The 225497-nt window shown below is 41.7% G+C and overlaps 1 protein-coding gene across 3 annotated transcripts; it reads left to right on the forward strand.

Moving 5' to 3' along the window:
* Positions 1-48724: 48724 nt before the first annotated feature.
* On the forward strand, positions 48725-224879 carry CHST8 (carbohydrate sulfotransferase 8). Of its 3 annotated transcripts, none has more exons than XM_088062294.1 (4): positions 48725-48837; positions 90052-90276; positions 221505-221542; positions 223567-224879. In XM_088062294.1, exons 2-4 carry the CDS (start codon positions 90168-90170, stop codon positions 224713-224715), a joined length of 1296 nt encoding a protein of 431 aa, XP_087918420.1. In that variant the 5' UTR covers positions 48725-48837; positions 90052-90167; the 3' UTR covers positions 224716-224879. The 3 variants fall into 3 exon arrangements, with proteins under 3 accessions (XP_087918420.1, XP_087918421.1, XP_087918422.1); XM_088062295.1 differs by lacking the exon at positions 48725-48837 and adding an exon at positions 53407-53520; XM_088062296.1 differs by lacking the exon at positions 48725-48837 and adding an exon at positions 132908-133037 and having other exon boundaries at positions 90140-90276.
* The last annotated feature ends 618 nt before the right edge of the window (positions 224880-225497 follow it).

Here is a 225497-nt window from a genome sequence, read left to right on the forward strand (position 1 = left end):
AGCTCTGGGTGGGCAGGTAACCCTCTCTCCCTGCAAAGGAAGGGTGAGTCCTTGTTCTAGGGCTGCTCAGTAATGCCACTGCTCTGTTGGTCAGGCACTGATCCCAAAAGAAAGTACTGTAATACCTGAAATATTTGGCTGCTGCACACGGAGGGTCTGCTTCCACCACAAACACTCGGGAAAGAGAGGAATGCAGGGCAGTGCAAAGGCAGGGTATGATCATGAAATACCTGGAGCTTAAAGTTATATGTGTTATGAAAAATCAGCATGCATAATGGAGCCCCTTTTTCTCATTTGGTCATGTTGTCCTCTAGAAGTTGTGAGAAAACTGCAGCTACTCATGCACGGCTGGCTCTGGAGTGTGAGAGCTGCAGGGCAGTCACAGGCAAAGACTGATTTCAGGAAGTCTGGATAGGTGCATGTACATTGATAAAACTAGAAAAGTCAAGCAGTCATTCTCTACCTCTTTATGTTTTTAAGCCCAAGAGTCAGTACCTTTAGTACAAAATGTATAATGAAAAGTTTCATGAAGTGCACATTTGACAAGTTACAATACTTATTTTGGGGTCCAGATTCATGGATAAAGCCCCATTATATTGAATTTCAAGAATTTCAAGAAACTTCCCTCAAGTTTTTGCAGACTGAAAAAAAAAAAAAAAGTGAACTGTAGTGAAATATTTTACTGCTTACAGTCCCCTAGAGGGGTTTTCTTCTGCTTAGGTTCCAGCAGAACCACTGGGAGGAGGCTGGGAAGCTCACTTTGCTTTTCCTTCTCCTCTCAGGACTAGAGAGAAAAGACTAAAGCCTCAAGGCACTCTCCAAAATACTGTCATTAGTGGCTTTGAGCATTCATCCTTCCCTGCTCCCCTTTGCCTACCCCTACACTTGCCCTATGTAAAGATCTCCTGCATTGTAGTATCTGCTCTCTAAAATAGGTTTTCTGGGTATCTGCTCTCTAAAATGGGTTTTCTTGGTCTCTGTCCCATTTAATTTCCTTCTTGGTCATTTTACCTGCCTTCCAAAAACAATCACCACATTTAGAAGTTACCTGCAGTGTATTAAATCTCAGCAGGAAATAAGACTACATTCATTGGAGGGAAAAAAATATCCTGTTCTTCTGTCTCAGGAATTGAGAGAATGAAACTCCTACACTGTGCACAACTTAAACTCATTTGCAAGGTGGCTCTGCTTGAAATGCCAGCCACAGGAATGACACTGGCTGCCAGACTGGGAGCAAGCCCAGCTTTTTTGTACCTATAGACAATTCTGGTTCTCTCCATGCTGCAATTGACTCTGCAACTGAGAGGAGTAAACAAAAAAAAACAAAACTAAAATAGAAACAAAACAAAGCAAAACAAAAACAGAAATAATGGGAAATGCTGATTTATCAGCACAGGAATTGTTCTAAGTTCAGCTTGATCTGTTTTTCTGCTGATTATTCCTCCAAAATTTTGGAAGGTAGAAGACTGCTGTCTGAAATACTCTGTGACACTCTTCACTTGGGTGGGGGATCACTGGCTAGGCAAATAACAACAGATGGGTATACATTGTAGGATCAGCTGTTAGTCTCAACTAATTACACAGACTGCTATATTAAAATGTGTTAATACTGTGGGGTTTTTTAATAGAATCATTCTACAGAGACCCCTACTGCCTTTGTTTGATATAATGGCCATAAGTCTTTAATGTGGAATTAAGATTACAAGGTTACTTCAAAGCAACAGATTGAACAAAAGCATCTGCCTTTGGCATTTTCATCATGAAACGATTTTTAGTAAATTTTCCCTCAAGCACTAAATGTATACTGCTGTATTGATCTTTTGGATCTTGAAATAAAAGTGTGATTTTCCCAAAGCTTGCTTGAACTAAATTATTATAAAAGACAAGAAAGGTAAAGCATTACATTACCTCATTACTCTCACCATTGACTTTCAGCTGAGAGTAAGAAAATCTAGTATATTCAAAAAGTACCCATCAAGGATCACATAGCCAAAGGTAGCTTCTCCAACTATTGTTTGATCTTCACAAAAATGTATAATTTCTTTTTTTTTCAGGTTCATTAGTATAGACTGTAATTGTTTCATTTATATAAGTTGCTGCCTCAGAAACTCCTATCTCATCAAGATGTATTAAAACAGCACTATCAAAACTGCTTCAAAGGCTTCTTTTTTTAGATGTTTGGGTTGTCAGGTTTTCTTAAGAATTAGTGGCCAGTGTGATGTTCTCTGTAATGTTTCTCTAGTATCTCTGGCAGCTTGAAAGAATCAATTTTTGTATATTGCAACATATTGCTTTGCTTCAATGAAAGGAGACTTCTCAATGATTTTTCAGTCTGTTTGCTCATATATTATATTTTTTGCTAACCCACAGGCCAGGAAGGCAGGAAGGCCAGGAAGTTTATGTCTGTCTGTATGTCCTTTGCCTAGTGCCCAGCACCATGGCTCCTTTCAGGTTTTCAAAGAGTTGGGTGTACCTGTACTTCATTAAAAATGTGACATGAGTGCAGTTCAGTCATGGCTAATTGCCAGGTATAAGAGATAAGCCACTATCCTGTATCTCCTTTTTTATAACTGATAGTAGTTAGCATGACAGATTAGCATTTCTGTTTATTCTAAGTAAGTTTTAATGAACATTCAGTAGTGAAATTTTGCAACAGTGGGTTTGGGACATGAATGTGGTCAGTATCACTGAAGCCATTACCCCACCAGCATCACCAAAATTTACAGCAGACACCACATCTGAGAACAAAATTCTTTCACATTACTCATGGTCTATTTCTTCAGCATTTCTCACTTTCAGAAGTACAGCCTCTTTCTACAATGAGGAGTGGCTCCCTGGCTGTATTTTGAAGAGCACAACCAAAGGAGCTTTGCACCACCTTCTACAGTAGAAGAGTCTGATGGGATTTCTGCATGGGAAGAGGCAGATGAAGCTTCTGAACTGTGTTACAGAGAATCTGTCCAGCCTGCACGTATGGACATGCACCATTTGTACAATGGGAAAGCACCACTAATCTTGCAAGTTCCCTGTGGTACCTTGAACTTACCTGAACCCTTCCAATATATTGCACAGTTTTAATACAGAACATGTTTACAAAGCTTATTTTTTCTTTCACTAGTGTCTGCATAATACAGTCTCCACCCAGTGCACAACAAATCCCCAAACAAGCTTATAATATGCATATGTAAATATTTTCTCAAAAGATTAATGCCTTCAGGTTTTTGCAGATTAAGATCCATATCTTCACACCAATTTAAAGTCAGATTTCTCACTTTTTTTGGTAGGAAAATCCTCTTTAATTACGGTTTATCTGGAATGTACTTTCCACTCTGAAATCTTACAATAAAATTGTAAGCCACTGGTTTATCAAGATCTGTATTTTGTTGATGATGAAGAAATTGCTTTCTCTTACACAGACATATTAGAATTGTCTGAAATGAGTTCTTTCAGGCTTTGCATGGGCAACGTTTCTTTTTCTGCTTGAAACAGTCCTACCCTCCTCGCTAGGAAAGAAAGTCATGCTTATGATGCTGCCCTCTAATTCCAGGAACCACTGCTCCTGTAGCTTTTCCTTTCTTATGCTGCTGGGCTGAGTGGCAACAGTCAGTCTAGGAATGACAGCAAGGTTGCCATGGAGCCACGTCTGCCAACGCATGAACTCAGCCCTTCCTGGCCAAAAGTCATCGGTGCTGCTGCCCCAAAGTGTCTCCCAGCGCTGGTCCTCAGAGCCAACTGCAGATGATGAGATAAATTACTTCCTTTTCCTGCAAACCACTCATCTAATCTCCTCTGCATCTGACTGGAAATTTAACCCAGCTGGCTCCTGCCTTCAATTTAAACCTAAAGAACCCCAAGTGATAAGAAACTGGCCATCAGATGATCTAATCACAGTCTGTGTCCGGGGACTTCAGCACTTTTTCAGTTTGCTCAGGCCACTTACACCACCCAGTGTCCAAAGCCCCTCTCATGAGCCAGCTTTAACCTGGGAGCTTAGGAAGGACCAGGGGGACTGTGCAATAACATACCAGAGGACAGAGAGGATAAAAAACCTAGAGCTTGTGAATCAGAGAGTTCAATTATCTTTTGAGTTGTAAAAAATGGCTGTTTTACACAGCCACGCTCTCCCCTAAAGACATTACACAGCCTCTCTCCAGGCGGTGGAAACTGTGCCAAAAGCACAAAGTTCACTAAGGATGTTATCCACCTCTTTGCCTTTTAATGAACCAACATTTATTTTAAAAACGGGTCATATTTCCAGGCATTTTTCAAAGACTGCCAGTTTGAGGAGAGTGTGACTCAGTTTATGGCAGAGACAGCCCTTATTTGCAGTGTTTCTCCAGGGGTACAAGCTGGCACCTCCCTTCATGAGTCATACTGGGCACAGGTATCTACAAGGTGACTTTGATGCATGTATGAAAATTGGCTCAATGAGAGTCAACTTGGGCAACAAAAATAATGTCTACAGTCACCATCTTCTGCTGCCTAGCCTCTAAATTCAAATCTCATTGTCTGTTTTATTTTTGTAGTCATGAATATAGAGGTGATTTCTAAGAAATTATTATTTGCCATCTCAAAAAACCTTTTTTGCTAAGCTACCTTTTGGTTCTGTACAAGTTTAAGCTTTTGTGAGGACAGCTTCTCTTAGTTCCCATCAGCACTAGCAGTGTTAATGCCATTTGTGCAAAGGAGATTTGGAAGCTCAAAGAATGTGTGTGTGTGTGGTATTTCCAAGCACCCTTTGTTTCAGGTGGCATCTGTCTGCATCCTTGAGAATAAAAAGGCTCATACAATTTCACTGATGTGGTGCTACAGCAGTGCCATTTTTTCTGCCTCAAGCCCTGACAGGAGGCTTTGTCTGTATGCAAGGGCCCTGTTTGAACTGCTGCCTGGTGGCCTTGCTTTGTAGGCTGGCAGGAGAGGTGGTGGGGTTTTTTTGGTTTGGTTTTGTTTCCATTTTCAGAAAAAGTTTGGACTCTTTTGCGTCTGTTACTGTTGAGAGCAATAACTTCTCTAGTCCAGGCTGACATTATGTGATGGCCAGAGACAAAGGATTCAGCTTGAGAAAATTGTGTGGGTTCTCACTGAATCCCAGAACTGGGGAGATGCCAAGAAGCAATAAAGTGCAGGCTTCACCCTGGGATGCTCTTGTGGCAGGCAGCCTGCTCCCCTCCAGCCCCAGCTTCTTCTCAGTGATAACTGATAGGGCTTTATGCTGAGTATCAGGAGGTCTAAAGCAGCTATAAATCAGAACAGTTCCAATATTAAACGTGACCTAACAGTGCTCATTTAGGACATGGCTTTGTGTGTTTGCTTCCTGCTGACTGCACGTTTAACTGCAGCACCCCTTTGGTGATACTACCCTAACTCTTGTATGAGTAAGGGCAGAAAAGGAATAACGTTGCTTTCCCAAGACTGTAAAAAGCTAATTTTCACTTGTTTCCAAAGATATAAAAACAGAGAAGGAAAAAACTCTTAATGCTCAGGCATCTTTCTGAAATCACACCTTGGGGCATTTGGGTACCACCCACCAGCTCATCGGCTGCTGCGGGCTGTGCCCATCTCCCTTGCTGTGTGAAGTCTTCCCAGTTTCACTTTTCTGCAGTGAAAATGGGAAAACAAATCACTGAGCCACACAGCAAAGTAAGCCAAATGACATGCTGACTAATGGTGCTTTGACATCATTCAATAGATTTTATAGACATTAAGGTCCCATCAGAAATTTGTCAGCAGTAGGTTAGGAAATACTGAAGATTTGCAGAGTTAACAGCTTTGTGGGTGTTTGCTGTTTGGCTGTGTACCTAAACAAACAGCTGGTGCAGCTGGAATCAAGTCAGCAAAGTTGTTATTATTTTAGATTCTTCAGGCATGTCTCTGCTCCAGGCACAGAAATGACTGCTGGAGCATACTGGTACCCCAGCTATTTTTAAAGCACCTAGCTTGGTACTGGAGGAAATCAGTTACAGTAGCACAGAGCTCATCATAGTTTCATTTACCCAGCTTTTTTGGCTCAAATATTAGTGCCAGCAGGATTAACTAAACCCTTTTAAAATGAGGGAAAGGAGATAAAAGAACTTGATTCAGCAACAGTCTGATTAAAAGAGAAAACTCACAGTTGCTCCCACTAGGAGCTATAACAGGCTACTTTGATGAAGACAAAAAGACAAAAAACTTGAATTTCCCATAGTGGACAACAAGGTGAGGGATGGGGGAGCAGGGAGCCAGGAAATACAGTGCCTGCTGTGGAGAAGGGTCTGGCCTTCACTGGGAATCCTCTATGTCACTGCAAATGGAAAATGCCACATGGAAATGAAGGAGACTTCTATTAATAAAGAGTCATTGGGGTAATGTGCACTCGAAGAGGAGAGATTGTGTCTAGACTTATCTGCAAGGAGCTTTATTAGCTGCAAGAGCTCTGACTTACTGCTTCTGGAAGACTTTTCTAACTCCAGTGTCAAAGTTCAGGGACCTTTCCTACATTCCCAGTGCTAGCTGGCAGAACCACTCCTTTGTAATGATTTCTTTTTAGCAGTGACTTGTTTTATGCATGTGACTCTTGCCTGTTAGGAGCTGGTCAGGCAGGCAGGAAATAGCCCAAGGCAGTCAAATGCTCACTGTGTGGTAACTTCTGGCCAAGAGGGAGGAGACAGCCCCAGTTCCCCAATAACCTATTGACCTACACCTAATCTGAGATTTATACCCCTTGCCAGCTCGAGCGACAGTGAGAATAAAAAGCGCACTAAACAAAAACGTAAAATATCAAATGGAAATATCCAGTAAACTTCAGACTCCAGAAGGAGCCACACTATTTGCTGGGATTGCAATCTGTCAGAACAGGACTTTCTGGAAAAGCAGTTTCTTGTAAAAAACTGCCTTCTTGTTCAGAACATCAAGGGCTCTGGCTAAGGCACAGACTGGGGCTAGGTCCTCACAAAACTAAAAGTGAGACTAAGGAGCTGTACATTAAGGAGCCTCCTAAAGCTATGCCAGCCAAGTCCAAAGGGGATGGCAGTAGGAGATGTATCCAGCTATTAAATGGGGAGAAGCACAGCCCCTACAGTGCACCAAAGCAAGAGAGAGCAATGGCATTGCTGCAGCACAGCACAAGCCTCGCAGGCTCTAATGAGACAGGCTGACTAACGGGGAAAGGATACGGGAGATGTTCAGCAGGAGCAGGCCTCAACCTTGGAACTGAGCCCAAATTCTGTAGCAGAGAGTAATAATGAGAAAGGCAAGATCAAAGGAGACAGCTCTAACAAAGGGGCAAAAGAGATGGGTAAAGACACGCGAGCACTTACCGAGCACTTGGCTCCTCAATCCTTTGCTTCCCGCTTGACCTCCTGTTCTCCCAACTCTCTGCCATGCCTTTGTACACCTGAGCCTGGTGAGCAGGGACAGCTGGAGCTGAGCTATGTGGATATACACAGCATGCCTGCTTGATACATCCACAGCCATTATGCACGGGTAATTTTTATTACCCAGGGGCATTTCTCTTTTACATATCCCCAGCTCAAATTTTACTGAAATCATTTTCTTTTTTATTGGCCTCTTACATTGTTAGAATGCCCATGATTTCCCCAAGGTTAGATGATGAATGACAACACATCATACAAAGACAAAATACAGGCATTTGCCAACTATAAAACGGATTTTTTTTATTTGATATGTTTCCTTTTCTTGTGCAACAATGATAAGCAATCTCGATGGGATGAACAGTACAAATAGAAGTTTAACAAGCTCTCTTCGGAATCCAGGATCACACAAAATATAGATTTAATAAAAATACTAGATTTCTACCAACATGATGGAGCTTCAGTGGAGTAACCATTATAAAGACAATTTCAAATATAATCAGCTGGGTTCAATCCTGCAATTAGTTGTGCCTGGGCAGCCAGCTGAGTCCCTGAGAGGTTCCAGTGACCTCAGTAAAATCAGTGGGAATGTAGAGACATAACCTTTAATCTCTATACTATCAAATGCAGGCTGAACTCCTCATCAGTTGAAGGATCTCCTTTTCCCCATGGCTCAGCACAGACACCAAACAGGCTGCAGTGCCCCTTTCCCTCCCACCCTCCCATCTCCTCGTGAGCATTTGATAGCAGCAATAGCTCCCAGCCAACCCTGTGCTGGAGGCAGCTTTTGTACAGACAGTATTTTCTGTTCAAACAGGCATTTCCAGCTGCTCCTAGGGAACAGAACATGACTATCATTGCTTTTCTGGCTGAAGCTGTGTGATCTAAGCCAAACCAACCTGACCAATAGGTCTTTCCTTAAAAAGGCAGGCCAGAAGTAGCAAGCAATGTGTGGGTGCCCACAGGCAGGTATCTGGGGTGACAGTGCTGCCTCACCTGAGGGTGGAAGAGGTTCAGGGACATTATTAATCCAAACATAAGAACAGATGTTTCCTCTCAAACATATGCAGATTACATGGGCAGCAGCAATTTGACCCAAAAAAAACCACACACACACGCACAAAAAACCAAACCAAAAAAGAGAAACTTAAATTCAGATTAGAAAAAATAAATAAATTTAAATAAATAAATAAATGAGGGATGATTTGAACTATTTTATTATGGCAAATACTTCCAGAGGATCCAGTTATCAAAATCTCCAAGTGAACACTGTTACACTTACTGTTCTGAAGGTGAATATATTGGTGGTAGAATGGTAAGATATGCAAATATCAAGTGCTCCCCACACTCCAGAAGTACTTGTAATCAAATCCTATTCACCCACTTACCCATACCTGTCCATGCCACACTGAAGGGAGAGCAGGTAGCCAATTTTTTTCAGCCTTCTTCAGCCCTGTCTGCCGAGGGTAATGAGCTGCCACCTCAATTTTATCCCCCATTTTGAAGAACAGATCTCAAACTCAGTGAAGTTCACTGAAAGACTTCAGCTGATCCAGGGCTTTTGTTGACCCTTCTACCCTAATTTCTTCTATTACTAGGATGGGAAAAAAAATTATTTTCTTTTGTTAAAAAAAAATAAGAACTGAAAATCCAGCAGAATAGAATTCCAAGGTATCAAACATAACTAATAGGGCTCTAAGGAGAAGTGCTAAGCTTAAAGCATAAATAACATGTAACCCAGAAGGACCTTAGAAACAAGTTACACACCTGAACTTTTGAACTCAATCTTCCCACTGTACTATCATGTATAAAAATGGTATGATTGATGGGCTTGAAATTCACATTTCAAATTTTGCAGATGAGATTAAATTAGAGAAAACATCCAAACCATTTCTAATACCATGGAGGCTTTAGATTGATTATACTCCTGGATTAATAGATGGTAATTGTAGATACACAAAGACTTTTAAGTCTTCAAGCAAAGGATTTGCAGAAGAAATAACTATTATTTGGAAAGGCACTGGAGCAATCTACATCATAAAAGAGATAAAACTTACAGTGCAATATTGTTAAGGTTTTCAGACAATGTACATATGAAATGAAAAAAAATAGAGAATCAGATTGCGAAAGGAATAATGGAGAGATAAAAGAAGCGACAGTTTTATTTTGTGAGGCACTGGTTAGATGTCACAGAGACTTCAATCACTGAAATGAAAATATATTTTCACTATACCAGTAGCAAGCAGAGAAAGAATAATATAATTAAGGGTGTGCTCAGACACACAGTGTAAAACCTCTGTTATCACTTAGAAGAGTAAACAGTAAAATCCATTCCACACAGGCAGTCAAGGCTGAGCTACACAACACTCCAGGTACTGCCAGTTCAACACAACCAAAGCAGCACAGCACACCAGCTGAGGAGAGGTAACTCAGGTGTTTGCCCTGTCCTGAAAATATTCATGGACTCATTCTTTCAGGGATTCATGTAGGCCTCGAGCTCCTCATGATGGCTGTGTGTACCAGGTTATCACAAAATGTACAGCAGACAATATAAATCTGTGTTGAGTCTTCTGCTACATTTTTTAGACAAGCTGAAAATGGGAATCCCCAGCGTTTCAGCATTAGGTGGCAAGTGAAAAGGATACAAATGCAATAGCTCTAAAATCTCATGATTGATCTAATGTTTCTGTGCTTAAAGTAGGCTTTTATATCCAAAGTTCTGCCAATCATATAGAAATTACTGACAAAACAATGAAAATCAAAACTAAGGGTTTAGAAATGCAGTTCTTCTTAAGCAATCATAATATTGATAAACAGACAGGCTGAGTGCTACGAATGCACAAGCCTGCCCATAGCAGCTGCAAGATTTCTGCTCTAACACGTACATAACCAAGGCTGACTCTCACCTGTGCTCCTTTGATTAGAACTATTTCTTTGGGATTTTTTAAAGTCTTCATGAAAATAGCATATGTTCAATGGAGAAGTGAAATGATCAAAGGATTTGCAGCAGCTACTACCTTTTATAGTCCTGGAACAATCAATATTGGTCATAGTATTATCCAGCATTACTGCAACAGAGCTGTGCTGTGGAAGCTTAAGGAAAAGCAGTGTTGGATCAGCCCTGAGGGCCAACGAGAAACAGATGCCACTCACCAGAATTTGTTTAATCTACAAAATAAAGTCCTTTTGTTCACATGCAGCAATGGTTAAGAAGTATTAAATCTTGATCTATTTGTCACAAAAATGCTGTGTGATTTCCAATCCTCCCATTACCCTTGGCATTTGCAAAAAAAAAAAGCTTCCTGCTATTCATAGCATATATATATAATCATATATCCTGACAAACTGGTGGCACAGAAGTGCAGTAGCCAAGGGTTTGTGTAGCAGTAGGAGCAGCTTCTTTCACACATACAAGCTTTGGGGCTTTGGATTGAAGCACAACATTTATTTGTTCACTTGTGGACTAACATGGAACTACTGAGAGAAAGCTAACTGGAGAATAGCGGCTTAAACTATGATCCTAATCTTACAGGCCTCAGCTGAACCTCTTGAATGTGGGAAATGTGAGTTCAAATCCTTTTTGGGGTGACGAAGTCCCTTGCCTTCTAACCATCACCAGTTGATAAAAAGAAAATTTGAATGGATCTATTGTGGGACAACTCGTGGCAGCAGGGAGACCTGTGCAAGCCCAGCCTGCTGCTCTCTGCCTTGCCTATCTCTGTTGTAAGAAACCAGGGCCCATGTTGAGACAACCTGCCTGAAAATCCTGCCTGAATGCCCATCTCTCCTGAAATCAGTCCATTCTGCTAAAAAACATCTTAGCAGCACCTCAATTGGAAGTGAATTCTTATGTAGTTTTCTAAGTGCCAAGGCACACCTGTGCAAGGGCTCTGGCCACAGATGTTCATCAGGAAACCTCTCCCAAGTCAGCGTGTTGGGACTGCCAGATCACAGCCTGGCACCTGGAGCTCTGCCCAGCAGCCTGCCTGGCACCAGGGTGGGAAGGCTGGGGCTCTGTGGGGCTCTGGCCAGAAGGGATCTGCATCATCCCTGCCAGGGACAGGGAATTGTCAGCCACACGTGGCCAGGGCGGCAGCAAGCTCCCGGGACGCACTGCCCAGTGCCAAGCACACTTGTGATAATTCCCATGACAGACTGCTCAGAACTATGGAAAGAGCAATCAGAAGACCTCCTGCTTCAAATGAACCATCTTAATTCACTCCAGGACCTGAAAATACTTTTGAAATGGAGTTCAAAGAAATACAGCTTGTTTTTACAAAACCTGGAATTTTTCAGTCCTAGCAGATCTGCCACCGAGTCTCATAATAAAACAAACCCCCCAAAAACCCCCAAGCAAACTAAAATCTTAGATGATTGAAACTAATACTTGCTTTCCTGCTGAGTTTATGTTTAAATTCAGACTTAATAGAATTTACTCCCATAAAACAAACTCAATCTGGAAAACAGGGAGCCTCCTCATCCTGCGTTATTGTTTAAACTAGACCTTTTGGAGACAGCTCTTCCTTTGCAAGAAAAACCTTGTTAGAGGTGACAAATAAGACTGAGATCAATGTTTTATTAAGGACAGACTTGTGCTACAACCTACACAGATTATTTTAAATCATGTCATTGTGTCTAAATTATAATTTTCATTTGAATAAGATTTTTTAATAGAGAAAGGATTTATTCTCTCAGTCTGGAATTCCCATTGGAATACCAAAAATACAGTAGGTGCTATCAAAAAAAATATTAATTCTTAGATTAAAGCTATTATTCTTCCCAGAGTTCACATGTGCAGCACAGTTCATATACTTGTAGCTATCTTTATTTCCATTCAGATATGTTCCACAGCAAAATCAGATTTGTGATTCTAGCTGTTGCAGTAGCACTGAAGAACTTTTAAAACAGGAGCAGATAGAAAAGATTTAATTAATCTTATCTCGGCACATTCACACATTTCTCTCTTGAGAAAACCAAAGTTCTGCACATACAGTTGTTTGCAAGCTAATGCTTTAGATATATTTCTGAGTAGGAGTTAAATTGCTTGCACATTTACAGTAAATTGATAGCTAAACCTAGGCTGGGCTGTCCCTGAACAAAGCAGCTTCTTTGAGAAACGATAGCAGGTATTGGTTCTGGGCACTTCATGTCAGAGGGCCAGTGGCCATGGGAGTCTGCTCTGAAGGAAGCCACTTCAGCTGGCATTGTACTGAAAAGGTGCATGGATTTCAGAGTGCAAAAGCAGGAGATATTTACACTCTTACTTAATTATAAAATGCACCTAGATCACAAGCAAAATATTAAGTGTAGCTCACTGCTGGTGCCATTGCCAGTGTCCAGCGTGTGTCTGACCTGCCTGGCTGAAGGAGATGTGCACCCAGAGCAGCTCACCCTCGAGTCTGGGAGATGGACAGAAAACTGCAAAAACCTCATCCTGCTTGGGGACAGAACACTTCTTGCTGTGCTGTGCTGCTGTGTAGGCACCAAACAAGGGAAAGGCACAGACTGGGGAGACACAAGGACCTGTAGGATTTGGGGGTGACTGCTTTGAAGTGAGACAGTGGTGGTTGCATGGGGGTATGAAGCCATGAATGCTCCCTCAGCTGCAGCAGATGGAGCTGATGACCAACATGGAACATCTCCTGGGCTGAGCTCCTCCTTCCACCAGTTACACAAGAAGATTTCTGCTGGCAACAGACACAAAATGGAGGGGGCCAAGCTGTAGGAAGCTCTTTGTTCTGTGTGTGGATGCTAGAGCCACACCATCCTGCTAAACAGCCTAGGGCGTGCACATGACTTCATTTGAACCTGGAAGAGACTAAACATCACTGCAAATTTTAGGACTATAATTTTAAAAGCCTGGTTGAGAATTCAATCAGAATATGGAAATTACTTGCATAAACTTAGTTTCTCTGCAAATGTTGACACATGCTCCAAACCCCTCCTATTGACAACTTTTCTGTACTGAATTCTCTCTTGAACTTAAAAAAAAAATCAGAGCTCCCAACTGCAAGTTTCTGCTCTATGTGCTATATTTGTTAAAATTATCATAAAAGAAAATTGACGTTTTCATAAACTATAAGGATTGTATTAAGGTCATGCAATGAGTATTTATAGTCTTGTTACTCTTTAGTCCCTGGTAGCTACTACCAAAAATAATCATGTAATGTGATATTATCACACTCCTACTAGTTACAGTGTGAAAGTGAATTAAAACATGGTTAAAATTTTCTCAGTGGAAGCTCTGAAGAGAGGCCAGAAGGACAAAGGAGGACACTGAGACACAGATCTGAAAGCACAGCACATCCTGCTGTCGCTCAGTGTGAAGATTGTGGCCCCCCATGCCCCTGCAGAATTGCTTCACCATTTTCTGCTGCACCAGCAGGGAGAGAGCAAAGAAAATTAGCAAAGAAAGTGTCATTTGGATTTGTACAGTAACATACCTCCAAAAGTTCATCAATTCAGGCTATAATTCCACCTTAGATTATGAGCACGTTAATAAACAGTTCCTTCTGGTCTCGTGGATCTAAGACACCTCCAGGCAGAGGAATGAGATGAGTGGCACTCACTGTGGGCAGTGAGGGGGTGTTTCCAGCTCTGTTAGTCTTGTTCTTCATGAGCTGCTTCTCCTTCCTTCCACAGCACACCCCCATTTATTCCCTTTGCACATGCAAGAGCAGATATTCTTCCTCCTCCCTCCACGATACTGCATCATTTTGGTCTTATGTGGAAAGATGGAGCCAAGAGGCCAAAAGTTTAGCTTCATTCCACAGCACAGCAGAAAATGGTAAATTTATGGCAAATCACAAAGTGTTATCCTGCTAACTGAAGAAGGTGCAAAGCAGAGCCATCTGGCAGTCTCTCCTCCCTCCCTCTGAATCGCTGTCACATTTCAAAATCAGCCTGTGTTTTCCATCAAAATTGGGAACCCATGGGCCACAGGCTGGGAAATATCTCTAGAGTAGGTGGAACAGGGGGCAGAAAGCTCGAATCCTTACTTGATACTGCATTTTGTAGTGATTTACTTCCAATCTGCTGCTTCCCCTGCTCCTAGAAGAGGGAGAGATGGCAGCTGGTGGTAGGACTCAGTCTGTCCTTTGGCTACAACCATAAATGTTGGAGTAGGCGATAAGCAGGACCCAACCCCAGAATTTTCTTAGGGTCCTTCATTACTCCAAGGTCATGAGTCCAAAACAGTCATTCTACCCCTCCTCTGGGAAAATAAAAACATTCTTTCCCTCAGCCTCACTCCAAAGCCACAGCTATGCTGATGTTTTTGTAAATGTTTTATATTTTGCTGCTTTTGAGTAAACAAGCTTCTGTGGAGAGACAGAGAGAAGTGTGAGCTCAAATTCAGCTCTTTTGATGAACAGAGAATTTTTCTCTGTGTAGGTTTAGGTGTGTTTTTTAGTTGATGTGACTGTTTAGGCTCCATCTGAACAGAGTTCATGGATACACATAGGTACCCATGACAACCCAGCACACAGAGGCCTGGATATTCTGCATGGGGATGGATGGGTTAGAACATGCACAATGACGAGGATCTTCCAAATGAGGGATGACAGCAAATCACTTCCATCTGTGATGTAAAAGAAAACCTTGGCATTTCAGTCTACATACTTGATCTTCTCTAAGTACCTTCCCATATTTTCTATAAATAAATAATAGTTTTGCTTTGAGTGTGCTGTTCTCCCAGGTAAGTGGAAAAGACTTGTTCCCTTATCAAAGAGAGAAAATGTGCTATTGGCTATAGGAATGTCAACAAGGCAACATTTGTACTGCCCAGCAAACCCCAGGAAAGAAAATAGAAAAATAGAGTGGCTCCAAGTTTAATTTGTTTTCTGTTCTCATTCTGCCTGTTCATTTGTGTTACCAATCCAAAATTCTTAAATCTTTTAGATAACATACTAGTTTAACTAGCAAAACAGAACTACGCTGTAATCACAGTTCTGACCCAATTATTTCATTCTGCTTGGTGATCATTCCCTTCCATGGCTGAAAACTGCAGTGTAGAGCCATAGTCTGGAGTGAAAGAACTGCCCCAGAGCAGGATTATGCCACTTTTTTATCCCCTCTACTATTGTGAGGCGTCCTTTGAACAGTTCCTTGTGAGGGTACAGTACACTACTTCCATGCATTTGCTTATGAGTCATGGAGAGCTCCATGTATCTCTTCCACAGCAGAACTACTTTTTAAAATGTTTTTGAACACAAGCCATAAATTCTTGATCCAAGTACTCAGCTTAATCAGGACTTGCTCTCATGTCAGACTGCATCCCTGTTTAAAAAGACAGAATGTGTTCTTTAAATACTATGGAAATATTACCTCTGACAAAGATGCACAAAATGCCACAGAATGCAGAGTGCACTTACATCTCTTTTACTTATGCTGAGATATTGGAATAGTTCTACTGTTACCATTTATTTGATTGGGGAAGTTTTTACATATTCATGCTAATTCTCAAGCAAGTGCCTCAGTCTGATTTATGATGTAAGTTCTTTTCATTTTTTAAGCCATTCGTGCAGGCTTTTCATTAAAGTAGAAGAGAATCTATAATGGATTCAATATGTAATGCGAAGATCAGCTTTGAAAATAGACCTATTTCTGCCTAAGTCATCAAATATTACATGTACATGAGTCTAAGTTCTGAGAAAGCCAACTGAAATGAGAAGCTGCTTCTGAAGATGATACTGTGGGTGCTGGGAATTAGAGAGATTTTCATTTGTTCAAAGTCTCCTTTCTACTTCTGTACTCAGATCTTCCTTCCCAGGTCTGTATATCCTCCCTTCCCATATCCTGCAGCTTCTTTGCCACCTCTGCTCGTGGAACTCCCTGGTATCTTGTACTTTTGGCAGACTTTTGTCCCCCGTCATTCTTGTCTAAAGCATCAGGCATACAGTACGAGGCCTTCCAGGATTTCTGTAGCACTGAAACTGGTAACTGGTCCAAACCTTTCATCTTCTTTTGGCAAAGCTTCTATTGAAGCCATTGGTTAAACAGTCAATGAATGATTTTTCCTGATTTGGCCTTAAATGCTGTGTATATTAAAATGGAAAGAAAAGCAAAGAGATGCTGCCAGTTAGCATCCCAGTATTGAGTACAAAATTAAGAATCAAAGTCTTTTCTCAAATTACAGCAGACATGGATTCTTAAGAATAGAGGAGAACCTACCAGCAAAACATACAAATGAGTTCTCAAAAGGTATTTCTATTAATAATGTGTCACCCACCCATCAAGGCAAGATTTCTGAGCTCCCAGGGACATTTACAGGCTAATAATTGAATCAAATAGGGTAACAAGGAGACAGAGGAACAGAAATCTTCAAGGCATCAGCTGCAGCAAATGGAAGAAAATGAGAAGATATTCACAGCAGTTTGCTGTGAAGGATCTGCCCAGGGCAGGAGGTAAAATGGAGCTCTCCAGTCCCAACCCCACAGTGACATACATCCAGTTGGACATGGAGCAACACACAGCCAAACTGAACACACAAATCCAGGAACAATCTGAGCAGCTTCATAACGTGGCCTACAGAACTTCAAGGCCAAGTCAACATCACTGGTGAGCCAAGCTAGTGCTAATTAGGTGGTTCTTTGACACTCTACTAGAGGAGACCAAAAATTGCTCGATTCATGTTTGACAAATAATTGACCTGACAACTTATTTGATTTATTTGGAACAAGGTATATAAGGATTGACCTTCGTCTTTCCCATATTTATTTTCAGCTCATAGAGCTGCATAGATTACTTGTGAATATATTCATTGAGCATTTTATTGGATCGATTTTTCAAAGATGCTTATAGACAACCAATGTTTTTTCCTTTTCATTTTCTTGCTCGTGTCATGCAGCTACACCGAGAGTTATGGATGGCCAGGAGCACAGGAATCAGAGCCTCGGGGAGCCCTCATCCTTCTTGGTTACAACAACAACAGCAAGCACCTCTTCATTAGCAGCTACGAGAGGACTTACAGCACACCAGTGGCAACCCTGTCTCCATCCATCAGCACCATTCCCCTTTTACCCTAGGAATACCCAAAACAGTGCAACAGTTTTGCAAACATGAGAAAATGTATATTTTTGTCTATTGCCAGAGCCTGAAGCAGTCCAGAAAAAGAGGTTTTACAATGCTTAAAATTTTGTGTTTATTTTTAATGTCACTCTGCATAAAATCAGAACCATTCCAATTCTTTCTGTAAAGATATTTCAGTAAAAGCTTTGCTGGTAACATGAGAAGATGCCTGTTGTTTAATCCCCCACATCTTTGCTGTATTTCTCCTGCTGTTCTTGTTGTGCTTAGTTCCTTTGCTACTGGCTCAGTAAAAAAGCAGAGCATAGTGCTACTACTTGTTTAAATACATTTTTTGGGGGGAAAAAGGCAAGCCCTGTACAAAACCCTAACTAACAAGATTACTGTAAGCCCTGAGGAGCTGCAGCATTGCCTCTGTGTGTAGGTGGCCTGAGCAAATGGCAGACACAGCAGAGCACCAGGAATCTAAACACTACTGCAGAGCTGGGGATCGAGCTCAGTTCAAGTGTAAACAAGTGTAACTCCATCCAAATCAGTAGCTGTGCCTGCTTTTCCCACTAGGGTTTTCTGCCAAGTGTGTATTCCAGAGGCATGGCCCTGCAGCCAAGGCTGGCCAACCTTCCAGAAGCTACTGCTGCCAGCAAGGAGGGACAGCACTGGGAAGCTTGGTTAGCCAAAACCTGCTGTTTTACAAACATTATTGTTTAGCACTGCTGTTATTGTTTAGCACTGCTGTTATTGTTTCTCACTGTAGGCTAGGAGGTCTGTACTGCATGGGAAAGGCTCAAAATGGTGAATTCCTATGCAAGTGACATGTTTACGTGGCTTGCTTGCACATCATCTTGGTTTTGCTGGGAGCAAGGCAAGGACCAGAGCAGAAGCTGGAGTTTCAGTGGTCAGCAGGGTCCCCAGGACTCCCCTCTGAAGCCATAACACAGTAGGTACAGGTCATGTGGAAACTTGCAGAATGTGGAAAAGCAAACAGCAATACAAACCCAGCACAAAATCGGTGAAGATTGTGCCATGCTCTGTTTTAGAGCGTTCTGTTCTGTGTGGTAGAGATTACAGTGATGTTAGGGCAAGCCCTGGAGCAGATCAAAGCTCAGAGGGACTGTTCTCACACACAGACCCAACTTCAAATAGAGAAATCAGAGAAGGGGAACAGGTGATAAAACATACTTCAGATGCCAAAATTCATCCCCCAGCTACTGCTGAACCAGATTAACTTGCCATGGCACGCAGGGAGCAACAGCATCACCAGAACAAGCAATCCAACTTCAGTGTCTGATGCCACTTAATCACAGTGAAAGATGTTTGGCCTGTCTACCATGTGTACCCCAATCAGACATTCCTCACACTTTTACAGCAAGCCTACTCATCTTTCTTCCTAAAACAAATAATCTCTCAGGCTCATTGCAACCCACCAGTGACACTTAGTATTCCGATCACTCCGTGCAGGTCCACCTGGTATATTGTGTTTTAAATCCAAGTGCTGTTATGGCTATGCATTTTCACTAGCTCCATGGTAGAACACAATAGCTCTGTTCAGTAAGAAGTAAATCTAAATTTCAATCCTTGACTGATGAGGGTTATATAACAATGGTTTTTTACACTTTTATGCATCTTGAAACCAAATCTGTCAAAACAAGTTAACTAAACAATGGGATACTTAAACACTCACTGCAATATCAAGAAGCTTTTTCTTCCTCCCATTTCACTGGTTACAAACCTTTTTGATCTTAAACGGTGACAAAGGATCATTGAAAAAGTCCCCACTGTCTGGTAATGTCTGGAAAACACTATTTATCCTAGACAGTTTATCAATGTGTCATTTAGCTCAAGGAGATTACAAAAAGGGATGAAGCACATCAGCTCCAGAGGGACTTGCAGAAATGTGACAACAGCCCCACTTGGCTCATGGCTCACCTGCCCCCACAGCCCTGCAAAGCATCCTACTCCCATTTCCCCTCTGCTGCCATATGGATGGAGCTGTGCAGCACATCCTTTGGCTTGGCACTGGATGGAATCCCTGACCCTGCTTCCTGACAGTGTGAGGTGTGATCCCAAGAGGGACCAAGAGCCACATGGGACTTCAACAGCAAAGGGAAGCGCAATACTGGATCTGCTCCCAGGACTTCTGACATCCCTTGTAGCTTCTGCAGAGACCTCAAGGCCTTTGTGAACATTTTTGCTGTTCTTTTAGCTAAAGTCATTGGTAAAAGTAGGATAGATGTGAGTTCAAATCTACATAAGCTTCCAGATATAACTAGTGTAATGCTAGAAAGATAATTTCCTGTAATCCTGCCAATATCTCTCATTTACCAGAGTCCAGCTCTCCTGTCTGTAGATCCTGCTCATACTTCCCCGTTAGCCTCTCTAGCAAAGATCAAACTCGTGTGTCTCCTAACTCCTTGATGTGATTTATAAAGCTATCTAACTTGTTTTCTTCCTAGCTTATCTCATGTAACCTATTTGTCTTTTTATTACAGCATCTTATCTGCCCCTTATTTGTTGTAGCTATTTATCAAAGACTTACAGTAATACCTATTCCTCCAACATTATTGATGTGGATGCCTGCACAGCCAAACCCCAGGCTGGCTGTGGGGATGGCAAAGCTCAGGCTGGGGAGCAGCAGCACCACTGACCAGGGGTCCTGCAGGGAGACTGCACAGCCCTGCACCTCAGCTGTGCTTGTAGGGGCCTTCACACCCCTCACCTGGGCTTGTAGATACCCTCACACCCCTCAGCTGTGTTTGTAGGTACCCTCACACCCCTCAGCTGTGCTTGTAGATACCCTCACACCCCTCAGCTGTGCTTGTAGGTACCCTCACACCCCTCAGCTGTGCTTGTAGGTACCCTCACACCCCTCAGCTGTGCTTGTAGGTACCCTCACACCCCTCAGCTGTGCTTGTAGGTACCCTCACACCCCTCAGCTGTGTTTGTAGGTACCCTCACACCCCTCAGCTGTGTTTGTAGGTACCCTCACACCCCTCAGCTGTGTTTGTAGGTACCCTCACACCCCTCAGCTGTGTTTGTAGGTACCCTCACACCCCTCAGCTGGGCTTGTAGGTACCCTCACTGCCTCGGGGGCAGGGGGATGTCCCCCCTGCTCTGCACAGGAGTGAGGGGCACATCCCAGTGTGGTCCCCAAACAGTGGCAAGGCCACAGATCACAGCCAGCAGCAGCTGTTTGCTGTGGCTGATGAGAGCAGTGCATTTCAACTTTTGGGGACTGACTCACAGTCTCTACCCTGGATTGTCCATTGTAGGTGAGTTACACTGGCATTTTGCTGCATGACAAAAGATATACAAGCCTTAGATCACTCAGTATATAGAGCCCTCTGGAGATGTGCTTGAGTTTATAACTCTATTGCCAATACCAATACTGTTGCTGCCATAGCTGTGGTTATTTGCAATCAAATACCTCAGCCAGTGACAGCTCTTTGTGGTTGGTTTTGAGTCTAATTTGTTACTTAACATCAGCCTTAAAGAGGTAATGAAAATCAAAATAATGACAAAAATATTGATCTTTAATATTCAAAGAAGGCAGTAGGAAATATCTTGTTAGGGTGCAGGTATATTCATACACATGTGTTTATATCTCGGGGAGAGAGATGTTTTAAGGTGTGTGGTCAGTAAAGATCTGCCAGGTATGACCTCTCCCATGCAGAAGGGCTCTGTGGTGTGCCCTGGGAATGCAAAGAGCACAGACTCCCTCAGAGCCATATTCTGTGCCTCTATATTTGTATTTGAAAGCCGTAAAAAACTAAAGTCCATCTAACTGTGTGTTCTCATGAAGAGATCCCATCAACCTTTCCTGAAACAGAGATGCCACTTTACCCATCCTGTAAAAAAACAGATTGTCTAAAATGCCCTGTGCTTTCCTGAGCCAGGAAACTCAGCTGGGTGCCAGGGGAGCTGCTGCAGGCAGGGCAGGGTCCCCAGGGCAGGGTCCCCAGGGTCCCCAGGGCAGGACAGGGTGCTCAGGGTCCCCAGGGCAGGGTCCCCAGGGCAGGACAGGGTGCTCAGGGTCCCCAGGGCAGGGCAGGGTGCTCAGGGTCCCCAGGGCAGGACAGGGTCCCCAGGGCAGGGCAGGGTGCTCAGGGTCCCCAGGGTCCCCAGGGCAGGACAGGGTGCTCAGGGTCCCCAGGGCAGGCCCTGCTGCAGCGCTGCCTGCTGTGAATTTTTAACAGAACTCTCTCTGATTAGTGGCTGCTTTCTGCTCTGAAGCCAGGGGGTTTATTTCAATGGACACACACCCCTCTCAGTATACTCTAAGAATATGTCTTACAGATTTTTCCGATTAATTAAATCTTCTCTAATTGTATGAATTCTTATTAGCCACATAAATAAATGCCTTTTCCCATGAACATTACTATATATTGATAGACAAAAAGTAGCAAGTTCCAGGCACTCAGGACATATGTTTCAAAACATACTGGTTTTTGAATTGTTGTCTTTCTCTTGTCAATTTAATATTTCCATGCCCTTTAATTTTTTAAGCAGCAAACAGGAAGAAATTTGACTTGAAATTCTGATTTATGCATCAACTCTGACTAGTTTCCTTCAAAACTAGCTAATCTTGACCTTCTAACCCTGTCTTCATACTGAAATTTATCTAATCATTAACAATCCAGTTCTCATTTGCCAGATCTACCAGGTGCCAAAAAATCTTAAATGGACAAGTGACAAGCATGAGAAGAATGATGAGAAAGAAAATGAGGTGTCAGGTTTATAAGTAAGGGAAGATACAAAAGAGGTACAGAAGAAAAGCAGGTGAGAGGAGCAGTGCTTTATTAGCTGTAAAAGTTTTATTAGATTTTTCCAGCTCAGGCATTGAGTAGCAGCCAGGGGAGCACATCAGCTGGCCAGGAAAGCTAGCATTAGTCCTCTGGGAAATGCAAGTTACCCAGCCAGAGGGTTAGGAGCCTCCCATGGCAAATTTCCTGGAAGGAAGATGAATCAGACTGAGCTGGGACACTGGAGGAGGGATCCTGCTGGAGTTGGGAGAGGCCAGGGACTGAAGCTGGAAGGGGGAATGTCAGGACCTACAAGATGGTTCCCTTTAAATCCTCCACAAAGGCTTCCTCATGCACCAGTTAAGCCCAGAAAAATAGAGACATCAGAGAGATGTGGATGGCAGGGCAAGAGGAGAGGTCAAGCCTGAACAAGGGGAAACAAAAGGCACCATTTTATCTGCAGGAGAAAAGCAGTAGGATGCTTCAGGTACTGAGTGACCTGAACAAAGAATACAATAAGCATTACAAAGTCTGCATTAAGGAGGGAGAATAATTCCCTTCTTTTCAAAATCAAATTCAAGTAGAAGCAGCCTTAGCAAAAGCCACTTTATATAAATTAGCACAATTCTTTCATATATCACAATGAGTGGCTGAGCCAGAAGAGGTTCTCTGTCTGCAGTTTCCTCCCAGCTGTGGTGCGCGCCACAGAACCGCGACAGAGCGGCTCAGCAGGAGGACAAGGGCTGCCTGTGATATTCACCAGTTGCCTTCTGCCTCCCAAAAGGAAAATGAAGGCCAGGTCATCTGAGTCTGGCTCATTTGGTCAGAGCAGAGCAGCACCAGAGTTGTGGGTTTGATTCTCATGGGAGCCATTTGGAGTGGGACTCCATGATCCCTGTGGGTCTCTTCTGTGGACCTGATTTTCTCTGAGGGAATTGCAGCCTGTCAGTGGCTGATCTGTTCCCAAGGGAAAGTTTCTTGGGGGATCTCTCACTCAAGGACAATATTTATAAACCATCTTGCTTTCTCAAAACAGTTCTGTATAACTGTAGATAGTGTGTTTTTCTCTTGTCCCACCAGTGGGACAAGAGGTGATGTTCCCTTACCCAACCATGTTAATCCTGTAGTGTAAAACCCTATAAAAGCTGAAAAGTTCAAGGAATAAAGGCCCCTTTTCCTAGCAACTCATGGTTTGTGCTGTGAATCCACACTGATACATGGTGTCCAACAGTGACACTGTTCCAGCTCAGAATGCTCTGTGATTCTGTGGTTGGTCTGTTTGCACTGACTCAGTATAGATTGAGAGCAAGGATGGAGGTGACTTCAGGCATGGTTATTTCTGTGTGATCACCGAGCAGGAGGGCAGCAAAGGTTTCCCTTTTAGCAGCAGCAGAGCCCTGCTGTGCCCACCCCAGGCTCCAGTGCTGTGCTCCCAGCTGGGCTGTGTCACCAGCCCTGCCAGGACAGGCAGCCTCACACTGCAAGGTGGGCTGGAAGGTCAGTGAAACCACAGAACCTGCTACAACTAATCACCCAAGAACCCTAAAAACTGAGGAAACTGGAGGAAAACCAGGAGTGTCACACCTCTGTACACCAGAGGTGGATGCTGATAATTTTGAGTCTTTCTGTGAGCAATAATCTCCATCAACAGGTCCACAGTAGGTGGACAGCAATGAAGAGCTGTGATGAAAGTAACTATCACCATCTGCATGAAGGGAAGGAAAACACACAGCAACTGAGTTTCAAGGGTTCTTGAGTAAATCTGGTCTCTGATTGTGTCAGCTCCTGAGGTAAACAGCCCATAGCTCATTACACAGAACTAGGCAGGGACATCACCAGGAATTCACCTTGGAGAAGTCATGGAGAGGCACAAAACAATAGGAAAGTGACAGTGCCCGTGCTGAACAAGGGGTAGGATGGCAGAGTGAGGAATGAAAGGGCAGCTGAGAATGCTGGAACAAATAAACAAGTGATTTGTAAGGCCAGGGAGGACACGAAGGAGATGAACAGCCCCACACATGAATCTGTCATGTAGAAATAACGTCAAAACAATATCATTTAATTCTGCAACAAGGTAACAGACCTTGTGGTGAAGGGAGAAGGGTGAACATCATACTTAACCCACTGAGTCTCTGACACCATTTCTCATATTTTTATATAAGCTATGCATATACAATGTAGATTAAACTTCTGTAGGCGGATGCAAGAAAGACAGGGTGACTTCAACCAGGGAGGAGTTATTGATTGTTTACTGTTCAAAATGAAAGGATGCACAGAACAAAGGTATTGCCTGGGGATTTGTCCTGAGCCAGCTCTGTTCAATGCCACATCTCTGTGACCTGCAAGGTGGGATATGGAGTATTGTCAGTACATTTGCAAATGACCCCCAACCAGGAGGGACTGCTGATGTGTGGGAGGACGGCATCAGAATTGCAAATGGTCCCAACAAGCAGGGGAACCAGCACAAACGAGGGAGCATTTCAATAAGAGCCTGCAAAAATACTCCACTGCAGAAATACAAGATGGAGGAGAATTGGTTAGTTGGAAGTTCTTCAGGAAAGGATCTAAGAATTACAGTAAATTATATTGAGTGGCAATCAAGAATGCCACGATTTTGAAAGAGACAGGGGTGTATAAATAAAGGGACAGTCTGCAAGTTGTGCAGTTTGTTGGGGAGGCTGAGCAGTGTGGGGCACTGTCCTTCAGGAGAGACCTGGGCCACTCGGTGAGGGTCTGAAGGAGAACAGTGGGAAAGGTCAAAGCCTAGAAAACAGGCCTACATGGAACTGTGAATGAGTATTTTTATTTAGCCTAATGCTAAATAAAAGCCAGCTAGCTAGCTCTGGTGAAAAGGCACAAGGAATCAAATGCTTGCTTTGTCCACAGCTGACAGAGTAGGAAGCAGTGTGGTGCCCAGCATCCCCAGCCCTGCACAAAAAGAGGCATCAGAGCCAGTTTCTACTGCAGATGAGGGGTTTTATTAGAGGAAAAACAATTCCAACCCACTGGAATAATCCAAAACCAGGTTAGCATTGGCTCGCACAACTACTTCAATAATCAATCCTATGATGAGAAAGGCATAGTCAAGATCAACATACAATGATCAAGGAGTGTTACCCACTGAATGCTTGAGTTCAAGGTATGCCAGTCAATCAGGGTGAAAAAGAAATATTGTCACACAAATCCTACTTCAAGGAAAAAAAACCTCCATGATTTGTATTTCCAGGTATTGCAGGATTATAAGAGGTCATCACATTGAATATTCATAGACTGCCTTAGGCAATGCCTTAAAGTGATCAGAAAAATCTCTCACTGCCCAGCAGTATAATTTTATTTGCTCTTAATTAAAATTTAGGATCAAACAAGCTTGTGTAATTGTCCTTTAAAATGCTCCTTTCCTGGACATTTATCCTGTCCAATCTCACCTCTGACTGTCTAGCTGTGTTTATTGGGCACTGCTTTTGTGTTAGCTGCACAGAGACCACTCCAAAACCTCCAGGAGGGATCTCCTCAAAGCACAGGCCAGGAGCCTTTCAGTGCCATCCCAAAGCTTCCAGCTGCTGTAAACCCCTCTGAGAGCAAAGATTCTCCAGCTGCAGCCTCCAGGACCCCTCTGGACACAAGTGCAAGGCCCATGGCACAGCACAGGCAGAGAAGGACACCAGGACACACCCGTGCCACTGCTCATTGCCAGGGACCCAGCCCCACTGCCTGCCTCTCAACCACCCTGCTTTTCATGGCTTACAGCTGTAATGACAATATCCACCCTGACAAACTCACACATCTCCTTCTGACAGTAGCCACAGCGCTGTAAAATTAATGAATTAGCAGGAGGAGAAAACTACTAATTTGGAAGAAGACTTCTGGAGCAATATAAAGCTGCAGGAAACCTGCCTGATTTGTCTTTTGGCAAGTTCTGCTACTAGTTTTAAATTAACACCACAAGTATTCTCAACTGATTCTCTACAGGAACTAGTCAAGATGAACCTGAGCACACCTGTAATTACACATTGAAGTTATTCAGACCCCAGTTTTCTGTCTTGAAACAAATTAGGTTTATTTTTAGGTTTTTGTCTTCACCTGAATCCAAAGCTACAGCTTTGTATTGTTAAATTCACAAAGGTCAAAATCAGAAGCAAATTATTGCAGCAGCTGTTTTGAAGTGAAACATGCATTTTACAGAGATCTGCTGGTAATGTTTTGTTCTCCTTCTCTGTTCTTGCACAATTTTCTGTGCAAAGACTCTTTTGACATTGACATTGTATTCTGCAAGTGCTGGTTAGGAACAACTTCTCCAGCTTACACAAGGTTTTTAAAACTAACTTTTTTTTTAGTATTATCTTCATCCCTCCCATGTCAACTTAGCAGTAATTGAGAAAGGCTAATTGGGGTTTTTGGGTTTGCCTTACATCTTGAGTGTAATAATGTGGATCTATTTGTTTTGTCAGATTAGGATGCTGGAAGAGCTAAGGAAATTTTTATCTTATTACAGCTTCTGTATTCAAGTTAAGATATGATGAAGAGGAGGAAACTTAAAAATACAGGAAAAAATTGTGTAAATCTGATAACTTTCAAAAGCATATATAAACTATGTAAACTTTGAGAACTATATAAGGCATTCCATATCCTTGCTCCTCTTGCTGAGAGTAATCTGGAACTCAAAGTCAACAAAAGCTCTCACCCCAAGTTATCCATTCTCAGTCACTATCAAAGCCTCTAAAATATGTTGGATTTTACAGTCAGCTCTAATTAAGGGTATTTTGGTGACAGGATTTAACTCCTCCTAATCTTGGTAGAATAGCACCCACATTTTCTCTCAGCTTTTCTTCACATGCCAAACTTTGTAGTTTCCCCCAGCAGGTCCATGGTGCCCATTCCCAGGTCTTGCTGTCCTTTGTGGCACTTTTCTGGGGCTGCCATTCACCAGAGACACTCAGAGCAGCCTTCAGATGTTTTTAATCCCCCTGAAAGACCCAGTGCTAGGGCAGCACAAGGTCCTGCAGGTGGTTTCAGCAGCTCAGCTGGAGTGGGATCAGGAGACCAAAGCAGCAGGTGCCAAGACCTTGCATATCTCCAGCATGTGGGGATCATGGGTTTAATTTGGATTAGATTGTTCTTGATCTTTTATCAGGGAATCAAAACTTCTCGGAAGAGAAAAAGCATTTGATGCATTCTAAAATAATCTTCTGGTCCATGTGTCCTGTTAAATACCATCAGATGGTCAACATCAAACCAAGCCACTGCCCCACCTAAACCACGGTGTCAAAAACCTTCCTCCCTCCTCTGCCCCAAATCCTTGGAAAGTTTCTTTAGGGAACTGGGGAGGGATGCTGCAGATGCCTTGAAAGTCAAGATATGCAAATCTATCAATCTCAGTTATGAAGTGTCTTAATTATTCCCCACTATCTTCATTACATAGGTCTAACTCCCATCTGAAATGCATTCAGCTCCCAGCACAACCATTACATTTGATTACCACAGGATTTTTAGGAAAGGGCAGCATTGCTGACTCACAGAATTCTTCCTGAGCTATTTCAGGCCTGTTTGATTTAAGGAGCAGTACAAATGTCTCTTCTCTGTGCATTACAAACTTCATCTACTTCCACTTAGTTACAAAGTTGAGATCTAAAAAGGCAAAGTCCTACAAAGGCTGACACAAAGAAACACCCTGATTTATAATCTCGAGGTATGAAGGAGTAAATTTCCAGCATAGTGAGCTACCCACCTAGCTGCAGTTATTACATGTTAAAATTCCCTGTACACCACACAGAAAATTTGCCCCTAAGCATTTTTTAAAATTTTTTTCCCCATCTTACAAACTGCCAGAACACTGGAGTGATTTTTAGGAAATTGCTCTCACTGGTAAAAATTCACTATCTGCTATCCAAACATAAGCCTGAAACACAGAGGCCAGACCCAGCCCTCTAATTTGGAGTAGGTAGGGACAAAACATGTTCTGTCATAAAATGCCACTTAATCAACTTTCCCCCAAAAAGGAGACTTTATCTATTTCATTAAAATGTTCCCTGAAAAGTGTCTGGCTGCCAGCATGGACAAAGCAGGCTCCTTTCCTGCCTAACTCCAGCAGAAATCGGACCAGGAGATGTGGAGCACCTGGCTGGGATTCTTCTTTCCAGGAACTCCCATTTTCCATTTTTCTCCCAGCCTCCCATTTTCCCATGTGTGCTGTTTGTGGAATAATTAACCATTCAGTGGCCCCAAGAGCCCTCAGTGGTTCTGCCACCCTTGGAAGAGCAGGAAATTGGAAGGATAACTTCTCTCCAGCCCTAGGTACAAACCATCAGGACTGGATGTTTAATTCTGGTGTCCTGGCACCAGGATCCATCCTAAGGTTCTCAGTTAACCCCCTGAAATGACTCCAACCCTCTGTGAGCTTTGGCTGGGTACAGAGGGAGGTTTGGACTGTGGCAAGTTATTTAAGGATAGTAGATAATAGGGATTTGTCATTTCCTCTGCAGGATGGGAGAAAGGCTATCAGCCAATCTGCCCCTCTGACAGAGCTATCAGCACCCGCTCCCTCCACAGGCTTTGGCCGATACATCCCAGCCTGGTGAAATTCATTAGAACAGATATGTCTGCCTTACTGCAGGAATGAGATTTTCTTCTGGAAACTGTGAGCTGATAAAAATTCCCTTTGTAAATATCAAGGTTGCTTGAAATTTTTTCCTTCTAATTTTCTTTTATGAATGCATTGGGGGATTTTTGTGAAGGATGTTCAAGGAACAGACCACAGAAAACAGGGAATGGCAGAAATGTGGGGGCTTTGCCTCCTGAAGCAGTCAGCTTTTTATGGAAATGCTGAAAACATTTTAATTTTCTCCAGTTCTGAACTAAAAATATTTATTTTTGCATCTTCTAAGGCTTCTACAAGAAATCAGAAATTTTCTTCCAAAGAAATCATCATTTTACCAAAGCAGGCCAGTGTTTCCCAAAGGAATGAATAGCAGCTGCGCCTTTCAGCCCTGCTCAACATATTCTGCACATCAAAAAGAGAGAAAGATGTGTAAAACTATTGATCACTTCTGCTTGAATGCACTGAAATTCTGAATTTAACAAAAGTACAAGCCCAACACTGGAAATTTCTGTATGTTCTCAAGACAAGCACACTATGAGATGGATAGTGGGCATTGCTCACGGTGCCCCAAGTTTAGTTATTTTCCCCTGAAACAAAACCTGCCTTGGTCCTGTTGCAGGTTATAATCAGGCATCCAAAACAGGCTGTCAATTAATGTTCAGCTTGGGAGATTTTTATTATGTCCATAAAGAATTACACTATGGCCATTGCACTCACACACTGAATCAAAGGGGAATGATATACAGTCAGAGCAAGCCTGAAATTATGCCTTGCTAGTAATCTAGCCACATTATTTTAATTCTCTCTAATTCTCTGTGCTTGTGGAAATCCCACAAGAGAAAAATCTAAATAAATGAATTATAATTATAAATGTTGTTTATGTAATTGGTAAATGGTGCAGAGATAAGTGAGCACTGTTTATTCCTACACAAATACAAATTAAATCTGGACACTGCACCAAAGATGTGCCCTATAATACTCCAAATTTAACAAGACTCAAAGATAAAGAGCTCAGCCCACTGCTGTGATTTGTCTCTGTCTTGCCACACCTTCACATCTAAGCACGCCCATACACGGTTCCCAAACTGGAATTATGGATATTTTTAAGAAAACATAAGCACGTTTTTCATATCCCAAGTGCAAAAGGAAAGGGCAAGATAATCCTTCAGCAAACTAACCCCTTATCAGGATCACAGGCAGTCCCATTACTGCTGTGACAGCTAGCTCAGCTGCCAGCCAAACGCCTGCAAAAGGCCAGCCAAAAATCCATCAGTGAAGGCTCATTTTTCACTGCTAAAGGAAAAATCAGCGCTGCCATGAGGGGCTGGCACTGCTGGCCCCTCTCTGCCAGGCTCCCATCCCAAAGCAGAGCTGGGAAAGCAGGAATAGCACACAGGGCACGGTGATGTGCACAGCTCAGGGGGAGTCTGTGTGTCCTGAGGCACTTGGAGCCTCCTCCAGCCAGGAGCCACAACGCCTTCATTTCAATATTTTACCAAATGAACTTTAGAAGGTCAGAAGATGGATTTTTTTAGTAAATGGACTACAGACAGGCTTTTAAGCACACCCTAGCTTTTTATTTTTCTTTTTTTCCAACTGTGCATTCCAAGGAAGCACAGTGCATCTGTACCTTTCTCTAAAAACATCTTTTTTAGGCACTCCGGTGCCCGTGGAGGCGCGGGATTGACAGCTCCGGAGATTGATTCTGCTGTTTACCCACTGAACAGGCACAGCACAGGCAGCACAAACTTCGCTGAGCCTGCCTGAGCAGCGTGCCTTTGGCACCTGTTAAAAAATGGAACACCTCCAGGAGATGGGCACTGCAGAGGGATGCAGGCTGAGGCTCAGCTGCTCCTCACGCCCCAGCACCGCTGCCCTCCTCCCTCGCCACGCTGACCACTGCAGCCCAGGGCTGAGCACACAACAGCCATGCAAACTCAGCTTTCTTCACTTCCAGCAGGAACCCACATGGAGCCTCTGAAAGCTGCTGCCTGAGGGATGTCAGAGCCAGCAGATGCTCAGAGGTGCTGCTCCCTGCTCCAGCAGCAGCCTGGCAGGGGCTGCAGAGCAGGGAATGGAAGTCTGATGTTTAAATATCTTCTCTACACTGTGTAAGCAGATCCAAGCTCATCTCCCTCAAATTGCTGTACTAACCACATTAACCTCTGGGACTCCCCTTTGTTTCCTGGGGGATGAGTAATAGCTCAGGGATACAGCAGGAATGGCTGAGCTCACTTTCCAGTGAGTACATGGGAAGCTGTGGTTTCCAGGAATGATATATTATTAGTGCTGCATCTGAAATAACCCAGTAATTGCTTAATGCTTTATATTTACATAGGCTGTACATTATGTTTGCTCTGAGAGAGGGAAGGAAAACTAAGCAGGAAAGGAGTTTGCAATAAACCTACAGTAAGCAATAAAAAGCTATAAATGGTAATCTGTCATTAGCATCAGCTTCATGAAGGGCTTGGTTTAGGAAAAGAGGAGCATCCTTAGCTCCCAACAGACCTAAACCAGCCCAAACTGATGTAGTGCCAAGCAGGATTGAGTCCTGCCTGAAGGATGAGCTATTAAATGCAAACGTACATAAAATCTTATTTGAAAGATCATATTCACTATTAACAAGGAGAAAGATGATTTTCCACATAAGGCACTGGTGTGCTGGGACTCTGCAGTGAGCTCCAGCTCTGCCACAGATTCCTTGCTTCTTCCTGACTTCCTCAATGCCCCTGTTCCTCTCATCTCTATCCTCACAATGGGGATAATTCCTCTCCTTCCCTCCCTGTCCTGGGCTGTGCTATCTTTCTGTGAGCATGGAAAGTTCCATTGTGAAAGGAGATTCCCCAGTCCTTCTTTCCTTTTCCTTTTCCTTTTCCTTTTCCTTTTCCTTTTCCTTTTCCTTTTCCTTTTCCTTTTCCTTTTCCTTTTCCTTTTCCTTTCCATTCCATTCCAATTTTGCTGGCTGCATTTAAACTTCCATCCCTGGGAGATGGAGAACAATCATGCACACCAACTTGTGGGTGCTTTTCAAAAACAAAAACTTCTGCAGATTTTGATAGCAAAATTGCCTGGCCTGAGAAATAAACAGCCAGACCCTTGTAAGTAAGCAAGAACGTGGATGTGTGTGCAGCACGACGTGAATACAAACCCAAAGGGGCAGTGGGTAACCAAAGTTTGCAATCTACTGGTTTTCCACTTCTTCAGTCTTCAATTTATGTTACACTGAATGCAAAATGAAACAGCTCTTATGTGTATAGGCTGAAGAACCCCTCTGAAATCAGCTTGAATGGCTAAAAACCATTAGGGCAGGAATTTTAAAAGCATGTGCAATGTGGAAAAAACCTACAGAGAGAGGCAGGAGCTGTGGCAGAGTGTGGGGATGGAGGTGAGACCAGCAGCAGTGGCCAGCCTCCCAGCAGCTACACACTGCTCCGTGCTGTAGGGAGCAGAAAGTGGCAGGTGTGAGGCTACAGGAGAACTGGGAGCTATAGAACTCTGAGGATGTTATGGAGGGATTACCATGTTATACATATTGCGGTCTAACGTGGGCAAAAAGGATGAAAAATAAGAAAGAAAGGGAAAAAAAGGAAGAAAGAAAAACCCCAGCCAGAGCTAATTCACTCAATTTACATACAGTTGTGCCTTGCAAGTAAAATACAAGATTCAGCTATTCCCAGCTCCTTGCTGTACCAAGGGAAAAGCTGTTTGATTGGCACAGGAGTGAGCAGCAACCAGAGCAGAAGGAGAAGCTGTGATAGAGTCAGGGGTAGGAGGGATTGAAGGGCATGGATCCAGGCTGTAACACCCAGACAGGTCTCTCATTAACAGGACAATTGCTTCTCCAGGGTCTGCTGCCTCTCCAACTGCACAGGCCAGCATGGAAACATCCAAAATACACAAACATGAGCACAGCCAAGCACTGCCTCACCTGCTCAAGGTGCAAACATCCACACAAAAAGTTATAAAATAAAATAATTTCATTCCTGGTCTTTGCAGGGAAACTCTCACTGACATGTTCTCCCTGCCCCTCTGCACCCTCATCCAGAGGAGTGGGCTACTGGGACTGGGAGTGGGCTGGAGGGACTGGGAGTGGTAAAAGGTAAGAAATCCTGTAGGAGGTGCCACCTTACCTGACTACTGTGAGAGCTTTGTGAAAATTGTGGGAAGAAAGAAAATGATCAGTGAGTGGTAGGAGCAGATGAACTTTTTAAAAAGGAAGATCTCCATTTTATACCAATGGCACCTCAGTAACAAGCAGAAGGAAGAAGAAATGTAGAAAGTATATGAGAGTGATGAGGAGTTATTTGAAAATTCATATAGCAGGACTGGGCATTTAGTTACAATGACTGAACAAGAAATGTGTTACTGCTCCCTCCAAGGAGTTACTGCAAGGAGAGAAGCCTCTTCATCTCCAGGGCCTTTGCTGGGAAGGGATTCCTGCAAGTTTGCAGACAGGAGAAGGAACATTTCAAGGTGTAGCAGCACCTCAGAGAAGGGGCCTGCATCTCTTGAGGGAGGAGCTGTGAATGCCACCCAGTGTTCAGGGAGTGACAGAGAGATCACACTCACCAATTAACCAAAATCAGTCTGGGCCAAATATGATATATCCTGTTATGGACTAACCCAAGCCACACAGAGCAAAGACCTCACAGACATCAGGGGAAACAGCAGAGTCCCAGGTGACACCTGCCAGAGACAAATGAAAGAATGTTTGCACAAAACAACCTTCAGAGGGACACTCAGCAGAAGTCCCAGGAGAGACAGAATTGGAAATACTGAAAAGCTGCATTCACATTTGAATCTCAAGATTCCTGGCAGCAGTCTGGCCATGGACAGCACTGCAAAGGCTGAAGAATCTGACCAGCAATTTCTATTTTTCTGACAAAAGCCTCAAGCCCGCCCCACACACGAAAGCTGTGCACCAAGATATTATTACAGTAGATTGCAGGGAAAATCTTCCAGTTGGTCAGAGCTGAGTAGCTTGGGAAGTCTGAATACATTTAACTTACTATTTTCACCATGGAAATGCTCAACAAAACTGACCTTTTCAATTTCAATAAAACTGGATTTTCCCGTAGGTCCCCTGTCAGCCACTGCAATAATAAGTGGGAGTGCTAAAGCCCAGAATTATTAAAAACTGAAAAAGAATAAAATGGTGTCCCAGCCCCACTGCTGCTGAGCTGGATCTGACTGCATCCACTCTGCTGGCAGAGCTGTACTGTCCTTCAAACATTTCAGAAAATACAGTTCCATCTGTGATTTTGCTGATGCCAGTCTGGAGGATGCACTCATTTCTTGCTAGGTCCCACCCAGAGCAGGATACAGCGATTCCATCTCTGCTGACACGCTGCAGCTGCTTCCACCTGGGGCAGGCCATTTCTGGGGATTCCTGGCTGCTGCTGACTACCCTGGGGTGTTTATCCTTCCTCATCAAGCTCTTCATTTACCTGTTCCTAAGCAGAGCACTAAGATTCAGTCTTCTAGCACCAAGGAAAGTGCTTCTTTCTTTGCCAGCCAAGATGCTGCTCCCCTCTGGCTGGCTAGGCCATGGATGGACAAGGGTACAGGTGGAGAAATGGACAGGGGAATGGGCAGACACTCATAGAATTATTTCAAACTGCCAAGTTTCTTCTGTTTTTTACCCAGGAGTTCTGATATACCTGTCCTTCAGACTATGATCAGTCTCCAGAATAATAGCCACAAAACATGGCTAGAAAAATACTGATGTCTGTTTAGACACATGCATTGTTAAATATCCATCATTTGGCAGAAGGTGAAGTAAAAAATTATTTCTTCTTTGTGTTTAACTTTCTCCAGTGTCTGTGCTCAGGAAGGTGTCCTAAGAGTGATGAAATTCAGGCATTCACATCTCAGTCAATGCTTTTGGGACTAGGCAGTTTTGAAATATCCAAATCCACATTTCACATGTCACTTTTTAAAACAAAATATAGATATGGGTAGACAAAATGTGAAACAGAGCAGCTTCTAATAAACCCCTGAGGTTCCAGCAAAGCACATTGTTACCAGCCACAGCAGTTCCAGCGTGTCCCTGTCCCCCTGCTGCTGCAGGCTGTGCTAGCTCCACAGCTGTACCTTCCCCTGAGATTCACCATGGGCTGGTAACATGCCACTTCTTCACACTGCACTCAATTCAGATATTTCACAGACAGACAACATCTGCCTACAGCCAGGCCCGTGGTCGGGGTGGAGCTGCTGTGCCCCAGGGAGCCCCAGGGCCCAGCCCTGCCCTGCCAGCTCAGAGCACCCTGCTCTCCCATCCCTCACACACAGGGCTGCACAAAATCAGGGCTTGCCATCCTGGCAGGAGGCTCTGCCTGGCTCTGCCTGCAGTGCATTGCAGGGACAAGATCAGCACTGCCAAGTAGCAGTGATGCCATTTCCATCTGAAGTGTGCTTCCACGCACGCTGCCTCCTTGCCTAAAAGAAAGATGCAAAACCGAGTTTAACCCTTTTCCTTGGCAGGTTTACAGATCCTTTGCATTTTCCAAAATACCAGATCATGCAAGTTTCTGTGCTCACATCACCTTCTTTCCTTTTGCTAATATGGCAGAAGTTTTGGGTCTCTGTTCCCACAGTGGAATTAATCCCTGGAGGCCCAGCCTCAGCTGCACTTTATTCAGTATTTGTTGGCTGCTGCAGAAGTGCAGAACACACTGCTCAGCAGTGAGTTCACAGCTTTTGGTGCCTCCCTGCTGCTCCTTGAACAGAGGCATGAGAGGAGAAACACTCATGTTCTGCTCCCAGGTACCTGGTGATGGAGCTTTGGTTTTAGAGGAACCCAGGTTCCTCTTCCAAGATCTCTTCCCAACAGCTCCTGATGTGCCTGTCCCAGCCCTCTTCTGGCTAACCTAACCTAACCCTAACCCTAACCCTGGACAAAACCTGGCTGGAACAGAGGGCAGGCAGAACCAAGAGCCCCAGGAGCTGTTTGCACGTGGGGAACTGCTGAAAGCTCCTGCTCCACCTGAGTTGCCTTAAACTCAATCTCTGCTTCAACACAATATTTTTTTTTCCTTGACAGCTTGAGAAAAATAACTTCTGTTATTCTGAAGGCTATCAAAAGTAAAAGCCAACAAAAATAAAATCTCTCTTCCTATTTCCTACTTTCCTGTAACTTATTGCAGTTCCACAGTGCATGTTCTGCACAGCTCCTCCAGCTGCCTGTGGGGTCAGAGCCTTTGGGGAAGGCACACACCAAATCCTGGGATTAAATAATCCGTGCCTCTTACAGCCCCATGGGGTAATGGAATCCTTGGGACTACTGGGTCCTTCAGAGAGGTCCAGGTTCAGAGAAGTCTAAAGAGCAAATTCAACTTTCAGAAGAGTTAATCCAAAGTTTTGAGTTCACTGCATTAGCAGCTTTAGGTTGCCACCCAGGAGTCCTGTCCCTGCCAGCTGCATCTGCACTGGAGAGCCAGCAGTGCCTTCAGTGGGGAGGCTGTCAGGCTGGCAATACAAGGCAAATTACAGAACTAAGGATTTTAATTACTTATTTCATACCTCCTAAACAGAAATAATGTTCCTGAATACCCATAGCAAAGCCAGCTGAAAAACAAAGGAATAAAGGGAGCAGGAGAAAACCTAATCCTGAAGTAAGGATGAGGATGGGCCCATCCACAAACTCCAAGTTAGAGCATTTTATTTAAGGCCGTTTATCTTTGCTGTGTCCTGTTTACCAGAGATTTAGACCTCTGATCCTACCACTGCATTTGCCAAAGGCTGTACAGATGATTGCACCTGACACATTACCTCTACCAGTGACATTCAGATGCCTTTCAGCCGTATGACCAACACAGCTGCAGAGCAGGATGCTGATGGAAAGTGGATTAGGAGATTGCTCATCCTCTCACAAAGTCACCTGGGACAGCTGTGTGCTGCTAAGCCCTGCATCAGATGGAGAGAAAAGGGGTATTTTGCACAAATCAGGAATTTGGTTTAATTGTCACAGTTCACAGCTTCAGCAGGAACCCAAGGCATGAGGCTGGTGCTTCACACTCCAAGAAGAAACATAAGAAAACAGATTCAAAAACCCAGTGGTTTTTAAAGTAGGCATGGCACACCAGGCAAAGTCTGTGGCACAGAAAGGGAAGATCCCAGAGCATCAGCACCAGGCTCTGTGCACCCACAGAAAAGCTTTGAGCAGCTCTGGCCTCCCTCCCTGGCAGAGACATCAGCTCTGTACTTCCTACCAGCCACCTGGCTAGTGAGTCAGAGCACATTTTAAGCCAAATGCTTGTGAGATGGGGGTGGAGGGGAGGGGAAACCTCTTTATTCTGCAAAAAATTACAGGACTGACATGGTTCTTCATTTTATCTCTGCCCAGTACCCACAGCATCTCCAGGAATGTTCCTTCACAAGCAGGGCCAAATGCAGTGCTGGTGCCACCCCTGTCCCTGTGGTTGGCAGATGGGGACTTGTCCCTCTCCTCCTGGGAACTGTGATTCCTTTTACCTTCCCAAGACAATTTCATATGAAAGTGGACTCAAAGGAACCATGTAAAATCAAAGACTACCTGAAGGAAATTGAGCAAGCCTCTTTCTGCATGCCATTAAACCCCAAATTCTAAGGAAATAACCTTGTGTGCTTCAGACAGTTTGTTTCACTCTGCTAGTTTTTCAAATGATTTTAGATTACACATGCTCAAATGGAAAAGGATGGCAGTAAATAGGAAGCTGTAACTAAACATTGCTCCTTAACAGGTAGCAGATGAGATGCCAGCCATACCAAACAATGGCATCAAATATATACAGATTTTCCTAATATTTCTCTATCACTTGGATTTAAGAAAAAGATGGATCCTATTTGCAGCTGTCATGGAGTGCTCTGAACACTGCTGTAGCCTTCCTTTGGGTTCCTTATAATTTATCTAATTTCCTAAGCACATTTCTTGAGAATCATTCAGGGATATTGCCAAGTTTTTATCTTTTTGCTGAGTTTTCCTCACTCCAAGTATCCCCACAGGAATTAAAGCTCCTGCAGGACTCTGTGTCTCGGTGCCAGCCTTTGCCAGGCAGCCCCTGCTCTGCAGACTTGTGCCTTGGAGCAGACATTTCAGGAGTGCCCAAAATAAACACTAATAGCTGCTGGGTCAGACTGTTTGCTGGCTCAGTGGGCACATGGGGCTTCCTCTCTGCTTCCGTGTGACTCCTTTGTTAAAAATGCCAAGAAAATGATACTTTCTTTTATAAATTAGACTATTATCTCGGCCTCACCTCTTCCCTTAATGAAAAGCAAGTTTCTACAGCATGTCAAATAAATATCCCTTAAGTACAATACTGTCAAGTTCTTCTAATGTGTGTCTTGGCACACGAGGAGCTCTCATGGTAGGTCCAGCTGTGCATTTGTACCCCTCACAACGCCCAGCAGGACAATCAGCATCTCTGCACCCCAGGAGAAAGCAGCAACACCTCCCTTCTTGTTACCAATGGCACCCACTTTCAAAAGCACTCTCTCTTTCTTCTCCTCAGTTTCCTTTCAGGCTTTTCTTCTCACTCCTGCCATTGCTCAGCCTGTGAGGGAATGCTCTAACATCAAGCTCTGGTTCCCAGAGTCTCATTTTTTGAAAGGATGAGATTTCCCAGCATCCTCAAGCCACTTCACATTTCCCTGTCCTTTTTCTAACATATGCCCTATCTCTTCGTTTCTGTTTACCACCCTTATCCCCCTTTACTATTTTCCCCCATTTATTTTATTGATCCACTTTTCTTTTTACCCTCTTCCCTTCAACTCTTTGCTTCTCTTTTTTCCTCCCTGCCCCATTCTGGTGATTTCTGGCTAGATGTATTACCCACTGTGCTGAGGGGAAGCAGTGCCTCTGAATTCACTGTACAACAAGAGCAATACTATATATACTTATATATATACTTACAGAAGCAGCAAATCAAACTCCTGAGTGTTCTCGTCTCCCCGTGCTAAATTCCCAGAGCCAAATGCTTCCTATTATCAAAACAATGTTAAATAAAGCTAAGGGGAGGTTTAAATGAGAAATAAATTGGGCATTTAAAGCCTGGTTTGCAGCACTCAGTGCTCTCACTTCAATAGCTGCACTGCACACCTTCCATCCCCCTGCCCTGCAGAGCAGCCTGTGCTCACCAGCGTGTTCCCCACTCTGCCAGGGGTGATATGGACACCCTGCACTGCCAGATAAGCAATATATGTCACTCTGCCTTGCCTAAGATTAAAATGAGTACATTCATTTATTTTCTATTACAGGCTCCAGCACAAATCACAGAGGGAGAGGGAGAGGAGCACGTTCTGTGCTCAGAGCTGTGCATCACCCCACGGACATGGGGCCTCCCTGCACACACCTGGCCAACAGTTCTGTGGAAAACCCTCTGCCACTTCTGCATAAAATGGGTGTCAGGAAATAACTGCTGCTCTGGGATGGTAGGATTTTGTTTACTTTTTACACTTATAGCAAGTGAATCCCAAACTAACTTCTGAGCACATCCTTTTCAGACAGGCCCTCCCCAGCTGGATGGGCACAGAGCACATCTGGGTGATGTGTTCCCTTCATGGCCAATGCAATATCACCTGAGAAATAAAAATGTTTTAATTGAAAGCAATCAAAAATCAGAGTGATGCCAAGAAATCCTTTTTTTTAAGGCCCTAAACAAAATTAAAATCAAAACTGAGAAATTAGTTGTTCAGAGGTCAGGAGAGAACTAGCTAGAAGGAGATAATGCTATAACATTTATACACTCTATGTATTTTCTTTCCTTTTTAAAGAGAGTCATCTCTAAACTGGCTGACACTCACGAGTGAATAATGACTTCTGGCTCTAGAGGTTATAGATACAGGCAGAGACTGAACACACAAGTACTGCACCTGTCCTGCTGGCACAGGGCTCCTTCTTGCACTGCTAAAGGGATGCAGAGGAAGTAACAAAGAAATGCTCATGTTTGAATTGAGATTCAGAAAAGGTGAGTCTTCTTGTCAATGAAAAAACAACAGAATATTTACACAGAGGCACATGGAGACACCTGCACACACTGTGGGGGGAAGGAGGGAATGAGACATGGGAAAACCATAAAGATCTTTCTGTTCTCACCAAAACACATTAGTCCTGTTAACAGCAAGAGATCCTTGTATACAAGCAAATTTCCCAGGTTGTGGTCTAATATGTATCTTTAGCTTTTTATTTAGCTATACTCTTGAACTACTGAGTTACAGATTTAAAATACACAGAATCAGTGTAGGAAACTGTAGGGAAAAACAGAAATAGGCTCCTCCTGAAGACTCAATTGAGTTATTTTGAAAAGATTAATTAAAATTGAATTCTCCTTTGACACAAAATCTCCTGTTTGGTAGTTCTTGGTATGTCTATTACCTAGTTTCCATTAGGAGTTCTTATAGCCTGTAATGAAATAAACTTCAAGGACTCTGTGGGATTAAACAAAAGTTTACTGTATTCTGAGAGCTGCAGGAGCAGCGAGGTTCCAGGGGAAACTGGCTTGCTTAATGAGAAAAGGTTCCCATGTCATCACTGAATTCACGTCAGGGATCTCCATCAATTCTTTTTAAGGTACAGAAGGGAAAATAACCAAGTGTAGATTGGAAAACAGCTTGATTTGCAAAGCGACAGCCAAAAGTCAGGTCTTCAGTCGATCTCTCCAAAAACCTAGGGAGAGGGGAGGGGAAGGAGGATATCTCCTTCAATCCTGAGAACAGCTTTGTAACTAAAATAAGAATTATTTAAAAGGAAAGGCCATTGGCACCTCCAGCATATGGCTGTGGTTTTGCTGCCAGTATTTGGGGAAGCCATCCAGGGAATCACCTACATAAGGGATCAGAAACAAGAGTGAGAGCATTTACATTGCAACTGCTGCTTCAGGTCTGACACGCTATAAAATATTGCTTTGTGCTTCACCATATCACACTTGGAGCCTAACAAGACACTTGACATACAAAGAAACCCCTCAGAATGGGCCTGGGGGCAGAGCCTGGCCCTAGATGACACAAGAGAGGATTTCACTGTAGTGTGGAATTAACATAGCACACTGACCACTTTAACTGTACAAGGAAAATCAGTTTGAGACAGAACAAACATTATTTGTGTCCTTTTTTCCCTGCATATTCTCATTTTATAGCACTTGCAGGGTCACTATGAAATCCCCATTGTCATAAGTCTTGGCCTCAGAAGCTGGCACTGATATCAAAAGGATAATATTTGTGTGATGGCTGTTTGGAGCACTGTAACAGAGCCCACCAAACAGGTACCCACCGCATCCCAAATCTGTGCTTCCAGCTACTCAGCCTCGTAATGGAAAGTTAAAATGTAAACACAAGCTGCTATTTTAGTGCAATCACACAAATGTAACAGCTTATGTTCTCTTTTCCTTTATTTCCAGAATGGACAGGGTGCTTGAATCAAGCTACAGCTAATCCTTTTTCTTTTTGCTCCTTTTTTCTTCACCCTAAGTGCCCAGTCAATTAAATCTTGCTTACATAAGGAATTCTTACTTGCCTTATTCCTACAATGACAGTTGACAATGTTCAGACTAAAGGATGCCAAAATCTGGTTTTCCCTTGATAGTAAAAGTACAAACAGAAATGAAAACCAAGCAGACTAATAAAGGATTACAAGAGCTGATAGTGCTTTGTGAATTTGAAAGGTTACATTGCTTAGTTCAAAATAAACCTGAAATCCTGAGTCTGCCCTGAGATTTTTTCCTCCCCTGTTCACAGCATTCTTCCCTTTGCCATATAGATAGCTGTTCACAAAGAGTTCACTGACATCACTTTGCTCATCTAGTCCAGATGGCCCAAAGTGATGCAAATCCAAAGGTATTCCAGGAAGTGACCTTGGAGATGCTCTGTGACTCAAAATTCTGGGAAGACTGAAAGCCTGACTCTGGAAGCATCACAGCTCTAGCTCTAAGGAAAACCAGTTCACCTAGGCAGCAGCTGCCTGTTAAAGGACAACAGCAGATTCCCCAGTTGCCAAGACATCTGCTACAGTTTCCCACAGCTCCCGATTTACAAAGGAAATAAGAGCTGGCTTGCATCACATATGTCAATAGCTGGGATTTTTCCCTTCTTACCCTTCAGCTTGTGTTACCTCTAATGAGACAAGATGACAATGCCTGCTCAGAAATGAAAACAAAAGGGGCAAATCTACAGGACAAAGGTAGTTTACTTTTTTTTTCTTCTGAACTGATCTGATAGCTTTCCTCTGAGAAGCTGGCCAAACTGAAAATCACAGATCTGTGCTGCTCTCACCCTCAGGGAGATAGATAGATAGATAGATAGATAGATAGATAGATAGATAGATAGATAGATAGATAGATAGATAGATAGATAGATATAGATAAATAAACAGATAAATAGATAAATAGATAAACAGATAAATAGATAGGTGATAGATAATAGATAGATAGATAGATAGATGATAGATAATAGATAGATAATAGATAATAGAGATAAATAGATAAAAAGATAAATAAATAAATAAATAGATAAATAGGTGATAGATAATAGATAATAGAGATAAATAGATAAATAGATAGGTGATAGATAATAGATAGATAGATAGATAGATAGATAGATAGATAGATAGATAGATAGATAGATAGATAGATAGACAGATAAAGATACAAAGTACCTCTTTCCAAACCACACCAGGCTTGGCAAAATAAAAATGAAACCAAAGTGGTTTTGCAACACAACAGCCACCCTCTCACTTTTGCTGAGGACTATTTGAAATAAAGATGGATCATAGTGTGAGTCATTTATCTCTCCTCTGTGATGCATTCACACACGCCTACCACTGCAGGGGGATTCAGAGGAATGACCTGAATCTCAAGCACCTGTGGGTTTGCAAACAAAACCCAGCTCATGAGGTCATGCAAAGCCAGGCCTAAATCTATGGCTTCCCCTTTGCCCCTGGTTTCCTCCTCTCAGCATTTCAAACAGTGAAAGTGCAGGAGATACAAGGAGTGGTGGCACATATTGAAACCATGGATCACAGAGCAGCTCCAGTTTGGCATTCCCATTTCACAGGGGAGGTATTCAAGCCAGCAGACTAGGTGACATCCCAGCTGACCACAATACTTATTTTAATTGTTTATTGAAACCAGCACCACAGATGCAAAACTGAGGGAGAATGAAGAAAAAGAAACACTGGCTTCTTTCACAGGCTCAGCTCCCTCTGCACCAACCACACATAAAATCAATTCTTCACACTGTATGTTAAAAAAGAGTTGAACTGTTAATAGTAATGTGAGAGGAAAAGACAGAGGCAGCAAAGGGAAAGAGAGGTGGAGGAAGCTGGTCAAAGACAGGTTTGTTTTGGCAGCAGGTGGGTGGGACGGATGATGCACAGGGGCACTCCAGGGATAAAGAAGCAGAAGGCAAGAGATGGTGAAGAGAGAGAAGATCTATGATCAGGGGTCAGGAGCCAGGCCTAACATGAGGCTGGGAAGAGCCTCACTTTGTAGCTATTTTTCTTTGCTTGGTGCTCAGAACTGTGGCTCAGGAGCAGGCTTACATGCCTGCACAGTGCTCCCTCTCTGCTGACTCATACCACCAACTTACAACACATCAAACTGAGAAGAGTCAGGAGATCTGCCCCTGCTCCCAGCAGCCTAAAAAGGAACATGTTTATGCCACCTATGAAAGAGCTGTAACACATTCTTTCAGTGATGGAATGATCCCACTAGGATCACTTCTGCTGGCCAACATTGAGCATATTTTTCTCCAATTCATCTTTCCAGTGTGATTTATTCCACACATCCACTTGGAAAAAGATGCTCAGCACCATCACAACAGCTGCACAGCAAAGTCCATCACTATATTGATAGATCATGGCTTTGCTTCTTGCCCAAACACAGACAAGGAGCTGCAGACGAGGTGCACACAAATTCTGTCATGAGCTTTACTGTCTCAGGAAATGACAAAGCAAATCCATCCAGGACAATGAAGCCAAAAGAGCCCCAAACCCCAAATGCCAGCATGGATAAGATTTGAATACACCTCCTGAAGACCCAAACTTAGAACAGCACAACTGCAACAAGTTAGTCCTTAGAGAACTGTATTACCTTCAGGTTTGGTTTGGAAGAGCCATCATTACTCATCTTAACTACCATTTTTCCATGATGGACAAAAAACAGGAGCAGTAAAATACTCCAAACCCCTGCACCCTTGTATGTTGTTCTGGGGAGTATTTCAACACACAGCTTTGTATGTCCTGAGGAGATAATCCCTTCCTGCACCGACCCAGCGTAAGGAGCACAGCAGCTCCAGCTCCCAGTTACTCTAAGTTATTGATGGAGTTTCCAAAGAGTAGTTTTGAGAGCCGTTTTTGGATTCTGTGTCTGCCAGGTCTGGTTGTTCTCACTTTAGACTAAATCAAATGCTTCTCAGGCTTTCCTGTCTAAACCATATTGTTCCTTCTGGGCCCTTTGGCTATATTTTATGAAATAACTGATGTTCTCTATCTCCAGGGGGCAATTTATTACTGCTTCTACCAACAAGGAACCATATGATCTAATACTTCTCTTCCAGTTCTGTCTTCTGAGGTTTCTATAATTTTTCCACAGATTTTTATTTTGTTCCCAAAGAATGGTTTGTGTACCCTACAATTTGTCCCACAGATATTTCTTGGTCTGAAAAAGACAGTGCCTCTCCAAAGAAACCTTCCAGACACTACCTATGCAGAAGCATTGTTCCAGGGGCAGAGTGCATGGAATTATTTAATATTTTCTTTATTTTGGTTAACTCCCAGATGCACTATTATTCCACTTTCTCCTATCCTAGCACTGTGCTTTCCCCTCTCTGGCACTGCCCAGCCTGCCCAGCCCACCCTGACTGGCTCATTGTGTGTAAGCAATTTGAAGAAAATGGTCTTCAGAGAAAAGCTCTGCTCCCCCACCCAGGTCTGGTAATTCTAAAGCAGCATCAGTAACATAATCAGATCCTGGAACTGGCCATAGAGGAAATTTGACTCTAGCCCAAGAGTCTGCATGGTTTGAAGCAGGGTTTTACCAAGCACCTCGTAAACCCTTATTTCAGCTGGGCACCAAAATGAGTGGAGCTTGCAGATGAGCTTGCTCCCCATGTAGTTTATATATGGGGCTCAATTCCAGCTGCATTAGCACCCTGTTATGAGCTGCTTTTTCAGGGAAGGATCCAAAACTAATGAAGGATTAGAGGTCTGGGTGATAACATGGCCCAGATCTGCTTTAGACATTCCAATGAAGCTCTAAATTTGTTGCTTTGTTGCACTCACACACACACACATATATAATATGCATATATACTTTTTTTTCCCCATAAACCCCAGCTGCTTTTGCTGCTTCTCGAGAAGGGTGGTCTGGAAATATCCCTTCCAAAGTTGGGGTTTATTAAGTTCCTGTGGCAGCTATTTCCAAGGCTGCTTTGTCACACATTTCTTTGCAGGAGACCAAGAGTGGCAGAGGGCCTTTGCAGATATGCATTCCAATTGCAACCTTTATACTAAAGTATAACTTTATACTATATATAGTATAAAGTATAACTTTATACTAAAGTATACTAAAGTATGCTTCATACTGGGAATTAAATAAAATTATATTTTTCCTAGATGTCTGCTTAAAAAGGAAATTCAAGATTTTATGGATGCCCCAGAGACAAACTATTACATTACATTCCTCGCTGTTCTTATTTGAGTTCTGTCTGTTTGAGCACCTCAAACAGCACAGAATCATTCATAAAGAATGGGCAAGAGAGACTGTGTCCCATCAATATTTCAAGCTTGGTTATCAAATCAAGAGAAATTCATGAGATCTGCTTCAGCTCAACATTTTCAGGTTTGCTACTATTGTTTGACAGTTTAGAGGGTTTTCCCTCTGCATTCTCATTGTCATTAATATTTTATATAATGTTCCAGTGGATGCTATTGTAATATTTTTTTTCCTACTTGGCTGTACTAACCAGTTTTTTCTTTTCTCTTTCAGCAGGGAGAAATTCACACTCATTTGCTATTTGTGGGGTGATGACATAGTGTGAAGAAGCAGTAATGATGACTGACTGATAGAAGACACCATATGTTCTCTTCATTTTTCTCTGTGCTATTTTCCAAGAGATTAATAAAGACTCAGTATAAGATAAGCTTTCCTATATATAGTATAAAAAAAAAAGGGCTTTTTTTTTCCCCCCAATAATTGGCAGAATGGGAGAAATGATCCTTTTTCCTAAAACATTTAAACAGTATTGCTATAAATATCTGGCTCCAAATCATCAAGACAAATAATTTCCACCAGAAACATTTTACATGTATCCAGGCACCAGTAACAATTTTACAATTAATTCCACTCACCCCCAAAATGTTCTCCATTTTTCCGTAGCAAATATTTTGAAAATATAAGTTGCATTTGCTGATGACTAAGGAAAGGTAAACAATTCCTTCCAGTCTTAAAAGAAACTAGATTTTATGGAGGATTCTAAGTGACTGTGTGCAATGCATGATAATCAGAAATCCTGATTATAAGCACAGTACTAGCATCACTAGATCACAATACTAGATTATATGCTTGGGTGTTTCTTTGCACCCTGAGTGTCTGAGTCCGTGCAACTAATGAAACAGATTTCCTTCAATAAGTATTGCCTTTGCTTTAACATGTTTTAATATCCAAATAATTGGAAATCTCATTTCCTAGAAATATCAGAATAAAAATCTTTTCTTGTTCTAGCATACACATTTACCAAGTATATCCTTTTCCTAAATAAATATTTTCTTTTTTTGTTATCCCTGTCCTTTTTGTTCATTCTACCCTCTCAAAACCAAGGCTTTGTGACTGCTGGTCTTCCTCCTAACTTTGTAATAACCACTAACCAGCCCCAGACTACAGCAGAGCCACACACATATCTGCTAATAAGCAGTCAGGAGCAGGAACAAAGAAGTAAACAAAAGGGATTCACATTGCCTTCTGTTCCATTGGAGACAGAAAAGGAAAAAAAATAAAAATCAATCCTCCCAACACAAAAATAACCCCCAGAAATTGTTGGTTTAAGATACCGTATTTTTCAGATTCACAGGATTTTTTTGTAAGTAATGGAGCCAAAATCAGAGAAAAACATAATTGTGAGTCCTGCAGGCAGCAGGGCAGAGAACTCACTGTCAATGGACCCAGTGCCAGGGCTCTTGTTTGGGCTTTGCTTTCAAGGTCATCCATTTAAAGCATTTTTCATGACACAACCTGAATAAAGAGTCCAGAGCCCCATTCTGCTCACCAAGGCACCCACCAGAGCTGTAGCAGGAAGGGTTCCTGATGCCAGGAGATGGCCCTTGGAGGACACTTTCTCCCAGGTCACCTGCCTTAGCAACAGACATCGAGCAGTGTTTTCCATTTATAGTATGCAACTCACTTTACCCAGTTATAGACTTAATTTTTTTGCTGTGACAGCTTATGCACCCTGCACCTCAGAGAGCAGGACAGAAGGTGCTCAGGTAAAGCAGTGACTGCAGTTTTCACTTGTTATCCTTCCTTTGAGCTCCAAGTGGCATGAATGTGTCTTCCCCTGGAAAGATGTCACATGCACCTTCTTTTCCTATGACAATAGAATTACATGAAGTCTGATCTCAAAACTTTCATTTAAATATTCCATCCTATCAGCAATGAGCTGGCCTGCTTAAGGATTTACAGACTTGGGTCCCCAATCAGTGCTTTAATAAATAACACCTACTTAGAACAATTGATTTCTAGGGAGCAGACTAAGTATAATGTATTCCTGCTAATCTAGTCACAGGATAAATGTCATAGTTTATTTATAAGACACACCTGAAATTATTCTAAGGTCTGTAGACAGGATCCATCCTGACACACATTTCACAGTGTCAGGTTAAGGTGGGTGGGGGCCACTCCAGCAGCATTGTCCCACTGTCCCCGGGCTGCCAAAGCTCAGCTCCGTGGCTCCCTGGCAGCACGGGCAGCTCCTGGGATGCACACCCCGAATTGGGGTGTGGAGCACAGCACATCCCTCGCTGCCAGCCTCTGGGGGCACCACTCCATCTAGGAATGAATCGGCCACCTCATGACCCTGGCAATAGCCGGGCACGCCAGCGAGCCCATTCTTGGGGATTACAGCCGTACCCCTTACGAGACTGTTTTGCTGTGCTGTTATGTGGGAAAAGCCTCTCTGTATTTTAGGGTGGGCAACAGCCAGCAGAGAGTGCAAGAGGCTCCTTCTGTGCTGTTATTCCACAGTCCATATCCAGGCTCAAGATAAGGCACCTTGGTGCCCACCGTGCCCTGGCTACAGCGTGTCTGCTCCAATTTATTGCTCGAGGACACCGTCACTTCAATTCTCTTCCAATTACTTTTGTGTCTGCCCTTGAGGTGTGTGTTCACAACCTTCTTTTGGGAGCAGGTGCGGGCCACAGATCTTCCCAACCAATCTCAAAACACATGTATATCCTCCAAATTGCAGGCCGGAGGAGACGCCCGGCAGGATGCTCGTATCCACATGGAGGATACGGAGGAGCCTCCCTTCTCCGCTGCTCCCAGACAACACCCGGCAGCAGAGGCTCCCCCACACGCTGTCCGGGACCTTTCCTCCGTGCCCGCATCGCGCCCCTCGGGGACGCGATATCCTCCGGGAGCCCGGGGGCCGCGGCTCGGGATGCGGGATGCGGGGTGCGGGGTGCGGGATGCGGGGTGCGGGAGCGCGCAGGGCGGTCACAGGCCGGGCCCGCAGCGCCCCGCTCCGCTCGGACCTGCCCTGCAGACAATGCGCGATCCGGCGGCGGAGAGCGCCCGGCGCCGCCGGAACGTGTCAAACTTGCGAGGCGAGAGCACCCCTGGAAAGGCGGCGGCCCCGGCCGGCCCCGCCCGCGCCGCGGCGAGGAAGATGCGCCGGGGGCGCGGCAGGAGCGGGAGCGCTCCCCGCCGGAGGCCGCACCTGCTCCCGGAGGTGCGCGCCGGGCGGCGGCCGCCAGCGGGGCCGGGGCCGGTGGGGCGGGAGGCGGGGAGGGGGGCGGCGGCCTCCCGTCTCCGGGCGGGCTGTCCCGCTTTACTCTCTCCTCCCCGGCGAGGAGCGCGGAGCCGCGGCTGCGGCGCGCAGGGCGGCGGCGGGAGCGGCGCGGAGGATGCGCTGGGCGAGCGCGGGAGGCGGCGCGGCCGCGGCTCAGGTCAGTGCCGAGACCCCCCCGTCCCCGGGCTCGGGACGCGCTTCCCCGCCCGGATCCCCGCATCCCCCGGCCGCTCCCCAACTTTTCCCCGCACCACTTCGGGAAAGTGACCGAACTTGCGGCGAGGCCGCGCCGGGGCCCCTCGTCCCGTGTCCCCTCCTCATCCCCGGCGGCGCGACCCCCTGTCCTCAGGGCTGCTCTCCCGGCTATTAGCGGTAATAATCTAATAGCGGTCTCCCGGTAATTAGCGGTGCCGGTAATTGCGGGCCGGAGGGGCAGCGGCCGCGCTCGGGGCCGGGTGCGGTGCGGGTCGCCCGGGGCTGCGGCGCGTCCCCTCCTCCCCAGCCCGCTCCGCTCCCTTGGCCCAGCCCAGCCCGGGCACCGGGGCACCGGAGCCACCGCCGGGTGAGCGCCGAGCCCGCGGCTTCCACGGCTGAACGCCCGTGGGGCTGGGTCCGGCGTGGGTTTCTGCAAAGAAAATAACGGGATCCAAAGCAAAGTAGTTGGGAAATGCAGGCATCGCCCTAGACTGGGAACCCGGTTTACGCGGAGTTCAGTCCATGCGAACAGGAGCGATATGAAGGGACACGGAGGCACTTTTTAATTTCTGGAGTTATCTTTAGGCAACAGGGGGTTTCTTTGGGCGCTGCTCTCCCTCAGGAGTGCTTTTCAGCACGTCCCGATTCCCCTGCTCGGCCACACTTGGCAGCTCGTACCTTGCAATGCCCCTTTACACCCCAGCCCTCCCGAACGGGTCTGTCCAAGCCACGGCAAACAATCCAGCAATGATTTGTACAAGTACATTAGCCCCGGGGTGCTGGGGATGGGCAGTCGGACAGCCCCTGCTGATGGCTGGCATTCCTGGGTGCTGGCTGTAGAAGTAGCCAGGGATGATGTGATACCCGCTCGTAGCTGTGTCATTAGTTTTTTAAGATTTTTCAGGGGTTAGGAAAACCCCTTATTGCAATTGTGTTGTGATATTGCTTTCTGTCTGTATCTGTCTTATGTTGCATGTAGATCAACATGTTTAAAAAAACCCAAAGATGCCCTTTTTTTTAATGTTAGACACCTATCCTGAAATTCTTGCATTTTATTGCAAGATTTAAAAGTTGCAGCTATTAAGACAATAGGCTGTATCTACAGTACCAGGGAGAGAGGGTGAATAGTAAACCTGACCGGTCTCAAAAATGAAAATTGGAAATGCTGCTGCTAAATCTGTTTTTGTTTGTTAATGATGCTCACTATTTGACAAGAAAGCTATCCTCAGTTTATCCCGAGAAGATTTTATTTTGTCAGATGCCTGGTGTCTCATCAATTCCTTTCATGTCCCTGGGATTTTCTCTTCTCCAGGCTCAGGCCACAGCAGCTCCCTGTGTTGGGGATAACTGTTAAGCTCTTCTTTTGAATTCATGAGCTTCCAAATTAAACTTTTGCTGACACCTGCTACCTAGCCTGGTTGAGCATAATGACAGTGTAACCCAGGCTACTGGAGCTCCTCCACCAAACAAAGTAAATAGCAAACAAAAATAATTGTAAGGTGCCTGGACTAGGTAGCACAATGATTTGAGGGACATCTGGGAAACTCTGGCTACTGGAAATCCAATCAAAGTCTGCTTCTAATGGAGCAAACTTTCCAACAGCAATCACAGGCAGGAATTAAATCCATAGAGTAGATGGCAACAGAGATTAATAATCATCATCAATTAGCTGATGGAATCAAACAGAACAAAATGAGGGTAAACAAAAACCTGTCTCCCCTTCCCCCTTGAATCCAGTCCCACCTTCATTTATCCAGAGTCAAGGATTTCTCCTGAGCACTGGTTTCAAGTGCCAAAAAATTTAGCAGATGTCATAACATAAGGTCAAGACTTAATTATTTATATGGAGACATCAATCATCCTGTGAGGATGATTTATTTATAAATCACCAGAGCTGTAACACAAGACAGTGAATTCTGATTTCCCCCTGCTCCTTCCTGAAGGGACCAGGAAGGTCCACGCTGTGGCCAAATGGCCTCAGGAACCTACAGAAGTTTTTGCCCAGCCCCACATGGAGGAGGCTTTTCTACACCTTTTAGATCGTGCAACCAAAACACCACCGGGGAAATCTCATGCGTATTTGCTACATCTCAGTAATGAACATTTACTGATTATGGATTATCTGGAGAATTTAGCTTTTTAAACATTATTCAAATTTTTATGTTTATGTAAGCTAATAAGACTGAGGAGATTCAGTAACTACTCTTTGCCTTATGGTATTTGAAAAGAGTGTCCATGGGGCTTAGCTCAGCATCTTCCACAGTCACTTTTAAAAGACTAAAATAGAATTTTTCTGCCTGAAAAAAAACACCCTATCTCTACTCAGTATAATGTTCTTTGCTCACAATTAATGCCAAAAATCAATTTTCTAATATGCTTTTTATGCTTCTGCTGAGCACAAACAGGATGGCACAGTAAAAGCTTTTATTTCCATCTGATTAGGCCTCAGTGGGGGTAAGTAAGTGGCTTGGGCCAGCAGGGCTGTGAGATTGCTGGGCTGGATGCAGCAAACAGAGAAGGGCATGGGATGCTGAGCACCAGTCACAGTCCCGCTCTCAGGGTCATTCAGAGAAATGTTATCAACTCTGTGGGCAGAAACAGGATCAGGCCCATTAGGTTTTCTGATAGCTGGACAAAGTCATGAACATGAGCTTGGGCTGTTCCTTAACCTCCTCTTCTGGGATTTTGATAAAGGGTTAATTACAGCCAGGGATTCTCAGAGATTTGTCCATTTATTTATCTGTTAAGAGGAATCATGCTATTGATCTTATTCACATGACTGTTTTTCAGGCAGGGAGGTGATTAACTTTGAGTGAAACTGGTAAAAAAAGAATATAGGAAGAGAGATGGAAAGGAAAGTTGTGGTAAAAATAAGAGCTAGGGTGGAAGGTTTCCTTTGCTTTTCTGTCATTATCTTGTGGAACTGTGTAGCCCAAACTCATCAGCTTTACCATCAAGAAAAGAGGAGCACAATGAATATCCAGATCATCTTGTGATCCTTCTGAACTTCATGGCAGGACTCCATTTTGACAAGAGCAAGTCAATGAGCTCTCCTGCACATCCATTATTCTGTTCCCACTGATTTTAAAAGAAGACCATTTATCACTGTATTTCAGCAACAGAAATACTAAAGTAATGTTTCACTGGGTTTCTAAGAGGGTGTGAAAAAGGATGGATGAGCTGGCAACGTCTTCAAGGAACAATTAGGGCATTAAGAGTGTGGGAAAATATTTTTTAGGAAATAACTAGTTAGTGAGAAAATAGGAATTTAGGACCCGATTCAGTTATGAGATGTTCCTCAAGCACCCTCTGGATTTTGCTCAGAGCATGTGAAAAAAATGAAAAATTCATAGTATTTCTTGTAGGCAAGACCAGTCATCTGCTCGTCTGTTTTTATGGTATACTGGGTATATTTATAGCATTTAGTAATGCCAGCAACATTCAATGTAAAGAGTAACAGATGAATGTATCGTGAAACAAGGCACTGGCAAGGCAGGTGGGAAATGATTTCCAAAATATTGCAGCAACCAGGCTGGGAGAAATCTAGGAAGATGGTAAACATGACAGACCTAGGGAGCTTGAAGCAAAGGCAGGGTAAAAGCCCCAGGCTGAGCCCTAGCTCTGTTCTGTAAGGAGGATAGCCAGGGCTCTGGAGTGGTCTCCACACCACTCCAGCCTCAGTGCACCCAAGGGCACGGGCAACAGCAAAATTGCAGTTGAGTGCAGGGAGAAGAAAGAGGGGAGTGAAATTGTATTGGCTCAACTGCAAGAAACAAATCACAGGCTTCCCTAATCAGACAGATGATGCCTAACTAGGGCACAATGTGAACCACAAAGAAAGGTGGCAGATTTCACAAATTAGTCATGGCAAAAATGGTGAATTTCACAGCTTGAAGTGAATTCATGTTATAGGATGAAACAGCATAAAGTGATTAAGAGTTCTAACTGATAGGAGCAATAAGCATGTGAGACTTAGTCATCACACAGCAGCCAACATTTGTCTCTGGCTTCAGCTGAGCCACAGGAGCAGCTCTTCAGCCTCCAGATTTTGATGCTGAGTGGGAGCTGGTGGGGACAATCACAAAGGAGATCCCACAGATGTTTCCTGGAGTTCTCTCTTTCTGTGAGGTACAACCATGGCAGTGCAGAGAGCTGGAGCAGCCACGCTGTCGGGAGCTGTTCTGCAGGCACAGGCTCCGCTCCCGGTGCCACCACTGAAACCTTGGAGCTGTGGCAGCAGGACCAGCAGGAGCTGGTGTTCACAGCATGACCCACTGGTGAAAAGCAGACAGGGAAGACAGCTGAGACATGCTGGAACAAGGAGGGGACACCTGCCAAGCTGGGAATGACTCTCCAGGTCTGGCAGTGCCATTTTTAGAGCCACTAGGTGCTGGCACGTGCCACCTCATAGTAACCACACCACAGCGTGCATTCCTAATAGAAAACAACCATTAAATAAACAGTCTGTTCCCATTTTCTGTTCTTTCAGGAGATCAAAACCGGTGTCGAGCCTCTGTCACAGGTGGTGTTGCATGACTTTTGCTGGTAAAATGTTTTAATAGCTGTGACAGCACACTTTCAAGGAAATGTCTGTTAACAGATCCTGGAACGTTACCCTACCACTTGTACCCCTGCTTAGATGAAGGTAAAAATTCTGTTGAAAAATGTCACCATTATATCGTAATACTTTTGTTTCAAGGTACACACTTCTACCATAGCTACTGAAAAACCATAGAGCAAAATGAGTTAATAGAGCAAAGTGAGCTAATACCAACCAGGCCAAGGGCACCCTGGAGAACTCCTTTGGCAGCCTCCTTCAGACTCTTCCCATGGGTGGCAGGCTGTGGCCAGGCTCAGGCAGTGCCCAGCACGAGCAGAGCCATGCCAGGGGGGTTAAAACACCCTGAGCTGACAGGCAGAGCCTCCAGCCCTTCAGGGAGCAGAGCCTGGCAGCTTTCCTCTGTTTATTGAGGATGCTCCAGCACCTCAGGTCCACTGAGCACAGCTGTGCTAATGTTGTGCAGGGACAGGGGAAGCTGTTGAAGTTGCCAGGACTGAAGCCACAGAGGAACTTCATGGGGCAGTGCCAGTTCCTTTAAACCCCACCTGGAACTTATGAGCCATCCACGAGGGGTAGCACCTGCATCCCAGATTCTGGAACACTCACGCTCTGTGCAGAGCCCAGCTGCACCTCAACTGGCCACAGCTCCACTCCTGACCCAGCACGAGAGGATTTTCAATGGCACCATGAAGAAAGACCCCAAGAGGAACTGATCGCTCTTGAACAAGATGCAAATACGAAGTTTGAAAAGAATTATCATTTCTAAAGGATTTTAGAAATTTGAAAGGAATGTCCTTGGAGTCCTGGTAAGGAGCTGGAAAGGACTTTTAAGAAGGCAGTCAGGGTGAGAGACCCTCTTCTACACTGGTTTTGGAACCTGGCAAATTTTAAGAGATCTTTCAGTAACATTTTGCAAATCAATGCTAATTTGATGTATCAGAGCTCAGTACTGTGCAAATTCACTGTCAAACCAGTATTAACTAGGCATTTTTGGGGAATGCTTGTAGCTCAAGGTCCATTAAATATGCAAACCTGGCAATTATTTCACCACCCTTCAAATATTTAATTTGAAATGTGCATCAGAGCACCCATAAATGGCCTTTCAGTCTTCATCAGAATGAAGCCTCCCTCTCTGGAAAGTGCAGGTGTCCTGGGAGAGGGGTCTGGTGGCTGTGCTTGGGATGAAGATGCAGGAGGGGACTGGTGCTGCCTGCAGTGCTGCCACAGAGAAGCACAGCCACGTTAAGATCTGCTGAGTCCTGATCTGCCACTGCCATTCATACAGCAAGCAACCTCGAGAAAGTCAGGAAATGTTAAGTAAATGGCAATCCTGGAGAGAGCACTAATTACTTGCCTTGGGAAAGGTGGCCAGATCAGTTGCATAAACTTTCTGAGTGCTTTTTGAACCTGAGTGCCTGTGATCTGACATTCACTTCAAGCTAGGAGCGAAATAAAAGTTGTTTTATTTTTTACGGTTGCTAATTTAGCCAAAGCTGTAAGAGATCCTGGTCTTTAAATCTGGGTTCCTTTAATGCCTGCACAGAAACAGTTTGAGAGAGGTTAGTTTCTTCTTCTATTCAGTGTGGTCCTCAAATCCAGATCCCCTTCAGAGTTGGGAGAATCACAGCAGTAGTTAGTTGGTGACATGTATATTTAGATGTCTGACTTCAGGCACCTACGTTTGAATATGTAGATTTAATATGCCTTCATTTTTATGTCCTGAAATGGGGATACTGCTTAGCTCAAAGAAGATCAATTAATTTCTGTGTTGCTTTTAAGTCCTTTAATGGAAGATGTTACATAAATAATTATTTAAAATACTTTAACAGGTTTTTTTGCATGAGCTGCTTGATCTGCTTAAAGCATATAACTCAGTATGAGCTGAATTAGTAAAGGAAGTTCAGAAATATAAGGAGTGCATCAGAAGTTAGACTAGTGCATAAAAAGGGGTAAAAGCTAAGTTGCTCTTTCATTGGCAAAAAGCAGACAGATTGTTTTTTTGTGAACCTTCAGATTTCTCATTTCTCAGGAATCACAAAACCCATTTGTGAAAAGATCTAGGAAATAAAGCAAGAAATTGTACAAGTGGCATCCTGGTCAGTAAAGCACGTGAGTCTGCAGGCACACACACAGGATGATGCCATGAATCTCCCCTTTGTGTTGCAGTTCAGAAAAGGAGTTATTTTCTTCATCTGAGCAGATGCCAAAGGCTCAGAGAAGGGCAAGCCTCGTTGTTGTAGCAGAAATGTATTTGCCTGGTTTCTCAAGTAACAGAAGAGAGAATCCCGTCCTAATCAGCAGTGATGAAACCTCGTCATCTGGGGGTTATCACAGCTCTGGGTGTAAGGCAGAGCACGACCAACTCTTATTTAATCCTTCCATCCCCCAGTCCAGAACTTATTCCATCCAACACAGATTTCCACATCCACCAGTTCTAGGGAAAGTTCCTTCCCTGCCATCCCTATGATATTTTACAAATATTTACATGCCTTTTTCCATCTTTCCCTGAAAGCAGACTTTATCACACTCCAAAAACCTCCCTCTCCAACTACAGAAGCTAATTTATTACTTTTCTGCCTTTTCTTCTCAACCATTATTCAGATCCCATTCTTAATGTTTCTTCCCATAATACCAAAGCCCTGTGACCATGTTTTAACGAGTCACTTATAACTTACTAGCAAAATAATTCACATCTGAGTTAGTATGGCTGTGTGATCCACCCAAAGAAGCTGCTGTCCAATAAATTACTGAACTGTCTGCCTTCACACAGTGCTCCCCAAACTCTCCAGCATCTCTTCACTGCTTGCTATCACCTAACTTAGTGCCAAGACGAAGGATGGCAGCTGTTTCAGCACTTAATGCCAGTATTCCTTTGCAGACTAGGGGGAGGGCATTTCCTTTCAAGATGTCACTCTTCCCACTGAGACTGGCAGTAGTATTATCTCACATCTTTAAATACCAGTCTTGGAGTTACCGGTGTGATAGCAAGGTGCAGAGATTTTATGGATACAGAAAATTTACATGAACAATTTCTTTCTTTTTTTTATTTTTTTCAACATTTAAAATCTAAAGCTACTTTTGGATCCTTGAATTAATCCTTTTCTCATAAACACTTTAATTGTTTAATGCTTTGGAATAGCACTGCCCATATTGTTTTGTGTATCAAACAGGTCTCAGTGTCTCCTCACAGCACTAAATGTTGTATATGCACCTAACACATGCTTGTCTATAGCTCACACAAAGCTCTTCTATTCTGTCCCTTCCACAGGAGGGCTACAGCACTGATGGCAGCCAGTACATAGTATCTATAAATATCAAATCATTTACCTGCACTGTGTTCTTCTGATACATTATTAACCTCTGTTGCAGCACTTTTACTTCAAAATACTAGAATCAGCTTGTTATTCTCTCTTTAGTTTACATTAGGAGAAACCTCAGCTCAGGGTAATGTCAGATTAACTGAGGTCTCTGTTATAGTAGCAGCATGTGTTGCTAGCACAGAAATTCATCTGGTTTTCATAAATATTTGATAGGATTCTATCATCCTCATCATCATTTTAGGCTGGTTGGAAGAGGATCCCCCTGCGATTGCAACCCATTTCCGGGTTGTCATGGAAAGTCACGGTGATGTTTCAATCAGAGTGTTCTTATAACAAATTCCATTCAAATTCTGTCTGAAAGGGAGTTAAGGTTTCATCCTGCTGCTTAGAGAATGATATGCTAAATGCAGCTTCCCATGGGCTTGGCTGCAGTCCAGCACTTCGTAATTTATAGTTCTCCTTCTGAGTTCTGGCTGTGACCTTGGGAGTGCTGGTGAAATTCTCCCAGCTCTGGCACTTTTTGCTAAAGCTCCGTCCTGGAGTCCTCACCCCCTTCCCAGGCAGCTCAGGGCAGCTCCTGGGAGAGCCAGGGCAGTGCTCTGGCAGACGGGCAGGTGGGAGCAGCAGCACAGGGGAGCGCTCGTTTTCTCTTTTTTATTATTAGGAGCAAATCATGGAACGTTGTTCTTAAATGACAGAAATTATTAGCTAGCTTCAAAGCATGAAATTCATTCATAGAAGAGGTTTAAATTATATTAGCCAAAGGCGTTTGCTGCAGAGACAGCCACAAAACAGCTCTAATTTGAGCTCTCCAAACAGCTGTTGTGCCCTATGTATTTATATTGAAAAAAATAACTGGGAAGATTATGCTAACATGCAATTAAATTTAAAATAGTTTTCACATTAATACTGATCTTATTGATAGCATATAGGGGGTGCCTAAGATGCTTTACTGAGAAATGTGTGTGTCCATGGCCAGAGGAACTGACAACCCAGATTGTAACACATGCCACTTTTAACAGAAAAATTGTGTAATTGAGAGAAATTATTGCCCCTTGAAGATTACATTCATTATAGATTGTAACAGAGATATGTCTTCAGAATGACTGGAGTTCCTTTCAGTTAAAGAGCTATTCAGAAATACCAGTGTTTGAGCTCATGGACGTGGCTGCAATTGTTTTAGCAGAGTTAGTGAGGGAAAGCAATTTAGAGGAAGGTACAGCAGACCCAAGCAGCTCTTTTGTTTCTTTATTCTTTTCAGATTCTTCAAGGACATACCTTCTGAAAGTACTTGTTTGTACTTACCTGTTTGGATTCCTTAGGATGGGGAATAATTTTAAATTAAAATAGGATGACTTTTAAAATCATTATTTTTCAAAATTTTTTTTAAATTTTTAAAATCATTATTTTAAAAGTCTCTTAGACTTCTTTCACCAGTAATTGCCATAGATTTTCTGCAAAACGAGTGATATGGATTTAGCTTTGAAACCAAAGAAAAACAACTCTTCATTTTTTTAATTTGGTCTTCAAAGTATTGCATCTGACATTTATAGTGATTGGCATTTACCATAAATGAACCTTCTCTGTAACCCAGTTGTATCCCAGTTATATCTCTTTTGAAGTGCTTCTTCTATTACCTGTTGTGAAGACATCAGAGAATCATTATGTTGAGTAGTTCTTTGTAAACAATAAACCAGCAAACCCAAGAAATTCCCTTTACTGGGTGCTCATCACCAAGACACCACTGGCAAAACGACTTTGGCTCCCTGGACCACTCTAAAAACGGTGGCCATTTACTGGAGAAATGTGTGAGAAGTATGTTTGGCTTTTTTGCTTCACTTGTGGCACAAGTAGTGAGATGATTACTGCCGTGGGTGTGGAAAGGCCCCAGGGCAGCAGTGCTGGGTGTGCAGAGACTTTTGCGGCAGTGCCCCGATGGGAAAGGACAACTGGCAGTATTTATGGCAGGTTTCTGTGCTCTACACTGGGTATTTATTCTGGCAGTAGCTCTAATTGTGCTGTAAAGCACCCTGGGTGCTGGTAGCTGTGTGCCCAGGAGTTTGAGTAGAAGCCAGCCAACAGTGAGCTCTGTGATAATGGTGCATCATTTCGCTGCAGGAGCCTCACGCCCGTGGGTAGCAACAGCCTTCCTGCTTCCTCCCACGCTCCTCTGAGCAACCAAATCCCATCTCCAGGGTGTCTTCTGGGCTATAAACTTGCTGTTGTTTGTTATTAGCACACCTTATGAAGTGTGTGTATTAGAGATATCTTTCTCTCACATGTTAGAGAATTAATATCAGCCTGTCTCCAGCCCAGCTGACCCCATTCCTGTGCATTTCTAGGGCGAAGAAGTAGCAGGGAGAACTTGTGCAGAGGACCCACCACCAGAGCTCATTGTTTCCTCCAGGAGGAGTCTTCCCTTCACAAAGTCCTGCTCAGCCCTGGGAATCTCCTTATTCTTTCAGTGGAGACCAGTCCCTGTTGGATTTTGCAGTGCGCTGAGCAGAGACAGTGCTTTCTTCCAGCTTTTCAGTGCTGCAGAGTTTTTTGTATGATCATTGGCATTACTCATGCACACCTCCAGCTCCTCATCCTTAAGTGACTTTGAGACTTCCTTCCATAATCCATCATATCAGCAGCCCTCTTGGCTGGCCTTGCCTTAGTAACAACTTAGTAACAACTGCTTCTTCTTCCAGCAGTTCTCCTGACACCTCTTGTCAGCGGGACAGAAAGCTGAGCTCACTAAGAGGGGACTACGTGGAATTCATCCACATTTGGATGGGAAGGGAGGGTGCATGATGGATAAAGGAGATATATAAGAGAGAATCAGAGGAAGCAGCTGAGCTAATTCAAAGAAGCAGCTCTGCCTTGTAATTCCATGTATCACTGTGTGCCATTACCTGGAGCAGAGCCTGTGGGACCAAGGAATACTCGATCCATCTGAGCTGGCTCTTGTGTGTCTGTTCCAAGCCTCTGCTTTCTGCAGCCATACACCATCTCACTGCTGCACAAGCCTGGCAGTTATGCCACACTGGGAACTTTCCCTCTGTGGGTATTCAACTACCCTGTTATTTTCTTTTCTCAGGGCTTCTCTTCCCATCTAATATCTCACCTAAACTTTTTCTTTCTTAGCTTCAGGCCATTGCTCCCTGGCCTACAATTTTCTGAGACTGCGAATAACTTCCTTCATTTCTGTTGTTCCTTTGATATTAGACTGTGGTCATGTTCACCCTGAGCCATCTCTTTCATGGACTCTGAATTTGGCTTTTCAGCTTCTCCACATGTTATGTTCTCTAATCTATATATCATTGTCCTCCTTTGTTTTCATCTCCTTTTGAAGTTTGGTTGCAAGAAATAGAGAGCATCATGTTTTTAGATGGCTGTTGTTTACATTGACTTACATGCACTTCCCACAGACAGCTGTATTTTCTTACCCAGAAGGGCTATTTTTGTTTATATTGGTTTACTTAATGAAATTATCTCTCTCCCCTCCAAATTTAATTTTGCAAATCAAAATATATGAAATAACTCTCCATTTTGCTGCCAAGGTATCAACAGAAAGCAGTAAGACTGAAGAAGGCAACTGCTTATAAAGGCTCCTAAGTTCAAATTTTGTTTGCTGCAAAAGCTTTGTATGAGTTTGGTGCAGCTTGTGCACAGGTAACAGGGAGGCAGGACTGTCCTCAGGATTATCCCTGTCCTATGTGGAAGGATCTCTGCTATTTTGGAATGTACTATCAGCTACCTGTCCCCAGACATTCAGTTTTTCCAGTAACACAGTTTCCTCTGATTTATCACCAAAATATTAATTTCTGTCCTATGCAAAGTTTTAAGATTAAAAAAAATCTCAGTTTTAAAACTTGTCATGCAATACAAAATTCTTGTAAAGGAAATTCAGTTTGGTGAAAGCAGAAAGGCTCTGTCTAAATGATTTTGATTCAGCCTGGGTGCTGTGATTTGGCTGTAGTGATGAATCTGCCCTTGTCTCAGCTCAGCATCCCACAGGAGCTGCCAGTCCCAGCCCACCCTGCCCTGGGCTCTCCCTGGCAGAGCAGGGCTCAGCCAGCACCAGGCTCCACCACACAGCACTGCCTCTCTTGGCTTGCTGCTTGCCCTGGATAACAAATCTACACCTGACAAATGGAAAATGTAGAAAGCCTCAGGTAAAAGTTGTATCCCATCATGGAAAAGGAGATCATACCTGAGAGAGAGATCTTGGTATGGTGAAAGAATTGCAGGTCCCCAAAGGAACAGGGAGGTTGAGAAGAAGGGAGAAATTTGACCCTAAGTTTGTAAAATGAGGCTGTATGAAGATTTCTAACAACGTCAAAGATGTGAAAGATGGAAACAGCCTCCTGCACTGCAGCACGTTGGGTTCTGTGGACATGCTCAGGATGAGATTTCTGCACATTCCCTGGCACATGTACAGCCTGGCATTAATGGTGTCCATCGTAAACCACAAGAATCCAGCAAGTGAGCACTGCTTTTCCAGCTTCTTCCTTGTACTCCTCCAGCACTTGGTACCAGTCCCTTGGTTTGCTTACTCCTTTATTCTGTGAAACCACTGGCTCTTCTTGTCCTGGGCTTGTGTGGGTTTGCAATTGTTCAAAAATTGTTCTGAAAACAGTTCTGAAAAATCATGAGAGAAAGTACCTGTAATAATTCTGTTTTTAAAATAATTCTAAGTTCTACATTTACCTATTGAAAAAAAAACCCTCCAATAACTATGAATGCACATGAGGACTGCTGACATATAGGACAGGACAAACTTTCTAAAATATCTCCTATCTTTGTACTCTATAAATATTTATTTGTAGCAATACTGCCGATTTCACTGGCACTTCACCTCGCTCTGTCAGCAGAGCCGTGACAGCTTCATAGGGCAATACCAAGTGAACAAGTAAAATCTGCACAGCCCATTCCTTCCAGAAGAATTGGACTCTGAATAATTTTTCTTTTTAGTTGAACCAAAATCAGTAGGGGGAAGAATTGCTTCAGTTGTCCAAAAGACAATTCAAGTGTTTAGTTTTTATCACTTTTATCTTCAAAATTAAAACTAATTTCCAATACAAAAATTACTTTTTTTTTTCTTATAAGTGTTAAAACGTTTGGATTTTTTTTTTTAAGTTCAGAAAAACATTTCTCGTGTTTAATTAGCTGCTACCCTCATTAAAAGAAAACTCTAGAAACAACAAATAGTTCATAAAACACTTGATAAATGAAAGATCCCAGCAAGCCTCAGCAAGAATTACAATGAAGTAATTGATTTTTAGACAATCAGTGTTTTTAATGGACACTGAAATGCACTTTGGAAATGGGCTGTTGCATCTGTCTTTTAGTTAATTATTAAATTCAAAATGTTTGAAATATGTGTTGTAAGATGACTTCATTTTAATTTTCCCAGCAGAGACATTGACAGCTCCTGGATGATACCGCACCGAACTGTCCTCTTTAATGACATTTTCTTTTTAATAATCATTGATCCACACGAATTTGTCAGTTCCTAAATAGGAGCTCATCACTCACATTGCTTGTGAGAGCTCTGTCAAGGGCTGAGCATGGCACAGAGGATCTCCTGCTATGCAAGTTCGCCATATAATCACATGATAGTTGGATATGATTTGGATTCTAATATTTTGTGGCTGTTCTAAATACCACAGTGTATCAAAATACCACGTCTTTTGTTCGTGTGTGCTGACAACATTCTGAAAGGCAAGGTAAAATCCTGTGGTGAATCAGAAGCAAAATAAACTGATTTGGAAAGCTGTATTTCCTGTCTGTCCCCAAGAACAGGAGCCTCTCATCTCCACCCTGTTTGGGCCAAAATATCACCTTTTTCTTAGTTGATTGTTTAAAAGATTGACCATCCCAACCCAGTTGTTCATGCAATAAGATCACAAAGGTTTTTGGCATCCTTTAGCACGTGACAGGGATGGCTCAGCCCTCAGCAGGAGCCCTGGTCCCAAAGCCAGGGAGCAGGCTGTGCTCTTTGCTGAAGGAGCAGGAGGGCAAAGCAGGGTCAGAGAGGGCAGGGAGAGGCTGAGGAGCACACAGTCCATGGTGAGACACCAATCCACGAACTGGGTTTGCCTCTCCTGACCTCCTGCCTCTGACATTGCTCCTAGCATATCCCTCCCCAGCCCCCACACTGACTGCAAAATACACTGAATAAATCAGGCAAAGACAGCAGCTGCACCTGCTGAAGGTGATGAAAGAAAAGAGGGATTTGGGCTGCCCAGGGGTCCTGGTGAGGCAACAGACACGAGGCAAAGGGGTAAAAGGGTGCAAGAGGAAGGTGTAAATTCAAGACCTAGACACTCAAATATAAATGTGAGAAGCCAGAGGAGCCAAAAGGGGAGCTGGCTTTGTCCCCAAGGATCCATGGAGAACAGAAGGCTGCCTGGCTGTTAAAGTGTCCTTTCAAGGACACCAAGGAGGATGGGAACAGTTTACAGCAATTCCTGGTGGCAGAGACAGGATGAGTCTCCCACAGGCTGGACCTTGAATCAGTCAAAGTATGGCAAAGCCTTGCTTTTCACTCTCACTGCTCTAGGTCTTGTCCTAGAGTCACCTTGAATGTTATGAAAGCAAACACCTAATGGAAATGAAATTGTGACTTGTGGCACAAGAGCACACATGAAGCCCTAAAAAACTATGGGTATTGCAAAATCATGTTTTAGTGGGTCTGGTCCTCAGGAGCAACTGTGGCTTCCAGCTGTTGTACAGAGCCTTGAGAGACATTATAATTTTAAAAAGAAGACATCAACACTTTTGTGACTTCTTCCCTTTATAGGGATGCTGTGGGGGAGGGGATGGGGACAGCTTCCCTGTCCTTTCTCAGAGAATCCCTTGGATTAGGGAAAGGGGAGTCCTTTAGGACCCTCCTAGATACCACTACTACATTTATTCTTTTTTAGTGATTTCCAGCAATTCTCCCAGATTAGTACCCCCTCAGGACAGTTCTGCTCACAGACACATAATGCTCTGTTTTATCCTTCCCTCAGCATCTCCCCTGAACTGGTATCCTTGGGAAGGAGAAAGGTTTGCAGTTCTTCCCCCTTTTTCTCACCTTGTAAGCTGTACTCATTCTCTGCTGCTACACAAACAATAAACCAGGCACCCGAGCAGGGATTGTCTTAGTAAGAATATTCCTTTTCTCTGTCAGACTTAGGTCAGGTGATAATTTTGGGTGAGGTATTGTCTGCAAAGATAATGAAGGCAAAAAACCATCTTTATCCCAGCAAAGGATAAACTAGATGATCCAAGTGATTTTCTCTTTCACTATCTATGTTTCTACTATGGAATAAACTGGACGAGGAGAAGGATTTATTGCTTGGACTGTAGTGATGGATACTTCCAAAAAAGCTCAACTCAGGTTATCTCCTCACTGCCTCATAAGGGCAGAATGTGTCCAGCAATAAAAGGATATTTTCCTGCTGTGTAGAGGCAACCTGGAGAGCACAGCATATCCCCCTGAAGGGTGTCACAAGGATTCTTGGTGTGGATGGCTCCGGTCTTGAATATCAGCAAGAACTTGGGGATATGGCTTTCTTTGTTTTCAGCCTGAGACATATTTCCTTCTATCCTTAGACTTGTGTTCTAAGAAAGCTCTAGGAATACTGAAGTAGGGAGGGGAGTTCTGAGGAGATGCATGGATTACAGCTTTTCCCTTGCCTGGAAGCCTGAACCACATTCACAGCCTGTCCATTACCAACTTCAGGGCAGGAAGAAATTTGTAGTCCTAATGCCAGCAGAAAACTCCCCCATGAAGCAGTCTGGTTTTAAGATCCTATTCATTATACAGTAAAAGTCTCACAGGTCAGCCTGTTGTTTCACTTTTTAAATGAGAATGCCATAGTCCAGCTCATAACAACAGCGAGGTACCAGCCCTCAGCCTTGCACATTTGTTTTTCCAGGCTAGTGAAGAAAAAAAACCCTTTAGTGAGTTCAACAAAGGGAACCAAAGATAATTGTTTATAGTATATAGACATGAAGGTGACTCGTGGATGTTTATACTTCCCACACTGAGAAATGTTATTCAAGGGAACAGGATGTTTTGAGCCTACAGCATCCTATTTTTTTTCTGTGAAATAAAACTCCATAGTATCACAGAGTCAATGGTTTTCTTCAGCTGTTAGCCCCTCAATTCTATTAAGAAATTCTTGAATATTCTTTCCCTGCCTCTTTTCCCTTTTTAATTTTTTTTTTGTTTGTTGTTTGTTTTGCTTACCAGACATAGAAATGTTTCTCTTAAAACACTGTAGTCAGCGAGTGTCTGTAGCTGACACCGGATAAAGTTGTCATTATGATTTAGGATTTCACTGATTGTGCTTTATTATTTTTATATTTTGCAAGAGGTTTTTAACTTTCATTTTGTATGTTCATAGAATTTTTTTAAGTGAAGGGGCTTTGCACTACTAAAAGAATATTGAGGAGAGCCTGTGTTATTACCATGCAAGCCAGACGCTGAACAGTCTTTTAGTCAGATGTGGATCCACAATTATAAATTACCATGTGAAGGGGAATAGCAATCACTGCATTCTGACCTACCACAATACTTTTCATATAAATATACTGACCACAATAGGAAATCCAGGTGTATTTTCTGTGTCTTTATGCAGTAAACATCTCTTTGAAGCACTATTTGTGCTAGATGTCAAGAGTATCCCTGAATAAAAACTGCTCAGGAAGAAGAGATGGTACCAACCTTATGCACAGCAGAGGGATTTAAAAAACACAAAAAAACCTGCTGGGTGGCAGAAGTGCATAGGCCTTTAAAATTTCTACAAACTGGGATGTACAGCATGTGTAGTTGTGTACAGGTAATGCTTAAACAGCTCCCCCTACTTCAAAGAGAAGGGCTGTCCTGGGAGCTATGGGGCAATTAGAGTTTAGTTCTTACTTTGCCAGGGACTTCTGTGGTATTTTCTGCAAGTCATTTAATTTCATTGTGCCTAAGTTTCTTCAACTGTAAAATAAATCCTTCAAATACAATTGGATCAGCTTCATACAGCAAATTACATCTGATGCTGAATCATGTCTTTTATCTATCTGCCTGCTTATTTTTATTGTGAGCTCCTCAGGGCAAAGACTATCACTTGAAGTCTCATATATAATAAAAGTGTCTTTAGCACCACAGATCCAATTCTCGGGGACTGGAACCTTAGTGTAATAAAAATAAACAAATGTGATCAGCCACGGGAATTAAAATAAAGCATCCAAACCGAAGAAAATCTATACTTATGACCTTCTCTCCTGAATATACTGACCCCCAGAACAGATACACTGTTTAGATGCATCCCTGGGCAGATGTAAAACACTTCATTGTTTGGCCAGTTGGATGTGTTAAGAAAAGCCTTCTTGCCACAGCAGAGCATTTATTCTTATATTTATGTAAGAATAAAACAAAGACTGTAGCCTAGGAAATGGGGTAGTCAATGTCTCAATGACCTCAACGAGGGTTTGGAAAGGAACATTAATATTCCTGAACCTTTATTTTCATCTGTAAGAGCATGGTGGCTAGTCTAAACATATCTGAGCTGGATAAAAATTGGGGAAAAAAAGGATTTTTTCTGGTGACACAGACATGTGGGGGTGGGGTACCTGGAAAGGAGAGCTGAGAACACAAACAGGTCTGCCTGTTTCCAGAGCCAGGGCTACCAGCCAGGTTTTGTGGCACGCTCACATAGCATAGAAAGACTTATTTAAAAAGTTATTTCTTAGAAGGCAGAAGCTAAAATTTTGTTCTTACTGTGAAAATGTTATCTCCTGATACAGAATAGAGATACAACCTGAATAGAAACATGACAGGGATTTGGTCTGCTGAGCAGTTTCAGAGCATGTTTAACATACTTCAAAGGTCATACTTCTGGTCAAAAAACTGAGGAATGGCAAAGATGGAAATATTTTCTTTTTTTAATGCCTAGATATGCTAGGTTTCAACATTATTTGCAAATAAATAGAGAGGAGATAATAGGCTTATTAGGCTGTAGAAGCACACTTGAAAACTGTGGGAAGAGGTGAGGGGTCATTGAGGTCAGTCCCTTCAGGTTAAGAAGGAGCTCTTTGCTCAGACAAAGCTCAGTGTCTCCCATTCAAGTTGGATGCAAGTCCAGAGCCCAAGGTTGTGTCCTAATGATAAGCTTGTGATACATTGCTCATTATTTTTCATACATATTAAACTAGTTTTGTTCCCAGGAGAGGTTTCTGGGGTCAGCAGACGCCCCTGATTCCTGCTCCCTTCAATGGCATTAACGCCTCTGTGGCGGAGGCTCAGCAATTTTGCTTGCTGGGCCCACATTTTAAAGAACATTATTTCCTTCCAGAAAAACATTTCGGTTCTTGCAATCAGTGCTTGTTTCTGTAAATTAAGGAATGAATTGTGCCAAATTGTTCTCCTCTTCTTCTCCCTTCTAGGGCTATTTGCAATGTAGCTTATGCTACTGTCAGTACATCCACTGCGTGCTTTACAGGAAAATGAAATCATTACACACAACACAAATTGCTAGACCTCTTTCATAATCACACACTCTTAATTGGCATGTAAGCACCAAGATCCCTGTAATACATGTGGTAAAATGTCTCTGACTCATTTTTTTCTCCCAGGTTGAAAGGTCAATGAGAATATTTTTCTTTAATTTGACAGGCACACAAGAAATAATGCAAGACTCATTTATGGTCAGGTAATGCACAAAGAAATCTATAAATCAAGCTAAGGGGAATATTAGATCATGCTCATATCTGAACCCATCTGGCTTAGTTCACGAAAGAATCAATATGAGGCAGAGAGCTCAGTATTACTCGTGATTTATGCTCTTGCATCTAAGGGGAGAAACATTTGCAATTTTTAAGTCTCTTCATCAGAAACAGAAGGTGAAAAAGAAACTACGGCTGGCTATTACGACACATGGAACAGGTAAGTGATACAGTGAGAGATTAAAACTGCGGGGGGAAGGGGTGGTTCATTCTACTTAATGACTCAGCACATTGTTTTAGTGTTTTCATTTTCACATCCCTCCCCTCCCCCAAAATGTATGAGCACACAGCTGTTAAGAAATAAAATTGGCTAGATTTCCACAAGTTTGATATTTGTAAATGAATTGTAATTGTTAGTTCACGGCCACAGTACTGTTAGAAAATACAGCATATTGTAACATACAGTTTTCTTCACTGTCTTCTTTCAAATACTTCTTTTACTAATAAACCCCACACCTAAAAACATAGCATGGCTAAATATTAATCCTGCCCCGTACTATTGTATGCACATAAGAGTTTGATTCTTTTGTGAACACCCAGGATTTACATGAAAGATTTCTACTTCTATAGTACATCTCTTAACTAAATAAAATCTCCAGTTGGCCTCGAGTTGAGCCTCCCCAAGAGGCAGGAGGAGGAGTGTCAGACGGCATTGCTGAATGCTGTGCCAGTGCACGGGGTGGGAGGCACAGGCAGAGATCTCACAAAGCAATTAGGGTATGAAAAACACTCTGCAGGGATGGGTGCCATAAAAGTGTCAGGGGAACTGGGGCAAGTAAAACATCCATTTCAGCTTCAGTGATTTGTTTTACATACAGTGCTAATATCCTTCATACAAATACCAAATGCAATTTAATTTAAATCTCTGAAGCCATTTAGACTAAAGTGAGAGCCTGACATATTTTTCTCCCAGCTAAAGTGTACAAGAAGAATCAATAATTTTCCCAGTATAATTTGATAAATTATTACATCAGACATTATTGATCCAGTCAAAGAAGAAGGAGGTCAAAATAATGGAAATCAGTTGGTTGTGATTAGAAATGCTTGGGATATTCATTTGGAAAAGCCTGATAACTAAAATGGTCTATGGGCTTTACACTTATTGATTTAATAAATAGAATAAGCCTTGCTGATCCAAAGCAAGGTTCCTTGTATAGGTGTTTCGGGGGTTTGTGTTGCTGAAAGACAGTCTATATGTCTTCTGTATGTGTTCAAATTATATTTTAGTTCAGCACACTGAAAGCATTCATTTTAAACATCTGTTCCTTTCAGACACAATTTTCTACTTCACTTTGCTGCTGAGAACCCTTGGGCTTCATTCTGGTAGTGGGCTTAGTACTCTTTCAAGTATTTATTTTAAAGTTTTTCATATGTTTGTGCCATTATTAGTAATGAATGCATTCGTTATTTTACTCTTTATAAACACTGGGAAGGATCCAAGAGCCTCCCACACAAGAAGCAATTGTGTTGGGACTGTGTTATTGACTCCTGCTTAGGTACGTCCTTCTAGCAGAGAATTATACAGTGTTGCACATTTCAGTCCAAAAGACTCCAAAATGTTTTCCAAAACATCTCTGCAGTTAGCAGAGATCATCTCCATGCCAGGAAGGCCCTGGAGGCATTGTCTGGCAATGGCCTGGCAGAGCAGAGCCCTCAGCACCAGCAGGGAGCAGAGGCTGCCCTATCGCTCTCTAGAGAGAGAAAGGAGGAGCTACAATGGGATTTCCTGGGTGGGACACGGTCAGGACACGATACCCACAGCTTTCTCTCCTTTCATACCACTGGAGTCTCTTCTGCTTTGGGCATCCCCCATATCTTTGAGTGTTCCTTCACTAGCTTTACTGTCTGGGCACTGTTCTCCTACCCGGGGTTCAGATTCCTTTTTGCCATCTCAGCCTTCCTCTTCCGTCCTTCTGCTGCTATCATGCTCTGCAGCTGCCTGTTCTCTGTCAGACCCCAGCCACAAACAGCCCGAGCCGCAGCCCTGCCTGCGCCGCACGGCCCCGGGCCCCCGGGAGAGCCGGGCCGTGAGGGGGAGCCGGGCCCGTGCTCCACCCGGCCCTGCCTGAGGGCGCTACAAACCGGCTGCAGTAAATACAAGGGAACATCTCAGCCCACCCCTTGCAAGAACTTTGAATGCTCTCGTTAAGAGCAATAAATGCCTACCAGCTGCTTGTAAGGAAGCAGTGGACCTGAATGTGTTTCACCTGCTCTCTCACAGGTGGCATTTTGCTGGTGCCCATTGGAGCAGGCCAGAGCACTGCCTCTGGGAAGGGCAGTTTAACTGAGCGTACAATAAAAGTATTATTACCATAGCCCTGAATTGCAAAAGAGAGTCAGAGCTCTGCTACATCTCTGGGAATGCGGGTGTTGGTCACATCCCATCCGCTTCAAATGTCCTTCTAGCGCGGGAAATGTGTATGTGCAGATATGGCTCACTGAAAGTTAAAAAATTTTATCCTATCGTCTTTCCTCACTTGGAATTATTCCAAAATTTCTCTTGAGGATGAGAAACTAAATATGCTTTCCTTAAGGTCTTTAGAAATTCCTTGCTCTGGTTCTGGTGTAATAAATACCAACTGACATTTGAGTTGACAGTAGTTACAGAGCCTGGGCCGCACAGGACAGCAGTATAGCAAGAAAAATTAAAACATCTGCAGGTACTGCTTATTTGCTGTGAGTAGAAGGAGATCCCAAAAAGAATTCTATATTTCATCCCAATCATCCTTCAGCATGGCCAATGCCTAAAGATATGTGTGTTTTCCCTTGCCAGCAGCACATCTAGCAGGCACGGCAGCTGCATAGGAGTTTTATAACCAGGATGACAAAAGTCATCTCCCAGACAGGTAGAAAGGGATACAAACTCAATGGCACATGACTGGATTGATCATTCCTGCTCTGCACCTATTTGAAGGTACAATAGCAGAGCACAGCTGGCTAACTCAGTGTAGCAGCATCGCAGTCTCTCTACTGAGTTATAGTTATGAATCTCTTTTAGACAGCACAAAGCAACTTTTCCTTCTGGATAAGATCTATTCTTTTTGTCACCTGTTCTATAATAAGATGCCTGGACCATCATTATCCCAGACCAACTTTATAGGTTCTTTTGCCTGCCCAAATTGTTTCATCCTAGAACTCACAGATATGAGCAGTGCTAGAATGAGAAGAGCTGGCCGGGGGGAAATGGAAGAGAAGCACTAATTCCCAATGCCTGTACATGCTGCAAGATAAAGCACAGACTTCTGAGTTATAGCAGTGGGACGTGGCAAAGCTTTCTGGTCCTTTCTAAACAGCCCAGATTTCACTGAACTGAGGCCAGGCTGTAAAGTATAAGACAGAGAGTGCTTAAAGGACCATTGCTAAACATTTTCTTTGCTTTCCAGGGACTGAGTTCAGCTCTGGACATTTACATGCAGTAGTGATTTAGGATTAGATTAAGAAGTACTTCATGCCTGGGATTACACCCAAATTCTGGGAAGTCATTTCAGATCTCTGAGGAACAGTCATAGCCTAAAGCAGAAAGGCAGCTGTCCTGTGCATGGTGAGGTGCTGAGCACTGAGCTCTTAACAAGGCACCAGAGAGTAATCTGGTGTCTCTCACCTGAAAAGAGATATGATTTCCCCAGCGGGGAGCCTGGTATTTGTGCTACAGTCAGGTCATAAAGTTTGTATCTCTGTTAAAATGGCATATTACTCCCAACACCAGTATCTTTCTGGCCACAGAGGCTAAAGTATTTCTTGTTCATACTTTATGTGTTTTCTTTTTTTCCTGCAAAGCTTCACTTCTTTATTGTTTCTTATTTAGAAACTCTGAGTTATGTAAATAAAATCACTTTTGGCTTTCCAGGGGCTGGAGCTAAGTTAATGTAGAGCGGTGCCAAGGAGCAAACAGGGTTAGAGCATGTTTTAAATTGCCATTTTCTCACTTGTAATTTATTCTTCCTATCTCTAGCATTCCTCTGCAGAGATATTTATAAAAAACAGGTGTTCCATGCACTGTATATCACAGGTTTATTTAGGATTGTTGTTGAAGATTTACACTGCTCAAAAGAGCAGTCCTAGCAGATAATTCCATTTGCAAGCTTCAACAAAGTGTTCTGGGGAAAGGGCTCTTATCACCGTGTAGAATTTTAATGATGGCAGGGTTTACAGACAACTTCTTTGGCAAACAAGGCTGCAGCAAGATAACTCAGCAAGTTCTTATGCCAGTGGTGGTTTTGTATTTCTGCTGCTGCCTGTTAAATACACCTTACATCCACCTCCCAACCCTCTCCGGAAGTTTCAGCACCATGTCTACCCTGCAGTGCTAACCTTCCTAAGCATGGAACACCTCTCACCTAAAAGGGTTGCTGGGCACCTCACAGACTGGCCACTGCTTCTTCTGTTATAAAACTTATTGTTTTATAATAATAAATATGTATATATCTTGTTATATAATAATAAATATTAAATAAATGTGTGTTTTGGTTTTGCCATTACAATGAGGATAATAATAATTTTACTAATAACCTAATATGATTCAATGTGATCATGGGAGAAGCTGGGTTAAGATACTTCTTCCTTTCTGGGAGATTCCTCATTAATTCACATCTTGCTGACCACAAGTTCCACTATTGCAATAAATTAATACTATGTTTTAGTAATCCATTACCAACTTCATCTCATAGTCCTCACTGACCAGAGAACCTCCCTACACATTTACACCTGCAGGGACATTCCAGAGGGAAGCCAGTGATATTCTTGCTATATATTTCATGTAATATATAATTATTATGTGTAATACATTGGACATAATTTGTAATAATAATACAGTGCTATATATTGGAGTTATCATCTTAGATTCCCTTCCCTACAATCTGCTTTTCTGTGTCACAGCCTTGGTAACCCCTGAGAAGCCTCTGCTTTGGCCACCTCGGGGTCCCAGTGCTGCAGGCCATGCCACTGCTGGGAGGGGAAGAGGGACTCACTGGTTTCTGAAGAAGAGAATTTTGGCTGCTCCTTCTCATGTTGTTCCTTTTCAGAAAACCATCAGATTTTGGTGTTGTCAGTCTGGCATCCCCTCATTAGCACTAGGAAAGCTCATCAGTGTAATTCTGTGTATATTGTACTGCAAACCTTGCAAGATGCCACAGAACTCCCCCGTGATTCTTTTCCTTTCTCTCATTGCTTTTATGTTGTCGGTTAGAACAAAAGGAGTTTCAGTTAATTATCTGTGTATTTGCTGAAACCACTAACCTACATCCCAGCTAGCACAAAACAGTTGCTTGACTGAAGTTCTTGGCAGATTTAAACACCTTCTGGTCATAAGTTTAAAAACATCTATTCCCATTTTCCAATTTGCATATTCAATTTTTTTCTTATACAAAAGTAAACATTCTACTTCTTTCACTATCCTCCAGTACCTAAGGAAAAGGAGAATGATTCAGGAGATGGAAAACTAACCTAAACTGTGGAAGGTCCAAACTCATCCACAAATTTACCACTTCTGTGGGCAAGTTCTTCAGTTTCCTCTGCCACAGTTTTACTTTTGTAAAAGGAAAGCAACAGCATTGTTTCCACAACTTCAGATTGTGAAAATCTCAGCTACTACAGTGACAGGAATGGTGCAGGTGATTAAATAGATAAACTGTACAGTAAGAACAGAACGTGGAGGCATTTAAACTGGTTTACTGCTTTGAAAATATATTTATCTCCATGAATATAACTTTCTTTTGGTACCATTCTGTTTTTCTGCACTGTTCCTCACCTGAATCCGTTTCCTCAGCTCACTTCACTACCCGAAGTATAGTGAGAAGACAGCTCAGAAAACACTATGCCAATGTAATGCAGCACACAGGGTGAGATGGCTCCAAGTAACTTCTTGAGTTGAACCACCACCACCAAACAGCAAATCACAGCCCTAAAGTTTCAGGAATCATTTCTTTTGCACGGTAGCACATGATATAGCAGGAACTTAATTAATGTTTCCACTGATTTTTCATAGATCTGTGCCCTTGCATGCAATATCCAGACAGATCACATGCAAAGTCACAGCCACCTCACTGATGGATACAAACTGAATGTCACCATCTGTGCCCCCACCATGCTGTCCTCACCCTTGATGGTAATTAAATGTGATTTTTTTTCTCCTCTTGGGGAAAAATTAAACAGCTGTGGGATGTGGAGATTTTATCATGTGTGTGGAGGGAGAGGGTTCAGATGTCTCTCTTCTGGCAGATAATTGCTTAGTTTAATGAGGAAGTTTTGTAGTATTTTTAACCGTTGCTTCTTTGCCTTGTTTAATTATTTGCATATGGCATCATCAAGTTAAAAAGAGTGTACACATTCAGCACTTCTTCTCAGTCTTGTATTAGACATTAATGAAAAGAAGCTGAGGATAGGTTTCTTGCTAATGATGATGGAAAATTAGTTTCAAAACCCCAGAGGTGTCTTGCAAGATACACCAATGATATATAAAGGTCCACGGAGGGAAATTCAGCACAAAATATTGTCTAGGCTCTTTTGGACTGTTTCTCCAAGAGATCTCTTTTCTATTTAATTTTGTAGTTATGAGGGAGGATGGCAAAGAGTAAACACAGAAGGTTCCCAGAGATTGCAAGACTGCAATACTCTCAGCAAGTAAGCGAGGCTGATAAACAGCGCAGGCGAGACAGTGAATGCCAGCATGGCATATACAGTAAAGGTTACATGCCTGGAGACCTACAGCAAAAGACAGATTCATGGCTTTTTTTTAAGTCTTGAGCTAGCTAAAAGTTGAGTGTCTGGAGAGGAGCAACGCTTTATGCATTAGTCATAACATTTTGAAGGGCAGCAAATCCACAGGCAGGAGCCCAAGAAAACAGCTGCTAGTCCTTTACCTCTCCTTCTGCAAGGTACAGCCTCCAGTTATTCCCAGGCACCTCAGCCAAACAACAAGGAGCCAGTTCAGAGAGGACCACGCTGTAGTTGCACTCTGTGCTACCCTGTGCTTCAGCATCTCATTTGCAATGTTGTGTATTCTCTGCTAAGGTTGGTTAAGTTTGGCGGTTGTTTGAAGTGTGAGTGGAAGAGCCAGAGTTGATCATTAGGCCTGGCTGGTTCAGACAGTGATGAGCAGTCATGTGAGTGTGTGATACAAGCCACGTTAGGGATCTGTTTGCCCAGCTTCTCGTTTTCCTGCAGCTAAACTGGGAAGAGCTGCAGGAGTCCCTCAGCTCAGGCGATGCTGCTGACACGGCTCAACCATTTCAATGCATCAGATAGCTCTTCAATTTGGGGGGGTTGTTTATTTTCCTGAACAACAGACTCCTAATTTTTTGAGGGCCTACATAGCTCTACAGATAAATAAGCTTGTGGTAATAAGGGTACTTTTTTTAGGTAATTTTCAGAACAATTTAGATATAGCCCATATGCACACTGAGCTTGAGAATTCCTCCACCACACAGCTGCTGCTCACTGCCTACACTTGCTGTTTGCCTTGTCTCCTATGTCCCCTGGGTTATCCCTTTAATGGCTTTGACATTAAACACCTGAACAGTTGCTCAATATATAGAATAGGAAAAAAAAAAAAAAAGTATGAGGCAAGATGGATAAAAGATAAATGGAGGTGACAAAGAAGGTAGCACTAATGGCTCAAACCAAAATAGCTCTTTTTAAGTTTGATCAGGTCCTTGAAACACAAGTGCATCACAACCATTAGCCATAAAGATGCAGTTTGCTTGTGTTAGTCTCTCGATTAACTTTGTTTTACTGATGTCCAATATTTTACACACAATTTTGATTTTGTAGTTAGAGTTTAGTTATGTGGGAAGAGGCTCTGAAGTGTTCTTGTCACACTGTGTGTGCTGGAAGTGTGTTTAAACCAGAACTAAGGGTTTGAAGAGGTCTCAGGTCCTGCTTGTTTTGTAGTCAACATTTAGCAATAATACAGTCATGATGCTGCCTTAACAGAGTGCAAAATTCACCTTTAGAAACAATCAATAAAATATACTAACGATTTGGAAGAAAAATGAATGGACTGGAAGCTGGGGAAAGCCAGAAGAAAATCTGGTTAACATCTCTGTTACACCTGAGTATTTGGGGATCTGGTACTGGTCCAGCCACTCTTAGGCACAGCAAGACAGTTTTTGGGCAAAGCTGTTGTTTTCCCTGTGGTGCATATATATAAACTCTAGTCACTGTTAGCCCTGAAGAGGGCTGCAGAGCTGCAACATTGCTATCTGGAACTACAGGCACTCCTCTGCTGGCTTCTGCAGTTTGTTAAATTAAACTTTTACAGCAAGATGTGATACCCAGAGCAGCACAGTGAAGTTTTCATTCTAACCTCAGCTTTCTGCTAGTGATCAGCCCACACTAATTGCAAGTGGGGTAGAAATAATGTGCAGCCTGACTTGACTTTAAAAAAGTGTATTTTCCTCAAATCCTACACTGTTTTTCCTCTATCGGAGTCACACAACCATGAAGGGTCATCTGATGAGGCAGCAGAACATAAAAGGTGAAGATTTCAGGCTCTGGATCTTTTCATCTTGCCAGGATGAGTAGAGGCATCGGTCTGAAAAGAAAGTTAGGAGGCAGAAGTTGCTTTCAGTGAACTTGAGCAAAAAGCAGGCCAGTGACAGGACTTCCTTGGGAAACACACCCCAGTAAAGCTCAGCTGTGTTCACAGCAGCCCACCCCTCTGGTGTGAGCAGAGCCCACTGCCCAAGCACCGACCGCTCGCTCCTCTTGAGACCAAACCATGCTGTCAGTGCAGAATCAACTCTGTCAGCCACTCTTGCTGAGAATAGAAGGCACAAAATCTGGTGTGAATCTTAATGTAGTCTAGCTAAAAGGAATGGAGTGATGGGCAGGATCTGCATCAAACTAAGGGAAATTTAAGGAAGGATACTTTTCCTTCTTAAAGACCAGACTTCTCTCTCCTGAGAGGTTATGGTGTGCAATTAGTGTGGCAACGTGGTACAGCTCCAAATTTTTTCCTGGAGGCTGGAATCCTTAATAGTGTCTTGTATCAATACATCTTGGTGTCCTTAAGAGGGTTTTGTATCACTATATTTACCATGCAACATGTATGTATTATGAAATTATAGCAATATTCACAATATTAGTTTTGGCAATATAGGAGACAAAATTAATCTCTGTCAAGGAAAGCATCTCTCACATCACAAAAAAAAGGTATCATTTTGTCAAAAAGCCATTTTGCCCAAGAAAATTGACTTGCCCTAATCAAAACCACACTTAATAAAACACAATATAAAATTACAGAGAGGTGACTACACTTTTGTGGGCATCTGAGCATAAAATGATGAAACAAAATTACCTCTCAAATGAAGGATCTCAAGGGTAATTTCTGTCACCTACCTACTGCTCTACCCATAGAAGTGAGAAATCATACTAGAGAGCACCTGAGTCAGGTAAAGAAAAATCAGTGGCATTTCATTTTTCTGTTCTACTGATTTCAAGTGTTCAAAATTCTTTAATGACACTCTCCAAAATAATGAGGTTTAAAAATAGTAAATGTCATAAATGCTTTCTGGTTTTTATTCCATAATCAAAGTAATTACAACACTGTTTAAGGTTAAGTGCCTTATTATTAATCTTTCATTACCTGTGATTGAATTAAAGGCCAGCAAATTCAAACCAGTCCTGCAGGCACTTGCTAGCTGGCTACTACCCCTTTTTTAATATAAGTAGCACAACTCTGTCGTCTCCAGGGACTCTAGCAAAACATTGGCTTTTGTAACATGACTGGAAAGGTACCAAGTTTGGGTTATTTTCAGTCTGTGGGAGTAAGTTCCAGAAAAAGAGCTGGTTGGGGAATTCTCCAGCAGAAGGTTTTTCAGCAAGAAAATGCCCTTTTCGCACAACCAATGTTTTTCTGTGTGGAAAAAGAAAATTTTTAAAAATACATTTTTCCCTGGGAGAATCAAAACAAAGGCTGGCCCAGCTGCTGCCTGCTACACACTCCCCAGTTCCACTTTGAGCAAAAAATGAGTTTAACAGCTGCTTCCCAGGCAGGCTGCTGGAGGTGAACAGTCCCCAGCTCTCTGTCCTCCTGGCATGTGCCAGCTGCAAAGGGAGAGGAGCAGGATGAAGTGGGGAGGATTAGAGCTCTCCACATTCCCAGTGAACCTTTGCCAGTTCCCAGGCTTGCTGCACAGCTCTCCAACTTGCAGCATCCACACACAATGAAAACTCTACTTCAGGGCCCAAGAAATTAAATTTTTCTGAAAATCCATTTCTACAGAAATGTCACTTTGACATTTTGTCCTGCTTCAATACACCTGTTTTCCCTGGGAAGCAGAGTTTCTGTTTTTGAGATGATTCTGCCCACACAAGGCAGGCTCTCGGGTGACCCCAATGCCACCCCTCCTGTGGGTGGAACGAGGACACGGTGGCTGAGGGACCCTGGAAGGGCTGTCCCCAAGGTGAGGCTTCTGCAGAGGTGCTGGGCTACCTCAGCAAGCAATTAACAAACCTGCCTTGAAATTAGAGCCGAGATCAGAAGAAAAGCTCATATCGCCAGAGCTATAAAATGTTTATTCCAACCACAGCATAGAAACATGGGTTTAATGGCACTTAAATATATTGGTGTCTTACAGCATCCTAGGACATGAATATATTCATCTCTTTGCTTAGTTGCAGGAAATTGTAGTGATGGATTGACATCATTTTGTAATTGCATGCAATGCACAACCAAAACAGAGCCCAGGCGCTGAGCTGCATTCTAACTAAATGCTCAGTAGTTGTTAATAATGAAAGTTCACCTAGCTTGATATAAGAACTGCATATATAGGATGAAATATTAATTTATTATGCTTCAGTTGAGATTTTTAAGGTAGTCTGATTTTCCTTGAATGCGTGTGTTTATCATTATCAGCCTGAACACAACTAGCACTCTTCAGGATTTCTCGCTGAAAAGAAATTGAGCGTGCAAATACTCTTTCATCATGATCACACTGACTGTGCAGGGTAATTCATAAAAGAGCCAAAAATATATTGAAATTCAATATTATTTTAGTCCAAGTCAATATTAATAATTGTTTGTATTTGGAAGTGAAATTTACAGTTGAAAAATGTGCAGAGATCAGCCCATAGTTGCTAACACATCAAATTTTCCTATTAAAGGCACAGTAATTTTACTTCAAAATGTTTCTTATAAAGCAAGAGAAGGCATTGATCTGTGAAAACAGCTATCTATTATTTATATGAACAACATTAGAACAAGTTTTAATTATAAATGAGCTGAAAGGTCAGTAACTATTTTATTTTTAAGGTTTGATTTTAAATTTGGATAGCTTAATAAAAATATTTATGTGGGGCAGCTCCCAGTGGGAAGTGCCCAGAAGGATTAGGCACAAAAACTCTATGTACAAGCAAACCCCAATACTATTGGTACCTGTTACAGAACCATGAAATATGAGTGATTACAGTAAAATAATAATAATTGCTTTGATCTTCAGTCATGGAGTCATAGAATCATAGAACTTTTTGGAAGGGATTTTAAAGATCATTTAGTTCCAACCTGATGTCAATCTAATTCCTTCCAGGTTCTTCTGAGTGTGAATGCATTGATTTCAGGACCAAATGCAGATAATTTAAGTTTGCAGTGATGTCTGAGCCCTCAGCCAGAGCTTGATCAGTGTCAGCCCACAGGAGAGATGGCAGGAGAGATTACTTTGTGTGGCACAGGGCACACCAAACAGGGAAATATCCCTGGTTTGTATTTGATTTACTGTTTCAGTGTCTGGGCCCAGCTCACCAAGGTGTCTCAGCAGTAGGACCAGAGCAGGGGCCAAATGCCTTTTTCCCCTCCCCAGGAGGAGTCCTCTGTGTCACAAATACATTGTCAGATGTTCCATTTCCTGGAGCAGGCACCATTCTGCCTGTCCACATCACAGCAAAAAGAGGGACTGAAGCTTTTAGGCCGTGTTTACCTTTTCCTCCCTGAATGCAGAAGCTGAGAAGGGATGGAGTTACAAACTGATTACAAATCTGATGCCAAGTGCTTGGAGTCAATAGAGTATGTCCATTCCTACAGAGCTTCAATGGAACAACAGGAAGTTTGCTGGTGACATTTAGTGATCTCCAATACTTGCAGCACACGGGTTTGCCCAGCAGCTACTTGTCTTATCTGTTCTTATTACAAATCACACAAAACGTGCTTTAAAATAACTGAATAACAGCAAATCAAATAGTAATATTCTCCCACTGTAGCAGCATTACAGAAGCGATTTTAAAGATATTTCATGGCTATTCAGGATTCTGGTTACAGTTCAATATCAAAAATGTCATTCTGTTTAAAAGGCTGAGTAGCTGCACTGATATCCATGTGTTTCCTCTGGCTGCTCCAAGTGTGGAGTGTCTGAAATTCAGGTGCAGGAAAGGAAGAACTAGAGGTGTATCACCAAGTTCCTCGTACAGTGACCATCATACAGGTGTCTGCTCCCCTGTGTAAACAGGACCTACAGACAACCTTGCAGCCCCTTTCTCACCCAGCCAGGGCTCTAGCACCAGCTCTGCCCTCCTGTCGCTCAAAGCACGCCTGTGCTGAAGTTGCAGGTGGGATTCCACCCCTTTCCCAAAGCTGACTTGGGCAAAAGGCAAAAAGCTTTTGGAAAGAAAAGTAGAGCAAATGTTCACTGCCCTGTGTAAGCAGTGCTCCAGTAGAACACCAGTAAACATTCTCTCACACTGCCTTGCAGCTGCCACTCCACCCCAAATGTTACAGCTCTGCCTCTCTGCAGCCCTACCAGCTTCCACTCACCATCACACAGAACCATTTCCCTCCTTAAAGTCATTGAAAAGTTTCCAGATACTTCTCTTTCCTCATACCTGGGAGATCTCTCAGTTTGCAGATCTTCCCCTGGTCCCACAAGGCATGTGAGCAGGAGGAGCTCAGTCTGGGCCAGCCCTTGTGGATGGTGGCATGTCACAGCTCTGCCTCTGCAAAACCAGCCAGCAACCCCTTCAGCACTCAGTGCAGCTTCCCTTCATATGCTGCAATAACACAATGACTGAATAAAAATAAAAATAAAAATAAAAATAAAAATAAAAATAAAAATAAAAATAAAAATAAAAATAAAAATAAAAATTCTATTTCCTGTTGTTTAGAAACTGCACTTCAAAATAAAATGCAAATATTTGTTTCAGTTTGCTTTATTCTAGGGTAAAAGTTTCATTTGGAATCAAAATATAAAAGGTATTTTAAAGACAAAACAAAGCCAGCTTCCCAAGTAGATCTAGTTGTAGAATATGTCTTCTCAACTTACTGCTTTTTTTTTAACTGCCCAAATCAAGAACCAGAGAAAATATCTCAGCTCTGATGTACAGGCATAGTCTGAGTGAAAAAGGACCTGGACTAAACTGATATTTGGTTAGGGAGAAAGCAGATTTCAATAAGAAACAAATTACTCATCATGGCTCGAAGGATTAAGAGTCAGTATTAGCTGAGAACAGTCAGATGTGACCATTACAGAAGGTACCAGAGTCAATAAAGGGACCCTCTCCACAGCCACAGCAAAATGTGCCATTTCAAGGTTAGGAGCCTATTTTGTTCTTCCTGTAGAAGGACATCACCACAAACCCACACAGTGTGAGGCAGGAGCTTGTTTTGTTTCTGCTTTTGAAGAAATTTTGGTGTATTTTGTCTCCTCAAGTGCACAATTAAAACCACCCTCACTGGTGACAAAGGTTTTTAATTTCCAGGTTACAGGGACCATGTCACAGTTTTCCCTTTTGTTTTGTTTTTTTTTTTGCTTGCTTATAACTCCCAGATGCAGATTCTCCACTTCAGATGCTTTTACCCTTTAGAAAAAGGAAATACCATTGAGGAATCACAAACCTCCACACTGTACCATGTGGACTGTATTACATATGGCACAGTTAAACCATAATGTTGAGGAAGAGGGCCCCACACATATATAAATATAAAGCCACTCAAAATTTTTGCTATAAAAACTATTTAAAATCTCATAATATCAAGAGGTGTGTCATGGAAATAAAACTTTTACCCAGTGGATAGGAACATATTAACTTTTTATACACACACATATATACATATATATCAGCTGCTCACTTTAAGTTTTGTCATCTTTTCCTCCTTATCATAACACACCTAAAATTGCAAAGAAAAATGAAGTTATAAAGGAAAAATTCAAATTTACATTTTGGAAGGAAGGATGTCTGGGGTAATCACTTGTTTGGTAGCCCTGAAAATCCAGCTTGTTCCAGGTGCAGTGTAACTTCTGAAAGAAGGCATTTTCATTTGAAATACCCAAGAAACCTATGGAATAGACAAATGAAGCAAGACAACTGAAGAAGAGTATAATATCACATAGCTGTTATAGGACAGTGCAATAATCTAAAAAACCCTTTGAAGATGTGAGAGCCACTTCAAATAGAAGAGAGATTGAGGCAAGTGGAGGATAGGGAAGCATTTCAAACCAGGCTGTAATGAGAACCAAGTGGGCAGCTGAATAACCAGAAATTTTCTGCTGTATTTTACAAGAGTTCAGTGTTCTCCACACAGCATATTTCTGTATGTACTATTGGATGTGGATAACATGCCTATAAATTCTGCTGCCAGGCAGTGCCTGGGAAGGTTGGGCTGCTGTGCAAATTGTGTGCCTTCCCCTCCAGTGTGGAAAAAAGCTGGACAAGTTTGTTACTGACACACTTTACACTGTCACTGTGCAGTTCCTGTGAGATGTTAATTTGAAACACAGTAAAAAAAACTTTCATTTCAAAGGCAAACTGCTTTTTAGATTATGTTTTAGTTTAGGAATAGAATTATAACCCCCTGGAGGATCTTGGAGAGGTGTGTGTTGACTTGCTAAGGCCCTGCTGCAGTATTGAGGAGATTAGTAACACATGATGCCTGCTACAATTTGCACCCAGAAAGATAGGAAAGAAATCTTCTTGACTTTGAAAGGATTATTTTGGTTGTTTACTGAGTGCTGTCCCTTTTGGTCTTAAATTGTAGATGAAAGTGGAAACCAGAAGTGCCTGCTTCCTATTGCAACATGTGAGGGAAGTGAGAGGAGCAGCTTTAGCAGATTTGCCAGGGGTTTTGGAGTGGAAAAGGGGTCATATTTTACCAGTCTTGACTTCAGCCACATAAAATAATAATATAGCTTTCTGCAATTATGCTGAAATTCAGGCTTTGCTACATTATATGGCTTTAATATCCCTTCTATCACCGTGTGGGTCCAAAGGACAATACTGGCATATGTGGGAGAGTAGAACTGGACCCACTAATACCTGACAAAACAAGTTTCCACCAGAGTAAGAGAAAGCTTCTTACCCCCCTTTTCGCACTCTTTTGGGTAAATGGATTGATGTCTAGGTGAGAAAAAGAAGCTCCTGTAATTTTCAGGAATCTCTTCCTGTCAAGAATTCCCCATTTTGCATAATTGGAGGAGGTGCTGAAAGCCAAGAGGGGTAATGACACCAGTGACTGGAGAATGGAGCTGTTAATGGGCAATAAGTTCTGCCTGATTTGCTGCCTCACTGCTGGTGTGCACAGGTAGCAGAGGGGGTCAGCTCAGCTTGTGCATTTAGGATCACTGGGCTGCAGGAGAGGCTATTTAGGCAGCAGGGGGAAGAGATGTCAGCTCCTTGGGCTGGTCCCAAGCTCAGTAGGTCCAATTGACCCGAGTGCTGGTTCCTGCCTCTGCAAGTGGTTCTTGGGAAAGTGGAGAGTGTGGAGTGGCGCTGCACAAAGCCACACAAGGCAGGTGTGTGTTCCCTTCCTGAATTCCAGCTGCTGAACCGCTCTGTGCACCTGGCAGTGCTCAGCAGGTACCCGCTGGAGCCACCTGGGTGAGGGCTCATCATGGTCCTGAGGACACCAGGCTGAGCCACCCCTCTCCACTCAAGTATTTCACTTTGGATTTAACAGGATTTCAGAGTTGGAGAAACCCTTAACTTCTCTGCTGATTTCATTGAAATAGGTTTAATTGCTTTTCCAATAGGAAGGGAAAATATGAATCCAGATCTTTTCAGAAGAAAGTTTTGGGGATATTTCAGGAGCAGGATATTTTGAGCAGTTTCAAATTTAAAGTTAGCATTTCACCATTCTCCAAAATGCTTCTTTTCTATTATCACACAAAGAAGAACATGATTATGTATGAAGTTGATATAAGCCAGACAAAATGTTTTGATTTGAAATAACATCTGGAAACAAATTTGTCCTTCCCAAATCTCAGGGAAAATCAAAGTTGTTGTTCTATTGATACATGAGCCTGAATATAGTGATAGAAAATACAGCACCCAAAGAAGAACATTTGATGAATGGAAGCAGCCACAGGATTAATAGTTTCCTACATCTTTCTATACTAAAGAAGCTGGAGGATTTGGGGCATAATACTTAGGATTCATTTGCATTTCCTATTTCCAAGAAGTGCTGACAGATACAGAATAATATGACATCTAGTATCTCCATGTCTGCTTTTGTAAAACTCCTATAAAAAGTTCATTTTGCTGGTGAATATGGGTAATGTTTAAAAATCCAATCTTTGCTTCTGTAAATGTTATGACAAGCCTGATCTTGAAGTCAGGCCTAAAACAGACTGGACACTTGAGTGATGGGAAAACTCAGTGTCCTTGAAGTCTTTGAAGGCCTTTTGTCTCTCTAAGTGCTTTGAAGCAAGGAAACACATGCTTGGCTCGGCTGCAGAGTGAGAAGTAGCTGTTGTTCACACACCTCCTAGAAACAGCTAATGAATCTAGAAGAGATCACTTCCTTAATAATAGTAAATTTTTTCCTGTATTCTTGTAGTAATACTATTCCCTTTTTCTTAATTCAGCTATTTGTCCAGTATCACTATCCCAGTCTCTAACTATATTATACAAGTAAAATTATTTAATAATGCAGAAAGTGCTTCATTATGATGCCTTTTCAGGACACCCAAACCAAAACCCAATAGAAGAAAAAAACCCTCACGTCTCCCAGCTGCCAACAGCTCCCAGTTAAACTTCCCCAGATCAACTACAGGAGTGCTGAAATTTAACAAGTAGTTTTTATTGCTGTCAGGCAAATCTTGACTTAGAAAACCATTTCTTCATTAAAAAGGTGCTGGTTCCTGAATCCCAAAAGACACCTGAGTCCTGCTGAATAAAGAGTGGTCCCTTGCTCTGCTCTCAGGCACCAGCCTGCTCCACCTGCAGCAGGAGCAGCTAAAGCTCACACAGCATGAGAAATGAAGTTTACAGTGTATGTGTGAGCCAAGCATTTACATTCATTCACAGGTGATTTGTAATTGTCCAATTTAGCAATAAGTAGTTTCGTGATTTGTAAAGAATTTGGGTGTTTTGTTGACTTGCTGATTATATGGCAACAGTATTTATTGCTGATGCTGGCATTAGTCTGTGTTCCCTGGATTCACTGGCAGCTGCCTTGCAGTGGAGCCTCAGGAAGGGAGAGTATAAAAGTGCCCTGCACCTCTGCAGTCGCTGGCACACCTTGATCCTGCCCTTCTCCTGCTTCCACAGAGGAAAACACCCTCTTTTGCTTTCATCTTGGCACAGTGCCTTTCATCTTCAGGCTAATTTCACTGGGCTCTGCAGTGGAGTGACAGCACACACCAGTGTCACTAAAGGACACAATGATTCACATGAACACATCTCAGTGCTGTGACAGGAAAAGAAGTGACTTTATTTTCTGACTCCAGTATTTATAGATTCTCAGCAATGAGCAGGGATTGGATAATTAAGTTACCACCTTCCCAAACACACTGGTCATGAGAAACATCCATCAAAGACATTTCTTAGGAGGAATGTGATAAACAACTTATATTTACAGTTACTTTCCTGGGAAAGTAACTAAAACCATGAAAACAAGATCAGGTTTCGTTTTCAGGGCGACACACCAGCACTGATCACAAAGAGGACCAGGCAGATCTTGGGTTCTGCAGGGTGGCTGCAGGTGAGCAAGCAGAGAGAGAAAAATGAGCCTTGGACCCTCTGTCCCTCCTGCTCTCTGCAAATGGCCAAGCTCTTGGTAAGCAAATGTTGGCAGTGCAGTGCTGGGAAAGCTGCATACCCTGATATTACGGTTTTCTGAGACAGGCTTAGATACGCTACGCTCATACTGGCCTCAGCTGAGGAGAAAAAGGAACAGCTTATCCTGCCACTTTGCTCTGCAAGGTTTTATTTTACTGTCCTTTGATGCATCAGTGTGGTTAGGGAAAGATCCAGTTCTAGCTGGACCAAAGCCTAGCTCCTGAGTTTCTACCCAAGGATCAAACCGTGCCCTTAGGTGGAATCTCATCAATGCTGTTGCTCACACTGACTTGTTAGCAGCAGACAAGGGAGAGAACATCATGTCTGCAACACTCATGGATGAGCAAATGAGCTCTCAGGCACCACCCTGAGTGCAGCCTGGCTGACCCACCTCAGACCAGGGATCAGAGGTGTTGTTTTTCTTGGGCTGATCCAGTATTATCACACCAAACTGCTCACAGTAAAAAGTGTTTGGTCATTAGGCCTCCAGGCAGAGGTTTCGAAAAGCAGACCTACATAGCACCACTTTCAGAGCCACTTTTGTAAGAAGATTTAAACAAATCTTTGCAGGGTCTTTCCATACTGCTTGGGAGCAGGGAGAAATTAGTTCAGCTTCTGTATTTGTAAAGAAAATATTTGCTGCCAGGAAATTTTGCTATAATATTCAAGTATTTTCCACAAACATATCTGGATTTTTTTTTTTAATCTAAAACTGTACATCTTTTTCCTTGCATTAGTGATCCAACACCCATTCTCCTACTTGGTGCTAATACTTCCTCAGCTCACAATTCATAGGAGTACTGTGGTGATTGATAAATGTCTTTGAGCTGGAAAATGCTGAGTGCTAATTGCTATCTGTGCACACTTGTGCTGCTTTCAAGTGCAGGGCAGTCACATACCACAGTAATGGGAAAGCTTAGGAAAACAGATATTGGTACCTAGGAGTTTTATCCAGCACAGGAATGTAATAAGGAAGAATAAACTAAAAGTTAGATGTCTCAAGTAATTATTGCACATTCTAATGAACCTCTTTCCATCTGTTTAATAGGTTCAGGGCAGCTCAAAATGGAGTTCAGATTGGAAGCTGCTCGCAACCTTATCTGCTTGCGCTCTGAGTAATGCTAAGAATTATAAAAATATGTTATTGCCCATTATAAGGGGCACAGTTAAAGTATGTGACCGCAAAGTGCAAGCTGGAGGGTACAGATTCATCCAAATTCTGCCCCCAGATGCTGGGGCACTGGATGGGTCAGTCCAGAGCTCCCACAGAAAGCATCTGTCACATGCCTGGGGAGGTACTGCCTGATGAAACTCTTAGGTCAAGCTGCACTTAGGTTTTTTGTAGGTTTCTTCCCTCATCCATCTTTAAAATGATGTGATTGGAGTGTAAAGGGTATTTTCAAATGTTTCCTTAATGACGACACTTTGCTCACATTTATCAGGCAGTGCTAACTGCTTTCAGAGTTCCTCTGCTCCTGGAACTCAATGCCCAGCCCAGGAGGCTTGGGGAGCACATGCTCAGCATCCAAAAAGCAGCCACTGCCATTCACCAGCTCTGCTCACAGAGGACATGTTAATTAAAGTCAACTGATTGGAAAAATAATTACAGGAGAAGAGGAGGGGGAAAGCTTAGACCCACAATTTAAAGATCTCTGATGTTTGTGTGTTGTTGAGAGGTTGTAATTTTGTTGAGAGGAAAGAGGATCTCTTTCTCCCTGAGACTCCTGTGCTCACTGCTTGCAGAAACACACAATGGCTACAGGCAACAGGCAGCAATATTTCTTTAGTTATGCAACTACATGTGGCCTTTTATTCTTTCAAATATGTGCTTTCACCTAGCTTTGTTACTGTTGAATCTTCAGGTGTCCTGAAGAGGCTCTAATGTCTTACCTAAGAGGATTTGTATTCCTGGACACAGTTATTCTATGGGATGTGGAATAATGTAAACACTCTAACTGTTAAAAACTGCTATTGTAGCATTTCTTGCACTAATTAAAACCTGGCTAGGGATCTTCTTTCTTGATGCTCCCTCTACTTCAAACAAAAACATTTCAACAAATCAAATCCAGGGAAAATGGTTTCACATTTTAAAATAATAATAATAATAATAATAATAATAATAATAATAATAATAATAATAATAGTTTTAGAAACCCATATTTGCTCAAGGGTATAATTCATTAAAAACAAACAAAAACAACTTAGAATTCAACACCAAGCAAATATAAACCTCTTGTTATTTGGGAGTGGATGTTTTTCAGGTGATGATTCTGTGTTTCTCACCAGCCCTGTGTCCCAGCAGCTGGGGCCATTCCCAGTGCCCTGGGCTGCAGGACTGGGCTCCAGCTCTCTGCAGCATCCTGGCCTCCCTGAAAAGCCTTGGGCAAGGCACCTGCCTTGTGCCTGTTGTAGCTTCCTCCTCCCCACGGGCATGCAGAGAGCATAAATAAGTGACAAAAAGGAAATCCTGTATGCTAGGAAAGCGAATACAATCCTCAGCAAGCTGTGGGTGCACAGATTTACAAAGTGATGGTGTGAGTTTGGTGTTGTACCAGCCTGGCCACCCCTGGATCTGGCTGGAAGTGCCCATTTATCCAAACCCCTGCCTGTGCAGCCAGACAAATACTGTGGTGAACCAGAGGGAGGTGGGTTGTGTTCCCTGTTTGCTCATAGCAGCAGTGCTTGGAACTGGAACACAGTTGCTTTGAATGCTAATCTGGCTGCCCTGGTGTTTAGAGTCAGCATTTGGCATTTAAAGGGAAGTATATGTGGTAAATGCAAATGTCCATCCATACTAGATTCACAACAGGCACAGATGGACCTGTATAAGGACTTGTAACAACTTGGCTTTGCTAGTGCTCAAAAACTTAGCAGTATTTTCTTTTAGTTTTACTTTTAAAAGTGTGAGAAAGGTTTAAGGTGAAAACAAGAATACACAATTACTGTCTGCCATAATTTGAACAGAGAATAAAGCTGAATTTGCTTATGCATACAGAGAACTTAATGCTCTGCATTCATTTAAGATACAAACATCCCCCAGTGTTCCTGGCCTGGAGCTCTGGCTGCTTTACACATTGAATAAACATAGTTGCCACTAAATAATGTTAATAACCTTATCAGTCTGAGCCACAGAATGGCTTCATGTTTCACATCTCATCTTCTTCTTTGATGCATTTTAGAAATTTAGAATGTCAGTACACTACAGAAAATTAAAAACTGGCTAAGGAAGCCATGAAAAGCTCACAAGTTGCCCTAACACCAAATATTCTAGACACATTAAGAACAAATTTTTAAAGACTTTTCCTGACATCACCTCTCCACAACCCATCCTTCCTGCAAACTGGTGTTATACATTCCTTCTGTATTTAAAATTCCCTTTGTAAATGAAGACCAGCTTCAAAACCTTTCCTTTACAGCAGGTCACATTTGCAGTAAAAAATATGAGGAAAGCCAAGTGATTGCTACCCCTGCAACCTGTTGCAGCTCCAGCTGAGCCCTGGTGTTCAATAATTTGCTTCTAAGAAATCCCATTGCATTTTGGGAACCAATTACACTGCCTGTGCTCTAATGCACATTTCCTTGTGTTACTGAAAAATGCAGGCTTGGCATAGCTCTGTGGCAGGAGCATTCACTTTAATTAATAATTAAATTATTAATTTAATTTAATTGGTAATAGTTGTCACCGTTGGACACGAAATGAGTTACATAGATGCAGCTCATGATGTGGTGAAAGAAAGAGACTTTTCTTTTCTTTTCTCAGTATTTTTAAGTTTCTGACCACGGCCAGGGATTGGATGGTCAGGATAACACCTTCCCAACCACACTGGACGTGAGGGATGTCCATCACAAGATGTGTATCAGAAAGAATGTACACATATCTATATTTACAGTTACTGTCTTGGGAAAGTCTTTAGAAACTATGTCAAGGAGATTGAAAAACTGAGTTTTCAGGGTGGCAATAGTTTTCCTCCCTGGCTCTCATTCCTTCCCTCTGTCACTTCTTAGTACCATACAAGCACAGATGCTGGTTCCAGGACTTTCCTTGGAAAATCGGTTTTCCTGCAGAGCTTCTTCAGTGGGTGACCTGTGGTGGTGGGTTTGAGCCTCTTTGACTCTTTTTCCTCAGAGGTGAAGCAGCAGCTGCCAGTTCTGGGTTTGGCACAAAGCTGCAGCTTCCATGATTGTTCCCACACATTATCTCCCTTTATGGTTTTCATATTGTTTAATCACTGAGAAATAAAAATAAAATGTGACACATACTAAGCAAACTATTGAGAGGGATTTCTCTGGAAATTGCTGTCATGGCATGACTGGTTTTTTCCCTAAATGCAATTTTTAACCATTTACTGCATTGTCTTTTCTACATGTTAAAAAAAGGACATAAAATTAAAGACAAACTGATGGGACAGAAACAGACTGGATGACTGCAATTAACTGTACAAAAAAAATAGAGAAAAACAGTTATTTGATCTCAAGGAGAACTTAAATCTACTAATCTGCATTGGAAAAATAAATACCCTCTGTGCTAAGTTTTAGGGGTTTGATTTTTTACTTCTTGCAGACATATTACACCAGACTTCCAGATGAGAGGACGAAGACTATGAGTGAAGAGTGCCCTGGAGATCTCCTGCAGTTCTTTTCCTGGCTCAGAACTGGATTGATCTGAGAACAGTAATTATGAGGCTGACATGTATGTTCTCCTTCATCTTGCTGTTTGGAGCAGTTGGGCTCGTTGTTTTCATTCACCTGCAGGATCCAGAAGAAATAGTTCATCAGCAGACACCAGGTTAGCATTCCTATTCCAGTTTGAATCACCTTTTGTGGTCAATAGTTTGTACTTATGTTCTCAACATGTTTTACATATTTCACAGAGGATACCTCAAAAAACAGGTATGTCATTCTTAATGAAGGCTACCTTGAAAGTAATTATCAATTTCTTTTTTTTTTTTTTAAAAAAGCATTTGCTGATAAAACAGTTCCAAGAACCAATTAATTGTTTATACAGGGCCAACATGCACAGGGTCCAGCTTGGTGGAGTTAAGTTTCTGCTAAAGTTTAGACTTAAATTTTTGCTACCAACTATATCACTATAAATGTGAAAATGAGAGATTTCATCAAAAGTTCTGTTCCTGGAAATGCTCACCTCTGAATTTACCTTCACTTTGCATGTGGTATTCAGTGTGTCATGAGATGCAAAATAAAAGATGTATGAATGAGTCACATCAGAAACTTTAAATACTTTAGGGTGGATTCACTTAATTTGCTTAACTTCAATTAAACCTTTCATAATTATTATTCATGTGCATGCCATCTTCCTGCACTGCAAACTTGAAGCTGTGAAGAGCCACAAAGGCCACAGAGATGGGAGAACTAGAAAATTATGGGCTGAAATAGTAGTTTCCTTTTAAAGGGAGGCACAAAAGAAATATGAAAGGACATAAGATCTCTTGATTTACTTACAGTCCTTTTCTCTTTGTCTGTGGCTGTAATGAAGGCTGCTTTAGAGCCTAGACAAATGCCAGTGCAGTTATTCTTGTTCAGGATAATGCCACTGTGTTCTGGGGTTTGGTCCCTTTGTTTGCTCTTATATGCACTGAAATTGTCCTTTGACTAAACAAATGCTCCATAAAAACTTTATTCATTTGACATCTTCATTGTACAGTGAACACAACTGTGTCTATTTAAAATCATTGCTAACACATTTAAAAGAGCTGAACTGTAACACAGAGAACTCTTAAATAATTGCATTAATTGCTAATTTCTGTGTCTAGGTTTGTTAAGTGCTTGTTTCTGTGTCACTAAACAGTCTGTACTTTAATATGTTGTTTATTTAGTCCAACTGCACACACACCAATTTTGAAAGCAGCCACTCAGCTGAAACTATAGAAGTAATGAATCTTCAGTGTTGTGCAAAGCAGGGAATTAACTAGCTCCTTCAGTGCTTTTGCAATTTATTTTTGTATGCTTAGATGCAAAAGAGTTTATAGATTATAAACAGAGGTACTGGCCATATTTGACTGAAATTGGCCTGTAGTTTAGGCACAGGGGAAAGATGTATGCACAGTGAATGTAGGCAGTACTCTAATGCATCTAAGAATGTGTAACTTTACATTGAAAAGTTCATTCTTTGCTCCTGAAAGAGAAGGTTTCCTAGTGTGGTCTCAAAACAAGTTCCATTTCTTTTCAATTTTTTTCATTGTTGTCCCCCATCTCACCCTGTTCTCTGCCATAAACCTCTTGAATGCTGATTGTAGTACAGTGGGAAGTGATTTTGGAGAGCAGTGGAACTGGAGAAGGGGACACCCAAGCATATTTAAATAAAAGTAAGTTTGAACAGAGCTCCTACCCCTGGCAGGGAAACTCTCTGTAAGTACCTAAAACACAAACATGCCAACGATGCTGTTACTGCCAAAGGTGTGTGATCAATTCCTCAATTCTCACATTCAATTACTATTTATGTTAATAGGAACCAGTCTGTACCCTTGAGTAAAAGATGCTCAGTACAATTACTTTTATTTCTGTTTGGCTGATTTTCATGTGTGTTAAGTGCTTTCAACTCCCAGTGGGCTGAGAAACTCCTCATATCCACTGCTTTTGAAAATGATACCAGTTATCCCTTAAAACATGTTAGGTGACTTAAAGAACACAGGAAAAAATATCCATTCATTTCATTTATAAAAACATGTTGGCATATTTCCTTCCTAGACAGTCTCCTGTGAAAATCTGTTAATCACAGGTGACATTTTTGGTGTGCTGAGAAGGATACTGCCCTCTCTCTGCTCAGAGTGTTTCTCCATAAAGGGGCCCAGTTCTAATGGAGATGGGATATTGCTATAATTTGCTTACCTGATTGCTGTCTCCAGAGAATTGAACAAATGCATGTATCATTAAGCTACTTAGGAAAACAGATTCTGCATGGAGAATACTGTACTGGCCTTTGCTTTTGTATTTCCTGTGTAGTAAAACACATCTGCCAGACGCTGGAATCTCATCAGCAGGGCTGGAGAGAAGTTGGTAACACTCATTTTCCACTGAAAAGCAACATAGGAGGAGCCTTTGCATTGTCCAAAAGGACATTTTTCATTGTTAGCGTGTTCAGTCATCTTTAATTAAGGGTAGAACAACTTACGAAACAAGTTTAATAAAAATACTGTGGTACTTCAGTTTTATCTGTCTGTTTTGGAAATTGTTCTTGATTGTTTTAGTCCTAGCAAGCATGACAGTGAGACCTTGATATACTACTTAAACCAGTATAAAATCCACAGTCATAAAACTTTAAGTAATGCTTACATTACTTTCACTGAGCAAAGTACTCCTGACAGTAGCTGTTTGTGTTGATTTGTTACTATTCATTTATTCTTTCCCTGTGCTTCACATTGCTACCTAATTGTGATGCTGTACTGAGAAAGCAATATCAAAGTAATTTTCCACAACATTAGTTACAATTTTCTTCTGATCTTTCAAGTGAAAAAATTCCATCCTGTTGGCTTCTGTGAGCATATAAACCTTGATTACATTTATCTGTTGGAAACCAGCTCTTACGAAGGACACGTGCCCCGGATAGCGGCTGTAGGGCCCTTTTTGCTGATTGACAAACATGCTCTCTGTGTAGTTTTATTTATATAACACACATCACTCTGAGCAGATATATTTAAGACAGACAGCCATTTGGGGTGGGCAGATTATAAATCTATTGGGGAAATAGATTTCCCAAAGCAATATATTAAATACATTAGATATTCCTGTGGTCATTAAAGAGACAATAACTTCACTTAGGGCAGTTGTTTTCTTGGCATGTATGAAGGGTGCTCTTACTAGGGATAAAAACAGAGAAGTGGTATGAGTAACAGTTATACCCCATAGAGGAACACAATTTTATTGTAATAATTCTCCCTGCATAATTATATATACCCCCTGTCAGAGCACAAATACAGGGGTGGAAGGCCTTGGGGATTTGGTGGCTGAGAAGCTCAGCATGCCCTGCACGTGTGCACCAGCTACCCAGAGAGCCAGCCCTGTGCTGGGCTGGACATCAGTGCTGGCTGTCAAGGAAGGTGATTCTGCCCCTCTGCCCCACCCAGCTGAGACCCCACCTGCACAGGAAGGAGCTGGAGCTGCTGGGGAAAGTCCAGGGGAGGCCACAGAGAGGCTCCAAGGGCTGGAGCCCCTCTGGAGCCAGGCTGGGAGAGCTGGGGGTGCTCACCTGGAGAGGAGAAGGCTCCAGGGAGAGCTCAGAGCCCCTTCCAGAGCCAAAAGCAGCTCCAAGAGAGCTGGAGAGGGACTGGGGACAAGGGCCTGGGACAAGAGGGCAAGAAGGAATGGCTTCAAACTGAAAGAAGGTGGGCTTGGATCAGATGCAAGGAAGAAATTCTTCCCTGTGAGGCACTGGCACAGGTTGCTCAGAGAATCTGTGGATGCTCTGTCCCTGGAAGTATTCAAGGCCAGAATGGATGAGGCTTTGAACAAACCTGAACCAGTGAAAGGTGTCCCTGGCCCAGGGCAGTGGAGTTGGAACTGGATTATCTTCAAGGTTTCCTTCCACCCTAAACCATTTTCCAGCTCTATGATCTCATGATATAAAATCTTGCCTTCTGCAATAATCATACCATTATTCTTAAACAGACACACTAAAGGATTTGTTCTAAGCCAAACACGTTTGCACATGGTGCACAAGAAAAAATTAATACATGTATCCCCACCCTAATGCTAATGCATAATTCTCCTGTCTGTGACAAGATACTGAACATGAAAAAAACACTTTATAGTAACAAAATATTTAGCCTTGGTCCTAGAACTGATGCCAGTTTGGGTTTTGCCCTTCTTTCTATGTTCTCTGTATTCCTTAGCCATATTATTTGCAGCTCTGTAGCCTATTGTGTCAGTAGTTAGTTTTCCCAGTACTTTTCCATGGCCTTTCCCTAAGCAGAAAGACAAAACAAATTGCAGAGCTCCAAGCCCCGGGGCTGCAAGGCCCCAGTGCTGTCTTGGCTCTTCCTGGGAACCAAGGCTGGGAACAATCTCTGAGATACATCTCATGGACAAAGTGCAGCCAGTGCTGGGGGAGGGACTCCAGAGAAGGGGCTTGACCTGGGGGGAAATTGAAATTAGGAGGACCACTTGTCCTCCTAATTGGTGCTGTTTATCAATTATGCTAATTCCCTAAAACCTATGAATATGTACTCATCCCTGTGGGGGTGGGATTTTGTGGACATCTTTCCATAACTGCTCCTGAAGGCCTTCAAATAAAGATCCTGTTTTATATTACCTCCTTACTAAAATGATCTCAAGCTTCATTTCCAGGTTGGGAAGAAGGCAACAGAACCACAAAAGAGAGGGGTCCTGTCCAGCCTGTGTCCCCTCTGTGTCAGGGGGTGCAGTGGGAGTCAGCAGGGCTAAGGAGCCCTTCCAGCCTTGGCCACGGCCACAGCAGCTCGGGAGAGCCCTGAGAACAGGCAAAGGGCACAGCATATCCTGACAGACCCCAGGTGGATTTCAAACACCACAGAAGCTTCTGAGCCACACACCAGGGGCTGGAGGCAGGACTGGTGCTCAGGTGAGGTCCTGAGCTCCATCGCTGCTTCCACCTGGCACCAGGGACACAATAAATGGCTGTATACAATCCCTGTGTGCTCTGTGTGCTCTACAGGCTGTAGTCAGAAGAGACAGGGTATTTTAAAATGGCACTGACTTTTCTAATACGAGATTTTTCCACATAAAAACTAGAGAAGGTATTGGTAATCTTCTACATAAGCCTGTGGGGAGAAAAAATTATTTGTTTTTGCCATATGGTTACTGAATTCACAAACCTGCAGGAGTTTTCAGTTAGAACTTTTAAGATGAATATATATGGCCACATGCTCCTCTGGGAGCTGAAAAAAGGTGGAAAATACATCTCAAAGGATCCATATTGTAAAAGCTCCTAAAGGGTGACAACACTGAATGGCTTTGCACTCTGTATCAGAATTTGAAAGACAAATATGAATATAACCAAGCCTGAAACTCATCTGACTGAGATTTTGCAGTGATTGCCATCTTGCCTCATTGACCAGTTTCTAACATTATTGTGTCATCCTCTTTATTTTCTGCTTTCCTGAGGGTGGGATGGGGAGGAGAGGGAGGAAGGAGAGGCAGGAGGAAGGGCTGGCACAGGCATTCTGCTGTCCCTGACAGCACAAGGGAGATGCAGCAAATATTGCAGCAGCCTTGAGGAAATACCAGTACTACAGCTCCACTGAAAGTTCCTTATTCAGAGCACACACACCTTGTTACTCACAAACTACACTCTTGTGCACATTTCCATGCTCATTGTACAGTTCCATAATGCTGTCCCAGTGCACTGTTTGCCAGAGTGGAAACTTTCTATAAATACAGTTGAAAATGAACTAGCATTGTACAATTTTGGAAGTCATTTTCCTGCCATTTACAACTTACTGCTCTTTATAAGCTAAAAGCCATTTAATCTGCTTCTCTACTGCCAGTATCAGCAGAAATGATGAGCAGAGAATCTGGTGACTGTGTCAGAGGTGAGGTGGCTTGCTGGTGCTCTTTTGAGGCAGAAGAAACATCTGTTATCTGTGAGAGGGTAATTCTGCCAACTCAAGAGTGGCTGAACCTTCTGCAGTCGCATACTCTGAGTCTTCTTAAACTGAAGTTCCCCAAAGAACTTCCCTGCAGGCTGGTTCACAATGGTCTGCAGTTATTGGGATGAAAAGAGAAATATCTATTTCCTTGCCTGCCAAGGCAAGGCATTTAGTAGGGTCTTATGATATTCCCTTTTCTGCTGCTTGAAATGGTTGTGGTTTAGACTGTGAATGTGAACCTGGTTGTTTTTCACATTGGAAAGAAGTGCTAGCAATGACTTCATCAGCCTGCTGCTCGAAGGGATCAAACACTGGCCAGATGGTTTCAAAGGAAACCCTACACCCCACTGCCAGTGCAAATCTGTTCAAAAGAAATGTAGTCTAGTGTAGAAAGCAATTATGAATAAGCTGTTTTATCATCAGTGTACTATACGGAGATTGTATTCTACAACCTTCTCCCTGCTTTCATAACTATGACATTCTTGTCAGTCTTATAAAAAATGCAGCATTTATTTATTATATGATATTGAGAAGGCACTGCTTTTTTTCCCCCTTTTTTCTTTTTTTTTTCCTTTTCTTTCTTTTTTTTTTTCTTTTTTTCATTTCTTTTAACATTCTTGAGCCTAAAGTCTAGTAAAGCAATTACAGCTCTTATGCTATAGCATGGCAGACCAGCATTTATTTGACCAGAATTTCCTGTCAACCATCAGCAAGTTTTTCACAGGAGTGACAGCTCTGAGGTGTTCAGGCTGTGGAGCTGGGATTCAAAGCTGCTGTGATTTGTTCCTGTCTTGCCCTACTGCTCATAGATTGTGCACTATTGTGTTAGATCAGGCAATTCACCCATTCACTGTTTCCATTTCCTCTTATAAAGGGAATTCTCTGCAGAGGATTCAAGGTACCTAAGGACTTTTAGATACCATGACAAAAGACCAAACCATTTGAAGGATGATATGATCACCAAACCCAGTGCACTGGGTTCACAGTGCAGTTACACACACATCAGATGGCTGAACCAGATCCACTGCCCATTTATTTGATGGCATAAAGATCATGTCACCTAATCCTAAATGGATTTATCAGCATGAAACCAGAGTGATGCAGTGCTGATTCACTCCCATAGGGCAGCTTTCACTTCCACAGATTTCCCTATCCTCTTTCTGTGAGCATTTCTTCTCTGACTGGTTAAAAAAAGCAAAAAAAAAGGTTTGATATTTCCTTTAAAGCTTAGTTTTAAAAACTGTCAGAGGTTGACACTTTGTTGTTGTGTCTGGCAAAATAAAAAGCAACCTGCCATCTCTGAGCTGCATTCATTTCTGGTGCTTGGCAACATATCACGGGCAAAACTCAGCTGCACCATGTCAGAGGGCTCTCAGAATGGCAGCTTCCTGAAAGTGTATTCCCAGGGAATGAGCCTGCATGCACCTAAGATTCCCCTGGAAATTTGCAGAAGCATTACAAAAATGTTCAAAAGTTGATCAGCAGACTTTAATTTCACCTCAAAACGTTTATTCTAAATATAAGACTGTATTTAATTTTCCATAGAAAATGTGTCTGCTCTAGAAAGCCTCCTTCCATATGTCAGCAATCATTCAATTTGCATGATTTTTAAAACATAATAACATATTAAGGAGCTTAAGTCAGTTTAAAATACTTCCTGGATTTTCTGCAGTTTATGCCATTTTAAACATGTTTTATAATATATCTTTCCATTTCTGAAAGTTATTAATATTCCCTTAAAAGCTTAAGCAAAACTTCCTCTCTCCAGCTATATCATCCTTTTTCATTTAGTAAACATTAATTTTCCTTTCATGATTCTAGTGGAGCTTGAAATTAAAGGTGCCTTTCTTCCCTATTTTGGCTTTCTTTGTATATCAGCATCAAAGCTGCCAGTTCACTGTTTTAGCACCACTCACAAGAGCAAAAATCCAAAGTAAGTGATCTTGTGTGGGCCCTACACAAGATCAGCTTCTTGGGGACATCTTTATAATTTTCTCCAAGCAAACAACCTATCTCTTTTTGAAGAGAAATGGCTGGTTTGAGATCTGTCACCACTTGATAGGCACAGGGTGGTTAACAGATTTTAATTTTGTTCTGCATAGGCCCTCTCCTCTAAGACACTGTCACAACAATAGTGCAATAAACACTTCCCCATCTGAGTGGCTCAGCTGCTAACTCTGCTCAATGCCTCGAGGGTCTGCTGCCCAAGGGTCAGAATATTCTGCAGCTTGTGAAATTAAGTCATATCTTTGTCACTTTTTGGTCTCAGCCACTTCAGAAGATCTGTGTGGTGATTAAGTGTCAAAATGTTCTTCCTGCCAAGCCCCTCCTGTACTGTCCCTTCTGCACATCAGGGAAATTCAGAGATGCTCTTCCCCTCTTTTCTTTAGAATCACTATCCATATTTACAGAAATGGACTCTTTGGGGTCTTCTGTTCCTGTGCTTGGTTGGAAGCCACACGTTTCTCACACGACTCTTGACAGGGATTGCATGTCTGATGTTTTGCTCATTTGCCAAGAAATCTGTGTTTGCAGATTTGGGCATCCCTAAATGCTGAAAGCAGAAGCTGCTGTGGCACTGAGGATGGATGTTACACAGTTACACGGGCTGGGGGAAGGAGGGACATCAAATCCCTGTATGGAGCAATTGGTACAGAACAGCCTCGGCAGGGAAAAAAGGCAGGGTGTGAATGAAACTGCTCATCCTTCAGAAGGCACCTGGTGCTCCACTGCCCTGTGCCTTTTGAATTCTAATTCATTTACCTTCCTCCTCCCTTTTGGCAGTGCTGAGCTTCCTGGAATGAAAGTGCAGATAATGCTTGGGACAAACAAAGGTGTATTGGCTTTAGAATTACTTCAGGTTGGTTTTACAGGAGTCTTTGACCACTGCAGTCAGAGTGGCTGAACACAGATCTTTATTGTGGCCAGGAGGAGAAAGCACAAGCCAAAACAGGGGAAACTGCTCACTTGCCCAGTGGCTACTTGAGAGGGGTGGGGGGCTCCTTTTCTCAAGTGAGTGCAAAAGGACCAAGGTCCTACACACCAGTTCCCAGCTTGCTGCGTTTTTTTATTGTTGTTTGGTTTGACTTCATTTGTTAATGAAACCCTGAACAATTTAATAACCCCAAATCAAACCATGGCAGAAATTACAGACAGCAATCACTGCCACTCTGTGTGAATGGAATACAACTTTAATTGGGCCCTCCTAATTGTGTGTGCAGCTGCTCAGGAAAACATGATGATGCTTATCTCATACAGGAAAACAAACTCTGCTCACTGTTCCACTGTGAACAAATGAGAAGGTGTGTATTCAAATGGTCACAAAAGTAAATATACCCCCCTGCAGGTAGGGACCAGGAATTTTATACCATAGCAAAGCAATTCTGTACTCACTTAGACTTTAATGTAGTTCACTGTAATTGTTTAAAACTCATCCTAAAGTCTGTGTGAACAGAACTGGGATATCATTCAGGTGCTCAAAACAAACATCAGCACCTCAGCCACCGAGTTCATGTGGGTACTGTGACCAGCCAATACTAACAGTGGAAATGAATCATCTGCTTCTCTCTGAGCTGTCAAATTGAAACCTTCTTGCCTTCATTCAGCTCAGGAGATGCTATTTCCTTCTAAACAGGAGGCATCCTTAAATCACTACATAATTAAAATTCCCATTATTCTGCATTTATGAGCTGCTCATTCTCCTGCTAGTGAAGGGAATGCAGTTGCTGAAGGATGTACCAATGTTCTTTAACACCTCTGCACTGGTGGTGTAGGTGTGTTCAGGTTGAACCAGCCACATCCCTGCGTGGTCCAGTGGTGTTTGCCACCAGTACCTGCAGAAAGCTTCTTGGCATGATTTATATTTTATAGGAGAAAAACCAAATGGACAGACCTTACCAAACCATTATAACAACAGTGTTAAGAACAAAAGGAGTGTATCTCCCCCATGTAAGTGAAACAGGGAAAAAAAAGATCTGTGCAGCAGAAGAATGGTGGGCAAGGAGGTCTGAGAAACATCAGCTGAGACAACTTCCTTTGCTGTTCTTCACTTGTGAAATTATCTAATGAAAGGAGCTTTGTGGGGTGTTTTTGGGAAAACATACAGAGAGACTGGTTCTGATAGATACTTTAACTTTTTTTTAAATGAAAAATAAAAAAAAAATATTATTTAAATGAAACTTTTTAATTCAGTGAGACTATAACATAAAATTTACTGCAATTTTATAATGCATGTTAATAGGCAATGGGTCCAGAACCAGCATGACTGAAGCTCCCAGGATGCTACAATGGAGACAAGGGAAGTAGGAAAGAAAATGTACATTTACTGCAGTTGCCTTACAGTAGTTAACAAGCTTAGAAAGAACACCTGAAATTTTTACAGCATTAATATTTCTAAGAAACAGTAATGATATAATTATATTATTCTTCCATATACAGATCTTTGGAACATAATACATTCTTAATGTCTACACGTTTGCACACCATATTTTTCCTCTTGCTTATTTCCAGAGATCAAATTATATATTCAGTATATTCTGATTATTCTCTGCCTTTCCCTCCAAAGGCAGTGGCTTCACTTCTTAATTGCGACCCAGTGGAGATAAGTTCACCACAACATAATTTAATGAACTATGGAAGAGTTACCTCTTTCTGCATGAAGTATCAAGCTGCATGTCAGAGGAAGAGTATCTCCTAGGTGATGTTTCAGTAGATAATAATTAAGTAAGACATTTCCTACAATAATAACACCCACACACAAATGCAGCCCTTCCCCCCAAGTTGGACAGCACATAAAGTGAATTAATAAGCCAAGGACACTCTTCCTAAAAGAAATTTAGTCCCACAATTTCTTTCCTCTGTGAAATCACAGATTAGAAATTAGAAATCTACAGTACAGACAAGGGAATTTTCCTTTTTTCCCCCTTCAGCTTCAAAGGCTGAGATATACTTGAATTACCCTTCACACCAGTCCTGGATGTGCCATCACCAGAGTCCCTTCCAAGGGTGGAGGCTTTTCTTTTTGCCCTCACTGGTTCTGAGCAGAGCAGCAGCAGCACTGTCAGCACTCACAGCTGCCAGCTCAGCACCTCCTGCCCCCTTCACTGGGGCCTTTGGGACTTCTGCAGCACCAGCCTTGCTGTATTTTTAAGTTAGTTATATTTTTGTGTAGGAAAAGGAACTCAGACTTTAAGGACTCAGGACTGCCCCCATCTCCCTCATCCACACGTGCTGTTTGCATCCTGTCCGTACCTGAAACAGCCAAGGCATCCTTCTGTCCCTTCATCTTTGTATATTTTTGTTGCAATTTAATCTTAATTAGATTTCAGATTCCTCAAATTAGGGTGTGCAAGTCAAATGCTGGCTCCTACTGAGTTCAGAAGGGTGTGGGGATTTTTTTAATGCATTTTTACAGCATTCAGCTGCTTTCATCACAGCTTCCATGCCACCACTAGCAGATAGTCATGTGATTAAAATGAAAGATGTTCCACAAAGAACTGCTGAGACAGCATTTCAAAAATTCTGAATATTTTAGTATTCATTAATTAAATGTTTCTGTGTTTCTGTCCTTTTAGCAACCAACCACTGATGCTGTTAAAACATTCAAATGAAAGCCTAATTATTCATATTCCAAGAGAAACCCTATTTGCCACAAGAGCAGCTGCAATTACCATCTTCTTGTAGACATTTAGCAGAGTCAGAAGCAAGCACAGAATTCTGGCCTTGATAGAAGGAAAGTATTTGCCATCTCCTTCTCCATGAAGAAGGTGTGTGGTGTTAGAGGCTCACCTTGGGAAAAGGCAATTCTGCTTTCTGGCTGTGACTTTGCTCCCTAAACAAAGCATTTATGAGACCTGTTACATGTAGTGACTGTTTTTACAGCCTAGTTGCATGAATCTGTCTCTATTTCTTTTATTTAGAGAGCTTAACTGTTCTTTGTCAGGAGTTTCACAAAACTGAGCTTCCTTGAAAGCACAGCTGCTTTTGGATTGTATGTCCATCCTCTCCACAGCTGTGTCTTACCTGTGGGGCACCTGGGAAATGGGAACCCAGGTGGCCAAGCAGGGTTTTTAGACACAGAATGGGACAATCCACAGGTTGTTTCACTGATAATTTCACTGTTCCCCATCACAAGGAGGAGCTGCAGCCAGACCCCCATGGCTTGGAGCCTCCAAAGAGGGGTGGCCAGGTCAGGGTGTGCAAAATATGTGGGAACCATTCTACACTACATTTTTGAGTCCATGGATTGTTTTTAAGTTAACTAAATTGTCCAAACAAAGGGGAAAAAAGTAAGCTGAGACCTAGCAAACCTCAATAGAAAGAGGTCTGTTTGTTCACACAATAATTTTAGGAGCTCACAGACTTCATGGATGTTGAAGCTCCAGTTTAAAGGGAATAGTACCAGAAATGCATCTAAAGCTATGCATTTGGTTTGAACTATAAACCAGAAATAACCTCTCCAAAAGGAGATTGAGGTAAAGCATATTATGAGTGCTCCACACCAGATGCAAATAACCACCCAGCTGGAAAGTTGCATTTCCTCACTGGGCCAGTGCAGAAGGATGGTCAGCAGTAAATGTGCCTGCACTTAATGGTGCTTTTTGCAGCCTCACTCAAGTTTACAGGGAAAACTTCCAGCCCCAGATTTCTTCAGAAGCCCTATTTGCTTTGTCACTGTTCAGAAAACTTTTTAGGATGAGTGTTTGAGGGTGCAGAGCTCTCCTCCCCTCCCATGCTGCTCATCCAGCCGTGAGCAGTGCTGTGTACAGATCACATTAGATACACTCCAGCTGCTGACAGAAACCACATTTAACCTCCTGCAAACATCAATATTTCAGATATCTTCTCACATTTCTTTCTAAACCTGAAATAACAGAAAGATACATCTGGGGAAATAAACAAAGCTTCAGAATGGTTAGTCTGTTTTAAAATTCATCTTTCCCAAAAAATGATGCACATTGCTACAGCTGCTGCAAGCTCATCCTTTAAGCTGTGCTTCCATTCATTCCTGTCCCTCTGCCCAGGCAACAGTGCAAGACCCTATGGAAGTGAGTGGGACTGGGAGGGGACAGAATGCAGAAATCCTACAGGCATTTCTGAAGGAAAATTAGAGTGGGAAAGCCCTAAAGCAACAGGGGTCAGTCTCAGCAGGTTCCAGTGACACCTCTGCTTCCAAACTTCTGGTGCCCTGGGCACGTGGGTGTTCCTTGGATTGCTTTAGCCACTCAAACACATAAATAGTTAATTTGCTTAATGACTGTGTTGGCTTCTAAAGCAGGTGGAGGTCCATGTACTTTAAAAATAGCTTTAGAAAACCTGATTCAAAGACTGTTGGAGAGAAGAGTAACTTTTCTTGATTCTCTTTCGAGTGTGTCCCAAGAATTTATCAGTTCCTGCAGCCCCTGCTTCAACAGAGTTGAACTCAGCTTACTGAACATTATAGTCTGCTTTTTGTTCATGATTGGTTAGAATTCATATTCACAGTGCAGCACAGAGGTTTTCCCCAGATGCCTCTGATGCTTATCCTCCTTTGTTAAAGAGAATGCTACTTCATCTTGCAGAGCTGGTGGCCTCTTTTCAAAATCCACCACGCTGCAAAGAATGATGTTGTCAGACAGACTGATCTTTCTCCAATAGCTTTTGCAGCACTTTTGTTATAAAGATGTTAAAGATAACATGGAAGAGAAAAGGAACAGATTTAGAGTCTCGGGGTAGCAAAACACAAAGCAGGACAAAGAGTCTTATTATTACTGATACTTGTAATTGTAAGGGTTACTGAGTAAGTCTGTTCTGAGTTTTGGGGAAGAATAAGGGAAATGAGTAATGTAGGTTGCTAAAAATAATATATAGATTTTTGTGAGAAATGATAACAATGTTCTTTTTAAGGATTGTTCATTGCTTTGTTTCATTGCTGTAACTGATACTTAATTGTGCTAACTGGAAAGAGCATCGGTCCAAGATAGCACCTTCAGCAGTCTGAGCCTGCAATTCACTGTTAAATTAATCTAGGGAACTATTAAGTACAATAAAAGGCCAGGAATAGCATGAATATCATGGGAACAGAGAGCCACAGCACTTACTCTAGCTTTGTGAAACAGAAATTATAATGATCAGATTTTAAAATGCATTGATATGGAGAGTCCTTAGTAACATCACACTGCTTAAAGTGATGGCCCAGCTTTTGGGGCTGAGTTCTGCTCACAGGGTCAAGGTCTGTAGGCAGACTGCTAGATGGTGTTTTCTTAAAGAGAAAGATCTCCATCTATCACTTACTGGTAACTCTATGTTAGCAGATTTATACTAGTGCTAAATACTTTGCAAAACCTGAGATACTGAACAGTAGAACGTCCCCTAGAGAAGATCTAGCTAGATGTACAGGGGGCAAAGCCCGAGGTTCATTATCCAACATGTCCAAAGACAGCTTGTGCAAGAGTGAGAGATTCTCCTAATATCCTCCTTCATGGGAATTGTTCTGTTCTTCAAGTAAACAGAAAGTACAGGTCTCCCTGAACTCGCTTATTTTGGCTAGATTTCCTGTTTGGTGGAGTTAGCCCTCCTCCTGTTACAAAGAAAGACAAAACCCAAGGGAGCAAGAGGCCCTAAGACAGTTCCCACTGTTAAATAAAGCCTGAATCTCCTCATTGCTGAGGGGCTGTCCCCTGTTCCTGAGGATGGAGCTGCAGGAGCTGGAGAAGGTTCTGGGAGCAGAGTTGGGCTGTTCCAGGCTCAGTGCCCCGGCGTGCTGCCAGCTGCTCCTGCATCACTCCTGTGGTGCTTCTCTCTCCTTGCTGCACCTGGTGAACAAGTTTTAAAGGGTACAGACACCAAGTGGAGAATGTACCTGGTGGGCTCTCCACAAGTATCTTTTTCTTGCTTTCTACCTTTGTAAACAAGTTAAAAATGCAGCAAAGAGGAAAATTGCTAGTGACACCTCAGATCATGCTGGGTCTCCTACCGTTACCACTCTGAACAGCACAGAAAAGCAGTTATGTCAATTAAAAGGGCTGGAGTAATAATTTTGAAATAGCAGATGTCCAACTTGTCGTTTCTGAAACACAATTTCAGAATTTTCTGGATTTTTTGCACCAAGTATTGTAGCCTGCACAGGTCTTGTAATTAAAACACTATCATAGTGAATAGCAGGTGCCAGGGTTGAGGATTAGGTGATCTTATTCCTGTAATAGGATTTGCCTGCTAATTGTCACTGAAATGACAGAAGCCTCTGTTACTAGGAGGAGAGGAATTGCCATGGTGGCTCAGATCAGCAGCCCTTCTATCCATTAAAATATCCTGTCTTCAGCACCAAGCAGTGTGTAATGGTTTAGAAGAAAAGGCAAGGTAGGCTGTTCTGGAATAAACTGCTGCCAGGTAAAGGCTCTTCAGCATTCTCATTACTTACACACAGTTTATGCCCTAACCCAGGAGCACTTCTATTTCATACAGAACTCCTATTATGTTGGCAAAGAAGCACAATCTTTTAATTTCTCTTCATAGAATTCTCTTTCTGTGGCTCCCAGACAATCAATTCAGAAGGCACACGGTGTGATGGCTCTCCTTGTTCTTCATCTGAATTTCTTTGTGGCATCCTGGTCACACTCAGAGCAGCCCATGGTCAGAACTTCATGAGAGCCAAAGACCAAGAATTGAGGGGTTCACCCAGGAATGTGTGACACAGTGATGCAAAAAGAGAGAAGCACAGAGAGGACTGGTCCTGAAATCATCAACTTCAGGATCAGTTCAAGAAATCTTGCACTTCACAAGGCAACAGCAGTGGTTGTAGAAAATGCAGCTGAATTCAGTGATAACTCCTCCTGGCTTTTGGAGAACAAATTCGGATCTTTAGGCAGGGCTGTCAGGAATGAGGTGAGCTACAGCAGCTTCCCTGGCAGCTTCCCAGTGACAAGGGAGCACCAAAGAACCTTTGCTGCATCAGCACAGCCCTGCCCCATCACCCCGTGTGTAGAATGTGCAAGGAAGGAGGATGCTGTGGAGGGAGAGGAATAGAGGTGGGTGGTGTGAGAAGAGCAGCGATCTGAATGCTTGTCTCATCAAAGCTCAAAACAATACCTGCCCATGGCTGAGTCCCAGATCACTCTGCTTCTGACTTCACTGCAGTAAATTAATGATTTGGGATTCTTCCTTCTTTATACTCCAAAACCAAGTGATTGTTCTGAAAACTCACACTGTGACTTCTGCACTTTTGTTTCTACTGCATGAGACAAAAACAAGCTCTGAAAGCAGTACACTGCAATATCAGGGAATTATTTCTATACACTCAATAATACACTCAAGCTCTTTCAAATCATTCATTAGTCAAACATCTGCTGCAGATTAATATTGGGCCAAACTTGTCTATTAGGTAATTCAATGGACTCCAGTACTGTTTAAGCAAGGGATGATCTGTTCCACACATGGGTAATTTACTCTGGGTTACAGCTTCTCCCTTGCACTGCTCTAGCTTGAAATCCTCTTGCAGTGCAGTTGCTATTTACTGGCTTGTGCTGACACATCCACTTTTTCTGACCTAATTCAAGAAAATTCAAAATGCACACATTGCCAAGGAAATGAATTTATTCAATGTGCCCAGCAATGTCTACTCTTACTAATTCTGTAATGCTGGAATAAACAAAGTCAGAAATTATGCTTGGCTTTCTAGGCATCAATAAAACCTCATAAAACTGCAAGGACTCATAAATCTCACTGTATGAAACCTGATATTAAGGCAACTCTTAACTTGGAAAATTCATATTACATTTTAACCAAATACCAAACGAAGCTAATATGTATTGATTGCATTAACAATTCATAAATGCACAGAAAAGAAATAAACAGTCTTTAGTCTTTGAGGCATCGATTAAACTCTGTAGATGCTGGTGTGCCACTCCAGCAGCTGTTCAGTGAGGGTGGTGTTTGTTCATCAATGTCTTTTGTCACTGGTCTGATGTCCTGCTCCTTCCCAGGTTGGCAGGCGTTTCAAAAAATGAACTGTCACCATGGGATAATCAATTAATCAAGCGTGAATTGCCTGAGCGAATCTCCTAATGAATGTGATCATGTAAACACTTGTCAGACACTTGCAGACCAGAGGGTTTGTGTGCTTCTCTTGGTGTCTGGGAAGCCACAGCAGCACAGCTCATTGTGTTAACGATGCACATTGCTTACAAGGATTTCTTTAAAATAGATTAGCTGCAACCATAATGATTTTATTGATTTTACAATCTTTTCTCCTTCTGTGGAAATTGAGATGAATCTGTGCAGGAAGAAGTTGGTGCCCTACAGGGACCAGGGGAGTATGCAGGGTATGAATGGTTGATGCATTTTCATGAGCCATTGCCTCTCCTCACAAGAGCAGTTTGTAGCCAATCCCTGTAATTACAAAACTGCTTAGCAACACCCCAAAAGTCCTATTGCTATTTCAATGATAAGCCTCGTTCACAGGGATTACATTTGTTAAATTAATATTAAAACTATGCAACAGTTCTCTGTGAAGATGTACATATTAATTGTTTTGTATAAATGTGGTGGCTTAAACCACTGTGGCTGTGATTAGCAGAGGAGTGGAGGGTAATTATTTCAGTAAACAATGTTAATTGTCTGCTATGCTATCCAGGATCATAAGGCATGCACTAAAGTATCAATTTTTGTTCTCTAAACTTATTATTGAACCTTTAAATAAATCATTTTATTCAAACTGGTCAACAGAGTGGGTTAAGGAATTTTTTTAACAAAAGCATTTTGTTTCTAAGGTCACTGCCTTTCAACCAAACACTATAGATTTTTGTCCCTCAGAAGTTTTGTTTCTTTTTTTTTTTCCTCAACAAAACTCACAAAAGACAAAATTCAATATGATGTTCTTCTACATTCAAACACAGCAGTTTTACATATAAATACCCTTTTTTTCTGGAGCACTTCCCCTCCCAAGCAATCTCCACTGACCACATTTTTAAAACGAGAGCACTTATTCAGATGAAGGATTATGGATTTAATAATCCAACTTTAGTCAGGCTGGCTGTAAATTCAGAGCCTGTAGTGATGTGTGTGTAGTGATGAGCTGCAGCATGCCAGTGCAGAGCTGTGCTGGAGGCTGGGCACTGCAGGACTTTGCACACAACAATGATTTTACAACACCCTCTTTCTGAAATTCAAAATCACGGTTTGTGGACAGGAACTTGTCATTTGAGGACACCAAGTATAGAGTGAGGGTTCCCATCACACATGCAGCAGCCAGAGGGGGGTTTTTTGAGGTAAAAGTTTTTATTTTGGCGTTTTTCAATTCTTTTTATGAGGTGTTCTGATACAGGTTATCTTGATTGGTAGAAGGAACAACACCTCCCTCATCCCATTGGTGGGACAAGAGAAAAACACTCTCAGAACACCTATGTTTTGTTTTGGGAAAGTAAAACTTTATTTACACAACAGTCTTTGAGAGAATAGAAGTTCCCAAATGTCACTGTCAGACACAAAATGGTTCACACAGACACAGCTTGATGTGGGATAAAGGAAGAGAGATTTTATTGTGTTGTTTTAGTATTTATAGATTCTCAACAACCACCAGGGATTGGACAGTCAGGTTACCACCTTCCCAACCACACTGATCTCAAGAAATGTCCATCAAAAGACATTTCTTTAATGGAATGTCTAAACATCTATGTTTATAGTGACTTTCCTGGGAAAGTGTCTAGAAACTATGAAAAACAATATCAGATTCTCAGGGTGACACCCAAAGCCTTTCCCTTGGGAACAAATCGGCTCTTGAGACCTTGAAACTCTCTCAGATTTAGAAAATTATGTCTACAGGAACTGTCTTTTTTTGTTTTTGTTTTTTTTTTGACTCTGCCTGTGCTCTGAGCAGACTCCTGAAGGTGCACAGAGCCAGTTTGGGGTGCAGGATGCTGCTCTGTGCCAGCGCTGGCACCGCGAGCGCCTGGGATGGAGCCATGGGGATGTTCAGGAGGCACCCAAAGGGCAGAGCAACCCCAGCTGGGCAGGCTCAGAGCTCTGTGAGCACACAGCCCCAGGAATGTGCCATTTGAATTAAAATTGTTTTTATTGAGTGAACTCCACTTGTGGAAATGGCACCCAGACCTTGGAGCGACGCGCGTTGGGTTTTATTCGGAAAGGAAGCAGCGTGTTCCTCTGTTCCTCTGCTCCTCCCAGACCACACAGTGTTGTCAATCTAATACAGAAAGCATCAAAGAATGAAAATGGCATCTGAGACAGTACATATCACACTGGATGCACGCTTTGAAAAGCATATAAAAGCATGAAAATATGCTTCCAGTTGGTTTAATGCTAGTTACCCTGTATATTTCTCTTTTTCACAGAAAGGTTGGAAAAGACCTCTAAGTTCACCAAGTCCAACCATCAATTTACAAGGCCCAATCTTTTTGTCACATTACTCTAATAGAATGTTTGCTTACACTTATTTATATTATTACATTCAAAGCAAACACTTTAAGTCAGTTTCTAGAAAGTGACTAAACTTACAAACCTTGGCTTTATGAACTTTCCAAAGTTTGAATTTAGATCTTTCCATGTGCAGCTGTTCTGTTTCAATCAAAACTGATTATTTTGATATTATTGCCACTTGCTTCTCTGGAGCCACATGTATGATAGAGCAGAGCAGTGTGTGTCATTCATTGCCTACATTATAGTTTGTAACATAAGTGCTTCTTCTGAATATCCATGAAATTAATATGTAGATGAAGTAGGAGTTATTTTCTCAAGAAGGAGACATGGCTTTGGAGGAGCAAGGAAATCCCACCCAGGCTGCAGAAAATATTCCCTAGCTGTGCCCTCTTGAGTGTGGTCTTCAAAATATTAGGAAAAAGAGAAATGCTCAAGTGTAACAAAATTTTATCAGTTAATACAGCTATCAATTTTATTTTGCTTATCCTTATGGAGTCCGGTTCTCATTTATGCTTTTCCACTATAATTTATACCCTGGGAAAGTTCATATAGAGGGATGTTAATGTAACTAAAAATAAGGTTCTCATAATGGTTTTATGTATATATTTATATATAAATTAATAAAACAGCCTGCAATTGTCAGACTTTACTTACAGGTTTTATTTAAGGGATGGATATTTTTGCTACTTCCCTGGATTTAACAAAGTCAATAGAAGGCATACATAAATACAAAGGATTGAAAAGACATTGAAAATACCTTTATGAAGCCTGAACTCTCCCTACATGGCATTCCCAATCCTTTAATATTGGCATTTTTGGGCTGATAACACCTATTCTATGATATTGTTCAGGTTTTGTTCCCAAGCTCATTTAAGCTTGCATATCTGTGTAGCTGCAAAAAACCCCAAAATCCAAACTGAAAGGCACTTGTAGCAAATGCATTAAATCTGTGACCTCAGTGGAACCCCACTGCTGAGCATTAGTTTATTTTATATAGTAAAATACATTTTATATAATAAAATATATAATTATATATTAAATATGCAATATATAAATATATAATTATATATCATTAATGCTTACACACACACACACAGATAAATGTGTATATATATAGAATTGATGTTCAGCACTGCTGAGCATTAGTTTATTTTATATAACAAAATACATTTTATATAATAAAATATATAATTATATATTAAATATACAATATATAAATATATATATCATTAATGCTCACACACACAGAGATAAATGTATATATATAATTGATGTTCAGCACTGCTGATCATTAGTTTATTTTATATAATAAAATATATAATTATATATTAAATATGCAATATATAAATATATATATATATCATTAATGCTCACACACACAGAGATAAATGTATACATATATATAATTGATGTTCAGCACTGCTGAGCATTAGTTTATTTTATATAATAAAATATATAATTATATATTAAATATGCAATATATAAATATATATATCATTAATGCTCACACACACAGATAAATGTATATATATAGAATTGATGTTCAGCACTGCTGAGCATTGATTTATTTTATATAATAAAATATATCATTATATATTAAATATGCAATATATAAATATATATATCATTAATGCTCACACACACACAGATAAATGTATATATACATAATTGATGTTCAGCACTGCTGAGCATTAGTGTCATTTATATAATAACTGTGTCAGTGGCTCTGAGCAGACATCCCCACCCAGGATTTCCTGTCCCACTGCAGGTTTACTCATCTCCAAGTGGCCCTTGGGCTGGCCAGGTGACTCCAGCAAAGCCCAGCACTGGGTTTTAGTGAGAGCTGCCCAGACTAAGTGTGCATGAGAACGACATTGCAGTGATACCTGAGAGCCCCATCTATTTTCAGCAGCGCTCACTTGCGTTCATGGAGCAGCAGTGACATTTCTGACACTTGTTCTGTGGCTGTCAGAACATTTTTTCTTAACCTTTTGCCAAAAGCACCTGGGGCTGGAAGGTCCCCCCTACCTGCCAGGGCCAAGTCTGTTCCATATCCAGCAGATGAGCAATTCTCACGTCTCCTTCAAGCCTCAGCCCACCAGGAGCTGCCTGCCAGCCTCCTGCATGTTCTTCCTCAGCAAGGACCTGACTTTGGGGGATCTCTGAAGTGGATTTCACATGGTTTCAAATCCATTTCCTTACCTTCTAAAGTGCTTTATCCACAGCACATCTGTGATTATCTAACACCACATTACAGGGACCTTTTTTGGAAAGACTTTGCCTGAAGCGTTGATTTTGCAAACGTAGTCATACATGCTCAACCTTGATCGTGTGCCTACTCCTGTGAAAACCACTGACACTGTGTGAGTATTTGCTTTCTACTTAATACACTGTGGAGTGATATCATGACAGAAAAGCTTCTCTGTGTAAACAGACTGAAGATTGTGAGAAACTACACAAAGAAACAACACCCACACTCCTCCCTTCTTCCCTCACCGCAGAAGTTTTTTCTCTCTCTCAGTGGTGTTACTGTAAATTTCAGTTTCTACTCTTCTAAAGCTGTTTTTAATTCAGTATTTTCATTTAAAAATGCTGGCTGAAGATATAAAGAACCTATAGCATCAGTGTTTTGAGGGCTAATTAAACTCGCAATATCAATTTTCAAGCATCTTTAAATTGTTTTATATTTATTTGGTTAATCTTAATATGGCAGAGGTTTGGGATTTTTTTGCAGTCATCTTTAATATTTTTTCTGTTAAGGTGAGGGCAGAACACTTATTTCATGAAACACAAAATAAGAACTACTCACAAAATTGATAAAAAACTAATGCATTTGAAAATTTTTTTTAATGGTGTTTAAAATATGAGAACTGTGTTGTTGTTAATATTATTTGCACATTTCCCCAAGGCCAGCTTGAGTCTGCCATGGAGCACAGTTTGCTGAGAGCTCAGAGGGAAGCACCAGGGCTGGCAGGGGCGGCTCCCCTGGGGAAGGAGCAGGAGGATGCTCAGGCTGGACCAGTCCCTAAAGATTTGGGATTTCCCTGCTGCTATCACCTTGGTCTGGCAGGGAGCAAGGGCAGGTGGGAGCCCAGGGTGGCAGCAGGGACCCAGTGCTGGCAGGGGGGGAAATGCAGCCCCTGCAGCTCTCGTGGCTCCCAGGGGCAGCAGCACCTCAGACTGCAGTGGCACAGCAGAATTTAATGTCAACTTTCTCCTACTGCCCTTTGAGATAAATACAGCATCCTCCTTAATCCTACCAGTGGCTTAGCTGTGCATTTGCACTACCTACAGCTTACAGGATCAAGCCTGGAGTTGTTAAAGGATCCAAGAGAAATGTGTTTCAGGATTTTGCTATCTTCAAGCTTTACAAAAAAAGCTATTGGTGGAAAAGACAGTGAATAATCATATTTGTTCCGCTATCAAATGGCAAAATATAAAGAAAATATTATCTGAGTTGGATCGATTCAAAGTGTTTATGCTGCTACTGAATACTGAATATTGCTGGGCAGATCAGTTGAAAGATGGAATTTGCCTCTAGTTTAGAGTTGGAAGTACAGGTTGCACATAGTATGGACCTGGTTAATCCACAGAAACCAGCAAAATACACAGAAAAAGAGGAGTCTGGAACCCCCCAGCAGCACCAGCGCTGATCTGAAGCTGTACTGCTGATCATCTCTAACAGAAATCATTTCACTTTTCCTGACAAACAAAGGGTGTTCTTTATGAAATGCAAAATTCCTGCCCAGCTGGTGAGGCACACAGCACACTCCTTCCCTCATACAAGTTCATCCCCACCTCACTCAGTGGCAAACCCTGTAAGCCTTTCTCAGGTAATGCTTTACACAAGAACACCTTTTGGCTGATGTTTAGTGGGGCAGGCATTCCTGTTGGAACATACATTGGAAGATTTAGTTTAAAATTTACCTGACATGTTACAGATAACAGGATCAGATCTTCAGTTCCTGTAATTCCATCAGAGAAATCCTGGTGGGAAACTGAGGAGAGTTGGTTCCCTGCTGGATTTCTCTGGCTAATTATGTTATCTACACCAAGTATTGTTTTGCAGACAGCATTGCACACATGCTGAAAGAGTCACTTAACCAGTAGAGCTGCTCATGTTAAGTGTTTGTACTGCCTGTACTTTGTTAAAGAAAGCATAAATCTATTTGGAAGAGAAATCATTGCTATCATAAGGAGATTAGCTCAAAGATAGCATATTTGTCAGCTAAATATATACCTGCATCTCTCTCCCCACATATAGATAGAAAAGGATAAAAGTAATCCCCTCTGTGGGTTTTATCTGTTCTTGCTCTCCATGAACACCTCTGTGCCTAAAAGGAATGATGAGCTCAGCAGAGCTGGTCCCAGCAGCCTCGGGGATGTCACAGCTTTTCCACTGCAGAAGTGCAATCCTTGCTCCCCTCTCAATCAATGAGCAATTCCAAATGCAACCCAGATGATAACATTGACTGTTCTCCTGGTTTGTTTCAGCAGTTAAATCCTTGCACAAATGCAGTCTGAAGTACTGAACAGGCTCAGCCCTGGTCTCTGTGCACAAGGCCCAGGGAAGAACTCTTCGTGCATTTTATCACATGACAGCACAGTCACTCTGAATTGCAACTTTAGATAAAAGATGGAAGTACCAGTAAAGCACAAGGTCCATCAGTAGCATAAGGAGACTTTCTAAAAGCCTAAAATTCATATAACTAAAGACCCTAATTTTCATAAATGTCCCAAGTGTCAAAAAAGAAAGGCTTTCTGCTGTATTTAATAAACATCACATGTAGGCATGCTGCCAGCCTTCACGTGGGCCAAGGGACACACAGTAAATTCCTACATATTCAATGTTTACTTCATGGCTCCTTTGGAAACAGCAGTGGCTAACTGTGCTGATGGAAACCTTGCCTGAGGTGGCTGAGCAGTCATTAAACCCTTAGCCTTCTGTTCAATATGAAATGACGTGCTCATTCTGCATTTCTTTCCCTGAGCTGCTGTGGAGGGGCCATGATTCAATTGATATGCCTGGCTCAAGCCCAGAAATGATTGCACTGCACTTTGCTGGAGCAGCCTGTCAGCTCACATTCAGAAAGCCATACAGGACGCAATTGTCTGGTCACTGAAAATAGCTTTGGTGCATATTTAAGCCATTTCAATGTGGCAATATGAGAATTAATTCTCTCTTCTCCTCCTGGAAATTGATCATTTGCATGGCAGTGCACGGAATCATGGCATCCCACAACATATTAATATTTTAGTTTGTTATCTCTGAAGTTATTTTTAGCAGCCAGCTGTCCCTGTGTGGAGCCCCAAGCTGCAGCAGAACGCTCAGGCCTGTTGTGTGCGTGGTCAAGGACGCGCTGTCACGCAGCTCCCAGCAGGCTGCAGCTATTCTCTACTATTCTCTATTATTAAAGTCATCTCTGAACCACCACTCTAACACGTGTAATCATCAGACACAGGCTGTCTTTTCCCACCTGCTCACTCTTTATTAGCCTGTTATCCTGCAAGTTTTAACAGCAACTTGTGTTTCATCTGATAAGCACCTAGAACCGAGGCTCACTATAACAAAGCACAGCATTTTGGGATCAATTTGTTTTGAGTGACTGGAGCATATTCTATTTTTCAGTTGGCATTTCTGGTTTTAGCATTGCTTTAGAAATCAAGAAATTTATAATGATCAAGTTTAATTAAATATCAATATTCTGGCTTTACGGGCAAGAATCAATCACATTTAATAAAACAAGTGGGTTACAGATTCTCTTGCTTTTTGAAAATGCACAAGTTTTCTATAGGAGCTGAAATATTAGGATATGAATTCTAACTGATATTGAATTTATTGATTTCTTTATCGACACATAAAATTTGTGCTGAAAAGACCCATGGTCCCCAGCTGAAACTTTTGCTGCTTTTTTGTGACATAATAAAGGCTCAACAAGATCTATGATGTGCTAGCTGTACACACAACCTATTAATTATCTCAATTTCTCTACTCCTTCAGAGCAGAACTTTTTGCATTTTGGCAAATTAACACAGTGCATATGGGTATTAAGGGATATGTTAATTTTATTATTTCCCTCCTTCCAAAACAGAGAGTGAGAATTTGGGTTGTTGAAATCTTCAGCAAGCATTAATGATACAGAATTTGAATTTATTGGGCAGAAAACAAGAGAAATACCAGTAGAGAAGTAAAAATCAGTGGAGGAGCCTTGCAGGCTCTAAGTCTCACAGGCTTCACCTTCAGGAACCAGCCTTTCTAAAATTCTGGCTTGATTTTGCCTTCCCTCCCCAAGTAACCACATTACTCTCGTGATGGTCTCTGCACAAAGGAAAAAAAAGTAGAATCCAACTCATGTTCACCATCAAATCTGACACAAAAGAAGGGTGGAGAGCTCTCTCATGGTTTTGCTTCACGTGTGATTTCTGCCCAATCCTGTTCTGCCACCGCTGGGAAGAGGAAACTTCTGCAGATGTGCAGGCAGGGAGCTGGAGAGACACCTGTGCCATGCTGCCCCTCCCTGCTTGTTCCTGCACCAGGGCATGGGGCACAGCACCCCCTGCACACCTTCCTGCTGCTCCCCATCCTCACAGCCCCCTCTGGCCAAACTCCTCATCCTGACAAACCAGGCCAAGCAGCAGGGATGGGATTTCCACCCTCAGCAGGGTCAGGCCCTCCCAGGATGAGAAATCCTCCTGCTTCACCCCCAGCACATCTGCATCCCCACCAAAGCAGGACTGAGCAGAGTTCCAGCTGCCTGTGTTTAAACACACAAGGTTCAGAAAACAAGGAATTCCTGATTTGTGTATTTCACAAAACAGCTTTACTTCGCTATAGGAAAGCAGAAGTGGGGGATCCTACAGTTGTTGTTTGCTGTAGAGATTATTATGTACAGTAGAGGTTGGGTTAATAGAGCACAGAAATATTCATGAAGTACTGCTTATTGAGCTTTTGCATTTTTTCCAGCCAATTTCAGTGGGGGTTTTATTTTTCTTCAGTCCCTTGCTTATAGATACATACTCAAGTTTGCTTTCTCATGTGTTATAGGATGTCTGAACTTTAAAAATGAATGTAATTTGCAGAAAAAAAATAGATTGTCTTATGTCTGTAGTCATTATATGATACAACAAATGCTACAAAACTTGTATAAGAGGGATTTAAAATATTAATTCCTACTATGTAAATCAAATAATATGATAAGTCTTCTTGAGAAAATTTTATTCTGAAAGAAACTCAGATTTGAACTGATTTTTAGTAGTAATTCTACAGTCATTCCATAATAGATTATAAAAATTCAGATGCTCAGTACCAAACTATCTTTCAGAATATAAAAGGCATATGACAAGGAGGATATGAAAAGGGTAATTAATTGGTTCATAATTTATTAATTATAGAGTAAGGAGTTGGAAGGGGTAGCTTTTTTTAAAACACCTAGACTTCACTGTAACCACATGTTAAAACCTCAGCAGGATTGCTTTTAGGAGGAAATGGGATAAAATCACATCATTAATTAACTCATAATTTATTAATTAAAAAGGAGGTGGAGGAGGCAGACTTGTTTAAAGCATCTACACCCCATTGCTAATGAATATTACAGTCTCACTGTGCTTCAACACATAAAGCAAGGACTGCAGCAGTTCCTGTGCCACATCTGAGGGGTTGGGCTTGGGGCACATCACACTTAGGAACAATTGTCAGGACTGGGTTTGAAAGGCTGGGAAATAGCACAGCCCAGAAAATGAAGAATGTGCTGTGGTACAATACAGCCAGACTGACATTCCCAGGCTGTGAAAAACTTCTTATGGATATTTGGTCCTTAAGGTATCGACATGTAAACTGCCCCAGGAGCCTTTGGGCTGCAAAAGCTGGGATGAGTGCTTAAACCTAGATAAAAAAGCACAGCATTTGGTAATTAAAGTTGATAATAACTTGATTGCAGGTCTGTATCTAGCAAAGCACTTCCATGCATGCTGAGCTTGAAGTAATTAATTAGTTGTGCTTACATGCTTTGAAAAGTCTGGTGAGTGACTTCTGTAAGCAGCAGCAGATCTGCAAAACTACGCTGAGGCTTGCTTTGAAAGAGATTTCTAAAGCAGCCTGCAGTTTTGTTTCTGTGTCCCTCATATTTCAACCTTGTTAGGTCCTACATGGCAGATAATTAGATAACACAACACTTCATCTGAACGTGTACATTCACTGCTTAAATTCGCTGCATGTCCTGAACAAGCCAATAAACAAAAGGTCTCAGGTGCTCAGCAGCACTTTACAGGATAAAGCTGGTAATGAGAAGCAACTACTCACAGGTCGTGCTTGCTTGGTAATCAATGACAAAAGATGAGAAATCTTGCTTATGTCTACAGTAAAAATACTCCTGGCTGCAGCCTCCAGATAATCACAACCATCAGTTTTGTTGGTGTGGGCAGGTAAGAAAGTGTCACAGCCCCATCTGAGAGAGCTCTTTGTCATTTCCTTCTCCTGTCTCTGAAAGCAGCAGAAGGATGGCATTGCTGAGGCCAGCACGAGCCACCCAGAGTGATTTGATCAGCTCAGCTCTTTTGTTGTTTTCTTCATTTTCTTTTAATGCTATTTTGTAAAAACAAAACCAGCAGATATTATTGGAAATACAACATCTATATATATTTCACTATAAAATATCTATGAACTTTTTGATCTATTTTTGAGGGCACTTCATTCAATAGAGACTTCTTTTTAAAACTCAATTATGATTGCAACAATTTGCTGATTTACCAACAATACAATTTACAAAGCTTCTAATTTTTGAATTGTCCAATTAAAACTCTCTCTCTCTCTTTTTTTTTTTTTTAATCCCTCTCTGAGATGTCCAGTTTTTTGTTGTTTCTCTTTTCTTTTGTTGCTTAAGGGTTGCTTTCTTTTGTTGTTTGAGGGTGGTTTTGGGAGCAGCTGTACAAGCCACAGATGTCCTGTGAAAAGCGGGGCTGTGTTTAACACTTGTGGCTCACAAAATGTTCCTGACTGCTGAGCATTAATTCTCACAAGTGTCCTGAGCCTCCTCAGACCTGTCTGCAGGTGCCAGGGAGGTGTTGAATACATATTTAATAGGCTTGTTCTGTAAACACACCCCAATGGAAACAGTGTTTGCCAGCAAGGACGGTCCTGCCCGTGCCTTTTAGCGGTAACACTCGGTGAGTAAAGAGCTCTGTGCTTCCCTGAGTTTGGATCTGCAGAGCCAGCTCGTGATTGTGTGGTAGGAAAAGTTCACTGAGGCTTGTTTGAAGGCAAATGCCACAGTTAACACATGTCCCAGGGCAGGAAAACCCAACAGAGCCAACAGAATCTCTGTGTACCATCTCAGGGAGCTTTTCTAAGCTTCGCCCTTAAGAGAGTATCAATAATTATTGAAATAATTAGATTAGAGTTATACAGAGGCAATCCGAGGCACTGGTCCCAGATAAATGATTTTTGTTTTGATGATAATTCATTGAAAATGGCTCATCCTAAGCACAGAGAAAAGATTGCAGACCAAACCAGTTATCTCACCACGCCTCTGCCTGCCACAGCCAGGGCCCCACAGCATCATTCAAAAGACTTGGAACAAATCATACTCAGGACCACAGCAGGGCTAAGGAAGAAGCAGTCCTAATTTCATTCATGCATTCCAGTTATTTTACCTTTTTTTTTCCTCAGTGTAGCCTGAACCAAACTCCCCAGCCCTATCTAAAAACTCCCGAAATCTGGCATCCTTCGAGTGTAATTGCCGAGGCGTTTATATTTGTGATGGAGCACAGCTTTATATCAAGCTTGACTTTCTCATGGAGATTCATTTCCACAGTCTTTTATTTCCATTGAGTGTAACAATCCCGAGCCACAACACCTCCTGGTATTGTGTGATGGAGCTGCAGAGCTTTGCAGCAGGAGCTGGAGGGGAGAGCATCACCAATGCATGGCTGAGCCCACTAAGAAATCCCTACTCTTCAGAAAACCCAAACATGTGGCAATAATACCTGCTAAAAATAATATGTTTCTTTCAAAGCTAGAGGAAGCAGAGAACTTAAAGTACACTTTCAAAATGTTTGCATATTTGCTGATCTAAAGGAAGAAAGGATCCAGGTTGCCTAAGAAATGGATTATTCAGAGGAATAATGTAAAATTCTTTCCCAGTAGGTGCTGCTTGTGGTAACAGGGGAGTCAGAGCCCTGTGTTTAATTTCCCCAGACAGCTGTGCAGACCCAAACTATGTCAAAGACACTGCTTCAGGGAGTGCTACATCAGGCACAGGTGGCTGTTTGCTAAACCAAGTCTCTCTGCTATTTTCCACAGCAATCTGATCCTTCCCTTTGATTTTTTTATGAAAGTGTAACACAGGTCCAGTGAGGCAAGAAAGGGTTAAGAAGAAAATGTGGTCTTCATACTTTTTTGATTTTGTGAGCATGAATCTCTTTCATGGAGCAGCTGTCAAGTCAGCCAACGAAACAGGTCTGCTTAGGTCTCCTGACAATACCAGCTGCTGTTGTTCATGTATCCTCAGTGACAGCAGCAAGATGAAAATCGAAATGAATCGCTCTACAAATGAGACACTTCTCTGCTTTGACTTTCCAAATGTGACAGTGTTGTTTGTTTTTTCAGTCAGCAACAGTTAGAGATGTTAGAAGGCTCTGGTGTCAGGAAGTTGCTCAGGGGCAGTTTCGAAAATTTAAAAATAAAAGGAGGGAGAAATCTGCATAACAGTTGCTTGCATAATAATGTTTGAATTTCTGTCCATTAGTACTGCTGCCACAAAACTGAACAGCAAAATATTCCTGGCCAAACAAACAACTGCAGGCTTTGAGCAGCAACTGTGAACGTTTCACATCTCACTACAAAGTATTTATTCATTATCCTTGCTGTGCTAGGGGTGCAAAATGCAGCTTCTGGCCACAGAAACCACTGCTCAGCCCCGTGGAGGGGCTGCAAAGCACAGATCCTTTCCCTTCTGTCCTAGCAGGAGAATGTTTGTGGATTACACATGACATTGTTCAGATTTTAACCATTGTTTCTCTTCAATAAGAGTTTGAAATAGGAATATTTGCCCTCCTATGCAAAGGGCTGAAATCACCCTCCAAACAAGCATCTGCAGTGTCTGTGAAATAATATTTCTCCCCAGCTTGTACCAGAAGAACCTAAGGCACAAAGTGTGCACTGAAACCCATCACTTCTCTATTATTTTGTGCAATACACAGCAAGAAACAAAAACTAAACTTGTAAAAGGCTGAATTTTATAACAGTTGCATTAAAACTCATGAGCCATATCGAAACAAACACTGAAATATATTTTTGCACATCCAAATTAAACTTTCCTTTTAAAATTCATCTTCATTGTGTCATTCTTCTCCTAATGTAACACCAATACAATGCCTATTACAAGAAGCACAATCCAGCTTCTGGATTTCCCCACAATTCCAAAATTAAAATAAAAGAAATTCTATCCCTCCTTCCCCCCAAAAAAATCCAAAACAAAAACAACAACAACAACAACAAAAAAAAAAACACAAAAAAAAATGGAGAAGGCTTTTAAAAATGCATTATGTATTTATTTGGCTTCAAAGGACCATAGACCTCACAGACTTCTCCCCATGGTGGTTACAGAAATGCCTCTTACAGTAAATCAGCTCAGGCAGTAGTGTGGCAGCACAAGGAGAAATGCCTCTCACATCAGGATGGTTTTGGAGTGTATTCAGGGATTTCACAGTTACAAATCTCCCAAATCTCCAGGAACTTTTAGAAGTTTTCTGTAAATCCACCGAGTGAAAAATCTGTTCTTGGTCCATGGATATTTCTCCAAAGCCCATCCTGGTCAAACAATCAACTTTCAAACTTCCTGCTCTGTCAAACAAAATTTATTTTAGGGAAGAACCTCCCAAAATCCCTGGGTTTGCAGGTGCCAGCAGGGGCCAACAGAGCCCAATTCTCTTTTAATAATTAATATCAGTACTATGTGCTAATAACACTTCCAATCTGAGAGGCTCAAAGTGATTTGCAAATACTAATTAAGCCTCCAAACATGTTGTGAGTGTCCCCACATTACCAATGAAGGAAAAAAAAACTCATCTGGTCACTTTATACAGAAAATCTGTGGGATTTGTCAAGAAAGAGTGTCAAGAGCCCCACAATTCCAGTTTTGTACTGCCAGCACAAAGCCATCTTGTGCTCCTGGGGTTTTATTAACTTCAACTATTTTCAGATTATACAATATTTTCTTGAACCATGTGGGTAGATAACACCAGAAATTCTCCATCATGAACTATTTGTTGATGAGAACCAGATTATTTTGCATCTGGTCTTCTCTGAAGCTGAGGAGGACGTGAAGATGAGCACCATGGCCCTGCAGTTCCAGCACTGCCTTGTGAGATCTTGTCATTTAGCTGCTAAATTTGGAACTATTCCTTAAAACTGTCCTCTGAATCTCTAGTTGGGCTGCTTTTTTAACTCTCTTTTTGTTTTCCCCACAAATTAAGTGATACAGCAGATTAAAAATATAGCTGGGGAAGGGGAAGAGGCAATTTTTTTGTTTAACAGGTGTGTGTTCTGTTGAGCCAGTGCCATTGCTGCTAGTAAAGGGACAGTGGTGGTGACAGAGATTTGCATTTTGATCTCCTTGTTGAAAGGTGCTCACATATGACCCTCTGCTCTCACTGAAAACAATTTCTTTGCACCTCTAAGTGGGAGGTGAGCCAGTCCAAACTTGGGACACAGAAAAACTCAGATCAGAAACAAACAGAATAGTCAATTAGACAAAATCTTCATCAATGATTGATGATGGTGCTGGTAGCATGCTTTCTCTTCGTTTTAGTCCTGATGCTGGTGCATCACAAACCTCCCTCAGTCCATCAGTGGAGAGTGCCAGAACCCAGAAATATTAAGTATTTGGTTTAGGCACTCTGAATTCGTGTACAAACAAGCATGAGGTGGCTCAGTTAGCAGGACTGCACTCCCAAAGATGTACCAAGCAATCCTGAAGTGCAGGGAAAGGCTTTCAGTGCTGATCAATCATTTCTCATCCCTTCCCAAAGGAAGCAGAGCTGGTGCCACCTGGCACAGGACCAGCACTCCCAGTACGAGGCTGCTTGATAAGTAATGCAACAGAATTTAATTCTGGCATTTCTGGCATCGCTCAGCTGAAGACAAGAGCAAGTAGGAACTTCCTTGGCTGCTAGCAACAGAAGTTTCCCTCCTCCAGGGCAAGCCCTGCCACAGGGACAGCCTTGTCAAATGAGCATGTAAACCACTACAGATTTCAACCTACTGATATCAGGCCATTGCTTCCCCCTTCTGATGTTTTCTGTGTACCTTCTCTTTTCTAACTCTTCCAGAGCAGTATTTTATTTCTTCCAGAGTTCTATGTTTTTTTAAGCCTCCAGTATTCCCCACCAGTACATCTGGTCCTTTTCCATCTGACCACTCCATCTGAAAAGTCACCCCAGCCTTGGAATATCTCTGCACTCCCCCAACAGCCAGAGCAGCAGGGCCAGAAATTATAAATTACTCTGTTGTGCCCCAAAACTGGCAGCTCAGGCTGCTTGCTGATGCATTAATCTACAGAGAACGCTCCTGTCTTGGCCATCCATGTGCCAGGCTGGAGCTGAGGTGAAAGAGCAAGCCTGGCCTTTTACTGGGCTCAGTCCAGGAGACCAAAGGGAACACCCCAAGGACGTCAGGTCTGCCAGCTTGCCCTGCTCTAGGATATCAGTGGGTCTTTTCATAGCATTTTAAATGGAAAAATAAGCTGCTCTGGCACAACTGAGCTGGGTTTGGGGCCGCAAAAAGCAAGAAATTTTCACATCTGTCAGATTAATTTAAATGAGGTTGGTTAGTCAGAGCAGTTCAGTGGTTTGGAAAGTAAAAATAAGTCCTCCAGAGATGAGTGGGGCCTCAGGGAAATCGATGGTAAACAGACTTACCAGCAGGCTATGCAATTTACTGCAACATATTAATCCATGAGTGTGAGTGCCACGTGTGTATTTGTGTGTCTGTAATTTGTATGTGCACACACACATTCACAAATCAAACTCTAGAGAAAGAGCAAGGGGTCTTTTGTCCCTTAATTCATCAGAGCTGGGTGGATTTGATCAGCAGGTGGATAAATCACAGCCTCCTTCATTTGCTCAGGTGCCACCACAGACTTGGGGCAGTGTCCTGGACAGGGGCTGGGTGGCAGTGCCCTACTCACAGGCAAGAACTGGTATTTGCTGTCCTGAATTTCCTGCTCTGGCTCCCTTTGCTCATTGAAGGAATCCTTCTTGCTACAGTGCAGCTTAACAGTTTTCCCCTCACCTTAATGTATATGTGTATATATATATAATGTGTATATATATGTGTGTATATATATAATGTGTTTCCCCTCACATAGGTATATGTTTGAAGAATCCATATAATAAATATTATATTTTATGTTGTATTTGACCAACACCAGAAAAGATGTAACACTGACTGTTTCCCAGGATTTTAGAGTATTGCTTTGGAAGCCCAGGAAACTCAGGATGATTTCCTTTTACTTCTACCTGAGCATTTATTTTTCAGCCTGAGTCCTGTTTGACTGGCTTTTCTGAATGTAGCACCATAAAGAAGCACAGATTTCCAGGATTAGAGAAAGTGGGTTCACTGCACAGTTCAAGCATCAGCTGTTGATCTTTGTTCCTGTACTTTGTCATAGTATTACTGCAGCCCCTAAATAACACAGGGCTGAATTGCCAAACTAAAAACACATCATTTGTACAGATTCTCTGTGACAAAAATAGCAGGACCCAGATTATGGGGTAATTCAGCTTCTGGTGCTGCATGGTGTAGATCAAGCACCAGATTGTAATCTTTTTTAAGACCAGCATGAATAACCAGATAGAAACTGGGGATCAGAACCTGCCTCATGAAGTGCACAGAGCTGTCCCTGCCCATTTTCTCTGCAAGGGTGGGGCAGGATGTGTGCTAGGGAAGGTCTCACCTGAGGCACAGCCTGGCTCTTGCACAGCTCCAAAAGGGCCTTCCTTCCCATTATCAGAGACTCTGACAAGGGCTGAAATGGCCCAGAAAGAATTAAGTTTGAAATAGTTAAAAAATGGGGTTACAAATTTTGTATGTTACAGAAAATCAAACACCCAGAGTAAGTGAATCCTGTATTATTTGGAAGTAAAATGCACATGAAGGTCTCACTGGCCAGTACATGGTGACAAGCACATTTTCTAAAGCCATCCTGACATTCCAGTGTGTCCTGTGCAATCCCAGCCTCTGTGCTCAGTGCAGGTGGAACCTCACTTCATAAGAGAGATTCCCATCCTACTTTCGTTAAAGATACATGAAAGACTTAGCAAATTCAGGATTTCCCTGAAAACATGGTCCTGTGATTTATTTCAGGTATGATTTTTGGTCCTGTGATATATTTCAGGTATGATTTTTGGTCCTGTGATATATTTCAAGTATGATTTTTGGTCCTGTGATATATTTCAGGTGTGATTTTTGGTCCTGTGATATATTTCAGGTATGATTTTTGGTCCTGTGATTTATTTCAAGTATGATTTTTGGTCCTGTGATTTATTTCAGGTATGATTTTTGGTCCTGTGATATATTTCAGGTATGATTTCATTTTTAAAAATGGAAGAATTAATGGTATAGACAGAATATATAAGGCAAAAAGTTTCTGACAGTGCAAGAAGGGAGCTTTGAGTACACAGAAGATCAGGAGTCATCACTTTTTTTGTTACTCAGGTTTGAAATTGCTATTGATTTACTCTGTTTTTGATAAAGACCATGTAAACTGAGTTGTAGTACATAACCTCTAAATAAGCTCCTGCCTGGAAGTGTGCTGGAATACATCTTGCTCATGGTCCCTACCTCTTCACCAGGGAAATTTTTCTGTGAATATTTGTTTAGAAAGTTGTTCTGCCAGGAGCTGGCTTTTGGTCACATGCTGCATGCAACATTTTCACACAATAAATTTAAGAGAAGGTAATCTCATTATGCAATTGTTCTTGTGAACATTAGGCAAGCTATTAAAATTTGATGTGATCGTTTATCACAAGCATAGTTATTACAAATACTAATAAAACAGATGTGATTATAGTTTACAAGTCAGTGCTACATGGCTGGATGAGATCTTGGCAATTGTTTGTCACACTTGGCTTAGAATTAATTTTTATTAAATAATATTATAAATGCATCATTTTGGTTTTTTCACTATGCTCCCAGGTGGATGTTTGTCTTTTAGTAGCTCACTGTTTAAGTTCTCTAAGTAACTTCTAATATTAAAAAGGGTAAACTATCAAATAATGCCAAATAGTTGCCATTGTCAAACCCAGTTTGATACAAAGAATTGGTTGTGAGTTTTTCAGAGTGCAGGACACGTTGTACAAGTTAACCAGCTTTATAACAAAATGTTCCTTCTGGCTTGATGCTAGAAAATATTGTTTCTGAAAGGAGATTATTTATTTATTCAGAAAAAAACGCAGCAGTCCTACCATATGGTTTCATGTCAGACATGCAGTGTCAGTCAGGCATGCTCTGTTAGCCAAGACCATTTGCCTGCCCTGTGTCATCTGTAAAAATCTCTGTGTTCTGTGTTTACCTTTTAGACACATGTATTTGCTAAAATCCAAATGCTGAATAAATGAGTAACAAGTGAGATTTTGTGCAAGCAGGAAGAGAAGGTGGAGTGTCTGAGCATCAGCCTGGGACACATGATTGACAGTTAATAATTTCCAACCTAGTGATCTATAGATAAGACTATTTTTGCTTTCACCTTAATACCAGGTTATATGCAGATGGCAGCAAAAATACCTCTTGTACAGTCATTTACAGTGACTCTTGCACTCAGCTGATCCAATAGCTTTATTCAGCAGATACTATCAAAAATATGCAGCTAAATAGCAGTACTTCAGAAATTACCAGAATTAGTTTCTAAGGCCCAAATGTTACCTTTAATAAACTATAAAGCAGAAACATTATCATGGTCAAGAGTAGGCTAATTCATTAAATTTAGGATTTCGACTCCTTGGTGACACCTCCAGCATTTTCCTACCCTACCTCTTCTACCTGGTTCCAAAAAAAGTTGCAATGTGCAAAATGTGAAGGTTCTTGAATGATGTCCTTAAAACAAGAATAGAGATGAGCCCAAATACCAGGCAGATGGAAAATTAAATTTTAGGGTATATGAAAATACCCCCACCTTTGAGTTTCTGGGATAAAATGGAACAGACACCTCTCAGTTTGGGGCTGTCTTTGAGAGAGCTGAATTCATCTCACTGCTTAATCCAAGGAGAGGAGAAACAGAGCAATTTATCAAAAGCTTAAAACAGCATTTTCATCCTGCTGCTCTCCACTCACACAGAAAAATGAGAGTGGTGAAGAGGAACCACAGATAGGACTGAGCTCAAGGTTTCCAGGGAGAGGAACAAAAGTGGGCTCTGTCCTTGACTGCTGCAGCACCAGGGCTCCCACCCTTCCTCTCCTGCCCTGCCTGCCCTGCCAGCCCCTCCAGAGCTCACAAGCTCTGCTCAGAAACACAGCAGAGGTGAAGTGCTGAAATCCATAATCTTGAGGCAAACAGGTAATGCTGGGCCTCCCCAGAGTTTCTGTCAGGACAAATCAATTATCAGCTTTTACACCTTAGATGAGTTTGAAGTTTTTAGCCAAGGTTTTTCCTAATTTTAATTACCTCAGGAGATAGAACTGGGGTAGGTAAGCTGCTGCTTTCACTTACCACAAACACTGGAAAACCCAGGTTTTTATTTGACCCCAAATGACAACTTTAGGAGGAGAGACAGCCAGAAGGCTCTCTGGCCTCACAAGTGTGGCAATCATTTGGAATAACTAAGAGCCTATCCTGGTACCAAATTAAATACAACAGAAGGTTCAGCCTGAATTTTGCACATCTCTGTCAGCCACACATTCTGACTCAAATGCTGTTTAATTCTTTCTGTAGAGAGGAAACTGTTGAGTTTGAGAGCAGCACCTACACTCAAGTGACCTTGTAAGACAAGTTCAGCCTGAATATTCACACCCTTAAAAACCAGACAGGGGGTTGAGAAGACTGACCAATCTCTTATCAAGGTGTTATTCATTACCAAACACATTAAAATATGTTTTGTTGACTACCTAGGATGGAGTATGCAGCACACTTCCCTAGAAAAAGCCACAAACAGATATTTGCATCATTTCCAAACCTGCCCATTTTGCATTCATCCAGCAGAGCTTGAGGAGACCCTTTTGGGCACTGCCCTCCCCCAGTGCTCCCAGTTTGTGCATTAAGTGACCCCCAGTCAGCTGGGGACAGCCACACCTGGCTGGGTGCCCTCCTGAGCTGCCATGTCCCTCCTTCACAGCCAGCACTGCCAAAGTGCTTGGAAATGCACAGGGATGGGGCAGGAAGAAGGGAAGGCTTCAGCTTTATGGAAATGTTATGAAAAGCTCCTCTAAAATTGCTTCTGGGGTAGTGAAAAAGGAAAGGGGAAGTGAGTATTGTTAACAAAACAGAGCCCCTTGAGACATATTTTATTTGCTAAGCAATGTACACAAAAACCAGATTAATTAAAGTTACATTCATATATTTTAAACAGCCTTAAATTATTCATTTCCATTTTAAAAATATATGCAAGCACAGTTTCTTCAGCAATAAATTTTTAAGGTGGTGGGACATTTTACATCATACTGTTCTCTGGAGACTTTTCCTTCCATCTTGGATTGTTCATGAAGCCAGGAACAGTGGAATAGGAAGGACTGGACAATATTAAGCAAGGCATTTCTGGATCTGGACTCCCTGGGCACAAACAGCAGGAGCAGCTGAAGTGGAAGGAGGGAGCTGGAGGCTCGATGTGCTGCTGAGCAGGGCTCCTAAAGCAGGGCCAGAATCAGGTGCTCATCCACAGGGATGCCCACAGCAGCTTTTCCACCACAGGCAGCTGCTGCAGGCTCCCTCTCTGTAGGGTACAGGGGCCCGACACAAAGTTTTTTTGCCAAAAGCAGAGAATTCAAATTCTCCTGCTCTGCTGCTGTGAGCCCTGAGTGAGCCCTCCAAACCCAGGTGTTGAGCTTCCCTCGCTGCCACCCTGCAGAGCAAGGTGATGTCTCCACTGCTCCCCTGAGACACTGAACCAGTGCTGAGCAGAACTTCCCCACATAAACATTTCCTACAGTCTCTGTGGACAAACCAAGTCATCCTTTCACAGGACAGCATCACTTTCCATTCTAAAAGTGTACAAAGCAAGTGGATAAATAGACCAGCAAGGCACAGATTTGCACAGAATTTTTAATTCGATGCTTTACTTTTCAAGCTGCAGATTGAGGAGATAAACAGAAAAGTCTTCATAGGCTGAGATTTAAGTCACCAAGTTCTGGTAATTTTTTCTCAAAAATGGGGGACAGTAAAAAGTATCTAACCTGCCCCTCCCCAACTCCACAGAGTGAGCAGAATGTCAGAATTGGTGCTTGAGGTGAAGAACAGCCACTGAAGCTGAAGCTTGCAAGTTTTTGACAATTAAAGCTCTACCCTGCTGTCCTTCAGTGAAGTTGATGGGAGGTTTGCCTGAAATTGGTTTTGTGAAGCCAACAATGTGAGACTGCCATGAATATTTTAAAGTAAAGGAGTTGGAATACTCTAATGATCTTATGTAAATCTAGTCTAAGAAATTCATTGGTAATTTTTTTGAATGGGTCATTAAGCAGGGGAGAAAAGGTTGGAATGCAGCCTGAAAAGGAGAACATTTTCAAAAGCCAAAATACTCCCCAAATGCTTCAGAACCATCCAATTAATCTAGCTTGGGGAAGCCAAAGGAGAACAAAGTGACAGAGCATCAAATGCATGAGTAACTGTAGGCAGGTGCTCCAGTTTGTCAGGAGACAGCAGGAAGTCAGTAATGCACAGTTACCATGCTTAAATGCTGGATTTGAACCTTATATACATTAAAAAATGCCTGTGATTTAGCATTTTGCTCCTTATCATTAGTGCTAAAAACAGAAGTCCTGCAAAAATTCCAGATTAAGAAGAGCAGGAAGCATGGTGGTGCTACTGCTGGTGAGAGTGCCAGCACCTCGTGGTACTCTGGCTCTCCTAAAGCCTCACCACTGCACATTCTGCTGCAGGACACTTGTTTGATTAGCTGTTCAACTAATTCTTTTTATTTTATTTTTTCTGTGAAACAACACAAATATTTCTTAAGAAACTGATTTTTTGAAAAAAAATTCCCTTGGCAGCTGAAGGACTTTTAATGCTTGATTTCCTTAGTCTTTGTGTGAATGTATACTATTATTTGGAATGTGGGAAAAGCGTATTTGTGAGCATTTTTGGTGAAGAAGTGATTGGGGTAAGGCTGTTTGTGCACTGTAGACAGTTTCACAGCCTCACTCATTAAATCCCATCAGTTTTCTGCTGGCTTTTCTCCTGAAGATTGATTCCACAAGCAGCACTGGGTCTGCAGCACCTATGGCACATCAGCACACACTTACATGTATTTGGGATGTTGAAATAAAGATATTCTCACTCAGCTCATGCCCAGGGAAAGGACTTTTCCCCAGGGGAGGGTCTGGCTGAGCTGTACCCAGAACCTGGAGTGCTGTCCAGGTCTTGTAGCAGGTTCTCTCTCGGGTTCATGAGTTTTGAGTTAAGGATTGCTGGCATCTTGTGACCAGCTTTCATTTGGATTGCTTGTTCAGGGAGACAGAAGGCATCACTAACCAGCACACATTTAGATCATACACAATATCATTTTTTCTCTAATTCCTGCTGTAAAAGTTCTGTTCCAATCTGATCCTCATGGTCACAGCACAATGACCAAATTCCTGGCAACCTGCAGGACACCTTCTTTTACCTCTCTGAGGTAAAAAGGATCCCTTGTCTTTGTGTGGAGGCAGGGAACTGAAGTTCTCTCAGGGTGACTGTCCCCACTGAGGCTGCAGAAATTGAGGAGCCCTCCCTCTGTATTTCCAAGGCTTGGCAAATTTTCAAATGATGCAGCCATCGAAAATACTCAGGTCATTAGAATGGCTCAGCAGTTATTAGATATGCAAATACCTGAATTAGCTTCAGAGGGGTATTTGGGAAAATTATCCTAGTATTAATGCCAAATAAATTTTTTATGAGGAGAAAAAAAATCAAGTTTTCATGGTTTTACCTAGAGGTAATGCTGATGGCAGCAATTCTGGGAAAAGACAAGTTTGGGTTTTTGTGTCAAACACATCCTCACAAATTACTGAGGCTATATATATAATAAATATATATTGTTTGGCTTGTTTTGTAAGCAAATGATGACCCACTGAAATGAGCCATGCAATACACAGAAAAGATCCAGGGCCATTCCAGTGAGTCAATAGAACAAGGACAATGCCAAGTACAAACAGAGGTGAAGTTTGGAAAAAACTGTGGTAGTGAAACCTCCTGCAAATAGCTAATCCAGATGATTAAACAAGAAAATCACTAAGACAGATGTCATCCCTAGTAATATACTTAGTGACTTCAAAAAGAACTCAGAAGTTGGTGTTGGTGTGCTGGAGAAAGAATCAATTGCCAAAGATGTGTTCATCATAGACAAAGGTATTTAGATTGCTTTTAGGGAGAATTAAGAGACCTGGACCATTCAGAAAAGAGAATAAAAAACTATTTTGTTGATAAAATAACTAAAATTGGCCAGAAGAATTTTACATAAACCACTGGTTATGGGTCAGGCACTCAGGAATGTCTTTCTCTGTGCTCCAGATTGAGGAAGCCAAATTCCTCTCTGTTTTTCCTCCTGATACCAAGTGTCTGCTTTGGCCTCTGTTAGAGACTATCCCCTAAATGAGGCTCATAAAGCAAAATAACCCTTCCCTTCCAAACATCAAAAAGTAAATTTGCAATGGAGATGGAAGCTGAGTACCAAAAGGCTTGGTGTAAACACATCTCACATTTCCTACATAAACTCCACACTTGAAAATACCACACTGATTAGGAAGCTCATAGTTTTGCATTCCACGAAGCATCAGAAGTGTTGCTTTCATTCTTATTAGGAATTAAGAAGTAAAATATAATTCTCTGTACTATTGATAGGGTTGGAAAGTGTTGCCAATATTTAGACATTACAATAATCTCCCTTTCACAGCCCTTGAAGGAGGGAAGCATTTTGCATATTTATAAACTGGTTCATTAATGTTCCCTTCCCTCCCATGTTGAGTTACACAGAGAATGAAGAGGAGCACAGAAATTCACCTAGGGCCAAGGTATCATTGATCATGATCATAACATTCCAGTGACAGCTGCTTACATTTACTGCTGCACTAAATATTAATAAGGGTTAACTCTAAGTTCTTGGCATTATTATAGAAAGAAATTGGATTTCACATTTCTGTGTAAATTCCACCTTTTCATCCTGTAAATATCAGTGCACGTTAAATATTTGAATTTTCACTGTATTAAAGGTTCTAAAGTTCAATGGTAATTAGTGCAATCAGGTGCCAAATGATTCAATTCCCAGGAGAGCAGTATTACAGAAGGAACTATGGCAAAACTTCAGGGACTGAATCTATAGTATAATTACTATAAACCTCACATTTTTAGCATAATAGAGTACTTACATCATTTGTTCTGAGGATTTTGCAAAGCATTACCTATAAAAAAATTTGAATCACCTTAATTTGACAAAAATAAGAGTTAAATTATCTTATAATGCCGATGTTAATGTTTGACAGAGAACACAAATTACTTTAGGAAAATGCCTATTTAGTTGGGTAGATGTTTCTGCAGCACAACCCAGAAATCAAAATTATATAAATCTAAGTGCTGTCTAATGTTCCCCAATATTTACTCTAAGTCTCATTTTCCTCCCACCACAATCATTTCTGTTTCACAGGTTTGATACTGAACCCACTATCAGTGAGAGGTGGTACCTCAGAACTGAGAGCACACATATCTGTCATCAAAGAAAACTAACTAAGCTGTACACAACAATTAGCAGCCATCAATTCAAAAGTTTAGATTCTTGATTCTGGAAAACCTGATAAAATAGTTGTGATTTCACTCCCTTGAACAGCACTAAGGGATCACTGAGAAAACATAGTTAAGACCTTGCATATAGGGAATGATGTTTTTCTGGAGATCATTTGATTCCAAAGGTAAATTCAAAGATCCCTGGCGCCTATGTCTTATTAAAAAAAAATCTCCAAAGATAACATTTTAATTAAAGCAATATAATTGCCTTGAATACACAATTTTCTCTCTGTCCCTTGGTCTGTTCAGCCTGGCCTTAGGTAACAGGAGCAGTTTTGTGAGCACCAGCATTAATGAAATCCTTGTTTCCTACAGATTTGTGTGTTTTCATTGACAGAAAAACTGGGCTGGTCAGGCTGAAGCTTTTCTAGCAGTCTGAACATTTTTTAAGTCATTTTGTCTTGCAATTTCTTGCACACTGTCTGGCATGAGAGTTCACCCTGAGCAGAGGCGTTTGCTGGGCTTTCTCACCCAGGTGCCAACCCCACAAAGATTCAGAGAGTGCAATTCTTGCTGAGATCCCTCCTGCTCCTTCTGCCTGATCCTGGCTGCTGGGTTCAACACCTGGGAGAGGAAGGATGGACCTACACTTGTACAAAACTTGTGTAAGTCTTTTCTCCACATAAACCAACTTGTTTCTAGAAGAAACGTGTGGCCCATGCCTGCAGTGACCGCAGGGCTGGGAGAGCAGGGACACTGCAGCTGCTGTCAGTGCTGTGCCTGGGAACACAGAAGTGGCTCTTCTCTCTTCCCCACTCCCTTCTTGCTTGGTCCTTCAGCCTCGTGGGGGTTGCTCCCTGTGGGAATCAATGAAACTCTGAACCTTCTCACTGCAAAACACTTTGGAGTTCAGCCACTCCCCCCAAGGAGCCTCAAAGGGAGAATGATGACAGCTACACCAGCTACACTGATGTGATACTATAATAAATATATTATTTTATAAAAAATATATATTAATAGATATTAAATAATCACCTACTCTAAATGACACTGCAGCATGCACCCAGTGCACCACGTAGGTGTTTTGCCCAGCTGAGGCAGCTGACTGTGCCTGACTAAGGCTGATCAGTGCTTAAACAAGCCTGGAAATGTCAGGTCTGTCAGGAGCTGCATTTTCTATGTTTCACACAACATTCATAGAATCACAGAATATGCTGAGCTGGAAGGGACCCATCAGAGCCATCCAGACCAACTCCTGGCCCTGCACAGACCCCCCAACAATCCCAGCCTGGGCATCCCTGGGAGTGCCCAAACCTGGAGCTCTGGCAGCCTCAGGGTCCTGCCCATTCCCTGTGGAGCCTGTTCAGTGTCCCAGCACTCTCTGGGAGAAGAACTTTTTCCTGAGATCCAACCTAAACCTCTCCTGGCACAGCTCCAGACATTTCCTGAGGTCCTGTCCCTGGTCAGGAGAGTGAAGAGGTCAGAGCTGCCCCTTTGTGAGGATGTTGAAGACCCCAGTGAGGTCTGACCTCAGTCTCCTCCAGGCTGAACACACCAAGTGTCCTCAGCTGCTCCTCATTGAGGGCTTCCCTTCCAGACCCTTCCCCATCCTCGTGGCCTCCTCTGGGCACTGTGCAATGGTTTCATGTCTTTTTAATGCTGTGGTGCCCAAAACTGCCCCCAGCCCAGAGCAGAGCGGAACAATCCCTCCCTGGCCCGGCTGGCAGTGCTGGGCCTGATGCCCCAGGACAGGGATGTCCCTCCTGGCTGCCAGGGCCCTGCTGGCTCAGATCCAGCTCCACTGAGCAGGACCCCCAGGCCCCTTCCTGCAGCTGCTCTCCAGCCTCTCATTGCCCAGTGCCAGGTGCAGAATCCAGCACTGCCCTGCTCAGCTTCACACGCTGGGGATTGCCCATCTCTCTCCTTTGTCTGGGTCTCTCTGCAGGGCCTCTCTGCCCTCAGAGGAGCCACCAGCTCCTCCTAATTCAGTGTCAGCAGCAAACTTCCTCCGTGCTCCCCGGAGCCCCGGGTCCCAGTCATTAATGAAGGTGTTGAAAGCACAGGGCTGAGGATGGAGCCCTGCAGAGCCCAGTGCTGCCAGGCCCCAGGCTGGTGTCACCCCAGGCACTGTCACCCCCTGTGCCCGACCCGTGAGGCAGCTGCTCACCCAGCCCACCATGTGTTTATCCAGCTGAATGCTGGGCATTTTGTCCAGAAGGATCCTGGGAGAGATGGTATCAAATCTTTGCTGAAGCCCACAAAGATTCCATCAGCTGGCTCCCCTTGGTCAGCCAGGGTTACCCTGCTGCAGGAGATGAGGTTTGACAAGCAGCACTTTCCCCTCCTGAAGCCGTGCTGGCTGTGACCGATGGCTGTGTGGTCCTGGCAGATCCTCAACACCTCCCAGAATAAAGATTTCCATGATTTTACCAGGCACTGAAGTGACACTGACAAGCCTATGTCAGTCCAGGGTCCTTGCCCCTCTTGAAAACTGGGACAACCTTCACCACCTTCCAGTCAGCTGGGACCTCGCCAGATTCCCAGGACTGCTCAAAAATCATCAAAAAAAGTTTTGCAATGACATCAACAGCTTTTTGAGGATTCTTGGATGGATCCCATCAGGCCTCATAGATTTGCAGGGATCCAGCTGGGGCAGCAGATCTCACACAGTTTTGGGGTCAGCTGGAGTTGATCACTGTCACAGTCATGGTCCTCCAGCTCAGGGAACTGATGACAGAGACAAAGAACACAATAAACCCTTCTGCCTTCCCCCTGTCCCTGTTTGTGAGGTGACCATCCTCATCCTGGAACACAACAATGTTATTTCTACACTTCCTTTTGCCATTAATATATTTGAAAAAACTCTTTTTGTTTGTCCCCCACATTTCTAGCAGCTTCAAGTCCAACTGAGCTTTGGCTGCAAAGATTTTCTCCCCGTGGTGGTGAGCAGCATCTCTGTATTCTTCCCATGGCACCTGAACCTGCTTCCACTGGGGGTATACCTTCCTCTTTCACTAAATTTCCAAGAGGAGATTCCTGATCAGCCAAGCCACCCTTCTGCCTCACCTGTTTGACCTCTGATATTTGGGAATTGCTGCTCCAGTGCCTTTAGGAGGTGATGTTTAAAAAGTGGCCAGCACTGATGGAACCAGCACCTGCCACAGCATTTTCCCTGGGGATTTAACTCACTGGTTCCCTGAGCAGCTTGAGGTCTGCTCTCCTTCATAAAGTATGGTTTCTAAACTCCTATCTCCTTGACTGACAATTTAATATCTTTTTGGATCTTTTCATTCCCCATGAAAAAAGCCCACCACTTCCAATGAAGGATGCTGTGTTTTTCATCAAATGTCAGGTTTGGACATCTCAGCTCCAGCCCTTTGGTGGAAAGCATTTGGCAATACAGGGCATGTCAAAATGAGTAAAGCAGTAACAGCCAGGTAGAGGAAGAGAGCTCCCAAATATGTTCTCCTGCTTCAAGGTTATCTCTTAGGTTGAAGATTAGATGTTCATTTGCCTTGCCTTATGTCAGGGAGCGCTGCCTTGACTTGGAGAAGAACTTCCATCCCCTCAAAGTGCAGACTATGCTATATTTAAGGCTGAAATCTTGAATAAAATTATACCTTTTATATATTGCTATACTTGAACAAAGCAGGTACTTTCCAACCACTTCAGTAAAAATCTCCCATTCTCCTCCCAGAGAAGGTTTATGTAAATTTTAATTACTGCACCACAGTTCCAATATTTACTGACATGCTGTAAATCCATTGTGTACAAAGCAGACTGGGATCCAATAATACAGAGGCATTGTTTAATTATATGTTTATTAGAGCAGTAAAACTAATAATCCCCAGTAAAATCTTTGAAAATTATCCCGTCATGATAGAGTAATCACTGTCCTTTCAGCACAGGATAAAAGCACAGCAAACAGACATTGCTGTGTCACAAAGCAGGCACAGCGACACGGCTCCAAACCCAAATCATTCTGTCAGCCCTACACAATCAGTGCATTTTAAAACATGCATTAGGAAAGCAATGGAATAATTCCACTTTCGGTGCCTATACCAATTATTTCATTTCAGTGGGTCTCACTCACAGGGAATGGATTCTAAAAGCTCACAGCTCTGACCCAAAAGGCAGAAACACTTAGGGGGGCTTCCCTTTGGAGCAGCCATCCTGAATGAGGCCAGTCCTGACAAGCCCTCTCTGGGGCAGTTCAGCAGGGTTCTGGCAAGAGCTTTTTGGTGTGTACACACTACATTTCTGTTCAGACAGGTAGCATAAGGGCACTTTGCTCTTTGCAGGTTTACTGTGCACGTGTCCTCTTGGTTACAGTGTCCCATAATGCAGAGGATGTCATGCAACAGAGAAAATGTATATTTATCACCAGCTTTCCCTATAAATTAATTCTAACAGGGAGAAGAACACTTATTACGATGTGCAGGCATCTTTCCATGTGGATACAAAGCATCAATGTCTCTTTATCTGCCTGTGAGTTAAGAAGCTGCTCTTTACCTTGTGGGCTGTGGTTGTTGCTAAGACAACTGCGGTGCAGCCCTTTACAATGTCCGTGATCACGCACCACAAGCTGTAATTTACCCACAGGTTCCTCATTTCTTGGAGCACAGAAACAGCAGGAGGGTCCCTGCACCACGTCCCACATGGTACAAGTGCTGTGAGCATGGCATGAGTGGCTGTCACCACCTGCTCTAGGTCTAAACAGATGCTGCATTTGAAAGGAAACGCAATACTTGGTAAATGTTTTATCAAAGGAAAGGGAAACTCTGAGCCTGGGAAAGGAAATCAAGGAAAACCCTACCACTTTGAAATTGCCTCAAATAAAATACAACTGTCCACATTATAGACTTTGAAGTGCTTCCTCAATTTTGGTGCACACCTGTAATGTTATCTAAATGTAAGAGTCCTTCAGAGTCTGAGGAAACAAGCAAGAAACAGCACAGTCTGGGGCTTTGCATCTTGTCACTCCATGACCTGGCAAGGAACAGGGCAGTAATTAGGATTCTCATGCAGAGCCAGCACTACTTCATGCAGTGTGTTTTACCACTTGGGAGGATGAGCTAACAACAAAACTTCTTTGCTCTGTAAGTGGTCTGTACCGTGTTCACCTTCAGGATCAGTCACTGACATTAAAGTGTGGTGTGGGAACTGACAGTGGTCAAACAAGAGATTTTCAGGCACTAACTTGAACCTGTGGGAAAGTCAAGTGCACAACTTTCTCACTCTGGCCTGAGAAATTGTGAGGAGGAATTCAAACAGTCCTTAGAGAAGGAAAACAATTTTTGCAGGTGTTGTTTGTCCCCTTGTTGTTTCCTGACAAGAAATGGTCGGGGGTGCTGTTCCTAATTGTCCAATGATGGTGATGTGTTGATTTCATGACCAATTAGAGTTTTACCTTTTTGGACCTTCTCAGAACTGTCTCTAAAAGATGATCTGGAAGAATAAAAAGTGCTCTTTTTTTTGCAGCTAAAGCTAGAGAGTCTGTGTCGTCACTTTGCCATGCCTAATACAGCACCAAGGTGTGCAGCTCCTCAGGAGGAGCATCCAACAGCACAGCCCTCCCCAGTGGCGGCAGGGTTCTGCAGTGCACAGAGTTCTGCTGGCCAGCAGAGTCTTAAATTCCTGCTGTGGCTGAAATAGGAAATTATTGAGGTGCTTTTCTAAAGCCGGTGTGTTGTAACCCTACGAGCCTGCAGAAGTGGTGAGTCACTAAAGGTTCATGAGACAGGGATGAGGAGAGGGGTCTGTGTGGGCTGGGCTCAGCAGTCACCTCCTTGCTCAGAGGCAGGACTGGAAGACAGGGAGGCTGACCAGGCAAGAGGGAGAAAAGAGCACCTGAACACTCAGATTGCTGGAGGAGCTGTTGGGGCAGCAGTGTCTGTCCACAGAATTCAGCAAGGCGCTCTGATATTTCTGAGTTTCAGTTTCAAAATCATCACAACACTTGCAGGGCACAATGGTGACATATTGTAGCTGCAGTGACACTGAGACATCAGAAACAGCTGCTGCTCGTCCTGTTTTGTGTATGCAGCCTTCGCAGACATGCACCTTGTGTTCGGGGCTTGTCAGCAGCGAGCAGCCGTGCCTGCGCTCCTCCTGATAACAAGCACTAGGGAGGGGACAACTGAGCACAGCTATAGAAGGGAGCTACAAAATGCATGTCAAATATTCATTTTCTTGTAATCCAGTGCTTCCATTTCTCTGGGAGTCCCTCACGTCACCGAGACATTTGTACCTACAGGTTCCCACTCCGATTTTCTCGCTGACATCAACCATGCCAGTCTCACTTCTTGAACAGTGTTCCACACTCTACAGTGTCTTTAAAATTCTTCTTCTGCCTCCTTGTTTTAGCATGTATTTATTTTGTGCATAACTATTTTAGTTTACTGCAATAAAATCCATTCTCCTTAAGGCACAATCTATAATGAACAAATAAAAATGTTATTTTGTTCAGAATGTGTTATGAACAGCTTAGTATCAATTTTAAGGAAGTGTGACTAGCTTCCTAATGGCTTCTTATTTCAGTTATTTCTAGCTGCAACTAAGCCAGACAAATGCTCTAAAATCATTCCTATTAAAGCACTTGAGAGGTTTTTAGCAATGCTTAAATGTGCCATCAGTAAGATATTTTAAATAACACACCTAAAAATAGAACTGTTTCTAGAGATCATACAGGAAATGTGCCAGGAGGGAAATATGCTTATGATAAAAGAGATTTCCTATACATATTCTTAGCTTCATAAAGCCACTTGAGAATCCCATTTTAGAGATAGGAAATTTATGTACCTTAATCCTTATTTATGTTCTTTAAAATCAAACTATATTCCGAGATGCTCATGTCTGAATGCTCCAGTTATGTCCTAAAGGCTCAGCACTTTGGGAAAATTTCTGCCTTGCAGGACCCTGATCTCAGATTTAGGTTTTGGGTATTATTTTTCCATCCTTGGAGTCACAGTGGAGTCCGATATGCCTGAACTCAAGAAACTAGCCCAAATTTTCCTGCAGCGATTCACATCTCCCAGGCTTCCACACTTACTTTGATCAATCTACTCATTCCCTGATTTCAGCTTCATAATGGAGCTCTCCAAATTCCATGGAACTCTGTGGGACTGCTGAGGTGCACATGTACATCCCACTGAATCTCTTTCTCCTGGTCTTCCTTCCTGCATTCCTTGCCTTTTTTCCCAGTGAACACACTGACAGCATGAGCATTTACAATCAGCTCTGAAAGCACTACAGATATTCAAATCTGAGGAATAATTCTATTGTTCTCCATTTTCATTTCAATTGGGTCTGTGGTATTTACTCACTCTTACATTTCCCTGTCATCACTGGAGCTGAGCAGCTCCCACAAAAGCAGCCAAGTCCTTTGGGCTGCATCATTATTTGGATCTTGGTTTGCACACTGTAACAGAACCAAATTCAAGAGACAAATTCTAGTTTTTTGGTGGAGGAGAGGGAGTGTTTGACACTGCTTGAACTGTTGTGGTGTGCCCAGGGAACACCTCCCTGAGGGTGTGTGTCCCCTGCACTGCCCCACAGCCCTGGGTGACACCTTGTGTGTGACCACACATTGGCACAGGGCTGCCAGCCTCAACCACAGGAGAATTCACAACCCCCCCAGGAGTGCAGCCAAGAGTTAGACATCATCCAGCACCCTTTGCAGGCACTTCATTTTCCTCAAAAATAACCTGGAAATAAGCAAAAAAAAAAAAAAAAAGAAAAAAGAAAAGTTTTGCAAATGGTATAAAAGGAACCAGAGAATGTCTTATATGTCCCCTAACTGCAGGAGTGGTTCTTTAAAAGAATGAGCTGCTCCCTCTGGTACCTGCCTGGAGAGCTGCTGATGATGAATTTTTACATGGATAGTATTAATGACAGTCATTTATGTGGAAAGACAAAAGCCCAGTCTTCTCTTCACCTATCCTTTGAGATAATGGTAGAGATTGCTGTCCTGTTCCTGAAGGAAAAACAAAAAAAGTCTATAAATTCACGTAGATATGTGTACTCAGCTTTCTATATATTACTCTGTAGTTTTCATTTTTAGCACATTACATCATTTCTATTTATCAACAACCTGACTTCCCTTCTAATGGATTACATTTAAAAATCCGTTCAAAAGTGTGATGCACAATTCAGTGTGGCACAAAACACATTAATGCATTAATATATTCCATTAAATCCTTAGAAACCCTTGTCTGTCAGTTAAAAATCACAAAGTGTAATGCAGGTGTCTCCTCACTTCCCATCACCTTGGACTTGGCCAAAAAGGAAAGAGTTAATTCTACTACAGAAGAGCAAGGTCCATTAATTTAATTCCTTTCTTATTGACTCATTTCTCTTAAATCAGTTTAAAAAGCAGGTACTTTGTTTTAGAAACTGGATCACTTTGGAAAGGCAACCCCTGTCAATATTACAGATATGAATGGGATTGTGAAAATTCATACCTGCTTGGGTGATACTTATCTCTCTTGGGTCAACTGCAAAAGTATTCAATTCAAATTAAAAGAATGTTATAAATTATGTTATAAAGGCTGGACCAGGAGTGATTAGAAATAAAAGAGATGAAATGGAGTAGACCCCAAAAATGTAAGATTTCTTTTCATTATTATACAGATTAAAATTGTGTATTTAGAAATTTGCATTTGAAGGGATGTATATTAGGTACTAAGTCAATAATTCAAGGGGAGAGGAACCAGTGAATCACTCAAAAGACCAGAGACAGCAGTGACTGAAAAAGATCTGCTGGGCTGCATTTGTGACTGAAGGAAGCATTTACATTTTCCAGGAAAATAAAACACCCTCAAACAAACAAACCAGAAAAGAAAAAATGAACAAACAAACCAAAAACCACAAAAAAAAAAAAAAACCACAACAAAACACCACCAAAAACCACAGACAGAAAAAAAACCCTCCACAAAAAACCAAAAGCATATTTCATTAAGAGAACTGAGTATTTAAACTTATCCCAAACAACAAAGGATTTTCACTTCTCTGGAGAATGAAGCCTGATGGTACAAAAAGCAGGTTTTTTATGGGGTGGGGTTGAGATTCTCATTCTCCCACCCTGTTTCTCCCCACTGCCCCCTCCCAGCAGCTTTCAGTCCTTCCCAGGGCACCTCAGCCTGGAGCATCCCTGGCCAGGAACCTCCCTGACAACATCAAGAGAAGAGAATTCAGAGAAAAAGGAAATTTGACACAAATATTACCTGAGTAGAAGGGTTTTGGTGGCAAGATAATGTTTTGGTATGATAGTGACAGGACACAGCAAGCTGCAAAAGTGTGTCAAAAGAGAAGGATAGAGAGGAGTTGCTAAAAGAGAGTTCAGGCAGCTAGGAGCCACCAAGGAAAATTCATCTCCCAGGACAAAATTTCAAACTTCCAAAGGCATGCAAATTTCTAAAACTAGGCATCTATATTTGTTTCAGTCTCCTGTGAAATTAAAAAAAAAAACAAAAAAAAACTATTTACTGATAGAGAGAATTCTTTAAATGTAGTTGTTCTGGTAAGTTGATTATTCATAGCATTTTTAAAGAAAGGAACATTGGTGTTTCCTCCATGGGGGACTTTGGTGCACCTGGAGGAAAGGAATGAATTAGTGACTGTGCAGGTCTTTTTTTAGACCTTTTCTTTCAGACATGAGAGCATTCATAGTAAAACTATCACTAACAAAATCCAGATGATCAAAGAGCTTGCAGTAAGTCTGAAATGTCCCAAATAAAAACAGATTATTTCAATTGCAAATCCCTGAGCACACTGAAGTGTCTCCACAGTTTGGTGAATTACCCAACTAAATGGAGGAAATATAACAAAACTGCCCTAAATAGCTATTCAATAACTGCCACCAGTGAACCTTCAAAAGGAACTAATTTTTTTAATGTCTTGATTAAAAACAAATATAAAATATTCCTGCAGAGCAATTACAGGATCCTTTATGTCTGACATGCCTTCTCTAATGAGGAAAGATACTGAAGTTAATTTTTATGAAAGTTCTTGTCATCTAATATTATTAAACTGGACTGGCTTTCAAGGGGCTCATAAGCAATTTGTTGACACTGTATTAAAAGGTTCATGTGCTGAATTATAAGCAGTATAAGATTTTGGAACAGAGGCACAGAGAATATTTTTGGCTTCCATAATTGTTTGCCTCACAAAATATGTCCTTCACGAAACTCATTTGTATATTACCAAATTACACTGGAAATATTGATTCCCTTGTAACAAATGAAATGGCAGCAAAACCACAAGGACTGAACAAGTCCATTTGATGAGTTGGTAAGAAGGATATCAACATTAGAGGAACACTTACAAGTCTGTGCTTATGACATTCAAAAGAGTTTATTTCTTTGTTCAAATAAAGGACAATAGCTTTAATAATTCTTTTTCTAAATTTGTTTTTTTTAAATATTTATTATCAGTGGTATGAGAGCTTGCTAGTATGCTGAAATAAAAGAACTGTTCCTGGATTTAGTCCTGAAATACTGACAAAATAAGCAAATGAAATGCAAACAGGTTAGATAATCTCAGCACAGACTGCACTATAAAGAAGCAGCTACATGGTGAGAGAGCCATTTCTGAAATGGCTATTCTCTCTTATTTCTGAATTTTACATGCAATTGATGAAAAGGTTCAACCTCCTTTGTTGGTGAGGTGTCTTTGTTATCCCAGCACCCAGGCAAGCATTTGAACAGGGCACACTGAGTTTCCTCCCAGGGAAATGCCCTGGGAGCTCAGGGCAGCTGACACACTGCATCCCTCAGGAGCACACAGAGGAGGAAAATGCAGCAGTGGGGCTGCAATTTGGCTATTCCAGAATCAAGAGATTGCTGTTTTATTCCCAGGGATTCAGTGAGAGGTCTTGGCACTGCTCAGGTTCTCTCCTGCCCCACAGGCAGGAGCAGGTTTGCCACATCTCCCCACTGCAAAAACTTTTGTCCCTCTTTGGGATCTGCCCCACACAGACCCACGTTGCATCCAGCAAAGTCAGGAGTGCTACAGCAGCTATAATAAAGACAGTTGTGTACAAAATTTGGGTTTGCTATTAAAGCTTTGTGCAGCTGCGTAAACATAAAACAAGCAGAATGTACATACAGCTTTATCATTTTATTTTTTAACCTGTTTTAAAACCAGCTGGTTTTCCTCAGCTGTATATTGTCATTTTATCCTGCTCTCATCTGGCATATACTTTGATTAATTTTTTTGTAATTAATTCTGTGCCCTTGATTAATATTTTAATTTTTCCACTATCCAACTCTTTTTCTTCCTCTCCCAAAAAAAGAGGTTTGCAGTGTAATTACTTTTAAATGGTAGGAAAAAAAAAACAAGTGGAATTCTATGAAGTTTTTAATTTTGTGGGGTTTTTTTCCCCCAAGAGGATTAGTTATTAAGCCTTATAACCTTGATATTGTCATTCGAACTTAAGACCTATAAGAAAAGTAGTTGCCTTGCAAACAGCATATTTGGATCATTTCAAACAAAAAAATTGACATGGTCAGCAAACACATCTAAGTGAAATGAAAAGTCCCTGAAAAGCAGTTGTTGTGGAAGGAGCAATTTCAGACGGCAGGGGTCAGGAGAGAGGGTGCAGTGAAGGTTCCTGTAAATAGGGGATGTCTCTGTTAGGTTTGTTTAGTGAAATCCTGCATCCCCCTGCTCCTGGGGGGAAATTCAGACACTAAAGGAGAGGCCTGGCATGCAGGCCACTTTCAAAAATTAAAACATTGTTTTTTAAAGAAGATGATTAAAAAGCAAAGCTAACCCTTAGCACTGAATAGCTGGATTTGATGTTAAAGGTCAACACTGCCCAGTGTCCAGACTGCAGCTCTGTCACACCAACATCTGCATGAACATCTGTCAGCCTGCAGAGAGCCCAGAGGAGGCTCCAGGATGAGCAGAGGGATGGAGCAGCTCTGCTGGGAGGAAAGGCTGCCACAGCTGGGATGGTTCAGCCTGGACAGGAGAAGCTTTGGGCTGAGCTCAGGGTGGCCTTGCAGGGCCTGAAGGAGCTGCAGCAAAGCTGGAGAGAGACAATTGCCAAGGGCTGCAGGGCCAGGAGGCAGGGAATGGCTGCCAGTGGCAGAGGGCAGGGCTGGATGGGATCTTGGGCAGGAATTGTTCCCTGGCAGGGTGGGCAGGCCCTGGCACAGGGTGCCCAGAGCAGCTGGGGCTGCCCCTGGATCCCTGGCAGTGCCCAAGGCCAGCTTGGACATTGGGAGCACCTGGGACACTGGGAGCTGGCCCTGCCATGGCTGGGGTGGGAATGGATCAGTTTAAGGTCCCTTCCTAGGCCTTTCTGTGATTCTACAATCTGGGCACAGTTTTGTGAAGATGTTGGGAAGGAGAGCCATAATCAGATGATGTCTAAACCCTTTCTGATGACTCGATAGGCAATAAAAATTGTGCAGGAGAGACACTGAGAACTGATTAAATATGAAGGTGTCAGATGCAGCACTGAGGGTAGGAGAGAATAAAGAGTTTAAACATTTGGATAAGCATTTTAACTCTCCCCACACACGCTTCTCCATCAAAACAGTCTGCAGCATGACTCCCCACAATTTAACCTATAGATCAACCTCAAAGCAAATTGGCTCACAGTGCACTAAAAAGGAAATGGAAATTACTTTCTTCCCTGCTCTAGAAGTGATAAAATTTACCCATAATATAAATCATTTGACTGATTCCAAATCTCTTAGCCAGACACTTCTACTGATAGGATAAGAATAAACATTTCTATTTAAGAAATTATTTTGTAACCTGTTATCAAAATTACAATTCCTTTTTCTTTTATAAGCAAACAAACAGCACTCTGAAAGAGAGAGATTTTGTACCAGTCTGGCAAACACTGTGCTTTGTTAAGGTAGGAGAGACCAAGGTAGGTGAGTGCTGGGAAGGTGAACTGGACAGAATCAGCTACCAGGGGTGACAGCAGCAGCCAAGTGATGTTCCCTGTGTTCCCCCTGCCCCCCTGCAGAACAAACACCTGCATGGCCACAGCTCCAGAAATACACACAGGGAGAACAACCACAGAAAATGCAGAGAACTGTAGCTCAGATAGAAAACTCCAGGCCATGGAGTTTCTTCATGCCTCACTCTGATTTTCCTGCAAGCCAGCCCTCAGGTGGAATCAACACCCCAAAGAAAACACAGTCCCAGGAGTGACAAAGCACACAGCCACTGGGTGGGAACAAAACCTTCTATTTACCAAATCAAAAGTGATTTAGACCCCAAACATATGTGGTTTCCAAAATGATCCTTTCAGGATGTGTCATTCTTCATCTCACAAGAGGAAGAAGAGAGCAGAGACAGCCAGGGGCTGAGGGCTGGGTCCATTTGTGCACAGACCCAGAGCAGATGACAGTGTCCAGCCCCAGCCAACAAGGCAGATTAACCTTGTATCTGAGGATACTCCTTCTCTACTGGGGAACTGGACCACAGGAAAGTCAAATCACTTCTTCCTTCCACCAAGGAGTGGGCTCAGGGCTGTGAAAAGTCAAATCTACTAAATCCTTCACTTCAAATGTAATCTGCAGAAGTTTCTCTCCAAATCCTTTGGATAGCTAGCTTCTCCCTACATTACTAGTTTTTCTTTACACTAGAGAATTTCCCAACAATAAAGTATCTCAATTAGAGCTAAAGTTTTAACCTAAGTAAAGATTTCCCACTGTGTGACACCTGAGTGCCAGCAGCACCTGTGGCTCTCACCCAGGACACTCCAGACAGCCACCCTGAGGCCACAGACACCTCACAGTGTGGGAAAGCTCTGGAGAGCCACAGGGGAGATGCAAACAGAGCCTTTGGGCAGGATTTTGGAAGGTAGAAAAGCAGTTCAAAAGTTGTTAATGCTGTAAACAGGAGATCCCTCTGAACTGTGCCCTAGTGCCAACATCTGCTCTGCCCACAGCTGCACAGCCCAGGGGAGTGCAAGAATTAAACCCCAAGCAGAGCTCCTGCCCCTTGACAAAAATATCAAATGTGAAAACAAACAGGAATGCGTTTTCCATGCTGACAGTGCCAGTTTCTGTATGGTAAATCTAAAGGCACCTTCAGATTTAAATATAGTTCTGCAAAGGAACTGGGGAGTGGGGTTAAAGGGCCGTAAATACGAGTCTTTTCCCCTACACTCTGAAAAGCTGAGCTGATTTTGAAAGCATCCCACGTCTACTTTCTCTACTGTTTCTAAAATAATTTTCCTTCTTTCCCAAGATGCTACACGGTCATGCACAGGCCAAGTTTTGAAATTTAATCTGAAAAATGCTTGAATCTGCACTAGATATATTTACAAAGAAAAACCTTACAGCTGACAAGATTTGTAACACTGCAAGATGAAAAACTCCTGGGTATTTTAAAGAATAAATGATTGTATACTTGATACCCCAGAAGAATCAGCTTCTACTGCAAAGCAAACTGAAGCCAGAGGAAAGACTTCTGCTGCCTTTTGTGGGCTTTATGCCAGCTCTTGTACATCTGCAGCATTTGATGCCAAGCTATAGATGGAACAGAAATCATTAACTGGCATTACATCATTTTGTTGGCTATATTTTATGTTTTACTTTAATTTTAACACACTCTCTGGCATTATATTTCCCATTTAAGAGTAGTGTATTCTTACCTTTCTCCCACAGCTTATTTCAAAGAGCATTCAATTAATTGTTGTATTACTGGCAGTGATTTTACCAATCCAGAATTCTTTAGGAAAGGCTGGTTTTAATTTCAAGTAGAAGGCAAATTAAAATAGATATTGGACTACAGAAATCTCAAAAGCTTTCCCAATGGTCATGAAAGGTGCCAGGCTGATAAAAATGGGAGCTGATCTTTTGTACTTATCTGCATAAAGCTGAGAAAGGAAATTTCAACACCTTCCAAAAAGCACCTGCCACTCAAACCAGCCACCCCAGAGGAGAGGGAAGGGAGCAGCCCACGTCTCTTCTGCCCTATCAAAGCTGCACCCCCTGGTTCAATGACTATGTTTGCCAAACAAAACAAAAAAAATATTAAATTTCCATCCTCTAGCATTAATTTAAGTCAGAAACATTTTGAGAAACAATGACAAGGCAGCTGGGACCCACATCTCAGGAACACTGACATGATGAGAAGATCTTCACTGGGGCACACACAGTCAGTTTTGAATGCCATGACTCTTTTTACATTGATAAATTAACTTAGAGGCATTACAAATTTGATTTGGGGAGCGATTAATTTCCACCTTCTGAGGCAATTTATGTTGCCCAGTTTTTATCCAGGTGAAATTTGCACAAATGCTTTCCCACATGGAGGGGAAACCTGATCTCTTTTATGTGACCAGTGGCTGTGAGGGCACTGCAGACTACAGCAGGTACCCCCAGCAGATGGCAACTCACTGACAGCTTTAGATGTTCTAAATTAAATGAATCAAGATGCCACTTGTTCCAAGTGAGTGGGTGTTTAATCACATTTGCCCTTTCTGTTGTGGAGAGACAATGTTGATTTTGGTACTAAAAAACGTGAGAATTGTGCAGAAGATGGAAATGTGTTTTAAATTCAGAACAAAAGGTCAATTTTCCCCTCATAATCAACTCTTCCATTCTCCTATCAAATCACATTTGAAATTTTTGAATTTCTGGAGGTAGAAAAATCTGGCAGTTCCCACGGTGAAGGTAAATAAGTTGTTATAAAGCTGTGTGCAACTGGTCCTTTCTGTTACTCAGAAATACAGTACAAATAATCATCCCTGATCTCAAAACCTTTAGGCTTTCCAATCCTTGTGCCAAAATTCATATAAAAATGTGAATCACTGCCATGTTAATTGTCATATGAACCAAAGGGCACTGATTTCCACACATCTGTTTCATTAATCTCATGTTAATAACAGATATTTGATCATTATTCCTTCATACTTTAGCTTGCATGATAGGCACAATATGAGCCCAAAGTCTGAATAAACAGTTATAAATCCAAAATGAAAAATTCATTATTTCCTTATCCTCATGTGCTCACATACACGGAAAATTGAGCAAACTTCACAGAAGTCTTTGGTCTGATTCAGGGCTTGAGCAGTCATCAAAGGGCTGGGTTGCATGATCAGTAGCACCAGGAGCACAGCAGACTGCTCACTGTTACCCTGAGCTCTCTTAATTGGCTTTTCCTCAAGGAAAGCAATTCTGTTTAATGACATGAACTGGCGAGAGCTGCTTCTTGGGCATGACAGCAACATCAGATATTCTGCTTAATGGCAACATTTGGTCAGTATTGAGAAGCAAAGTGGTGTTTTACCAGGTGTGGTTTAGGCATGAAACACTCATCTCTTGTCTTTTATCAAATAAGTTAGCCCAAAAAGAGTAAAAAATACAAAACAAAAAAAAAATTAAACACAGTGAATGTTTTATAAATTTATTTGATATTTTATTTTGCCTTTTTAGACTTATCTGTGAATTCTTCCTACCACTTGTGAATGTGCTACATTCAAAGCTCTACAGAATAAATTACTTTTCCTTTAAAGGAGATAATGGGATCCACTGTGGTATCCCAATTAAGAGAATTCTCACGTACTAATTTTATGCCATCTAATTAAAGCTCATTTATGGCTCTAGGAGGCTGGCCTGGACTTGTGGTGAATAGCAAAGCCTTTGAACTTCCAAGGCTGGAGATGTTCATCCTGCTAGGTCATAAGCAGCATTAAGATCTCCCCAGCAGGTCGTTGTAGCTGTGCTGCAGGCAGGGCAGATGCAGATGCAGAACAGATGTGCAGCCCCTCCTGGGGCTGTCCCAGCCCCCCTGGCAGACTCCCCCAGCCCCCAGCCCAGCTCAGCAGCGCTGGCACTGCCTCTCCGACAGCTCCAGCCCAGAGGAAAACCTGACCCAGCCCTCCCAGGTGGGGTCTAGAGGGAGGGGGAATAACCCCTTACAAGGACCAAGCCCTGGGGATACAAAGGCTCGCTCCTTGCCAGGGATACTTCCTAGAAACGAACCATTTTGTGATAAAAGACCATAAACAAATGCAGTGTGCTCAGGAAAAAGAGCAAACCCGAGTAACCTGTCTGCTGTCACTTCAGTGTAATGGCCTCAACACTCTGAGCTCCTGCCCCAAAGAGTCCATCTGCTTTGCATTGAGAATGTAACAGGTATTTATGGTGTGTCCCTGCTGGAGACAAGGACAGACGCTGAAGGAAACCTTCCAAGGACTCCACTGGTTTGGAAACGTGTCCCAGGGCGCCAGCAGTGCCCTTGGCAGAACAGAAGGTAATGTTTTCCAAAGGATGAGCTGCTCCTGAACAAACTCTGAGATCTACTAAGGCACGAATAAACGCTGATTCAAAGTCAGCCACAAACGTCTTCAGCCTCAAACTCTTTTCACCAAGTGGACAAACTTAGGGGAGCCAAAACAGAGCATCACTGGGCACAGTTTAGAGCTCTCCCTGTGGGAGCAGCAGCACTGAGTGTTATTGCCAGAGGACATGTGCACACATACACTGAGGGTATAGGGGTACACAGACATCCAGGCTCTAGCCACATTTGGTGCTGGGGAGCCCCACAGGGCTGTTAACCCTCCCAGCAGCATTTACTGTGTGTGCTGTGCTAAGCAGAGCCCTCTGAGCTGAGAGCACCCATTTCCCAGCCCCTGCAGGTCCCCAGCTCCCCACCAGAGCTGTCATTACTGAGTGTCTGCCCAGCCTCCTGCTCCCACAAAACTCATTTCCTCCTCTGGACAATCAGTGCAGCAAAGAGCAGAAAATACTATCTGACTTGAAAAAGAAAAATGAGAGCTGGTAGACTTACAAAGATTAGATGGGTTTGTTAGAATGGGAACAAAATCAGGTTTCTTGTTAGGAAAGGAAGAAGGAAGAGGCACATTTCCAACCTTAATTTTTGCCCCTTCTGGAAAGGCTGTAATGGGTTTGGAGGAAAATGCTCTCCTCGTCGAGTTTTCTACTGCTTCAGTTGAAATTCCTCTGGGTAGTCTGGAAGCCTGCTACAGAGACCTAATACATTAATTTTTATTTCATGTTATAAATAAATAATACTGTGAAATAAGAGCAAAATGCAAACTTAAATATCTGTGTTTACATGCACATGTAAGAATTCGTGGGCAGAAATGGAGAAGCTGTCAAAGCACAGCAGCACAGATGCAAAGGTCTTGCTGTGACACTTGCTGCATTTTTCAAGCATGATAGCAGGGAAGGAAAGGCAGCCCAGGGAGAGAAAACACACTATTTCTAGTGTGTTTCTAAAACTAAAACCTTTATGGCTACATTTTCAATAAGAATTAAATACAACAAAAACCAAAGTATCTTGGAACAGTGAATCTTTTCTTTCTCCACTTGGTATAGCATTAAAATGAGCACAAACTGCATCAGCATCATGTGATTATAAACCTTGTCTCTGCTACAAGAGAGTCAAAGGGCAGCTTGCCTTCCAGCACTCTTGTTACCCAGGAATATGTTTTTCTGTTAGTGCTGACTCTAAGTCTCTACTTAGAAAAAAAGATGGCCCATGACTGCTGTTGTTGCTTTGTTATATTGTGAATCCAAAGGAAGGCTCACACCTTGTGATATTTCCCTTCCTTCCTCCTTGAATATATGGAAACTGATGGACTGAAAATACCTAAACTGGCTGCCTAAAGAGAGACAAAATGAGCCCTCACAAAAAACAACCAGAAAACTCACCACAACTCCTAAGTGACTCTGTTGGTCTTTGAGAGCAGTACAGCACAGAAATATCCAAAGGCAAAGAAGCAATACAACTCCAGTCTATAAATAACCAGTTTAGACTTTCCTCCAAATCTCCATGCCTGTGCTGGAATTTTTGTGTTGTAGGTGTTTTCTTTTAAGATTTTAAACCTGCAGGAACAGACCTTTCCTTGGTGCCCCGTGGTGCTGCTAAAGACATGACCTCCAGTGATTCTGTGTAAGGAGATCCAGCTGAAGGTGAGGATGGAATTTGGTGAGGGCAGTCAGGAACTGCAGTTTTTGCTTGCCTTTGCTGCAGGAGAATTTACAAGTTACAAAATAACTGACTGGATTCTCAAAAACATCTTATTGACTTTCAAGTCAATGGTACTTGTGGTCTTAAACTACTTAAGTGCTTTCAGAAATCCAGCAGCAGTCTGTAAATCAGATTTGTTCTGTCCAGTTTGCCCGAGAGGCAGCGCTTTCAAGTGTTCTTCCAAGTCCCAGAATCAGCAGTCATCTCAAGTAGCTCCTTTCTCAGAGACAGAAAGTAAAAACTGTCTGAATTAAGAAACCTGTAATACTCAAAACTTCTGAGACTTCTGTTTCAGGTATGACATATGACTACCTTAAATGTTCTTGCTAAAAATAAACATTAGAAACAATTCTTTGTGAAATGGAGAAACAATTAAATTGTTTTTACTGATTACAATTAAATTACTTTTAAATTGCTGAAACTCAAATAAGTTTCAGTTCAAAGCTTTTACTTGCTAAGAGAAAAAACTAAATAAGAGAGAGAGCAATATTCCCATCCTTGCTATGAACCTTGATGATTCTATGATTCTGTAATGTGCCAAGGACATCATGATGTAATAACCCAGGCAAAAACTGACCCCCCTGCCCTGTTGGTCTCCAGACACTTGAAGCAAAACTGCTCTTACCCATCTCAGAGGTCAGGAATTTACCTGAGCTGTGCCAGGAGCATATCACATTTCAGTCTGCTGTTAAACAATGCCAGTATTTTCCATTAATTTCCAAGGAAGGCAAAGTACAGTCAGAACTCATTCAAAGCTTTGAACTTTGGTAACATCAAAAGTAGCAGAGAAATAATACAAAGAGCTGTAATTCTTACCAGCTTTTGTCAGTCCCAAGTACTGGACATGAAATGTCATTGGCAGGATGAGAGGATTTCAGGTAAATTCAGAGATTGCCAAGAAAGACATCTAAATAAATGCCAGATAAGTGCCTGCTGCAGCACTGTCTTACCCTCCATTCCCAGGGTGTTTCCTGAGACTGCCACCCCTCGTGCACAAAGCTCTTCTTACCACAGCCTGTCTGGTTTAATCATGTGCAGCTATTTAAAAACAAAAGTGGAAAATCCCTTAAAAGAATCAGGCATCAAAATGCCTTTTTCAAATTGGGGCAAAACATATAAAATTAAGTCTTCCATCAGAATTCCTGCTGCTTCTGAAAAAAACAGGAATTACATTCACTAAGTGAATTACAGGATTATAAATGGAAACTGATAACTGCAATTATATTTGACACAAAACAAGCTTGAAACTCATAGGGATATTATATGAGGCTTTCTTTGTATTTCCTTCCCTCCTTTTCCTTGTAATGAAGAAGTTGTTACTGGCAGGTGGAATTAACCACGAGCTGCTTTGAATGCTTTTAGTCTGTCACTTGGCTTTACACTCAAGAGCTGACACTGAAAGTAAGTCCCTTCTAATAATCCCACAACATCTTTTCTGAGTGCTCTGCTCTCTAATCACAACCATGGGTGCTTTCCAAATGAAGTCTGACAGACCTTAGCCTGTCACTGGCACTGTAAATACGGCTGAACAAAGTCTCTCTAGTGCATGTGAACTTTAGGGAGGGGAAAACTTCTGATTTGTGAACATCTGAAATGACTACCACGATTGTCCCACTCTGCTCTGCCCTCACAAGTCTGCAGCTCTGGGGCCTCCAGCCCAGCTGGGGCATGGTCCTGTTGGGCCACCAGGAGGCCACCAGGTCCAGAGGAGGCCACCAGGTCCAGAGGAGGCCACCAGGTCCAGAGGAGGCCACCAGGACCATCAGGGGGCTGGAGCACCTCTGCTGCAGAGCCAGGCTGGGCTGCTCCAGCCTGGAGAAAAGCAGGCTCCAGGAAAAAAACCTCATTGCCACTGCCCAGTGCTTAAAGGGGGATTAGAGAGAGAGAGAGAGGGGCTTTTTAAATGGGCACATAGTGATAGGACCAAGGGAATGGTTTTAAACTAAAAGAGAAGAGATTTATATTAGATGTAGGAAAGAAATTCTTTTCTTTGAGGGCAGTGAGGCCCAGCACAGAGCAGCTGTGGCTGCTGCACCCCTGGAAGTGTCCAAGGCCAGGTTGGATGGGACCCTGCCTGTACAGGGGGGACTGGAACTAGAGAAACACTTCTCTATTGCATATTGTCTTTACAGGAAGCTTAATCAAAGCAAACACTGGTGACTGCATCGCACAAGAAATACCTGGAAGTAGAAATAGATCTGGGAGTTCTGACTCCTGAAACCTGCCAGTCTGTCCTTTCTTGTTATCTGCATTCAGTTCCCATTCAAACATTTAATGTGCTGTCAGCTAACTTAGGCAGGCTGTGTTGAGAGTTATCCAGGTGCTGACAAGGGCATGAGATGTTCTTGTGGTGGCCCTGAATCCCTGCACAACAACACTTGCAGAGGAATGGATGGGCCAGGCAGGACCCTGCAGCCAGGCTGCCCCAAGGCTGACACTGCAATTTTCAGCAGCTGGCACTGCCACGGAACATTTTTCCCTTTGTTATGAAACTTGGGTCACAATTTATATCTGAAATAAGTCAACAGTGTAATTGTGCACTCTTCCACTGCTGTGTGCCTGCCTGTGGATGCCATCCAAATACTGAGCCTCACCTGATGGCATTTCCTCCCACCCTGATAGCTTCATGCTCTGATGGAAAACTGACACAAAACTTAAGTCCATCATAAATCCTCAGGCAGCAGTTTATTACTATTATGCTAGGGAAATGTCCCACTTACCGAGGCTATCCAAGGATGGATACTGTGTGAGTCTTTCTGACAGCAACCAACAAAAACGTTCACAGCTCTGGCTGCAGAGATAAATCTGCACAATGCAGCTGCCAGCTGAGGGGTGCTGGCCACAAACTGCTCCAAGAAAGGAAGGTGAGCAGGAAGAAACCCATCAAAGGCACAGCAGAGATACAGCCAGCATCTCACAGTGGGTCTAACCCAAAACTTGGTTTGCCATAACCCTGCTGGGCTCCCTTCCCACAAATATCTGACAAGCTCCCTTTCCTAGAGTGTACAAGGAAATTGCTTATCAATTATACTTAATCTAAAAATAATATCAGGAAATATCATGTACTGAGCCTGCAGCAAAGAGATGAGATAGCCTGAAAACTCCTCAATATAAATTGACATTTCTGGAGGTAACAAAGTGCAGTGTCATCTGTTTCAAGCTTCATGGTACAAAATATAAAAAATCAGACACTATGAGCGTTGATTCAGATTGGAAAGAGTTTTAGCCCTTTACAAATCTGTGAACTCTTATCCTAAGTTTTTATATGTTTGCATTCAAAATAGTTTCTATCCTTTAAAATGAAAAAACAAACCAACCAAACAGAAATTAAATAACAAGTATTTTCCCAGGCAGAAAAGCTAATGTAGAGTGTGGAGTCTCTGGTGGCTAACAGGGTGCAAATACCATTTGAAGGTTTTCTTATGGCTTGTGGTGTTTAAAACATGTTTTTAGAGCACATGTGGAGCTGAAAAAACCCATCACCCAAAGCTGGCAGCAGTGGTGGATGCACAATCCCTGGAAAAATAGTTCATAACTTTGGATAGCAACTGGAGCTCCAAAATAAATTGTACTCCCCCTCTTACATTTCTTTGGAAAGGGTCCATTTCTTTTGTTTGCTTTTACCCAAGCAAACACCTTGAGAGCTGTCCCTGGGCAGCAGCCGTGCTCTGCTCACCTCCAAAGACTTCCTTATGCCACAAGGCAGCAAAGCTGGGTGCAAACAGGAGCTTCCCAGAGATAATCTTGCTAAACAAGACCTCCTGATTTCACTTTTCTTTTTTTGCATCCTGGCAGTCACAGCAGAGCAGGCAATGCTCCTGGTGCAGCACCTCCACGGACTCCAGAATGTTCTCAGCTGAGGGCACTGCATCCTCATCACTGGGGGAGAGGCCAGGCTGAGCTCAGAAGACACAAACTGCATTATTTCAGTTTGTTCCACAGATCTGAGGTTTCAGAAAGGCATCTGCTATGTAGCTCGTTTCCTCACATCTATTTTTCAGTCTGTCTGTTTGAACACATTAATAAAATATGTGCGACAGACACTGCCAAATTCATCAGCATTCAGGAAAACAAATAAAATTCACTAATGTGTTTCATTTTATTTTGACTATTTCACACACCCTTCACTTTGTATATTCATCAACCTTTCAGCAGCTGCAGGGATCTGCAGGCTCTGGTCCCAAAGATGCAGTTTATACTGCAAGTGTTTTAACACTGACCTCTGCCTGAGGAAATTCATGTGCATCCACACCTCCCTAAATGTTGGAGGTGTCACGGTGAATATGAAGCTGGAAGAGAATTCTCTGTTTTCACTTATAACTCTTTTCTTTTCTCTGAAGTTTCTCATTCAGAGACCTTCCTGTTAATCATTCCATTTTTGTGAAGTTTTATTTTTGAGAAGTTTTATTGCCACTGACCAAGCCTGGAGATTTTCAGACTTGCTAGCAGACTGCAGCTGACAGGGGAAGCTTGTGCAGGCAGCATCAGCCTGGACTGCTGTCTGTAAGGCTGGGGTATTTTTTGCTCATTTGGTGACCACAAATATAAATGCATGGTCATCACCCCAGTTAATGAAACTTCACATCATCAAAGATCTCTTGAAATTCATAAAAATAAGCCCAGCAAGGTTGCCTAAGCTATCACCCACAAAACTCTGGGCTGTTCTTTGCAGCATTGTTTTTTTTTTTTTTTTCCCAAAACAAGTTTTAAAAGAGCAAAGTGATGGGTTTTACAGCCCTTTCCTTGCAGCAGACAGAGACAGGAGTTCAGAGTCATTATTATCCCTGGCAAAGGGCACAGAAATAGCCCAAGTCCTTCACACTGAATAGATCCAGAGCACAGACAGCTCTGTCAGCTGCACTTCCAGGGCCACTCCAGCAGAACAGCACAGACTGGCACAAGCTGCCACCACAGGAGTCTAATTAGTGTTTTCCACAGCTTCAGTCAAATTTTTGCCAATGTAAACCCAAACATGCTGTATTAATTGTCATTTCATTAGGACTTTTAATAGCTTCTGAGTGGATAATAAAGAGAAGAGAAAAATATTCATATAATGGGAAATTAACTCCAGAAAATCTTGTAATATGGTTGCTGCTAAGCATGTGACCACCTTCTTTCTGTGACAGCTTTTTTCAACTAAATGCAAAGCAAACACAAATGCTGCTCCTGTTTAGAGTCTTTCTAGAGTACCATAGGTATCCTAAGATAACAGAATTAATTTACTAGAATTTTCAGCCACTTAAGGCTCTCCTGAAAGGAAAAGGAAAGAATTACAGATGAGGGTGCTTTTCAGACTACAATGGCCAATTCTCTCCTTTTAGTTTTGGCACCTTTCAAGTCAAGCCTTTACCTTTCTCTGAAGGTGTGATAGGCAGCCACTTTGATCCCTGCCTGCTTGCCACATTCCTTTGTGCACTCACAGCATTGTTCTCTATTACAAATACAGGCAAAATTGTAGCTTAAAAATAAATGAACATTGTGCAGCATTGGGGAGCTGATGTCAAAGTAGACTGAATAGGTTTTTATTTAATACTGAAGTCTGTGCTTCCCAGCTCAAAGCATGGTAATTCACTGGCAAATTAACACAAAGTAGCCTCATGTAGTAACTTAGAAAATTAGCATTATATTCCTTCTACCACACAGAAAAAAAATATCTCACTGTAATATATGAGACTTTTCCAGCTCTGATACCCTGGTGATAAACAAAAAAAATCCTCACATACACACCCAGCAAGCAGTATCACAGCTCAGGCACTGCACACGTGAGCCTGAACAAAACAAATACCTCTGGCCAGGGTGAGATTTAGAGGAGAAAGGACCAGGACTGGCTCAGAGAGGAGTAACTCAAAGCACTGTTTCAACAAGAAGGAAATGTATTGGTAATTCAGCAGTGTAACCCACAAGGAGGAGTGTGGCACAGGTAACAGCAACCTCATCGAGGCATCCAGGCTCGGGAAACCCTTTAATGAATGCCCTGGCTGAGAGAACACAGAGGAGTCTGGAGCTCAAGAGGCTTAAATAACTAACTTAGCAGCAGAAAAAGTCACCAAGGGAAAATCATATCTTCCACCTCTGCAGATGGTCAACAGGGGCTCTGCAGTATGATATTTACACAGTTTAATATCGTTTACCCTGCTGCAAAGATACTGCAATCTGGTCTCCTTCAAACCCTTTATGTGTACCTGCTCACAGAATCCAAAACCTCTTACAAAGCCCTTGGTTTCTTATCTCAAAGAAAACTCCTGATTTGGAATTCAGTCTTTTTCACAGCTCCATTTTGAAACTACATTTTCTGTCCAGCCCCATTTGGGAGCCATCCCAGCTGCCCCAGACCAGCTCTTCTGTGTCGCTCTGCTGCTCCTCCAGCACTCCCAAAAGTCTTGCAATCATAGCATAAAGTCATGTTTGACCCCAAAAGTGCAAAAATTGCCAGGTTGTGCTAATCCTATAGGTGATTTTGCAGCACCTCACTGCCCTCACACCACCCTCAGGCTTCAGAGCACGTCTGCTCCTCCCACACACGACATTAACCCACAGAATGTGCAGGGTTAAGCCAGGACTGATCTCTGAAGAGCATCATTACTCATTTCTGATAATATTCCTTTTAACAGGGTCTGTGACAACCTTCTCTTTAGTTAGTTCCCCACAGTCCTTGCCTTGATTGGTTTGTATCTTCAAAAAGGGTAAAATACACGTGCAGCTATCACACTATCAGCAAATACCTCTGCTTATCTCTCCTTTGATCCTTTTAACTGACTGGCAGTCCTGTAAACTGACCATAAAATTACAGGAGCTAGAATTAAAAACATAATCTTGCCCCTTATTTGTTTATAAAATCTGCAAAACCATTTTGTTGCTCATCGTTTTGGAGATGTCTCCCCTTGACAGTGCTGCCGCTAACTTGGCCAAATTTATTTCTAATTTAAAGTCATTCTGGAATCTCTAATCCCTTATTTGAAATTTCCATTACTGGGGGCTCTAATCACAATTGCCTTGGCAAGAAATATGTTTAAACAGCTCCCATCTGCCAGTGCAAACCTAGTCAGAAACTCCATCAGAAATACCTGATTTCAGGGCAGGAGATGCTTTGCACACACACTTTGTGCACTCACCCAACAGTCAAACCATTATTAGTTATAGTGTCCCTTGAGCCAGTGGCTTTTTCCTGAAAACATTAAAAATTTGGGATTTTTGGGGAGTTATAATAGTTAAGATATTAGATATATAATTAGATATTAGATATAAGAGTTATTATTATTATTATTGTTGTTATTATTATTTAACATATTATATTAGCATATCTATATGACATTAGCATATATATATATATATATGACAGGGATCTTGAACCTCAATACATTCCCATTCTCAAGTTCTTAGGGCTACAAGTCATCCCTGTCAGACACAAAACTGCAGCAATCAAAAGGTAAAGTCAAAATATTGTGTTGTTCTTCCTTCTTTTTTTACCTGGCATGTTCTTTTTGATGACTAAGAACAAATAAATCTCTGTTATGCCATATGAATCAAACAGCTTGAATTCCATCCTTTCAAGCCAGTATTTAACTCAGTTAATGAATACTTGAGTGCTTTGTGCAGTTTTGGACACCAGAATATAAAAAAGGCATTCAGTTATTAGAGAGTATCCAGAGGAGGCCACAAGGATGGGGAAGGCTCTGGAGGGAAAGTCCAGTGAGGAGCAGCTGAGGGCACTTGGTGTGCTCAGCCTGGAGAAGAGGTCACACCCCACTGAGCTCTCCAGCCCCTCCTGAGCCCAGGGACCAGACCCAGTCTGTGTTCTGTGAGCAGGGATCAGCTGGAGCTGGGCCAGGGCAGGCTCAGGTTGGATTTCAGGGAAAGGTTCTTCCCCAGAGGTGCTGGCACTGCCCAGACCCCCAGGGATGGGCAGGAGGATGATGATGAGCTCCAGGAGCCCTTGGGCAGCGCTCCAGGGATGCCCAGGGGGATTGCTGGGGGGTCTGCAGGACCAGGGGATGGGCTGGGTGATCCTGCTGGGTTCCTCCCATCTCAGCATATTCTGTGATTCTCTGTGTTTTGCTGTGATTTAGCCACTTCTAAAAGTATCTCCTGTAGATATCTCACTTTTTTGCTTTCTTCACACCCCCAGGACTTCTACTCAGGCTGTTCATCCATTCATTCCCACCTTCTCTCCAGGATCACAGACTCAGCTTAATATAAAAGACATTACATCCTTTCCAAACTGCTTCATGCACTTCTTTTTAAAACTGTTGATTAATTCCAGCTTTTATGCTAGAAATAATAGAAAACATCCTTCTTGAACAAGATGACAAATATATAAGTTATAGCAAACTAATTCTCTGTAATTTCATCCTTGCTCTTTCCATGAAGTTCATTAAGCCACTCTACAGAATCACAGGTTTTCTTGGATTAACTGAGCACTGCTCCAGGTAAAGGTAATTTATGGGATTGTGTCTTTGTTTAAAAGAGTTTTTGCCCACAGCTGCTTCACCTTACTCTTAAAACCCAAAATTCACAGCCTTGATTTATCTGTGGCCTGTTTCCCTTGTTGGCATAACTTTCAAAGGATTTCACTGCAGAACTTCTGGTCAGAACTACTTTTAGCATCTATAGGGGTTCTTCAGGGACAACAGTAGGGTCAAGTCTTTTAATGCTAACACTGATACCCTCACCATCAGACATCCAAGATATAAAATATCCATGCACATAGATAATAGTGTTAAAATTCTTATTGCAAATATGACATCTGTCTCAAGCCTCTCCAGTGACACAGCATTGAGGGTTGCCTGAGTAAGTAATGCTCAGGCTCTGTTCCACCCATTGATTCTTTCTGCCAGGACACTCAGCCCAGCAGGTTCCTGTAGAGTACACACTGAAAATTCTCCTTCAGCCTGTGTCACATCCAACAACTGCCTTAAAGCAAAACCTTGGGAATAACCTAGCCTTTAATAAATACATGGCTTGCATGATAAACACACCCTGATTTTAAAACCTCTCTAGAAAGAGAGTAAACAATAAATACTTTCTGTTTCTGCTCCATCAGCTCTTTGTAAGGAACTGGTGTCATTTTCATCCTGAAGATGAGAATAATCAATATTTCCAGTATGTTGTTTTATTCAGCTGGCAAAGTCACCAGGAAATGTTGTAGCATAGTCAGGGTGGAAGAGAGTGAGTTTAAGATTGTAGTCCATGCACAGAGACATTACAAGGGAGTGTTTCTGCCCCTTGGTGAAGGGCTCTTATTGGATTGCTGAAGGTTTGGGCTGGGGGAAGGTCAAAACCAAAAGGACAGACACACCTTAGCACAGGAACACATTTTTCTACTGAGAAGATTTTTCTAGACACATTTTTCTAGCCAGAGAACTGGAAGATGCAGAGCAGAGCATCCACACTTGAACAGAATGCAAACTGACTTCTTTCACTCCATCAAAGGAGGCTTTTTAGTTGAGTATACTTTCAAATAATTGATCTACTACATTATGTCCTTCAAACCTTCATGGTGCAGCACACTGGCTGTACATCATCATAACCATGCTGAAGCAACCAAATCTGTGATTAAAAAAAGCTAAAAAAGAGGCTAGAGAATTTGTTTTTCTGTTTAAACAAAGTATTTCTTCATACTGAAAGGGAGATACATCATATGGCAAATATACATAAGCAACCAATTTGCTAAGAAGATTTATGCTTCCCATCTAAATATATTACTAGATGGGGAGCAGAGAGAAAGGTCAGCATTCATTGGGCAAAATGAGAGGGGGAGAATTCATCTGATTAAAACATTAGCATATAAATATGACAGGAATCTCAACCTCAATGCATTCCCAACCTCAGGTCGTTTGGGGTACAAGTCATCCCTGTCAGACACAAAACTGCAGCAATCAAAAGGGCAGAGAGCCATTGGTAGGAAGGAGATAACACCAGCTTTGAGAAAAAGGATAGCTTTAGCATAAGTCTTTCCTAAAATTTTGTGATACACTGTTGGAATGCATCATAAATTCCAGAGGCTGTTAAATATATTGCCTGGGAAGAGGACTGTAAAAACACACAAGTACAATTGGATTACAAAAGCTTTATAAGTTACTGCCCTTCATCTCAGTCACTGCCACTGGTGCAGGCTTTTAGCCTGCTCTGCTGCACTGTGAGCTCAATAAGGACTCCTGCAGGAAATAAATTTCAATTCACCATTGCCATGACACAGAGTTTGTCCAAAGGCAGTGGCAGCACCTCAGCTGAACATGACAACAGGAAAACACCTGGGCACGTGGAGCTGCCAGCTCACTTCCTGAGGGGGGACTTCTGCTCTGAGGCAAAGGCAAAAATATTTCAAATCCTCCTGATATTACACAGAACTCTATGAAAAATATCCTCCATTATCCAAATCCTTCTTCTACTTTATATCCAGCTGGTATCAGCAGACTTAGCTGAAAACACAGTATGTAATGGGTATATACAAACTCTGATCATAAAATCTTGGTATTATATTATCTCAATATTCCTTTGTTTCACCATGGTAAATTTACTGTTGCTAAAGGAAGCTGGATGTACATCATATTTCCACAAAGTGCTCAAAAACGTATTCAGTCTCAACCTTTATTATCTTACATCTCTGCATTGTGCAAACTCACCCAGACTTGTGAATTCTCCTTCTCCATAAGAGACTGGGCATCCTAACAATTCTCACATGCAGAAAAAAATATTCATTTCTTTGTCCACAGTTCTCCAGCTTTCAGAATCAACCAACAAAACAAAGATTTCCATCTAACTAAACCTCTCCATAAATCCAACCACAAAATTGCCTTAATTCAGAGATAAAAAAATAACTGCATTGCAGTTTATGATCCCAGCTCCTGAGATTAAAATGAACTCAATAAATAAACAAGCTGTGGCTTGCGGCATACTGAAAACCAGATTCCTCTTCTGCTTAAGGTATTACCAGGGATACTGTCTATCATAAACTGGATAAATGATCAGCAAAGGGGTAGTTATCCACCTTGCAGCTTACAGAAGAAGAAACCAGTAACAGAAACAGACTGCCTTGGCTGACACTGGTTAAGAACACTGCCAAGATAATAAAGTGAATTAGAGAAACTGGGCTGATGGTATTGGAAATAAATCAGAGGGGTGGGAGGGCAGTGAGCAGGAGCATTGAGTCACAAATTCAGTGTGACTACTCAGACACCAATGCTAAAACTCAAAATTAAATCCAGAGAGCTGAAACTTAAATGCAGAATTATTTTTATTTAGAGTTTTACTCATTTTGTTCCTGGTCCCCACTCGGAGCTCAGCCTGCAAAGAGCCCCAGACAGGCCAAGGGAAACTGCTGAGGAGAGGGGGCAGGGGCTGGGCAGGGACCTCCACAGGCCCTGCAGAAATCAAGGCTTGATTTAAAATCACAGGACCAGCTCAGAATTTCCTGGATTCTCCAGGAACAAAAAGGCAAAACAATCCAAGGGCAGCTGTACCTCCAGCCTAAATGTTCACCAGTGGGGCTTTGCACAGGGATTTAACTCTTATGCAGTCTCTGAATAAGTTATTTCTCTTTCTTTGCTGTTTGTTGTTTTAAGGTGAGCACAGAGCTTGAGCAAATAGAAAAACCAGCAAAGCAAAAAGTGGGGTGTCCTTCAGGGCATGCCTGGGGGGACAGGAACCTTTCCTGCTGAGAGCAGAGTGTGAAGCCTCCTGAGCACCTGGGCCAGCTCAGATCCCTGCCTGGATCCAGGTTCAGCCTTATCCCCACTGAGTTCTCTGCTACTTCAAAGCAGCTCTTACAGATTAAATTATTGCAAAATACCAAAGTCTCCTTCCTGAATAAAAAATAAGTCCTGTTTAATTTACCTCTCCTTTACATGATTGGTAACATTTTTCTTCATCAATTAAATTTGTATTTACATGAATTTCTTCAAACATTAAAAGCTGGACATCTCCTCTGCAAGCTGGAGATTTTTATTGAAAATATTTGATAGAACTGGGAAAAAGACAGAAAAAACATTTCTTCTAACTTTTGAGACTTCAACTCAAAGGTCTTCAAAATCTTCTCTGTTTTTTTTTTTTTTTTACATTTCTCATTTATGAAGCATCTTCCAAAAACACAGTTATATGGACACTTCAAATTTCTGATAATTGCACTTCAAGTACCACTACAGCTGTGCACAAGTGAAAACATGGAGCCAAATTTTGCCTTTAATTTGGAAAGGATTTGGTTCTCACCAGCATTTGTTTAAAAATCTCAAGTGATCTCATTTCCATAGTGAATTTCCATCTTATTTGGTGGGATTTTACACAGATAACAGAGTCTGCCCCAATACATAAAATTATTTGCTTGAAGTAAATCTCCATAATTTACAAAGAAAGAATAGTTCAGTCATTTGGGAATTACAGCAAGCCATCATCACTAAAGGTGATCAATATCCTAAATGCAAAATATTGAATGCTCATTTCAGCCCCAGTATTAATAAAGGACTGTCAGTCAAAAATGGGGGTCACAACAATTCTGAAAAAATAAAACATGCTTTAAAATATTTATTTCAGCATTTGTTGACATATAACTACTCTGTGGAATAATAACTGCAAGAGCAGAAAGCTGCTATCATGGCTGGAAATTTAATCATTTAAGTGCTGCAAACTTCATAACTTATTGATGGTGCAGAACATCTCCAGAGCACCGAGGACACAGAGCCTCCCACTGCTTCCTGAATGTCTGGAGCAAAAAAAGCTGGGATAAGAAACAAGAACATTCTCCAAGTGATCCTGAGCAAAAAATGGATTTGGGGAACTTCCTTTGTTCCCCCACAGTGCCCAAGGAGGGCAGAAGGGGCTCGTGGATCTTCCCAAATAAAAGATTCTTGTTTAAATCACTGACCAGACATCCTGAAGATCTGGAGAGAGAACAGAAATTTGGCTGCTAGGCACAGCCCATCAGAGCAGCTGATCAGAACAGGGAGTTTCAAGGAAGTTACCAAGAACACTAAAAGCTCTGGGAAAAATGGGGGGAAATTCAGAGATTCAGCTTTTTTTCTTTCTAATGTAGAAAAGAGAACAGGAGAGGACAGAAAATGAATTGTCTTAATGTGAAACACTTACTAAGAGGGATGTTGATGAATGATTTTCTGTGTCTGCTGGAGAGACAAGACAAAATTGGCCTAATTTTCAGTGAGAAGGACTTAAATTGGGATAAATTCTATACATCACAAGACAATTATAGCAGAACAGGCTGCTAAGAGGTTATGCAAACCCTGTCATTCTTTACAGGCACAGGTTGGGTAGGACATTTGCCAGGCAGAGCTCAGGTATAACCTACTCCTCTCAGGAGCTGCTCTTCCTAAACGTTTTAAGCCTAGAAAAACTTTATACACATCAGATTTCAGCTTGCCTCAAGGCCTGCCATGTGTGCCTTTATCAAGTGTGGTGAAATAGGGACAGGATCAGAGGGGTGAGCTCATGGACCAGCTCCCTGGGCTGTGCAGGCCTTTGTCTTTGTAATCCTCATGTACTGGGGAAGAAATGGAAAAGAGATGGAAAAGAAAGGAAAAGGAAAAGGAAAAGGAAAAGGAAAAGGAAAAGGAAAAGGAAAAGGAAAAGGAAAAGGAAAAGGAAAAGGAAAAGGAAAAGGAAAAGGAAAAGGAAAAGGAAAAGGAAAAGGAAAAGGAAAAGGAAAAGGAAAAGGAAAAGGAAAAGGAAAAGGAAAAGGAAGAGTCTGGGGGTTCTGCCTGTACCTGTGGGTGCAGCACAGCCTCCCCCAGGTCTGGCACTCTGGAACAGTGACTGTGGAAGGGCTCCAGGCTCTCCAAGCTCTCACTTGTTCACACCTCCAGGAGAGGGGAAGGGATGTGTGAGACAGGAACCTGTGCTTTATTCAGGTCATGCAAAGCCTCAGGTCCTCTGATCATCTTACAATAAACCCCTAAACACTTTTAAATGTGCATGTGCTTTCCTGACCCTGAGTTTCCCTGCATTCCCTTTGGGACAGGCAGGAGCTCCCCTCGCTGACAGCCAACATTTGCTGCACATCCCTCTTGCTGTCCTGCTCAGCCACATCAAGATAAGGCTCTTAGCTCTGTGGGGAGAAAGAAATGCCATGGAGAAAAGGAATCTGCAGGATTTCCTCCCTCTTAATGAGTGCATGAGCATTTAATCATTCTAAGTCAATTTAAACTGCCTGGTTGTTCTCCAAAAGCTTAACTCCTAATATTCCTTCTTAACTGAATACCACAGAAAGAATATTATATATACATATATATATATATATACTCTGTCACAGCCCCTGGGTGTCCCAGAATCAGTCTGCATAGAGCCACTGACCAGCCACACACACCAGGAATTTCTTCATTTGCCTGTAACTGGTGGAATTTTAAAAACACCTTCAGGAACTGGATGAAGAGCATGTGGAATGTGGTACCAAACAGGTACAGGCAATGTACAGGAATCTTGGAGGTGCCCAAGTCAGCCCAAACTGAAAGGAAAGGAGCAATTTCATTTCCTTAGCATACATAGATTTAAAAAGCAAAATAAAATAAAAATTTAACAAAACAAAACAAAAACACTGAACATCACAACCTGAAGCTTCCATCCAACTAAGAATTCGAAGCTAAATGGACAAGCAACAGCTCATCTTGGAATTCAAGGGTAGATATTAAAAAAAAAGCATTTAAGTATCAGTTCTCTGGGTAGTGACATACAGGGGAATGTAAAGTGATGTCATGCAGTGATAGTAAAATTTTTCCAAGTCATATTTTTTAATTTAGTTGCTATGCTTTACATATACTGCTCAAACTGTATAAAAGGGGATTTCAGTCTTTCATTCATAGATAAAAATGACTAAAATTGACTTTTCTCATTATCCATTGTCTGAAGGAGGCCGTGCTTATGATGCACAGATAAGAAAGCTCTTTTAGAGCTATTTGTAAGAACTGGGATTTGCACTTGTGTGTTTGGTAATAATTACAGCCACATCCTTACCCTGCCACACATAATCTATCATCTGATCATTACTGTCCACCCACTGAATTTTAGTGATGCCAAATGTCTCTCATTACCAGGGACACTGGGACTGGGAGGTGCTGTAAAAGCAGGAGACAGCACTCTCATAAATAGAACCAACAATAGGAGCTCATTTGATGGCTCTTGATCCCAACCCCAGTATCTCTTATGAATTGCTTTCATTAAGTACCTCCAAGCCTGGGGTTATTTGAAATTTGTTACTGTCAAATTAGACTTTGTGCCAGAGCAGCCTTGGAGCACCAGCCCAGTGAGCAGGGCAGGGCAGGGAGGGGATGGGACAGGAGTCTGTCACTGCTGGGTCAGGGACATGGGACAGTCACTGCTGGGTCAGGGATGTGTGTCTGTCACTCCTGGGTCAGGGATGTGTGTCTGTCAGTGCTGGGTCAGGGATGTGTGTCTGTCAGTGCTGGGTCAGGGATGTGTGTCTGTCACTGCTGGGTCAGGGATGTGTGTCTGTCACTGCTGGGACAGGGATGTGTGTCTGTCACTGCTGGGTCAGGGATGTGTGTCTGTCACTCCTGGGTCAGGGATGTGTGTCTGTCAGTGCTGCTGGGTCAGGGATGTGTGTCTGTCAGTGCTGCTGGGTCAGGGATGTGTGTCTGTCACTGCTGGGACAGGGATGTGTGTCTGTCAGTGCTGCTGGGACAGGGATGTGTGTCTGTCACTGCTGCTGGGACAGGGATGTGTGTCTGTCAGTGCTGGGACAGGGATGTGTGTCTGTCACTGCTGGGACAGGGATGTGTGTCTGTCAGTGCTGGGACAGGGATGTGTGTCTGTCACTGCTGGGACAGGGATGTGTGTCTGTCACTGCTGGGACAGGGATGTGTGTCTGTCAGTGCTGGGTCAGGGATGTGTGTCTGTCAGTGCTGCTGGGTCAGGGATGTGTGTCTGTCACTGCTGGGACAGGGATGTGTGTCTGTCAGTGCTGGGTCAGGGATGTGTGTCTGTCACTGCTGGGACAGGGATGTGTGTCTGTCACTGCTGGGACAGGGATGTGTGTCTGTCACTGCTGGGACTGGGATGTGTGTCTGTCACCCATAGCTGGATCAGGACAGAGGGACTCCAGCATCTGCCCCTCCTTGGTGCTCTCAGCTTCTCCAGGAGGAGCCTTCCAGAGCAGCCCTGGCCCCAGCCCCTGGCCCTGATCTCACTGCTGTGCAGGAGGCAGGAAACCTTGTCCAGGTCACCCAGGCTGGATTGCTGAGGAAGGAGTGGGTTTAACCTGGGAGAGGATAACCCTGTGCCCAGAAGCACCCACCAAGGAGCAGCAGGGCTGGGATTCTGAGCAAGTCCCTTTGAGCAGGAACTGCTGGTCTCTGTCTCCACTCGCTGTGCCACGGGGTTTGGCCACCAGTGTCCCAACAGTGGCTGAGGTTTTAGCCCAAATGGAGTCCCTGAGCCCAGCTCTTGTGACAGTGACCAGCTCAGTCCCTGCCAAGACCTCCTGGAGCTGCAGCTGGCCCCAGGGAGCTGTCACAAATATCTGGGCTGCACAGCAGTCAGTCTGGAACAAGGCTTCCAAGCTCCACCTCCACTCCCAGCTTTCTAAATGCTCTTCATTTATAGGATAAAGCAGAAGATGGAGAAATTGATCACAAAGTAGAAAACACAAACTAGGGCCATGCCGAATTCTGGGGGTCAGCACTTCCTTTCCCTTGCTTTATCAGACTGTTCCCTTGTCTTGGAGCAGTCCCTGTGGCTCCCCTCCAGTGCTCAGCTTTGCAGCCTCCCTCCCTGGGCTGGTGAATTCTCAAGGTCTGACCCAAGAGGGGTCACAGACCAGGCACTGATCCCTGATCCTCCCCTGGTCAAGCCAAGGTCTGACCTCACCTACTGAAGTACTCTAAATAAACCTGCCTTTAACACATCTGGGTGTTTGAGATACCAGCCCAGGATGGGGTGAAAAAATAGCAGGGTAAGAGAAAGCAGTGATACTGCATATCCAAAACAGAGTGCACAGACTGCCAGAGATGCACTAAAATTGCCTCAGTATCAAACAAATGCACAAAGCTGTGCATTTCCTAAAGCACTGCAAGAAACCTCTTCTAAAAAAAAAAATGAGCTATGAACAGGAAAATTAACAAATATACTGAGAACAGTTCTTCAAAACGTATTCCTTGTAAGCCAAGTCTATTTTGAGTATATCTAGCATTGCCATAACAAACAGCACACACAGATGCATAACTGAAATTCTGCTGTCCTTGTGCAAGCAGTATTTTTACATCTGGAACCACACCCAGGCAGAACACAAACACTCACAGAGAATGGCCTTTGCTTCAGCACCCCTGGGTTCTCCTCTAACCTAGAATTCTAGGTTAGAATTAATTCTAGGAAAAAGAAGATGTAGCCCAGATACCCTTTCTCAATACAGACAATGAAGGAAGATGACAGTTCTTCCTCACCCAATTTTACTCAATTACAATTTGGATTAACTATGCCATTTAAGCCATTTTTTAGCTCAGCAGGTGTCAGGAGATGCCAACACCTTCTGAGCAGGAGAGGAAGGGTCAAATGCTTGGAACAGAACTGCTGCCAAGGGAGTTGATTAGGAGCTATCTGAATATTTCTATGGCATTTATTAAAGCTCCATTTTATTGTTATTTTAAACATACCCACAAGTGCCAATCTGGGGAAACAACTGAAGGCATAGGAATGTTTCATTCTATTTGTTTCTAAATACCCAGAAAAATCCAGAGGATAGAAAAAAAACCTGCCAATCTTTTCCTTCTCTGTCTTCACGCCTTGAACATCTGAATCAGTATTTTCCTGAATCAGAAATCTGGTTCTGGATTAATCTTTCTTAGCTTTATCTGGGTTGCTTCTTAGTACAATCACTATTTCACCTACAGTCTATCAGATCCAGTGGAATAATTTCTCTTTGTCTGTTGCAGTGGTATTCTGTTGCTTTTGTCAATGATTCAGGTTATGGTTCAGCATTTAACTCACTCCTGGAGAGTTCTTTGCTGTCATCTTCAGTGACAAGTGGGTGCAGTTTTCATAATCACAACTAAAAACTGTAGCTCAGAAAATAGATGTGTGACTTCAAACCTTCACATGGAACATCTTGACATTTAAATCCAATTACCCTTTCTCCTTCCTGATGAAAATATGATACCAACTAGAGGAGAATTCTCCTAGACAAATATATCATATTCTCCAGGTCCCATAAACTTTTTGGTACCACTTCTGGTATTACACATTGCATTCTTTATCAGTCATTTTACAAAATAAAGGGTTAGAAAGTGTGTAGTAATTGATAGGTGTTGCCAACAAGTCTGCAAAAAAATTATTTGGAAAGTCTTGGTAGAATGATGATCTTCTCCCCAGTCGAAATCATTAATTGCAAAACTGGAATGAACTCCAAGTTAAGACAGACTACTGCTCTTTGTAATAAATTAAACTGTCAATCACTCAAAGCACCTTTAATATCACACTGGTTCCCTGAGCTCTTAAATTACAGGCTGAATTTCATTTATCAGTCTGCTCTATGTGAAAGAGGATTAATTAAACTCATTCCAGTATTACAGTAAGGCTCTATTTCTCTTAGTACTACAGAATAATTGACTGCAAATGAATTGAAAAGCGAGTAAGTAATTGTAGTTATTATTCTGGTGTAAATATTAGTTCTCTTTTGACATTTGAAAAGATTTAGTAGAGGCACCTTAGTGATAAGACAGATCACTACGCTGGCTAGGAGGAAGAGATAGCATAGAGAAAGTGAAATTACACTCATTAGTTCAGATACCTAAAAATACTCCTATTATTTGCTTTTTCATATAGTTATGTACCTTAAAGTACATTTTCATTAACTGTTGCCCCTGATTTATTGTATTAAGTATGCTGCAGTAGAGGCAGTGCATTATATCCTGGTGCTTTGGAAAGAATTCAGAGGTGAAATGAGTTCTGACAGAGGAATGAGTGAGAAGCTGGTCTCAGAGACAGTCATGACACTGCCAGTGCTATAAAATTCAAATCAACAGATTGCCATTGTGCATGACTAAATGTAGGAAAAAATTATACCTACAGGCACATTGAACAGCAAAAAATCACCTTTTAATTGGGCAATCAGGCTAGCTCAGGCAAGGAGCTGCAGCATCTCCAGGATGAAGGGAAGATTTGCTGTTCAGAATTGTGGGTGACAGGAGATCACTGAAGCCCTTCCTAAATACAGCATCTCCTGCCATCTCTCCACAGATCAGGGCCACACACAGAAAAGCAGCAGCCCAAAATTTTAGCTTCTAAGTCTGCATTTTCATTTTGGGAGCAGCTAGACTGTTTTCAGATTTTTTAGATTTTAGCAATTCTTTGACCCCTAAAGATTGGGGTTTTTTTTACAATGTTCTTGTAAAGCAAAACCTGGGGAAAATAAAAACCAAACATGAAGCCTCTGAATCTGTTTGGGTTTTTTTTCCCCAGGTTTTGCTTCTTTTCTCTTTTCACTCCTTATCCTCTCTGCAGTTTTGATTCTCAACCTCTCAACAGAAGATCACAAGAAAACTTCAAAGCAGTTTCAGCAGCCCAGCCTCCTGAGCAGGGAATGAATCGAGCATTTCATTCCCCAGCACGACCTGGGACCTGCCTGCTTTGGCTGAACTGGCAGCACAACTTCTGCACATCTCGGTTGTTACCATGAAGCCACAGTTTAGACAGACTTTTCTTGTTATTGTTTATTTTCTGCTCCTCTTTTTTTTTTTAAACAGGCTCTTTACCTCACAGAACTTTAAATAAATGTTTCTTCCTCAAGTGCACAACACACCAACCTGCCAAGGAATGCAGATGGTATCTAATTTCTCTGAGAATTTATTCTTTAGAAATATCCTTTTCCTTTCCTTTTTTCCTCCTTTCCTCAGTTTGGATGAATGTTTAATTTTACACATCTTTGAAAGCAGAGCATCATAACACAGATATTTAGTACATATTTAGGCTTTCTTGTGGGTTGTGTACAATAGGAACAGGTGGATAAATGCAAGTTCGTTTTGAATTATCATAATTCAATGTAAGTGGAACCAGAAAACCATTTAAATCAGTTAATTTAGGGAGTCAATTAGAACATTGAGACTGTGCAAAAGAAGGACCCTGTGTAATCACTGGTAAAGGAACTTGAACAGAACATTCTTCATCACTGAAATGGAAATGTAAACTCAATGTTTATCAATAGCTCGAAATAGGCAAGACATTATCGAGAATAAACATCTGAACAACAATTAATATATTGAAGTGGATAATTAATTTTTTTCCAGCTACACTTTGAAGATCATTAATGTCAGAGATTTTTGGGTTTCCTCCTTACAGGTCTGTTACAAGCACTGCATTTTATAGATAACAAAGACATTCTGCAACTAGATAATTAAGTTTGCTCATAATTTGTTGTGCATTAAGGTAGCAAATCAATGTAACCACTGAAGCAAAAGGATTCTTTATATTAAAAACAAATGTGTCTGCAATTTGGGGTTTGCCCTGCCCTCCCTGCCTGACTTGTCACCAATTCTCTGTTTCAAGCAGGCTCTCAGATATAGCAGTCATCCCACAATTTAAAAGCCTGGCTGAGGAAAATTAAAATAACTCCATTTTCATTACTTAGTTCTCCCAAAATATGGAAGTAGGCAAAAAAGAGAAATAAAAATAGATTACAAGAAAAAGGGATCAGGTTATTGGTCAAATTGCTGTGAGACAAATAAGTTGTAACATGAAGGAGTAATTTTTACACTCCATGGAAAATTCAATACATTAAATAAACCTTTCAAAGGGTAATCTAAAACCCTGGAAAAATATATTTATTTAGCAAAAGATAAGTATCTACTTGAAAGTACAAACTAGAGGATCAGATTAATTTCACAAACTTGTATATAAACTCATGAGTTTTATAGAAATCTGTAGCACTCTCTTGGAAATTAGGAATATTTCTTGTGAAGAGCAAAGGGCAGGGGAGAAGTAAATGCATGGCAATCCCAGAGAAAAATATATCAAAGATGGGCTGAAAAATAACATGAACCAAATAAAGTTACACTCATCATGCAGAAAAACACAGGTCAGTGGAAGGGCAACACTTCAGATAAACGAGACATCACTCCATCACAAACTCTGGGAAAGATGGGAAAGGAGATTTGTAAATTTGTTTAATTTCTAGGTGTCAAAATTTGGCTGATAAAATAAAGATGAACTTCAGTATTTTGCCTGAATCTTTCCAGGCAGATAGTACAGTAGGAAATAAGGGACAAACTCCTTGATCTATTTGCCTTGGAACACTCACCTGCTTTGCAAAGAGAAAATTTCTGCATCCCAAGCTCTGCAAAACTTTCCCAGCATTGTGTCTGCTTTTTTCCAACACTTTAATTGGTAATATTCAGCTCCACAAAATCATAATGCCCACTGCAGAAACCATTCAAAATAAAAACCACAGCCTTTAGCCAAATCCTGAGATTTGTTTTTATTGAAATCATCCAATCCAATAAGAACTGGCATACTTCATAGAATAGGTAGGATTTGAGAGCCAGGTTTCTCAAAGGCCTGAGCAATATTGGATAACAAATGGAATTAAGGCATTAAATGGTAAATGAGGTCTAGAATGCAGCTGTCCATGGGGGCTGTTGCAGGATTCAGGACTGTCAGATTTCCCCCCCTGGCTAAGCATAGCTGTAAATTGGTGGTTTCAGGTAAAACCTATATCTTTATGTCTCAGCTTCCCAGCTGTGAAGCTTGAGGAAAATCCTCTCCTTTAAGACACTGAGATTTCTCAAACAGTGCTGTGTAATTCCAGTGTGTTTGCATCTTCCAGGGCTCCCTGCATCCTTAGCCAGCTGAGCAGGCACAAGCAGAAACACAGACAAGGATTTCACTTGAAAACTGCAGCTGAGGAAATGCTTTGAGGTACTCCCAGTGTAGTGAAATCAGCATGAAATGATGACGAAATATGTGGGTAAGATTCTTGCTGACCCAGAAAGGCTCAGGCATTTATTCAAAGGGAGCAGGTATAAAGGCATTCTGTTTTTTTAAATAAGTTACCATAAAATCATCCAGTGCTGATCAAACTGAATCAGGAGAAAAGCACTCATTAACTTTAGTAGAATTAAAATCCAGCCAATTTGATTAAAATTCTATGGACAATTACAATTGTAATTGGTTATGTGTAACACAGTTGTAGTATTGATGCTTAAATTATCCATAAAGTTCAAACTGTGAACTATCCCAAACTTACACATTTTAATGGATTTGAATTTTAGCCCAACAAGTGGAGCCTGTGTCTACTGACTCCTTTGTGTGTCTGGCAGGAGCCCCTTGTGCCTGTGTCTGTGTGCAGGTGCTCCAAGGGCTTCTTCTTTTTGTCCCCTGCTGTACACAGGGATCCATCCCAAACTCCAGATCCACACAGGGATCCATCCCAAACTCCAGATCCACACAGGGATCCATCCCAAACTCCAGATCCACACAGGGATCCATCCCAAACTCCAGATCCACACAGGGATCCATCCCAAACTCCAGATCCACACAGGGATCCATCCCAAACTCCAGATCCACACAGGGATCCATCCCAAACTCCAGATCCACACAGGGATCCATCCCAAACTCCAGATCCACACAGGGATCCATCCCAAACTCCAGATCCACACAGGGAGCACGGCTGAGGCTGCACAGAGCATTTCACTCCAGCCTTGCATCAATGGCAGAGTTAAGGTTGATCACATTGTTTAAAATTTTCATTGCATAAAGGGTTCAGGAGAATCTTTAGGCTGCAGTCAAAAGCAGAGGTTTAACAATGCCTGGCAGGCTTCTCTCTTTTGTAGCTATGTTTTGTGATCTTCATTCTAGTGACACCTCGTTACCCAAACAGGCAGTACTGCCTGCTTTAACTTTCACCAAGCTCATGGCTATGGGGGTTTTTCATCCAGGTGCTGTGTACATGCACAGGAGAGGGGAGAGTTCTTTTGTACCCAGCTTTCAGTTCTTTCTCTCATCTCCCTTCTTGTGCCACACTTGACTGACACACTCTTGACTCTGTCCCCAAAGTAGCCCATCACACCCTTCTCATTAAATATTATACCCTTCTCCTACTGACTCTAACAACACAGCAATATTATATACAAACTGCTTCCTTCAAACCAAAAAGAAAGCACCTTTTTTCCTTTAGCCTTCAAAAAAAATGTGAGTCAAACACATTTCTAGGACAATGACTCATTTAGATTCTGCCTTCAAAGTTCAATTTTGTATGTGCCTTTTAAAAATTGAATGCCAGGATCCTGCCAGGAAGTAAAGGGCATAATTTCCTAGGGTTCAGGAAGGCCAATCTCCCTTTACAGAAATCTTTTTGTTATTCCCTAGCTCAATCTGAACTGTTCAAGCCAGGATTTCAATGAGTTTTTAGCTCAGCATGCACCATTTGCTTTCAGGAAATGTCCAGGCAAAGGCATCTGATCCCAAACCTGCTGTCCACGTGGCCACAGGAATGGAAAACATTCCCAGCTCAGAACACTCTGCCTGCCTGTGTGCTAAATCTACTGCTCTGTAGACCAAAAAACCCACATTGAGTTCATTCAAACCACGTTCCCTTTTTCATTTTCCTTTTTTAAAGTTTCCTAACATTTTAATGTTGTTTCATATTCCAGGGAACATCAATAGCTGACATTGTGTCAGGCAGGTGGCAAACACACAAACCCTGCATGTGAACTGCTTTGCTATTCCAATAAAGGAGGAATATTAATGAGTGCTCTCTTCTATTCTCCTGTATATCCTGGAATATTTCTCCCTGCTTCCAAATGTGCAACAGTCCAAATGCTGAACTAATATTCTTTAATTATGGTGCTGTTGCTGGATACTGCCTCAAATTATGAGCATATTTAAATCCTGCTGTTGTCCCTACTGTGACACATGAAACCAAGTTTATTTTCTCAGAACTTCAAGCATCAAGATGCACTCAAGTCATTCACAAACACAAAAGATGCCTTGATTGAATTGCTTTCTAATTACTTAGAAAAAACTTTAAATTATAACGATGTATGCCTAATTGCCACGAAAAAAATTATTTCAACAACTTCCAGAAGAAAATGTATAAAGTTTTTGTCTGTGCTCAAGAATTGACTTGAGGAAAGAAAAATAAACACAAAATTAATCTTAAAATTGTATTTCACAGTCATGCTTAAAAGATCTGGAATTCTGTTACTGATGAAAATGGGTTCCAAAACTTGTTAGCAGATAGAATTAAAAATACTAATTAGACTGGAACATCAAATTAGTTGAGTAATTTCAATCTCCAAGTGGTCTCTAGGAAGAGTTATTTTAAGAAGCTGTACCCAGCCCTGGGGCCCTCTGGAGCTGCAGCTCTGAGTGCCAGCAAGGTCAGCACACAATTCAAACGTCACCTGCTGTCCCCAGCTCCACTGACATCATAAAACTGATTTGTTTGAACTGAAACCAAAGCAAAATGGGTATCAAATGCAGTACAAACCTCAGCTGTACACCTAATTATTTACAGGTATGAACAAATCTGTTAGCAAGATATCTAAATCTCCTCCCTCCCCACGACACATGCAGTAACTGCTCACACAAAATCAGACCCTACAAACACACTGGCATCTTTTAAAATTCAAAAGCTAAATCCTACTCCTTGGAAACTAAGATGCCATCGAGTTTAGTTTGCCCATTATTATTGGTCAAGTATCTCCTCCTCCCAGCAGGGTTGATGTGAGTTTTATATAACCCAGTGAGTTCTGGGGGCTCTGAAGACTGAAGAGAGAAATCTGTGTGGTCACTTTTCAGGGCTGGGGAGATGAAGCATGCTTCACAGTGTTGTCACAGCACTTCTGAAAATTTAATTTAACATTTTGACTGCTAATACACATATGTGAAATGTGATCATCCAGATGGCAGAAAAACTTCTTCATGTACAGGGTCACAATGGGGGGCTGGAGTTTGGGGGTTTTTTGACTCCACGTGAAGAGGAAACAACCTTCTTTCATGAGTTTAACATCAATTAAATATACATAGATCTCTGTGCTGACTGCATTATGCTACATGGTTGTTTCTTTTCAGCATGTAACTCTCTAATTTCCTTTGAGTCCATTTAGAAGTCTATTACATTAAGGGAGGGAAATGCATCACTTTGGTAATTATTCTGTTTACACTCACACTAAACCACACAGCCTTAACCACAAGATGAATAAAGATCATTTCCCAGGTTAATAAGGGTTACATTCACGGCAAAAACTCGTGCAGTGTGACACAAAACACCTTCAGATCAATTCTGTGCATGTGCCCTGCTGTAATTCAGGAATTGCACTGCTGGCCACGCAGCAGAGTAACTCTGATCAATGCCACATGCAACCTTCACCTGCATCTGCCTTACTCCAGTTTGTGGTTTTGATGCAGCCCAAGATGAAAAATTGGGTCCTGTGATTTTTTTTGATTTTTAATGAACATCCTTAAAAAGGTTTGTGCTCATCTACACATTATAGGTTTTAAACTGTGAGAGCAATACCAAGTGAAGGGACTAATCTCAGTTTTAATCATGTTTTCTTTAAGGGACATTAAGGATTTAGCTGTACAGGACATTAAAAGACCACCAGATATCTTTCTCCAGGAACTCTCTGTTTTATTTCTTTGTAGTTAATTACTGGGGAGACTGTCTGTCCTTTCCAGGCAGATGTGAAAACCTGCAGAAGGTGCTGAAAGGCTGTCAGCAATCATCTGAATCCTCATAAATTCCCACAGTGGTAATTAGCCAAGTTGATGTAATTTCTGATTCAAGGCATTAATGTTGAAAGTGACTATTAGAGTGAGTTGACAGGAGTTTTTGTGTGACTGGGACTCTGCTTAGGGATAAAAACAGTTATGACTTCACCTATGTCTTTCCATGAATTTACAGGAATTACGCATAGTTGTCTCACAGTAACCTTCCTAAATAAGTCCTTTAAAATACTGACATTTTCAGTTCCTTTTGCTATTTCTAGAAGTTATTCTATGAATTATTAGGAGGAGAAGCTGAAATTGAAGGACAATAACTGTGTTAGATACATTGCAAAGCCCAGACTCACATGCTGAACTTCCCAAAACCAGTGGGAAAGCCAAGGGGTGTAGGAAGCTCCAGGGGATCCATCAGAGCAGGGAGGATCTCCTGAGGATCCCTGGCCAGGTTCCATGGTCTGAGCACTGGGCACAATCCCTGCTCCAGCCACAGCCCACAGCCAGCTCTGCCAAAATCCTGCAGCTTCCACAGCAGCCTGGAACTGCTTCTTTTTGTGTCTTGGAGCCAAACCTCTCACACACTGAGCCTTCCACAAACAGAGCAAAGGCCTTTTAAAGGCAGTTCCTTACCCATGTATTCTACATTGCATGGTTGGTTTGTTGGTGCTGTTGGTGCTCGTGGGGCTCCTGGCCAGGCTGTTCCTTCCTCAGCTCAGGCTGTGGTGCCTGAGGAGATAAAGAGGCTCCTTATCTCTCCAAAGAGTTTGTCTGAAAGCATCTCTGCTGTCCCTGTCCCTGTGGCACTGCTGCCAGCCAAACTGTGCTGCTGATTCCTGGGGGTGCCCAGGCCTGGATGCTGCCCCAGCCCCAGCAAAGGGAATTCTGTCATCTGAACTATTCCATCAGTGGAGCTGCTTCAAATGGCAGAGAAAATAGAACAAAGTTAATTAGAGAGAAGAGAATCTAGCCTGAAATATGCATAGTACAGAGAGATGAAAGAGCACAGAATAATGCAAAAATTAAATTGTGAACAAAACAAGGGAGGCGCTCTGAAAAGGGGGTCAGGAACTGTGTGAAGGAGGGCATGAAGACCAGAGGGTAAAAAGATGATTAGCTGTTAATACACAAGCAGATCTGAAATGGAGAGGTAATTGTCTTAGGAAGCAAGAGAAACTTAAAACACACGCACAATAATAGCACCGAGTACAGAAAACCCTTTGAAATTTTTTTCTTAAGAGAGTTTTATATAAAGAACTAAAAGGAGAATGAGGCTGTGATGGGAAAAATAATTCAGAAATTGCAAAAGGCATAGAAGAAAGGGGAGAGACACAGGAAAAGATCTAAACGTGCAGTGCATTTAACATCAGCTGCCCAGCATCTGCAATGTCACAGTATTGATGTTTGGTGTCCTGGAGCTTTCCCTTTAAGCTGAAAGGGAAATCAATTGAACTTCAAATAGAAAAAAATTGGCTCTGTGAAACATGGTTCTAGGCACCACTTCTTTGGTAAAATTCTTGTAGAAAATGAACAGCAGACATGTAACTTAATTTATGATCACACTGAAATGAGCAGGGAAAAACAGTTTCAGAACAATCCCCTCTTAAGTACTAGGATTCAACTTACATTTTTCTTTAGAATACTCTCCTGTATTCACCTGCTCCTTAAGCCTAGGTGGGTCTCATAGTTGTGCTCAAAAGGACTGTTGAGTGTAATGCATAAAATCCCTTTTAATTCTTTGGGGAATCATTGAATGTGCTACAGTTTCCTTCATGTTTCCAAAGGCAGGTGAAGTGTTTTACTGTGGAGCTGTGAAAGGCAGCATTAAGCAGTACAAAATATGAACACAATAGAAATGTGATGACCTGCTAAACTCGAGGGTGTCATAGAATCACAATAAAAATCAGGTTGCAGGGCACTCCTGGAGGTCTCCAGTGCAACCTCCTGCTCAAAGCAGAGCAGCCTTTAAAGTTAAATCAGGTTGCCATGGTCTATCTCACCTTCATGAGAAATTCCCACAGAGATTAAGAATAAACAGATATTTCTAGAAGCCAGTTTTCTTCTGTCCAATCAGGAATTATGGTCCCTGAATTGTGCAAAGCAGCCTCACACATCAGAGAGCAGTCAGACCTCACTCTTAGTGGGGCAGATGTTTCCATCCTGAGTCAATGATGCTTCTCTGGACAAAGCAAGAGCCCTGCTCTGGTCAATGCCCTTGGAGGAAAGCCAGGGTGGGCTGCAAGCACAGTGAGCACAGCACTCCTGCCAGGAGCTCACCCAAAGCCATGCCCTAGTACAGGAGAACTGAAAATTGCCTTCTATTGACATTTCTGTTTGGAAAGTGCTTCTGACCCCAATAGTTAGGTTTTCAGAAACTCATTCTCCCACAGATAATGGATTCATTTCTGCTGCATAAAGCAATATCCTCCTAACTAACAGGATTTCAGGGGAAGAAAAAGCTGCTTCATCGCCAGTACCATCAGAATCCCAGTGATATTAACTGGGTTATTAAGGTTCCTTAAACCACAGCCAAAATTGACCTCAGAATGCACCAGTGAGCTGTGCAGGCACTCAGTGAGCCAACATTTCATCCCAGCACCGGGCTCCAGGATCACAGAAACAGCACAGGGTGCTGCCAGGACACCTGAGCCTGGGGGAGGAAGGAGGGCAGGGGCTGCTCCCCACACCAAACACAGCGTGGGCTTACACTGGAGAGAAACACTCACACACAAAATTAGAACTTTTGTAAAACAGTCACTAGTTCCTTGGTTAAAAACAAGTCTTATTGAGCACGGTAAAAGCTGTTAGAGCACTCCTTTGCTTCCAGTTTTGTCAAAAATTCCATTAAATGGTGCTGACATGCAATTACTCTCCTGTTAAATGCCAGGCCACTGCTGAGCTTTGACTAAAGGCCACTAATGCATGCACTGGCAAACAGGCACTGGGTCATTGTCTGAGCTGGGGAAGGCAAAGAGAGCCTCAGTCAAAACTGCTAGTCAAAACTTAGTCAAAACTTCTATTTACCTTTGTTTTCATGAGCAATAAAAGTCTGAAACAGAAGTACAGTGGCTTCTACCTTATAGTCAGAATATTTGGCAATCCAAACGTGTTTTATGAGCAAGTTTGAAGAACTGGGGTTCAGCGGTTGTAAGAGGAACCCGAACATTTCTCTGAATTTGCTCCACATCAAGTAACTGACACTGTTTAATAGAGAATCCCGAATTACAAACTGGTCTCCAAGTCTCAGTGCCACTCTGACAGAGGTGCTCCCTTCCCCAGCAGAGTTTGTTGTTCCAGTCTCAGCCAGGTTTGTGTGCAGGGTCCATCAGGGCAGCAGAGCTGGGACCAGCTGTTCCCTCACTGCAGCACCCCAGAGAGCCAGAGAGGCTTTCACAGCAAACTCTGGGATAGGACAGGAGCTGACAGCTGGGCCTGGGGACACAGCAGTGGAACAAGGAGGTTGTGACAACCTCCCAAGGGTTCCCCTCATCACTGAAAGTCCCTTATGAAAAACTGGTGAGGAGAAAAGCAAAGGGAGCCTGAGGGGAGTGAGCAGCTCAGGAAAGAGGGTTCAAACAGAGACAAGTGTCCCTTGCAGCCAAAGAGCAGAGCTGGGCTGTCAGAGGCTCTGCCTGGAGATCCCTTGGCACCTGGCTGCAGATGTTTGGATGGACACAGCTCACACCCAGGGCCCACCTGCACAGCTCCTCCTGCTCCTCCTCATCCTCCACCTGCAGCCTGGGCTGGGGCAGACACCGAGGAACAGCAGCAGGGAGCATCCTGCACCCAAGGGGAGACACCCACCAGGATTTTACTTCCCAGGCTACTGTGCTGTATTAGTTCTCTTAAAATTAAAATGGTTTTGATCAGATAAAGCAGAACTACAAGGAACTGTTGCTCAACCATTGATGCCTCAAAAGACATCACAAATAAGTACAATTTGGGTTGTTAGAACTTCACTTTCCTACATTTTATTTAATGCAGGTTTATTAATCCACATTTACATCAAAGTAGAAACCTTTTGTTATAGTGAAGAGAAGAAGGGAAGGGATACTTGGAACCTTTCAAGCTCTTAGAAGACTACAAAACAGAGGAGAGTATTATGAAAATCTTTATTTCATAATCCCTAGAAAGAATTAAGCTGTTTCTAATGCGAAAAACCTTAAACTCTTTCATTATTTAAAATTCATTGGGAAAAAAAATATCCGCCTAAGGTAAAATTTTATAAACAGAGAAACCTAAAAATATCTTCACATGAATCCAAGGCTCTCTTTACAGAAGCATTTGCACAGTGGCCCAGCCCTGTTCCCTGCACACAGCCTGAGGAAGGTGGAGTGGGACAGCAGAGTCCTCTGCTGATGCTCAACATCTGCCACCCCCTTGCTTGGCTCCAAACCCCAGCTCTGCAAGAGGCTGAACAGGAGTAGAGCACAAAATTCCTGCCTGTATCCCACCTTCCTCTGCAAACCCCTCACACACCCCAAACCCTCAGGAGCAGCTGGAGGAGCTCTGGGAATTCCAGCAGTGGCAATTTCAGACCTGCTGGTGCCCAGCAGGATCTGCTCCAGCCCCACACACTGCCAGGTGCTGCTTTCCTGGGGGACCTGCATTGTCAGAGCATCTTTCTGCACTCACATTTAAGGCTTGGACTGCTTTAACTTGGGCAAAATGACCCTGATAAGTCACCCAGTGTAACAGAGCAGCACAAATCGCTTTGTGAGGCTCACAAACATTGGCAAACACTAAATTTCACTCAAGTCTATCATGATCTCTCAGAGTCATTGAAATCTTCCCAAACAGCACTGCCTTTAATCACACCCATGCAGGGAGACACTTCAGCTTTGTTATAACCCTCCTGTTGACTGACAGAGCCTTCTCTTGCACTGAATTAATTCCTTGTGTGGTTGGAGCTACAAAATAAGACCTTAGAGCAGTGAAAACCTGACCCTCCTCATCTTCCTCACAAACACCCACTCTCAATGTCCTGAACTGCAGCAGCTAAAATGCTGGAAATCCACAGTGCTGCCCAGAGCCAGGGTGGCCTGGCTGTTCCACGCTGGAATTGAAAGGCAAATTTCAATTTGTCTTTTGAAAGCAGGGGTGCCTGCTGTCCTGCACCCTGTCTGTGCCAAGCAGGCATCAAACCACCCTCCCCCTGCTCTGGGAGCACCCTGGCTCTCTGCAGAACCATCATGAAAAACAGAAAGGGGGAATCAAGCCCAGAAAGCTGCTGCTGAAATTGTCATTTGACAGGAGACTTGACAAATGCCAAGAACACTCCTTGGAGGAAACCAAGACCTTTCACTGCTCAGAGGATGAGGAAGTGGGGAGTTTTCTATGTGAGATGCTGAAGTTTTAGTTTTGTCCTGCCCTGCATCTCCTGCTCTCAGTGCAGTCTGTGAACCTGCATTACTGAACCAGCAAACAAAGGACACAGGAGGTTGTCCAAAGCTGGGTCAAGAATCCTTTAGTCAAGACAGGAATAAAATCCCAACCATGGATGAGACTCCTGTCTTAAGTTCACACTTGGAAGTCAAAGCCATGATGGACTTCTGAACTTCAGTCCTATGAACTCCAACCCATTGTACTTTTTGTGATCAGCCTACAGAGCTTGAAAAAAATTGAACTTCTGAGTACTTTTTTTCCAATAAAGTACAGACAACAAAACATACAGCAAGTCTACATTTTTAGCCATCTTGATATAGCACAGAAATCAAAATAATTCAGTTACAGGAACTGGGTTTAATTCTGCAGCAGCTGCAAGGTGCAGCTATATTGTACAATACATTCTTTTATTTGTTTTTGGAGTCTAATAATGATCTACCATTCCCCATTTCAGCAGTATTTGGATATTACTATGTTTCTGTAATATTAATATCATCGTAATCTTCATTAGTATGCAAATCTATACCATCTGACAAGCTCCTGCTCTCTTCCATGAGCTCCTTTGTTGTTGCAGCCTCATGAATTTCATTATGACACAAGATTATTATCAGACAGTGGGAAGTGGGGGTGGGGAATAGAATGATGTGGAAATTATAATCTCTTGGTTTAATAATGAATCCAGTTTCATATTCCAGTTTGGTTTTGCACAAGCTGCTTCTGAGAGAAAAGGGAGCAAAAGGGAAGAAATTCTTCTGAAATTGGTTCTGTACAGTAATGTTTCAAACAGATGCCACTGGAGGGATGCACTGGAGGGAGATGTTCCTCAGCCCTGTGTCTCATTTACATTTCAAAAAACAACAATGATTCCATCCATATGTTTTTTTTCTATTCATAGCTTTACAGATGGCAAAAGAAAACAAGAGAATTCTTGCCATTCAAAAACTCGTGGCCATTTCCTCTCCAGTTAAACTGATACCAATTATCAGTCTTCGTCTGCAATCACAATAATTATTAAAAAACTGTAATTATTCTTGGAGCAGCTCGTGGTTGCAAAAATAAACACCATTTGACAGACTAACAAAAAGCTTGTAGGAGTGCAAATATTCCTTCAGTATGAAAACACAGAGCCCTGGTGCTGGGCAGGCTCCAGAGCAGCCCAGGCTGTGTCCCCTCAATTCCAGCATTCCCAGCTCCCCTGTGGGTTCTCTCTGGTCTCACCCAATTTCTCTTTCAGGCAAGAGGGACTTCAGGGCAAAGCTAAAGCAACAGAAATGATGGGATTAAGTAGGAAAAGTCCATTGGGCCCCCCAGAATTGCCCTGCTCCCCGTGCAGCCCTGGCAGTGGTGCAGCTCCCCCAGAGCTCCGAGAAACAGCAGCAGGGTCATTAAACTGCTGCTGCCACACCAGAAGAGCATCTAGAATTTTCTTAGCAAAATAAAAAACAACTCCTTCTAAGTGATATTGAATCCAGCAATTTCTAGAAACGAAGGTGATTCCTTAGAAAATAAATTGAAGTCACTAATGTTGTGTTGAGACCCAATATTAAAAACAGATTTCTATCCCTCCTGTAATTTATTTTTTTTTTACCTGAATTAGGTATTATTAATTCCCAAATCAACCTCATTATTAAAACCTACAGTGCTCTCTACAAAAGGCCACAGCCAGGACCTGGTTTGGATGTTTAGTCAATTGTAGAAAATCTGATCAGCATTAATATGGGATTATCTTCTCCTTTCCTGATAAGCAAGAGTGCACATCAGCTAACATCATCATGTGAATTTAGGTAACATTAACTGCTGTTGTTTATTAACCAATTTGTTAGAGGTTTCCCCTTCTCAAAGGAGATTTTAGTACAAGAACAAGGCTTATCTCCAAAAACTCCGTGAATGGTGTAATTATTCAAAGCTATTTATCACAGAAAAGATTAGTAAACTCAACAAGAATTGCCAATTTCAAAAGCTATTTCAGATTACCTATAACAAAGAAGTGTGAGTTATTACATTATGTGACCTACAATGTAAGATTTCTTTGGCTTTTTTTGCTATTTAAAACTTACATTAAAATGCTAATATAAATATGTTTATATTTTAAAATGCAGACGAGAAATTCATAATTACACATTAATTAAAACCCTGCCAGTTTCCCTATTTTCCTGGTTGGTGCTGTCAAAAATCAGAACTTTTTGTCATACTGAAGCTGCACTGACAAGCTCAGAGCTGTTCACTTTATTCTCCTCCTCATTAAGGAAAAAACCTGTCATTAAAAGTAACTATTTAAAACAAGAAAAGAAATGTGTGAGTCTATTTAAAGCAAGCAGGGAAATGTGTTTGGACTTTGATTATGGCAATTAAAAAAGCCCTGCTATTCAAAGATGGTGATTTTTTTAGTTTTTAAATAACACTTCACATTCTTCTAAGACATTTTACTAAGAAGATTCTTAAATTAGGTGATAAAAGGTTACTTTTGTCTTTGAAGCTGAAATATGTAACGATTATTTCTTGTCTGTCTAGAATTAGAAAAGCTTCAATATCATATATTTTACAGGACTCATTATCAAAATTCACCAGACTTCATAAAACAAACAAATGCTTCACTTCCTGCCCTTGTTTAATCTCAGTAAGACAATTTCTTCCATGTTTTGAAAAGAAAGATTTCTTTCAACATTTGATGGAGTAATATCTTTTTCTTTTCAAATTACTGTGCAATAAACCATAACAACCTTCCTTTCAAAACATCAGAAATGGGGGGCTTGTCAGGAATGGATTTTAAGAGGAAGGCTCAGACAGATCAGATTTGGCAAAGAAAAACAATGTTATCTTTTTTCTTAAGGCCAGAAAAAGACTAAAATGCTACTTAAGATGTCCAAGTGGATTCACAATGCAAAATTAAGTACTGTGACACAAAATCATAATTATTTAAATAGTGAGTAATAAATTAATCTTTATCTCCTACTGATTTGAATGCTGGAAAATATTCATGGCATTTACACACACAAAAATTTTTACTGGCAAAGTACACAGAGCGAAAAATCCTATGATGAATTACCTTTTCATCTACTTCCTAAGCTTTGACTATTAATCCATCCTGCTGAAATTACATCATTTCAGATCTCTAAGCAGACTTGCAAAGTACTATCAGTTTTTAGATAATCCATCATTAGTATTTCCATCACTAACCTTCAAATTTATACTCCCCTCTAAATTCCAAATAATGTTGGTCTAATGATGTCAGGAAGCTGCTAATTCACTCTGGGACAGAGAGGTAGGTAGAGTTATTTCTAACACAGTTTCAATCAGAGGTAAAAGTACATAATCCATTTCCTTCAATGCCATCATTGAAATCACAGAATTTCAACCAGGTTGGGAAAGACCTTTGAGATTACTGAGTCCAAGCTGTGACCCAGCACCACCCTGGCACCCACACCATGCACTGGGTGCACATCCAGCCTTTCCTAAACACCTCCAGGGATGGTGCCCCACCTCCCTGGGCAGCCCATCCCAATGTCCACTCACCTTTCTGTATAGAATATTTCCTAATGTCCAGCCTAAACCTCCCACAGCCTAAACCTCCCACAGCCTAGGGCTGTGTCCTCTTGTCCTGTCCCTGTTCCCTGGGAGCAGAGCCTGATCCCCCTGGCTGCCCCCTCCTGCCAGGGAGCTGTAGAGAGTGATGGGATCTCCTGAGCCTCCTCCTCTCCAGGATAAACAATCCCATCTCCCTCAGCTGTTCCTCCCAGGGTTTGTGCTCCAGAGCCCCCACCAGCCTTCTCTGGACTCGCTCCAGCCCCTCTACATCCATCCCAAATGTGGGGCCAGGACTGGACATGGCACTGCTGGTGTCCTGCAGTGCCAAGGGAAGGACAGCCAGCTGCTGTGGGGATGTGCTGCCTCCCATTCACACGGGGTTACAACATCCAGCAGCACCCAGGGCTGCCAAATACCAATTCCAATGGTACCCCCCAGTTAAAAGTGCTCAGCAACAGCTCTCTGCCCAGCCAACAATCATGCCTTCATCAACGAGCTTCATTTCAGAAATAAATCACTTCGTGGATTCTTCCTCTTTTGTCTTGTTCCTTTCCAAGATGATCCATGCTCTCCTTCTAGATTTAACCATCCCCAGTCAAATCCATGGGTAAGTCAGTCCAGTGCTAACTTTTTTACCTGTGTTATTTTAAGGTGTCAGCAGATTCAGTCATGAAATCATATAAATCAAGAGATATAAACACAGAACAGAAAGTCTCCCAATCCAATGGTGTTCTGAGAGTTTTACTGCCCTCTGAAACTTCTGTGAGCCATGACACATCAAAATTCCCAACATTGCTGGGAGAGCCTGAGAAAAGCAAGAACTGGCACAAAGTCTGAAGAGAGGCTCTGTGAAACACAGGACAGGAACTGCAGAACACATCAGACAATTCCAGCTCTCAAAGTTCATGCATTTAAACAGCACAAACAGTTTGGCCTTCCACTTCAGCAACAAGCACTTCTTAACATCCTCTCTCCTGCAACCTTGAGTTAAGCAGGATTCTCTTCATTTCTTGTTGGCTCCAAAACTGGAGCATGTCAGCCTATTATGAACATTTTCCTAAATACTAGCAAATTATTGCTTTCCTCTATGCTTTAATTAAGGGTTGTATCTACACTTGTCATAGATATTTAATAGCTGGCAATTTTTTTTTTGAGCTCTTACATGAGATAGTCTTGCAGTGACTGCATGTTAATAGGTATTAAAGATCACAGTGCCTTGGTGATAGAATTATAGATAACAATATCAAATAGTATGAAAAAATCCTTGAAAGAAATTATTTACTGAGAGAGTAATTCTGTAAACAGTAATGCCATTTAACAGGTATCAAAACTAAAGATTTTTTGAATGAAAAAAAGTCTTCCTTCAAGAGCTGTCTCCACATACAAACCCCAAGACTTAAAATGATGAGTTTTATTTATTTCTTTATTTATATTTTCATTATATATTAATATATATCATATATTATATATAAAATATATATTAATATATATTTATATATATATTATTTATTTATATTTTATTTATATTTATTTATTTATATATTTATTATTGCCATAATGATGGCAATCGCACAGGAGGTCCTGCCTTTTTTTGACTTTTAACCATTTAAATGTTTCTGCAGCCCAGCCTGCACCCCACATAAACAAAAACTTAAAAGAGACAAGAAAAAAAGGTAGAAAACTAGAGCCAATGGGAATCCAACATCTTAAATATCTGCTGAACCTGTCTCTCATTTTTATACAGTGAATTTGTTTGGGTAGAGTCCTGTCCAATGGGGGTTAAATGTCACCTCTGAACTAAAGCTCTCGTCAACTTCAAGGGAAAACAACCACAGAGTTCTGTTCTAAGCTGGTCCCCCCAAAAATCCACAGCAGCCAAGGCAGGGGAGCAGCAGCCTGGAGCCCTGACCCTGGGACCAGGGCAGGGGAAGGATGAGAAACCTCACCCAAAGCTGCTTTGTACTCCAACAGGAATTAGAAGCAAACACACACATCTGCCACAAGGCTGAGAAAATCTCTTCCTTGCTCTGAAGTCTCTTGAGTAGACTCTGAATTTCTGGGTAAAGCATACAGTATTCTAGCTGTGGAAATGAATCACAATTTAGCACTTGGAAATCAGAACTATTGCCCTCACTGTGCTGTAATTCAGATTTTGGCCAGCAAAAGGCAGGGAGTGGAACCCAGCAGGTCTGGGGTGCCAGGCTGGGAAATGCTGGTGGCTCCGGCTGAGATGAGGAGGCTGCACCATGGAATGGCACTGGCACCTCAATGTGCTGGTGTGATGGTTACTGAGGTATAGACTGCATTTTAATTCCTTTAAAAAAAAAACAAAACAAACCAAAACTAAACAAAATAAAAGACCCAAAAAACAAACAAAAATTTTTAAAAAATCACTTTGCATCTATCAGTTTAATTAAGCTGGACATGGGGCCTACAGGACAATGTATTTGCAACCAGCAGAAGCAGAGGAAAGAACATAAATGATATTTTATTATTCAGACACAATTACCACCATGTCTGTCCATACAAGCTTTTTATAGCCCATATCATCCCATCTATTTCAGTATGAATTGTTCACTAAACAATTGGGAAAATAATGCCTAGTGAAGAGTGAAATGCTTCTAATTGTGTCTGTCTTGCTAGGAAAATTTTAGGAAAAAACATCAAAATGTCCTTCTCCATCTTAAACAAAATGGTTTCATTTTCCCTGATAAAAATAATTCCTAATTTCAAAGCCCGTAATGATGAATTGTGCGAAAAATTGGGAAAAATATTAACATTTTGAATTTATAAAAATAGCTTGCATATACCAAGACAATATTCTTGTAAAATTTCAGTCTCTCTAGGAAGAAAAGTCTCTCTTCAGCTCTAATTATTTCAAATATGCAAAGCCATCCACATTTGGCACTTGATTCTGTGACTGCAACGCTTTTTCTTGTAATTGTTCCTAAACCAGGAAAATGCAGTGTTTGTTTGAAATAAAAACAAGGCATAACAGTAATTATACTTTATTTAGTAAAAACAACTTTTATCATGCAAATCATTAAAAAGAATGCAATCTAATCCCTGGGAAAATCTTGTGTTAAATTGGATAAATTAAAATTAATATCATTACATTTACAGAAGGCCTTTTATCCCATTTTTATATCAGCACATTTCAATTCATAATTAGAAGAGATGCAATGAGCGTTTCAAATGAAAACAATTCAATAAAACTTGAGCAAAGTTTGATTTTTCCTAGGAATAAATGGCCCCAGTGAAGTGTAGAAAGTAACACACAGCCTTTGGAACACCCACAGTTAATTATGGGATTTTAATTCTCCAACCAGAAGCATTTTAGGTTTGTCATGCCTGCTTTCTGGGAGTGGATTGTGTGATTTTGGCAGCTCAGGATGTGTTGTGCCCCAGAGGAAAGAGGAAACCAGCTTGGGATGTTTTTTTGATTGCAGCACGTTGTGACCTCCCGCCATCCCACCAGCTCTCCATGAAAGCAGGCTGACACCCTGGCTGCTCCTGTTCCACAGGCTATTTCTGGAGAAGTTATGATCCACATAACAACAGTGGGAAATATCAGCCTCCAACAGAACAGCTCAAGCTTTACAAACCCTGTCAAGCTTTATCGTTAATTAATTTCTCTCAGTTTGAGAACAAAAAGTGATGCAGAGAATTTTTTTCAAAAATTCCAAAAGTTTTCCAGCCCTTCATTCTTTCCTTTGGCTCCAAGTTTCCTCTTAGACAGCAAAGTTTGTAGAGAATGACCCCATATTTGATTGTGGCTGAAAGCCCCAGTCCTCCAGAAATAATATCAACAGCATTTAAAGGAGTTGCTCTAATTAAAACAAATATAACAAAGAGCAGTACAAAAGTTTGTTTTTTCAAAAGCCAGAAACAATGAAGTGCACCTGGATTTCCAACAGGTCTTGAAAAGGACCACCTAAATAAACTACTGTGGACTTTGGGAATGAAAGGGCTCCAGAAAAATTGCTGGGAAATCATTACATCTGCTCCAAGCTGATCAGCATGTCTGAAGGACAGAGCCAGCTGGTTTGGGAAAAGACATTCTTTCCAGTCAAACAAGGAACAGTTTCCTGACAGAAAACAAGTTCTGTTCTTCCTCCAACAGAACTTGGAGAATTTAAATCTAAAATTTGGCTTGGGACTTTTCACCTAATTTTCATGTATTTCTAATTAAAAAGTAATCTCTCACCCATTTAGGGTGTCTCAATAAAACAACTTTTAAAATATTTTTTTAAGTGTTTCTTCTTTTCTAAAGAGCATTCTGCTAATAAGAATTATTTAGTGAGAAATAATAATTCTTTCTAACTATAATTAATAATAATTATTATTAGTGGGAAATAAATTGTGTTTCTAGTCCAAGGTGATGTATACTTCAAAAATAAAATCCTTAGGCTTCTTTATAATTAACACCATTATCCAACAGCTCTCCTTTAAACATTCATCCTACTTCAGTACATTTGCTTTCAGATTTTTGTCTTGTGTTGGCTTTGTTCCCTTTCCTCTCTTACTTCCATAAAACACAAGACTCATAACTACTTATCAAAAAAGTAATTCCACATTTGGGTTAACAGGTTAATTACACTCATTCAGAATCTTCAGGTACCTTTTATTTTGTTTAAGGCAGATGCAAATCTGTTCTATTTTTCAAACAATGGCCCACTTTATCAAGAAACTTGTTAGCAGAAATCACCTGAAATGCTCAAAACATCAACTTAATCAACAATTCAAAAACATTGCTGCTTCTTGATTCATCACAAATAACAGCTAATGAAAATGCTTTAAATTGGGTAATATTAACTCTTCTAAATAGGATTTAAAACCTTTAATGCCCATTTATTTTTCTATGTTTCTTGGAAAGATAGAATTATTCTGTGCCAGGTATGGCAGTGATGGCCACCTCTAAAGTGAATAAAGATGGTTTATGTGAAAAAAACCAGCAGATGTCCCTTTTCCAAAGTCTGTTACTGTTCTCTGAGGCAGCAGCTTCCTCTGTTAGTTCATTCAACACCAGGGATTTCTTATGCTGCTTGTGTGCCTCAGGAGAAATAATCTGGCAATTACTGAGAGCTAATGGGTGCTTCAGAACTTTTCTCCTATTGCAAAAGCTGCCCACAGTATATTCTGTAAAATTATGGACCTTCAAAATTTCATTGTTGTTGATTGCTCCCCTCTTTCTGCAGTGCACAGGGCATCCTACTACCTCACAATCATTCCTATTCTGAGTCAGGGAAATCACTTCTTAATATCTTCCTTTGCCCTCCTCTCTGTTTCACAGGCAATTAAATTAAAAAGCTTAAATAAAAAAATAAAATAGTGGGTTTTGTCAAGCTGAACTATCAAGACTTCCTTTATACAACACAAAAACCTGAAATGCTTGTAATTCTTGCTACTTTTTATGACTATAATTCATTCCATCAGGTTTTCTTACATGTATCCATAAAGTGATGCAGACAACAGAAATTATCTCAGTAAATACAGAGTTGGTTTTCATTCTGTGCCTGGAACAACCAGGCTGGCTGATACAAAATTCCAGTTATTACATTTAACATGCAAAACTATAGGTTTTTTAGGTTTTTTTATAGTTTTTATAGTTTTTTTGCATCAGAAGGATGAAGTTACGTTAATCTCCACCAAATGGGCTGTGGTTCTCACTCAGGGTAAGTTATTTATTATGCAGTGCTACTTCCATGCTAGCTTTAATGAAATGTGTTCTCTCTCTGGCCAGGCTGGGGAGCACAGGAGGGCACAGCTGGCTGAGCCCTTGGCTCTGGGGTGCCAGTGCCAGCCTGGGCTCTGCCTCAGCATCCTCAGCACAGGAGCAGGAGGCAAAAGAAAACCCTTCCAAGGGTGACTCCTGTATTTGTAGCTGGCCAACTGAAAAGTGCATTTTGTTGATGCTCCATGGAAGGAGACTGGGCTGCTCTGCCAAGAGTACAAAACCTCTTTTGTCTTAAAATGTGGCCAACAGAGCTACAATGATCACTGCTGGTACCTTGGGGCTTTTCCACTGGGTGCTTGTCTTTGCAGACATTTCCACATAATCAGATATTCAAACTGGACCTTTCTCTGTTCCAAAATGAGCCAATTTTCACAGGCTCAGGTGCAGTTATGGCTCAGACAGAAATTAAAATGGTGACAATGAACCAGATTTGGTTCAGCTCCCTCAATAGCCCTTCCCAGCTGGAATATATTTCAGGTCTCATTTAGAAGGAGTGGGTTAAACAGCTCAAAAAATATATATCTGGCCCAAAGATTTTCTGTCTGAGACAGAAACAGAGTCAAACAGCAAAGCAATCATTATTCCCATTTACAGGAAAGAATGACTTGCCTAACACCCCACAGGGAATCTGGAGTAGAACTAAACCTCAAAGCTGGTAAGCCCAGCTTGCTCCATCATCTGTCTGAAAAACATGGAGCAGACATGATACTGCTGTTTAAGACTCTTTGAAATTAAAAGGATTTTGACCCCACATGGACTCATAGGTATTCAGCATCCATGAAAACTAAAAAGCTACATAAGAAGGTTAAGAAAGACAGAAAGAAAATGCATCTGTGTTTTATGGAGGTTGCTGAAATGGATTTCCCTTTTTTAACTATGCTGTGGGGCTCAGTAGGAAAGCTGATTTATCCTGTGAGTGCACAGCAGTTGCTCCCTGCTAGAGCTGCTGTTTAAGTTTAATTGGAATACACAGCATTTGTGTAATGTTCATCTCATGGAAAACATTTAAGAAAAGCAGAAAGGCCCTTTCAGTTCAGCACACTTATTTCTCTTGTGATCCTGATCACTGAACCCAAGTGGAAATATCAGCCACCAAATGATTTCTTTGCTGCCTGTTTTAGTCTGACTCCAGGGACAGAAATGGCTCCTTGCAGAAGAAAAGTAAAAGGGGCCAGGACTGGCAATGGGAGCCTTTCATCCACAGGTTGCTGAATCCAGCACAGGACTGCAGCAACCAAAAAATTATTCCCATCAAAGGGAGGTTCAGTGGCCTAAGAGAAATCATTTAAATGGTTTCTGCTTCATGCAGGCACTCACAGCAGAGAAATTATTGCTACAATTAGCGGTACTGCATCGTCATCAGTGATGTGGAAGCTCTTGCTGGCTTTTTATGTTCCCAGAAACAGAATGGTGCTCCTGAAAAAATCCTCTAATGATTATTTTGACCAAGAACATTTATCATAAACCTTAAGATTTGGGGATTTCTTTTGCCTTTTTATCATTATTTTAGTTTTATTTAGACCCTTTTGGTAGTTTTCTTTGCCTTTCCCCATGCTATAGATCCGAAAAGTCTTCTCCAAATGACTTTTCCTAAAAAGTGATTTATACAAATACTGTGGGGTGAAAAATTACATCCTGTCCAAAACAGAGCCTTCCTCTGTTAATATATTTGCATTTGGCTCAAACATTAAACACAAAGTATTTTTAACTGAAAATTTCCCATTTTCCAGGGAACTGGCTGGCACGTTTAGTTTTGGGTATCTATAATGTACAATTTATAATCTATAATCCATAGAATCCACTAGATTTTAAGAGAAATTTTAGCCCACCACAAACTGTTACCAAAGAATAACACCAATATTGGAGCATAAGGACCTCTAGTGATTGGTTTTGTAGCTACAATGAACCTGAAAGGAATTTCCTGCAGGAGCTGGGAGCTGAGGTCAGGGGAGGCTGTCAGGGTCCACTCACCTGTCTCACACCTCGATGCTTTTGTTTGCCATAGGAGGGGCTTGAGTCAAAAAGGGCATTTCAAGGTCATGGAGTCCAACACCCCTGCACTGAGCAGGGACATCTTCAGTGGGATCAGCTTTCCCAGAGCTGTGTCCAACCTGACCTTGAAAGTTTCAGGGATGGGGCATCCACCCCTCTCCATGCATCCTGTTCTGCTGTTTCACCACTTTTAACCTAAAACATTTCTTGCCTACACCTAGTTTGAATCTCCCTGCTTTTAGTTCAGAACCATTACCTCTGGTCCTATTGCCACAGGCCCTGTAAAATGTCTGTCCCCTCCTTGTTAATTCACTTTCTGTGGCTGCCACTCAGGCCTGACTCCGCTGTGGTTTATCCGTGGGGCAGCAGCCTCCTCCAGGAGCCCTAAGCAGCACTGACACAGCCTCCTGCAGCAATGAAGCACACCCTGACACCAAACCTCTGGAAAGGCTAAAGCCAGGACTGGATTCAGGCAGATATATCCCTGTTACATTCTGTATTCCAGTTAACATTTCTGATTTTATCAATCTCATTATGCAGGTGCAAGTGTTACCACAGAGGTCGCACCCACAGTTTAACAGTTAAAGACATGCTTGTGCTAAATAAATCTGTGCAGTTGCATTGTGAAAATTCTGTGTTCAATGGGTCTCATCAAATGTTGTTGCCCAGATTGGTTTAATAGCATGTTCAGCTGCAGAACAAAACATGCAAGGGCAACAGTTCAAGAGTTCTTTCTACTCTGGTGCTCCATGTAATGTTTCTGCAGTTAGAAAACTCGTATACACACACACACATGCTCTCTGGATTTCTTTACTGACTAACAAAAAGTCTCTGCATATTTATGGTAACAGCTATGCAAAGTATTCTGAACATTATGCAATTTAAAGCCTTATGACTACCTAAATGTAAGATTATTTTTTTTCAAAACAAAATTACAGCACACACTCAGAAGATGCAAAGGGATTGTTGAAAAGGTAGCAGCGCATGACAATAAAAATGCAATTATGTCTGTGAAACTTCATATGCTTCACACTACAGAGTGTTACACAACAACACTAAAGATAATTTACATAGATAGCTAGAATTTAATTTGGGGGTATAACAGATTCCTGAGTCCATAACAGTCACTCCAGAATTCCATTTAGGTACATCCACAATAATGCCTTTCCTATTTTGAAATAAGATGGTGATCACAAAAGAGACAAGCTCTAGTGCAGTATATGAATGGAAACCCAAGGCTGCTTTCTAGAAGATGTAGAACTATTAAAGCAAGCTGGGATTTTGTAAAGGTTAGGCTTCACAATTCTGCCTCTTGATTATCTTGCAATAAATGGCTCATTTATTTGGACTTTTGGTGGGGGGTTTTGACATATTAGTTAGGTGCACAATGCAGTTTGACCTATAATTCTCAGCTCAGGCCACTCTCACACAGCCAGTGCTCCTCACACTTAGCCCTGGCTGTAGAACAGCCAGCTCTGGTGCAGGAGCCAGTTAAAGTGGATAAAAATCTGGTTCCAGTGCAGAGAGCATCATGGCTTCAGAAAAACAGACATTACACCATATATCATGTAATTGTATTCCTGTAGTGAGGAACAAACAAAAAGTATCTCAATGAACTGTAGAGGCAATTAAGTTAATTGCTATCCTAAAATGTTTTAAGAGAACACTATCCTTTCCCAAACCATCAGAACAATGATTCTTTTTCTGTTCTAAGCCTTGTAGGATGACTGTAAAAATCTACAGGAAATCACTGACTTTGATACAGAAGACAGAAGTACAGACTTTTCTTTATCAAATTGATATCTGCACCAATTTACCCAGCTATCCAACATATCCCTTCAGTTCAGCTTTTGCTTTCCTGGTGTGAGAGGATACCACAAAGAAAGGATGGGGAAAGATCATCCTCAGCAATGAGAACTGAACAAAGCCACAGCAACCCATCACATCACACTTGTGTCAGTCCTAACAGCCAAGCTGAAGAGCCCCTTAGCTTGGTAACCCCCGTGCTACAAGGCAAAGCACAGGTTTAGGGGTGTCTGAGCATCCCACCCCAGGGAAGCAGAGCCTGAGCTCCTCCCAGTCACCTGCAGCCTCCTGCAGACACCTCTCCTGCTGGGACAAAATCCAAAGCAAAGCCCCAGAGCAGGAATTGAGAAATCCCTCCTTTGCCAGGGTCACCCCATTCAAAACTGTAGGATTCAAAGCTCAGTCTGAACTGTGCTGCTCCCAGGGGTTTATAGACAGGGATGGTGGGATAATGATGAACACCAGCAGCCTTTGTTTCAAAATGGAGTTTAAATAACCTGGGACATAAAGGAAAATCTGGGGAAGGCTAAATCATGGTTGAAGAGGAAAATGGACTGTTTTGCCATGTTTCTAACAATATCAGCAAGGAAACAATAGAGGAAAAGCAGAGGGAGGTAATCTCCTGGGGTAGTTCTGGGTAGCCAGCCCCACACACACTCTTCTGCTCCCAGAATTGTACCTAGCTAAAAATTCTCCACAACCACAATGACTGTAACATGCCCTGAAGCTCCTCAGAACTCAGCCATCCTACTCAGAATTTCCACTGATGACACACTCTGTGTCTTTCTATACCCCATTTTCCTCATTCTTGTGCCACAAGACACATCTCAGTCCTGCTGAAAGGTCCCCAGGCATCTGCAGGCAGCTGACACTTACTGGAGCTGCAGCATCTGTCAGGGAGGACATATGAGCCTCTTCCTTGCAAAATGCCTGCTCACTGAGTCAGGAACAGCTCTGCTCCTGCTGCTGCAAGGCTTTCAGAAACCTGTGCAGAGGCTGCAGTAATTCAGAATTCACTTGATAGAGCTGGAAAAGAAGGGAATGCAGTGACCCAGTCTCCAGCTGGATCAGATGTTTAACAGACAATTGCATTTCTCTATAAGGATGGTACCCCAGAAGCTTTTGAGGAAAAGAAAGGTGATGCTCCAGCCTTTCTCTGAGCCTCATCCTTCCCAGCCCAGTACCTCCCACTTTCTTTAATCCCATGAAATCCAGATATCTCACACACAACCCTTTCTATTCCTCTCCCATTCTATTGACTCTATTTGTACCTAGAACCCTTTCTTTTTTCTCTGTGTTCCTTTTTCCACTAAATATTATTCCTTTGTGTATCTGTAATACCTAGTGAATTAAGGAATTTACATTAAAATGGATACTCAGTGTGTTTATTGTAAGAAACCCTCCCCAGACCAACGTGTGGCAGACAGCTCTCACCCTTTCAGTGGGCTGCAAGGCAATGATTTAGTAGGCATTGGCTCTAGAACAGGTTGCCTATTAGCTCACATATATTTGTTCTTCTATTAATTATGATAGCATAGCCAAATGAGAACACAGCCACTCTATTCCTCACAAGGAATGCAGCTGGAGCAGGATGTTAGCCATGGGGTACAGAATTGGTTGTAACACACATCACTTTTGGAGGGGTAAGAGAAATGGGACTGAAAATCCTTAATTTTTTTTTTAATAACACTGAAAGAAACAGTATTGAGAGATGAGCTAAAGCACCGAGGTTGTAAGGAATTAATGATACATGAAACTGTATCTTTTTGCTCTCTAAGTGATCCTGTAAGGTTGGGAGAGTAACAACTAGAAAGCTACAAAAATAGAGCAGTTAGGGAGAGAAAAAAGAAAGCACACAAGAATGTCATTACTTATCTTGGTTAAAACCTCACACCCAAGTGTCTAATTGCAAGTGTCACACCTGGGTGCCAGTCTCCTTTGATCCACACTTTGCTGTCTGGAGCTGAGCAAGCCATCATTTTACTGGGATTCTTTTCTTGCCAATGGGAAAATACCTCGAAAGCAGGGAAGTTTTGCATATTGACTGGAAAATCCTCTGGTGTTTTAGCAGTTCCCACTTTGTACCCACCAGGCACACATTTCACACGCAGCAGGAGTGTCAAAACAAGGTGTGTGCAGCTAAAAATTCTTCATGTATTTCACCTTTGGGGGAACAGACACCATTTTCTGATGCATGTAAACCCCATTTTATAGAGCAAATGTGTTATTAATGCAGCCCATGTGTGTGGTGTGGTCTAATCCTGGCATCCCAGGACTGCAGGCAACAGGCTTGGTCCTGAATTCAGGATTTCCCTGTCTGACAGGAGGGAATACTTGGCAGACAAATAAACCTTGCATTAATGAACGCCTTAATTTTATCTTATAGTAACAGGAAGAAAAATAATAGGGCTATAGGTCAGATGAAGTACAGTCAGACACCCCGAATTTTCCCCTGATATATACTTAATACAAGAAATAGCAGATATATAGCAGCTGTAAGAGTCACTTGCTAATAATTAATTATTTATGATTTCATCTCCTTGCCAATTTTAAAATGCAGACTGAAGGAGGCAAAACATATTCATCTGATGCACAGAGCTTTTGTTTGGAAAAATAAAATCTCTTTACAAAACCTGCACAGCCATCTAAAATACTGTTTACTTCCCTCCACAGTTCTGTTTAATATGTATTTGGGGCTAGAACATACCATTTAAATGCTGACTCTCAAGTGTAATATTCTTCTCCCTGTTACTTGTGGAAAAAGAAATTTTTGCACAGAATCAAAAAGTGAAAGAAGGTCATGGCATTCTAGTGGGCTTTTTTTATGGTTTATGAAACCCTTCATTAAACTTTTAGAAGCCAGAACCCTGAATAGCTTTGGGAGAAAGCAAAAAACCTCAGAGTGCTTCTGGGGAACATCACCTGTAATTTATTCACTTTGAATGCTTTTTATGGGGCAGCTCAAGACAGATGCATGACATGACTCCAACATCCACAAAGCCAAGGCATTAAGTAATTGAATCCATAACCAGAAGCTGGTAAGTGGGTAGTCTTATGAGCTCTTGTGTAAGTGTGACATGGAGAACAGCTTGCTTCACAGTCATTATTTTACTGTAGTGCAGAAATCACATAATGAGGACTTCATGCTGTTAGGATCCTAAGCCTTGATTGTTAGAACATTTCAGTCATATTAAAAAAATGATATATTGGAAGCAGATAGGAAGAAAAACAGTAATTGGAAGCTCAGCAGTGGGTTAAAGCCACAATTTATTTACTATTTCCCTTGCATTAGATGAAACATTAACAGTATTATTAATAAAGATTCTGTATTGGGTTTGTCACATAGCAGCAACGTGTCATCCTATTCTGTGCCAAAAGAATGTCAGTAGAGTTTTCTTAAGGCTGCACAGAAATCTTATCTAGTCTAAAATTACTGAAATATGTTAATTTTTATAGCTGCTTGATTTAGCACATGACCTTTAAAACAGAGAGGCAAAAACCATACATCCATCTGATGATATTGATTTCTTGGTTACACAAGGTGCATGCATTAAGGAAAATGAATTCCAAATTAAAATTCATCACTGCTTTATTAAAAATCAGGTGTTGATGAAAAGTGATTCTCTTTACAAGATGCTTTTCTAATTTCCATTGCTGTTGCTGTGACCAACTGTAGTCATTAGTTCCCAGAAAAGCTGGGTTTATTTTTGGTTGTGCAGCTATAATTCAGAATTGTTCCATGTTTTTTGCATTACTTTGCCATTTAGCTGGGAATGCCTGATTCTCTGCTCTGTGACATTAAAATAAAATAAACCTGTTCTCCTTCAGCTGCTGTTCAGGTGCCCAGAACAATCTCAGAAATGGGAAGGGGAAAGTGGACCAGAGGGCAGCCTTTAACCTCTGCAAATGTGAGCAAGTTTGGTTATGGTAGCAGAACCTCTTGTCAATTCACCTCTGCCAACTGAGCTTCAAAAACAGTTCACTCTTTCAGGATAAAGAATAATAAAAATATGCCACTTAAAAATATCTCAAGTGAAGTCACTCAGATTTTGCTGTGGCAATTTCTCAAGGTAGATAATTCATGGCTTTTATTATTAAATTATTTTTAAATTTAATTTTATTTTTAAAATCATTTAATTTATTTTTTTTAATTGACATGAAATAATTATGTAAAGTATTCATTTTAATAGTTCATAGAGCAAATGGAAGACAAGTTCACAAAAATAATGTGTATATGACAATTAAGTATATAAAATTTATAATTTTAAGATATTCCCAGTTCATTTGCTCAAAGGAGAAATGTACTATGAACAGCTTTTTACTTGTTATTCTTAGGTATTTTTGAATATGCAAACATCTTTTTTTTTAATAAGTAATATACCTTAGGTCAGTCTCAGAACACTAACTTTAAACACAAACCCAGGTGCTGCAGATTAGATGAAAAATCAGAAAAAAAATAAACAGAAGGACTTCTGATCTCAGGTTAGGGAGGAGATGGGAGCAGCTTGCTTTGAAATTATTATTTTACTGCAGAGTAGAAATGGCATAATGAGAACTTCACGCTGCCAGAAGCTGTAACCCTTGATGGCTGGAATACAGCTGTCACATTAAAAATGACACATTGCCAGTAGAGTGGCAGAGCTGCAGTAATCATAGACCTCACATCTGTGCTGCACTTGCCCAAATAAAGAGCTTCTTAGTGCAAGTCTAGGCCAAGGTTAATGAAATTATTTAATATGCTTTATTGCAGCAGGGTTGTTCAAATAAGTCAATGGAAAGGTACATTAAAACTCATTATTCCTATTGATGATAGATAAAAGTTGAAAACCAGAACCTATTGCTCTAACAAATTGTCTTTAAGAACCCATTGCACTGACCTACAGGTAGTTTAACCACATTGTTCAGTTAAATCTATGTACTTTAAAAATAAATGTTTAAATGAAACCAAAGAAAAGAGTTTTCATCAGGATACTGATTCAGAAAAATAGGTTTGTGTCCATCTTCAATGCAGATCATATATCTACACCAGTTCCACATTTCTGTATGAAATCCTATTCCTGGGAGTGTGAGCCAGATGATCTTCACTGTATTTCAATTCTTTATTATATTCCTCCAAATAACAGCGAGCAGAAGTGATGCTTGCAAGGCTGGAGCTACAGACAGGATTCTGGCTACCAACAGGAGGAACAACTGGCCACAGACTGAGCTTCTCTGGTTCAAACAAAATAAGAGCAAAGCCCTTTCACTGCTGGTACTATCTACTCAACAAAACACTGCCTTATATAGGAACTTCCACATTTCAGAAAGAGAAATCATGTGTTCAAATTCTACCAAGCAGTATTTCCTTACTGTGACTATCTTCATTATAATGAATGTAACAACTTTCAATGTTTGGATATGCTTGTCTTGGGTGTGGTACAATCTTCAGCTCTGGGAATAAATACCTTATAGTGAAAAGCCAGTCAGAATCCATTTGAAGTCTTTCTTGTCACTTTGAAGACTTCAGGAAGCCAAGCAAAGCCCTCATTAATACAATTTTAAATGATCTAAGAAGTTCCTTGATACCTGCAAATATTACAGAAAATCCTAGAGAAAGTCAGATTACATTGAATTAGAGAATATTAGCAGAGTCTCAACTGGGTAGACAGCATTTTAATGTCAGTTATTCATTAGATTTGGTTTTTAGGTGGTTTGGGTTGGGTTTTGGGTTTGCTTTGGTGTTTCTTCTTTGGGAAGTGAGGGGTTGGTCCCTTCTTTCTCAAAAAAAGAGAAAGAACTTCACTGCTGGGATTTAACCCCAGCCAGCAACAAAGCTCCACACAAGGATCACTCACTTCCCCCACCCACAGTGGGACCATAACTAGAAAATAAAAGGGAGAACACCCACAGTGGAGATGAAGACAGTTTAACAGGTGAAGCAAAGCAAGGAATTCATTCCCTGCTTTCCATGGGCAGGTGCTGAGCACCCCATCACACACAGCAGCGATTGGGAAGGCAAACATCATCACAGCCACTGTTCCCCACCTTCCCCTGACCCTCAGATTTACATGACCCTTGGGGCCAGCTGGATTTGGGCTTCCCAAACTCTCCTGCATCCCCAGACTACTCCATGGTGGGCAAGGAACAGCAAAGACCTTGACTCTGTGTAAGCCCTGCCCAGCAGGGATGAAAACATCCCTGTGCTTCAACAATGCAAAACACACCCTCACACTGGCTGCTGTGAAGAGAATTCTCTGAATCCCAGCAAAAGTCATAATATTCACTAATTGCCATTTGGTGACAGGAGAAAAGGAAGAGTTATTAGGGAGGTTCTGACTCAGTCCAACAGAGACAAGTTAAAAGTAAACAGTGGGAGATTATATAATATAAAATAAGGAGAAGGAGAATAAGGAATGTCCCAGGTCAAGGAGAGGTCTGTGTTATTATGGAGCCCTGGATCTGTGAGTGGACAGGAGCACAAGGAAAAGACAAACTGGATGGGCAGAACGTTCCAGAGCTTTGGGTCACCTGTTTCTTTGTGTTTGTGGTTTGGTTTTTTTGGTTTGGGGATTTTTTCTGGTTTCTTTAGTTTTGCTTTTGTTTTTTTAAACCTTTGTATAAGCTATACAAACATGAAGAGGACCTGGAATTCTCTCTAGAGTGAGAATTCTGGTTTTACCATGAGCCCTTGGCTAGAGGCAGTGCATGATGTGGTGCACCCATGCAGACTCACGCTGGCCAGACTCTGCCTCTGGAGGGGGGATAGAAAAAGAAGAAAGAAAAGGATAAACACCCCATGTGTCATACTGACAACCTTGAGCAATCAAAAACCATGAGTCAGACTCAAAAGTACCATAATTTTAATCTAATAAATCTGAGAGATGAAGTAACAAAATGACAAATCTGATTAATTTTTTAATGTTTTGAGAGGGCCTTTAGATCCTATTTTCCTGGCAACTCACCTCATTTCCCAAGTGACTGTAGCATAAGAGGCAGAGAAAAATCACCTGATAAAAGAGTGAATAGAAATACAGCCTTTCCCAGTGACCTGCAATATTTTGGGTTCCCCTGTTGAGGAATAGAGCAGATTATGACTCGGCTTTACAGCTTTATTAAACTCCATGAGCACTGATTGGCATGAAATCATTTACAGGAGCAGTAGCATTAGAGATTTAAGTGATAAAACCCCACAGACACCCTTCAGTTGAAGCTCTGTTTCCCTGCTCCCCACACACCAATGCAGATACCTCTGGTGTCGATTCCTCTCCTCCTGCCCCCCAAAAACAATACCAGGCTTCATGGAAGGAAAAAGAGAAACATAGCTGACCTTGCAGCTAGACACCTCAGTGTCTTGCAAGAGGAATAGGAAGAGCTAATACTGAAAATATCACATGCTTTGTGAGGCAAAATGTCATTTACAAAATGTAAATGGAGAATTTGGATAGGTCTCTATGGCAGAGCTCAAAGCCCATGGGAGTTTAGTGGACTCACTGAGAAGTAGTTTGGACTTGTGCACTTTGGCAAACAGTTCAGAAAGAGATGCCTCAAAACTGTTTAAAAAAATACAGAACTAATTTTTGCCCTCTGGCATTTTTTTTGCCCAGATTGAGCAGTTAATTGGACAAAAAGCTAATAGTTATGATTTGGGTAGGTACAACCAGCTATGGAAGACAGCTTTTCCAGTTTTTGGAAAGGTAGCAGGCAACAGCAAGCTTGTTAATCTATTGTTCATAGAAAAATTCCCTTTTACAACAGATTCTCCTGATTTTCTAGACAAATATTTTTATTTCTTTGTACATACTTACCTAGAGTGAGTGAGTACTATGTGCAAAGTATCTCAAGCCTCCTCATGAACGTTTCTCTGTCTGTCTCACTACAGTTTGGCACTAGCTCAGACAACCACTGAATAATTTAAACACCACCAACACCTGTTAAGATGAAGGAAGAATTTCTGTAATTCTCATACTGTTGTAGCACGAACATACTAATGCAGAGTGGAAAAAATACACATACTTGGGTGTAACTACATTAATTTTCAACTAATTTGGGCTTTAACCATGAGCAGGTACAAAAAAAAAAAAGAGAAAGCTTCATAAAGTGAGGAAATTCACCTCAACTGTGAATCCAGGAATTGTGATTTTAATGGATATGAAGTGATTTCTACCAGTACAGACTTAGCTCACTGAGCAGTTTCATATTTGCAAGCTTCATTAAATACATACACTTACAATTTCCAATTGCAGTGAAAACAGAGATGATTTTAACATCACTCTTTTGGAAATAGCTTAACTTATAGCATCAAATTGTGTCATGCATTGCCAAATAAAAATAGTGCTATCAGTCTTTATTTGACAATGCTGGTAGAACAAAGCAGTGCCAAGCTCAGAGCACAAAGCTGCTGAGAGGCCTGCAGCTATTTATGGGGAAGGCTTGTAGTCATGGAATTTGTTCAGAAATTCTTTAAAATGTGACAAAGGGAATTAAGGTTAAACTCCAGGTAAGAGAGAGTATGTTTTACAGTTTATGTTCCTATTACTTTATTTTTCCTATATTGAAGGTAGAGGTTATCTGGGCAAGATTTGACAAAAATAGAAAAAAATAAATAGATGTTATTTCCATTGTTTTGTTATTAGGCCTTACCAAAGAATTTAATCAGTTAATTTTTTCTATTAATGAATTGAAAATTTAATGAGTTTCTTAATTTATTACTCCACAAGCCTTGAATTATAAAACAATAACATAAGCTGCACTCTAATTGCATGAGTATGTCTGAAGATGACAGAGTGTTTAGGCTTTCACTTGAGCATCTAATCTAAATATATTAACAAATAGCACAAAAAACATTGCAGTTGTTCAGAAACATTGCAGAATTAATCGTTTTTTGTGACAAATAAAACCATTCTATTAAAACATTATGTTTAGTGTTATATTCCACATCGTGATGGGGAATTCCCAAGCTCTTTGCTTAATATTAATACAGTTCTGTGGCCCCCTTGAGAGCTTGTTAAGAAAGATTATCCCCACTAAACCAATAACCTGAAACAAGAGTGAGCTGGTTGTAGCATGGAACTTTGGGGGCTGAGCCAGGTTTTGAAGGCAGGGAATGGGCTCAGCTCCTCCAAGCACGCCTGCAGCTGCAGACAGGTTTCCCTTCAGGAGCCTGGCCCATGATACCTTTTTCTTGCATGACTTTCACATCCATTCCAAAACCTCCTGGGTTCTGCAGTTTCCAAGAGTTTCCAGGTTTCTCTGTGCTGGTCTCCTGCAGGTGAGAGCCCTGGCTGTGGCAGGGGACAGCTCTGTGCCCTGTCCCCAGCTCCTGCAGCCCTGCCTGGGCTCAGCTGGCTCAGATCTCACCAGCACAGCTCCTCACCTGCAGACAAGGGACAAGGAGATTTTTAACATTAAACTCAGATTTTTTTCAGATTATCCCAAACAAAAGTTTTCCTATCAGATATCATTCAAAATATATTTATATCTAAGAGTTTCATGCTCTTTCGTGACAGTTTAATAATATTGTTAGCTACAAAATTTTTACAATACATAGGAGTTGACATGTTAGTTGACATATTTCATATTGCATTAGTAGGCTGAGTGGGTGGATTGGTTGATTTGAGGTTTTTTAAACATATTGATACTTCTGAAAGTCATAAAAAATATATTCCAGAAAATACCATTATAAGAGAAACTGAATATTCCTAAAATAAGAATTTCTTAAATAAATCTGGTGTTTTCATTTAATGAAAACTTACACTCTAAGCTTGAATCAAAATTCTGTTTTGACCTGGATCTAAACTAAAAAAAAGTAGTACAGTTTTTTATTTTCTCCTTTGGAAGGGGATTTTGTTGTTTAATTACCTGTACATTTGCACCTTGTCACCTGGAATAACATTATTCATAAAGTTGAATTGTTATTATGCCTGTCTGCCAGTCTTCCCATCAGGTGGTGGTAAAGTTGGGGCAGACCCAAAAGCTTCAGAGTCCAACTCAAATAAACTATTTATATAACATCTGTTAACTCTCACAGTGAGGATTGTTCTCTCTCCAGTAGGACAATTGTCAGTTTCTTTTAAAGGTCACAGACCTATGTGGCAAAAAAAGGAGCAGATTTCTGGAATTTCTGGTTGCTCTAAGGTGTGCATCACTTTCTCATTGTCCTGGCTATGTTATCAGACCACTTACTGCAAGAATACAAAAAACTCATTGCAAGTGATCTCAGTGACATGTGGCAGCTCCTTCCTGAGGAAACAACCTACCAATTTCAGAATGTGACATGCTTTGTTGGTGGAGCTAAGTGACCTGGAAGGCTGTGAGGGTCCGAAATGTCCCTGGTTAATGGCTCAAAGTGGTGGCCATTGGCAAGAGCAGCGGGGCTTTGCTGGCCACGGGCCCAGGGAGCGCCCAGGGCAGGGGGTGAGCAGCCAGCCCTGGAGGGGATGAGCCAGCCTGGGAGCCAGGGAGGGGAAGGGGCAGAGCAGAAGCAGATGCTGCCAGGGGGGACAGGGCTTGCACCGGGGCAATGCCCTCCCTTTCACAGCTGGCTCAGCTCTGGAAACCCCCCTGGGGAAGGCTGGAGGTTTTCATCCCTTCCCAGGGGCTGTACCTGGCTCACCTGCACTGCCGGGACAGGCAGGGCCACATCTCAGAAAGGGTCATGAAACATCAGAGCCCCCCAGAGTGCATCAGGATCCACAGTGTGACATCAGACAGTGTTAAACTCCCCCAGGGGAGGTACCTGGCCCTTCACCCACACCTGAACCTGTATCAACACAGGGAACTTTGTGTTTCATGGGCTTCCCCCACCCCCAATGGATCAAGACTTTGGCTGCTTTCACCTCCACTTCAACAACTGGACACTGAAATTGCACCAGTCAAACTTTGTCACTGCATCCACAAATGGTGATGTTTCTACTCCTCTCCTTTCTATCTCTTTCTTTCTCTCTTTCTTTTCCTAACTTCTCCTTCTCAGAATATATTATAAACCAGACTAGAAATTCCAGTCAATGCCTTAGTGAGTGCCTTGTTGTGCATGGATACATTCAAGTTGGCTAAGTTTGAGTTTGCTCAGTTTAAATTTGTAAAGTACCTTATTTTGGATGTTGCTTTAAAATTTTTCAAGTAACTCATTCTACCTTAATGTTCTAAATGTGACAAGTAAAAGTTTGTTATTGAACCTCCTGAGAATTCTGTAAAAATTTCAGAGGAAATCAAGCAACCTTCCCATTTACCCACTGAGAGGATCAGAGCTGTGAATGACTAATTCATATCTACCATGGCTTAACTCCCTACCAAGACAAGCAAAGGGTTTCTATCATCCAACATACTGATGTTTTTATTATTTTTTTTTAAAGAGGGAAACTTCTGTTCTTTGCAGTCAGGCTCAGAGTTTGAGGAAGGTGAGGAAAAGAAAGATGCCATTTTTGAGCATCAGTATTCAAACTGTCTTCCCTGGCCTGTTCCTTTCTCCTCCCTCTAAAGACATAGAGGAAGAACATGAATACAAGTAGTTGCAGAGTCTAACAGTGCAATTTGTCACTGCCAAGATTCATCAGTGATACAGGATTGCAAAAAGGAACAACTGAAAGGTTAAGGATTTATCTAGAACACCTGAAATGGATATTAAACTGAGATTTATAGCAAAGTGATTAATGAAAATTAATGTTTTCTGTCTTAGCTACTGTAGTACTGAAAACAAAAATCTTGTTCCCTTTCCAGGAGCCATCACTGACCTCTTTACTTGCTAGCAACTCTAAGAGGAGGTACATATGTTAAACATTTTGTATTTTGACTTTACTGTGCAGAAATTTAGACAAGAAAATAGGTATGTTCACAGCACTGGAGTGCTGTAAGTGCAGAGGCAATGCTAGAGATGCCTGTGAGAAACAGGTTTTACTTTCTAAATGTGGTTCACTGCCTGCTGAAACTGAGACCCTCTGAGCAATAAAAAATTTCATAAAAGCTCATAAAGGCAGTTTTATTGGTTTTGTAGAGCCATGATCAGGATTTTCCTTTCAATATCTATCTGGTGACACGCTTTTTAAAAGAGTTATAGGCTTGCAAAGTTACAGGAGGTATTTAAAAGCCAGGGAGTTAAAGAGTGGCTGGGGGGTGCTGGGTTAATGGTTGGACTCGGTGATTGCAAAGGATGTTTCCAGCCAAAACGATTCTTGTAAAGATCAATGGAAAGCTAATGGCCCATGAGCACAAGGGCTACGAGCCTGACATCTTCATGTCCGTGCAGCTTGGTGTGTTCACTGTAACTCGGTGAGAGACGGGTGCTGCACGAGCTGACTGAGCCACAGAAAACCTGTCTGCCCCAGCTTTCAGTGCAGAACCCAGCTAGGAGCTGCATGAGGTTCTAGAAGAATACATTTTTTAAATATGAAATCTCAAACCTGAAGTTTTTCACGTACATTGAACAAAACAGCTTCTGCTATAGAAAAGAGGAAGAAAAATATTATTATTTCCATGTTGTTTTTTTGCCATAAGTGTACTTAACCTCTGAATGTGGACACTAAAAATTTACTAAACCATTTTCTGCTTTTTCATATTAAATTATATTTAACAAGATTTGAGTTCTTAGTGCTGTAACTTACTCTCTAAAACACTAAAGAGACTTTTAGTGAATTTAACATAACATTTACTTGGAATGAAATCAGCAGTATTCTTATAAAAGTATAGGATAAAATGTGTTCATTATTATGTCTCTCAATTTCAATGAAGGTGCTGTATAGAAGGATGAAGTCCTTATTTAATAGTTTTGAACTAGTAGTAGCATTTTACATGTCATGAATATATGGACATTTATTTGATTAAAGGAGACATTAAATACAGAAAAATATAATTAAATACAATGGAAACAAATGGTATTCTTCACCTGGCCCAGCATTTTTATATTACTTTATTTTAGTATTCAATAATTGTCTAATTCAATAATAAGTGAATCAGGGTTCCTCAGTCCCTGTGTAGATTTAAGGCACAAGAAATCCCTGTCTGGATTTCTAATTATTTGTAAGTTTATTCCTTAAACAAAGCCACATACAGTTAAGGGAAGGCAGAAAAAAACATTCAAAACATTAGAAATCCTAATAGGCACTTCTCTTAAGATGTTTGCATACATTCATTTTGGCTACTGTGATGCCTTGAGGGTGTTGACAGAGAAGAAAGAGAACCCTGAGAACAAGGGAGAATTTGTGCAAAGCAGTAAAACAGACTCGTTCCTTTTGGAGGACTCTGAGAGGAGATGGTTTGAGCAAAGATACCACAGCTGGTTTTAGATCTCTGTAAACTTAACATAACAGGCAGGGATTTCTTTGCATTATTTTACTGACAAAGGTGAAATCATATTTTAAAATAATTAAAATATTTTACAGAGTGTTGGTTATGCAGATTTTGAGATTTTGACCAGAAAGTAGTATTTAAAAAATAAAAACAGTGAAGCTACCTCTATATAACAGTCACATATCCTATCCACATCTGAAACACTCTACAGAACCAAATAAGACTTACAAGCCCTGCACTAAAAGTCATTGAAGTGGTTCACATACACAAATGTAAGTTTCTCAAGGAACATTTCTATTATCTACATCAGTTATTCCACTGTGGCACTATAGGTGATATAGAATGTGAGACCAAACAATTGGAAAATGATATCTGAAGATCTAGCCTGTCTAAGGAGCATGCACAGTAAGGGCACTGGGAAAATGTTTGTGTCAGCAGCATGTCCATCAGTGTTAACACAGAAACACAAGCAGAACTTGGAAAACATTCCAAGACAAGTAAGGTGACACAAAACATGACAGGAAAACCTTTTGGGCAGAAGTTAGGTAAAAAAAAAAAAAGTAATTTTTTTCAAAAGTACCACTTGTGGTCATCAATTTAATTCTCAGCAATTTTTTAAGTTAAGGAGAGCACCCTTAGGATGTTTGCAGGGCACTAACCACTCCTGTTCTTGCTTGATCAGCTTACAGGCACTGCACTCCTCTGAGGGCACAGCCTATTTTATAGCCAAGGAGACACACAGCCAGTGACTAACCCAAGCCCCCAGAACAAGCCAAGCCTGCCAAGCCCATAACTTTATGTTCCATGGGCTCTGAAACCTCCCATGCTGCAAACTCTTGAAAATTAAGCCCACTTAAAATATAATCAGCAAAACACAAAGTGATATTGACTACATTAATTAACTGCCATAACTTTAACCTCAGCCAGTAATTAAACACCACAGCCACTCACTCGTTTCCCTGCCCCCCCTCCCACGGGGCTGGGAGAGAATCCGAAGGGTAGAAGTGAGAAAAATCATGGTTGAGATAAAGCCAGTTTAACAGGCTGTGAGGGGTAACACAAAAAGTTCATGTATTCCACACCTATCTGTGCCCAAAATCATTACTGTGTCTCCAAAGCCCATTGCCATGGCTGGAAATGGGGTCAGGGGTTGCTGGGGACCTTTAAAAAGTTGGAGGTCTCTTGAGCAGATCCTCTCTGGCCTCGTGGACTTGGACTCAGGCAGAGTCATTTGGCTTTTCCTGCCTCTTGGGCTTTTCCTGCCTCTTTTCCTGACTCTTGGGCTCTCAGCACAGAGCTGAGGCAGCCTGGTGAAGCCTTCCCTTTTGGTTCCCTGTTGTTTTTTTCCAGGGGTGTTTCTCGGTCCTGGCGTGCTCCAGGAGAGTTGTGGTGATGTGTGTGCCTGAGCCACAGGGCAAAATACGAACACAAAATACCAAATAGAGATATTTGCATTTCATTTCTCCTTATTGCTGGGAAGGGATCAGTTGAAACTATAAGGGAAGGCAGCTCATTGCAGAGTGTCTAGCTCTTAAACTGCCTTCACCCAAGACACAGGCAAAGCCAAGGCCATGCACACAAGCAAAGCAGAGCAAAGCAAGGATTTCATTCCCTGCTTCCCATGGGCAGCCCAAAGTTCAGCAGGGCCCCATCAGGTGTTAGAGGTTGCTTGGGCAGGAAAATGCCATCAGTCCATCATCCCCCTCTTCCTCCTGTTCCCACAGCTACACACGCTGAGCACAATGGAATGCCACTCACTATGGAATACCTGGGTCACCTGGGGCCAGCTGTGTCCCCTCCCCAATTCTTGTGCACTCCCTCCTCCATCACAGCAAAGGCCCTGACTCTGTGTAAGCCCTGCCCAGCAGTAACAAAAACATCCCTGTATTTCCACACTGATTCCAGCACAAATGCAAAATGCAGCCCCAGAGTAGCTACCTCAGAGAAAATTGATTCTATCCCAGCCAAAATGAGCACAGTAACAACCTCTGAAATTGCCTGACCCATACACAGCCATTTACTAACAGTAGATTACTTCAGGATTTTTCTTCCATTAATTCTCTTCAAGACAATATCTGCTGACTTGTGATTTGACAAAATGGGTTTTTATTAAAACACACCATTATAAAATACAAAATTAGGCACTACAGAAAAAACCTCTTGAGCATGCAGTGTTGCAAAAATAGATCCAGACTTCATACCAGAGGTTCTGTATCTAAACTTTTAGGATATTACAGCTTCTCTGTAAAAATAAAGCCTGCAATGAATCATTCAGTCTTCCAGCAAGCTCCCAAGCTAATCCAGCAGCACTAGGCTGGCAGCTGGGTTCAGCACACCAGCAAGAGACAAGCTTGCTAAGGACCACACTGCCTATCTTTGCCACAGTGTATTTCTTTTATTACAAATGTAGTTTGAAAGCCTGGCCTGAAGTGTCTGACAGCCACCAAGGAAATCATTCACATTGCTTCTTCCAGCACTTGCTGTCCACAGATTGGCAATTTCCAAATTCCTTAATGGGGAAAAAAAGGAAAATTATGTCAAGTAAGAGGCTGGAATCTCATTTGTTTACAAGTAAAATTTGAACCCATAGCTCTGTTTAAGAGGTACGAGATTGAGACCAGATCAAGCTTACTATAATTTTAATTATTTCATTTTATTAACATAACATATTCTCATAAGATTACCAGCCCTGCACCTCATACAAAGCATACAGGTGAAAATGTACATTTCTCAAGTTCCTCTGGGTAAAATTGGCTTGAGGGAATCTCTGAGGAATATGCCCTGAAGAATTTCATTATTGTGCAAGCAAATCAAATGCACAAGAAGTTATGGGAAGGGATTTGAGGCCATGCTGCTATGCATTTTCTCAAAGTAAGTGGAATCTTTATGTTCTGAATAGCAAAAAGTATAGAAAAGCCATCTGAAATGGCACGTGATGTGCCTCTGCAAGTTTTAGTTCATTTCAGCTCCACAAAGAAAGTTTAGAGCATCTTTGAAAAGAGAATCTGAGATTGCATAAAAAGCATAAATCCAATTCCTGCCAGAAGGCCTTTTTTGCCTTCAGATGAAAAAGAAAATCAAAAAGGGGTAAAAAGCAACAAAGCTGGATTTGCATGAGGAAACAGAAACAGACATTTAAATGCATTCTAAAGAATGATGCAAAAAATTTGTATTTCTTTGTCCTTATGTTTTTGACATCTTCACTTTTTGGGTAATTAAATCTTTGCCTACAGAGATTTATGACAATTTTGTAAATGCTGTCCCTTTTTATGCAAAGGGAGAAGACTGGAAAAAAGTGAGAGTGTGTGAAGTAGTGGTGCTCTTTTCCATCCCTGTTCCTTATAGTTTTAGTTTTATTTGAGTCAGAGACACAAAGAAATTAAAAATGAGACCAAAACTTTACTCTCTGGATTTTTGAACACATGTAATCACATTATAATCATATTATAGTTCTTGCAGAAGTAAAAAAAAGTCACTGACAATTTTACCTAATATTTTTTTCTTAAATAAAATTTAACAGGAAGGAACTTGTTTTTTGCAAGCCCATAGTAGTTTTCAGCTGGTTTTAGAGCACAGTGAGAAGAGGCAGCATCAAGTAAAGAGATTAGCAGAGCAGTTTACCACCACTTGTAAAAATCCATCATGTGTTGCTGCTTGCTCATGAAGGAGCTGATCCAGTACCCACTGAAGTAAATACCAAATTTTCATGTTTGAAAAGACAGTGTATACAATCATAGATAACTATTGCTTAAGATGAGGCTGCTCTAATACTGCAAGAAAGGGAGTTTTAAAGCCATGCTTCCAATTCTCAGAGTAGCAAGTGTTCAGATACTGGAGTGCAAAGGTTTTAAATATTTTATTTCTGAATAATAAGTAATAAAACTTAGGGAACTCAGTCATTTGAGTAAAAACTGGCTTATTTCTTTTTTTGCCCAATGGATCAACTCTAAGACCACAAAAAAGATCACCAAATGTGATTTTCTAATGTTTACACATAGAGTGCAACCTGTATGCATCCTCAACAAAAACACCAGATAGAAAGTAGCTCAAAAAGAAGTCCATGCAAAAAGAAGTCTGAAGCAAAAGAGTTGCATCTCAGGTGGAACAAACAGCCAGGTCAGTAAAGGCCTGTAGTGGCCCACGTTTCTACAGTCCTGGGGTTTGAGCAGCACCAGAGCAGAGGCAGCCAAACAAGTGATTATGTTGAATTTTACTGTGTAAACTCACAACCAAGTGCTTCACTGCCAGGAACAGCTCTGCCTCTGGAGGCTGAAACAGAGGGGCAGGTTGTGTCAGAGATCCTTCAGCCAATGCATAACACAGAGAATGGATCATATAGAACTGTATGCAAGGTACTGAGTGAACCATGCTTACATTGAAATGCTCAGAACAATTGTCATAGAAAAGCTATCAGTGAAATCAGACACATTCACACACTTTCATCAGCTAAATAAAAGTTTCATTCCTAGCTAACCATATTCAGCAATCAATTGGCTACTCACTGTTTGTATGCACTAACTTACAAAATTAGATGATTCAATTGTCAGAGTAACAGTATCCCAAATTTGGGCTGTCAGGGTATATGCAAACAATCCATCTCTCAATTCAAATAACCCCTCATTGGGCTGATGCAGCATTCTACTCTGGGGTACTAAAAAAACCAGCTAATGCTGATATGTGTGAATGAAAAATGCAGATGTGCCCATGAAATGGCACATGGGTTCTCACTTCAGGTACCACTGATAGCTCAGACTGACAGAGAGAGGCAACTACACCAGAGCCCTTTACCTTCTGCATCCCAAGGAAAGAGTGACCAAATGGAGAACATCTGTCTGTTCTCCCTGCCTGAGAAGCTGTGACCTCTCTAGAAGAGCAGTGTAGCTCAGCCAGGTGTGCAGATGAACAGAGCAGTCACCAATCCCCACAGAAAGCTGTTTTTCTCCCCCCATGTTCCTGAGGTGCACTGCCACACCGCTGCTGCAGCATCTCCTTTACTTCTCAGCCAGATCCCAAGTCCAGTGTTGTGCAGAGGGGAAGGAAATGCAGTGACCTGGCAGAAGCAGGGACCTGGAGAGTGAAGAGATGAGCCATGTGTGTAGATGAAAGCTATCTCCTGTAGCTCCCTGTGCTCCCTTACTCTGAGGTGTTCACAGTCAAGCGGGGGTAGAATGGAGACAAGAGCTGTGCTGGGAAGTGCACAGGGATAAAGGCACCAAAAGCTTCCCTCCAGTGCCAGTACCAAGCTGCAAATGGATCAGAGTCTGGGATATCCAGCTTCTAGTGGGAAGAGTTGTGAGCTGAAGCTAACAGAGCAAATGTCCTCCAAATCCCACTGCTGTTAAATTGTCTTTCAGTGTTCACGTGATACAAAGCTTGGTAAGATCAAGCCTTATGTCCTGTAAGCTCCTGAACCTCTCAGGCACACACCACATGAAGCATTAAGTGTCCTCAGTGAGGCATGTCCATTTTAGACTTTCCAGGTGTTCCACTACCAATTTCCATTGAACTTTGCATGGCCAAGGAGAAAAAATGAACTTCAAATTGCCGCTTTACTGACAGAGAAATTGTGAATTCTGAAAATTTTGGAACATCTTTAAATGGCTTCCCCGTACATTTAAAAAGTATCAAGCTTACTAAAACTCAATACTAGCATTTTGACTCCTCCTACCTGGGCTGCAACTCAGGTCAAGTCCTAGGTACCACCTAATGTCACCTGGATCCTGGAACAATCAGCACTTAGTTTTTGAGGAGAACTGTTTCTCCCTCAGTCTTACTGATACAAAAGTCAGCTCAAGACCCCTTTCTCATACATCCTCTGAGCTTCCCAAGAGCTGCTTCTTTCTCACAGGGCATGAATCAAAGTCTGTCCAATTATCACCCTTTATGCACCAAGTTTTGAAGCTGTTGCAGGTGTTAACCTTTTTTTTTTTTTTAAGTTCCATATTGATGTCTTGTACTAAGCAGACTTGTCAATAATCAACTGTGAGAACAGAAGAAAGGGAAACTCTATCAGTTCCAGTTAATTGATTGTAACATAATAATATGCAACATTTGGATACACATCTGTGCTATTTGATCTGCAGTCAATCTATCAAAGCAGTGAACTTCAGCACTCAGAGGCATGTCTGTGTAGATGTACTTTTTCAATTTTGCCTGCAGCCTTCTCTCTTTCCATTTGCACTTTCTTTCCCAAAGAAACATCTCTGCAGAGTGACATGAAAGCAGCCCAAAATTCCACCTGTATTACTTTGTCTCCCCTCCAAAAGAAGGACCAGTGAAGCTTTCGTGTCTGACCTGCACAATGTCTTGAAACATTTCTGGGTTCTGGGTGAGCTATTCTAACCAGCTACATGAAGTCAAATTACATGAAGTGCTTGCTTGAAATTCATTGAAATTCCTCTGGTTATCTGAATAGTTCTACAGGCTACTAAATATAAATGCAGTGCTAGATTTTAAACTTTAGCTTTTACTTTTTAATAAATCTGGAAAAGTGTAATGTCCTTGCCAAAGTCATGCTACTAAGGCAATATGCAAATATGAAATATGAGAATGAAGAATAACTGAAAGATATTAAGTAGAAATTGCAAGTAACTGCTGACAGTGCCTGAAAGCTAATGATGTTAATTAACAGTATTCCCAGGGATAGGTCCAAAGAAGGAATGGGGAATGCAATAACACAGACTTGACTTTTCTGTTTTCTTTATAGAATTCTTATTGAATATAAATTAAGTCAGAAAATAGCAAGTTCTAATTAGTATGGCCAGATAGCAATGAAGACAAAGTAAACAAGTAGTTGTACCTTTCTCATAATAAATTCACAAACAGCTCCTCCTATTCTTTTGATTAAGCCCCCCATATAAATGTGCCATGCCCCTTTATTGGGTATCATGGAAACAGAGCAAGCCTAATTTGCATCATTATTTTGTCAAGATGATGGATTCAGTTTATATTAAAATATAAGATCATTCTGAAAAAAACACAATAATATGTGTTTTTCTCAGAGTTCATATACCTGTTCTATTAGTATGTTGCAAGTCAAAGAAGTATCAGGGTTTCCAAATCCCAGTTAATAAAAGAAGAATCTTTTCCTCAGTCAACTTCCAATCTCCACAGCAGAGTAGAGGACAGTTAACAGCCCCATTGCAAACTCTGAATGTGAATTTATAATTTTCTGGACAAAAGTTAACACACAGATCCAGACAATACTCAGCTACCAATGTCAGCTGTTTAGGTAGTGGGACTCACCAGAATGACAAAGCAACACTTTATTTGGGTTTTGATTCAAAAGGAATGTATTCCATTAAAATGCTACCATTTCTGTTTCTGCTTCTGTCCTGCTTTCACCTCGATGAATGTCACAGTGAGGGTGGCTGTGACAAACCTTTTGGTCCCCTGACTTCAGGGCAGAGGATGGCAAAAATAAATAGGAGTGGGAGCAATGGCTGGCACCAGGAAAAAACACTTTAATAAAGAATTAAAGAAAATAGGAACGATGCCCAAAAGCCTACCAACCATAACCTGGGGGAGCTCAGTGGGGGTGACCAAGCAAAAATGAGAACAAAGGAGTTTGCAACAATATATAACCTTAAGGGGAGAACATTTGGGAATCATGACTATAAAAGGAACATAACTAACCAACAGGGGACCAGAACTTGGGTTAATTCACGTATCAGCTTCAAGGGATCTTGGGAGCAGGATTCAGGTTTACCGACTTAACAAATGTCCCCCAGGGTTTAAAATGGAGGCTTGGCTTACCAGGGGTGAAATCTGGCTGGCCCTGTGCCCCAGCCAGGCTGACTCCCACACATGAATAAAAAAATTTGCAAGGGTGGCCTAAAGTAATCTGCCAAGACAGACACAGCACCTTATCCGTGAGGGAGTTCATGAGGGATCAGGAGGGAAGCAGTGACACCATGGCAGCAGCTGTGACTCAGGACTGCTTCAGAACAGCTTTGTGCAGATTTGCTGGTTCCAGCATACGAGATCAGCACCACAAATCAACTGGGAATACAAACTTCTTTGACAGTTTGAAAGTCCTCAAGAGGCAAATATTAAAAGTCACTTAATGTGTGTACTGATCTCTGCTCTGGCTCCCCAATTTGTAATTTTTTCTTCTTCAAACTGATGGATGAACTGAATGTTTTTAATTATTTCCAGGCTATGCCCTTCAGAATTGCATTGCTTTCCCTGCATACAGTACTTCTGTCCAGAGACTCCCTTGCTTCATCAAGATGGAAAGTCATTTCAGTTACAAAAAGCCAGAGTAATCGTGTTTTAATCAACTGAAGTGCACACAAGCTGCTACCATCCTAAGTACCCCTGACACAAATGCAGCAGCACAAGGCTGCACTGCATGCTGCTGTGGGATGGAGGGAGCCCACATTTGCCTGCTTTAGAAATGACAGCCACAGTTTCACTCAGATCCAATGTCTGCATCTCTGAAGCTGACTTGGACAGAAAAGCACAAGAACGATGGAAAGTAATGGTGTGTTGTACTAGAACAGGAGAGGGGAAAATGAGGATCTCTTTTTGGGAAGTCTCCTACTTCACCACAACAACTGCTTAAGAATAAGCCATCAGTCAGAGTTCAAAATTCTTCAAATAGATTGCTTTTAAACTATTAGAAATTGTATGCTTGACAATGGTAGGATTATACAAAAAGCTGAGAATTCAGGACAAATGTGTTACCTGAGTTACAAAGGAACTCACACATGAAAGAAAGCTCAAAGAGACTTAAAAACCCCAACCCTCAGCAGCTCAGCAAACTTCTTGTCTTCCAAAACAGGGGGAAAAAAGAAACTCTTTACTCAAAGAGCCATGGTTAACTATTTAGAGCTCCAAAGGGCTAATTTAGAGACTGGGAAACAGCCACAGGAGCATTCCATCGTTTCCCCAGTGCAGAGGAACCACCAAGCCTGTCTGGCAAGGGCTGGACATGGCTCATTTAACCCAGGCACTCACACTTCCCACACCACATCCTTGCAGCTTCACTGGGGACCCAAAGGGATCAGATGATGTAGATTCACTGCACAGGTTTCCTTCTTTCCTGATGTACAATTTAAGATGTGCTACTGCTTTGTTAAGCCTTCTTTACTTGGCCTCATTGATTCCATTTGTACTAAAATGAGATACTGTGTGCAGCTTAGATGGAACTGTTGAAGGCATTTTTCCAAATCAAGCTATAAGTTTATATTAGAAAAAGGATTTCTAGCACAGAGTTAAAACAGACACACATTAAAAAAATCTGGTCTAATTAGGCCTTAATTTTTGTAGAAAATGTTTTTATTTTAGAGGTTTATATGTTTCAAAATTATTCCAGCTATGTATACTACATCTATTTACATATAGATGCAAAACCAAATAATTTACTGTGGTAGCAATCTTTAACTAAATTCCTTTAATGAGTAATTCAATTCAAATATACAAACAAATGGTCACCAGAGTAAGTTAGGATCAGATATGGACAGGCCTTTTATACTGTATGAGCTAAGTTTAAATTTAAAAAATAAAAAATCAACAAAAAAACCCACTATCTTAATTTTCTAACCTCTATTTTTGTGAAAATTCTCTTCCAGCTAAATTTTTTTCATGCTTATCAGGATTCTGAGTACTATTCTATTAATCATTCTGCAATTAAGCACACATTGTTGTCTCTGAGAAAAGAGACTGGGGTATATGTGGATAGGACACTTGACACAGATGTTCCTGAAATGCCATAACAGCCGTTCCAGAGCAAATTTCACAAATCTGTTTGGATGAAGCAAACAAGAGCACTCTGTGCACAGAGGCCCTTTAAGGGATGAGTTGCAGATGAAGACTTGAAGTTATCATTTTTATTAAAAAATACTTCAGCTGTAGTTGAGTATCAAAACAGAGAAAAACACCAGAGGCAAACCAAAATTAGGTCTTGAAGCAGAGACAGAGGAGAAGGCAGAATGGTAAAACTATACAGTATTACATAAGGAAGATAAAGGCCATTTTATTGAGTTACTAGTAGCATTTGGAAAAGAAAATAAAGGAAGAATAGCTCACAGTGGGTTTCACTGTGTGGTAGGACTGGATAAAACACAGGCCAGGCTGAAGCCTGGAAAATCATGGTCACACAAGTGGAAAAGAACACCATGAAAACCAACATAAACAATCTGTAATTGAGAGAATGAGTCTGTCTCTGCTATTCCCTCTGTGTTTGGGCACCAGTGAGATGTTGGGCATCATCACGTCTGGCACCTAGGAGTTATTGATCCCTGCCTTCAACTGCGTGTACCAGACACCAGTGGTTTATTTATGACCAAAAATATTACCCTTTTGGCAATAACACATCAAAGATCTGGTAAAAAATAGGGATAGTAGAGGTGTAACATAACAATAAATTTAGATTTTGATTAGTATAATAGATCTGTGCAATATAACTTCTGACATCACTGCACTTAAGAGGTTTTTATCATGTAGATTTAAATCTTAAGTGACAGACTGTGTCATGAGAGACAGAAGCCAAATTCAGATGTCAGAAATTCAGAAAACATCAAAAAGATTGGCAAATGCTTCACCAAACATTTATATTAAGCAGGAATTATTGTTCTGATTACATCTTAAAGCCAGTAAACAAAAAAACATCTTTTAAAATGGTTACTCCTCTCCTCCTAGCATTTATTTTTCATTTTTCAAAGCAAAGCATATCAGCACAAAATATTAATCTCTCAAATAAATTATCTTTATGAAACATTACTACAAAAACATAATCATAATTAACCACAAAATAGTTAGGTCTCATACCTGCTCTTTGCGCTTTTGTGGGATTTTATTAATAATTATTAATTGTGGCACCAAGTTTAAGAGGTAATTACACAAAGTATGTGGGTTTGCTACAAGGTACCAAAGATTGCTTTAAGTCAGAACAAATGACCACAACTGAAGAAAACCAGTCCTAAGTTACATTATAATTTGGACACAACAAATGCTCCAGAATTTATAACTGATTCCATCTGAAGTACTTCCCCAGTTTTTTGATAAGTGACCAAAAGTCTTTCCTCACTTATTTAAGTTTTCAACTGTAAAAAGCTGAAAATACTTTTGGAAAGGGAACACGTCTTCCTCATCTTATGAGTTCAGTAACTACTCCAAGTTGCTGCATTAATGCCTTAGAGTAAAGGCCAAGCAGCTCAAATAGCTTAAAATTAAGCCCTTAGGGTTAGCAAAAAAGAAGCAGTTACATCTACTGACAAATACAATATTTTTGTGGTATTAATATATCACCCATGCTTTGGTATCAGTTGTTTCAAAGTTCTGGTGCTCAGGTTTTGCTGGGATTTTTGGACAGCAGGTTCCTGCCCTGCTTTGCTCTGTAACACGTTACACAGCAGTAGAATAAATGTGGTTCTTTAACTGATCACATCAGGAGCTGGACAACAGCTCAGGAACATCTCCTAAAGCCTAAAGGTGCAGAAGAATCAGCCTCAGGTCTCCAGAAGCCACACAGAAATGCTACAGACAAGCTCTATTGCTCTTTAGTAGATACCTCCTGACTTTAATTTGTAGCAAAACATTTTTGAGAAGCACTTAGGAGAAGGCTTAAGACTCCTTCTGTAAGGTGTCTAGAACTTATTTCTGATGAAGTAAAAATAACATGCTTTTTACTCTTAATAGGCACAGAATCACAATATTCCACATAACCTTGAGTTCATTGCTAACTGCAGAAGTGGAGTTAAAGCTCAAACATAAGCCAAAAGAGGAGCTCTTGGAGCATAGAAATAACCAGAGCAATTTTATTTAGACTCTACTGTGAATATTTATCAGTTTGCAGATCTGATTTCAAAAATAAAGCATGACTCATCATCTAAGCTGGACTTGCTACCTTAACTGCAGTAAGTCACAATGTGAACTATCATGCAAGGTGTTTCTGAGAGCTTTCTTGGTACTATGAAAATCAACCTGATGGGTCTGAGCTTTCACTTAATGCTGTGCAAGACCTTTAGCTGTAATTGTCCTTGTCCAAAAGGCTGTGGATTCATCATGCAGACTTATTAAACTGAGTTATTCAAGCAACATTGACAGTGATAACAGTTCTAGCAGCTGAAAAGCCCCAAACAAATGTCATAATTCAGTAGTGTTTCCATTATCCATTCCTGTACTATTAAGTTATACCTAACAAAGGTTATGGACATGAAAGAAACCCTATACATCAGCCAAAGCTGCCATCTAGGATTTTCACACCTTTATTATTCTATTTTCAGGTAAATATCACTGTAGAAGTCAGAAGATTAGAGAAAATAGGATTCTGTATTATTTGCCTCTCCAAAAGTGTGTGAATATGACCTCAGTTACCACTGTGTATTGCCTTTACAGCAGAGTACCCCCTGCAAGCTGCTACTGTGATTAAGCACAGTCCTATCTAAGGTTCCAGGGTAGAGGTCATATAGCTTTGGGTAAATACACAAAGGACAGCTTTTTTTTAGATCTCTAACCTGGAATCACAACCTTCAGATGATTCTTGCTCTGCTACTGGCCTTTTAACTGAGGTTAAGCAATCACTTTTGTTCCACTTGTGTTCATCTCAGTTTCCCCATCTGTAAAAGGGTGAAAGTCATAGAGTCTTTCACTCCATTTCACAATTTTTATGACATCTATACATAAGGAGGCCTGTCAAGGGTTACTGTCACTATGAAATATACATTAATTATGATTCACCATTTTCTATTAGTCATTGCATTAACACTTGGTCTATCAGTCTAGAAGAAAAGAAACTAATGTTTTTTATTTCTAAATAATTACTTTACTTTCTTTCTTTGTTTAGGGATAAAATATAACATGGGATTCCAGCAACCAAAAAAAGTAAGTTTTCAGAAGTACATAAAGAATATTGTACCCATATTCTGAGTATGGAGTACACATAGAGATGGCTCAGATAAGGCCACTACACCGGAGATGAAGCACTGAAAAGGAAAAATGCATCAAAAGCTTAGCCATGAAAATGCAAATTTTCCTTTTAAAATAGGAATTTGATAAGCTATGCAACTTCAGTTTTATGAGTTTTTTCCTAGACTGGATATTGCTGAAAGATACTGTAAACTTTGCATATATTAATACTCTGTATGAAATCGCACTGATCAAATGAATTATTTGAGAGGTACTTAAAAACAGGCTGAAGAAAAATCCTGGTGAAATTCCTCCATCTAGCGGCTGTCTTTAGCCCGCAGTTAAAGGACAGGAGAGAACCGTGGGAAGGAGCAGCTCCAGCTGTTCCCAGATGCCATCACCTGCTCACATCGCTGAGAGGGATTGACAGCTCCTCTGCAGCCCCAGCCAGACCTTCTGCATCAAGGGTTACACTCAAGTTTCCCAACAGCTCCAGGGTCATCAGCAGCGTCATTAAAGGTCCAGAATTCTAGGAAGCCTGAATTTGATAACTTTTAAATACCAGCCATGTCAAGAGTAAATAGGATTGAATTACAACCAGGCTTGTGAAGGGTAATATTTAGAAATACATCTGGTATTTACAAACACACTTCTGACTACAGAAACAACCTCTGAAGATAAGAGTACTACAATAACTCCCAACAACTGTATGGTGTTTTGCATAACAAATTATCAGTTGGTTTCCCAGTCCACACACCACCTTCACTACCAGAGCATCCAACTTAAGTTCGGCAAGTGTCCTAAAACTTGTGTTTAATTGTGATCTGTTGTCATCAAGTTTTGCATAGTAATTATCAGTATAAGCAAGTCACCTACAAAATACAGTTTGATTTTTTTGTTTGTCACCAATGTTTTTTGTAATGAATTCTGAATCACTCTTCTGAGACTTTTTTTATTCTCTGACCCTTTAACAAGAATGTGACAAGATATAACCTCCACAACAGAACAAGTTTGTCACCTATTGCATTGTTTTTTTCAGAAAACAAACACTTGTAAAATTTATTAAGATTTAATCTGTTACCTTCTAATCCCCAATTGTACACCTTAAAATTTACACAATATATTATTTTTAAGCCAGTTTTAAATATTATTGGGGAAACACTGAAAATCAAAAATTTAAATTTAAAATTTTAAACAGGGAGATGTCCCAATGGAAAAGAGCAAGTCCCAGAAAGCCTTGCCCATAGACCTGCTTTACTTAGTTTTTGCCGACTTAATCCCAGACACAGCTTCATTCCCACCTTTTACTGCTTCCATCTCAATTGCTCTGCTCCCTGCCTCAAGCCTCCCTTTGGGGTTCCCCTCATGCTGCTCTCACCAAATCCACTTCTTGTGTGCCAAACCTCGGTGTTTTCACTGCCATCCTTCCTGTTTCCCTCTGCCCACACTTCTCACTCCGCCTTACAAACTCTACAAACCCCCCTCCCTTCCCTGCTGGGCTTCACTCTGTGCCAAACTGTCCTCACTGCAAAGATAAATTACTGACTTGGGGTGGTGGTGGTGGGAAACACACAACCCAAACAAACAAACAAACAAAAAAACCCTTCTGTTTGTGTGACAACAGGGGCAGTCTGGAATAATTAAGCAAGTCCTCAAAATACTCAGACACCCTTTTGTAGAATTTTCAACAAAATCTAAGACAAAAGTATCTGTCAAGGTCTGGTACACCACGTAAAATACAGTAATACAGTTAAATCCAAATAGGAACTAGAATTTACTGGAAATTTAGATCAGGTTCATCTCTGCCTTTGAGTTTCACACAAGCACAGAACGAGGTTGCAAGAGGAGAGCCTGTACCACAGTGCAGTGCTGAGGCCTTGTGGCAACACGGTTTGTTGGACAGTTCTAAAAGTTACAAAAGATCCACATGAAGTGGTGCAAACTGTAAATAGTGACAATCTGTCATTTCCTAATATCTTTAATCTATTTTTCCTCAACAGGACTGTGTCTCCAGCAATAACCAGGACAGAAGATTAAGAAATAATACAGCAGACAGAGCAGCCACAGTTAAGCAGAGCAATTCATTAGAGCCATCTGAAAGTGTGCCCACCAAGCTTCAAAGCACCGACAGAAGGCAGAGCACCGTCATGTTTGCTATGAAAGATCAACAGAAAGGTGAAGAAATTAATTCCATCAAGCTCCATAAACGCAGAAGGAGGTTTATAATTAAAAAGAGCCCAATTCTGATTTCCATGAACAGCTCCATTCTCAACCTGCCCACACTTAAATACGAGGATAGAAACAACAGCAAGTGGAAAAGTCTCTATCAGATCCAGGGAGAAAGGAAGCGGATTATGAGGGAAACTTGTTCAAAATACAAGAGTAATAACAGAAGAATAATCACTCCTTATCATGTGTCTAGAATATTTGTAGAAGACAAGTACAGAGTTTTATACTGTGAAGTACCAAAAGCCGGCTGCTCTAACTGGAAGCGGGTGCTGATGGTGCTGAACGGGCTGGCCTCCTCCACCAAGGACATCCAGCACAACACGGTGCACTACGGGAACTACCTGAAACGGCTGGATGGGTTTGACCACAAGGGAATTTATCACAGGCTCAACACTTACACAAAGATGCTGTTTATTCGTGAGCCTTTTGAAAAGCTGGTATCTGCGTTTCGGGACAAGTTTGAACATCCAAACAACTACTACCACCCGGTGTTTGGGAAAGCCATCATCTCCAGATACCGGGTCAATGCCACCAAAGAAGCATTAAGGACAGGCTCTGGAGTCAAGTTTAAAGAGTTCATTCAATATCTCCTGGATGTGCACAGGCCTGTGGGTATGGATATACACTGGGATCATGTCAATAGGCTTTGCAGCCCGTGTTTAATAGACTACGACTTCGTTGGGAAATTTGAAAGTATGGAAGAAGATGCAAACTTTTTCTTGCACTTAATAGGAGCTCCACAAAATTTAACTTTCCCCAAGTTTAAAGATCGTCACTCCAATGAAGAAAGAACTACCACTAAAATTACACAACAGTATTTTGCACAGCTTTCTCCTTCTCAACGACAACAAAGCTATGACTTTTACTATATGGATTACTTGATGTTCAACTACTCAAAACCTTTTGAAGATTTATATTAATTTGAGAGCCTGGATATTTCCACGTTCATATCAGTTGAATTGTGTGACAAATCCAGGTGGCATCTGTTTATATATACTTACCTGTTAGCAAACAATTGGTTGAAGAGCAGGGAAAAACCCAAACCAGAATATAAACAGATGTTTACACCTTCACCTTAATTGCCTCCTTTTTCAAACCATACTTTTTTCTATAATTTCTCCATATTAAATGTATGTATATATATGTATAATATGTCAGGGCCCCAAATAAAGCACAGAGTTTTCCAGGCTGGTGTGGCCTGTGTTTGCACTTGGGGACAGTGTGAGGGAAACACAGCTGGCAAAAAAAGTACAGCCAGTATTTCAAGTTCTTTACTGATCAGAAAATAAGTCTGAAAGTGATGGAGTAGCAAGAAAAAATACACTGAATAATATCTAGAGTTTGTTGAAATGTGCAAGGCATGATGCCATACACAGGCCCTATGTGTTTGAAGGTGGATATTGATCACTGTTTCCTGATATTCTTAAGTTAGTTAGGGAGAAAAAGTCTAATCATACTTACACTGTTCATAAACACACTGGTGAAAACAACTAATACTTAATGACCATGTGAGAGCAGTATTAAACCAGATGTTGCAATTTGGAGTGAGGATGTGTTCTCTCCCTTCAATATTTCCCTTATGGCACGTTCATCTGCAAAAAGATAAAATTCAGGCGAACATTTGCATCTTTATAAGTGTTATTAAAATTCTTTTAATCCTTTGCATTAACATAAATCTCTGGTTTAATCTTCATAGTCACCA

Source organism: Pseudopodoces humilis, chromosome 14 (assembly GCF_049639895.1).
Source record: "Pseudopodoces humilis isolate 2021_Gansu_Grassland_sample_001 chromosome 14, ASM4963989v1, whole genome shotgun sequence".
NCBI classification, from domain to species: domain Eukaryota; kingdom Metazoa; phylum Chordata; class Aves; order Passeriformes; family Paridae; genus Pseudopodoces; species Pseudopodoces humilis.

Bases quoted from the DNA above. Each gene is read 5' to 3' on its own strand.
- CHST8 (XM_088062294.1), top strand. From the start codon at position 90,168: ATGAGGCTGACATGTATGTTCTCCTTCATCTTGCTGTTTGGAGCAGTT. The intron at 90,277-221,504 runs GTTAGCATTCCT...TTCTTTGTTTAG, and splicing joins AGTTCATCAGCAGACACCAG to GGATAAAATATAACATGGGA. The intron at 221,543-223,566 runs GTAAGTTTTCAG...TTTCCTCAACAG, and splicing joins GATTCCAGCAACCAAAAAAA to GACTGTGTCTCCAGCAATAA.